The 220,314-nt window shown below is 43.8% G+C and overlaps 5 protein-coding genes and 1 long non-coding RNA gene across 10 annotated transcripts; 5 read left to right on the top strand and 1 right to left on the bottom strand.

Moving 5' to 3' along the window:
* The first annotated feature begins 54,483 nt into the window (after nt 1-54,483).
* On the top strand, nt 54,484-153,900 carry lrfn2b (leucine rich repeat and fibronectin type III domain containing 2b). 5 transcript variants are annotated; one of them, XM_068577236.1, is made up of 6 exons: nt 54,484-54,648; nt 83,427-83,481; nt 105,818-105,940; nt 111,694-111,759; nt 142,995-144,391; nt 152,417-153,900. In XM_068577236.1, the coding sequence occupies exons 5-6, from the start codon at nt 143,001-143,003 to the stop codon at nt 153,411-153,413; spliced, it is 2,388 nt and encodes a 795-aa protein (XP_068433337.1). In that variant the 5' UTR covers nt 54,484-54,648; nt 83,427-83,481; nt 105,818-105,940; nt 111,694-111,759; nt 142,995-143,000; the 3' UTR covers nt 153,414-153,900. The 5 variants fall into 5 exon arrangements, with proteins under 5 accessions (XP_068433337.1, XP_068433339.1, XP_068433340.1 ...); XM_068577238.1 differs by lacking the exons at nt 54,484-54,648; nt 83,427-83,481 and adding an exon at nt 93,334-93,388; XM_068577239.1 differs by lacking the exons at nt 54,484-54,648; nt 83,427-83,481 and adding an exon at nt 99,626-99,669.
* Nucleotides 153,901-168,958: 15,058 nt separating this feature from the next.
* On the top strand, nt 168,959-174,171 carry LOC137785927 (hydroperoxide isomerase ALOXE3-like). Its single transcript, XM_068577498.1, has 14 exons — nt 168,959-169,030; nt 169,342-169,543; nt 169,635-169,716; nt 169,817-169,939; nt 170,046-170,149; nt 170,562-170,734; nt 170,865-171,008; nt 171,120-171,323; nt 171,960-172,046; nt 172,144-172,310; nt 172,892-173,013; nt 173,097-173,197; nt 173,309-173,479; nt 173,569-174,171. The coding sequence occupies exons 1-14, from the start codon at nt 168,959-168,961 to the stop codon at nt 173,743-173,745; spliced, it is 1,929 nt and encodes a 642-aa protein (XP_068433599.1). The 3' UTR covers nt 173,746-174,171.
* Nucleotides 174,172-174,696: 525 nt separating this feature from the next.
* zgc:112001 (uncharacterized protein LOC550384 homolog) lies at nt 174,697-176,402 on the top strand. Its single transcript, XM_068577174.1, has one exon. The coding sequence runs from the start codon at nt 174,912-174,914 to the stop codon at nt 175,884-175,886; it is 975 nt and encodes a 324-aa protein (XP_068433275.1). The 5' UTR covers nt 174,697-174,911; the 3' UTR covers nt 175,887-176,402.
* Nucleotides 176,403-179,292: 2,890 nt separating this feature from the next.
* Nucleotides 179,293-184,233, top strand: olfcb1 (olfactory receptor C family, b1). The gene is made up of 6 exons (XM_068577483.1): nt 179,293-179,489; nt 180,417-180,708; nt 181,218-182,060; nt 182,219-182,434; nt 182,935-183,052; nt 183,125-184,233. The coding sequence occupies exons 1-6, from the start codon at nt 179,293-179,295 to the stop codon at nt 184,231-184,233; spliced, it is 2,775 nt and encodes a 924-aa protein (XP_068433584.1).
* Nucleotides 184,234-187,173: 2,940 nt separating this feature from the next.
* Nucleotides 187,174-189,572, top strand: LOC137785921 (uncharacterized). The gene is made up of 3 exons (XM_068577482.1): nt 187,174-188,543; nt 188,868-189,363; nt 189,498-189,572. The coding sequence occupies exons 1-3, from the start codon at nt 187,174-187,176 to the stop codon at nt 189,570-189,572; spliced, it is 1,941 nt and encodes a 646-aa protein (XP_068433583.1).
* A 16,742-nt stretch (nt 189,573-206,314) lies between these two features.
* Nucleotides 206,315-207,269, bottom strand: LOC137786062 (uncharacterized). Its single transcript, XR_011077547.1, has 3 exons — nt 207,176-207,269; nt 207,023-207,073; nt 206,315-206,849 (listed from the first exon to the last, which is right to left on the bottom strand). It is a non-coding gene; the product is annotated as an uncharacterized lncRNA (long non-coding RNA).
* Between the last annotated feature and the right edge of the window lie 13,045 nt (nt 207,270-220,314).

Raw genomic sequence — 220,314 nt, 5'->3', positions numbered from 1 at the left:
AGAAAGATGCTCCGATCTTTGTTAGACGGAGGGGTTTGGGATACCTCATCTCCTTCCGTACACATTTGTAATCCTTTGTGCTAAAACCCAAGTGAGCCTTCGCTAAATCCCGCCATAGCAAGGCGGCTTTTTCTTAAGAAATATTCATAATTTTGGAATAGGATGACTCAAAGTCAGTTTTAGTTTCAATTTTCCATTTGTGTAAAACATACAGAAGATTGAAAGTACGTTTCTGTTCTGTCCGACATAGAGTGAATAATAAAGTGCAAAACTGTTCAGAAGTTTCAAAAAGAAATTAGAAAACTATAAAAGACTAGAAGTCTGTATTGTGGCAGCAGTTAGACATGGACTTGGATAAACTCGTATGTAAAGACAATTTCTGCTTTTTCCCCAAATTTGGCTGCTTATTCTATGAAAACAACATAAATCGGGACCCCAACGGACCCCAACGAACCCCAAGGGACCCCAATGGACCTCAATGGACCCCAACGAATGCCAACGAACCCCAATGTACCCCAACGGACACCAACGGACACCAATGGACCCAAATGGACACCAATGGACCCCAATGGACCCCAACGAATGCCAACGAACCCCAATGGACCCCAACGGACACCAACGGACCCCAATGGACCCAAATGGACACCAATGGACCCCAATGGACCCCAATGGACCTCAATGGACCCCAACGAATGCCAACGAACCCCAAGGGACCCCAATGGACCTCAATGGACCCCAACGAATGCCAACGAACCCCAATGGACCCCAACGGACACCAACGGACCCCAATGGACCCAAATGGACACCAATGGACCCCAATGGACCCCAATGGACCCCGACGGACACCAACGGACCCCAATGGACCCCAACGGACCCCAACGGACCCCAATGGACCCCAATGGAACCAAACGGACACCAACAGACCCCAATGGAGCCCAACGAACGCCAACGGACCCTAACAGACCCCAACGAATGCCAACGGAGCCCAACGAACGCCAACGGACCCCAACGAACCCCTACGAACACCAACGAACGCCAACGAACGTGCTAAGCTGTGTTTATAGTTCTTAAAATGTGGCCTCAGGGGATGAGAGTATGTATTCTATTGTCCAAGAGAACGCAAAGCCACAGCGGACAATGTGTCAGCGCGCACAAAGCCAGCTCCGTGGGTTGTTCCCCTTTCTTTGTCGTGGAATAACTTCACCGGCCTTGACCCCCGCGACCCCGTCGGGTGGAGAGACTGAAGCCAGAAGCAGATTGAGGAGCGTATGGATGGAATGTGTCAGCGGCCATGAGCCTGAATTGCAGGCGTTCAGAAATGCGTCGTGACAATAAGACGAACATAAAGTGTGTTTCTCTTCTTAAAGACTCCGATCAGGTGGAATCCTTTCAGATCTGTATTTTAACCATTTAAACACTCGGATGAGGAACTATTTTGGGAAACAGATGTTGCATTGGAGAAGGTTTTTTTTCCCAGCTTTTCCTTACGGTGCAGCCTCGGCCTCACTACGCAGGCATGTGGAAACATGCAGTGTGGCTCTGCAGACACACACACACACACACACACACACACACACACATCCTTAAATGGCTGCAAGCGGATATAAATATCCTGTTCAAATATGCATGTGTTCATTCTGAATAACATCAGCCTAATGTATTGTTCATCCGTGTGTGCTGCTAAATGTTTTATAAGTAAAAAAAGAAAAAGAGAAGACGGATGAAGTGGCATCTGTCAAACCGGCTTTCATCATTCTGTTTGAATGATTGCGAACACGAACGCACAATCTGAGGACGCGGTTTGTGTCACTGCTTCTAAACATTCGGCGGTTTCTAAATGACCGAACGCCTCCAGCGCTCAGAATGACAAACAGCGAAGGCGTCGTACGTTCTATACGTCTCTCATTTGATTTCAAAAATAATAAAACCAGATACAGACACGAGGTGCACACAAAGCAATCTCACAAGTCACTTTTCTCTCTTATTCTGTTGCTTGTTTCCCGTGGGAGACAGATGTTGACGTCGCATCGCAGGCGAGGAGGAACATTTCATCTCTTCGGGGCCGAGGCCACTCGGCCTTTTGCTCCGATCAATTTCAAAAGGTGAAATGACGGCGAAGCACTCAAACAGACGGCGGAGAAAAACACGGAATTAATGGATTTGACTTCAGGGTTACAACTATGTGTGAAGTGAATAAAGTCCCTTTTCCCTCCATTGTGAAGTGAGCTTCACGCTTCAATGGTTTCTTCTTCTCTTTGTCCGTTTCCGTCCTCGTCTGCGTCACCGTTAACCTTCAGCTAAACTGAATATCGCTAAAAGTCCAGCTACGAAAACGTGCTTTAACGATTTGTGGCCGATGTTGTAGTTGCTAAAAAATACATTAATCCTCTAAATCCGCCCTCTTACCTCCCCAAAAAAAAATCATTTTTCTCCAAACGGTTTTTCAAAGCGCTCGTTTATTGCGTAGCTGTTTCTGCTCTCGTGAACGCTTCGTATTCTCTCAGGTCTCTCTTGGAGAAGAGATCTTAAATCTCAATGAAACAGCCTGATTAAGGAAAGATTAAATAATTGAGCGCTCCCTCGGAGAGCGGAGAGGCGTTTACTGCAAAATTTAACGCAGAACCATCTGCTGTGATTCCAGTTCCTTCGCTTAGGTTTTTAATGATCGAGCCGATGCGATACAGAACTGTTGTTTCACCACGTTGATGTTGTGGAGGATGGTTTGTTGCTCTATTAAACGCACATGTCATGCGTCACCACGGCGTGACCGCTGTGATCAGACGTGCAGGAGGATGGAGGCACGTTGCAGGAAGCAAGAGACAGGAAGTGCAGCTCGGGGGCGGAGCCTCCGCTGGCGTCTGAGCTGAAGGAGTTCCCGTCAAACAAAGCATGATTTGACCAAATTAAATGTCCAGAATCTGACCCGGCTCATGGGTTTTCTTGCCGAAAACTACTTTAAAGTAACTTTACGTTAAGTTTGAACACAGGATTTGTACTTGTAGTGGAGTATTAGTACTTTTAGTGCAGTAAAACGTCTGAATACTCGGCTACACGCTGTGATCTGGCATCCACATTTTCTAAAAGGTTTAATATTTAGTACTGTGGTTTAATTCTCTCTCTCTCTCTCTCTCTCTCTCTCTCTCTCTCTCATGTCCTTGGTCTCCTTCAACTTTCAAATTGTACTCAATGTGTTTCAGGGTTGTTGTGTATTTTCTTTGTGAAGGTAAAGTCGGTGCTCTTTTTTATAGCGGCAATTTCCTTCGCACATAATGAAAAAATCAAGGATGGAAAAAGTGTAAAAACATCGTTGGTGTGGATGTAAATTACTGCACGAATCTACTTAAATGCAGCGGCACTGTCCTTCTCTTGGTCTCTCTCTCTCTGCAGACGCATGCGGTGAAACCGCATCAGCATCTCGGCCTCATGCAAAAGATATCCATCACCTGTAGCGTGCAAAATATAAAATATACACGGCCGGCTCTGTTTCACCGAGAAAAACCAGCTCACCTCTCGTTGTTATTCTTCAGCGAGCTCGTGGAGCCGCACAAGGAAAATCTACTCGAGCGAATGCAGTCGCACTTGAAATACAAGCGTTCCTGGTGAGAAGCCCACGGACCCCCACGGAGAGAAGTGTCCGCTTAATAAAGAGAAGACGACTCAACGTGAGCGGCGGCGCGTGACGTGCTGAAGAGCAGCGACTAAAACTGTGTTTTCTATTCTGAATACGCTTCATACTGCACTTTAATTTAGAGTGTAAAGTAAGATAATCCTTTATTATTATTAATCAGACGCCTCCATCTGGACTATTTGCACTTTTTGCACTTCTGCTACGTGTAAACACACGTGGCCAGAAAAGCTGATTCTGATTCAGGTCTGCAGACTCTCAGCTCTTTTTAATCCAGATTAAAGACGTTTCGGTTTGTTGTCGCCTTTAATTCAAGGATATTAATCAACTTCTGCGTCTCACGGCTGCATTTTATTTCCTGAACTGCACTGCGACTTGTTTTCTATGTTTTGCTTCTCGGCTGTTTTTGAATGTCTTAATTGTTTTTTCAATCTTGTTTTCTTCCGCATCCTGTTCGGATGCTTTTAATGGTTTCATGTTTCATTTGAGATGAGCTCTACGAATAAACCCTCCTGGCCTCGAGGGCTCAGGGGTCTGTTTCTCCGTCTAGGACGCTGCCAAAAAGACTGTGTCCCAAAAGCATGTCAGGGATCCGGCGTTACCCAGAAGTCCTCGCTGTCCCTTCCAGCAGCTGTTCCTCCTCCGTCCATCGGGGGGCGGGGGGGGGGGGGGGGGGAGGCGTCGACCACGCGGCGCCGTGATGAACCCTGACAACTTGCTAAAGAGGATAAACGCTGGCCGCGCTCACCGCTGTCACCACGAGTCATGGCGTTGGTGGTGATGATGATGATGATGGTGCCGCATCCCTTTGCGGCCGCAGCGTCGGCGCTCTCATCGCTTTACTTTTTTAAAAAAAGAGTTTATTCAGGCGTCTTAATCACGCCGAGTCTCTTCAGTTTCCACAGAGCGATGATCAGAAAATGAAAAAGTCCTAAAAGCTGTCGAACTACTTGTTGATTGAATTCAGACATATATTAAACCTTCACGCAGCCTCTTCCCTGGCGTTGCACTTCCTCATCCGACCAGTAGGTGCATAAAGATTTAAATGATGCTACAACGCTGATAGCATGTTCCACCATCACAAAGACGGTTCCAGATGCCGTTACAGGACCTGACGAGCACTTTGTTTCCGGCCACAAGCTTCGCCCTACGAGGTGCAATATTCCACCAATAAAAATTCATACAGTCACACAAATCTTTTCCTCGCGAATGCTCATGAGGAGATTCAGACTTTCCCACCACGCTGCTGCCGTCCATCACCCTGCAGCCCACTCCTCCAGCGGGATGAGCGCAAGTAAATCATCCCCAATGCAGCACACGATGCGCCACCGAGCTCGTAACAAATTAGTTTTGCTCTGCCTCTCCAAGTTAACCGAGGTCTTAACAAACGGAGAAGCTTCCTCTTGCTATTATCGCACAACTCCAACCGGTATTTGATCCCCCACAACTGGGTCAGGGTGTTGGTGAAACCAAGCAGAAGTGAGACGTCTCCAGTCCAACGACACGTGCGATCAACGTTTTTGTGCTCAGATCTAAGACCAAACATATATATATTCTTACGGTTTTGCTTGCAGCTAATCACTGCAATCGTATAATGCGTTGAACACGGTTGTATGTCTGTTAGCAGCTAACATGCTAACAGTGCGAACGGAGTTGACAGAGCGTTGAGTTTTAACCTGGAGGAACCGGGCGGCATCGAATGAAGTACCTTTAGCATCGGTACCATTTGCATCGGTGTCACTTTCAGGGTATTTGCATCGGTACCTGGCACCTTAATAGTTCTTTAAACAATACGCAGCCCTACAGCAACGCCACGGGAGTGAAAAAATGACAACAAAACAGAGTCGATACAGGTTCCATGTGGCAGGCTGGAACGGCTCATTACGACCGCACCAATCACATCGCTTCGCTTCGCTGAGCCTTATCTCCCCAGATGGAGAGGAGGTGGACAGCAGTGCGCAGGTTTTTTACAAAGCTCTGACTTACTTACCGTCCTCTGTGGCCCTTATCTCTCCGCCCGATTGCAACCGCCGAGTAGTGTTTATGAGTCGGCCCGGGGTCTTATCAGCGCGCTCGCAGCATTGGCATACTAGATCTGAATCAATAAACGGAGACGGTGGGGAGGGGGAGGAGGAAGAGGAGGAGGAAGGGGGCCATTTGCGGTGGCAGTGAGCGGAGACAATTGACAGGAAAATCAGAAGCAACAATGGATCCCTTTCGGCTGGCGCGTGGGGTCAGAAGAGCATCCGGCCGAGAAGAGCATCCTTTGACCGAGTGCGATTGCAACGGTGGATTGCCTGCAGTCAAGCCGGGGAGCTTAAGATTGGAAACCTCGTGAGGATTTCACATGAATGAACTTAAACTGGCGGAGGGGCAACCTGTTAACACACCCGCCTGTGCAGCCACGCCGGAGACGACAAAGTTATCGTGGGAGTGGGAATGGAAATCGGCGGAAAATGAGGCGCGGCCGAGCAAAGCCGATCCTTTTGGAGGGAGAGCGGATGTTGGCTTTGTTTCTAATGCAGAACTCACATGCAGTGCAGTCAATCAAACGCAGCCGCGCGAGACGATGGACTGGAGGCAAACAGAAATGTCACGAATGGAGCGGCAGACCAACGTGGACCGCGTTGGCCTTCCCAGTGACCGATGCATGTGACAGAAACCGCGTCCGAGCGGTCAAACCAGTGGGCCGCGACATCCGTCAGCAGTGACGGAGAGGTCCACTTTCTTTACAATGAGATCATTTGAGTCTGCCTGTGTTGGTCTCTTTCGTCTCGAGGGGTTTTCCTGGACACCGTACGCTGCTTGCACTCTTGAGGGTAACCTCTTTATACCCATGAGAAAAGACGCAGACGTGCAAAGACAAACTGAAAGTCTCCTCAACGGAAAGATCACCTCCGTCCTTTTACTCGTAGACTCGTAGAAATCCTCTCCCTAATGTCCCATGATCCATAGATGTGATGGTTAAAAGGCACTGACGAAAGTCTCGGCCTGTCCGATAAGAAAACAGTGATTTAGGTTAAGGTGAGCATTGAATTGGGTCATTGTATGTGCATATCCTGGCCTCCATAGTGGATTTCTCTTCATTAAGCATGTTTGTGTTGTTTTCCTGACGGCAGCCATTTGCTCCTCTGTAGTTTTTATCCAGCAGCTGTGAAGGAAAGAAGAAAGAAATCAGAAAAGCAGCCCTCCCAGCGGGTGACAGGTTGATTTGCCGTGATTCAGCAGGAAATAAGAGATAACAACATTACTGTCGTTTGCGGTGTTGAAAAGTTTACGTTTGATCATCTTGGCATTTCTCGGGCTTTTGTGAAGCTTCCTCTTGTCAGCCGTGATTGCCTCTTAATCTTCCCAGCCGAGCGCGAGTTGGGGAGGATTCAGAAGGCTGTTATTAAAGACGCGTTCAATTGACAGTGAACCCAGATGAAACACGCCGACGGGGCTGCGGCGCTCTGATAGTGAAGGTAGCCGATTTCCAGAATAATAGGAGGAATTATATCGGCTCTCAAAGCCCAAACAAGCTCAAGGGTAGTTAGCGCCGTGGAGGTGTGAGCCGAAGCACCGGAGCGCATCACAGGAGGCCTTTTTAAGTTTGACGCGACGCCCGACTTCACCCAGTCCGCCCTGGAAGCAGCAGACACGTCTACACACATCTAATGTGCGCTGTCAGGACATCATTGACCTCCACGGCCATAAAGATATGGACGAGTTGCACGCAACTTTTCTCAAAAACAAACATATTTTTCAGGCCTCCGCTCGATGCTTGCGTACCCAAACTACGAAGAGTATATCTCAGCAACCACAGGGGCTATTTGAATAATTCTGGTGTTATAATAAAGGGAATACTTGTGAGATTTGTTCAGATGTATCCACATCAGCATATAAGTCACTGGTTGAACGAACCATGTGACTGCTGTCCAAAAGTGTAAATTGTGTTCAAATCAATTTCGACAAATATGTGTTCAAAATTACCTTTTTCTTGTAGAAGGAAATATTGCTTGGTAGTTATCTCCTCTAGCGTGATCTTCATAGCAATTGACACATTATGAGATAATATTCTCTTTGTAAACCTGTTTTTTAGGCCTCCGCTCGATGCTTGCATACCCAAACTACGAAGAGTATATCTCAGCAACCAAAAGGGCTATTTTAATAATTCTGGTGTTATAATAAAGGGAACACTTGTGAGATTTGTTCAGATATAAAAATATCAGTATATAAGTCACTTGTTAAATACATTTTCAGAGTGGAGCGAACCATGTGACAGCTGTCCAAAAGTGTAAATTGACATCCAATGAATTACTGTAGAAAGAAACAGGTACCTTTAAATTGTACTAATTATATTCAGTTACTTTCCACCATCACTCGTATTAATTAGCGTCTGTGTCTCGCATAATCTGCAGGAGAGTATCTGAGTTTCAAGCGTTTAGTTGAGATTCAACATGAAAAAAAAGGAAAATCCGAGACTTTTGTTTATGGTTAAACTTCCCAACCGATCACAGGCAACGCTGGATAATATTCCCGTGTGCTGACATCAGTCAAACAGATGAGAAACGATGGCTTATTGGCTTCTGCAGGTTGAGATACAGCCGGAGCCGAGAAAGCCGCTGACCAGCAGAGTTTCAGTAATTGAAAAGACTTTTTTTTTTATTATCCTGTAAAGTTTTGTAGAGTTGCTTTGTGAGACTCTCGCTCCCTGTGAGGCGGAGGAAGATGATGACGGAGAGATTACAAATATTTAAAAGGCTACCGCCAATAACCACGAGGATAAATCAGTTTTAACCTTCAAACTTTCAATAAAAAAACCTGGCAAATATTATCAAAATATGAAGAACCTATTCTGAACGTTTGAGCTGGTTTTATGAATGATTCCTCTTTGTCATGTTGGAACTCCAAGACATTAAGAAACCAATAAAAAGTGCTTTGATGTGTTCGTTTTAAAACTAGTTTTTTAGACATTTCAGGTACTTTTGTGGTCTCTCTTGTTTAGTGTTTTTGAAAAAATAAAAGCTGGACTTATCAGCAATTTCTTTAATACATAAATTGGAAAATAAAGAATGGAAAAAGTGTAAAATTCGTAGTGTGGATGTGAATTTTGTCACAAATGTGAACGCAACAACATTGTTTGCGTATTTCTTTTGATTTGTGTGTGAAGTTTCAACAGATGCGCAACGCACACGCTTTGAATCAAACCTTCAATGTGACGAAACCATCAAATGTGCATAAAATGTCACCTCGGAGCAGAAATAGTTCAGTGAGATTAAACACGGCCGCCTGGAACGCAGCGCGGCCTTTCTATTCTTCATCATTACTGCGAGTGTGAGGATGTTCTTGTTACCTTTCATTTCAGAAAAAAAAAGGACACGAGATTCCCGGCTTTCATGCAAGGACGCGGCAATGGAAAGCATAGGGTGCCGGTGCATGCGTCATTATAACACCTTCACAGTGTTGCATGAGGTGAGACTGCGGCAGATCTCATTGAACTGTCCTGGAGATGGAGAAGCAGCTTTAATGTGAGGTTGTTCAGTCGAGGAAAAGGTGTTCAAAGGTTTCATTAAGTAAAATAATTGGACGGCTAATGATTTCCCTCAAAGTACTGTGTGGAGAAAACGTATCCGGTGTTTGCTCAACCATGCTGGGAACAGATACAGTACAGACAAAACTGCCATTGGAAGCAAATGAACACGTATTGCTGCAGTGGAAACTTTTGTCTCCGTTGTCGAAGTTGCAACCAAAAGCTCCGTAAACGTCACATGATCGACGCCTCATGTTTGGTGTCCTGCGGATCGGTCCAATGAAATCGGGCTGGGACCAATGGCGTCTATAAGACATCGAAAAATGGTATGACGGTTGGACAACGTCATGAAACAGAAAACCCAATCATGGACTTGAGGCCAACACGCATCAGACAGAACATAAAGCGATGTAGACGCTTTCAGGAGTTGGAAGTTCTTGATTGGTCCAGATCCTCGAGTTCAAGGACCCCTTTTCTCCAGAAATGTAGAAGTATAGATATGCCAGCTTGGCTGCAACGCTTCCTCTCATTGTTTGAGGGCATCGTCCCACAATTACACAAGCATCAAACATCAACATGCAAAAGTATTGCATTTGTTCTGGCCAACTTTTGTTCCCAGCATAACTTTCAAAATGGACGCCATGTCTCTTCCCCCCCAGTGCATGAGTGTAGCATCAATAAACAACGAACATCTTTGTTTATTACACCATAAATGCCAATGGGGAAGTCTTTCTCGGTGCACATGAGCTTAATTACCCTGCAGGTGGGTCAACGCTCTGTTCTCGCCGACGTCACAATGAGTTCTTCTACAAAATCTGAATCTATAATCAGTGCAAATATTCGTTGAAGAACTCCGAATACAAAGGTATTGCAGTAGTTCTGGCCACTTTGTTCCCAGTATAACTTTCAAAAGGGACGCCATGTCTCTTCCCCCTCAGTGCATGTGTGTAGCATCAATAAACAATGAATGTCTGGGCCGTGCACTGGCGTCTACATCTTTGTTTATTACACCAGCGATGCCAGAGAGGAAGTCTCTCGGTGCTCATGAGCTTAATTACCCTCCAGATGGGTTAAAGTACACATGTCCGACCCTCAAAACACACATAACGCTCTATTCTCGCCAACGTCTCAATGAATACTTCTACCTCAGAATTTATAATCAGTGCAAATGTTCACAAGTGCAAATATTCAATGAAGAACTACAAATACAAAAAGGTATTGCAGTACTTCTCTGCACATTGAATCATCCTCCCCTCAGTTCACACCGAGGATCTTTTTTGTCCCCAGAGCCCGTTTGGTCCTCGTCGTAATAACCGTGAATACGGTTCTCTAAAGCTCCGCCACATCGCTCCACAACCGCCCTCATCCCTCCGGGCGTTTGCTGTAAATTAGACTGTGCTTCCAGACAGTTTGTCTAGTTAAACAAGAGCTTAAGTTTATTTCAACGCCGGCGCGACCACCGGCATCGCGAAGGAGCCGACGAGAGGCGAGGAGCCTCGTGGAATTCATTACTTCCTCGTACCTTTTGCATAAATGCATGAACGAGCATCATCTGTATTCATTACGTGAAGTTATGGTCGTTGGCCGGCTGACAGCATTGTGTTTGTATCTTTTCCCTGAAGTATTTCATCCCATGTTGCTCACCATGAATATGGATCGTTGTAATTAATTGCCTTCTCGCAGGAAAAGGGCCGAAACCGGCGGGATTACGGGCTGGCTTGCCAAATTTGGGTCGTCTCTGTTTCCAATGGGTGCACAGCTGACACCTGAAGGACTTTCACTGTGAAAGTATTGTACATGGACACATGAAATTGCTGCATTGTGACCCATTCGAAGGACTAGTAGCTTGACTTATGGTTAAAGGACGACCCGCTCTGACCCCTGAGCCAGATCTCTGCGAGGACGCTTCACTGTGGGTTTCTTTTCTTTCTATTTATTATCACAAAGTCCACAAAAACAGTGACAATGGATTCTGCTGAGCATAGTTTATTTGGCAGGTATTGCGTTACATTCACTTCAAGCACAATCACCCACGTTCATACCCTCTTTTTTAATCTCTGCTGGATAAAAAAGACCCCAAAAGTACAGAAAAAAGGCTCTGAAATCTCTCAAAGTGGGCCTCAGGGGTGGTCACATGTCCGATCATCCAACACCACCATTAGTTCAATGATGCTCTCACACCTTCGCTGTGGATTTAGTCGACAGTGGGTCTCAAACCAATCTTATTTGTTGTTGACATAAAAATCTGAACGCACACACAGATTAAGTAATTAGCGGCCCGGAGTCGCCGTCAGCCAGACAGACAGTACTTTACATAACAAGGACGCGCTCATCATTGCTGTCGGTCTGTTTGGATTTAGATGAAAACAAACAAAAAAGTGAAAGGTGTCATGGCGCCGGCGTTAACCCTCTCGTCGAGCTAAAGGAGGGATGCTTTCTGGCCGCGTTCCTGATCCGGAGAGGTCGACGCTCCGGATCAGGAACGTTTGTTACCGTGCCGTCGCTGTCGTAGTCCTTCTCTCAAAAGTCGGCGCCCGGCCTCTAACTCTCTCTTGAACGCTCCGCATGCCCTGAAACGTCTTCGTCTGGATACCAGACACTCAGGGATACGTTGCTCAAGGGCACCTCGGTAACTCTGAGGGGAAAAGAGTGCACAGCATAGACGTGTTAGCTTAACTCTTAATGCGCTATCTGTTAAATAACGGACACAAAATATATCAACGGGGGCACAACTGACCTGTTAAAAAACAAAAACAAAATTCAACTTCAAAATGTAAAACTTAAAATTTAAATTTTGTATTATTAACCAGCTATAAATTTGTGATTCTGAGCAAATATGAGTTTCTGTTTTCTCATCATGATTTCAGTGTCCTTGCAGCTTTACGCCTCAGGGAGCCGGAGGGCAAACTATCAAGACAGTAAAAGATAAACCAAAAATTGTAATTACCTTAACTTATCAGAATCAGAACCATTTATTGCCAAGTTTACACAAACAAGGGATTTGTCCTCGCTGAAGGTACACAACATTTAACATAAACATGAAACTGAGAGCAATAAAAAGTGAGCATGAATATTTACAAGTGTGTCTAGTGAATAAATAAAGTGATTATGTGAAAGTGACAAGTGTAAAGTCACGTTGACTTGAACAATAAGTATAATAAATACCTATTTTTCTAAGAATCAAAAGGCATGGAGATAAAAACAGGTGCTGCAGCAACATTGCAGAATCAGCGTTTCAATAATTAGGAATTCGAAGGGTTCCTAAACTTGAGTTTGTATAAAAAAAGCCTCAACATGGACACTGTCACGCAGACCTTTAACAGCATTTGATGCTTTTTCATCCACATCAGCGGTTGATCGCTGCAGGCGTGTCTACTAGACGTGCTTTACTTCAGGCAGCAATATCTCCTCTAACTCCTCTTTTCTTACGAGCCGGGCCATGCTAGGAGTGATTGCATGTCAGTGGCGTCCTCATGAGAATAATGCAGCTGCTCGTCTGCTCGCTATACCGACGCCGGCGCCTCCTGCTTTGCATTTGGGCGGAAGAGAAAGAAGCCGGTGTCGGGACTCCAGATGCGAAGCGACTATAAAAACACGTTCGCGGGGGATGAATCGCTCCGGCGTGACATCCTCCGTCTGCAGCGGCCCTCTGATGCGCGAGTTTGTGACTTGATAGCGTCTGCGCGTGAGGACCGACATCGTTCTCTGAGCCGAGACCTCGATTCGAGACATCAAGACGCTGCACGGGCGCCTCTCGATCCGGGGAAATTCACACACTTTGAGGAGCGGTCGGGTTTGGATTGACGTCGCTCACGAGCCGACACGAAACAGCTTATCAGGAGGCTCGAGTCGACTTCACCGCCTCTCTGTGACTTTAAAAAAATAAATAATAACAAATCAGTCAAAAGATCTGTTTGCAGACACGTCGGTTTGAAGTCATTTCAAATGCACAAGAAGAAAAAAAACATTTTCAAAATGATGTTCGCTTGAAAGCAGCGCGTCTGCAGCGTATCTCCTGCAACAGATGCAGCAAAAAAACTAACTCCTGGTCACCTTGAGACGAGAGCCGATACCCGAAGACGCATCTCGGCTCCTACGTTTTATTTGTGTAGCGCTTTAAAAATGTCCTCAAGGCACTTTAGGTGGAAGACAAACAATAGAAAGACGACAACAGTGAGAAACAGCATTCAAAGAACTAGCATCACAGGCTAAAAGCAGGTTTACGTGAATGCGTTTTTACATTATTTCATTTAGCTAACGCGTTTATCCGTTTTACATGAACCCGTCTCGCTTTTTCAATGTAGAATTTCTCTTTTTTTTTCTTTTTCTATGTGTATTTCTATGGAAGCCCATTCCCGCCACACACAAAAAAAAGAAAATTAGGACCAAAAAAAAAAAAAAAATTAGGACCAAAAAAGGGGTCAATAAAAAAAAAAAGGTGATTTTTTTTTTTTTTTTAGTCCTAATTTTTTTTTAAAAATTATTTCAAATACAATATAAGTTTACTTTCTGTAAATATATAAAAAGTTGACAAAAGTCACGCTTTCAACTGTTTTTTTAAATTACACTTTTAAGACACTGGAGTATACTTAATATATAAATAAATATATATATTTCCAAAAATATAACCTTTAAGTGAAAATTTGGTGCAATCTTTAAACTTTAATTTCAAACATATTTTTGGTATATTTCAAAATTAGCATTGAAAAAAAATATTTGAAGCACATTTGATAAATACAGATTTTATATATACCAAATGCTTGTATATTTTAAGTAATATTTGAGAAGTGTACTTTCTGAAAATATATAAAAAGTATACAAAACAAGCATACAAAATATGTTAAATATAATTTGCAAAAAATATATTTTAAGTAATATTTGAGTGCAATTAGTAAGTAAGCATATTTATGCTATTATTTCCATATATTAATTGTATTATTCTTTTGGAATGTGTTAAAATATCTGTGAAAAGCACATTTCTAACAGATATAATACATATTATAATACATATAATATATAGATAGAGAGATCCCAGAGTGACATGAAGCTATGGAGAATGATGCACGGTGACGACACGTTGCAGCGCATGAATTGTCGAGTTAATCTGCATTTTGTTGTGTGTGTGTGTGTGTCTTTTATCTGCTCTCTCCGCTGACGTGCATATAGAATAGAAACAAACATCTGTCGGCGTCGATCGCATCTGCGAGGCCTCAACGCGGACACGTTGGTAGATCAGCGTACAGTACGGCACAGCCGAGCCGGCACAGGTTGCCTCTGCAGCGACAGATGGCGTGGTGATTGTGTTACGTGCTCGACAACCTGGCCCCTTCCCCCAACCCACACACACACAAACACATATATACATACATACCCGCACGTTCTCATCCTCGGGGGTCGAGTGCACTGCTGGAGAGAACGCAGTAAACATCAGTATTTCGGCCATTTGCTGATTATTCCCACATTTTAGCTTGAGTGCTCTTGATAATCTCTGGGACTCGTGATGTGCATGAATGTGCGCAGCAGTTAATGATATGATTGCAATTGTGATGTTGCACCATTTGGCGAAAAAGGGTTTGATGGAGGGAAGCGGCAACTGGCTTCGTCCAGCAACCCACCGATCCCAGCAGCTCGGCGTCAGAACTCATCATGTCTGACCCAGCGGGCCCCTGGTGGCCCATAGGGGCCAAATAATGCAGTAGGCAGACGATGGGGGTCTGTACATCTTGTTCTCTGTGGTCAAGTGGTCGTATGACCCCCAAATGAGTTCTTATACTAGTGTTGTTTTATAAAAAATATATATTTAATTGTTTTTTATAACCTCCAGCGTGATTATGAGCCAGATTTGCCAAAACTTCTGTCCCTGAGTTTTTCCACCTCCATGTTTCAGAGCCTTAACAACATCCCACTTACTAATAACACACCTTTCTGGAAAGTTTAGGACCTGAGGAATCTAAATCTGCAACAAAAATCTCTGCAAAACAAAGTTTTGACATATTGAGATGGTGTTTTATTAAAACAAACGTGTTGTCCGGTTCAAAAATAGAAAGGTTACTTGTTCTATAGGAAAACATTGTTGGATTTTTTGCGCGCTACGGCTTTAAATCTTCACAGAGTTAGGTAAGTACTTACATTTAACAGTTACTTTCATTTTAACCATATGTATATTCTCACAAGGGTTACAGTATTGTAGCACTTTAAATGAAGCTAATAAACATTGTGGTTGCGGAGATAATTAAGTTCATGTTTAAGTTTTCTCTAAAATCAGGCACTGGGGGCTCTGGTGAGGATAATCTCAGCGGCTCGTTGCCGTTCAGCACATTTATGCTCCTCGATTGGACGAAGTAGAATAGAAATCATCCTCGTGTTGTTGTTTGGTTGGTTGCAGCCTCTTGGGGCCGCTGCTGGCTCTTCACACTTGATGTTTGTTTATTTGTATTAAACGCCTCGAGGCGCGACTGTTCAGTATTCTTCACCTCCGACGGGACCGTGCACGGCTCAAATCTATCCCATTGAAAACATCACAGATATAAAAAAAAAACACATTTCAGGTGTAAAGAGTAAACATTTGAATAAACACCGAGAGCCTCGTGGCTGGATAATGAATCGTTCCTCTCCAAAACAACTCGCTGCGGGTCAGCGCGTTGTTGTCTTCACTGAATGGAAACATCAATGTGAATCGGGTTTAATTAGCTGCAGAAAGTCACGCCATTGTAGCGCTAACTCATCGTATATTAGTCACAACGTGTAATCTATTGGTTTTGTGTACTGGGAGAACAATTTCAGTTTTTTCCACCATGTGAAAACACTTAAAAAAACTTAAACCACTTTGGTCACTTTAACTAGCCACACAAAATATCACGCAGTTGGCTGAAGGATGCGAGATTAACCCGCTGGACAGACACGGAGACGCACACTCGCGCACACACATAGGATGCATGCAACCAATCACTTGATCCTCACAGATTACAATCCAGAGAGTTGACAATTTGGAGCCGTCCCCAACGGAGAGGTCTTATTTAAAATCTATGCGTGATCTTATTTGAGTCCGTTTACAGGCTCAGTTTGCGGTCACAAACTCACCACTCAACCTTTTTATTGCATTTCAGACGTGAGATTAAGTGTTGAGTGCTGAGCTGCATGTCGCTAAAGACGACTGTGAGTGAGTAACTGTCAACAAACAAACAGTAAACCTACACGACAGTATGTCTCAACGACAGAAGACGTTTATTACACGTTGGAGAAGGAAGATGTATTTGAGGGATAGATTACGAGTCTGTGGGGGAGGGAGGGATGAAGGGGATGGGGGTCGAGAGGATGAAGGGCAAGGACGAAGGGATGAGAGTCGAGGGACGAAGGGATGAAGGGTTGAGGGATAAAAGGGATGAGGGGAGGAACACGGGTCGTAGAAATGTGAACAGAGGAGAGTGATGGTTAACCCTTTCCACGCCAACCCGACTCGGTGGTTGAGGGGCGAGAGGAGGTCAACGGCAAAATAAAAGGGTGATTGCATGCTTTATACCATCTGTTGCATGGCTTTGGTGCTTAATTTAATCATTGATGAGCAATGGAGGATTAATAAATGATTAGAAATCCCTCAAAAAATACCACATTCAGACACCAAAACCTTGTGCTGTGATTTGACGTTTGCAGATTTCTGCAAGAATTGCATTGCGTTTGGATGGAGATTACTTCCTTTTCTGTTTACCGCTTCAGGCATTCAAAGTTTCCAGAGGCTGCGCTCATCCTCGAGGTCACAACCGACCATTTTATACAGCGGGCATGAAGTATCAGATTAATATCTGCATCTGCTGCCGAGTGTGTCCACACATGTACTGCGTGGTTTCGGTCTGTGACAGAAAGTCCAGGGACACTTTTTGTGGACAATCCGGGACTCATTAAAGGCCTAGGTCTGAAACCCACCGCCCGCCACACTTTGAGAGTATCGTTTGTGTGTGTGTGAATACTCATTATCGGGAGATTCATATCAGAAGACATGTTCTCTTGATTAAAACAGTGTTTGTGACCTCCTTCATCCTTTCCCAAAGTAAACTTCCTCCCCCTGTAATGTATTTGGCATCACCTTGCACAGCGCATCTGAAAATAATTTGTCTGCTTTGAGCCTGCAGGCGGGGGAGTGAGCGAGAGAGAGAGAGAGAGAAAGAGAGAGAGAGAGAGGAGGGGGGGGGAATACATTCCCAGATCCACTTGAAGAGACAAGACCAATCACATTTGTATTCCAGCTGGCAGACGCGGCGACAAAAGAGAGGAACGGCGGCGGTGAATCTGAAGCGCTATAGGCGACCACACACGTGAAGAATCGCATTTTATACAGTATTACAAGATGTGATGGACTCTCACAAAAGGATTGACGGCAGAAAATGAAAAATGCTCTGCAGCCAACTTCATGGTTGGTAAAAAAAAACACCCCATATGAATAAAAAAGAGTGCTGATTTCAGATGGAGGAGAGGCAGTCATCTGACGGCTGATGGAGCTTCATGTGCGTCCTCTGAGGTTCAGTTGTGTGATTACAGTGTGAATGTTTGATTCGAGCGGCTATGGGAGGGAAGCAGTGTTTCACATGATGGACCGCTCTAAACGGAGCAGATGTCTTCTGTGTCTCTGCTACCTTTTTTTTTTTTTGGACACACTTGTCTGCACTGAAGTAATTGTTTGCCACAGTAAAAAAAAAAAGAAAAAAATCGAAAATTTGAGTGCAGTTTTACTGAATTCTGACAAAAAGCTCAAGGACACTGAAATACTTTAAATGCCTTTTCGGTTTACAAATATAAAAGAACAAAACTTAATTTTTGGGAGTAATAAATACGCAGTTTGAATTTGTCTGACATTAAACAAATTATCGGGTCGCCCCCTGGTGGTCAGGAGAGAGAATGCAGCTTTAACACATGAAGCATAGACTTCTATACAACCAGAGGAGTCTCCCCCTGGTGGTCAGGAGAGAGAATGCAGCTTCAACACATGAAGCATAGACTTCTATACAACCAGAGGAGTCGCCCCCTGGTGGTCAGGAGAGAGGATGCAGCTTTAACACATGAAGCATAGACTTCTATACAACCAGAGGAATCGTCCCCTGGTGGTCAGAAGAGAGAATGCAGCTTTAACACATAAGGCATTATCTTGTATACAACCAGAGGAGTCGCCCCCTGGTGGTCAGGAGAGAGAATGCAGCTTTTTTTCTTCTTTTTTCCATTAAAATTACTTGGAAAGAAGAAATATGATATGATATTGTGCTCTCAGAATCAAAACAGAAATATCACTGTTGTGTTTTTTAAATGTAATACTTTCAAGGCTGAAAAAAAGACACAAGGCTGAATAACCTCATCATGACCATGACATTGAAGGTCCCCTCGACTTTAACAACTTGCATTCGTGAATCACGATATCACAAATCACAAATTTGCCTCAGAGGGTCCTCGGAGCCGATGGAGAAAAACTCCCAGATGGTGTTTGAAAAAAAGAAGCAATCGCTGCTGTGAAGCACAGATATTGAGAAAAAAACAATAATAATAATAAAAGTATTCTTTTGCCGCCACATGATTGAAACAATTCCCAGTGAGGGATAAGACCCAGAGTTCACGCTCAGACATTTGCAGAAAGAAAGAGAGCGTGTCCTAAATAGCTTTTGATTATACGTGTGTCAGAGTGGAGACGCCGCTGATCCTCCCCTTTGTTTTCTCTCAGAAGATGTCCTTTGAATCCTGTGGGTGGGCGAATTGTTTCTTTAATGTCAAGACGGGATTTCACACAGGCAAAATAGTCGAGAGTGTAATCATAAAAGAAGACGAAAAAAATGTCTGCATCAACTGGTTTCACAAGATAATTGGTGTGAAGCATTGTACTAGGAAGCTGTCAGATGCAAGTGCAGTTTTAACACTTCAAGACAAGAGCAAAAATACTTTGAAAGAGACTCATGTTTACTATGTTTACTGAGGTAATACAACAGGAGAGAAGTAGAATCATTTTCTCAGAGACTTCTATACAACCAGAGGAGTCACCCCCTGGTGGTCAGGAGAGAATGCAGCTTTAACACATGAAGCATAGACTTCTATACAACCAGAGGCGTTGAGTCTTCCAACATCCCAGAATGGACAGGACCAATGCAGATGAGAAAACTTGTCTCTATTGTCATTAAACATCCATTGTTTGTAGTGTGGTTGTGTGTTGTTTGGAGGAAGTTACAGCAACACTTCCATAAACATGGGCGTAAACTGGCTGCTGAAAACAGTTCAACTAATGTTAACAATCAAATGAGCGTCGACCTTTTCGACGGCATCGACCAGAAGCATCTAATCCAGAGTATAATGCTCCTTCAGGCTGCTCAGAGGCCTTATAACCAAGGAGACGCTGCAGAGCTCCATATGCAGTGGCAGATGGTGGCGGTCTTTCAGCAGCAGACTCATGTTGGCGCCGAGGCTCTCTGCAGGTCCTGGGCCAGCGAGCTGCTGCTCGTGGGCGGGCGAGAGTCCATCGGCCAACCAATGACAGAGGGAATGGGTTCTGTCATCGCGGGATCAGAGCTCTGGGTTTGTTTCACAGGGCTGGACTGCAACTTGGATGAAATGAAACTTTGCCTACGACACTGGGACAGGATTGCACGGAGGACCCGGATATAAATGACAGCGGCAAAGCCAGTTGCAGGTTTTTAACAATATTGAATAAAAACAGAAAACCAAGCTCATGCCGAGAGCTCTTTTACTAAATGAAGCTTAAGCCTAAGTTCAGTCAGGAAGACATCCTTTACTCTCCGGTTTATCCATAAGCTCAGTCTCTAAGTCTCACAGAGATTACTCCATCAGCTGATTGGGGGCGTGTGTGTTGGAGTCTGTGCAGTTTCCGTAAGCCAATCACAGCGTTGTTGGCTAACGTTTAAATATCCTCTCTGCTGCTGTGAGTTTTTATTTCAGCTCAAACCCTCCTCCATTATTGTTAAACTCTGAAACAAGCCTGATTTAACTAACTTAAACTTTGGTGTCGCCGGGCTTAGTGGTACCATTATGGCAGGACCTCATTTATTAAAACATTAAAAACAGTACAAAGCTAATATATATATATATATATATATATATATATATATATATATATATATATATAATAAAAGTTGCAGTGCAGGTACAGTCTCTTTGAGCCCCTGGGAAATTTAACATAAAAATTACAAAAAGAATAAAAAAAGAAATCGGATTAGGCGTCTAATGCCGTGTTCACACAGAAAGAGTTGCGAAATAGTCCCGTGACCGGGTCACTTTACGTTAGCTAGTGAGGCTATGTGCTGCTAACTTGGGGTAACGTAGCCGCGCCTCCTTTCTGCCGCAAGACCGGGACACTTTACGTTAGCTAGTGAGTCTATGTGCTGGTAACCTGGGCTAACATAGCCGCGCCCCCTTTCTGCCGCGAGACAGGGTCAGTTGAGGTTAGCTCATAAGGCTTTGTGCTAGTAACTTGGGCTAACGTAGCCGTGACCCATTTCTGCTGCGAGACCGGGTCAGTTGACGTTAGCTAGTGAGGCTATGTGCTCGTAACTTGGGCTAACGTAGCCGCGAATAGTTGCGAAAAAGTGGATTAACCACATAAAGTTGAGCGAGTAAAATCAGGCGAAAAAGCGTTGCAAATATTCGCGAATGTTTTGGTGTGAACGCACCAGTAGGGTGAGGGTTTAAAGGGAAACAGGAACCCTTAATCTGGATTAAAAGGTGTTCAGGGTGCTCTGTGCAGCATTTGACGCTCTGGGAATGAGAACAGGCCGTTAAACCCTTTACTTAAACTTTTTCAGCTGTGAAATGAATTATTTCCAACTTGATTGTAGAGAGAAGACCGCCTGCGGTAACCCGCATTTTTTACTATTATTGGTATTTTATTGGTATTTTTTTTATATAACTTTCCCTTTTTTTTAAAAAGCTATTTGTACTAAAACTACAAGAGCGGGTGCACCGACAGCATTTTTTTTTTTCGGCAGGTAAAATCTTTTGAAGATCTTTATTAAAAAGGTACGGGATAAGTCGAAGCGCTTGATAGCGACACATTATCATTTATTGAAGAGCGAAAGAGGACTGATGCGCGTGATTCAGTGGAGCTGCTCGGCAGAGACAAGGAGCTGCCGGTAGAGATCCTGCCATTAACGCCGGCTTTTTATCAGCCGCTTCCTGCGGCGGAGGAGCCGTCAACAGATGAAAGAGGAGGAACAGAGCGCTCCAGCTGACAGCTCAGTTTGCCCATTATCCCCCGATGTGTTCAGGAGCACCAATGTGGAAATTGAAGGCAGTTAACTTGTCGATGATTTCCTGATTTATGGATCGAAAACGGCACGCGTGGAAGGAAAAAATCTTTCATGTGGATGTCACGGATGGTAAAATGTAGCCCGCTGAACATATATATACATATTCCCGTGTTGAATTCACAGAGAAAGTTGACTTATTCTGCTGGAATGAATACAATTAAGACATTGCAAGAAAAAAATGACAAAGGAAAAAATGTTTTTTTATTTTAAAGAGGCCACATTACAGCGGGGGATTTGTGGGATTTGAACAGCTGCCATGTGGAGATTTCCCTCCGCCTCGTGCACGAGAAGCGAACAAAACATCTATTAGAGTAATAAAACACTAGCTTCATGCCTTTACATCTGTCCATGTTATGTTTTTAATGATCCTATATGGGGATAAACCTCTTTTTTTCTAGCCAGCAGCTGCTGCTGAGCTCTGATGGGATCGCGCTGTCCTCGTTCTTAACGGGCACATTTCATCAATATGTAGCATTGCTAATCCTGAAGCTAATTAGCTGGAGTCGCGTTACCATACCGAGTCATTTACCGGTTTAACTCCATATCTATAAACTTGTAAAATGCAATAAAACAGTTCATAAATCCTCAGTTTGTGAAGTTTCAGGTGCATAAGCTCCCTTACTTTTGTTGTTCGGCGTAACAACCTCTCTTGTATTAGGCTAAGGCGTTATGATGTTGGTGTTTTATTTTGAAGGTCCTCGCCTCGTGTCCTCTGGTCCCCTAAACTTCCTGCCACTGTGATTGTCTGCTAATTGTTTCCAGCTGTGTCCAACCCAGTTTGTCTTGTGCTCCAGTGTGGGATTGTACTGAGTTTTTGACTGTGAGTAGACCGTGGTCGTCTTGTCGGAGTCCTGTTTTTTTTGTTAAATTCTTGTTGCTGCCCATTTTTTTTCATTTAAAGGAGCTGTTTCTGTGATTATTATGACTATTGATTATTATTTTACACCCATTTTGAGACTTAATGCATAGTTTGTAGGGGGGGAAATCACCAGAGGTCCCACGATACGATACTTCAGTCCCATTACGATATTATCGTGATACATTGAGTATAGTGCTATATTGAGATTTATTACCTTCAACCGCAAATTGTCCTCAAAGAAAAACTTTGTCAACAAAAAATACATTTTTTATCATTCTTGGACTAAAAAGTTTTTAATTGATTAAATAAAAGATTGATACTTGGCTTCGCTGTATCGATACAATATCCCCACACAAAATATCGCGATACTATGCCGCATTGATTTTTTTCCCCCACCTCTAATAGTTTGGCCCCCCATTAAAAAAAAAGTTAATAATCCTATCGATATTCATAATTTTAATATCAATAATTACATTTTCACACTAGCTAATAGCTTCATGCATCACACTAATAACGCTGGAGAAGTCAAAGCTCCTGACACCTCGGGGTGGGGGGGGGGTCTGACTGCACACAGGATGTCGATTAGACGTCGGACCGATGTGAAGTGCGGCTGCAGCGATGAACCCTGCGGCTCTCGGGGGGGAAAGAGGCAGAAATCATTTCACGGTGGCAGAAATTATTATCCGAGTTCATCCTCTGTGATGAAATCAGGAGCGGTGAGCGGGTCACCCTCCCGGTAGTGTTTGATGTCACACGCTGCTGGAGGGTGGGGGAGGAGGGGTGAAACCTGGACTAGAGAAGAGAGATTAGACACGGTGACGTAACCTTCCTTAACCCGAACCCATTGTGAGAGGAGCAAAAACACGACAGCTGAACTCGTAACAGTCATAAACCATCGTGACGCTAATATTTTATATTTCTCAGTGGATTTCACTTCACTAAAGCCTTCTTTTGTTTTTCAGAAAGGTATTATTTAATCAGCTGAACTATTAGCATATTTTATCATATCACAGCATATCATTTAACATAGCAATACTATTATCATATATTATCATATTTCTTGTGCAATACTGTTTGTTGTATCTTTTATATTTTGTGCCTCATTTTTATTTATTTTTTTACGGTAAGTTTATTGTATTTCTGTGTCAGGAGGACTGAGCAAAATAAGCTTTTCATTGTATATAATAACTGTTTGTTATCTGTGCTTGTGACAGTAAAAACATCTTGAATATTTCTTCAATCATTTACGATATACACATAACAGACAACACCTCCGACCACAAGAACATGCACAAGAAGTTATTTTTTGTGCAATTACCTCTTGGACTTGAATACCTCCTCATATGACTCATACAGGTAATACATTTAAAAAACAATTAAAGGCCTCAGGACATTAACCGCTTGATGTTGTTTCATTGCTTTTTGATTTTTCTTTGTATAAATTATGGATGCGCTGCACAATTTACATCCTCGTGCTCGACTGCACTGGGTATCGGATTATTTTAATTGTGTTACTCTGTTTGTACTTTGTTGGTTTTTGCATTCATTACATTTTGTCCTTTCTGTCGACCCCCAGGAAGATTAGTCAATATACTAAAAGTGAATAAACTAATAGAAAATAGAAAAACCGGCTTCTCTTTCACATTCGAAGATAAAACATTTATATCCATTTCAAAATAAAGCTTTTCTCACAGATAGTGTCTAGTTAAATAATAACACCGTTGCACTCGAGTCCTCATTAGTCACCAACCACAGCTGGAAAAAAAAGGACACACAAACATCAGCTGCAAATCATCCGGCTAATGAAAAATAAGCTTTTGAAAGCGGCGAGGAAAGAAGACCTTAAATCAATTAAGTAATTACATGTTTCTGCATTTCGTTCAAGGTCTCGGCGTCTCAACTGTAAACGGGCCTCGTTACGCTGAACTAAATGTGCGACCTCATTGTGTCTTCTCCTCCACCGCGGACACACAACTGGCGTGCGGCGCTGCTGTCGCGACCTCGGCGATGCGCGACATAAGTGTACGCACGCGTCGTTGCAGGCCTCCGCTTGGAATTGAGCTTATTTTGTGACTGCTGCAACCCATTATCCTCAGACAGGGCAGTTCATCATAGATCCAACAGCAATCAGCCTGAGTCACAGCAGGCTTACGCCGTAGTATATGCTAATGCATCATCGGTGGGGGATTAAAGGCTCGGCGTTATATAATCTATGAGCTGAGGCCACGACTGTGATGGTGGCCTGCCTCGCCCAGTTTACAGGAAACAATCAATCCCCTCCCCCGCCCCACAATACACACACTCGGGCTTTGTTTCAGGTGGAAACGCAGCAGCTAATTCTCGGGATTTATGAGTAGATGACCGTACAAAATACACGACGATGAGTCTGTGTTTCTTATCGAGGTGGATTAGTTTGAACTCACCCGCCTGAGGCAGACCTCGCACAGCTGATAGTCTGTGTCCTTCGATTGTGGTGAATCTGTCGTGAAATGAAAACACAACTTTAGCAGGGGATTTGATTTTGGGCCGAAAACAAAAAGAAAGAAAGACAGGAAACGCATGAGTTGACATTCCTAAGCAATTTTAAAGCAAAAGAGCTGTTTGTGAGCACGTTGAGCTGATTTGCATTCGAGAGGCAGTGAAAGGAAATGGCTGAAATGCCAGTGAGGATCGTCATTATGTGGATGAAGAGCGCCTGGGGAGGGACAGGTGGCATCTGGAGGACGTGAGTTCCTTCCCCCATTTTGTCTTGGGCGATCGGTTTAGAGCATGAGGCTCGGCCTCGGAGAGAACAGGTGTTCACATCCCTGTTTTTGACAATGAGGACTGATCACCAACAAATGGAGGAACACATTTGAATCAAGACGGTGCGTCTGTATTGCGTAAGAACATCGCCATCTGCAGTAGTTGTGTTGCCTGAACCTAAATAAGTAGATTTGTTGCCTGAATGTAAATAAGTAGTTTTAATCAGTGAGACATATTCTATTGAGCAATACATATTTCTGGAATAGTAGTTCTGAAATATCAGAAAGTAGAGTTTAAAATGTGCATCTGAGAGCTATATATTTACATAATCATTTGAGTGCAGAGTAATGAAAATGAAGCTAAAAGCTCACCAGTCCCAATTAATTTGTATTTAATTTATAGTTTATTTTGCACGGACAACGCACGCCAATCAACAGTAACACTGTCAGTGAACCAGATCCAGATTTTTGCAAGTAACAGACCCCCGACCTCATGAAGGACAAACAAATATAGCAACAAAATCAATACACACATTTTTAAGTTTCATTTTCTGACATTAAAACCAAAAATGATCCCAATTTTAAATTTTTTTTTACAGCTCATCGGCTAACGTGCTAAGCTAGCTCACGAGGCAAACGAAGGAGTCGTCATTGATCCTTGATGGAGTCAGCTGGGAGCGAGGTCTTCCACACTGTCCACTCCATATCTGTTGCGCTTTAGGCGTTTAAAAATGCAAAATAAAAATGGAAAAAAGGCTAATCCCACGCTAAGCTTTCAGTTTCTCTTACTGGTAACTGTTGGTTTTCTTCTATTCTCATTCAACTGTTGTTCAGAAGGATCTTTGTCTGGTTGAAGTAAACCCCTCCCACATAATGACTATTTGTAAAATAAAAATTAAAAAAAAGACAATAGACGTGGGCACAATCAAGCTTTGTGCAAACCCGTGTACATCCTGCATGTATATTTAGATGTAACATTGTTAGTTTAGTCTGACAATGGTGGTGAAGGAAATGTGACTCACCAAAATAAAATAAAAATAATGAGGCACCAGGAGACCGTGAGTATTCCTTCTGCATTTAAAAGCATCCTGGCAGGCTGGCGTTTTAGATTTCTCCCCTCAAAGCGCCGGAGAGACGAACACACCATTAGATCTCACTGCCAGCAGAGCAAACTGCCACTAAAAGGTCCTGCAGATTAGCGAGCGAAGCTCACCTTGAATGTGAATCAGCACCGATTAGATTTTTGGCACACCGTCCACCCAGAGCACACATATTATAATATATACATATAACTCCCCAATAATTATGGGTGCTTAAAAACAACATTTTTTCTTCCGCTGTGGGAGAAGCCGGTGAACTATGTCCATGACAAGCATCTGCAGAACACGCCCCATCGGTCTCCTCTGACAGGGAATCCAGCCCACTTACACAACATCGTTACTCAGTCTGCTGAACCCGCCTCCTCCATTTTCATTATCGGTCCTCCGATGACAAGTTCCCACACGGGGACCCTGCCAGCAGTCGCTGTCAGGAGCCACGAGTGCATCAGTCAGAGTATGATTTAGTTATTAGTGTGTTCCTCCGAACAACTCCGCATAAGCTGATGTGTAATTTTGCTTTCCGTGCAGTCTTATCTTTTTTTTTCCCACTTGGCAGCCAACCCTCTCGCGTCTGCTTTTTTGGCGGGTTGCCCGCCCGGGATATTGATGTTTTATGTGTATTAGTGTGACACTGGGACCAGACAGAGATGTATGGAGTGTTTAAGGCGACATTTTTTACTCTGAAATATCTTTTAGTGCATGTGAGCACGGCCGCTGCTCTGCACCGCGCTCCTTTGACGATAACGGCTCGCGGCGTTGTTGCTGCAGAAGTCACGCTGTTGGAGCCATATATTTTGTTTTGATTATAAATCATGCAACATAATTTATCTGTATCCTCTGAAGAGGTTCCTTTGTTATATGAATTGATATTATTTCTATATTTAAAATATCTTTTTGGGTGTGAATTACTTATGCTAATTTGACAAAGATCAGCTAGCATAAGAGGAAGGGGTGGGACTGAGTATCGGGTCAGAATTAAGTTGGAAACTCAAGTTAGACTCATGATTTTGTTTGTTTGATTAGAAAGAAATAAAACGACAATAATTGAATCGAAATCAACGTCTCAAGAGTTGTAATTTTGTTAAGTGTGAGTCAATCAACGGAGTCCCGCAATGTGGCACAGGATGTCGACAAGAAAACAGGAACTGGCCACCACACACGCCGTTAGCCCCGACAAACACGTTAGCCGTAGTTAGCGCTGTTAGCTCTGAGCCGTCGCCATGTTTAGAGAGGTTGAAAGGCAACCGTCATGCTACCAATCCCTTCTATTGCAGCTTTGGTGGTGAATGTGACGCATGTTTATGAACGTAAATGTTCAACACATTCTTAATAATGAACCTTTTCCACTTTCGACCCTCTGCATGGGTTGTTAGCTCACGCTAACCTCAGTCCAAACCCTTAACTTCATAACAAGATGTTTTATGGCCCTTTTATCTATTAATATAACTTGGTCCTTATCATAGTTTCCTTTATTGTGAGGAATGAAGTCAGTGCTGTCTATCAGCCAAAAAAAAGCGATTGCAATATGCCGGTGACGACGCCGCTGGATGAATTGCATTCTTCCAAAAGATATTCCTTCATTTGGTGTTTTGAGATGGAGAGCGTCGTCTAAAATGTGCGTTGAGAGATCGGCCACAACACCAATCATCGAGCCTTTTGTTCCCGACATGAAGAGGCTGACCCGAGCCACGCAGCCCCGTCATTCCTCCAAATAGAGCCGGTCGGCAGAGCGCTGCGGCATAACAAAGCAATGACCTCCGACTGTCAGTCAGGATAACTCACGGAAAGCTGAGTTAAAGCGAAGGTGCTGTATTTGCGAGTTTCATTTTCTGGAGTGTACATAATACCCGACAACTTGTTTTTTTAAAAAAGGCACTAAGACTGACAATATACATAATTAAAATATCAGTAATGAAGGACAAAGGCGTGATTTATATCACACGTCATAGATGAGAAGCAGCAGGATGATGCCAACAAACTCATGCAAGGCTTTCTGATGAGCATCAAGAGTGTAAATCCAGAACAATTCCTGTTGTACAGTTACCACAGGGGTAATTAATCCCTGCTCAGGGGTGCGGCAGTCCATCGAAAGCCGCAAGAGACGTTGCTTTATGCCAGCAGATTTCCGAGGAAGCAAACAAAAGAGGTTTGGTGCTTAACGCGGCTCGGGAGGAAACTCCCATCAGGCCTTTTTTTGATCAAACCTAGAGAACAGTGTGAACTGTGTTCGACTCAAAGGCATAGAATAAATGGGCACAACATTCTTAAGTTGCCAACGAGCACAATACTGACACACCATGAAAGAAATATGTTGTCGGCCATCTTTTCCTCAACTGGTGACGTGAGCGGCTTGTCCCGAAAGTGAGATGAAACCTTTGGCGCCAGCAGAGCTAAATGAAGTCGGCAAGACCACAAAAAAAGGTCACGTGTGCCAGAATAATATTACATGAAGTTTGCTAATTTTACAATGTATGCTCAATACTAGCAATCAGTGCCAATTCTGTAGCATTGGCACTGAAAGCTGGGTACATTGGAAGCTAGCGTTGACAGAAACAACATTGAAAGCTAGCTCCATTGCAAGTTAAGCTGTCCGGGTGGTGGGTTAGCATGTAGAGCATGTTTCTGTAGTTTAGCAGTTAAGTTTCACGGACTAAACTGGAGTCAAAGCAAAGATAAAAATGATTTTCAACACAGTGAATCCCTCGCAGAAGCTTTCCTCGCTGAATTTCTGCTCACCTTTCAGCTGGATGTTGTGACGGGTGAAGCAAGTTAAATATCCCGAGGGACAAAGCTCTGAATGGCTCTGCTCCACATGGATTTACTTCACCATAAACTTACCATCGGCTAATATTTTTTGAGCGCACTCTCTTCCCATCTACATAAACAACAATATCTTGACTCTCCGTCACTTTCTGACATACAGCTTATTGCATTTGACGTGCACGTTGGCACTGCATGTAATGGGGAGCAGCAGACTTGTCTTATATGTTTTCAATTATCAGGACAGTAGCTTTCAGTAATGCATTGTTGGCTTTAAGTTTATTTTTCCACAGTCGGCTGGTATATCAGCACGAACCCCCGAGTCTCACCACTTCGACTTGCCATATTCAGTTTTAATGTCTCATTTTCAAATTATGTCTTGTGCAAGTTGTTCATGAGGAAACTCCATTTTAAAAAGGCATAGTGGTCATTTTATGAAGAGCTGGGTTTATAAACACACACACACACAACACATCATATGGTTATTTCTTACTGGATATATAACTTTAAAGGTCGTGAGTAAAAAGCACTCGCGGGCAGCTGAGATGAAGCGCTGTCATGCTGTGAAAAGAGCGCTGCATGTGGGGTTTTATGTCCATGACGGCATCATCATCATAACTAGGAAAGTGCAGCATTTCCTGAAAAGTAAAAAATATTGTGAAGTGCCTGAAGTCGCTACATGAAAAAGCCGAAGCGGGCCAAAACAAAGATACGAGGTGCACACACTCGCACTTCCACTGCAGCTTATTTGCACTACAAAGAAAAAAAAAATACTGTGGTCCAAGAAAAAAAGGAAAATAGCTCATTGCTGGGAAAGAGTTGTTTACTGATAGCACGAACAGCTCTAAAATCAGTCAAAGTCGAGTCAGAGTCACACTTAGCGTGCACGGTCAGTAAGTAGGATGCTAGCTGTGCGCTAGCTAAATGTAATGCTAACTAACGGCATAGGAAGCTCACAATCAAAACGTTGAAATGAAAATCTTCACCCCCAAAATGGTCAAACAACAGAGCTATTTCCACCAACTGATCATCAACCAGTTTGTAGCATTAGCATGACGCAACTATTAGCCTCTGACCGTGCTATCGGTTTCTCATGCGACATCCAGATGTTCTGTAATGAAACAGTTCTCTGCGTTAACGTCGCAAATACGACAGGAGAACAATCATCAGCCCGTTAGCTCCTTTTAGCGCCCGTTAGCGCAACGTTGTTTTCTTTCACCGTGATTAGCTAACGGAGGACGTCGGCTTCGCGCGTCCTGCAGAGGAGCTCGTCACCAAGACAAGGCGGACAACGTTCAACGAGTTCACTTTAGCGGCGCTATTCTGGAAAGTTCAGAGATTTTCAGAATAAAAAGAAAGTGCCTTTATATCCGGGCGGCGATGTGGACACACAACCGGAGGATCACCTGAAGAAGGGTCCTCGGGTAACGATCGGTGCGGTAGCATTGCCATTTTATTGATTCCACTGCTGACCGTATGTGAGGCGATGAGCTCAAAAAGCTCTGCGGCTTATCCGTCTTTCCACAGGAAAATGGTTCTTCGGGGAGAAGGAACACACACTTGTCAATATAAAAGCAAAGCAAAGTCAGTTCTTCTGGATTCGCCTCCTTTCTGCCGGCGATGGAAACTGTGCCATTGCTCTGAAGAAACAAGCGTTTGTAAGTTTGACGCAGTATTGTTCAAGGATCATGTGCTTTTGTGTTATTGTTTGTTCAGTCTGAAAAAATACTGCGAGCTGACTGAGGTTGTTACTACGAGGTCGCTTCCTCAGGGGGGAAGGAAGAGGTATTATTGTCCTGGTTAATGGGCAACTCAATGTGTTCCCACATCTTTTATTTAACAGCTCCAGGAAAAGCTAGGTATCAGGGGACGGTATAAAATAAACCATACAAGCAGTGCAAACATGTGATTTGAACCAATTCTTTCTGGCTAATTAGAGCTCCTTCCTAGGACCTTGTGGACTTGTGGGTGATTGACATCGTCCTGACTCCGCTGGTGGCTTTGTCGCACTTGTTAGGGCAGGACCAATTACACCGTAATCATCCTAATTGGGACACGGAGTCCAGCGGCTTCAGGTAATTCCAGCACACTCAAGCCAAACTTCCACCTGGGCACAGGTCTAATTTGCCAGAATAAAAGGCCTTCACACACCGCAACGCCAAATACTCGCCTGCACCACTCTCAGGTAAATAGTTGTGTAGCCTAAAGCTACTGTAAGCTATTTTATTGAGTTTTATTTTCATGCAAAAGGAGTTAATTTGACTCCCATCTGGTTAACGTTTACACTAAGTATGTGTCTCAGGCTTTTATTGTGAAAGGTGAGAACAGAAGTATGTTTCCAGTATGTTTTTTTTTTATTGTTTGGCCTTGTAATATTCATGTTCTGTGTGAAAAATATTCCCAAAGATATGTTGATTTGCAATTTGATCACTTGGAACAAATGCCCCCCGGTGTGTGACGGCCTTGAGTGTGTAAAACATGTTGAAGCCGTGACGCTAACGGTCCAAAAGAAGAATCAGCAAATACATATATATATTTTTAAATGACCTTTTTCATGGGATTTAGTTGCTCGCTGCTCTAAACGTATATCACATACACGGTTCTGTACCTTTTCCTACGTCGTATTGAGTCGTCACGAGCTGCCTGCTTCAGTCCAAAAAGCCTAAAACAGTTTGCAAAAAGGGATGTTTCTGAAATATGCACATGGGAAATAATAAAAACGGGGACGCCGACTCCTGGAATCGGGGCCGGTCTCTCCTCGGCCCCGTTCCTGCAGAGAGACTCCAGAATAATTACTCACCTGCACCTGAAGGCTCCTCCGCGTTACGCATCAGCCGAGCGCTTCCTCCTCGGGGGATCGTTGCCACATGCAGCAGGAGCTCTGGGGCTCGGATAATAGCCCACTTCTGCCTGTACAGCTCAATGTAGCTCGCTCGCCGACTCCCCTGCCCTGAATCTGGTTAATAAAGCCGGGTCTGGACAGCTTCACACATGCCACTAACTCCCCCGATCTCTCTCTCTGGCCTCCTCTGCGTGAGACTGAAGTGCTGACAGCCTTTGCTCATTCCTGGGATGCTCTGGCCTGCTCATTAATGCCCACGGACCTTTAATCAGAGGGCTAATTGCTTTTTTCGACTCTCGCAGCGCCGGAGCCGCGCTGAACAACCGAAGTTGGTAAACACTTACCTCGGATATCCACCGGAGCGCACAACAGTTGTTCTTTATCAAACATAATTCATTAGGCCGAGAGCGGAGAGAGGGAACCTGGGAGCACACAATTAAAAAAAGAAAAGTGCCGGCGAGCAGCCGGATTGGTTGCTAACTCAATTCCCGGCCGGCGAGTTCCTCGGAGGAAGGAAGGAGTGTTATCAGTTTGTCAGCTCTGACTTTGTAAAGTGAATTAATGTGATCACTGTTTAGGAAGTCAGATTAAAGCTGTGGGGGTTTTATTCTGCGCCCACGTCTCTGAATGTTAAGGAAGCCCATTTCCACCACACAAAATAATAAGTCATAATTATGGGATAAAATGTTATGAGTTTCAACTTTATCATCTCATAATTATGACTTTTTTTTAATCTCATAATGATTTTTCATCTCATGACTTTTTATCTCATAATTATGACTTTATGATCTTATAATTATGACTTTATATCTCATAATTTTAACTTTTTATCTCATAATAATGACTTTTTTATCTCATAAAAATGATTTTTTATAATTATGACTTCATCTCATGACTTTATATCTCATAATTATGACTTTATATCTCATAATTTTAACTTTTTATCTCATGACTTTTTTATCTCATAAAAAATGATTTTTCATAAATATGACTTTATTATCTTATAATTATGACTTTCTCATGACTTTATATCTCATACTTATGACTTTATATCTCATAATTTTGACTTTGTATCTCATAATTAGAACTTTATTATCTCATAATTGTGACTTTGTTTTATAATTATTACTTTTTTGTGTGACGGAAATGTGCTCCCATAATGTTTGTTAAATCAACAGTAGGTGAAATATAATACACAAAAATGTCGGTAAATATTTCAACTTAAACCACTCAAAGTTCTCATTAAACACTAAATACTTTCCTCTTGTTCATACTTTAATATTTTTGCGGTTCATACTAATAATTTTCATTATTTCTAAGAGGTATTAATTTAACGTCTGTCTGCAAAGAGTACAGAGTTGAGTCAGGGCGTGCTTAGCCTAGCTTAGCATAAAGACTGGAAGCAAAGGGAAACAGCTAGCTTTGCTTAAACAAACTTGTACAGGATCAATTTATACATTTCAAATCTAAACCACGACTTTGCCTCTTCCTGTAAACACCTGAAGTCTGTTTACAGGGATTATATTTATTTGGTCGCGCTCTCCATTTCTGCCTGGTATGAAATGACGACGTGATTTTGTGTAAAGATTCATTTGTTTCAGGGGAAAACAAGCTGGATTTCCACCCGGTTGCATTGCTACCGCTGTCAAGGTCTAATGTATTTCCATGTTCGGCACATAATAAGTCTCCGAGCGAACGATGTGTGCGATGTCAGGAAGTGGATGCCTTGTTTTTTTCCTTTGTTCCATTATTTTCGCTCTCGTTTCCCGCCGCTCTCTGAAAGCGCTGCTTGTTTTTCGTCTCCTTCTCCTTAATTTGGCCCGAACGCTCTCATTTTAAATTCAAATGTTCTCTCACTTCCCCTTAATGTTCCCTCTCTTCTTTACCCGTCTGTCTGCCTGCCTGAATGCCTGTCTGTCTGCCTGCCGGGCCTCTTCAAAGCCCAGATGCAAGAAGCACTTAATCAGCCGGCGGTCGCTGCACAGTAATCTGAGACGCTGGCCTAGAAGAACAAGCTATACGGGTCTGCTATTTTTACCCCGCGCCTCTCTGCGCCTGGAAAATTGGGTGATGAAGAAGAAGAAGAAGAAGAAGAAGAAGAAGAAGAAGAAGAAGAGAAAAAAACAGGAGCTCCGTCTCCGTTTCTTAAAGCATGCTTTTTTATTTCGAAGACTCTCGCGGCGCCGGCCTCAACCTGTTTGAGTATTCACCGCGGCGGCCGATACCCTCCGCTCCCAATAAAATGCCAATTGTCTCGGCTCGTTTCCCCCCCTCGGCCCCCGGAGGCGTTTCGTGGAATCCATCACTCAAGAGAAGCGTCCGTGAATTCACCTCAACAGTTTTCTTCTGTTTTCTTAAAAATGTTTCGCCAGCTAGTCCGTACTTTTGGATCAGTCCCGTTCCCCCCGAATCCATTCTCCAAGAAGACCCGAACCCTCTTTTCTATCTCAACACAACTCCCCTGAGACCTTCGCAGCCTCGCGTCTCCTTCACTGCTTTATCTCTTCACAGAAAGAGACAGAGAGGGAAGACTTGAGTGCCATAAAAAACCAGCGAGTCCTTTTCCCTGCAAAGCCACTAACTGGATTCTCCGTGGGGACCAGCTTTTGTTTTTAGATCTTTTTAAAAATCAATAACCAGGAAACCGTAGGCGTGCTCCGCCGGGATATAAAAAGAAGAGCGAGTAGCTGAAGTCTGCCCCCTGCATGTATGCGGCTCCGGGGATGCGTTTAAGTGGGTTTTTATTGACTTATTACCCAGTAATTGGCCCATAATCTAGAATAATATTTAATAGAGGAAAGGAAGTCGCAAACATTTTGGCCTGAATAAATTATACTCTCAAGTTTTGGTCGGATCAAAAGAGTGAAAAGACGAACAATCTGCACTTTGTGATTCTTGTTGAGTGAAAACAAAGATACCTGTGGTGAGAACACTGCGTCCACGAGCCCAAAAAAAGAAGAGAAAATGACTAAATAAGTCGTTGTTTATGTGTTTGTACATGGCGGCCGGCTGTTCCATTATGTATATTGTGTTTCAAACACACTTGACCTTGTTTGTGATGCTGAAGGAGTCGTTGCAATCTACAAAACACTTTTTTTTGACCCAAAAGGAGCAACATCCATCACCACATAGTTCAAAATCATAATCTCTTTGATGTATTTTAGTGTATCGTACAGTGTCGCTGTACTGATAATATCAGGCCACTAAATTGTAATAACCTGCCCGGCAACAGACGGAAAATTAGCTCTCTGGCTAACTTTAACATTAAGGTGGAATGCACATTAATTAATGTGCATTGTCGCTGGTAAATACATAAATAAAGAGAACATTCATACATAAATCCCTCTGTGTGACCGGCAATAACATCACATTAATCATAACGTGAGCATTACATCAATAACTGTCTGTTTTAAAGGGCTCACATGCCCTTTATGCGTCCCATCTTTTTCCCATCGTATAGATGTGTCATATTTTTCTCGTGACAAAAGAAATATGTGGCCAGGTCGGGCGGCGTAATGAAGCCGTCGGCTCCATAAACTCTTGTTTACGAGCTCGGCGCGCCCGTGTACGGATGGCGGCGTTCAGCTCGCGTCCCTCCCGGTGCTCTTGACTCTCCGGCAAAAAAAAAAAAAAAAAAAAAAGGAGCTTCTCCGTCTCGTCTCCGTCAGCGAGACGACATCACTCCGTCTCCGTCAGCGTCGTCATCCGCCAGCAGCTCGACAGAATCAACTGGAGAGGAGGTGAAGAAACAACTGGATTTAGCTGTTTCTGCTTCTTGCTTTTCTTTTTTTCATCCTGCTCACGTCGTTCATTCTGGGTGCTGCTTATATAAAAAGATCAACGATACCACAGTGCCGGAGTTGCAAAGTACACTTATTTATTTTTATAATATCTCTGCTCCTCAAAAGGAGACACATGGGAGTGTGTGTATATATATATATATATATATATATATATATATATATATATATATATATATATATATATATATATTCTGTCAGATTGATGACTGATGGCTCTACATACAAAAATACCCAGAAGCCTCGATTGCCGTTTTCTAGGCGCCAGCCGAGGCGAGTGACCTTCAGTAACCTTGAGTTTTCTCCACGGCGTTAGAGGCAAAAGTCATCGCTTTAAGGTTTTGATTGGATATTTATACCAAAAGGTGCATCTTGGGAGTTGTGGGTTCACTTTGACAACAACAAACGGACATTTTTCAACCCAGTTGCTCTTTTTTTTTTCAATGATTCAACCAGGAGAGCTTCACTGGACCATAAGCTGCATTTTAATTGAATTAAATACTCAAAATGCCAAAAGGGATTCCTGACGGTTCACCGTCAGACCATTGGACGTCAGTAAAGACGTATCCAAAATGGCCGTGACGAAATCTAAACAGTTTAACGCTTCACGGTTAAAGGGACAGTACGTAGAATTCGGCAACACGGTGAAGCTCTTGATTGTGTCGGACTGAAACTTCCCTTCTTGTCGAGCATGGCGGGAAAACTACATAGTCCGACATGAGAACTATATTGTGAGGATGTGAAAAATGCAAATCTTTCACATTGTGTTTGGTTTGTCCCTTCTGGGCTTCTGTAGAAACACAACAGCCGGCTCAGTGAAGACGATCCAGCTTCTTCTGTAGCTAAAAACGACTCATAACGTAGCAGAAACACAAAGAAACGCTTAAGACGTCGTCATTATCAATAATATATTTCATTCTATTTTCCTTTAATGCTTCACATGGTACCTTTAATAAACAGCCAATCAGCCGCTGGCTCTGTACGGATTAGAAGTGCTGACTTTCAATGTAAAAAAGCCTTTTTTCAACTGAAGTGCTTTCCTCTTTAAAACATTCATATTCGCACATAAAAAAAAAAAAGTATGCACGCGTGAGGAAGTTTTAACAAAATTCCCAACTGTTGAGCGCCTCGGGGAGTGAAGTGAGTTAATCTGTGGATAATTCTGCTTTGAGCTCTGCGCTTATCTCCCTCAAGTCCTCCTGTATCTAATAAGGTTACACAGAACATCCTCTGTAGGCTTCGAGCGCCGCGCCGCCGCCGCCGAGCGGAGCCGTCATTAAACCACGGGGCTCTCAGACGCCGTTAAAACTCCAAAAAGCTTCTTCTTCGACTCCATAGCCCTCGTGTGATGGATACTCGCAAACCGCCTCAATTAAACTAAGCCCCCCGAATCACTGCCGCTCCAGTCCTCCCATTGTAAATCACCTGCCACGAAGAGGAGCGCAGAACAATGAAAGACACTTTATTTCCAGGTCGACCTCCACCTGAGCCGCTCCGGGTTCCCGCAGAGAGGCTTTTGGCGAGCGGAGGCGTCCGTTATCTTAAGTATTCTCTGCAGAGCCAAAAACAAACTATCAAAACTTTTCTTTTTACTGTAAGGATCAATATTGTCACACACACACAAAAACTTGAACCAAATGTAAGGAGAGTGCACGAGCGGCAGAGTTGAGCTGTGCATGTTCTACCTCGGCCTTCTGTCTGAAATCATATACGTGAATATGCAGATGATGGGATGCTGTCTGTACATTTTCTATTTTATTTTATTTGCACAATTCAAACAATAAAATAAAAATCACAACAGAAAAAAAGACAACTGGGCTTATTTGAAGCCAACTATGTAATATTTAAAATTTTACAAATTTACAAACGAATGAAAATTGCAAGAAAGGTCGACAAAAAAAAAACAAAAAAAAACCTAATTATATGGAGCAACCTTGTACATTAGCCTTGTTACATGTAGCTTTGTGAAAAAAATTACATTATACACAATATATAACTAAAAATATAAAATAATAATAATCATAAAATAGCTATGACTTTAATACCAGTCAAATTATGTTATGATCACTAATATTATGTTCAAGTGAGATTTTTGTCATTGACAAAAATGCTAACTAAATTGCTAGCTTAAATGCTATAGCTTCAAAACGCCGTCTTGAAAAGCTTGTAAAATCGCCTGAAGTCACATTATCTTGTGACTTAGGCAAAATAAAATGGCCTAAGTCAGACTCCTGACAGTTATTGTTCTGCTACAGGGGTAGAGTCACATGACCTGTTCAACTGAGGATGTTTTACCAGAAGGCCAGGGTCACGAGGAGATGATATCTGTAAAAAAAAAAAGACTTTGGCCATTATTTTATGAAGGTGACGATGTGTAAAGAGCCACTGAAGAAATACATTGTTTTTGGGGAAGTACAAAAAAGATAAATACATGCTGTTCATTGAAGGAGCGGTTAGTAATTCCAATTATTTATTAGCTCTTGTAGGAATATTTTCAGTTGAGTGTCCAGTCCTAGTTATATACTTTGCTATATTTGAACCTGGAAGCTGTTTTTCTATGTGATTTTTGTGTGTCTGAGTGACTAATGGGGGACAACATCTTTTCTGAAACTGGTCCAGTATTGACCGAGAACTCTGCAGACGCTTCAGGGGCTGCAATGTAATCGCTCGGAGCAATTCTGCAAATGTACGTCCACTATAAGTGTATTTTTTTGTTGAGACCGACGGGCTCAGACTGTTGTTATAAAAAGAAGTGTCTGGTAAACTTTATGAAAGGACTCTCTGGAGAAATAAAACACTTTTCTTACCTTCTTTCTTCTTCTTCCTGAACTCTGTTTGTTGGGTCAAAAATCATCTATACACTCCGGTACGACATTGTAAATGTTTTTGGATAAAAACGAGGCTACATGACACATCAGACCACATCCAGGCTTTTATTTTGACAAAAAAACATGAGTGTTAAAAGCAAGGAGAGTGCTAAGTGCAACGCTTAACACTCTTTTCTTTTAACGCTCGTTAGCAGCGAAGCGTAACCATTTAAACGCGAACCTTTCCTCTGTTTCTCTGCTCCAGCACCTGCAGCTTTTAGCAGACGAGAACCGACGTCACCTCGAGGCTCGTCTCTGTTCCTCAAACCTCCGAAAACTCAATGCAATCTGCAGCTGATGGTTTCTTTCATCCGTCTTCCTTCATCATCTTGCATATTCTATACAAAATATTGTAAAAGTCAAAGACGAACAGACGTATTCCTGAGCGTCCCATTGGTGAAAAAAATCTGCTTCTGTCGGCGACAATTAACTAAATTGCGCACATTACCAAAATAATGAATCTTTGGAAATTCATGTTTTCTGAGCACTTCAGACTGTTTGTGGAAGTCTACCTGCTCATCCACTCCCCTGCACCGGCGCCGGGCTTTGACAAGGAAGAAGAATGCATTGGAAACCAGAGACGATATCAATATGTCCAATCCTGAAGCCATGAAGAGCACTCTCTCAACCATCGCCATTAAAGTACGACCTTCTTTATCCTTCTTGGATCCAAATATACTGCGGATGATGTCAGGGTTTCAGAATTGTACTAATTTCGTTCTTCCCTCGCTGTAGCGAGTCTCTACGTGGGGATGTTGAGGTCGTAGGAGAAGTATACACGGCTATGAAACCTTCAAAAAGCGTGTCAAACACCAGACTGCAAGCAATAAGTTGCTTCCCCTGTAGAAGTCAACACCTTTATTGCCCTCGCGTCCCCATTGAATAAACGACAAAACATTTAACGAAGATTCCCGGCGGTGACGGATGACGAGCGCCGGAGAATACACGAGCCAGGTGAAAATTGCCAAAAATGACTCAGTTTCTGTCTTCACAAAATTGATATTCTCCTCGTTGCTGACCTTCGTCGGGCCGACAGGTTGAGCAACGCTTATGAACGCAACGCTCGGGACCGTCTGCGGGGACGTCGCCACGCTTTGGACACCAGGACGACCGCGGGATGCGGACGGCGGTCTGACGGGGGAAACCGTTCAGCGGCCGGGTGGAAAATATTTGTTTTCTGTGCCGTGACGGCGGCACGCCAAATCGATATCCTCAAAAAGACTCAGCGTATGAAATATTAATGGCGCTGGAGCTACACAGTTTATGACTCACAATGTTAAATTACAGTCTGCTGTTTGCAGACAGCGGCTGGACGTTGAGTCGTCTCCTAAAAAGTCTTTGTCAACAAGACGAGCGTTTGTCTGCGTTAACATTGTTATTGATGCCTCTTTTCTTTTTATCAGTTATCCTCATTTACCCTAAAACACTAACGTTAGGTATATTTTTCAACAATACAAGGCAAGTTGAAGTACTCTTCCTTCAATTTACCCTGTAAAACGTCTCATAAAACTAAAAACCAGGTATGAAAATCGGGTAAAAAATTAGGGAATCGTCAATAAAATATGATTAAAAATAAAAAATACTGGAGCTATGAGCTATGTTCTTTCGATAAGACACGCCTACCTTTAAGACACGCCCACCTTCGATAAGACACGCCCACCGTTGATAAGACACGCCCACCTTAAATAAGACACACCCACCTTAAATAAGACATGCCTGCCTTTGATAAGACACACCCACCTTAAATAAGACCCGCCCACCTTAAATAAGACCCGCCCACCTTCGATAACATCAGTGAGCAGCATGAAGCTACACAAAGACCCACACAACTCAGACAAAAGCAACACAATGGAAATAACGTGACCACAGGTTTTGGTTCCTGTTTTTAGCCGAGGGAACTTTGTAACTTTGTTTAAAGTATTACTTGAAAGTAAAATAGTCTTAAAAGTTCAGAAAGTAACATTTGTGTAGAGGACAAAGTGATTAATTACACTGAACGGGACTTGAAATAACTCAAAAGGTTGATTGATTGGTCTGATAATGGCAGAAATGATGTACCCGTGGAATAACCTTTACTCACAAATGATTCCTTTTTTTTCCTCTTTTTAAAGCGGCATTCAATTATATTTTTCATATAAAAGGCTCCCATTCATCAGTCAGTATCACAGTGTGTTCCTTCTTCAAAGCAGTGATCCCCATTTTCACTAATTAACTTCAGGTTCGCTCACAGAGGGGAGAGTTTTTTCTTTCTTTACGAGCACTCAGGAAAATGATGAATCAAAGCTTTTCTGTCCGAAGCGACGGCGCCATGAAGAGCGGCGAGGGAACGCTTTCTTTCAAAGAAGCTCGACTCGCAGGTGATGGATGAAACTCCTCAACCCATCTGAGCTCATTAGCTGCAGCAGGAAGACCCGAGGACACACGCGCTGTGTCTCCATCACACTGCTGCCGACGATGATGATGAGGATGATGATGATGATGATGCTGTGCGATTTCTATCGGAGGTGGTTCGGATTAAAAATATAAATAATAGGATATGAACTTGTTCATTAGTTTCTGGGAAAGTCTTAACCTGTGGAGGAAAGACACGCCTACCTTCAATAAGACACGCCTACCTTCAATAAGACACGCCTACTTTGATAAGACACGCCTACTTTGATAAGACACACCCACCTTCAATAAGACACACCTACCTTCAATAAAACTCACCTACCTTCTTCAATAAGACACACCCACCTTCAATAAGACACGCCCACCTTCAATAAGACACGCCTACCTTCTTCAATAAGACACACCCACCTTCAATAAGACACGCCCACCTTCAATAAGACACGCCCACCTTCAATAAGACACACCCACCTTCAATAAAACTCACCTACCTTCTTCAATAAGACACGCCCACCTTCAATAAGACACACCCACCTTCAATAAGACAGACCTACCTTCTTCAATAAGACACGCCCACCTTCAATAAGACACGCCCACCTTCAATAAGACACACCCACCTTCAATAAGACACACCCACCTTCAATAAGACACACCCACCTTCAATAAGACACGCCCACCTTCAATAAGACACGCCCACCTTCAATAAAACTCATCTATCTTCAATAAGACACACCCACCCTTGATAAGACACGCCCACCTTCAATAAGACTCGCCTACTTCAATAAGACACCTTGATTTCTCTTGGACGTGGATTGGAGGCGAGACGGATCCTCTTGAAGTCTAATCGGTGGTTTTCAGGCCGGACCGGCCGCCGGGCAGACCCACACTTCCCCAGAGGGCCGACACAACTTGTCACAGCGCCCGAGCGACGGTTTGTCTCCTTCTCCCTCGAGTCCCATTCTCTTGTCATCCGTGTCCCCAGTTTGTGTGTCTGTGTCTGTGTGTGTGTATATGTGTGTGATATATGTGTGTGTACCTGCTCCTGCCATCAATCAGCTCGTCACCTCTCCCGGCTGCCGGCTCAGCACACACACACCTGTCAGCGATCTACTCATCAGCTCTGCAGTATATTAACTCTGGCTCTCGGCCAGTCCTCTGCGATGCATTACCCTCTGCTGCAGGAACATGTTACAATGCCAGAAAACAAGATTTAGGACGTCTCAATGCATGAGCGTCAAAACGCGGTTTGCCCGAAAAATACTTGTTTTTTCCTGGACGTTGTGACTCAGAATCCTGTAAACAAACAGCAGATCTATAAACAAAGCTCAAGGTCCCACTTGTACGCGTGTTGCATGCAGTGCAGTGCCGACTGTGTGTGTGGGCGGCTGCGTTCTGCACAAACACAAATACTCAGCTCTGGATATGAAGGAGGCTGCAGCGCTCTGAGACGCTGCCCGTCCTTAATCGAGCATTAGCCGCTACCGCTAGCTGTTTGACCCACGCAGACCGGAGGCCCCTGCACGCCCACGAAGGACGCCGTCTGCACGACTCCACGTGGAACAGGACATGGACATACGTGAAGGAGGCTTTTTATAGACCTCCAGCGCCGGGGTTCCTCCTGCAGGCTGCCCTCCAAACGGCTTGACCCGGGTTCAACGGGTCTGTGTGCATCCAGATCAAGCACTTCCTGTCCCACCGGTCACAGAGAGGCGGACTTCAATGGTCCCTCACCTCTCTCTCTCTAGGCCTGACCCTGCACCACAAGGCTGAGTGCTGGGCCCCCTCATCTTTTGGCTTTACGGCTTCGCGGGGGTGGATGGGCGGGCACGTGGAGCTGTCAATCAAACACTGAGCTTTCAAACACGGTCCACTTAGACAAGGTATGATTTTTGACAGTTTGCCGCCGCCACTGGAGACGCACGCGGCGTCTAAATATATGATCATTCCTGGCGACAGCCGTCAAGAGATGAATGGATGGAGCGGAAGACAATCTAAAACTGAACATCAGAAAGAAATAATAATAACTCATAAAAGACTCCGAACATCACAGGAGCAGAAGAGGAGAGTTTCCCACTGCTCTGCACCTTTTTTTTAAAAAATATTTCTAGGAACACTTTGGATCGACTCCCCTGGAAGACGTCTTCACATCGCACATCCTCTGTCCGGCCTCCTGGAAGGCGCTGCGGGGCGTTTAAAGACCCCTCAAGACTTCCCAGGGTTTTAAAAAACAGCTCCTGACCTCCAGCGAGCTGAACTCCTCAACACAACTTCCTCAACATCAGCGCCTCACGGCACCAAAGCTGGAAAGCTTTAAATCAGCAGCTGCAGCTGGAGACCGTGCAATGGCAGCACGCACTAGTGTTTTCTAGCGAAGCTGCACAGCAGCGTTCCTCGTCCCCTTCATGAGACTCTTCTGGTCCTTTTTGCTTTGATATTAAACGCCCGCTAACATCTGGAGCCTAAAGAAAAAGCAGAGTTGTTGTATTAATCAAGAGATGAAGCGTGAAGGAGACTCAGGAGGACGTTCCATATGTGTGGATGATCTTCAGTCCATATCTATAATGAATTCAGCTTTGAATGCATATTTAGATGTAAACCAGGTGTAGGTCCATTAGATCATCAGTAGATCACATTAGAGTCTCTCAATAGAAGCGTCAGCCGCTCACAGCTGTTGCATGTCGACCGCGTGTCGGTCTGGAAACCGTTAGTAATCATTCCAGCTGCTGGTGGAAAAGATTGAAGCCAGACTTCCCTTTTTCAAAAGACTCAACGATGACTCGAGTGGACTGATTTTAGGGCTTTTTTTTAGGAAAGGAACAGTTGATTTGACTCCACTAGAGTCTCGACTCGAGATACTTTTAGGTGCTTCAGCCTGGAGTTCATCCCTCAGACGTCCTGCTTGTTGTTGTTGTGATCTTTTCGTGGTCATATTCAGTCTACTGAAGACGCCCCAAAGCGTTGACCTCTGACCCTCCGTCTCTCCGTCAGGGAGCCCTGATGACACGTCGTCAATACGAATGGATTTCATACGCACGGTTTACCTGCAGGTTTCTGCACGAGTCGGCTCTCAGCGAGGCCTGAAGAGGAAGAGGAGGTGAGCGGCCTGAAGAGGAGGTGAGCGGCCTGAAGAGGAAGAGGAGGTGAGCGGCCTGAAGAGGAAGAGGAGGTGAGCGGCCTGAAGAGGAAGAGGTGAGCGGCCTGAAGAGGAAGAGGAGCCCTGCTGACGGGCAGGTGAGCGGCCGGCCGGCGTTAACGCACATGGATATCTTTTTACCTGAGAGAAAAAATGAAAATGATGTGTGATGATGTTCCCTGCTGACTGTGAACTTTTTACCTGTGATGGTTTCCATGGTGGCAGGTAGAGTGAGGAGGAAGATGAGGAGGAAGAGGAGGATATGATGATGACGTTCATGCAAACAAACATACATTTATATATATTTTTTCTGATACCTGTATTTTATTGCATTTTATTTTGGATGCAGAGCCGACTGTTTTTTTAATGCAGACTTTTTATAAAATATCTAAAAAACTGGACAAGATCTTCTTCTGATGATGAAGATGATGATGATGATGGTCCAAAAGAAGGCTGGATTACACAAACTAGTCCTTCAGCGTTCAGCGACGTCGCCCATTGAGGTAAAGTCTACACACACACACACACACACACACACACACCCTCTCACTCCTTCCCTGCACCGTGAGCCCCCCCCCCTCCTCTCCTCCCTCCCTCCTCTTCCTCCAGCGATCCATCACGTCTCTGACAGCTGACGACGTCCGGCTCTTCGTGGCAGGATGAAGGACGAGGCGATAAAAAGCTCCGTCAGGAGAAGTGGGTCAACTTCTGGAGGCCGAGGTCCAGACGGAGAGCGACTCGCAGACTCACACCGATCCGTCTCCACGCGATGCAGCGCTTCACCTGAACCTCACACGTCACTGCTGAAGAAAAGCCGCAGAGCTTCTTCTCAGTCGCTCGTCTCAACCTGTAAAAGGATCTTTTTGATTCGTCCAGCAGGAGTTCGTTTCCTTTGATCCCCAGTTGAGTCTGAACCTCTTTTCCTCGCGTTCAAGTCCTCGTATGAACCCAAATGAGTTAAAATAGCTGTTATTTTATGTCATTTTTCCTCCATGGTTCACGGCCTTAACACCATCCCACATACTAATAACACACCTCTCTGGAGAGGTTATGACCTGAGGAATCTGAATCTGCAACAACAATCACTGCAAAACAAAAGCTTTGACATATTGAGAAGGTGTTTCAGTAAAACAAACGTGTTGTTCAGTTCAAAAATAGAGAAGTTTCTTGTTCTATAGGGAAACATTGTTGGATTTTTTTGCACGTTACGGCTTTAAATGTTCAGGAGCTTCTGCTGGTGCTCTACGACCTGGAAGCAGAAACATCCTTCAGGGAAGCCTCTGCCTTCAAAATATTCATACTGCGGCCGTTTTGTGACTTTACAGGTAGAGATAGAGGAACTTATCACAGGTTTAGTGTACTTACATTTAACAGTTACTTTATTGTTTTAACCATATGTGTATTCTCACAAGGGTTACAGTAGTGTAGCACTTTAAATGAAGTTAATAAACATTGTGGTTGTGGAGATAATTAAGTTTACGTTTAATAAAAAGAGACTTTGAAAATCCGGCTGTGTGACTCCCAAAAAAAATAAATCACCTTTCGGGCTGAAAGGAGTTGCTGCTAACGAGCTGATTTGGTTTGTAATCCCAGAGGAATCCTCACCGGCAGCAGCCGTGAGCGCGAACTCCTCCAGGAGTTCATCCGCCTCAAAGTCTGACGCGTCAGGTTCAGGATGTTCGTTCTTTTAATTCCCTGCCACCTCGTCCGAGCACAGAAAAGTCATTTAAACAAAGAGGAGGCAGGTGGAGCCTCTCCGTCGGCTCCGTTGGCTCCGTCGGCCCCGTTGGCTCCGGGCGGCCCGGTCGTGTTCCTTCGGGGCTCGTTCGGAGCCTCGCGTGTAAAATAACGCCGGCAGACAGAAATACAACTAATAAATCCCCCAAAGCCGCCGCCTCTGAGGGCCGGGCCCTCTCACCTCTGCTGTCACCGGACTTGTTTATTGTGCCGGCGTCTCCGGCTGTGAACCGCCAGGAGAGAGAGAGGGGGGAGGGGGGGGGGGGGGGGGGGGGGAGAGAAGGATGGAGGGAGGGAGGGAGAGGAGAGAGGGAGCGGAGAGAGAGGAGAGATGGAGCGAAGGCCGGCCGGGGGCCAAATTATCCAGGATGAAGCCCGATCCGGAGCGCTGCCGGCAGGGTGATCGGTGCGCTCTACACGGGTCAGCCAGAGTGTGTGTGTGTGTGTGTGTGTGTGTGTGTGTGTGTGTTTGTGCCGGAGCATAGGATGGATTTACTGTCGGATACACAAAGCTCAGGTAAGTAAGTGCTGACACACACACACACACACACACACACACACACACACACACACACACACACACACACACACACACAGCTCATTTCTTTGGTGTGAACACGCGGCTGCTTTGACTCTGGTTTATGTCGCGTTCTAGCGTTTCTTGTGATCTCCAGCGTGTCTCTGTCGTTCTGAACGGACCCGCTCGTGGAGGACAACGGTGATTTTTATTATTATTTCATAGCAATAACGCTGTAACGACGCTTCGGTTGGAATAAACCGACGAAGAACTCGGAAGACTGACGACAATGTAGAGAACTTTGAATTAAGAAAACCCTTTTTCATAAAGCTCTTTTTAAAACGTTTAAAAAATGAATAAATTATGTAAAAATGAATGAAATCGCTCCACTTAAAGCTCAGAGAATGACGGAATAAACAACTAAAAATGAAATAATATAAATAAAATAGGGGGAAATAAACAAATTCTGTTAAGTGAGTATTATTTTTAAATTTTTTTAAATATTTTTTTTCTCAAACTAGTCAAATGACCAAATTATTTAATGTCCGCTCTAGTGTCATTTTATTTTATTCTAATTTAAGTCCTCAGATTGGACGTTAACTCGCGAGAATTTTTGGGAAGCAACAATAAAAACATCCCATAGACACTTTCCTCTTTTGTGTTATCAAATTAAACTCATGCACCTACAATATTTAAATATTCTTCTTTTCTATTCGCCACCTGAATGAAAACCAGCAGGAAAAACTCTCAAATGAAACGTTAAAAGCAACGATCTGTGACTCTCAGGGAGCAGAACCGTCGTGGTCAACATGCATCACACACGTGAAGACAAAACGCCCCAAAACACACGTTCAGTATCGGCCTCCACGTCCTCGCCTGAGTGACACAACCGCCACATCTGTTGGCGCGCTCGTTAAAATCATCACTGCAAAACCGCCATCTGCTCCCAGAGACGAGGCGTTTCTGCCCTCCGTGGCCGGGAGTCGATCCCAGGTTTTAGTCGGTGACGTGAACAGAAAAAAAAAGGACGTGGAAGCTTTGATGATCCTCCCGCTCGGATGTGTGCCGGCGGTGTTTCAGTGACGTCCTCGTCGAGGCTTCATCGGCGTGTGCGGTGAAGCCGTCTCGCTGCAGAGTGACGTGTGCACAAAGTGCTCTTCAGGGTCCTGAAGTCCAGTGGACGGAAAGAGCTCGACGCCTTTTGATCTTCACGGGATGAAACCTTTTGAGTTTTAAATCTCCAAAAGTCCCCTGGGTTCTGCTGCTCCGTCAGGCCTCGGTGTATTTTAAATCACAGATAACGGATACGAGTAAAGTAAGGTTCTGCATAAGAGCATCTTTGAACCTTTTTATATCAGGTCACGAGGTACAAATCAAGAAAAAAACATGTTATAAATACAAAAAAAGGACAACAAATACATGTTAGGTAGCAAATTAAACATACAAATCCGAGCTGCAATAATGTATAATCCCAATGTACGGCCTCTAAACACAACTCAAACATTAAATAGGATTAGTGTTTACGGCTTAAAGAGCTGCGGGGAACTCCAAATGGTTTTAATGGTTTTCACTAAATCAAACTCTTCTTCAATAAAAATGGAGTTCCTCTCGTAACGGTGCGACGTAAAAAAGGTCACATTTAAAACCATTAACGGCGTGAAGTGTCTCTGAGGCCCGGCGGCGAGCTTCAGCACCACGGACAGCGGCACATCGGGACAAACACACACTTCCTCCATCGTGTGGAGCGCCCAGCATGCAGAATGTGGTCAGTGTTTTACGCCCCTCCTCCGTGGTTTGAAGACGCTCCGCCGGGCCTTTGAACTGCCAAACCTCCCTGCAGAGCTCTTTTTGGGACCCAGTGGGCGGGCTCCATCTCTCACGGTGCAGCTATTACTCGCCTAAAACGGCTTAGCGCCGCGCTCCCCTCCGGCCTCCCCGACATGTTAACTCCCCGTTGTCCGCCGCCGCCGGCGCTCGTGTCCTGTCACAGTTTAAAGCCGCTCGAGGGAGCGCCCGTCAGGCGGCGCCCGCCCGCGAGAAGGAGACGTAAAGCGGATTAATGTTTCCATTTAGCGCTTTCGGTCGGGCCGAGCTCGGCGGTCCAGACCGAACGCCGCGTCTTCTAATGAGGCCGAGTGCGAGGGAGCGCTCACCGCGACGCGGCGTTTAATTGCGTTTCGCTTCTGAAAGTAACTCTGAAGTAATGAACGGCGACGTCGACGTTCACGCTGGGTTCAGGCGTCACGGAGGATCACCTCTCACAGCAAGACCACACACTCCCACGTCAAAGACGGCCTCATCGGAGGCGCGGCGTCGCCAGTAGACGTCCCAATTTCATTTAAAAAAGTGTTTTCCATGACAGGTCTTTGCTCGAGAAGCCCCCAATGACGATGTCATTTGTGCCGCGCGTTACCGTCTCGGGGGAAAGTCGGCTCAGATTGCATTATCCTCCCACATTCATCACTTCCTGACATTTCAACCGGCATTAAAAACACTCGTCACGGTTTGTTTGAACTTCAAATTGAATCCTGTTAGGTTTATTTCAAAGTTAGGGAGCATGGAATTTATTTCTGAGGCTTCTTTTTGTTGTTATATTTGTTGAAATTCTCTCTACGTCTCAACTAATGATGAGTGAAAACAGGAAGTCTGGTATCTGGTCGCAATAAGCTCCAATATTGACATATTGCTAAAGCTAGCGAGCTAGTTCATCGTGCAAATGAGACACGAGGGAGTTTACATGCGCTCCAACGCGCTGCTATTAGGGAACAAGTGAGATTTTAGTGCGTCTGTTGTGATTTGTTGGCGTCATGCAACAAAACGACAACAGAGCTTTTTGCTAAAATCAAGAAGTTGTGACTTATTTTCATCATTCCTTTAAAGTCAATAAATGCATCAACGCAAAAAAAACCTGCAGTGCAAAAGTGTCTGATTCTTATAGATGCATCAATGGAGATTTACACACACACACAGACACACACACACACACACACCAGATGTTCACAGATGTTACAGTAGCAAGAAAAATAAGGAGAAACCACTTTGAAAGCGTAATTTATGCTGAAGCTTTTTGAGAAAAGACGAGTGGAAAAGGTCAAAGTACCATGTAGAATAAACTTGTTCTTTAACGTTAAACATGAACATTAGTAGACGGCATCACACACACACACACACACACACACAGACGCACACACACACACACACACACGTATGAACACAACGTAATAGTATCAAACTGATCTTCCTTCTGACGTGAAGTCACGGCGGCGTCCCGGAGACTGACTTTGCAACTGATGTTGCAACCGACGTTGCTGTCAACCGACGTTGCTATCAACCAAAGCCCAGGCTTCACTCGCTAAAGTAAACCCCCATGATGCATTGCTTCCTCCAACTGTAAATCCTTCCCTTTCTCTGGCTTCTGTCTCTGGCTCCATTAGGATTCTGGGAGAGTTTTTTGGGGGCTTCCATGTTCATGGAAATACGAGCAATCAGCCGTCTCTACCGGCATGACTTCTGATGGGGGGGCGGGGTCTGAACTCCTCTCTTTCTCTCAGCGTTGGCGCTTTCTTTCCCGCCATACGAGTCAGTGCGAGTTCACAGATGACGCGCTGAACCCTGGACTTCTAGCTCTTCTAACTCGTGACGAACCAACGGAGAGAAACCGCTCTGGCGAAGCCGCGAAGATCACAAGTCGTAGATATTGCCATTGACTTCCCTTCAAATCCTCCACGTCGAGGTTTTTCTTCCTGATAACTTCTGAAAGCAGCCGGCGGTGCGCTGTGAATCCTAACGAGCGGCGGTTTGAAGCTGGGAGATGTGGAGAGTCTTCTATGCGAGTGTCTGAATATCGGCTGTGAATAGTTGATGCTAACACAGTAGCGCACGCGGGAGAAAAAGTGCTGGAATTCAACATCAAACCCAGTAAAACTGTTTTCTGGCGCCCGCTTTACATAACGCCGCTCCCACTGCGTTCAGAGTTGAAGCAGCTGCCCCTGAGCCGACGCGGCGTACAGATTGGAGCTCGATGCTCTCCAGTCAAAGCATCTCAACTTTACAGCTAATGGAGAATTACAGCTCGTAATCCTCAAACCCCGCGTGTTTGATCCACTGGCTTTTTTCTCTCCTCAAATGTTCAAAGTTACTTTTTATCCACAGGGTGTTGGAGTTCATGCAGACGTTACGATAACTTCAGTGGAACTGTTTAAAAATGAAGTCCCACGTCTTCTGAAGCATTAACGTTACATCTCGAAACACCAAATACGTCAAATGTACAATATTAGCTCCCCGGCGTGGTAATCAAAGGAGTGACTCGGCACAATCTTACCGTCCCATAATGCAGCAGCAGCGCCTCCCGGATGGAGGTGCTGTGTCCGTTCGACCCGTCCTGCTCAGAGTCTGAGGATCTAAGCCCATTTCAAATTGACAAACGCGTCAATTTCTCTCCGTTTCAACCGTCCGGCCGGATTGAAACTTTAATGACGCTGGCTTTGGTGTTTTTTCTCTCTGTGTGTAAAAAGAAAGCGAAGCTTCTCTAAATCACTGTGGTCAGCCGGCCCAGTGGGGGTTGTTGGCTTCAAGAAGTCTCTAACTTTCTCTCCGATTGCTCACACCTACTTTTAACAACCATCAGATGGGTTGCTGTCAGACATTCACGTTTCCCTCTAGATGAAATGTTTACACCGAAATCTGCTTTTCATCCACAGACATCATGAGGTTTTATTTCAACCAGTACTTTAGTTTATGACAAAATACCTGCAATTTTATTGACGATCCCATCAGCCGTACTTTGGGTTTAGCGCTATTTTAGCAGATATTAGCATGCTAGCACGCCAAACTGAAGATGGTGAACATGATCAGCACTAGTGGCCATCAACTAACGTTGCCATCAACCGATGTTGCCATCAACCAACGTTGCTATCAACTGACATTTTCAACCGACGTCGCCATCAACCGACGTCGCCATCAACCGACGTCGCCATCAACCGACGTCGCTATCAACTGACATTGCCATCAACCGACATTGATATCAACTGACATTTGCAACCGACATTGCTATCAACCGACATTGCCATCAACTAACGTTGCTATCAACCGACGACCAATCACAGAGTCGCCTCGAGGAGCTTTCATGTGAACAGTGAATGACGTCCTCGTCAATAATCAGCTCGTCGTTGAGCTCGTGGAACAAAGTGATGAAGACGTTTTTAAGGATTTGTGGAATAATCCTCACATAAAGACGTATTTACTCCACTATGAAGTTATTCCAGAACTAATTCAGTGGCGTGTTTCTTCACTGATCTCATCCACACGATCCCTCCTGTAATGAGCACCCACTGCGTATTAATAACCTCAATCATAACTATCTCTAGATGTCTTTTCACTTGAATTGTTGCCCGTGAGAAACGACTCAAACAGATCAGACCTCGGCAACATTTTGCGGCCGAAGCCGCGGGTTTGCCGAGCGAAGAGACCGGAGGGGAAGGAAACCACTCGCCCGACCCTCCAGAGTTTAGAAACACACACCTACCGCGTCTAAAAATAGCTCCTGCAAATCATGAGCGCCGGAGTCTGGTTGAGATAATGAGGCTGTTATGTTTGGTGGCTGCACAGATGCACAAAAAAATAAAAAATGGAATCAAACAACCAGAGCAACTGGATGAATTCATTGCTCACGTGCGTTGCTTCACTGGAAGAAATTTAGCCGCATTCCCAGCCACAACGTGAAATATCCAAATACGCTCACTGTGATGCGTCCATGCCGTTGTGTCCTTGAGCAAGACACTTGACCCTGAGTTGCTCCCCGTTGCTCTGTCTACGCTGTATAGAGCAACAATGTGAGTTGCTTTGGATGAAAGCGTCAGTTAAATGAAATGTGAAGCACACAGAACAGGAACCGTCTGTAGACGACGTCTGTCTTCAGGTTTTAATACAGAGTCAGTTTGTATGGAAGACGATCACCGTGATGGAAATATTAGATCCTGTAAGTCATAATTATGAGAAGGTATCTCATATTTATGACTATCTAATAATTATGACTCACTATCTCATATTTATGACTTTCTATCTCATGATTATGACGTCCTATCTCATATTTATGACGTACTATCTCATAATTATGACTCACTATCTCATAATTATGACTCACTATCTCATATTTATGACTTTCTATCTCATAATTATGACTCACTATCTCATATTTATGACTTTCTATCTCATAATTATGACTCACTATCTCATATTTATGACGTACTATCTCATAATTATGACTCACTATCTCATATTTATGACATACTATCACATAATTATGAGATATTCAAATCACAATTTTAAGATAATAAGTCAAAATTATGAGATACTCTCCTATTTTTGACTTAACTCATAATGTTGACTCACTATCTCTTTAATTTCTTCATCACATTGGCGGTAATGGGCTTCCGTAGCTTTGAGCCTACAGTTTAATACATTGATGTACACTTTAATAAACTGCACCTCAATGCCTGTAGAGACACCAACGAGTTAGAGACGGCGATGGAGACGCGACCTCCTGTCTGCTGCTCACATCCTGCAGCGCCACGCCTTCACAATCCTCTCAGATACGTTTGGTTGTTTGATTTATTGACGTACAGCGAAGTCACACGTTTCTGTAATCTATGAGACGACGCTCACAGAGACGGAAACGTAGACACCCGGCTCTCCGGTCGAGTGTCTCCCATCACTGTGACCGGGGCTCGAGCAGCAGATGGAGGCTTGATGGTGCAGAGAGAGAGAGAGAGAGAGAGAGAGAGAGAGAGAGAGAGAGAGAGAGAGAGAGAGAGAGAGAGAGAGAGAGAGAGAGAGAGAGAGAGAGGGCTTATGTTCTAATGCACATGGAAAGTAAATTGAGACAAATACGCCTCTGTCTGGCGTCTCGACCTCTGACCTCTGAGTCGCATGCAGAACATGGAGAACATGGAGTCTCACGCTCGGGCGCGACCTCTGATTAATCCTGCGCTCTGAAAGGGGCTCGAACGTCTCTCTCGACGAGCGTCCGGTCTTCTGTCGTGGCTTCCGTCTGTGGCAGCTGCTGCGAAAAACAAACAAACAAACAAGCAAACAAGCAAACAATGCAAACAAGCGGCCTCCTGTGCACACTGCAGGTGACTTCATCCTCGACACTCGTGGAAAGCTCCGTGCACGTAATGTATATATATGTTTGTGTGTGTGTGTGTGTAGCACTTTACAATAAGTACACTAAGTACACACTAGTTATCATTAGTAAGTCCAGACTTTAAATGAGGTCACATAACCTGCTTAACTAATGCTTAACTAATGCTTAACTAACGGTTAGTAACTATAATTCATCATGAATTGCAGGATTGTTTTTTTTAATCATTAAACACTTTACAAATGATCTTATTAATCATCTATAATACTTACAAATGAATCCATGATTTATAAAGTATGAAAACTCAAAGCTTATTAATCAAAAATGAAACATTTATAACTGTGTTCATGAATGAGTTATTATGAATGAGTTATTAATGGGTATCCATGTTGGACTAATACTTTATAAATGATAAATTCAGGGATTATTCATGAAACATAGTGTGTATTATAACATGATATATATATATATATATATATATATATATATATATATATCATATATATATATATATATATATATATATATATATATATATATATATATATATATATATATACATATATACATGTGTGTGTGTGTGTGTTTGAGTCTGTTATGTGTCACATGGCCGCGGATCTCCAGTCCATCTGCCGTTTCTCTCTCTCTCTCTCTCTCTCTCTCTCTCTCTCTCTCTCGCTCTCTCTCTCTCTCTCTCTCTCGCTCTCTCTCTCTCTCTCTCACTCTCTCTCTCTCTCTCTCTCTCTCTCTCTCTCTCTCTCCTCGTCACAGGGTGCAGTCAGTCTGCTCTGGTGGATCTTCAGTGTCTCCGCAGCGCGAGGAGGAAACACAACAAACCTTTATTCCTGTTTCATTCCGCTCCACGAGGATTACACCTCTCTCTCTCTCTCTCTCTCTCTCTCTCTCTCTCTCTCTCTCTCTCTCTCTCTCTCTCTCTCTCTCTCTCTTTCTCTCCACTCTCGGGCTGACTCGCGGGGGGGAAAGTTCCTCGCGCTGCTGCTGCGTGGACCCAAAGTTGAGGAGAGAAAAACGCACATTTTGGCGCCGATGGACGCGCGCGCAGTGTGCGGGCGGTGAGCGGCAGCGCGGGGGCGCGCCTCGCTTTCGGCTCTTCTTTACGCGCAACGGGGGGTTGGGTTTCGAGGGTGGTGCCGGGTGGGGTGGAGGGAGGCTGGGGCCGTTGGAGGAGCAGCAGTGATCGGACAACACCGGAGGATCCGCGCGGTGACGCGCGAATAACGGAATAACGAGCCGCACTGGAATTAACGCGGACACGAAACTACAGTCGGCAGCAGCAGAAGAAGAAAACCCCAAAACAAATCGCAGCTCAGAGGTAAGAAGTCGCAGTGAGCCTCTCCTCCTCCTCCTCCTCTTCCTCCTCTTCCTCCTCCCGCTGCTGATCTGCGCTGTAACTTCTCTACACGGTGTGTTACCTGACTCACTGATGCCGGGGCGTCTGGAGGCAGCAGCGAGGGGGTTAACGGGACCGAACTGTGTGTGTGTGTGTGTGTGTGTGTGTGTGTGTGTGTGTGTGTGTGTGTGTGTGATCTGTCCTGCCTGTATCATCACTGGTGCCCTATTTAGCTGGTTCGGAGACCCGGCGATGTTGCACTCTCATCCAACCAGAGAGTGCAACATCACATCACACAATCACATATCACATATCACCTCCTCCTCCTCCTCTTGCTCCCTCTCCTCCTCTTCCTCCCCCCCCCCCCTCATCCCCTCAGTGTGCTGCTCTTACATCCTGTATGTCCAGGGTAACGTCCACGACGCCTCTCTTTGCTCTCACTGTTGCCAGCAGACAGCTGAGAGTCTTCATCAACATGTCAACACTCACGCAGCCTCTCAGAGCGCCTTCTCGTAGTTGCAGAAGCAGACGGCTGCAGAGGCACATCTACAGTCACTCATTGATTGGAGAGAGAGAGAGAGAGAGAGAGAGAGAGAGAGAGAGAGAGAGAGAGAGAGAGAGAGAGAGAGAGAGAACAACCAATAAAACATCCACATTGAACTTGTTCTGTATTTCCCTGCAACGAAGACGAGGCTGAACCCGATCGGCGTCGCATGTCTGCAGCTTGATTATTGAACCGCTGCACATTCTGGAAGCCGATGCTCCTTTTGATCCATGTGTTTGGTGTCAGGCCTTGAAGGAGGAGGAGGAGGAGGAGAAGGAGGAGGAGGGGGAAGAGGAGGAGGCGGAGGAGGAGGAGGAGGGGGAGGGGGCGTTAGATGTGCGTGGACTTTACTGAGGACGCTCCTCAGTCCACGACCTTGACTTTTTCCCATGCGTCTTGGTCAGGTGTGTGTGTGTGTGTGTGTGTGTGTGTGTGTGTGTGTGTGTGTGTGTGTGGTTAATCACGCACGGCCTCGTTTGCCGTCTTCGTGCTTGTTGACTGAGGCCTTGCAGCTATTTTTTTGCGAGGCGAAGCGTCGCTCCGGGCCGAGGGAACCTCCGACCCTAATCCCTCTGTCTGCTGAGCCATAACCTCACGCAGATTAGAGCCGCGCGCCCTAATTGACTTACCTGTGTTAACCCTTCCAAACACATATCAGAGGGGTGACGGCAGTGACTGACCCCCCGCAGGAGCCGGAGCGGCACCGAGCACCCTGGATGTGTGTGTCTGTGTGTGTGTGTGTGTGTGTGTGTGTGTGTTAATCCACCTCCCTCGTCCATCACAGGGTTCCCTGCAGGCCGGCCCGGGCGCCACAGTGAAACTGCTAATCCCTCAGTAAGCGCAGCTTAAATGTGTCAGAGCTATGACTTGCTCTACCTCACCGGTGCACAAAATGCAGTATGAGCCTCGGCGGCGAGACGCGGCGGAGCGAGGAGAGCGAGGAGAGCGAGGAGAGCGAGGAGATCGAGGAGAGCGAGGAGAGCGAGAAGAGCGAGGAGAGCAAGGAGAGCGAGGAGAGCGAGGAGAGTGAGGAGAGTGAGGAGAGCAAGGAGAGCGAGGAGAGTGAGGAGAGCGAGGAGCCCGGCTCGTTTCAGTTTCTTTAAAATAGACGGAAAACGTCCACGTCACAGATGAAGGGACTACGTGGCTTCCCACCTCCCCCCCTCCTCTCCCCCCCCACACACACACACACACGTCGGCGTTCCCGATGTCGGCGTTAACGCCTCTCCTGAGAAGAAAAAAAGGTCTTCGGGCGCTCAAATAATAGCTCCTCTAAGCAGCCGCTGGGCCTCTCAGAGGATCTGCCGGCTATAAATAATGTCACATATGTCCTGCGTGCTCTCGGCTGACGTGCACTAAGCTCCATCCTGAGCTCCATGGGGGTGGGAGGGGGGGGGGGGGGCAGGAGAGCCTCGTCTTGGGGCTTTTGACCGAGGCCCTGAGGACGAGGAGCTCCACCTGCATCCTCACGCATCCTCATCCTCCCTCTGAGTCAGCCTCCACCTCCTCCTCCTCTCTCAGGAGCAGCATCGGTAACAGCTCTGTTTGTTTAACAGTAGCGTGTGTGTGTGTGTGTGTGTGTGTGTGTGTGTGAGAGTGTGTGGGTGTGGGTGTGTGGGTGTGTGGGTGTCCAATCATTGAGAGCAGCAGGAGACGGGGAGCAGCGCTCTGGACCGGTCGTTGAGTCATCATCATCACACACACACACACACACACACACACACACTCACACACACACACGTGAATCACACTGACCCTCGTGTTCACATGGAGACGACCAGCAGCCGGCTCGTCCCCGCAGCAGGACAATAGAGTGTGTTTTCTATTGTCCCAGAAGTGATGATACGCTGTCGTTGTAGATCATTTGAAAGCACGGCGGCGTCGGCTTATGAATATGTAACGGCGTAATAATGCAAGGGCACCTTTTCAGAGAGCGATTCAACGCCATGATGAGCAGATATGTGACAAAACAAAGAGATGAAGATGTCATGAATACATGTCGCTGTGGCTCCAGCTGGTAAAACCATAACTTAAACAAGGAGCTTCTGTTTCAACCTCATGGAAACTGTCTTCCCGCTGCAATTTTAAGTCCCAGCATGCCCCGTTCAGACTGTCTGTCTGCTTAAAATACGTAATATTTTTCCATTTTTGAACCAAACGACACAGTTTTTTGACTGAAAATCCTTCCTAACAGGACAAGACTTTGTTTTATTGTGATGTTTGTTGCAGATTCTGATTCTTTAGGTCCTAATCTTTACAAAAAGGTGTCTTATTGACGCTCCAGGAGGCTTTTTTGGGGGAATCTGGCTCATATCATGCTGGATGTTCATAGTTATGATCAAAATATCTTTTAAAAGTGGTTTTTTTGCAGATATACATTTTTCCCAAGACTTTGCTGAACAAATACATACAATAAACACAAGTATTGGAATTAATTTGGGGTTCCTACTCAAACACAGGGAAAAGGATCTCTGTCAACATTGGTTCCACAGTTTTTAAAGAGTTAAAATATAATTGGAATAAATTCTTCATACTTGAGGCAACAGAGCAACTTTGTGTTTGTTTTGATCACACCGCTGCTTTTTCATCCCGGCGTCGTCCGAACTAAAAGGTCACTGCAGCGCTTCCACGCTTCGTTTGGAGAAATCAATGCTTGAAGACGTTCCTTTGTTTTGGTGAATTCTGCGTCGCCCCCTCAAATAAAATCCCCCAAAAGTCGCCCATGAACTGAAGAACAGTTTCATTTCTTTCATTCTGCAGCAGCTGTGATCGTGTCGTCGTCTCCTCTGGACGAGGTTGTGTTTGTTGTGCGTCGCTGTCCCAGGTGCTGAAGCGCAGAGCGGAGGAGATTGATGGACGCGCGGCGTCAACAGAGACGGCTCTTTCACGGCGTGCGTTCATCCATTCATTTGTTAACGAGCAAATTACATTTTTACGGGCTGTTGCTGTGATTTATTACTCGAGATTATTGAGCATTTTGTAGCCGTTTGTTCCAATAAAAAGGAACATTAGACGACGGCAGTAAAATATAAGCAAGTGATGAATATAATCCAGTTGGAGGAATGTGTGAGCGCTCGTGTTGTCGTGTTGTTGTGTTGTTGTGTTGTCGCCGCTTTTAAATGTGACGTAAAAAAAAGGCCCGAAGCGAAGCTTCAGGCAAAGAAATGCAACGAGTGTTTCGCTTCCCTGGAATGAGACGCTTCGTCTTTCACCAGCAGAGGAGACATGTGACAGGAAGTGAGAGCGACAACAAGAGTCAGCTGTTTGAACCGGAGCTCCAGAGCACCGTGTCCACTTTGAGCACTGGTCCTGTAGCATAGCATAGCATAGCATAGCATAGCATAGCATAGCATAGGACCAGTGCTACCGAGCTTCATGCTGCTCACGGACGCTATTAAAGGTAGGCGTGTTTTATTGAAGGTGGGTGTGTCTTATTGAAGGTGGGCGTGTCTTATTGAAGGTAGGCGTGTCTTATTGAAGCTAGGTGTCTCTTATTGAAGGTGGGCGTGTCTTATTGAAGGTAGGTGTGTCTTATTGTAGGTGGGCGTGTCTTATTGAAGCTAGGTGTGTCTTATTAAAAGTAGCCGTGTCTTATTGAAGGTGGGCGTGTCTTGGTGACGGCGGGCGTGTCTCTCAGCTTCAATCCCTCGTTTTTTCACCCGGCACGTGTTCGGGTGATTTTCAGGAGCTCGAGCCTCACCGGTCAGGATCGCTCAGTCTGCGGCTCAGGTGTGTGATGACTAATGAGCCGGAGATAACAGATATCACTCGGCGGCAAAATACTTGTAAAAATAACTCCAAAAAGCAACCAACCAACGAAAGAATGGCCCACAAACAAAGAGCCGAACCCGCTCCATAATCGACTGGAGAGTCTGCCCTCGCCGCGACGTTCCTGACGATTAGTAATCCGGAGACGAGCCTTCCTCCTCCGGCCAGACGCACTCCTGTCTGCTGGAGCTGAGCGGCGCTGCTCTGATGTCACGAGCAGCACGACCTCGCCGTCGTGACGGGCCGTCCGGCAGCGGCCGCCGAGTCAGTCACAGCAGGCCGAGCGCCGGAGGAAATAAAAAGGCTGGGAGGTAGAGAGGTCGATGCGCAGTCTGCTCAGTCTACTCCCTCCTCCTCTTCCTCCTCCTCTTCCTCCTCTTCCTCGTCCTCTTCCACCCCGGATGAGTCCTGATGTCAGACTCTCATCTGTTGCCATGCGCGGCTGCACCGTCTCTCTCCGTTTGCCATCGATTCTGCCTCCTCACTCCTCCCTAAAGCTGGGATTACGTAGTCCTGCTGCCAGTTTCTCTTCGGCCCCAATTTCCCCCCCAAAGAAAAGCTGCACGAGTGGAAACAGGAGTCCAGTGTTCTCTGGAGTGATCTGACTCGGACCGAGTGTGTGTGTGTTGGTGTGTGTGTGTGTGTGTGTGTCCTTGGCACGCTCAGAGGAAGTACCATGCAGCTTCTGAGCCTCCTCCTGGGTGGAGGAAGCAGCGCTGGGGGTCAGTGGTCCGTGGTCCATCTGCCCTCCACCTGTCTGAAGGAGCTCACCACCATCTGGGCGAGATTAGAGCGTTTGGTGCTGCAGTGTAAACCACGGATTACACGGTTCTCCTTCAAAAACAAGTGTGTGTTGGAGAAAAAAAAGATGGAGGGAAAACTCCCTAAAACGAGCAGTTTGAGCCTCTGGTGAGAGCAGCTCTGTGTTCACGCTGCCGAGGGCCGAGTCAGTCGATTAGTTTCAGTAACATCTGGTTTTAATGGGGAGCGATCGTCACTACGGTTCATCCAATCTTTAATCTGTCTTTTCATCCAGGTGGACTGTGTGTGTGTGTGTGTGTGTGTGTGCGCGGTAATCTCTGTCATCTTTTGTGGTCCCAAACACTTTTACTGTGATCCAGACTTCTGTGTTTTTATTAGAAATTAAATCCTCTGTGTTTTCAGCAGCTGCACTTTCAACCAAACTGAGAGTTTTAGACATTTATTTCCATGTATTTACCATTTTATTCATACATTTGACTGCTTTTGTGAACCTAAAACCTTTGGTAAACCAAACTCCATCACCGAAACCTTCATACCAAACTTATGTTTTCACTAGAGATGTGAAGAGCACACACATTTTTCAGTTTTAGATATTATTTTCTCTTTACACTTTTGCCTTAAGACAATGGCGCCTCATTATATAAAGAGCTGAGATTGTTCTGCAATGTATGATGTAAAACACACGGATATGTATCTCATATGCAAACGCCGTTAAAAGGCGAATTTAAGAAATTATGTAAAATCAAGAAAATGACCTCAGTGTTAAAAGAGTTGGAGAGAAAAACAACATTGTTCACACATTTAACACGTACATGTACTTTGTGTTTGCATCTGTGGATGTATTCTCTTTTTTATTCCATTTTATCACATTTTATTATATATATATATATATATATATATATATATATATATATATATATATATATATATATATATATTATAAAAGCCTCCTGTGTTGAACATTAGCAGTCAACACAGTGCATCTGATTCTTTCTGCATCGATGTGTGTTTTACATTTTAATGTCACTGTGACACATCAAATAAATGAAGTCAAGAGAGAACGAACAGCAAACTCACCCTTAGTATCTGTACCTCTGGTATTTATACATATATGAGTCATTTAGAATAAAACAAATAGAACATATGTATGTGTAAAACAGCGTTTTGTTCATGCAGTAAAATGTGCGTTAGATCTCTCGTCATGTTCAGTGGAATCTAATGTAAGTTTTGAATTGATTTACACTTACAACCGCGGGGTTTCTCTGTCAATACCGACAATAAAAGCTTCAATAAGAGAAGCCAATAAACCCCCTGAAGGAGCAGCTCAGCTCCTCCCAGCTGACCGGACTCAGCCGGTCTGTGTCAACACAACAAAAGCCGGGAAGCCGGCAGGAAGCGAAAGCTCCGGCCCTCCAGCTCCACCTCAAGGGCCGCTGTCTGTCTCTGAGAGCGCTGACCCGCGAGAGAGAGAGAGAGAGAGAGAGAGAGAGAGAGAGAGAGAGAGAGAGAGAGAGGGGATCAGAAACCATGAATAAATGAGTGGGGTTCTGGCGTTCGGCCCACAGACACTCTGTGTGTCTGGCTCCAGACCTCCTTTTCCCTGTGTTTGTGTCGTTGTAGGAACCCCACATCAATTCCAATACTTGTGTTTATTGTATGTATTTGTTCAGCAAAGTCTTGGAAAAAAATGTATATCTGCAAAAACATCACTTTAAAAAGATATTGTGATGGTAACTATGAACATCCAGCATGATATGAGCCAGATTCCCCAAAAAAGCCTCCTGGAGCGTCAATAAGACACCTTTTTGGAAAGATTAGGACCTAAAGAATCAGAATCCAGTCTTGGTCTGTTGGGAAGGAGTTTCGGTCAAAAAACTGTGTCATTCAGTTCAAAAATTGAAAAAAAAAAAGTATTTTATGCCAAAAGATTGTCTGAGTGGGGCATGCTGGGACTTAAAATTGGCACAGGAGGATTTTCGTGCACGGTTTCTATGAATAAAAAAAAAAACTCCACAAAAACATAGAAGTAATAACATGATTTGTGGGACCAATGCATTGTGGGAAAGGGACCAATGCATTGTGGGAAAGGGCCTCCTCTGTGCTTCCCCCTCTGCGCTCTTCAGCTCCTCGTCTTGTTATCTTTCCTTCGCCGCATCGTATCCGTAACATGAGCGTCCTCTCCCATCTGATTATCCGGGGCCGACATGAAGCCGTCTTTGTTTCCTGAAACGAGGTCGCAGTCGCACAACGGCGGCAGGAGAAGAAGAAGAAAAACTCTTTTGAGATGTCATCTTTAGAATCAGAATTCATTGTTTGTTTCTTCTTCTTCTTTCTCATGTGAAATGAGACGAGGAGGCTGCGCCCCGGCTGTAAATAGATGAGGAGGCTGCGCTTCGTGTGAACATTTCAATTTGTAAAAAACAATTTGTACATTAAGTGGGACGAGGTTTACATCTCTGGTGGACAAAACCTGTAAAAATGTCAACATTTACTTTTTGTTACGCACACACAAAAAAAGATTCAAAAGCTTAAAAAGCTGAAAAAAATTGAAAAAGTCAAAAAAGCTGAAAAAGTTAAAAAAAAAAAAAAAAGCCGGAAAAAAACAAAAAGCTGAAAAAGCCGAAAAAAATCGAAAAAGTCGAAAAAAAGCCGAAAAAGCTGAAAAAGCCAAAAAAGCTGGAAAAAACGAAAAAGTTGAAAAAGCCGGAAAAAAGCTGAAAAAGCTTTAAAAAAGCCGGAAAAAAACAAAAAGCTGAAAAAGCCGAAAAAAAATCGAAAAAGTCGAAAAAAAGCCGAAAAAGCTGAAAAAGCCAAAAAAGCTGGAAAAAACGAAAAAGTTGAAAAAGCCGGAAAAAAGATGAAAAAGCTTTAAAAGCTGAAAAAACCCCCTGAAAAAGCTGAAAAAGCCCAAAAGGTCTACGACGCGCCCCTGACCGGCGCTCTCTTTCATCTCCCGCCACAAACTGTGAACATCTCTGAAACGCTGAGAAGAAGGTGAGAGGGAATCTAACAAAACAACTAAATGAAACAAATGAAGCTCTGAGACGGAATCGCTTACGTTCCACTTGACTTGAATAGATTATGGTCTGGATTATCATCCCATTTAGAATGCTGTCAGCCTCGTGTCGCGAGAAGAAATACATCATGGCGAGACGTGAATGCATGATGCATGCAGAGAGCGGGAAGTGAGGAGGAAGAGGAGGAAGAGGAGGAAGAAGAAAGAGTGAAGTGTTTCCCCTCGCTGCCCTTCAGCCAATCAGGAGTCTCCACTCGGCCGGCCTCCCCTCCCTTCACCTCTCTCTTCCTCCCCCCGCACGCTGGAGATTGAAAAGACAGATGGATGCTTTGTTTGTTTGTTTGTTTATCTGTTTATCTGTTTATCTCTCCGCTTCCGCGTACCTTTAATTATCTTAATGGAAAACGGGTGGATCGGATAAAAAAAGCCGCCGATGCTCTTTGCCTTTGGCAGAGCGAGCTGCCGGAGCCCCGATGAATGGAGCTCTGTCCCACCGCTGCCCAGCCAGCCAGCTGATTCCCTCTCATTACACACACACACACACACACACACACACACACACACACACACACACACACACACACACACACACACCTGGCAATGTGGGTTCTCTGGTATTTTTAGCCACTATCTCCATAAACTGTCCTTTGTGGAATCAGGGCGTCCCGGGAGGATTAGCGAGTGGGATCTCCGCGTCCCTCAGGAGCCGGAGTGTCCCGCCCTGGAATAATAACCCACATCTCTCTCTCTCTCTCTCTCTCTCTCTCTCTCTCTCTCTCTCTCTCTCTCTCTCTCTCTCTCCTTCTTTCTGCTGAACATTTCAGTTTCCTCGGTGACAAACACTCGCTGTCGCGGCCCTCAAATGTGTCGCCTCCCGTCGTTGTCAGGCGTAATTAATGCCTCCCTCTCCAGAGACTTCATGCCACCCGACCAGAGGCACTCGAGGGGAACGGGTACCAGAGCCGGCACTTACTTAGCGCTCATTGTTTTTTGGGTGTTTGCGGAGATGATCACAGAGGAAAAGAGGGACGTTACGTTTAAAATATGTCATTCAACGTGAGTGTTTCACTCAGCCTTTATTCACTCTCGCTGCAGGCGGGAGCGGTGCCGTTATGCATAACTTCCCCCCGTTTTTTATCAATATTTCATCAAATTATCTAATGACGCCTCGCTGTTCCACGTCGTCTTGATTAATTCAGTACATTGTCCACTTCTGCTGCACTTATTCCATCAGCAAACAATCATTACAACCAAAACATGTCTTGTCAAAAGCCCTAATTATTGTCAGTCACTTTGTATTTTTTCTTTCTCTGATCAGCAAAACTCAGCCGGCAGACGTTAAACAAAAATAAACAAATGATCTGACTGAGGGAGTGCGATGAGGACGGAGATGCATGCAGGAAAGACATCGTCTGAGCTCAAGTCGAATGAAACAATGGCGCGTACATCAGCAGCGTCGGTAACGTCGCCTGGATGTCGGTGCTTTGTTGAGGAGCTGATGGAGAACGCGGTGCAGCTGCGGTGTGGATGATGCATTAAATATAACGGAAACGTAACCGATCCCCCCGACACGCCCGAGCGCCATCCTAAGAATGTTCTTGCACCAGCTCATGTGACTCCACCCTGTAGTTTAACGGCCGATGTCAAAGAGTGTGACTTCTTCGGCTATTTTAATTTGCCTAAGTCAAAAGATAATGTGGCTTAAGGCAAATATGCAGGCTTTTCAAGATGGCCTCTTGAAGCTAGCATTGAAGCTAGCAATTTAGTTAGCATTTATTTGTAATCAAGACATACTTTGACCGGTATTCCAGTGTGCCAGTACTGCTAAGCCTTCTCTGCTGGCCTCAACAGAATCACAAAGTCATAGCTATTTAATAAAAATACATATTTTTTTAAATAATTAAAAGTTTCATAATGTTATGGTTTATCACAAATACACGTATTACATGTTCTATAATGTACAGACGGCATCCCGCGGCCGGTTCAGGAAACTTGTAGCGTGAACATAATGCACAGAAATAGAAGTTCAAATAGTTTAAATATCTTTTTTTTAAAGGAGGAATGAACAAACATCTTGTTTGACCTGTTTGTGGTTCTTCCTCGCGTCCTTTTGTCAGACGCTGTTTGTCTCAAGTCGATGCTGTAGAAAAATAATTACCGTCACTTTTTCAGACATTCGGCATCAAAGCCTCGCTTCCTCGTGACCTTCCCTGCAAGTGAACGAGGAGTCTGTCTTTAAGTGGGGTGACGTCCTCTTTTCATGTTATTGACCTGCTTCCTCTGATCTATCTTCTTCTTCTTTTACAGTCGCTCATTACAAAAACCTCAGCCTCAGACGTGCGGGTCCAGTTTACAGGCTCATGAATTTTAAATTAAAAAAAAAAAGAATCCCAACTTTCCCTCTTCCTCTGAAGCGCGGCGTCGTACTTCACGTCGCTAACGGCGGCGTGCGGCCTGAACGTGAACGTGTGATGCGGGAGCTTGCTTATTGTAACGACGGCGCTCACGTTGATGCATCGTATAGATGATCAGCGGCGCTGTTGATGTGAGGAAAACCCTGAGAAGAGGACGAAGGGTCCCAGGGGTCTGGAGGAGGGAGGGGTTGCTTTGAAGTGAAGCTAATGGCGGAGGCAGAAATCAACCTACATACAGTACAGTAAAGTACAGCGCACAGTGCTATTCATGGCCTGCTGTGTGTGTGTGTGTGTGTGTGGGGGGGCTGGTGTTCTGCAGCTGGTATTCACAAAGCCACTCTTGTTTTGATCCACGACTTCTAAGTATAACTTTGAGTGCAAAATAGCAACAGTGGATTCATTTTTACTCAGTATTAATTACATGAATCCTCAGATGATAGTCGGGGTCTTAATTACCTCAACGGAGGGGAAACCGGGCTCGTGTTTAGACGCAGGATCGTTTGGCAACGGGATATGATTTCACCATTACGAGCGTTGCGGTTTGTGTGTGTGTGTCTGTAGTCCAAGTAGCCGTCGTCCCTGTGGAGGAGCTAATGAGGTGGAACACATGGGATTAGGAGATTAGCCGAAATGGCGTCTGGACATTAAACGACTGCTGTTTTTTCGCGTTGGGGAAAAGTTGCTAATCAGACGGTGAATAATGACACGGCAGAGCCTGGATGTGTGTTATCCACATGGAGGCTAAATCATTGTTGGCTTTACGGAGTGTAGAGTAATGCACAATCAAAAGACTTCCTCAAGGAAAACACTGGCCATCGGGAACGCCGGGGGGGAATTCCTGGAGGCCAGCTGATTGGACCAGAGGAAAAAATGTAATACGGGAATTAAAGCGCTCACACTGCGGCAAGAGTGCCGTAGAAGTCGAGTTACAAGCCGCTACTACCTTCGGTGGCTGTCCCCGCTAGCTAGCGCTGCTGCTAGCTCTCCACTAGCTCTCTGTTAGCGCTCCGCTAGTTCCCCAACAACCACCAAAGGTAGCGGGACCAGCCCCGGCTCCACGCCCGACGCGGCAGTAGCAGCAACAGCTAGCAGGGAGCTAGCAGCCGCGCTAGCTCGCTACGGCGGGAAACTAGCAGCAGCGCTAGCTTACTACAGCAGCGTTAGCTTGCTTTTGATCGATTTGTCGGTATAGAGTTGTCGTTCATCTACGTTGTCGTTATTGTCGAATTTGCACTCAGTTTGTTAGCTTTACGCACGTAAACAGAAAAACACTTAGTCCGGCTTTGAAAAAAAGACTTAAATCAGTAACGTTTATTCCGTAAAACTGGCGTGACGCGGGACACGAACAGCGGTCTCCTTGGTGAAAGTCCTGTTACATTGTTTGACTTTACATTCCAGTGTTTCTCTCCTGCGTCCGTCCTGCAGCTTGAGCCTCGTCGGCTGTCGTCTCGCGTCCAGCAGCGTCTCTGATACATCGTCATTTCAGCATTTCATCGACATTTCACTGAGAGCGGTCCAGCAAAGGATTAAGCCCCCCACCCCCTCCACCCTTCCTCCGCCTGCCAGAACCGGTTCTGGGCTGCCCGCCAGCCTGCCGGACTGACCCACATCCGCTCGGTGTCTTCCACACTGTTAACAACGGCTCGGAGGGGCAGAATTACCGTTCGGCAGGTTGATATCCGATATATAATTTCGGCTTCTCCCGCTCGGCTGCGTGTCTCTTGTTTTTTTTTTTGTGGAGTTGCGGCAATGCGTTGCTCGCGTCTGGTTTTTTTTAAGTGGCACACTTGGCAGCGGACTCGTGTCCCGCTCGGGGGGGTTTTGCCGAGGAGACATTTTTAAACATTGTCGTAAACCATGAATTTGAAAATGAATTGATGGAAGATGACTTCCAGCTTCTCGGCGGGCAACATCACCATGTCATTACCATGCAGGTGCATGTGGCTTGTGGGGCTTTTATTGTCACGACCAACAGTTACTAAACAACACCGTCACGTCTGCACTACCTTCACCAGCTGCGTGTCTCCAACCTCGCTTCCAGCGAACATCACAGACACTCTGGATGCATCCGTTCCAGCTTTTATATCTCAGCCCAAGACCACTTTCCTCTGCTTCAGTTTTCATGTGAAGTTGCATTTTCCCTTCTCCGGGTTATAAAAGAGGCTCACCGGGGGGTAAACCGATGTCAGGAGGACGCGGAGCAATAATGCAGCCTGATGCATTAAACATGGCCCGGCGGGCGTCCATTAGAGGCCGAGGATGAGGTCCGTCTCCTCCAACACTTCCTGTCGGGCGCGGCCTCCGTGCAGCTGGTGGCGGCGGGCGGCCGACCCGGTGACAGGAACACAGCAAGGTGACACTGTGGACTCTGACTGCAGCCGGAAAGAGGGAATGATGCAGCTTTGAAGATGAGATCGTTCTGCACGTGATGCACCATGTGTTCAGATATGCAAGAGTTGCAAGTCCTTCCTTCCTGCTGCTGTCAGGCTGCACAACAAACTGAAAACTCTTTAATCACTCTACTGGTGCAATAAAAATACATTTTTTAATACTATATATTCTGTCAGTACATATAATACTGCTTTTGTGGAGCCTTTACTGTTTTTATTACTGTTTATTTATATTGTTTTTATTGTATTTTACTGTGCGTCTCCTGTGTGCACTTTACCCTCTGCTGCTGAAATCCTGCAGTTTCCCCACTGAATAAACCAATAAAGGAACATCTTATTTTATCTTACCTTAAAAGGTGAATTTAAATGTAACCGCTTTATCTTCCTTGATGTTGTTTGTCTTCCATATTGTTCCGGTAAAAATCTCGTTTTTTAAATGTCTTGTTCTCCTGTTGTGTTCCATTATATTGTGTTAGCTTCAGTGTGTTAGCTCGCATCATGTTCATTTCTATTTCTTCTTCTTCTTCTTCTTCTTCTTCTTCTTCTTCTTCGATTGCCATGTTGCGTGTTATCAGCCTCGGCTCGCTCTTCGCGGATCAAAAGAGGGAGCGGAGACATCCCGCGTGATGTCGGCAGATTAACATATCAGATTGTGGTATTTTCCAACCGACTGCAATTAAATTAGCCCTCGCTGATTAAATCTGACTGCATTAAAGTCTTCCCAGTGAGGGGGAAAAAAAAGAAGCTTAGTTAATAATTGTGTCATGCATCCCGTGGCTATGTTGATTACGAATTACTTGAGTGCTCCTGAATACATGCGGCGTATTTTATTAATGACTCGGGGAGAAAAGGAATCGATCGTGAACCACAAAGAAATGTGACGACGTGCAGGAAAAATCCGCTCAGCGTTTCCGGGCCCTCCTTCCACCTAAAATATTTATACTTTTTATCCGCACCAATGAGCCATGTGAGCCGCTAAGCACCCTCATACAGTCCCACAGCATATTTATTACTAGTATTTGCTTGGTAATTAAGGATCCTGAATTGAACCCAAATTTTTAAAAAAACTGCCTGGGCTGGAGGGGAAACAGGAAGGGGGGGGGCAACATCGCTGCCGTGTTGCCGCCGGTGAAAGATTGCCAGTGTTTTTTCCTCCCGCTGTTCAGCTATTTTCGTCTTATGAACATTAACGGGCACTTGCCTCGGTGCTCGCTGGAGCGTCGGGTCGAACTGCTTTTCAGAAAACGGAGCTGTTGTCTTTTGAGCACGAGAGCTTGATTACAGGCTTTCTCGTGGAACAGCGTGTACTCTGTAACTGCGTAACCACTTGGATCCGCCTGCCGCATCATCGTGTCACACGAAAACACCTTTAAGAGACGCCGAAGTAGCTTAAAAACTGACTGTGTTTGTTCCTCACGACCAGAGAGGATGAAACTACATGGAAGCAGCTCTCGAATTGGTTTGAGGGGGTGTTTTTTTTTTACATCAAGAGAAAAGTCATTTATATAGACTTGTATACAACACATGAAGCATAGACTTCTATACAACCAGAGGAGTCGTCCGCCGGTGGTCAGGAGAGAGAATGCAGCTTCAACACATGAAGCATAGACTTCTATACAACCAGAGGAGTCACCCCCTGGTGGTCAGGAGAGAGATTGCAGCTTTAACACATGAAGTAAAGACTTCTATACAACCAGAGGAGTCGCCCCCTGGTGGTCAGGAGAGAGATTGCAGCTTTAACACATGAAGTAAAGACTTCTATACAACCAGTGGAGTCGCCCCCTGGTGGTCAGGAGAGAGAATGCAGCTTTAACACATGAAGCATAGACTTCTATACAACCAGAGGAGTCGCCCCCTGGTGGTCAGGAGAGAGAATGCAGCTTTAACACATGAAGCAAAGACTTCTATACAACCAGAGGAGTCGCCCCTGGTGGTCGGGAGAGAGAATGCAGCTTTAACACATGAAGCATTGACTTCTATACAACCAGAGGACATTGAAATATATTTCGTAGCGTTTTAAAGATTCCTTCCTTCTCTGCCGTTTGAAGCTTCTCTCCCAAGCTGTCTTTTAATTTCACTGCTTTCTGCGAACGAACGTCAACAACTTGACGAACGTCTCGGCACAGAGTTGTCGGAGTGCGATCGGGGAGGCGGTGTGCGGCGCAGCAGGAGGAGGACATGACGGACGGCTTTTCACTCCACTTTCAAGTGTCGCCGTTACACAAGAAATGGAAAACACTTCCGACGCGACCCGCTGACTAGTTTGCTTGAAGCGCACTTAAAAATCAAGGAATCTCAGCCTTTTGAGTTCCCCGAGTTGGATCAAATTGATTAGCATTTATTCAGAACATTTAGCTAAAAACATCCGGGAGAAAGAAACTTTGGAAGCAGCTTGACCCCAGCAGCAGGAAGTGGGATCGCTTTGGTCTTCAGATGATGACACTCACTTTCTCTCCCTCCAAAAAAAACATGGCCAACAAGTGTTTCCATGTAACTGCTGGGTCTCTTTCTCCCCTTCAAACCTGTTGAGACGCTTTGTGGAATCGCTACGATGTCTTTCGTCGCGGCGCCGGTGACAGCTCGCCGAGCGCTGCGTTTGCTCGTCCAGGTAAACGGCAGATGATTCATGTTGTGGCGGGAAAAAAAATGTGTCAGTCATGCACAGATATTCTACAGAGAGAGAAGAAGAAGAAAAAACTCCACTGAGTCGTAGCCAGTGGGAGGAAAGAACAGATAGAAATGTGAGCTGTCAATGCCAAGCTATGAACATGTCCATGTCCCTGGAAATCAATTTGTCTTTAATCCATATGATCACGAAGCAGGAAGTTATCAAACTATTGTGTCCGTGCACAGAGCTGACGAACACCAGGAGAGACAAAGCGGTTAAACAGATCAATGCACCTCCGTCCCCCCTGTTGTGAAGCCTGCAGAAAGCAGGTCAACTTATAAATAGCTTCTAATACCATCCTCTGTACTCTTATGCGCTTTAAATTAGCAGTGCGTGTTTGGTTGTGTGTGTGTTTACTGCGGCTCCAAGGTGGATCCATGTGTATTGAATTAGTGTATAAATAGGCCAGAAAGGGTACACACATTAGATCAAGACCTCACGCGGTGAATAAATATTGTTATAAGTATTATGCACAAACGTTAATTAAAGAAAAGCATACTTTTTTTCATGTTTACGTTTGTCGGGGAGGACTATTTTCAGCGGCGGAATAATCCGTGTTTGGTGCTCTGGTGAGTATTTGGGGCAGCAGGACTGTGTGTTGGAATAGACTGAAGTGTGTGTGTGTGTGTGTGTGTGTGTGTGTTCATGGTGATGAAGGGACATGTCACACAGGGCAACAGTGTATTTAATGCTTCCTGGAGAACAATGGAGCTACGAGGAAGAGGATGTCGCAACACTTTCATGTTGGATTGACTGCACATGGGATTGAAAAAAATAAAAATAAATAAATATACTATATATACATACTACTAATAATATATATTCCCAGATAAATCATTGAGCTTGGTACCAGAAAAATCAACCCGAGTGAAATTACCTTTAAAAAAAACTCCAAATAAAACTGTAATAAAACTATAATCCTCTAATCTTCAACATAATAGTAATGATTTTATCAATAATACTATTTTTATATTGACTTCAATCATGTAGCACCTTTTTAAAGAAGTCAAAATAACAACAGAAAGCCAAGCGGTGAGGAAAAACAAGAGCAAGAGAGCTGAAAACAGAACAATCGATCAAACTAGAAAACACCACAAAATTAATTAAAGCAAACAAAAGTGATACGAAATAATAATTTAAGAGATGGCTGATTCTCCTCGGGCCGGTCGATCCAAAAGCAGAGGTGCCGAGATTGGAAAAGTTTAAGAAAAATTGTTTTTTCCCACTTTGAAAAAAAGCCAGAAAGGATGAGGGGTCACGAGAGGTCACGAGAGGTCACGCGAGGTCACTCAAAGTCACGCGAGGTCAACAGTCCTGCCGCTCGGGGCCGTACAGTGAAGCCAATACAGGCCGAGTCTCACTAGCTGCTCGCTAACGTTAGCTTGAGGAAGCATCACGCTGAGTGTGATCAAAACGTATCACTAACCCACTAAAACCTCCAGAACTCACGACAGCAACAACCGCTGACTTACATGTTTTTTTGTGAGACGGACTGAAGAGATCAGACTTTATTGAGTTAATCAAGATTCTCTGCAGACGAAGAGACTTAATCGCAGCGTTAACGCTCTCATTTAAGCCCCTTTCCCGTCTAAAAGTAGACTCTTAAGTTGAGACCCTCTTCTGTTGCAGACCCCCGGCAGCAGGGGGGGATCTGATCCAACATCCTGTAGTTGTGGTTGCTCCTGCTGCATTTTACAGGAAATAAAATGAGCATCCTCACAGTCAAATTGAGGTTATCTAAAAGGAAAAAGGTGCGAAATTAAATGAGAAGAAAGCAAGAATATCAAGTATGTAAGCAACAGTGGCGGCTGTGGATTTGGTACCTTTGCAAGCTGTTTAGTTTAACACTGATATTCTATAACGTACATCTATACAAGAAGTAGTACATGACTTTGTGTCCATCATTATCCTCCACGTTAGCCTCGGTATAGTCATCTGTTGCATTGTGGGTGCACCAGCTGTCTCGTTGTGCTCCATTAAACTAACGTTGTCCCAACGTTACCCGGAAACTTTCCGGCGCAACAGGTGCCGTGTCACCGTGAGGAGAAGCCGCGATGCCGGTTATCAGTTCTAGTTACGGGATGAGCTGAAAGCACACACCTGCGTTGTGTATACCTGCTTTTTCTGTTCCCCTTTCCATCCACCGGTTCGGTTCTGAGGGACAAATTTAGCAATTTCTCTTCTTTCTTTTCCCTGGTTAAAAAATTTAAAACATGTGAAACACAACAAAGTGCAATGGAAACAGATTTAAGTGGATAAATAATGCATCACTCAAGCTCCCACTAAAGAGACAGCGAGGAGACCGGAAACATTCCCTAAAATAGATGACAAGGAACAAACAAAGACGCCGCGTTCCCTTCAGAGTTCACTTATTGTGTTTGTTCGTGTGAAAGGTTTGACTGAAAACTCGTTAAATAATCTAATTAATTGCACGTTCTTCTTCTTCTTCTCCTTCTTCTTGTGCGGTTTAATTAGTAGCCGAACCAGACGGCAACCTGCTTCATGTGTTAAAGCTGCATTCTCTCTCCTGACCTCCAGGGAGTGACTCCTCTGGTTGTATAGAAGTCTATGTTTCATGTGTTAAAGCTGCATTCTCTCTCCTGACCACCAGGGGGTGAATCCTGTCATAAAACTCAGCATTAGCCATACGTATGCAGAGGATATGAAACACAAATATTCAACATTTCTCATGGTTTACAGAGAGTCAACAGTTTTCTGGCGACAGTTTTTGAGTCGGTTTGATAGTTGGTCTGAACAACAACTGTGATTCATTGACATCATTGATGTTTGAAAAAAATCCAGAGCCGTATTTCTGCATCGTGAGCGTTGGACCGAGACCGCACGTTACCGCGTGTTTGATGTTCTGTTAACCTCGAACAGAACATCAAACGGGCCTCGGCTCTGAGCCGCGAGCCGCGTGCCGAGCGGCCGGATGAGGAGCTAACCCAATTTGGTGTGAAAGCACAGGCGTGCCATCTGATGACGAGCGCTTCTCCGGGTGGATTTAGGGAGAGGAGAGAGGATTCAGAACCTTGAGGCGGAACATAAAATCAGCAATTAGTAGTTTGCGAGTGGGATGCCGGAAACGTTTGCCTGTGTGTGTGTAGTAAGTGTACATGTGTGACCTCACCAACTATCAGCGGGTGTTCATGTTCCTCCACTAAATTCATTTCACTCCTCGCCATTCAGGTTTTCCGGCAGCAGAGAGAGGCACGCGATGACTCACTCTCACGGCTGGTGGAAACGATTAAAACATAAATGCACAGCTTGGGTGCTGTGTGTGTGTGTGTGACTCATGGGACGGAAAAACGCTTTAACTTATGAAAACCAAATAAATGGAGATGTAGGGTTCTGTACACCGGCTCCTGACATCTCACGGTGGGGGAAGTAAGAGGGCCGGATGAGCTGAAGAGGCCTTTGAACCTCAGCGCTACAGAGCAAATGAGGTCATTTAGTAGCTAAAAAGAAGTAACACAATACAGTCAGATGTACCAAAAGGTAATCATTTTACTCGTAGGAGATTAGAGGGTCAATGAAAGAATTTGCAGAATTTCTTTCATCGTGTTTCCTTCAACATTTCTGTCTTCGGTCCACCGTTGAGCGTTAATGTTTGTATTCTTCTCTGATTCCATTTAACATTGAATCAAAAACCAAAGGTTAACACACGTTTAGTTTATTTAACAGACGAGAAAGAAAAGAAAGGAACGACTATTAACTCTGCCTCGAGGCATTCATTTGGTTATGATTTATAAAATATTGAATGTGCGTATATGTTTTCATTAAGGCATGCATACGTGAAGGTCCCACTGGAGGAAATGTTTCATAAACACTGGTATGAGTCAGTGGCGGGCTGTGGATTTTCTACCTGTGCCTTCAGTGGGCGCACCAATTTGAAAATCAATAAAATTATAAAATAGCTAAAACGTTTAATTTAAAAAAAAAAGTTTTTTAAATAAAAAAAAACATTAAAATATATATATTTTTTGGAATACTAAATTTTTTTTTTACACTTTTAAATATGTTTTTTGTAAAAAAAAAAATTAAAATAAAAATTACATTTTAAATAAAAAAGTTTAAAAAATAATAATTAAAAAAAAGAATTTAATTTAAAAAAAATTACACATTTTAGATTAAAAATTTAAAAAAATTTAATATTGAAAAAATTAAATAATAAAATAAAAATACATTTGTGATTCTGTTTAGGCCAGCACTGAAGGCTTAGCAGGCCCTGACGGCCCGCCACTGTTATGCTAAATTATATTATTACTTATTCCCTATAGTTGTATCTTAACTAGTGAAATTATTGCTGAAGCTTCTAATTAAAATCCAATATGTATTTTAAAAAAGCCCCAGTTAAAAAATGTGTCTTTTAACACTATGGCCAAATCTTATCGTAATCAAGAACAAATGTCTTTGTCTCTTGGCAGTTTTATTATTAATAGCTATTTATTGGGTTTTGGCCATCGGGTCCCAGGTGGACTTTGTCCAGTAAACACGCTGCGGCGTTAACACCGAGGCCTCTTCCTGTACTTAGGGTCTTTCTTTCTCCTCCAGCGCCCACAAAAACGCCAGCGAGGCTGCGGTGCGTGAAACGCATGCAGCTGGATTCTCCCATGAGCCTCCTCGATAGTCTCCGCCAGAGGATTTGAACACGTGCAGGTCTTTTGTGTGTGTGTGTGTGAGTGAGTGTGTGTGAGAGTGTGTATAGAGGTCCCTGGATTTAGCTCCAGCTAATCAGATCAACTTGGCATGAAAGACAAATAGGCCTCGGGCATTAGTGTGCTCAACCTGTTTAACCGTGGCATTGTCACTCCAACAGGTCACCGCTTAGCGAGGAGCCGGCACACTCTCTTTGGTGCTTAACCGAGAGCGGCCGCATCCCTTTTCGCATTTCCAGCGGGCTTCGGGGCGTAGACGATGCGGCTCCGCGATGAGCCATAAAGCCCTCTGCGGGGTTGTTTTTTTCCCCCCGCACAGCGGCGCCGATAGCCGCTTCTTCCTCGCGTCGCCGCTACGTCGGCTGCCAAGTACGGCGGGAGTCACTGAAGTGTCGCTAATCAAACGCACTCAGCGGTGCGATGGCTTTGTTCGACAGGAGAGGGTCGAGAAAACAAAACACACACACACACACACACACATTTCCCCGCTTCCCTCGACATGCAGGGTTTTCGAGATGATGCGGATGTCGTTACAGCTCGCTGTCGCGCGTCCACCGGGGCTCAAAGATTCAGCGATTGGCGGGCGAAGGTCGCCGCGACCTTGTGTCCGTCTCGTTCTCACCGGAGCGATATCTCGGGGACGCCCGGGGGGGGGAATTGCATCGACATCATGCCAACATCTTGATCTGTAGCTCCACCCGGCTGACATCAGATCACAACCTAAAGCCCCTCCGCGATAACTATAGCGATAGCGATAGCGCTAGCGATCGGCCTTCACACACTTCTGTTGACCTTTTGAGCGTCTCAAGTCATCTTGCGACACCCTGCCGGCTGCGTGTTTGCCCTCTGCGGACCTGTGCATCAGAAGCTTGTGTGTTTGCATGTCTTGCTCAGTGTTGCGCGGATATATTCTCATTATTTCTGCCATGTAAATATTTCCGCATATGCTGCACGTCCACAGGAGATTTCATCTTTTTTGCATCACGGTGAAGTCGAGCGTGAAGACCCCCCCCTTTCCTTCCCCGATGGTTTCATGGCATCTGCCAGTGCCTATAAATCCTTCATCATCCTCCCAGCTCACTGGTTGGAGAGTCAACTCCGACATTATAATGATGATAAACAAGATGCAGATTGTGGTGGCAGTAACATTGTAAGCAACTCAGTTTGTGTTCTGCTTTTGAAACTGTTTGTCGATCAATTTTGTTGGTTTTGTTCCACGTTTTTTGCAGCATTAAGCAAAATTTCATTCATTGTTTTGAGATGAGGTGCTTTTATTTTGAAGGCGGAAAACAGAGTTGAAAAGGAAGTCGCATTGTGCGCAGTTTAATGTCTAAAGCGACTAATTTTTAATTCAAATTAGAGAAAAAAAACGGTATCAGCACTCCCCCGGAGAGGCTCAAGATTAGTTTGAGTTGGTATAAATGTAATTAACTGTTTATGTTTTGAGGTAGCTTAGCATAAATGTTGGCTATATATATGCTACTAATGCCAGAGGAGAAAGCTGACAGTTCTGTTTTTTGTGCCTTTTAAACACAGCTCTTACGTTGGCTTTGGAATAAATAAAACACATTTAAAATCAGTCAAAGTGCAGGTCCATCTGTATCCATGGGGTACGCCACAAAGATCCACGCTGACTTAATAAAAAGACTTCCAGAAACACAGCAGCGTCTCGTTCGCCTGGTCATTACACTGTACGTGTAGAAACTTCCCAAAATGAGACATTTACAGCAATCATTAGTTGTTATTGATTCGTTTCCGTGGCCTTGGGAAATGACTCTGCGCTCGCTTTCAACGCAGCGAGCTCCTCCTGAATGTGACCTGAACTACAATTTACTCACAAATCAGCCGACTCACAGCCCCGAGAGCACGAGGAGAGACAGTAAATTGTAAGTCTGGCTGCATTAAACCCCCGACAGGTGCTGCAGGAGAGGACAGAATATCCGATATATCCCTGATGTCTTCAGCAAGGCATGATCCGGGAACGTTGCACGACTGTAGTGACGAGTAATTTGACCTTTATGAGGAAAAAATCATCTCAGATTTATCTTGTGAAACTGGACCCGGAGGTCGGTAAACCACAAAGGATTGCAAGGATTACAAGGGGGGAGGGATTTACGTAAGACCTGTTTTGTTGCTTGGGGGTTATAATGTTATAATGTTTTATTGGAAGAGTCGGGCCAGCGTGGGAAGTGTCATCTGATGTTAACCCCGTAGGGAGCGCTGCTGTCTTCGAGTGGCCGCTCATGCGACGCGCCTCTGTGATTCGATTGATGCTCAGACATCTCGAGAAGCAATCAACGCCTTTTTGTCAGACCACCAACGAGCACAGAAACCATTAAAAAAAAAGCCCCCGAAGTCTCATTAGGAATCCACCGATTGATACCGCCTGACAATGGTCTTGTTGCATTGACGCTCCAATGCTATAACACATTATTATATCAATAAATACCCATGGACTGCTGTTGCTTTATTTCAAATTACCTGGTATATGTGCTTATCTGCCATGTATTATTCATTATAACTATGAGAACTAAGTAGTTGATTGACACCTCATTTGAGCCAATAGGTGCTTCCATGTCCTGTCCACAGCCGACAGTAGCCAATGAGAGTTCAGGTTGAAGGGTAGTGCCGGCCCCTTTTTTTTTGCTGCTTCAGGTGGAGCTTTTAAGTCGAAACTAGGACCATGGGTCATATTTCCCGCCGCCCTTTTGGTCCTTTTTCGCAACCATTCGTGGCAGAAAGAGGGCGCGGCTACGTTAGCTAGTGAACACGTAGCCTCACTAGCTAACGTAAACTGACCCGGTCACATTTCTGTAAAACAGTTTTCATTTCCGCTATCAACCATGGAAAATTAACCAATATTTCTGCTTTATACTTGTTGAGGAAGTCCTGCAAACTTGGGAAAACATCAAACGCCCCCGTGTCCGGGTTCATAATATTATCCATAGTCGCACATAGCTCCTCCAGGACGAGCTACTTCAGGCGTCATTCGCGGCGCCCGACAAAAAATTCACTTTTTCTCAACCGTTCCTATCTGTGCATTGACTTTATATGTTATCTACTTGCGCTAACATTTCGCAACTCCTTCGGTGTGAACACGGCATAAGACCCCTAGACATATCCTTAGAAAGTCATGTGGAAACAATGGCACGTATGTGGTATGGTTAGCAAATACATCTCCAGGGAATAAGTAGCCGTATGCATTTGATCACGTTCAAATGGAACTAATATCCCTCTACTTGCCTGCTCAAACGTCGATTACTCGATGCCAGGAGCACTTACCGTGATCCTGACGTTCTCAAACTCATGCATGTCTGAAAACAGCTGTCATTGTATATTTCGGTCATGCCTCGGTTGGGGTGTTTTAGGCTCATGTCAAAGGTTAAAAGCCATGAACTGGTTTACCAAAAGTCTTGCCACATCGCAATCGACTCAGCAATTCTCCCCTTCTGGTTCTGAGGCCCTCTGACCTTTGTCTCGAGACATAAAGACAATCAGGCGGTCCATTTATTCATGTAATCTGTTTCCTGTCTTATTTTTTAAGTCCCTGTCCTCGTGTGTCATGTTTAGTTTCACCCCCCCGGCTTCGTCACGCCACACCTGTGTGTCATTAGTTGATTCGTCTCATGTGTAATTAGCCTCGTGTGGTTCCCTGTTCCCCATCAGCTCGTCTGCTGGTAGTTACTGATTTCTACTTTGTGTTTTGCTTTCCTTCAGTGATTAGGATTAGGTTTTTCGGGTTGGGGATTGTCTCCTGGGGACGATCCATTTAGAGGTGATTGACAGGTCCCTGAAGGCATCGTTCGGTCTCAGAGCTTCATCCCACACAAGTAAAACTGCACTCCAGAGGGGTTTCCTCTGCTTTAGCTCCTCACTGTGACCTAATTATCCCGCAGCGACGACCAAACTATCCCCTCGTTTAATCTCTGAACTAAAGAGCCCCGAACGTCACACGCGAACGACAGCTGACGGCTTTGATGCCGCGGAGATCGTCAGAGTGTTTGCGTGCCGCCCCGCTCCCTCCTCTCCGATGTAATGGCAGCCATTAGGTGTCCGTCAGCGCGTCCCGTCGCCGATGGAAGTCGACAGCTCCTGCACGCTCGCGCGCGTCGTTAATCGCCTCCCGTTGTCTTCACGGTCGCATAGCGAGCGGCAGGATGACACGCTGCTCATCTGCTTCTGCCGAGGCCGATACCTTCTGATCACTGGCATCTGCTCACGTCACGTTTGAGGTCATGTGACGGCGTGACGTTGAGCTGGAGATATTGATCCTTTACATCGGCCACAGGGTTGGGAGATGTGGGCTCAAACCTTTGCAGCACGGTGAACATTTGATTTTCTTCTCTTTTTGTGTACTGATCTTTGTGTTCTGATCCGTTTTTAATTTATTTCCCTCCATAAAAGTTTTTGGAGATTTATAACATCATCGCTGTCACATTTCTATTGCCTTGAAACTATTATTATTATTACATCAGACGTCCTCTAGACGTCCCTCTCTCTCTCTCTAGTCTCTTTCTCTCTCTAGTCTCTCTAGTCTAGTCCCTCTTTAGTCTACCTCTCTCTCTCTCTCTCTCTCTCTCTCTAGTCTAGTCTCTCTCTCTAGTCTCTCTCTCTCTCTAGTCTCTCTTTCTCTCTAGTCTCTCTCTCTCTAGTCTAGTCCCTCTTTAGTCTATCTCTCTCTCTTGTCTTGTCTCTCTCTCTAGTCTAGTCTCTCTCTCGTCTCGCTTTCTCTAGTCTTTCTAGTCTAGTCCTTCTTTAGTCTATCTCTCTCTCTAGTCTAGTCTTTCTCTCTCTAGTCTAGTCCCTTTCTCAATAGTCTAGTCTCTCCCTGTCTCGTCTCACTCTCTCGTCTCTCTAGTCTCTTTCTCTAGTCTGGTCTCTCTCTCTATTCTCGTCTCACTCTCTCATCTCTAGTCTATCTCTCTCTAGTCTCTAGTCTCTGTCTACTTGTCTAGTCTCCCTCTCTCTCTCTCCACACACACACACACACACACACACTGACTGGAAGTCCACACAAAAGCAGCTGAATCGTCACATGAAGTCATTATTTGGAGCTCAGAGCGTTGACCTTTAACACACTCAGAGACACAAATGTCATTTCCATTCTTCATCTGTGCTGAAGGGCAAAAGAGAAGAGACAGTTTTGAGCAACAAGCTCCAAAAAAGTTACGATGTTAGCAAACAGTTGCCAGTTGCCGTGTTTACAACAGAGCAACACAAGTCGTATTAGCGGACAACAACAGGTGTGTGCATGTCATGCACGCACCTCCAGCCTCCTTGTCTCCTGGAATGTGAACACAACAGGAACTGCCCTTGCAAGCATCCTTGGGATGTTGCATATCAATATTTTGGATGATTTCTGTATTTTTTTGGTCCCAATGCATCTTTCCGAGGCGAGAGTCACAACATCCCCCCTCCTCCCCCTCCGACGCTGCGATCCCAGAATATAAATGAGAGCGTAGAGCGCCGTGCACACGGCCTGGAAAGCTGCACGGCGCCCCTCGCGTCTTCTTCGCCTCTTGTCCGCGGCCGACAGCGAGTAAAGTTCATCCGGGCCCGCCGGGGATGATGAGCATCGCGCGCAGATTAAACCTCGATGTGCTCTCGCCGGCTGGCTGCTCGTCAAGTGAACGGACCGGAGCGACGGGAGGAGGCGGAGAGCTGAGTGGATCCGCTGCCTCCAGTCGGAAGCCCAGGAAAGAGCTCGGACCCCCTCGAGTCGGCCGCCGGTACTCGGTTTGCCCCGCGGCCAGTGAATGCATCACGAGAGCAAAACAACCTCAGCCCCTCGCCGACGCTTCCCCCTCATGCAAGAGCAGCTCGTGAATGGATTCATTGATGACATGTCGGTCACTTTGAGAGGGAGAGAGAGAGAGAGAGAGACAGAGAGAGAGAGAGAGAGAGAGAGAGAGAGAGAGAGAGAGAGAGAAGTTGTTGCTTCATCATCAGCTTCAACCTCATGACATCAATCCGAATGATTAATAAACATGTAATATATTCAGATTATCTCCTCAACCACAAGGCCTATTTGAATAATTTAAAAAGGTTTAATATACAGAAAACCTTTGGGAACATAGATAATTAGTTCATATATGTGTTACTGGTATATTGGTTTATATATATATATATATATATATATATATATATATATATATATATATATATATATATATATATATATATATATATATATATTTGCACAGAAAAGGATTGGAAATATATATATTTTGCAAAAAAACTAATCATTACAAGTTGTATTTTCTTATCGTATAGTGTAATTGGCTGTATTTTAATTCCATGTATAACATAGCTCGATGTGTTGAGAGTATCTGTGCGAAGTTTGGCTTTGATTGAGTGAAGTTTCTAATAATTATTGGCGTGTGCTGCTCGTCGTGCAAATCCCGGGGATGACGTTTGTGTCGTCTGCTGGACCGAGCCACGCTCGTTCTTCACTTCCTCCACATGAGTGATCAGAGCATCGCGGTGCAGGTCGAGCATTAAAAATGATGCGAGTCAGTGATTCACCTCGTCGTCACGCAGGAGGAGAACATGTCGCCGCTGTTATTCTTTACGATCAGTTAATGAGAGCGTAGCGTTCATTACTGGGGCTGAGGGTCACGTGATGTTCCTGCTAAACATAGCTAATGAAGAACAGGCTGGACCATATATATATATATATATCTATATATAATATATATATATATATATATATATATATATATATATATATATATATATATATATATATATAAGATATTTATTTATTATAATATAAAAATATGAAATAAATAAATACAAAATTATAATGAAATTTTTATATATATATATATAAATGTGTGTGTATATATATATATATATTAAAAAATATATTACATATATATTTAAATATATATATATTTGTTTTAACATTATATTTATATATTGTATGTAATATAGCATTAAACAAAATATATAAATGTTTTGAATCTATATGTTTTAAATATCAGATCAATATAAAAATATATATACATATTTATATATACATATATAAATATTAAAAAAATTGTTGTAAATATTATATCTATATAATATATAAAAAATAATATATATATAGTTTTTTTATACATAGTTAATGATTAATAGGAGTTATTTAATAGTGTCCAAACTTGCATGATTATATATATATATATATATATGTATATATATATATATATATATATACATATATATATATATGTATATATATATATATATATATATATATATATACATATATATATATATATATATATATGTATATATATATACATATATATATATATATATATATATATATATATATATATATATATATGTATATATATCTTTTCTGCCCCTGCTGCGCGTCATGCAGGCTGCATGTTTCATTCCATTGTCTCCATCAAAGCCGGCTGCAGCCCTGCAGCTCGTGTGAACCCACCTGAGTGACTGAGGACGGCTCCGTCAGCAGCACATCACGCTGATGGCTCTTTTTCTTTTTTCATTTCCCCTGCTGAAGGCCTATATATAGGCCCGACAGGGAAGGAAAGATGCAACACTGGCACAATGGCATTTATAGGTGGGAGGGAAACCTTCTCCTGGATCAGCTGTCGCTTGTAAACCTTTATATTCCATTTCTTATTAGACGGCACTTCAACAGCACTTCTATGCTACGCGGGCTACCGGAGGTCTACGCTGGCTGCTTTTGCTTTTCAATAATTAGAACGGTGAAGAGAGACCTGCTCGACTTCACAGGATCAGCGTGATCGGCGTCTGTTTGGATCCGTGTGTAGCGTTAGCTTCTATCTTTAGCTTTATCACCGCTTTTTTAAAAACATATATTGTCGACCGGTTTGTCTGCTTGTCTCTGAAATCACTTTCACAATTTCCCAAAAAGATATTACATTTTTACAATATTTCTTCAGGAACTGCAGTTGGTGACAATGTGAGCTCTATGGAACAAAAGCCTGACACCTTTACACCCTGATACTTCGACAACCTGATACCTTGACACCTTTGCTGCTTGATACTTGACATCTTGACACCTTTTTATGAACCGAACGACACCTTTTTTTTGACTCAAACTCCTTCCTAACATGCCAAGTCTTTGTTTTATTGAGATTTCTGTTGCAGATTCTGATTCTTGAGGTCTTAATCTTTTCAAAAAGGTGTCATATTAGTACGTGAGCTGTTGTTAAGACCCTGAACCATACAGTTTGAAAGACTTGGGGACCGCTCGAGGAGGCATTTTTGGAGAATCTTGCTCATATCATGCTGGATGTTCATAGTTATGATCAAAATATGGTGTAAAATGGACTATTTGACTATTCCTATGTTGTAATGAAACTTTATTCATAGTTTGCTTTAACGATGAGATGATTAACTGATCAGTCGATGAGCACAAAATGAATTGTTGGTTTTGAAAATTGTTTAAAATAGCAAAATAAGTACATTTCGATCGAACAACGTTATGTAAAGTGGTGAAATAGCAACACAATCATAGCTTCCTTGTTTTAAAATGTGATCTTCATGTTTTTTTACAGAGATGGATTCTGTTGTACAGCTGAGTCCCGGCAACTCCATCTCCCCAAATATCAGGTGAGAAAAACTGACTTTTTAATGTGGCCAAACAAAAAAAACCTGCTGGATAACACCGACCAACTGTGCCTGAAGTTTGAACATCCTAAGTAGATCATCGCTACCCTGGATGAGATTGTGGTTTCCGTGTTGTATGAAGAACTTCAAAGCCGGAGACCTCGCTCCTAATTCTGTTAACGCTCCCAGACTTCCAAACGCTCGCTCATCCGGAAATTACGAGCTACACCGTGACGCGATAATTCTCCGCAGAGTGCTGGATTTGAGGGCTTATGTTTGATAAATTCTACAACTCTGGACTCAAAGGGGTTTCAGGTGATGTTCTAATCCGCGGCGGTGATGGGCAGTGTGTGTGTGAGTGTGTGTGTTTGTGTGCGAGGCTTTAGCCGGACCTGTTGGCGGAGCCGCGCTCAAAGGCCAGAAGACCGCAATCCGAGTCGGCAGCCGGCGGATTGAGGTCACGTCAGTCCAACGAAACTTATTTATATATAAATATATTTTAAGCTGCAAAAAACATCAGTAATTGACTCAGAGTTTGATTCCTCAAACAACTTTAGAGGTGTTTCAAGAATTTCTACAAACGCAGATTTCCGAGTGCATACTGTGTGTATTGTGAGGAAACTGTTGCAGATCAGAGGACATTTATCATTTGCGGCGCTGTTCTTAAAATCCAGCCCATCGGGACTAATTTGAGCTGCTTCGTGTTGTTGTTCGCTGTGCAGGCTTTCTGATCATCTGACGGCTCTCAACACACAAGTAAAGTTGAATCCGCTGAGATTACCGCTGGCCTTCAACCACTCAATGTTTCGTTTCAGGATTTGGTGAAGATGTTGCTCTGCTTTTTCCCAGTCCTTGAGATTCAGCTACCAATAGCTCTGGAGAGGTTTTTTCACGCTGGCGGCCACTTACAGATAAAAATCTCTTCTGTCAAGACCCTCTCCTCGAAATCTAAGCTACAAAATTGTATTTCTAATGCAGGAAGAGTTTCCAAAATAGCAGTGGTGGGCCCTCAGGGCCTCACAAAGTTATAGCTATTTTAATATAATTGTTTTTTTTTATAAATGCACCACATGTATGATGATTATTTTTCCCTATTAGCTTATTTTCTCAGTCTTGCACAGCTTTCTCTGTTGCTCCGCCCCTTCCAGCCTGCTGCGTGGCTGCTGGTTAAAACCGCTCATCCGATCACATTTCACCGTTTCTCTGGTAGATTAGCGGCTTAAACTACATGGAGAGGCCTTTTAGCGACAGCCGATCCACTTAGACTGAAGGCACAGGTAGAAAATCCACTGCAAAATAGTACTTTTGGTATTGGGCAGCCCTAAAGCAGTGTGCACTTTACTCTGTGCCTGTGCTCTTGAGCTGACTTCCTGTCATTGCCGCTGTTTTTCTTGGCTCTGTGGCGGCTCTGCTGAAGGTCGGTTAGACTCGCAGCGCAAGCTAGCAGCGAGTGGATGGTCTCTCTCTCTCTCTCTCTCTCTCTCTCTTTCTCTCTGACAGAGGGCCTCATTTGAAAGGCGTTCCCTGGAGAACCGCTTTCAGATCAGACACCTGGATACTGCGTCTTGGAGCCGAATCGATATCTGTCGCGGCCGAGCCCACGAGCCCTGCAGCGCAGCGTGCCGGCTGCTCGCTCCCAGTCAGGCTGCTGCACAGAGGCTAAACACTCCCCCAGTTACATTGTCCTCCTCGGTTGGTTTTTACTGCCTTTGTATCAGAAAATGGCCGTAATATATCACGGAGGAGGAGAGAGGGCGGTAATAGGATTATTGATCAATACTAATGATTCAATTACTTCTGCAGGTTCTTCATTTTCTGGCTTTCTAGTCCACTAACACGAGCAAAAGCACTCAAAACAGCGAGTGAAACAAATGATGGAATGAAACCAATTTTACAGTATATTTCATGGCGATTAAATGTTCCAGTTTCTGCTACTTGGCTCGCTTGTGAAACTGTGACATGCAGTTATTTATGTTAACTAGGTCGATGGGATACGAGGTGGTATGGGGGTGATCTGTAACACAAGATGGTCCTCAAGATGGTTGTTTGTTCGAGGTCAATATAGGTTGCCAATTCTGGTTTTTAGCAATAAGCCACAAAGGAACAACAGGATAAAAGCACTTTGAATGTGAGTGTTTGTGCAGTTTAACCACAAACTAACACACTCAAACCGTGTAAAAAGCCTAAAATAGTACTCTACATTTTGTAGCGGTTCATTGACGATACAACAGTCGATGAAAATATTCTCTCAAGCAGCTGTTAGTGGTGAAGTGGGAGATACCGTAGCTTTGGCGCTGAGTGGTGAGCCTGAGTAAACAGTAATCTAATGCCGCATACTTCTACAGTTCATGAATTACAGCACAACCAACGGTCTTCTGTCGGGTATTCGGCTCTAACCGACTTCGTTTTCAGTCAAAAGTTTATTTTCCAACAGTGACCAGACTTGTATACCATTCTTTGGTGCACCTTTTGTTTAGTTGCTATGTATGTTTCTACCTCTGGTCGAGGGGATTGATGTCAGAGTTCTTTAACCCAGCGGTCCCCAACCACCGGTGCAGTACCGGTCCGAAGGTCCCTTGGTAAGAGTGTCAAGAGGTTACGTATCACGTAATTTACGTACATTACGTATCACGTGAACTACGTGATACGTAGCTTACGTATCACGTAAGCTACGTATCACTTAAATTACGTGAGACGTAACCTACGTCTCACGTAATTTACATGATACGTAATGTACGTAAATTACGTGACACGTAACCTACGTGTCACGTAACCTACGTATCACATGAACTACGTGATATGTAGCTTACGTATCACGTAACCTACGTATCACTTAAATTACGTGATACGTAGGTTACGTTATACATAGGTTACGTATCACGTAATTTACGTACATTACGTATCATGTAAATTACGTGAGACGTAGGTTACGTGGTACGTAACCTCTTAACACATGTCAAGTAGTTACGTTGATACGTTACCCGAAAAATTAAACTCAAAAGTCTGGTTCAACTATGCCGGTGTTCTGGGTTTAATATCCATTTTCAAAATCCTGTCTTTGTTAAGTGGGTTTAAGTTATGGAGTCGACGGGTCGCTAGTCTCCCGTCCCCTCGAGATGGGACCAGTTCAGCGTAATAGTGAGTTGTATTTTTACACACTTTATAATTGTCTCTATTACATCGTATTTATCGCCGACACCGTGAATGCCGGTCTGTGAAAATATCGTCTTACACGAAACCGGTCCGTGGCGTTAAAAAGATTGGGGGCCGCTGCTTTAGCTCACCAACAGGCACCTGATTGGCTCAGTTGTTTTCCAACCGGAGAACAAAAATGGAACAAGGCTAATAAAAAAAAAAGAAGCTTTCTTGTGTGTTTTCGTGTTGCTGTGCAGATATCGTTCTCCCTTTCTGGCTCTCCCCCCCTCATTAGGTCTGGCATTACTACAGTGTTTACAGACTGTGCTAATGTGTTTGTTTTCCATACATATTCCCGAGAGACAGGAGGTAATGCGTTCAGCATAAGAACACAATGGGGAACGTAGATTCTCGTTACGGAGCGAGCGATGTGAAGATCTGCTTCTCCGGCGCTGCACGCTGCACCTGCTGGGCGCCGCCAGTCACAGCACTTGCATAAAAAAGGAAGTGGAAAGTATGAACAGTGAGCAGGTCAGCACCTTCAAGTTCATTCTTTGATCAAAAAGCACCGCTGTGGACTTTCAAAAAAACCCCAACTGCTATTCCCTTGATGTCCACAGAGGTTGTGATTACAAAGGCCCTCTTTTCCTCACAGGAACTCATTAATAATTTACAGGATATTTGCATGCACTCCACCGTGTGTTGCATTAGCGTGTAAAGGTCTGTCTCTGACAATGAGAGTTTCTCAAAGTCAAAGGCGGACCCTTCAACGGCTGATGCTACGTCGTCAAGGTCTGTTCCAATGTCAAGGATTTTATTGAGGGTTGTCAAGGACTCGTGTTTGTGTCCTCCAGGGTCCTAAAAACTCCAACGGTCCTGTGTGTGGGATGCATTAGGCAAGTGCATTTGTACACCACATTTCAACAACAATGTGATTCAAAGTGCTTCACATAAAACCATTAAAAGCATCAAACTTCATGCAGAAGAAAAGTTGCAGTGCAGTTTAAGAAGTAAAATGCAAAAATCCTTGAAATTGGTTCAATTTCAGGCGACAGCAAATAGAAAAGTCTTCATTTTTCGGCGTTACCCGTCCCTTGAGTTGGAAACGGAAACATGCTAAGCTATCATAATTATTATCTGTATTATTATTTCAATGCCGATTCAGTCTTCACTCATACGAGATCAGCGAGGCAGAGCAGAGCCGGCACGTGTTCACGTCCAACTCTGTGAAAACCAGAGTTGGTTTGGATTGTCGGAAGTTTGAAAAGACTGCAGGCGAGGCGATATTTATTTTATGGTTTTGTGTTGTTTCTGTCGGGACACGGTACAAGTCACTTCCCCTCCAGCCTTCTTAAAAAATGCAGCACAAGGGGAGAGGAGGGTTGTCTGAATAAAGAGTGGTGTTTTCACTACATATGTATGTTCTCTGTATCATCGCTCATGAGCCTGAAACCCCCAAAAATATTCTTCCAATGCGAAGCAACTTATTTTTAAGTTTTTTCTCAATTTTTTCCCCCAAAGCATATGTTTGCTTTTTTGCAGGATTATGTATGTTTTCATAGTAAAATGGTTGGTTTTCAAAGTTTTTTAAATGTGTTTATTATAGCGATGAATTATAGCGACTTATGGAAGGTATACCTTCTATAAGTATATACAGGTATACTACTATACATATATATATATATATATATATATATATATATATATATATATATATATATATATATATATATATATATAGTATACTGCTATATATAGCAGTCAAAGTTGAATTTCTGCCCCGATGTATCCCATAATGCATCAGCACATCCAAAATCATCGACAAATTTAAAAAGACTGTCGCGAGGGTAAAGACACAGAATATTAATCTAAACACAGATGCACAACACATTAACTATATATTTATATAAATATACATATATATACGCGTTATACGGTGTTTTACTGCTTGGCCTGCATGTCATCGGCGGTGATTAAGATTCAGCAGGAGACGGAGGAGAAGAAACAATCGGCCATGGCAGACTCATTGCTTAGACGAGCTCGTGCTGCCTGAGCAGGTGAATCCCAAGGGACGCTTACTCATACATCTTCATAAGCATCGCTGCGCCCCGATCTCTTCTGTGCTGCTGCGAATTTAACTGAATAAACAACGCTGTCCAAGTTATTCATTGCGGGCCAATAATGAATATATTTATTTTATTTCTATTGCAGCTGCGGATTTGACTCACAAATCTCCTTGCGTAATATTTTATTTTGTTTCGCTTGCAGTTGCTTGCAGCCGAGCAGCAATCACCAACAAAGGATTATTAAATCCCAATGTATTAACATCCAATGCAACATCATAACTTTATAAAAAAAAATAAAGTGTCAACGCACACAACCAATGCATGTGCAACGGTCATGTGCAAATGTAAAATATTTGCAGGTAAATTGATTATATTGTCAGGGCATTGACAAGCTGGACAAATTGGGTTCTGACATGTGATACACAAACATACAACAATTGTGTGGTTGCAGAGATTCACCCTTTTTACTTTAGGTATGACATTTCCAAGGAAAGCTCCTTCAAATAAATTGGTTTTCAATGACGATAAAACTCCTTGAAATCAGCCTTTCAGGGCTTTGTACGTGGACTCGCAGACACCGACATGCACGCGTGTTTGTCTGTGTGTGTCCGCATTGTGGTGAATTTTAATAAACGCCTTCGTTGGCGCTGTCGTCCGGTGACGGTGTCCTCCCACTCCATCGCCGGCTCGCTGACAATGTCACCAGACGAAGCACCTGCACATTAAACCAAAAGGATGAAATAAATTAACAACACCACATTGAGCAAAAGGCTCATCGTTCATCGCCCCTCGAAGTCTTGTGCCCGCATGGCAATTAAAAAAAAAAATTGGGATCATTTAGCCGCCATTTATGCACACAATGTGTAACCGTTATGATGCGTGTTCATGCAAACGGATGGATTGAATCGGAGAAAGCAAATGAGGCCGTTATGATGATGATGATGAGAGGGACGTGGCGGCGACGAGATTGTGTGTGCGTGGAGGGTTGTGTACTTCTCCACATGTAAGCGGTGTACGTGGGAAGGGGTTTCCGGATAAGAAGGGGCAAGTATGACATTGTCGTAACGGGAGCTTATCAGCGAAGGCGAGAAAGGCTCCGTGTGAAAGACCGCTAGCTCTCCTTGAGTTTCACAGATTGTGATATCAGCAGTGGGAGGCAGATACGGTGTGTGTCCAGGGTAATAGTGTTGGCTCTGCCCCAAAGGGGAAGGGGAAGGGAAGGGGAAGGGAAGGATCGCGTATCGGCGTAATGAATTGCAAAGGGAGACAACCCTGTGGGGCCCGCTGCCTCGCGCGAGCACGCATAATGGACATGTATTGTGTTTCCTTGAGGCCTGTGGGCAGGCTAATTGACAGGAAGCTAATTCTAGCTCTTCGCTGGAGACCGAGCAAAACAAAAGCGTCTCTCTCTCTCGCTGTTTCCCTGCGAGTCTGTCCCCCGTCTGGTTCCTCCTGGCCTCATTTTGTCTTTAACTGTTTTTTTCAGATGTCACATGAGTTTATGATATCTATTTGTTTTCCCTACTGGGGACAGCGTGACCCTAAAAAAAAACAACAAAAAAATACGATACCCTTACGTAAAAGACAGAAAAGTTGCAGAAGTTTTGGCCGAGCTGCACGGGGGGAAGATAACAAGGGATGGAGCTTGTGTGTCAGAAAGATGCAGTCGCGTCTCATGAGGCGTTTTCCCCTAAACTAAGTACGTTTCAGCAGTAGTTCACTCTAACAAGAGCAAACCGTCACAATGGGCTCCATGTTGGAACCTCTGATACATATATATATATATATATATATATATATATATATATATATATATATATATATATATATATATATATATATATATACACACACACATATATACGGCTTGTCTCTGGGGTAGAAAGACAGCGTGCAGTCCGTCCTCTTTGCAGGTGTCCGTGGTGGAAAGGTCATGTGGTTCAGGTTCTCTCTGTTCGGAGACGCCTGGAGGTGTCATCACCATCGCTGACATCCATCCCTCGGATACGTTTAAATTCTATCTTTATTGTTTACAGCCGAGAATACACACACACACACAACATCTATTGCTTCGCTGTCCATGCAGGGAGTTGATCTTCCCGAGGTCATTTTTTTCCTGTTTAACCCTCTGAACCACAAAACCCTTCTATAAATAATGGGCAAAAACTACACGGTGTATTCTTGCCAGAGGCTGTAACATTCGGCATTATCGTCCGATTTTCCTCTTCCCGGCGGTCCTTGAACACATCGTGTGCGGCCAACGCTTTTGCCACAAAAAAAGCCGACCATGTCCTTCTTGTGACAGTGTTCACGAAGGTAGTTTTCAACCCAATCCTTCCAAGTACTTTACCCCAAACTTAATTTCCCCATAGCCTAAAAAAAAAGTGCTTTCAGTGCCTAAAGCGACCCAAACCTGATAGATGTCAGAATATACTGGAGCCAAACTGTATATAAGAAGTCAAGGAGGGCTGCGCTGTGCAGTGACGGCTGTGAGTGATGGTAAGACTTGCTGCTTCGTCGTCCAAGACATTTTCTCCAGAAAGGTCCATACGTTTGGTGCGTGAGTGATTTATGAGGATTTTGGGCTCGTAGCCCAGAACGCTCGTCATGTGGAGGCGGCGTGAGCAACGAAGAGCTGAAAACCTATAGTGCACGGTAGAGACGTGTCACTCAGCTCTGACACGCCTGTGCATATACACACACACACACACACACACACACACACACACACACTCACATCAATATACAGCACACTCACAACACCCCCGGCAAAATGAAATGAAATGTGTGGAAATCCTCTGCGTTACATACTGAGGATTAGTGGCCATTTATAGGCAATACATTATGGATGTTTATATATATATATATATATATATATATATATACATATATATATATATATATATATATATATATATATATATATATATATATACACACATATATACACATATATACACATTTTTTGTCATAGTATATACATATATATGCATTTTCATGTTTATTTTTTATTTATTTATACATTTTTTATTTATATATTTACAAATATATATATGAATATAAATTTATATATATATTATTTATTTAGTACATAAAAATATATATGTAAATATATTATTTATATATATACACACACACACATATGTATTTATATAGTTAGTTAATTGGAAATGATTAAATGATTGGTTCATGTAATGTCTCATTCCAGGAGGTCTTTTGAAGGGATTCTTCTCTTTACTGGGAGGAGACTGGAGAGGCGTATAGAAACTGACACTGATTCATCGTTATAGATCGCCCTCCAGCAGCAGAAGTGTCTGTGGAGCAGCGCTCGGCCCTTCTTATCATCATCAACATCATCATCATCATCTCAGTCACAGCTAATATTTGCCAGTGATGGACTCCACTTGACACTCAGTAGCGTCCTTTCAGCATCGCAGAGCCAAGAGACGGTCATTTACATACAAGTGTGTTATTTTTAAATTTCTGAACCCCAAAAACACGTTTTTGGGACAGAATATGCTTCCCAACATGCCAACGCTTGGGTTTAATGTGACTATTTTTGTTTATTTAGATGCTTTAGGTCGTAATCTTTCTAAAGATGTGCAGTATTACTCTGTGGGTTGATGGGAAGGCACCAAACAATACAATAGAAATAAAAAATTGGGGCACAATCGAGTGACTCTTGATCATATTTATGCTGAAAATAACTTGTTTTTTAAAAGGCAAGGAGTTGCAGATTCATAAGACATCAAGGACAACAGGGTCTGGTATTCATATACGAGTTTTCTAAATCAAGAACATGAAAACAAATTGAGCAATGTGCACCAGGATGAGCACTGCTGTACTTCCGTTAGCTCAATGTTAGCTTAACTAGGACTTTTAACCCAATTTTCATGACTTTAAGCCAAATTTCCTTGACTTTTAAAATGTATTGAGCAATGTGCATCAGGATAAGCACTGCTGCACTTCCGTTAGCTTAACTAGCACTGGTTGAGCTAACGGAAGTGCAGCAGTGCTCACCGTGGAGCCCATTGCTCATTACATCTCTTTGTTCTCATGTTCTTGATATGGACACCAGGGAAGTTAAACTAACAGTGTACGTTTCTGCAAATCTGAGTCAGTTCCTCCTCCCTCGTTTGAACCGATGAATCCTAAAACACAAAAGGAGCTTCTGGGGTTTTGGTTTCCCCGAGTGTTCGGCATCACGGCGTTCAAACACTTTCAAGCCAATTACTGTAAAGCATTTCTGGAGGACGCACGCAGCGGTGAGTCAGCGTGGACCCTCGGATCAAATTTGGGAAAGTGCGTGTTATGAAGAAACGCCGCACTACACTTTATAGCTACAATGAGAACAATAAAGACGGCGCGCAGGCAGGTAACCGACGAGCTAACGATCACGCCCCACAGTGTGCCTCCCGTTCCCATCTCGCCAAAGCACCTCGCGGAGAGAGAGACGGTATTTTTAGCACATCAGTGGGAAAGTGTTGGAGGTTTAAGACTGTGGTCAAAACTTTTGGAAAGATCAAACACAAACACTTTAATGTTTCTACAAGTTGGGTCAGTACTGAAATTCATGTTTTTTCTTTTGCGGCTTATAGCAACACGAGTGCCTTCTAAGTGTCGGAGAAGGATAATCTCACCGACGGGGTTGACCCGTAACTGGCCGGGATGAACTGGGAATTAAGAAGTGGGGTTGTAGCCTCAGTACGGTCAGTGTAGCCCAGATGCATTGTGGGTATTTGCTGGCACATTTATATCAATAAGGTATTCATACTAAATATTACGATAACACAAAATTCAACAGTACCACAGATTACAAAAGGGAAGTGTTGTACTTCTTACTCTGATAAATTTATTATCTCTGAAAACGGCGTGAGTGTGTGTTTGGAGTGTGTGTGTGTGTGCGTGTGTGTGTGTGTGTCCAAAGCTAATCTCTCATGCTACCAGACCCATCAGCCTAATACACAACTGTAATACCTGCTTTCCTGACAAATAAAAGATTTTACACATTAAAAAATGGAACATCGTGTTATAGATTTAACTAACTGGCGTCATGTAAAGTGGGTTTAATTGTTGTCACCTCAACCAGCTGCAACATTAAAGTGCACTTAAACATTAATGCATGAATGCAAGAATATATAATATTACCCACAGGCTGTTCTTCTGCATATCCCTTAATGTTCACCGTTGATTTTATTGCTTTTTTATATTGTGTTGTATTATATTTCATGTCTTTTTGTATTGGCTGTGTCCTCTTTTTCTTTAATAGAGACTCCCAACAAAAGTATTTCACACGGCTGAGCTTGTACAACCGAATATAGAAATCTGGAATCAAATTATCTGGAAATTTGAAATGAAGTCCAAGCCCTCAATCTGTTGGGTGTTCATTTTCACCACCAGTTAATGTTGCGACTCGAGTCTTATTCTCATGTCCGTCGTTCCTCACATGTCTCGGAGGAGCCGGCGGCTCGGGATCAGGAGGCGGCGCGTGAGGATCAAGGTGAGCGGCGCCGGCCAAACGCTTCCCCCGGCAGCAGCGCCGCCGCCGCCGCTCATTACGGCTCCACACCCGTCCCGAGGCTCGCAGAATCCCATTAGCGGCACTCGAGAGGGACCGGGGGAGGTTGGAGGGGTGTGTGTTGCGTTTCTGGCTAAAGTCAAAGTCTCATCTTCGGTTTTAATCATCGTACGGCGGCTGCGATGCTCTCTCCGCCCGGATAGACGCGTCCTGCGGCCGCTCGCCAGCTTGTGTTGCCGCGAAGGCGGAAAACGAGGCTTTCACGTGTCCGCTTTTATTCCCGTTCCCAAGGTTGGCGAGTCCCCGCGGTTTGATCATCCGTCTCTCCGCAGACATGTAGATTTATCTAATGACGCCGCCAAGGCGTCGCCGTCGCCATCTGCAATGGATAACAACTGTCACCCATGTGATTTCGTGGCGGCGCTGTGTGTGTGTAGTGTGTGTGTCGTACATAGCTCGTGCCGCGGCTCGACATCCATCACCTCGAGATGGGTACGTGCTCCGACGACCCTTACCTCCATCTTCTCGTCCACCTTCGCTGTGGAAAATGAAAACTACAGATGTGGGTGTACTGTAGCCGGGACATCTGCGTCTGGGGAAATTAAGACCTGCTGATAGTTTGTGCAAAAGCCTTTTATCAAATGAGCTGTATCGCTCCTTAAATCATTACCTCTCCATTAGCTGCTGCTGGTGTTGCTGTTATCAATGCAAAGCACCTCGTGCAGCTCACTGGAGCTGCTGGAGCTGTGAGAGAACTTCAACTTCCCTTCAATCAGCAGGAGCCAAGCCAAGCCAGGGGGGGTCAGATGTATTTATTTACTGTACATACACATCGATGACTTCTTTATCACAGAGCGTGTGAAACGGAGACGGTTCAATAACTGCTTTTTTTGTTTGCTTGAACAATACGTTGTCGCCATCTTTCTGAGCTCGACTGCCTTTTTCATTCAAAGACGGCCTCAAAGAATGCAGAGCGTCTGTATTTATGTGTTTATACATACCTTGGTAAACTGTTTGACCAATGGATAATGTCCATGACTTCAAACCAAATTTCCATGACTTTAACCCCAATTTCCATGACTTTATACCCAATTTCCATGACTTTAACCCCAATTTCCATGGCTTTATACCCAATTTCCATGACTTTTAACCAAATTTCCATGGCTTTAAACCCAATTTCTATGACTTTAAACACAATTTCCAGATTTTCCATGACTTTAAACCCAATTTCCATGGCTTTAAACCCTATTGCCATTATTTCTAAGGACCAAATTCAAAATTCTTCTCCAGGTTTTCCATGACCGTGTGAACCCTGTGTTCACACGGTCAAAATGTAATTGATCGCTCAATCACATTCTGATCTACTTGCACTCACCAGAGAGTATTTAGTTTCTTTCGTAAATTGCATTAAATTGAGTTAATTGATTTAGTTTTCTCTCGCTGTGTACGCGTGACTCGCGGTCACATCTGAGCGGGAACAAAGAAAACTGCGCCATTTTGACACCGAATGGATCAGGAAAGACGTTACTGTCCATAATCAGTTGACCAGATTTATAAACGTCTAATGGTTCCCGAGACTATGAGCGCTGCGTCGTGACCGCGAGTGCGCCTCTTGCACTTCTTCCTCCCGGCTGATCGATGAGCTCTCGCATGGTTATATGGCTCAAGTATGCCAATCATAAGATCAGAGCCGAACTAATAAGACCTGGAAAATCAATGCTGTGGCTGGCTGGCTGACCAATGCAGAGATTTAAGAACTGAGCTTTTCATCATGATGTCCTGGACTTTAGCGACCGTCTGTTTTTAAAATCCATTAAAACACACACATCCGTTCATTGTGAGGAAGAAATTCTCTCTCTTTTACAAATTAAACATTCTCTCTACACTACGAGCAGATGTAAAACACTGCCAAGAAGGATAACACTACAGTTGAATAAACTTCAACAGAAGATACAATATTTTCTTACTAGGGGCGTCCAAGCAGTGTTGGGATAATCACAGTAACACACGTGTAATGTAGCTCATTACTACTAATGTTGTGAAGGGATTTGCCCAAAACTGGTCCTGAGCAAATCGAGATGATTAGGACCGGAGGGTCAATGGATCAAGGCTTCTGTCCATTGGAGTCTGATCTACTTCTCCTCCTTCGGTCATTGTTAAGTGTACATTAGATGTCAGATCCATTTTACTGGAACTGGTGTTGTCAGAGTGTCTACAATGCGTTTGGTTTCGTTATATTTGGCCCACATCTCCCGGGGGCTCCTGTTTGAGTGATTGTTTTGTGTTTTACTGGTAACGGAAACCTCTATTACGGCAACCAGATGTTCGTCTCTTTTGGATCATTAATTCGCTCGGTTAACAACCGCTATTCCTCCTATTATACTCAGTGCGCGTGTCCCTCAGTCTAATTACTTATCGTGTTGGATTCTCTCAGCTCTCCGGCGTGGCGGTATTATTTGCGTGTTGCTCAAATAACTTGTAGGCAAAGTTTCATTTCATCCAAGTTGCAGTCCAGCCCTGTGAAACAAACCCAGAGCTCTGATCCCGCGATGACAGAACCCATTCCCTCTGTCATTGGTTGGCCGATGGACTCTCGCCCGCCCACGAGCAGCAGCTCGCTGGCCCAGGACCTGCAGAGAGCCTCGGCGCCAACATGAGTCTGCTGCTGAAAGACCGCCACCATCTGCCACTGCATATGGAGCTCTGCAGCGTCTCCTTGGTTATAAGGCCTCTGAGCAGCCTGAAGGAGCATTATACTCTGGATTAGATGCTTCTGGTCGATGCCGTCGAAAAGGTCGACGCTCATTTGATTGTTAACATTAGTTGAACTGTTTTCAGCAGCCAGTTTACGCCCATGTTTATGGAAGTGTTGCTGTAACTTCCTCGGCCAGCACCACACTCCAAACAATGGATGTTTAATGACAATAGAGACGAGTTTCTCATCTGCATTGGTCCTGTCCATTCTGGGATGTTGGAAGACTCAACGCCTCTGGTTGTATAGAAGTCTATGCTTCATGTGTTAAAGCTGCATTCTCTCCTGACCACCAGGGGGCGACTCCTCTGGTTGTATAGAAGTCTATGCTTCATGTGTTAAAGCCGCATTCTCTCTCCTGACCACCAGGGGGCGACTCCTCTGGTTGTATAGAAGTCTATGCTTCATGTGTTAAAGCTGCATTCTCTCTCCTGACCACCAGGGGGCAACTCCTCTGGTTGTATAGAAGTCTATGCTTCATGTGTTAAAGGTGCATTCTCTCTCCTGACCACCAGGCAGCGACTCCTCTGGTTGTATAGAAGTCTATGCTTCATGTGTTAAAGGTGCATTCTCTCTCATGACCACCAGGGGGCGACTCCTCTGGTTGTATAGAAGTCTATGCTTCATGTGTTAAAGGTGCATTCTCTCTCCTGACCACCAGGGGGCGACTCCTCTGGTTGTATAGAAGCCTATGCTTCATGTGTTAAAGCTGCATTCTCTCTCCTGACCACCAGGGGGCGACTCCTCTGGTTGTATAGAAGTCTATATAAATGACTCTACTTCTCTTTTGATGATCATTTAGTAAATTATGATCATTTATAGTCAAGCTGACCATTAAGCAGGGGATTCTTTAAGGGCGGAGCTTCAAGGTGATTGACAGGTCTCTACCACAATGTTCAGTCTGGAAGTTTTCCTTGTTTTTTAGTTTTAGAAGTTTCACATATAATAAGAGAAAAAAACAAGATGTCTATGGCGAACGAGATGAACCATGAAGTGTTGTTTTATTGCTTTTAGTGTGATAGACAATATTTATTCCAGATAATAAAGCAGCATCTTTTTAATTATTCACCACACTGTAATTATTTGTGTTCGCTATTCACTTATAAAGTAGCACTGTGGCTGCGAGAGTCTCTTTACATCTTCGGGAGAGACACTCAGACGCAGAATAAGAATATACATGAATAAATTACTGCTTTATTTCAGGTCGGTGAATACTGGTAATGCACTGAGTGAAGAGCTGAAGTTTCCCACCTACTGTGACACATTTTTGCATCAGAGAAGTCTTAATTGCTCCTCGGGGGGGAAGTTGTCTCGGACGTGCACGCGCCCGGCCGTGCACGTCCCAATAACATGCACGAGCGTGAAAGTGAGTTTCAGCTTTGTTTTCTTGCGATTTGTTTGTTTGTTTGTCTCCTCGTGCCACTCGTTACTCGGTAAAGACCCCGATGACAGATTTGTTTTGTTGAAACTGCTTCATGAATAAATTTGACTCGACGTTGTTTTGTTCCAAGAGGATCGTCTCTGCCGCACTCGTCAAAGAAAATATTGGTGGTGTGCTGTTAATAGTTGTTTATTTTAAGACATAGTTGGCAATATGATGTTCCTGTTTGTGCCATGTTATGAAAGACTTCCGGTTTTGACACTTTGGGGGCGGGACTTCCGGTTTAGCCACTTCCTGTTAAATGGTGTCCGGTTTTAGTGCTTCTTGTTGAGTAAACATCTGGACCGGTGCTCCAGATTCTGCTTGCATCCATGAGGACGCATCGTAGAAGCAACGTGAGTGCTGATATATATATATATATATATATATATATATATATATATATATATATATATATATATATATATATATATATATATATTGATATGCAATGTATATTTTGCTAATGAATGTTTGTATTGTCTGTGTTTAGTTTTCACCAGCATGACTAAGGAAAGAGTAAAAGTAAATGGATAAAACTTACTACGATAACGATTAACTCGTCTTTATTCCAGAGCTTCAACAAACTGCACGAGAACACTGCAGCTGGAACATATTTAAACTTTATTTTCATTCATGAAATGTGAGTCAATCAAAAGCTTAAAGCTCTCACAGTTTTGCATTGAAAAATAATTATTTCAAATACTTCGTAGCTTATATATACTTTCAGTCAAAATGATACAAAATAAGATCCTGGCATATTTGAATGGGTTGGGCTTAAAATAAATACATTTCTGGTGTTTTTAAACTGATTTTGGGGCGTTAAAATAATTTTTCCAGGGTTGGTGGTTAAATAATAGTCTTGAGCCTCGTGTAGCGGACGCTATAACGAAACTAAAACTACAAGATCGATCTGTATCGGCCGGTATCGTCGACACACAGTCGGTGTTGGCGGCAAAAAAACAAGATGGATTCCGGCTGATCGGATCCGTGACTCCAAACGCTGAAACGCTCCCAACCCTGAGCCGAGTAGATCACAGGATCATAAACATGATGTTCATGAGGAAAACTTGTGATTAGCCACAAAGCTAATTATCTGCAATAATCTAAAATTGGGCTTTTTGTTGTTGTAGGAACCAGTCGGTCCAGAAATAAACGCCCTCCCCTGCAGCACTCGGAGCGGGAACAGAATATCAGAGATGTGGTGTCTAGCGAGTGCTATTATTACTCCGGGACCGCTCGGCTCATGGAACATGCAACGCTTCAGTCGCAATGCTGAGAGAGTCTTTCCACTCCGCCGGTATTTAGAGCAGTTCGGACTATTAATGTTCTCCTTTTTTTTGTTCGTATCTGGGGGAATGAGACCCATTCCAACAAACGGGCTTTGTTGCTCTACATCTGTGGATTGGAATGGAAACAAAAAGCCGCATGACGTCTCTAAAAATAACTTCTTCCGCGTCGTCGTGGGTCCCCCGGCCTCGTTACTAACTATCAGGTGTGAACTAGAGTTCACAGTCTGCTGGCACGCCGTTCCTTCCAGCGAAGGCCGACAGAGATCCACAGCTCAGCAAGTTAAACGCGGCGTCCGCCGCCGTGACGCTGTGCAACCGTGCGGGTTTTAGGACTTACCCTGTGTGTGCGATCGGAGGTTCTTGAGAAGATTTAAGCCCCCGGACTCAGGAGCCACACTCCCTCCTGCTGGTTGAGGGTTTAGGATTACGTCCCAGGTGCCGTGTCTTGTTGCTCTACCTTCAATATATATTAATATGCACATTGCTAACCAGGGACGGGAGCTAATCGGTGCAACCAGCTGCTTTCCTGACTGAGAACGTCTGCTTTCAGCTTGTCATCCTCCTGCTGCTACTCCTAAATACTAAGACTAGTAATACTACTGCTCATCCTACTACAAGGTCTATTCCTTTACTACTGTTCTAACAACATACTACCATTATTACTACTAGTAGTACTACACCTATGCTGCAATTCTTTCCACTAGTGCTTCTGCTACTACTCCCGTTACTATTTTAATACAAATATAACGACTATATAAATCATTCAAATGCTGTTAAACTTCTACTCTTTCTAGTTTTAATAGTACTTCTATAATAAATACATGTGCAGTACCATCACTATCAAAAGGGATTCTTTACTGTACATACCAAAGCTACTATTACTGATACTTATACTATTACAAATACTAGTTAGTACCACTACCTAAACCATCGTATCTGATACTACTACTTTTACTACGCAAATATAGCCACTGCAACTTTAATTATAGTTTCAGAAAGTCATGTTTCATGAATGAAAATAAAGATTACAGATATATACTATATAATGTAATTTAATAAGATGTAATATAATTTAATTTCCACCTGTTACTTTCACATTTAAAATTTGTATTTATCCGACACATCAACAAATTCTGACGGATATGTTCATACATCGTCTGCAAAGATGGACAAGAATTTTTTTCTTTTCTTTTTTACATCTAAAAATTAAATTCAGACTAAATATAAAAGGAATTGTAGACACCTCAAATATAATTTTTACTTGCATTAATTGATAATTACTTGGACATTGATAATTACTCTGGGTAATTGTATTGCCGAACTTATATACATGTACACATCCAAGCTCATCCAAGTACTAGTACTGCTAATAATAATAGTACTGCCACTACTACCACAGGTGTTTCTTTACTGCTACTTCTGCTCCTCCTAAATTCTCCTCCAGCACTCTTCTACTATTCCACAACGGTGGAGCTTTAACATGGAACAGCATTCAGCGGGATAATAGCTAATAAATTACCATAATAACCATTTTCCAGCTAAACTGTGAACAACTGTCGGGTGTTATGTACCTGCGTGCTCACGCGGCGATGACTTCCTGTGTGCGTGCCGGCTGTTCTGCCGGCGCTCGCTGCTTCAAACTGACACCGACAGTCGCGGTGACATCTGCCCGGTCCGACCAGCGCCTCCCCGGAGCAGCTGGAGGTTAAGTGCAGTGTTGGAGGTGTTGATGGTTGTTGGATAGGAAAGAGAGGTGAGGGGGAGGGGGAGGTTTGTCAGTCGCTCTCACTGTTCACACACACACACACACATGCAGCCAAGCTTCCAGTTATTAGCCCGGCGCTCTGCCCTATAGGCTGATGCCACAGCTTGTGTCTGTGCAGAGAGAAAAATACAGAATACAAAAAAAATCCCTTCAATGTCAAAGAGGTTTCTCCTCGACCGGCATGCACAGAGAGAGAGAGAGGGGTGAGGGGAGGGAGGTGAGGAAGTCATTTCCTGTTGTTGTTTTCACTTTGCATTTTCCCCGCCGAATGTTTTATTCATTTCCCGGCATGTTGATTAAGTTAATGAAAGGAGAGACAGGAGTTGAACTCATCATGTTTTATGGATCAAAGGCACAATGAGGTCTGCGCCTCTTTTTCTTCTTCTTCTTCTTCTTCTTCTTCTTTCTCCCCAATTAGCCGAGCGGCTGACACTAGCTCAGCCGGGGCGGCCGCGGATGATGGGAATCGATACGAGTCCTGAGAGGAGACGCCCGCGGGAGTTCAGTCGGAGGCGGCGCTCCGCGCGCGCGGCATCTCGCCGCCATCTTTTAATGTATTAATTATCTTTGTGTTACTCGTTGTTGTTTTTTGTTTTGCCGCGGCGGTTCCATCAAAAACATTCTCTCTCGCTCCTGCTCTTCCCCGCAGAGGCCCTTGGATTACATCAAAGTTGCTGTGTTGTTAGCGCGAGCTTCAAACAAACTAATGAGCGCGTCTTGTCGGCTAATTAACGTCAGCTGACGCTGGGGTTTATTTCTGGCGGGGGAGGAGGCGGGGCTGCGCGCTAAAAATAAAATTCGCCCCCCAATATCGAATTTTCTTGCAGTCTTAAAATAGCCAGGAGTTAATTAAGGGGAGGGCGGGAACCCAGACAGTGTTCTGCGAGTTGTAAAGGTTTTATTGCATTCGGCGCGGCCCTCGTGGAGAAGGTCACATCCTGATAGAGTCGCTGACCGAGTGCTGCAGGCCTCCTCCAGGAGCTCCTCTGGGCCTCCGACTGGGACGCACTGGGAAGCTGTTGCTGCTTCCGTCACGTAATTAAAGCTAGCTAACGAAATGTTTTGTTGTTGTGTGAGGTCACTGTGTCAGAACGTGAAATCACAAACTCGTAAAATCACCGATCACTCGGTCCAAAAGACCTTGCACAGCTGAAAAACCTCTATTCTAAATGATGCGAATGGGTAATATGTCTGACTTTCATGTAGGAGACCAGGGTTTGAGTCTCATCACAGACGATTAACTCCAAAAATACAACTTGTACAAACATGCTGTACTAATTTTCTCAGTTACGTTCATGTAGTCCTGCGTCAAATGTCCCAGTTTGGTTTTGTCGCATTTATTCAACCTCCTGTTTTCATCTTCGCCAGGAGAAACGCTCGTGAGTGATTGTGTGTGCACCTCTGTGTCTTTCCACGGCTAATCTTACATTCTGCCGCTGCAAACTGCATGATATCTTTGGGTGGCCAGTTATGGCTGCATGCTCAAAGACCTCTCAAGGTTTTGATGACTGACATTATCTCAAATACATCTTTAAAAAGTTTTATACTGCCACTGCCTGATGACGTCTCAGTCACTACTTACAATTGACCAGTAATGACACTGCTGAGTACTATCACTCAGACATTTTGGTAAGTTTCATTTAGTTTTTGGCAAGATTGGATTTGATGTCTTTAATGACGAGCAATATTGTGTTTCCTTGATTTTGACAGGTTTTAAAACACTCATTTTTACATCATATGGCAACCGCAGCAATTTAAAGGGAAGAGAAAGATTCATTTGTTGTATTGCGCAACACTTGAACCTCAAACTGAAGGCACAGGTAGAAAATCCACGGCCCGCCACTGGATTTGACACAAACCCAGCAGCATAACTTTGCACCTTGTGACTACCAATAGCTGCACTGAACTTTGGCAATTTTCAAAGTAAAATCAACAAATATTCCAAAAACATTAACTTGCTTGGTGTGAAGAAAAAGCTCAGACTCCCAGATCAGCTTTTTCTTCTTTTTTTTTAAAGGTGTTTTCAGTTTTCGCTTGCTCTGCACCTCACCGCAAAACAGATTTGAACTCGCACTATCATTCCGTCTCAGGGTTTATGTTTGCATGTAATTACAGAATGCATCACACCACACCGCCGGGTGCCTTGCTGTTTTTTTGAAGTGGTAAGCATTACCGATAGTTGAAGGGGTGCGAGTGCACCGTCAGCTGGAAGCAGCCGGCTGAGACTCACCGACTGCAGCTCTCAACTGGGTCACGGAGGGAAAAAGCTGGAGGTGAAATGCCATGTTTTTAATAAAGAAATAACGAGAAAAGGCAAAGCACGCAAGTTATTCATGGAAACGAGATATTTTTACTGCGCTGTACTTTGTTTGTACACAAGTGCCTGTGCCAGCAAGTTTTCCCCTGTTTCGACAAAGTGGAGTGTTGCGTAACATGACCCTCCTGAAACATTCGCTGTCACACGAGGTTCCAGAAGTACCACGTTGCAGGCGGACCGGTGTCACATTTTGAGGCAAAACAACAGAACTCCAGGTCGCCTGATGGAAGTTTGTAGCAGTTTTGTTTCTTCACAAGAAGTTTAGTTTTTGGCAACAACAGCAATGAATTAAATAAGAGGGAAAGATTTCTTGTCTTACTAACTTGTTATGACTTTAAAGTGAATGTATACATGTATATAATACATATTTGTATATAAGTATATAAGGAGTGGACATAATCATCAAGACGCTGCCCGTTTGAAGCCTCTAGTTCATCCAATTTTGCCATCTTGGATTGTGGCACATGAAGCATAGGCTTCTATACAACCAGAGGAGTCGCCATGTAGTGGTTAGTAGAGAGAATGCAGCTTTAACACATGAAGCATAGACTTCTTTACAACCAGAGGAGTCGCCCCCTAGTGGTCAGGAGAGAGAATGCAGCTTTAACACATGAAATATAGACTTCTATACAACCAGATTAGTCGCCCTGTGGTGGTTAGTAGAGAGAATGCAGCTTTAACACATGGAGCATAGGCTTCTATACAACCAGAGGTGTCACCCCCTGGTGGTCAGGAGAGAGAATGCAGCTTTACCACATGAAGCATAGACTTCTATACAACCAGAGGAGTCTCCCTTTGGTGGTTAGTAAAGAGAATGCAGCTCAAACATGAAGCATAGACTTCTATACAACCAGATTAGTCGCCCCCTGGTGGTCAGGAGAGAGAATGCAGCTTTAACACATGAAGCATAGACTTCTATACAACCAGAGGAGCCTCCTCTTGGTGGACAGTCGAGAGTATTAACATTTTAAGACACTTCATTGCCAACAACTGCTTCTCTGTAATTTGTGTGCACACGACAATACAGAAGTCGGTCGGGTGGGTGTGAGGGGAAAGAAGAAAACAAGATGAGAGGGAGGAATATACATAAAATGAATGAGGAGCGAGCGCATTGGGAGTGCATTATGACGAGAGACAAACAGAAAACTAGAGCAGAGAATCAGTGTTTGCAGTCCCACGACAGAGGCTGCCGCGGCTGCGGTCGGTTTAACAGCTCTGCATAATAATAATTCTGATCGTCAGCATTAAATAGGTTTGAAATGAAAGCTGCCTAAATGTCTCGGCGACAGGATTAATAGCATTGAGTCAGTTTGAATCTGCGGTGCGGATGATCGCGGGCCTCTGTGCTCAGAACAGTAATTAGAGAGTCGACTGCTCTCTGGAACTGAGAGAATAATGTGATCAGAAATCATAATCCATATTGAGCAACGGCTGCAGCAGGCATTAAACTAGTGGGAACTAAGCAGCTTGCAGGACCTAATGAGCGGGGCTCACTTCACTGTGACTGATAGCTTCCTGGCCGCTAATCTCTCGCTGCTGCTGCTGCTGAGAGTTTGGTTTGCTGGTGGAGGAAGTGGGCAGTTTGCATCCCCGGCTTATACGCAACCGTCCTCTGAGGGAATAGCCCCGCCTCCTGCGAAGGCCCTCCGTTAGCTAACATGACTGCAGCGGGAATCAACGATCTGCAAGCGTTGATCGATTCCCGCGGCAGTTAAGTTAGCTAACGGAGGGCCTTCGCAGGAGCAGTCTGACGGGTAGTAAGCAAAGCAATCCTATTCTGAAGAGGAAACATTACATTTTGACTTCATGGTGGTACAACTGTTTGTATGACTCGCTGCATTGAATCATTTTTTTTTTAGAAACGTCAAGTAGTCGTGACCGAGAAGACCACGTAAGTTGATGCCAAACGCAAAGCGATGGATGTACAGCGGGATCAGACGGACAGAAAGTGTGTGGATTGCTCTGGAAAAGCGACGCCACCGCGGCTTCTTCAATATATATTTCGGTGTCACCCGCACGAGCGCGTTGACGGTGATTGATCGCTCAAGTGTACTCTTGTCTGTCTTTCCTACAGGAGGCTGTGACCACGACGGCGGCGATGTGTTCGGAGCCCCGGGGCCTGCAGAGGTGTGAAGATGGAGTCCTGACCTCGGGTGGCTCTTCCGCCTCATAATCCCCCCTCCCTCCCCTGTTCACCGTGAGTATTTCATCCAGGTGCTTACGTGCCCATAAAGTCCATAAAGTCATAAAAGGTATTTAACAAAATGCCAGCGCTGAAGATGAAGAAAAGGGCAGGCCGTTTGGGCCTTCAAACAAGAGGGTGGAACATATGGATTACGCTCCTGGAACCAAAAGGTTGCATCAATAAAGTGTGCTTTTAAGAAGAGTCTTCAAGCAAAAGTACAAGTCTTTAATGGAGGGGACATTTCTCTGAAGGAAAACCCACATTATCTGCAAAAACCCTGGATTATGTTTTTTTTGTGCCAACATTATCGAACAGTTTACAGACGGTTGGATAGTTACAATATGATTTTAGGTTTTTACGGTTGAAGGAAAGTTCGGCTGTACCTTCAGACAGTGACGATGCAGTTGTTCGGAGAGCGGTTCGGATCGACTTTCACCCAGTAGACCTCTGTTTGTGTCCTTTTTCTAAGTGAAAGTAAACGTCGACTTGTTTTGTTAGTGTCAGCCAACGTCTATTTCTTCGTGGTTTTGTTGCCTGACCCTTAACTTCCTGTGAAGACAGAAGTTCCTCTTTCATAAAAGGCGCATGTAATGAACTCATATTGAACAACGCAGCGGCCTCTGTACTCGAGTGAGAACGTGTTTCTGCTTTTCACGCTGAAAGAGAGAGTGTGTGTGTGTGTGTGTGTGTGTGTGTGTGTGTAAATGCGGCTGCTTGGTAGCGAATCATCAGGGACGCGGCTTTTATTCGAGATTAATATTTTAACAGCGAGCACATTTTGTTCAGTGAAAAAAAAAGCGACTTTCCAGGGTTCCATTTTCTCGGGAGAAGTTTGCACGCTGACCCCAAAATGTCAGCTCTGAATTGTCTCCCCGGGCTGACATGTTGGGGACGAGCGGCACGAAAAAAAAGAAAGAAAAAACCCCAAACGGCAATGTCTCCATACAATGACAGCGTGTCGAGAAAAACACCCGACTTAAAAGTCATTGTTGGAAACGTCTGCATCGGAAAAAGCACCTCTCGTCTGTGTGAGTTTTTCTGGCTTTCGGATAGTTTTCATTGCGGTTGTTTCCATCCTAGAAAATGTGTTAATTTCAATTTGCTCGCCGCTCCGGAAATGGTGGTTCACTTTACTTGAGAAGCACGTTTATAACGTAATTCCTTCCAGCAGAGCGGCGCCTCCTTTAGATGATGAAGAGGACGGTGTTAACTGAAAAGTTACAGGGAGAAACTTTTCCTTTTGTGTCGTAGCGTCCTACTTAGCTCTATTTATGCCGGACCCTGCAGACAGACAGCCTTTTAATAGGAAGCATGTCTTGCTTTAAGAGGTGGCTTCAAGAAGAATGCTTCCATTAGTTTCCCATTAGTTGAGATATTATGCAAAAGGGAACGAGAGTAAATATCCAGACGGCGTATGAATGCGAGGCCTGAGTGTGTAGTGTGTATCGGAGCAGGCGGTAATTCAAGTGGGCGGGAAAACAAGAGCTTCTTACCTACTGCTGAATTTTTCATTGTTATGTGGTGCATTCAAGGACCAAATGTGGGGGGAGGAAAAATAAGATGAGAGGTTGTTTTTTTTCGAAATGAATTGATGTGTAGAACAAAATCAAACATTACAATCAAGACTGGATTTATTTTTCATCACAGATGAATCAATTAGATGAGCAGATTGTTTATCAAGATTATTCATAGATTTTTGTTGACAAAAAATTTATTAGTGAAATAAACAAAAAATTAGAGCTGCAAGACATCACACAAAAATGGCATTACAGTCTTTTTTGTGATATATATATATATATATATATATATATGTATATATATATATATATATATATGTATATATATATATATATATATATGTATATATATATATATATATATATATATATATATGTATATACGTATATATATATATATATATATATATATATATATATATATATGTAAATATATATATATATATATATTTAATATAGCAAAACAAAGGAATATTCACCCTCAATTTTGACGTTTCAAAAGTAAATGCATCAACCTGGCGCACGTCAAGAGAAAGATTCCAGTCGAGATACGACAATTTGATGATGAACGCATTAATTGCATGGATATGAATCAAGACGACGGAGCTAAAAGGTCTCAGCCGTACGTACGGGTCGCCGATATCGCTGCTTCGCGCTCGTTTTCTAGCATCAATATTGCAGTCGTTCATTTAAATTTAACGGAGATAATCGGGATCGGGATTAATATTTGATTTCCTGTGCAGCCCTACGGCCCCGATCCATTGCGTTGTGAGTCCTCGTTTCCCCCCGCATCTCCGTGCAACGTTAGCTAAGATCGTACGCTGCGTTCCCGCCGCTAGCCGCGCGGCAACACGCTACAGGTCACTTTTAAATGGAAGCCGGTGACCTGAAGCCACAAACTGCACCAAGTCAACCGATCGTATGTTTTTGTTCCACCTGTTCTGAGCCGCCTGAAGAAACAGGCGCTAAGAGCTATTTTGCAACACGCTTCATCAGCATTGTTCCGCTAAGAGTGTGAAGCTAGCTGATGTAGCGTCATACAATGGAGGTGCTCGTTAGTAAACTTACTTCCATTTATGTTGATTTCTTTTTGCCGGATGTGAAACTTGAGTTTTCCTTTTTTTGCAGCAGCAGCTGCAGGCAGATTATTATTAACCTGTAACTTTGTAATTGATCAAAACTTAATGTCCGCTGCAGCTATGTTTCACGTTGCCTTATAAACCATGAGAGTTGAACACGTTATGTGCATGAAACAAACAAAAGATATCAACCAATCACATAGGAAACACCGGGGAGAAATACTCCAATGATCACGACAGCTCTTTGTTGCCTGGGAATTTAAAAATCTGGGTGACATCCAGTAAAACCAAAACAAAATCTTTTAACAAAAAAAATTAAGAAAAACAATAACCCCTAATTGAAAAAAGAGAGAAAAAGATGCACCTTTATCTTGTATATTTGGAGCCGAGCCCTTTGAAAATATGTTCCCTGATTCAACAAGACGTATCACTGAAAAGCCTGTTAACGCTTTCCATCAAAACTCATTATCTTCCATCGCTTTTAATTGACTTATAAAAAGCCCGTGAATCTTTTGATCTCGATAACCTGGAGCTAATGAGCTTTGCAGGTGTACCGCCGTGTAATCACGGAAAGTAGGTTATTAAACATTTTGGTGCAGCCGCGATTTTGCTGTCGGGTCGGATTAGCTTCATTTTGTGTGTGTGTGTGTGTGTGTGTGTGTGTGTGTGTGTGTGTTGGGGGGGAGATCCCTCACACAAAGGCGTCCCGCGGCACAGAGTGTATTAACACGGTGCACGTGGAGCGTCGCCTGATCACACACTTCATTACTGCGAGGATGTGAGACTCCGTCCCTGCACTCTGACTCGTTGAGAGGATTACAGGCTCGCAGGTGACGGCTAAACGCCGGTGAAAAGCTGTTTGTGGAGCAAAAGCGAGGAAGTAAATATTGTACAATGGTAAGTAAGTATTTGTGGCATTCACCAATATCTACAAGAGACGGCTTTCTTGTTTTGCCACCTCTAAAGTACTTCACTCAAGTTCCCATTCAACATACATGTACTTACACTTGAGTATTTCTAATGTTGCGCTACTCCACCACACTTCAGAGGGACATATTGTCCTCCAAGTGACTCTTGTGTATTGTTTTTCTACCTTTCATTGAGGTTAAAGGTGTCTCTTTTCCAAAACTATTTCCCAAAAAATGACTCGTATTTTCCCCCCAACATTTGCATTTTAAGATCTTCTGCTGCCAACGTTAGAGGAGGGAAGTCGGCGATCGCTCAGCCGGGTGAATATGCAAGATGCATGTGCGGCGAGCCCGGATGATCGCATCCCTCTCCTCCACCCTCCTATTTGAATTCTGTAAAAAAAAACAAAACATTTGCGGGATCGAGGCCGGCCGTGTCACCGCATCTCATCGGCTTATTCTGCCAGACGGGCTTTGCGGATATTGATACGAGGTCTGTGGATTTAGCGAAGACACAAAAAAAAAAGAAAAGAAAACACACCAACAAAGGGGTCGCGTTGCAAAGCAGATCAGACATCCCGGTCGGACTCCGCCAGGAAAAAGCTAACGCACACCTCCGCGTTGGAGCCGGAGTTAAGCTAACGTTGTCGCTCACTCCGGATGGCGAACGCGAGCTAAACGGCTCAAATGTTCAAATGTGTGTAAATTAGCTGTAAATGTCAGAGCGGCGAGAAGCCAAAAAGGTCGTTACTATTCATCACCGTCCAGTGGGACGAGTTACAGTGACACTGGTGTTACTGATATCCGAGGTGTGGGGGAGGGAGGGGGGGGTGTTGCTCTATTAATCATCGCTGGACAGGAAGCTGTTCGAGCTCAACATCTAATTCAACTTTCAATTTATTTTCTCAAGTGTGTGGCGAGGCAGAGAGATGAATGTGTGTGTGTGTGTGTGTGTGTGTGTGTGTCTGAACTTCTCTCACTGTACAGCCGCCAAAAGTGCAGATAAGAGCGGAGAGGAGTTGCCAACAGTCGTCACCAGAGACTAAAAAGGAAGTGGGCGGAGTTATGAAGATGAGAGTTTTGGAATAAGGTAGCGGCAGCAACCTGTCAATCATCTTGTAGCCCCGCCCCTAAAGCGTCACCTGCTTTATGGTCTGTTTGACGGAGCATAATGTACTAAATAGACATCACGCTGTATAGAAGAAGACTTGAAACTAGAGATTGAGACATAAACTCATGTTTACAATGTTTACTGAGGGAATACATCAAGAGAGAAGTAGAGTCACTTATATAGACTTTTATACAACCAGAGGAGTCGCCCCCTGGTGGTGAGGAGAAAGAATGCAGCTTCAACACATGAAGCATAGACTTCTATACAACCAGAGGAGTCGCCGCCTGATGGTCAGGAGAGAGAATGCAGCTTTAACACATGAAGCATAGACTTCTATACAACCAGAGGGGTCGCCCCCTGGTGGTCAGGAGAGAAAATGTAGCTTTAACACATGAAGTATAGACTTCTATACAACCAGAGGAGTCGCCCCCTGGTGGTCAGGAGAGAATGCAGCTTTAACACATGAAGCATAGACTTCTATACAACCAGAGGAGTCGCCCCCTGGTGGTCAGGAGAGAGAATGCAGCTTTAACACATGAAGCATAGACTTCTATACAACCAGAGGAGTCTCCCCCTGGTGGTCAGAAGAGAGAATGCAGCTTTAACACATGAAGCATAGACTTCTATACAACCAGAGGAGTCGCCCCCTGGTGGTCAGGAGAGAGAATGCAGCTTTAACACATGAAGCATAGACTTCTATACAACCAGAGGAGTCGCCCCCTGGTGGTCAGGAGAGAGAATGCAGGTTTAACACATGAAGCATAGACTTCTATACAACCAGAGGAGTCGCCCCCTGGTGGTCAGGAGAGAGAATGCAGCTTTAACACATGAAGCATAGACTTCTATACAACCAGAGGAGTCGCCCCCTGGTGGTTAGGAGAGAGAATGCAGGTTTAACACATGGACTTCTATACTGTGTTTTTCTTATATTCAAAATAGAATATCTAAGTTGAGAAAACACATTAAGAGGAATAGATTTGGAAGACTTTGTCGGAAAAGATACGCAGCAGGAGTCAGATATTTTTACATTATGTGAAAACACTCGTGTGTGTGTGTGTGTGTGTGTGTTACTGCAGGGAGCTCGGCAGTGTGCGACTCAGTGCCTCTTGTTTGGCGTGACAGGTGTGCTGTCGTCTCCTGTGTCCTCCAGGTCGTCTGCTTCCGTCGGCGTGGAGGCTGTGAGGTGAACCTATGGCAGAGCGGCAGCACGGTGCAGGTAAGAACCGCCGCTCTTGGTGCACGACCGTAACACAACACGACAACACGAGCTACACAGGGCGACGCAAGAAGAGAGCCTGCTGTCGTAGATCATAGTCCAACATGACACCTCCTGTCTCTCCAGCACCAAACAATGTAGAGCCGGAGCGTTTTCTGTATTTGAGAGTTTGAATGAGGCGCCTGTTCAAAGAAACTCAGGTGCATGCTGCGTTTTAGAAATATCCAACTGGCGTGTGGTTTGTATTTAGTCTCTTAAGTAATCAGAGTTTTGTCGGGGACGGATTGAAAATGTTGCTTTTGAAAAAGACTTAATGGCAACCTTTAATGATTGAAGCAGAATGTTTCATTATGCAAAAAACACGTTGTTTGGGGGCATAAATTATGGCATCTTTCTAATTAGCTTCATCTAGTTTAAACATTTGGATTTGAAGGAAATGTTGGAACCACGCTAGTGGTTCTAATCCTTCAAATAGTGTAATAATAACAATAAATAGTGCAAATAACCCCATGGAAGGTCCTTCTATTTGCCTTATTAATGGTTCTTGACGTATGCCTATATGATACTGTATTCTTTGAAGAATGTATATTCTCTCTAATAGATGAATCAGACTTTTATTTTGAAAAGGGAAAAGGGATCTTGTTACTGTATTAGTGGGAACGATCGAGAACACGACGATCCAAATACAATGCCAGTAAAAGCGGAAATCAATGAGATGATTTCTTGAATTTGCCCGAACTTTTTTTTTTTTTTTTAAATCCTATTTAGGATTTCATGTTTTGTTTTCTGGTTTTGAATCAGACAGCTGCTGATCTGGGATTGACCCTCAGTGCACTCCTTTTGATTGGCAGAGTCTGAAGCACGGGACGGACGGTGGAAATACATTACCTCTGATTGCAGAGGCCAACTTCATGCTTTTGAGAGGGGGGGGAGTCCGGGGGGGATTTGCGTGTCCCAAAAAGCTGCAGTGAAAAAGACTGCGAGGGAAAAGAGAGGAAGCAGGAGCTGAAATGGTCAATCAATGATCTCAACAAGCCTCCTGCTCGCTGGAAAACTTCTCCATAGAGCTGCAGGGTTGAAATATTATTGAGTGTATTATTGGAGGCCGAGCCCGGAAGTTAGCGTTGCACCGGTTCCCTGGACAGAAAGGCCGATGGGATGTTTTCCACTGGAGTCCATGACACTTACACGGTATCTTAGGGAAGCCCATTGCCGCCACAACAAAAAAAGAGTCATAATTATGAGATAAAAAGTCATAATTATGAGACAGTAAAGTTCTTGATTAAAGGCTATGTGCAGTCTGTGGTACCGGTCGCCCGTCTTTGAGAAACACAGCAACAGCTACATTGATAGCAATGCTATTGTTTGTTGAGCTAAATCAGCAACAGTTAGCTTTCATAGTTAGCATGTTAGACCAGCGAGGGGATGAAGACACATGAAGATGACAGGAGGGATAAAAGACGGCATCACAAGCACTTACTGTCTCATAATTATGACTTTTTATCTCGTAATAATACATTTTTATCTTGTAATTTTTAGCGGAAATGGGCTTCCATATGATCTGTAGCGCAGAATGAACCATTAAAACCACTGAAGTTTGTTTTAACCACAGATTTTAGGCATTTAACCAAATTATGACTTTTTATCTCATAATTTTGACTTCATTATCTCATAATTATGACGTTTTATCTTATAACTTTAACTTTTTATCTCATAATTTTTGGCGGAGATGAACTTCCATAGGATCTATAGCGCAGAAGGAACCATTAAAACCACTGCAGCTCGTTTTAAACACAGATTTCAGGCATTTTAACCCAAACAAAATCGCTGACTCATTCCTCTTTGGGTTTAAGCTTCATTCTAGCAACACTCAGCTCTCATCGAGCAGATATTGAGCCACTTAATTTCTCAAAGAAGCTCATAGAAATGAAGACAAATCATAGACGGGGGGTGATATTTGAACCATGTGACTCTCGCGAGGGGCTCCATCGCTCTCTGGGCTCCGGCGCTCTCGGAGCTAATCCCGAGCTGAATGACAGATGCCGGACTGCAGAGGCTTTGACAGCCGAGGCCTCTTTCTTCCGCAGAGGCCGGCCGTGCATCACCTCGCAGCCCTCAAACAGCAAATCAATCTGCGGCAACCAGGTAGGACGGGAGGCCTCGCGGAGCGACACGGCGGGGTAGACGGAGCGCCGCTAAACGCACCGCGCGGTCACCAGAGGGCGAAAGCGAAAGCGACTCGCTCCGTCAACGCTTTTCTTTTTGGCGTCGCCGACATTGGAGACAGTGGGAACAATAGGTATTGTTCTCGGTGACAACAGACCAACGATATTCCAGCTTTAACTTGACCTAGAAGAGCACAATCTTCCTCCATATTACACTCTCATAGATCATTCCTGAGTCAGATGTTGCTCCTGAAATGTTCATGAAGATATATTTCATTATGGCTGGATTGCTGGGGCAGTTATAGTTCCACAAAAAGAGTCCAATATTTGTTGTTATATCTGCAAATAGGCACTCATTTTGAACACCGGTGATGTCGTGGTATGGAACAAATTAAGGGGAAATCACTTATTGGGATATTTCTCTGTCCAATATTTCAATTTACAATTTAAAAAGAGTTTTTTTTGCACACAACTCGACAAAGAAATGCACGCTTTATATTTGAATCATACGTTTTCCATTTAGTATACTGGCTACTCTGCATGTTTACAGGTTTATCTTTGTGGCCCTAAATTGTCATTTTCTACACCAACGTCACACTACTCCTCTGCCTTCAGTTCATATTTAAGCTTTTTTAAATACTCTGCATGTCGTCGTAACTCAACCTTAAGCCAGACAGGAGGCAACTTCCTGTATCTGCTTCAACAGGCTTGAAATGAGAAGCACTTAAAGTGTCTTTACAGGAACACTTTGCATTAGGATCATATCTTCGAGGTTTTAACCTCTTTTGTCTTCAACCTATAAAAGTGCTTTTCCTTTGAAGTTGTTAAAAAGCCACAGCGGGGCGGAGGCGAGGAGGTTTTTTCTTCTTCTTCTACCGACGGGATTTCGTGTCGTTCTTCAGCCGTATTCTTTCTGTCGAGTCCTCTTATCCCCGAAGAGCCGGAGCAGCAAATTGCAGCTGAAGTGGATCAATCTGAGAATTGCCCGTGAAAAATTCAGAGCGTTCCCGAAGGCTGAAATCCTTCTGATTACGTTTCACGGGTAATGTCAGGATTTTTTTAACGCACCGACGCCCGAGTTTACACAATCTGGAGCGCACCTTGCGAGCGTGGAGTCGGATCCTCTTACGGGCGAACTCCACCGGCTGCAGGCTTCAAGTTTCCGTCTTCAAATGACCTCATTGTTCATCTCACGACTGATGCAAATGAGAGGCCGAAAGCCAGGAATCAATAATCAAGGAGATTTCCCTTCACTCACAGTCTTTAAGTCACGTTTATCATTATGCCAATTGATTGGGGAAATATTAAAATGACTGAATATGATGCAGTGAACTGTATTCTGTCTGTATATATACTTTTCAGTTATTGTACATTATGTACTGTTTTTATTGGTTTATTCTGTTTATTATTTATATACATTTTTTGAATAAGTCTCATGCACTCTACCCTCTTTTCTGATGTACTACAGGACTAATAAATTCATATTGATCTTATCATATCTACTGATGCAACAATCAGGGTAACAAAAGTGTTTTTTAGAGATATCACCATGACATTTTCCTAGTATTATGATAACTTATATCATAATATGATAACTTAGAGGCTTTATTTTTACTATTACATGTTTTCTGACGTCCTGTTTGAATATGCAAATGAGGCGTTATGTCACGCTAACGTCTGGGGGAATTAAAGAGAGTTCCACAAACAGAAATACACAAAGTATTAAAATAAAACATCTAAAATGTGTATTTTGAATGTTTTCTTTCCACTCGTCTGACGGAAGAACATTATGAAAAGCAAAATAGTGCAAAATACCCACAAAACATGATCAGCGCATTTAAAAAAAATCGTGGTTGGCGTGTTTTCAGCGATCATATGTGGGATGAACTTTTTTTTTTATTCATGAATTTTCTCATTCAGGAGGAAATGTTGCGGATTTTGTGAAACGGCTCCTGCTTTACAAGCTCTTCTTCTGCTTTTTTCTTTAAAATCAAAGTATTTCATAGCAAATACCAGCAGTGTTTTTTTCATACAGATGTCAATAAACATCCAGTGGGCACGCTAAACACGCGACAGCTTCAATAGAACGATATCGACTTTGCTCTCCGCCTCCGAGGAGCCCGAGTTGCGCTGAACACTGTACGACCTGCTTTACATTAAACTGGCTTGTCACCCTTCATACCTGCTCAAGAGGAAGACGAGTGACAAGCGCATCTCGGCAACATGGAGTCCCGCCGCGCGGTCTGACGCGGCGGCGCTCGCTTCACCGATCGGCTGATTCAGTTTGTCAGCCGGTTGTCGCGGCTGTCGGCCGTCACGCTGCCGAGCGTCGGCCATCGGACTCGGAGAGAGAGAGAGAGAGAGAGAGAGAGAGAGAGAGAGAGAGAGGGAGAGGGAGGCCGATCAAAGTCTGACCCTCTCCCACCAGCGAGGACGGAGATGACCCTTCGCTCAGGGCCCTGGGGGAGGAAGAAAAAAAAAGGCGCCACATGGAACAGGTCACGGGGGTCAGAGGTCAGGGAGACGGCGTCTCGCTCAACAGTCCTCTGGACGAGTGATATTCAACCACTGTGCCGTGGGAAAAATATCCAATTTCACCTAATCGGTCCCAAAGAAATATTATTTACCATAAAAGTCGGCTTACGAGCTGCTACTACCATCGGTGGTGTCCCTGCTAGCTGCCCGCTGCAGCTAGCTGCCCGCTGCAGCTAGCTGCCCGCTGCAGCTAGCTGCCCGCTGCAGCTAGCTGCCCGCTGCAGCTAGCTGCCCGCTGCAGCTAGCTGCCCGCTGCAGCTAGCTGCCCGCTGCAGCTAGCTGCCCGCTGCAGCTAGCTGCCCGCTGCAGCTAGCTGCCCGCTGCAGCTAGCTGCCCGCTGCAGCTAGCTGCCCGCTGCAGCTAGCTGCCCGCTGCAGCTAGCCAGAGCTGCTGCTAGTTGCCCACTGGCTCCCCGCGAGGTCTCTGCTAGCTTCCCGACAATCACCTAAGGTAGCGGGACCAGCACCGGCTCGACGCCCGACTCGGGCAGCAGAGTCGCGGACAGTAGCAGCAGCAGCTAGCTTGCTACAGCGGGGACACCCATCGAAGGAAGGAGCGGCTTGTGACCCGAGTTTTACCTGATGACATTTACACTCGCAGAACTGACACAAAACATCAAAGTCTCACTGCAATTAAATACATTTTTTATGTTTTGCTTGAGTCTTTACGGCCCGGTTGTCCAACCCCGCTGTGTACTGGAGGAAAGATAAGACATCTAATCTCATAATCAATAAACGTGTCATAGATGTGATCTTTCCAGACCTTTAATGCACTGAAATACAATACAATCTTTATTTAGTGCCGTTGTAATATGTCAACATCCTTTACATTGAAGAGAGAAGATAGTGAATGTATGCAGACCACCCGGAGGAGAAATACAATTTTAGAGCCAAGAAACATTACAGCAATTAAATACAAATGTACGTTTCTTTTTAACCGCCCATGTGTGCTACGTAGGAAAGATTAATGTGAGCTGAAGATGGTCTCTGTTGCCAGATGAGAAATAACATTTTTCAATTATTTTATAAATGTTTAATATTCGGGAGCTCCTCGCCATCAGACGCCCTCCAATGGTTCACTTTTGTTCCGTTCATTGAGGTTAATTTCCTCGAGACCTGTATAATATAAGAGAGTCCACGGTGAGAACTACCCATGAATGGAGAAAGAAAAAAATCAATAATGCATTAATTTGATTAATGGACTGAAAGACCTTCCTGAAAACCCTTTACTGAAATCCAATACAGTACAATGTTTTGCTCCTTTACTGTCAGACGTTCCTGCTAACCCCCCCCCCCCCCCCCCCCCTCTCTGTATGGGTAAGTGTGTGAAGACTATCTCTGTTGCCAGATGATAAAACTCATGTTTTAACCCTTCAGACCCTGAGGACATTTTCTCCATTTTACATTTTAAATTCACCTTTTAAAGGCACTTTTATACATTCCCATGTCTTACATCAAAAATTGCAGAATAATCTCAGCGCTCTATATAATGAGGCGCCATTGTTGTAAGGCAAAAAATGTGAAGAGAAAATATGACACTTATCATACTTGTCTTTTTGTCATATTTTTTTGTTATACTTTTTTTTGGGTGACTTTTTTTGTCATTACTTTTTTTTGTCATATTTTTTTGTCAGTTTTTTTATCATACTTTTTTTTGGTCACTTTTTTGTCATTACTTTTTTTTCATGCTTTTTTTTGTCAAACTTTTTTTGTCAAACTTTTTTTATCGTACTTTTTTTGGGTCTCTTTTTTTGTGAAACTTTTTTTTGGTCTTTTTTTTATCCAACTTTTTTTTGGTCACTTTTTTGTCATTCTTTTTTTTGTCATATTTTTTTGTCACTTTTTTGTCATTACTTTTTTTTGTCATTTTTTTCCATCCTTTTTTTTTTGTCAAAATCATGATTTATTTTATTTTTTTCTCATACTTTTATTTTTTACAAGACACAGCTCCACAAACAAACAAAAGGTTGAAGAATCTTACGCACAGAGGAACAAGGAGGGCCCAAACATCCAAAAACACAGTACAATCCGACCGGGGGACCCGCAGACAAACAGGGATGAGTATTTTAAAAGGAAGGGTTAACCAATAAATTAATCAAACTGCCATCAAATGTGATATTTTGGTGTTCATCTTAATTTGTCCACCCCTCTAGATCACACAAAGACAAAGTGTGAAGACTTTTTCTGTTCCAAGAAAAGGAAATCTAAGTTTTTCTTGGTTTCATTTTGTAAATTCATTGAGTGGAATAGACGCCTGACTGTAACATAACTGTCTGTGTTTTGTTTAGCTCCGCCCCTCTCTGCTCCTGATAATTAGCGCGGCCCCTTGCATCCTAAATATCCTCACACCAGACATTTAGTCCAACTCTCAACAGATATCACATGTTAGAACTCTAATTAAATCCAATAAATCTGGTCAAAATAGCACAGTATGAGGTAATTAAAAGCCCTTAATGTCTCTCTAATGGGCTGACGGGGGGCTCGCCTCCCCTCAGCATCCCGCGATAAGACTGCCAGCGACGGCTAACCGCCTCGGCTCCCTCGTCCTCCTCCACATGCTCCAATTTGCTCTTCTCGGAAAGAAAAACTCCTGTTAGGTTGAATAATTTCTCAGGCTTGTACTCGGATGAACTTCCTTACATTGAGTTTAACGTTCCAGATGAAACTCGTCTAAATGATTGCCAGGATTTGCAAAGAGAAGATAATTTCCCTTTGGCTTTTTTTTTCTGTAATGATTTTTTTGGGGTTCTTCTCGCTCTTAACAACCGCTTACTTTCAGGTATAAGTGCTGTGAATAATTAAGGCCTTTTTGTAGCGACCGTTTATTACAACAAAGGGAGCGTGAAAACGATTGGGCTATGGAGGAGGGCTGAATCTGGTGTTTCATTTCATAAGAAAGGGGATTTATTGAATTTGACATAAAAAGGAAATCTCATACTTGTGTTGAACCTTCCTTTAAAAAAAATAAAAGCAAAACCCTCCTACAAGATCTGAAAAACACAAACACAGCAAAGAGGCACGTTATGCCATTTTAAATAAAGAGCTGCTGAATTAATTCATTAATTTGCAAAACCTCTTTACGTCATGAACCAATCACAGGATGCATGAATCCATATCAAGGATCGTTGGAGGCAATTAAATACTTTCTTACTGACCTGATTCAGATTTAAACACATTTTAATAACGCACACATTGACATCCATCCATCCATCCGGATGAAAATGACCATATTTGCGAGGACATAGCTCTGGTAGCGGCAGAAACCTGTCGCTCACTGTAATGCTGCGTTCACACCAAAAGCGTTGCAAATTTGAGTTGCGACTAGATTACGTGCAAAGACGCGATAGGTTGCAAAAAAGCGAATTTTTCCCCCAGCACAATTTCTTTTTTTTTGACGCAGCGCAAATTTGCACGAGCGGAAACAGCAACCGCTTTTACGGAGATGAGCTACGGAGATATCAGCCACGCCCCCTTTCAGGCGCGAGTAACATTTGCAACGCGTTTGTTGTGAACGCAGCATTAATGTCCAGCAAGTGAACTGACACTGCCACAAATAAATGTTATATCTAGTGCTTATATATAGGGAGCTAAGCCCTAAAAATAGCCAAATGTTCTCCTCTAGGGCGCCACTGGTGGCGATCGCGTTACAGACACTACTTTTAAATGATTGAGTCCAGTCTTCAGGGATAAAAGCTTCACTCTCCTTCAGTTTAATGTCAGCCGTGTTTTGGTTTCCTCCTGTGCCGGCGCTAATCACATCACAAATCATTCGTGTTTTTTATTTTTTTTAAAATGTTTTACACTGTGCAATGTCTTTACTAAATCACCCATCTTTATGATGCATTTAAAAGGCGTGATTTCCCAGAGTCTTGGATCAAAACTACCCACACTAACATTATGTTAAGTGGCTTTCCCAAACACTTTAATCTCATTCTGTAAACTCTCAAATTAAAGCTTGTGTTTTTGGACAATAACTGGGCTCCAGCATGTAGTGAGGAAACGCTGGTTGATGAGAGATGAGATGAAACTGCATCCACTGTGAGGACATTACTCATCACTCTGTCACACGTCTGCTCTGATTTCTCTAGTTCACTCAAACACTATTTCATTCATTTCATTCATGTCAACTTTGCTGTTTTGTTTCATTGTTAGCTGTTGAGCTGCTGTCAATGATCCCTCCTTTTTCTGAGAGGCTTTTATTGTGAAACATCTTTTTTTTCCACTCAGTGGTCACAGTTCTTTAATGTTTGTTCCTGTTGTGTGTTTTTATATAAAAATTGCCTTCCATATATATCACTGTAACATGTTCATGCTTCCGTGTCGGTGACAGACGTGTTCCAGATTGATCCAGATGGCTTTTCATCTGTGTGATAGTGTTGAAATGTTTAGTGTTCCTGCTGAGCAGGTGGCACAAAGCAGACAAATCAGTATCTTACAACCTGCATTCTCTCTCCTGACCACCAGGGGGCGACTCCTCTGGTTGTATAGAAGTCTAGGCTTAATGTGCTGAACCTGGATTTTCTCTCGACCACCAGGGGGCGACTCCTCTGGTTGTATAGAAGTCTACACTTCCTGTGTTAAAGCTGCATTCTCTCTTCTGACCACCAGGCGGCGACTCCTCTGGTTGTATAGAAGCCTTTGCTTCATGTGTTGAAGCTGCATTCTCTCTCCTGACCACCATGGGGCGACTCCTCTGGTTGTATAGAAGCCTTTGCTTCATGTGTTAAAGCTGCATTCTCTCTCCTGACCACCAGGGGGCGACTCCTCCAGCTTGCTGTTTTCAAACACGCACAAAACAGCTGAGTTGAATGCGGATGCACAACACATGGTGTAATGTGCTGGGTGTGCAGAGCGGCTCAGGACCCGGCGGACCAGATCACAGAGGCCGTCTGGCATGGCGGCAGACATGCGCTCCTCTTCGGGGACCGCCATATGGAAACACGGCGCGTGTCGGCCTGGCGCGGCACCAGCTTCCGTCTGCACGCCGGCACGAGTGCACACGGGCCGTGTGGGGTCGCCGCGGCGTGGCTGAATCGCTAACGCTGTACACTCTTCATGCCTGTTAGCTTTGAAAAGTTAATCAGTCGGGGGCCCGTTTCACAGTCTGCTGCCGACGGAGGCAGTGAGATGTGAAATGCATCGCCGCACAATGGCCTTGAACAATGTTTCACAATCTGCATGCGAGTCCGTGGGATGAGAGTGTTAACATGAAAGTTTACACGTGTAAAATGGGAAAGTGGCATTCCAAGACACAACAGGAATGTTCCTTGGCTCTCCAAGCCTTTGTGTGTGTGTGTGTGTGTGTGTGTGTGTGTGTGTGTGTGTGTGTGTGTGTGTGTGTGTGTGTAGGGGGTAGTAGAGTGTAACAATACATAAAGCCATGGCTCAATTTATTTTGATTTTTTGGAGTAAAATGTTTTTACAGTGGGGAATTTTGGAAATCTCTTTGTATCACTGTTTAAATCAGAAGATACTGCCATAAAAGAAATACATTTTCTCCATGTTTTTTTGGAGTAAAATGTTGTGTAAATCAATGATTCGTGAGCAAACCTTCTGAATATGAGTAAGAATGAAACTGGACATTTTTATGGAAGCCCATTTCTTCAACAAAAAATGTCATGATTATGACAACAAAAAATCTGACAAACAAAAAAAAGTATGAAAAAAGTGACCAAAAAAAGTAATGGCAAAAAAAATCTGACAAAAAAATATATGACCAAAAAAAAAGCATGCAAAAAAAGGACCAAAAAAAGTATGACAAAAAAAAAACATAACAAAAAAAAACATGACAAAAAAAACATGACAAAAAAAAATCTGACAAAAAAAAAACATGACAAAAAAAAACATGACAAAAAATCTGACAAACAAAAAACATGACAAAAAAAAACATGACAAAAAAAATCTGACAAAAAAAAAATCTGACAAAAAAATCTGACAAAAAAAATCTGACAAAAAAAAACATGACAAAAAAAATCTGACAAACAAAAAAGATGACAAAAAAAACATGACAAAAAAAATCTGACAAAAAAAAAATTGGACAAAAAAATCTGACAAAAAAAACTGACCAAAAAAAACATGACAAAAAAAATCGGACAAACAAAAAACATGACAAAAAAAAAACATGACAAAAAAAATCTGACAAAAAAAACTGACCAAAAAAATCTGACAAAAAAAAAATCTGACAAAAAAAAATCTGACAAAAAAAAACATGACAAAAAAAATCTGACAAAAAAAAATCTGACAAAAAAATCTGACAAAAAAAACTGACCAAAAAAATCTGACAAAAAAAAAATCTGACAAAAAAATCTGACAAAAAAAATCTGACAAAAAAAAATCTGACAAAAAAAAAACATGACAAAAAAAAACTGACAAAAAAAAATTGGACAAAAAAATCGGACAAAAAAAACTGACCAAAAAAAGGAACGGCAAAAAAAAATATGACAAAAAAAAAAGGTCACGAACCTGCAGAAGGGCGATACATTTAAAAACACTTTCACAGAAGAAGGAACCTGTCAAAAGTTTTGAAGGAGCAGAAAAACTACTTCAATCCCGGCTGCCCTTCAGGCTCCTCGTGCGCCCGAGCAGACGAGAGTTTTTATTTTGGGAATCGGCATGTTTCATGTTCCTGTCAGATGAAAAGCTTTCCGCATTTCAGAAAAGCCAAATGGCGGCTCGTCCACCATATATATCTTCAGGTGTATCTGTTATCACACACACTCACACACACACACACACACACACTCTCCCCTCCTCTAATCATCCACGTGGATCGGTTGTGGTGGTTTTCACCCGGGGCGACGCTCCCGTATCGCATTTCGTTCCCATTTTCCGATGGTGGGCGATACATAAATCAGAGACGCTTTAATCAGCTTTATCATTAGCGTCCAGAGCAGACATCATTACTGCAGGTGTCCCTGCTAAACTACAACAACAACAGGGAGCCTTATCAGGATGAACAAACGTGCAGTCTCACTCCTCTAAGTCCTCTGAGTCTCTGGGGCCGGACCCAACTTTTACTTTCACATGTTTGAACACTTGGCCGGGATTAAAATTTGGCATTCGCGACTTAATTAATTTTAAAACCAACCTATTTTTAGGCCTCTGCTGGAAAATGTCATCCCCAAACTAAAAAGTGTGTATCTCTGCAACCACTGGGGCTGTTTGGATAATGTTGGTGTTATAATAGAAAGTACACATGTGAGATGCTGTTCAGATGTGTAAATATCAGTCTGCATGTTGCTGCTTAAGAGGAAATGAAGATGACACACAGGAAGACATGAAAGGATGATTATTTCTTTGAAATGATGCAGCTGTAAAGTCCAACTCTAACAAACCAGAACACAACACGTGAACATTCAACATGTGAACATTCAACATGTGAACATTCTCTCTGCAAAGGTTGACTTTGATGAAGTGAAGCAGAACAAAGTTACAGAGGGTTTAGTGCAGACAACATTCATGCGAGGACTCCAAAATTTGGCACATTTGTGACATTTAAATGTCTCGTGTAACATAAATATATTACCTATAGTGTTCAATACATCCCAATCCAGCAGTTTGGGGCCTTTCTTTCTTAAAACAAGCTGTGATTCACAATTTTATCTAACAATCACTGAGTCTGGGTTGGTTTTGACTACAAACCCTTGAGTGGAAATTCAATTTCATTGAATGAATATGAAAATGTGCAGCTCCCACCGTCTTTATCGACCTAATCAATAACACAGAACGCGGCGGTGGAAGCGCTGCGTCTCCCCGTGTGAACGTGTGAGTAGTTCACTCGCAGCGTGACACTGGGCCTTTCATCCGGCAGCCGCTGTGTAAGCAGCCGTTGTTCCTCTGTGAGCCGTCACTCGGCTTTTGATGCCGGCGGTCGGCGCCGCGGAGCTGCAAAAAAACAAGAAACATCTCTCACTTGATCGCGCTGTCGGAGCCGCGAGGTTGAAGGTAACGGCTTCGACGTCGCCTGCGTCTTTAAAGCCTCGTTGTCGAAACGAGAATAGGGGCGGCGAGTGAGGCAATTATGAAACGTCTCCCACATTTAAATGGAAACGCTTCCCTTTCACCTGCAGACAAAGCAATGCAGCTGAAAGCTCCAGGTGAGTGCATCACACCTGACGGATTGTTTTAAATATCAAACCAGAGCTGAAGCTGCTCGCACAGAAATGCACGACTTGAGGAGGTTTTTGGTCTGTCCTGTGAGTGAGTGAGTGAGTGAGTGAGTGAGTGAGTGAGGGTGGATGAGGAGGGGGGGGGTTTAATCCCTCCATCGAGATGCAGGCGGCGTGTCCAAGCGGAGACAGAGGACGAGTGGGAGGGCAGCAGGATAAACGCTCGCTGCGCTGGAGGAGCGTTCAGGCAGAACAAAGCACGGACCCACCCGCCTCCCACGCCGTCTTCATCGCCGTCTCTCTCTCTCTCTCTCTCTCTCTCTCTCTCTCTCTCTCTCTCTCTCTCTCTCTCTCTCTCTCTCTCTCTCTCTCTCGCTCAGACGCATGTATGTTTCATACAGGCTGCCGCTCATATGCTGGCTTCTGTGGGCAGGGGAGGAAGAACATGTTGCTTTAATGGTGGAGAAAAGGACATTCCCACTGGAAATGTCTGACTGGATGACTGAGGAGGAGGAAGAGGAGGAGGAAGAGGTGATAGGAACATACTTCCTGTCGGCACTGTCTCAAGTTCCTCTTCAGAAGTTGTGCACTGGTTCCTGTTGTGCTGACGGCCAATCTACTGGTTCCTGTGGTGCTGGAGGCCACTGTACTGGTCTATTTTGTGTTGGAGGCCTCTGTACTGGTTCCTGTGGTGCTGGATGCCTCTGTACTGGTTCCTGTGGTGCTGGATGCCTCTGTACTGGTTCCTGTGGTGCTGGATGCCTGTGTACTGGTTCCTGTGGTGCTGGAGTCCAATGTACTGGTTCCTGTGGTGCTGGAGGCCACTGTACTGGTTTATTTTGTGTTGGAGGCCTCTCTACTGGTTCCTGTGGTGCTGGAGGCCTCTTAAACTGGTGCCTCCTGTCCTGAGGGCCACCGTACTGGTGCGGTGTACTGGTGCGGTGTACTGGTGCGGTCGTGCCCGTGGCTCTGGATGTCCTGCTGAGATTCCTCAATGCTTTTTCAGATATTTCAAAGAGGGACTCGTTCGCAGGCGGTGACGGTGACTTGTTTGTGTCGAGGTCACAGACGACATGAAGCATTTAAAGAGTCTCATCTGTCGACACGGTGTCCGTCCCGAAGGGGCAAACGGGGTCTTTGATCTTGTTCCGGCAGGTTTTTCACACATTATCCTTTAAAGCTAAAGGATTTGAGGGAAGTTATAAATCATTAGGAAGTTGCGGTAAACCAAAATAAAATAAAAAATCCCATCAAAGTCGACCATGCAAAACTCAACTCGTCTGCAGACGATAAACACGACGGTGGAACGTAAACACAATCAGGAGCTCTTTCATTTTTGTTTTGCAGCTTCTCAGGTCACGTCTGTCATTTCATCACACGAAATAATTCCAAAGGGGGCTCGACGGCGCCGCCGCCGCCGCCGCCGAGCCCCACTGCCGGCCGTCTGTAATGCGGTAGAACTAAGAGCTTAAGCTTCTTTCTCTCCGTGATTGCGAGACAGAGAGAGAGAGACAGAGAGAGAGAGAGAGAGAGAGAGAGAGAGAGAGGGAGAGAGAGAGAGAGAGAGAGAGAGAGAGTCGCGCCAGATAAAGACGTCAGCGAAATGTCCCGCGATGAGACTGAAAAGTGTGACCGACGAACAGGAATTTGTCTTCGCAATCGCGACGGCGCCGGAGACGTTGATGCCGGCTGCAGTCTGTGTGGCGATGACGCCGGCTGCGTCCGAGGAGCTGATGCTGGGAGGACTGGGAGAGGGGGGGGGTGGAAAGGGAGGAAGGCGTCTGGTTGGCGGTAACGTGGTATTACACACAAATACATAACCATTTTTGAACTGAATGACACCGTTTGACTGACTGAAACTCCTTCATAACACGCCGATGCTTTGATGGATTGTGATTTGTGTTGCAGATTGCAATTATTTAGGTCCTAATCTTTCCAAAAAGGTGTCTTATCAGTATGTGGGATGTTGTTAAGGCCCTGAACCATGCAGTTTAAAAAACTGGGAGACCGCTCCAGGAGGCATTTTTGGGGGGAATCTGGCTCACATCATGCTGGATGTTCATAGTTATAATCAAAAGATCTTTTCAAAGTGTTTTTTTTGCAGATATACATTTTGTTCCCAAGACTTTGCTGAACAAATACATACAATAAACACAAGTATTGGAATTAATTTGGGGTTCCTACGACGACTCAAACACAGTTTTCAAGGGGTTAAAGAACACAGCGTTGAACTGTGAGTCAGAGACTTCCGCTTTATTAATATTAAACCCTTTTTTTGGGGACGGGTGAAAACTAGGTAACTGACACTTCCTGAAGCGGTTTTCAGATTACAAGCCTCCCGGGAACATGTAGGATTATGCTCCTGCAATTTCATAAAGGCCTTTAATTTTCTCGATTTTACATAATTTCTTAAATTCACCCTTTTAAAGGAGCTCGCGTATGAGCAACATACCCGTGTTTTACATCTAAAATTGCTGAACAACCTCAGCTCTCTATATAATAACGTCCATAATGATATCAGTCTTCATATCTCGTGTGGAAACATGCCTTTACTCATGTGGACAAACTGTTTTAGTTGCTTGACGGTCTTAGGTTCACAGAAGCGGAGGAACATATGAATACACCGGTAGATACATGTGGACGAAAACCCCAAACATCTGGACTTGTTCGCAAATGGCTGCTTTGAACACGAATACATGGACACATCTTCACAGAAGACGTTCATGTTGGATTGATCCTCCATCGTCTCCAATATAAAATACTCCCTGCACATCCAGGCTGGATTACAAAGCTCAGAGATGATGTGTGTCATGTACGCCAAACCTGGCCTGTGTTTCATCAGTGGAAAGCTGATTGGTTGGTTTGGACAGGAGACATGCAGCAGCAGCAGCAACCACCGTGAGTCAACGGCAACCTTTCAAACAGGCAACGGGACGTCCAGAGTGTTGCTGTGTGATCCGCTTCCTCAAATTGTGTGCGTCCCCGTTGTGTTTTCGTCCTGCGGCCTGCGTGTTGACTGTGTTGGGTCACACTGTCCCGCAGTCCTCCCGCTGAACTAAACCCTCCCGATTTTGACTTTTTTCCGATCCATCTTCCAAACCAGCCGGAGACCCGGCGCATCCCAGCGGCAGCTGTCTCCACCGGCACGCTCACCAGCTGAAGATAATTGTTGATAATTGCAAAGGGAGACGGTGTTTTTTCCAGCATTTGGCCCTCCGGCGTCGCACTATGAGTCACCGGTGTGCCAGGGAGAGGAAGGGGAAGTGGGAGGAAGAGGAGGAGGAGGAGGAGGAGGGTGTCGGTGTCACGGAGACACCTGCAGAAAACAAACAGGGATCTGGGGGTTCGCATGCAGGCTGTCGCAGCTTGACGGCGTCAGAAATCTGTCGCCCGCGGAACAAATGGATGGATCTGCACAGCCGGGACGCAGTGAAGCCTCCGGCAGCCGCCGCCGCCGCCGCAGCAGAGAGCGCTCGTTTTCGCCGCCGTCTTCTTCCTCCCGCCACGTCTGTGCTGCACTGAAAGCAGCATTTTGTGGCGGCTAAGTCTTGCGTTAGCCCTCAGATGCGTCCTTTCATGTTTAACGCGGGTGGAGAGGATGTTCGGAGAGGTCAAAGGTGATAAACTCAGCAGCGCTTAACCCCCGGAGGCACCTGGGTGCGTGATCGACGTTCCCCTTAAGAAGGTTGGGAGGGATTAGCGGTTTCACGCGAGTTGAGTCATTCAAAAGGTCATTTCAAACCTCCATCGGACTGCGGTTCTTTCGCATCGCTGTGCTTCATCATAAAAACATTTAAAAAAGGGTCAAAAGGTCGAGCTCGGACGGGGGGAGTCGGTCTCAGTGTGTTTGAGACGGGCCGCTTAATAAAAACTCACCGATAATAACCTCGTCCCCCAGTTGTCTACACATCACTGCGTCTTTGTGTGTGTGTGTGTGTGTGTGTGTGTGTCATGTTTTCATGATTCAACAAACGCCGAAATGGCTTCATTTAATGTTCTGCAGGCCGGGATCGCAATTTATAGACGGAGCGGCTCCGACTCCGTGATGTTGCTGCACAGATGGGCCTCAATGCACATTTTTCTGGTTGTATAGAAGTCTCTGCTTCATGTGTTAAAGCTGCATTCTCTCTCCTGACCACTAGGGGGCGACTCCTCTGGTTGTATAGAAGTCTCTGCTTCATGTGTTAAAGCTGCATTCTCTCTCCTGACCACCAGGGGGCGACTCCTCTGGTTGTATAGAAGTCTTACTTCATGTGTAAAAGCTGCATTCTCTCTCCTTCACGATCTTCTGGAGAGATTGTTGTGTGTTTTTTTAGAAAAACCAGCTGACACAACGTGTTCTCAGCTGTCGAGCGAGACTTCTTTTGAACTCCTGCAGTCTGTAAATGTTGAGTGTCGTCTTCTGGCGGGGGGCCAACAAAAGTTCAGCCGAAGTCTGGCTTTTCAATGCCGATTTAAAATGAGGACTTTGGAGGATCGGAGGCGGTCAACACCGTCGTTGTGTGTTGGTTTTTTTCCCGCATCTTCAGCGCTTCACTTGGCCCTGAACACGTCTTCATCGCTACGCGTGGAGGTTTTTGAAATGAAGAACACAATGGCATTTCATCCTCACGCGGTCGACGCTTCCATAGATAACTACACCCACCGGTCACACACACACACACGCACACACACACACACACACACACACACACGCACACACACAGCTTTTCATTACACCAATGACTTATGTGACAGTGGAGAGTGTTTACGAGGGAACAAGACAATTTATGCCTCTTTGAATTTTCCTCTTCCTGCCGGGGATGCAAACTGCATTCAGAGAGGCCATCGCTCCCCTCGGGAGGAAGAGCAATTTGTGGGACTTTGCCCCCCCTCCTCCCCCCTCTTCCCCCAACCGCCTTATTAATATTTCATTGTGCTTTAATTGCTCTCATTACTTCCAGATCACCTCTGCGCTCCGTCGATACATCCCTATAAGGGAATGAAATCCTTTTCTTTTACAGTAAGCAGCCGTGAGTAAACTCTTCCTCCTCTCCCTCCTCCTCCTCCCTCCTCCCCTCCCTCCTCGGAGCATCTTAACAAAAGCAAAGTCAACAAACGGTTGAACGCCGGAAAGTGGGTCAGCTCGCGCTCTCGCACGGTTCACGGTCCACAAAAGGCAGGATCCCCGTGGAGGATCGCATTCATCTTGGAATCATCCCGACGAGAGGAAAAAATAAAAAAAACCTCCCCGTCGGTTCCCTGACGGCGCCCAGAGAGCTGCAGGAAACCAGTTAACAACACTTCCTGTCATGTCTCGTTTTAGTTCAGCGCTGCAGTCTGCGGGGTTGCGTGGAGAGCTTGTAATATATATATATATATATTTATATATGAAGTTATATAAGCCTTAAATTGGAACGCTGGAAATAACAACGTTCTGGTGTTTTTTTGGAAGAGGCTCGTGCTCATCCGGCTTTTTATTTACTTGCTCAACTGTTGAGTTTTGTCATTTCTGAGCTAATGAGGTTCAGCCTTAATGTTGCTAAAAGCCCCGCGTCGGCGCTTTGATCAAAACCTTGTTTCCTGAGCGGAGATTGCAGTGTTTTTCCACATTTCGGGGGGTTCTCGTGAGGGTGAATGGATTTCTTTGCGGCGGGTGAGACTGCAATCATCATCAGCATCGTCCTCATCTTCCATACCCAATCTGCCCCACCGGGCTGTGATTACTTCTTTTTTTTTCCTGCTTTAAAAAAAGGCGATAAATCGTCTGTTTGGTTTGCTGCGGGGTTTTTTCCGTAAAGAGGAACAGACGAGGGAGGAAGGGAGAGTTGCTGGTTCACATCCCACCATGGGTAAAACTGTACGGAGGGAGCGAACCCGTTAATTCCCTCATTAATTACCTCCGCGTGAAAGGAGCAGTGTGCAACGTTTACGGGGATTAATTGGCAGCAATAGAACGTATTGTTTGTGTTTTAATCAGTGCACAAATCCCCCCCGAGACAAAGAACCTCGGAGAAAGCCTTTCAACATGGCGGACTTTCACGGAGTCCGCCATCTTGCACGGTCGTGTTTCCGCAGCACGATTACCGCTTTAAAAAAAAAAAACGACGTGTTTTTTCTTCTCTCAATCTCCCGCCTCGGCGCTGCACGTGCAAAGCTGATGAAGACTACAGTCCCGTCTTCAACGCCGGGTCGCTCGCCAACCAGTGTCTTCCATATGGGCCGTCCTCGTCATCGGGCCGGCGTGCGCCCTCAGCATTCTGCTTCCTGGCTCGAATGTCTGCAGTCGAAACGCTCGCGTGTGAGAAAAAAAACAAAAAAAAACACCCCAACGGGGCGTCGTCATTCGCACTCGGCGAAATCCACCCCGCGTTGAAAATAGGAACGCGATCCTCTCCGACTGAGCTGGAGTGTAAGTGAGAACACTCCACGCGCGATCAACTGCCAGGGTTTTTTTTCTTCTTTTTTTGGTGTGGGAGTACGTGGGACGTGTCTGACACGAAGAGATAAGAGGGAAGTTGGAGAACCAGAAAGGCTCTCTTGAGATGGAGAGAACCGGACCGGCTATGTGAAGGCACGAGCAGCTCCTTGAGCGAAGGGGGAACAATGGCGCCGACCTGTAACGCTGTAATGGAGTCTGTGTTTCCTGCATTGGCAGCGTGGGAGCGGCGGTGGAGTGGTAATAGTAGTAGTGATGTTGAAGTGAGGCGAACAGCAGCGTGAAGGGGATTTGCGGATCCTCCTGTGATTACATCACAGCTGCTTACAGGAAGTAGTCCGGTCCAATAGAGGGTTTAATCTGCTAAATCTCTCCTGAACAAAAGAGGTTGTGCAGTTCACAATGAAGCAACATTGATTGTGTGTAAGCCGCGGCCGTGCCCTTTGAAAATGTGTACTACAAATGTGTTTCACAAAGAACATCGAGACCTTTAGCACAATCATTTACTGGCACAGTACCGCCATGCTACTGCCAGTACCAGTACCCTTCAGGTCACACCGATAGAGTACTTCATTAAATACAACTTCTTCTACTTCATTTGGGTTAGCTAAGATACCTGCAGTCCAGCCTTTTGTACCCAGATCGAGAAAAAAGTGAATATTTGTATGACGTGTGATAGTTTACAACCGATACGGACGGCTGAGAACACGGAGATGGCTTAGCCGGTGGCTAGTAGCTAACGGTGGCTCAAAGTGAACAGTGAATAATAGCTAACGGTCGCTAGGAGCTAACGGTGGCTAGAAGCAAACAGTGGCCAGAAGGGAACGGTGGCTAGGAGCTAACGGTGGCTAGACGCAAACAGTGGCCAGAAGCTAGTGGTGGCTGTGAGCTAATGGTGGCTGGAAGCTAATGGTGGCTAGCTATCGGTGCTAACAGCGCAAACGGCACCAGCCAGGATAACGGAGCTGACGCAGCAAACAGCTTTAACCTGTAACTCAACGAAAAATTAGCCCCTCGTTTGTGGTATCGACGTGGTTGTGTGTTTAGTCGACATGTGCAACATGTGGAGAAGCACAAAGACAGAAACAAACAAACAGGAAGTCAGCCATTTTTGCGTTTCAGGCCATTTGTTTTAGCTTTTTAAAGCCACAACTCATCAGATTGACCTTTTTTGGATGAAAAGTTCTCAAACGTTTGGGTGCTCGTGCAGCGTTGGCTAAGCTGCCCCCCTACACTTAAGCCCCGCCCATTTATCACACACCACCGTTGAAGTCAATGAATAAGCCACTGACAGAGCATCGTGGGAAAACCTCTTTCTGCAGAAACTAACACATCGAGGGCTTTTTCTCCCTCAGATCTATTTTAATACGGTGAACTTTAGTTAAACTGTGACGATGTCTGACGATGTTGTTGCCTCTTTTTCTTTTCATCCCTTTTGATTAAAAGCAGGTTCTTGTGCGACTGTGTGTCCACAGAAAGCTCAGCTCAGAGTGACGCTGGCGGGCGAGCCGGTTAACTACAGCCCGCCGCTTCTCGCTCTGCGAGATAATTTCGCGGCGCCTCGCGATTGGACCGTCGGCGCCCGGGCGCCTGATGCATAATGCACGCGTGTTATGACTTCGCTTAGAGCTGGAGATGCAAGCGAGTCCCTTTTTCTTGGCTGCCGAGCAATGCAGAGAGGACATCATAAATAATCAGGCGCAGGTGAGAGTAAAGAATATGAAGAGATGACGTGCGGCGTGGAGATAAAGTTTAGGTTGTGTGTGTGTGTACTTCAGTGTGTGTGAGCTTCAACGCTGCACAAACTCAGGGACCTCGGCGTGTACAGTAATGCGTATTCGGGCCGTGTCCTTGAACGTCCTTGAGCCTCGTTGAAGTTGTAATTTACATTTTACAGTTTTGACATGGAGCTGATGTTCGGATGCGGAGTCGCACGCGTTGAATGAGCAATAGAAAGTCTAGTGCTTTGCTCAAGGACGGCGTTCAAAGGAACTACAGACTCTGACTGCATCCCATGAGATGTAACTTCATTCATCCCAAAGTGAATTCTTGGGTCAAAGATTACAAAAAAATAATCACATGAGAAAAATATGATCATATATGAAGAGAAGTAATAGTTAAGCAAAATATATAAGGAACATAAGTATAATAAAGAACAGTAAAAGAAATTCAACAAAGTAGAAAAACTTGCACAATGACTGTATGAAGTGATACCGACACAGACGCTGAATTATAAATGTGGCATCGGGATATTGTCAATAGTTGTAGTGCAACTTTTGCAGAATTTACGGCAACAGACGAAGAAGGAAAAGAATAAAAAGGCGTTCTGCGACCGGTAGAACCCGACGGATCTGCTTCTCGGTGAGCAATTGATTTTCCTCCATCCCTCACCGAGACGCCCGCCCATAAAATGAGCCGTTAAGCGAGAGAGCGAACCCGCGAACTCGACTCTGAGGCGGTCCCTCAGCGGAAAGGGGGAACGAGCCCTGAATGAGCTCTTCAATGCCGAAAAAGGTGCACACAGGAGAAGAAGAAGAAGAAGAAGAAGAAGAAGAAGAAGAAGAAGAAGAAGAAGAAAAAGAAGAAGAAGAAGAAGAAGAAGAAGAAGAAGAAGAAGAAGAAGAAGAAGAAGAAGGGGTTTCATTTCAACCCAACTCGTGATCTTTTCCTTCAAAGAAGGAAACTTTTGCAGTGCTGCCCAGCTGATGTTTTTCTCTTGAAGTCAGACGTCTCACTCGTCGCCATCTTACTTCGCGCCGCCATCGGCTGACCTTCGGCTCACATGCGACGCAATCTGCTGCAGGAAGCCTTCACTCGGCCGCCCTGGCATTTGAGGAGGCCGGTCTCGCTGGAGCGTGGTATCTCTCGGCGGCGTCCCCGGTGAGGCTCGACCATGAGAGGCGCTGATCTGTGGCGGCGAGGGAGGTTAACAGGCTCGCCGCCGCCGCCGCGTCACAGGAGCAGGACGAGTACCTTTCATATCTTCAGATATGAGCAACAGCGCTGCTTTTGTCCTGTTGTATCAGTATTTGAGACCACATTTGCACATTTATTAATATTATATGATTGTGTTTGAGAATGCTGTGAAAAAAAATACTTTTGTGTGTGTTCGTTTTGTCTTTACGGACACACACAACCTCAGCGTTTCCACATTCACGGCTCCGGCCCGACTCAGGCTAAAGGGTATTGCGGTATTTAGAGCTACACACCGTTACAAAATGGTGCAGGAACCCAAAATTGGGTGGAAAATCAATGGCCAAAATGTAAACTTATAGTATATTTATTATGTCATAATAAATGTGAATGTCTTCAACAGACAGCGTGAGGTCGACGGTTCACTGCTCACGCTTTGTTTTTCACTATAAATAAGTTTAAATAAGCGGGAAGTTCGTTTACAACCGGAGTGACGTCTGTTTCTGTGTCCACCAGGAGATGATGTGTCCTGTCTTGTGCGTGCGTGATTGTGTGCATCACCGTGTCTGTCCAATGGCTACTGTTGCTACCTGGCCACACTTTTTGAAAACATTATTAACATTTCTGTACGTGCGTAAGTCGTCATGTATGTATGTGAGTATTACAACGCTTTGTGAGAGTCATAGTTTCGGGTCCTGACCAAGAAACACCTGCAGCCTCGACGTCGAGCCTTTGTAGTTCAATTCCTTCAATCAAACATCACAGCAGCGGAGATTTAAACTCTCCAGAGAGATCGACGTGAGCTCACCGTGTCCTTAAATTGCAGCAATTTACGTCGGTGACGCACAAACTGACGTGCACAGCGACAACAATGAAAACCAAAGCGTTAGTTACACTCAAACCTGAATGCAGGCTCGTCAACGCTTCTCTCCAGTCCCTTTGAGCGTGAAGCTGTTCTCCAGTGACGCTAACGAGTGAACGCGCTTCAAAGTTTTCCCTCCTTAAAAAGTGTCAAGTCCCGCCGCGAAAGTCCTCGCTCCCCCGCTTTGTATCCGGCAGCGTCCGGGCTCTGCTCCCTGACACTCGGGTCTTTGTTCAGACGCTGGTGTCTGTTCTCAGGAAGCGATCCCGCGGCGCCGGCGCCGTCACGCCGCCGTCACGCCGCCGGAGGAATCTGAGAGGCAAGAAGGTTAATTAGCCAGACAATAGAAAAAGCAATTTTGGGATGTCACTTCGGCTTCCAGCTGAAATTATTAATGTTTGAAAGAGAGAGAGAGAGAGAGAGAGAGAGAGAGAGAGAGAGAGAGAGAGAGAGAGAGAGAGAGAGGAAGCAGAGCGGCTTCAGACGTTTGGGCGTCCCGGGTGTTTTTCTTTCCGTTCGTTAGCTGAACTTCACCCCCGAGTGGCTCCTGAGAAAACGCCTCCTTGTCACTTTGGATGAACGCGACCGGAGCGACGACACAAAAAAAAACACTCGCAGACGTTCGGAAGGAGAAGTGAAACTGACAGACACACATTCCAGAGGTGCTCGTGGAAAACAGCGCATGTGTGTGTGTGTCTGTGTGTGTGTGTGTGTGTCAACACGTCAGCATCCATACATGATGTGTGCGAACAAAGAAAAGCTTTTCTAAAATCCAATTATTTTGTCTCATTAATCATCTCAGTGCAGGCTCACGCGCTGGGGATGCTTTGTGTGTCACTTTGTGATATTTTAAGAAGTAGATTCACCACAACGTGGACACACAAAGTGTTCCTGAGGTGTGTTACTTCTCTTGTGAGGTTGTGCGGATCCTCAACGTTCCTCACAACACGTAGAGACTCTCAACTCATGTGGCTCTCAGAGTAAATTATTATTCTTCATAGTTGAAGGAACCAAAATCTGAATGTGCACAATTCATAAAAAACAGCTTGTCTCTTAAAATAATATTGTGTTTTAAATACTTCCATATTTCTTGTTCTGAAAATAATCACTACGTTGTTATTGTATTGTAGTAGTAGAAGTAGTAGTAGTAGTAGTAGTAGTAGTAGTGGTGGGAGTAGTGGTAGTAGTTCTAGAAGTAGTAGTGGTACTAGTAGTAGTTGTAGTAGTAGTGGTAGTAATAGTAGTAATAGTGGAGGTAGTAGTACTAGTAGCAGTGGTGGTGGTGGTAGTAGTAGTTGTAGTAGTAGTGGTAGTAGTACTGGTAGTAGTGGTAATAGTAGTGGTAGTAGTAGTAGTAATAGTGGTAGTAGTAGTAATAGTAGTAATAGTTGAGGTAGTAGTACTAGTAGTAGTAGTGGTGGTGGTGGTGGTTGTAGTAGTAATAGTAGTAGTTTTGTTATAATTATACAACATATAAAATACACACCAGTGCATAATCATGTTTTCAGCTCTGATACCAATAACAGTTGGGTGTGCGTGTGTGTGTGTGTGTGTGTGTGTGTGTGTGTGTGTGTGTCTTTGTGCGTGCGTGCCTGCGTGCGTGTTTGTGTGTGTGTGTGTGTGTGTGTGTGTGTGTGTGTGTGTGTGTGTGTGTGTGTGTGTGTGTGTCTCATACTTCTGCACCAAACAGTTTCACATCCTGTGTGGTCATTTGCGGCCTCTTGCTCAAGGGCCTCGCGGTTGCAGTGACTTGCCCTTTTTTTAGCCGAATACCCCGCTGATGGTCTGCAGGCTGCCGACGGCTCATTCACGGCCCTCAAACGGTCCCCACACACACACACACACACACACACACACACACAGACACACACAGACACACACACAGTTGTTGTGAGCAGTAAGTCTGTGGATTATCTTGAGTGACCGTGTCAGGATTTATAGAAAGAGACATTTCTGTTGATGCATTCTTCTTTACCAAATACGCACACCAAAACAATATGAATGGATAAATATGGCGTTTACATTTCGGGGTGAACGGTCCCTTCAGAGCATATTTCACCCTCTTAGCACAGACGGGTTCAGCAAACCCATCAGACCCGTCACTCTTCCCACATCCTCTCTAAACCCGGCCTGCAGCCTCCTGAACTGCAGCTCGTCTCCATTAAGCTGCGACGCGCTGCGTTCATCCGCTAAAGTGCAAACTCATTGTAACATCTTGCAGACGCGGCAGCCCTCTGAAGGCGATACAGGCAGATTTGCTACTTAGAGCTGTTCACAAAAAAAAAAAAACCCAACAGTGGCAGAATGCTAATAGCGGCTAGTCCGCCGTGTCTCCTCAGATTAGATTAAATATCGGCGGCCCTGATCCCGATGCTGCTCCTCCAGCTGCAGACAAACGTTTCAGAAACACGCAGATTTACACCCAAATCCCACCAACGCCGTAAGTCTGATTGTCACATGGGAGCTGAACCCTTCCCCCTCGGGGGGGAAAATCCTCGCGGTTAGCAGAGTACCACGACAACGTGTGAAAGTAAAGTCAATGAAAGTGTTTCGCAAACCTCTTTGAAAAGTCTTGAACTTCGACAGGTTCGTACAGAACAACTCGTCGGTCTCCGGCTCTAAAACCAACCGTCACTCGATCTCACTTTGGCCGTGCAGGATCGAGTCACATCCACGCGCTACATGTAGCAACAAGCTGTACATTCCCGTAAAGGGAGGGCGGATGCTAACTGACTTGCTAAAGATGCTAAAAGAGAAAACACATGTCATCTGGAAGGTTCATTGTTCCAATGTGTTATTTTTAAAAGCACCCAACAGCTTTATGAAATGTACTACAGGTTTACTTTGAATGTTTGTGACGCACGCGGCAGAATTAGCGAACATTTGGCTAACGCTATCATTAGCTTAGCGGATGATTCACATCTTTCCTTCAACTCAGTGGACGGGGGGTTTCAATCCAGGCGCCGTGCGTCTTTTCCGTGGATTCTTTGGGGATCTTTACAGTCGCGTCGGCCCGCGTTTGATCTCGTCAGCGAGTCAAAAGCGTTCGGGAACACTTCGTCAAAGCTAGCTGACCTCGTTCCTCGGTTCCCAGTTCCCACCCTGTGCATAATCTTTATTCTCATCGGGAATGCTCTCATATATATATACATACATATATATTATGAATGTTGTTAATTCTGTAGACGTGACATCTATTATTTCTGTTCATCCGGGGAGAGGGAACCTCCTCCGTTGCTCTCGCGAACGTTTCCTCCCTTCTTCTTCATGTGAAAGGCGAGTGCATCCTGATCCGATGCGAGGTCCAGGTACCAAAGGATGTGTATCGATTGCAAAGAGGCAAATTTGGGGATGTTTGGCTTTAGAAAATCGATTGAATTGAAATTGAATAGATAGGCTACTCGTAACTCCTGGTGAAAACACAATGCACTTTGAGAATTAAGCGAAAAATTCACACACAAATGCAGGAAAGTTCACACATGACGAGCAATACATATCTTTATCTATCTCCTGCTGCTGTCATCCTGCAATGTCCCCATTGCGGGTCTAATAAAGGATGCTCTTATCTTAATGATGTAAAATGGACTTAACTTATTTCATCCAAGGAGTTAATTCAAGTCATGCTCCGACAAGGAAACGTACAACGAGCAACCTGAGAGCGAGTCGGAGTGAAGGCGGCTAGCAGGGAAGCCTCCCACCTCCAGCTGTGTGCTAATGAGCAGCGCTGTCGTTCTCGCAATGTAAGGACACAGAGGCTCATTTTCAAACACTGTCTGAATCATCGCTTCTCATTAGCGGGTTGAATGTGATGTAGAGGAACAGCAACACGTAAACCACCTGAGCGCACGGCGGCGGCGGCGGCGGCAGCCTGCAGGGACGACGTCTCCGTCGGGGTTTTCAGGATGAACGTTTTGCTGTAAATAAACAAAACAAGTCCGCGGTGCTTTTTTCGATGCCGGAGCTCGATGCTCTTCGGGTTTATGGAGGTTGCATAAACACATCCCCCCCCCCCCCCCCGCCCCCCCCGCCGCCTACTCACGGCCGCTGTGTGCGAGCCGACTGCAGCAGCGAAACAAACGTGGACGTGAACGAGGCCGGGTTTATAAAATGTTGGGGGTGAAAAAAAGAAACATACGTTTGCTTGGTGGCGATGCGCTCGGCCTCGAGGGCGCTCTGGTGAAAAGAGGCTTAACGTTGAAGACGTGCGATTTACTTGTTTGCGAGAAAACTCAATAGGACGCTTTTGAGAGTAACTGAAAATCTATTCTTCGCTGACTTCCTGTGGTTTATAGCTTCTCACCTGAAAGCCCGGGCCCTCGCAGCAGAGCTTCTCAGAGGTGAAATGAGAAAGTGAAAGCTCGCTGTTGAACAATGTGAAACACATGTGAATAGTCTAACTCAAACTTTTTTGAGGAGCAAAGATGACGTAGATAAATATTTCTGACATCCTCCAACTTTGAATGGGATTCTTCACTTCTGTTAGCGCTATCCGTGCAGACTTTGATGCCAATACAAAGTTTACTATGTAAAAAATGCTCCTCTGTTCTGATGCTACAGCAGGAGAGACAGAAACTGCTCTTTTGCAACTCCCCTCTCACAGGGTTTTGATATGTTTGACTGCCCATTAATACATAAATATATATATATTGATGTGCTGGTAACGGTTCAACCAGCCGGCGTAGGTGCGCTGGGATCCAGTGCTGCGAAGTTTGCGTTTGACTTTTGTTCTTTTTTTTTGTTTTTGGGCTATGAATATTGCATTTTCTGCTGCAGTGCGCTGTCAGGAGACACACTGCGGTTTCTGTATATTTCTCTTGCGCCGTTCAAACTCAGCCGCCGCCGCCGCCGCCTCGCGCAGACTCCACAAACCCTCCGGAGTTTTGTGCTGAGTCGAAGTTTCGGCTCGCGCAAAGCAGCCGGCGAAAAAGCTTTCGCATGTTGTTGAACTCCAACACGCGGCTTAAATCTCTCACAGCGGCGTTGGAAGTCGTCCAAGACTCATATTTCCGAGTGTGCGTGACCTGTGTGGCGAGATAAGCGTTTCCCGTCCACCTCCGAGGGGGGAGGGGCCGGACCGGAGCGTTGAAAAAGGCCGCAGCCTCCCTGAGCTCCGGCCGGCGTCTGTCAGGAGCTTTGATGAGTGTTCACATGGAGGCCCTCGCTGATCGCCCGGCCGTCCTCGTAGGAGGGAGGCGACCTGCTGCCCGGGCGGCTCGGCCTCGCCGCGCTCGGCTTGTCAGGAGAGATCTGACTCCCTTGACCCTCTCGGCGCGCCGATCCATCCTCCGGCACGGCGCCCTTGACTTTGACCGGATGATTTACTAAACGCTCCTCCTCAGCTCCTCCGTGATGGAGCGCTTCTATTTGCGCTCCGCGGGGCCCCCGGGAGCCTTCTGAAGGACTTCTGCAGGTCGTTTGCAATGTGTCGTATTCTAGGCGTTGAGGTTTTGGGGCAAAATAAGCAATCGATAGCGCATGAAGTATGGGAACCGTTTCAGGCGCTTTGGGGTTCTGTACGGCAGCGATCTGCACCGGCTTTCTTTTTATTTTGTTATGCTACATTTCACTCTGTTCATCTAATATTGATTCAAAGAAATAGCACTCTGGTGAAGAAAAGTTTTGCATTTCTCATTGCATACGAAGAGTTTGGTCGATTGTGCTATATCTATATATATATATACATATATCTATATGTATATATAGATATATGTATATATATGTAGATATAAATATATTTATTTAGTTTTTAGTTTTTTACTTTAATTTAGCCATTTAAAAAATAATAATATTAATTCAAAAAATATATATATTTTCTAAAAAATAAATAATTATTATAAATTACTTTTTTTAATGAAAAAAGGACTTCTTTTTTTTTTTTTAATTTAAAAAAAAATATGTGCTGTTGGTGGACGGCCCTGCTGCCTCTCGGCCAGGTCACCATTGCAAATGAGAATTGGTTCTCAACTGATTTCACCTGGTTAAAAAAAGGTCTAATAATAATAAATAGGATAATTCATCGCGTCCTCATGCGATGCTTTTGTTTGATATCCTCAAAGTCCAGCAACACGTTTGGTTTTCCGCTTGTTGCATGCGTGCACTCTCTTCAAAATAAATTCTCAACATAAAGACAAATTATTTAGGTTCAGGCAACAAAAGCACTTAGTTAGGTTATTAAAGAGATTCAGCCAAAGATCACGTGATCATGCATATGGGCGTGATATTAAACTGGGATGTTTTTCTGGAGCTCTTAGCAGCCTCTCTTGGTTTCCCACAGCTGCAGTTTGCTCAGTTGATAACATGGTAAACAAGATGTTTACTCAGTTAACAGGATTTATTTTGCATCAGTGTGTTGGCACTGTGCTTTTCTTTTTTTTTCTTTTTCCAACACTGTCGATTCGTGTCTCTAAAGACACACAGAATTCAAATGGCCATTATTTTTTTTGGGTGTGAATCAGCCGTCGACTGGAACTTTTCTCCATTGCGTCCCATCTCCAGCTGTCACACTGAACTTTTTTTATCTGCAGCATCAGGACCATTAGCTCCTCTCATCACACCGAGCAGGGGATGCTGTTCAGAGAACCTGGTGTTGCGTTAAGGTTGATCGCATTGAGATAGTTCATGTTGGCGTGTACTTGGGTCTTTGGACATTTGAGTGTGGGTGTGTGCAGCCATCTGAGAGAGAGAGTGTGTGTGCATTCATGTGTGGGTGTGAGCCAGCAAGGAAAAAAGGGATAATCTCAGTTGGAAAGCATGCTGTTTTTTTTTCCTTCTTGCTCATGCTCTATATCTGCATCTTTGTCCTGCATAATAATATTGAATAACGGCCCCTGCATGAAATGATGTGTAAATCTGAGTTATTACACTGTGTGTCAGAGAGATTATGTGAGAGAGAAAAAATGCATCAATAAAACTGCAGGTGTTGTTGTCACTGCAGTAAAAGAGGGATAACGAGGGAGGATGCTGCATCAAGTCTATTAGGCTGGAATGGTCCTAATTCATCTGACTACTGAGATATGTTAATTTATGACTGTCCCATAAAAATACCGCTTATCTCCACGGTCCCTCCATCCCTCCCCTCCCTCGCTCTTCCTCCTCCGGCATCCCGCTGTTACAGCTCACGTCTCAGAGCGCCTGCACTCTAATGCGCCACACTTGAGTTGTTGCACAGTGTTCCCCGATCGCACATCACACACACTGCATTGTGATTGCAGAATCATCAACACCTGATTGATCTATCCACCCAGGGACGAGGATCTGGGTCGCATGACGCCCCAGATAGATAGAGGCTGTTTCAGGCTCCCCGGGTGGGCGATAACTGAAGGGCGACGTTCTGCCACAAACTGTACAAGACAAACAAGAAATGTCAGCCATTGACGGTAGAATAAATATCGTTTTGAATTAAATATCCCCATCGAGAGGCTTAATACATCCTGTGGTAACGCGTGTGGTTATTGTCGCTTTATTGCTGCCCATGAATATGTGATTTCTTCAAGGGAAATGGCTATTTCTAGCGCATTAGCGAGATTGTTCTCAATAGGGAGTTCATTCAGGCGTGCAACCTTCCAAGTCGCTGCATCTCTGCACTGTTCACGCGACACGACTCGCTGTTGTTCGCTCATATGTTAACCAAATTGTTTGCTTATGTCTTAACTGCATCACTGTATTTCTTGGCGAGACCTTGGTTGAGGCGATTGGTTCATGTTAGGCAGGGTAAGGATAGCTCGTTGGTCATGTAGGGCTTAGGGCTTAAATGGGCTACCTTAACACCGGCGGACATGGACACATGGGATAATCTTAGCGCTTCAATGCTACGCAGTCTGGGTCTGGCCAAGAAATGCAGTGAGGCTTTATAAGCAATTTCCATCCAGGTGCAAAAACAACTCAAAGCAATAGACATACAGTAAAGTTACAAGTCAGGCCCTCCGTCTGGATTCCTCAGGTTTTAGCTCCTGAGTTCTACTCCACTGAACTTGTAAGATAATATCAACGTTTAATGATTCCCGTTGGCATCAGATAACAATTTCTAACGAGCCCCTCAGCCATTTGAAGTGATCCCGTTTTAACACATAAGATAGTACAATATTTAAATATTTCCGGTCCATCTCAGATCTCTTAACCCTTTTTTGTCTCCATGGTCTTTCAGAGGGGCCTTGTTGAAATGATAATGCAGACGAAAGTTGACGATATTGTCCTCCTCTGAACTCATCCGTCTACATCTTTCTGTTTCTCACGCAGGTTCCCATGCATGACTCTACCATGGACCACATCATCTACTGCCTGCTGGTCCTGGGAACCACAGTGATGACCACCTATGCATGTCCCAAGTACTGTGTCTGCCAGAATCTGTCGGAATCCCTCGGGACGCTGTGTCCCGCCAAAGGCCTTCTCTTTGTGCCTCTGGACATCGACCGCAGCACGGTGGAGCTCCGACTGGGAGGCAACTACATCCTCCGCATTACGCAGCAGGACTTTGCCAATATGACCGACCTGGTGGACCTGACCCTCTCCAGGAACACCATCAGCTACATTCAGCCCTTCTCTTTCGCCGACTTGGAGACCCTGCGCTCGCTTCACCTGGACAACAACCGCCTGATGGAGCTCGGCCCCGACGACCTGCGAGGCATGGTCAACCTGCAGCACCTCATCGTCAACAACAACCAACTCGGACGCATCCACGACAAGGCCTTCGAGGACTTGGCGCCTGCCCTGGAGGACGTGGATCTCTCCTACAACAACCTGATATCTCTGCCTTGGCACTCCGTCCGCCAGATGGTTAATCTGCACCAGCTCAGTTTGGACCACAACCTGTTGGACTTCATTCCAGAGGGCACCTTCGTTGACCTGGACAGGCTGGCGAGACTGGACCTGACCTCGAATCGCTTGCAGAAGCTACCTCCGGACCCTATCTTTGCACGCGCCCAGGACTCGATGATGCTGACCACGCCCTATGCACCCCAGCTGTCCCTGAGTCTCGGCGGGAACCCGCTGCACTGCAATTGCGAGATGCTGTGGCTGAGGAGGCTGGAGAGGGACGACGACCTGGAAACGTGCGCCTCCCCGCCGGCCCTGAAGGGGCGTTACTTTTGGAACGTGAAGGACGAGGAGTTTCTGTGTCAGCCACCGCTCATCACTCAGCACACCCACCGGATGCTGGTCTTGGAGGGCCAGACGGCGGGCCTCAGGTGCGAAGCCACCGGAGACCCTTCCCCCACCATCCACTGGATCTCCCCCGAGGACCGGCTGCTCGGCAACTCCTCCCGGACCACCGTGTACAAAAACGGGACGCTGAGCATCACCATCACCACCTCCAAGGACTACGGCACCTTCACCTGCATCGCCGCCAACGTGGCCGGGGAGTCCACCGCCTCCGTGGAGGTGTCCATCGTTCAGCTCCCCCACCTCAGCAACGGCACCGGGCAGCCGGCGGCGCCCAAGTCGCGCCTCTCCGACATCACCGGGACCACCAGGATCAGCAAAGGCGCTCCCAAGGGCCAAGCGGACAGGATCGTGACCGCCTCCGAGGTGACGGCGGTCTCGGCGCTGGTCAAGTGGTCGGTGAGCAAATCGTCCCCCAAGGTGAAGATGTACCAGCTCCAGTACAACTGCTCCGACGATGAGGTTCTAATTTACAGGTAAACGCTTCAATATTCTTTGAATAAAAGTCTTGAAGAGCAGCACAGCTTTTTGCCAAAGTCAAGGAGTTGGTGTGTAGAACAAACGATTATCGGACGATAATGTGGCCAGAAACCCAGCTTCTAGTGAGAGATCGTTGCGTGTCTGCTGGATGTATGAATAAGTAATAGTTTGCAAAAGCATTTGTCTAACTTAAAATGAGAATATATCAGATACTGTGTTTACTGCTTGGTCAGCTGCCTTCCAAGTGGCCAATACGATCAGTTTATGATAGTAATAATGTACAAATGTTCATCTAAATTAAAAGTCATTGACATCATTTGTTCTGAAAACTGACTGAAACTGTTTTGAAATCACAATTTTTTAACTTAACAGTTATATTTATCTTTAACGCTTAGGCTGAGTTTCAGACAAAGAACAATGGAAATGCACATTGGGAACTAAAAGGCAATGCTGGATTTAATTAAAGTGATTCATAGCATCATAAAGTAGGTAGCTGCCTACAGTAAACGGTCTCTAAAAGTTATCTCCTTTGAACCAAAGTTACTTGCTTGAAAAATGCACGGCTGAAAGGTAAATTGCCAGAGAAAGTTTCTCGTGGTCAGCCATGTTTTTTTTTAGTTGTTTATGTTCAACATTGTGCACCTGGAAAAGCTCGGAGGTCAGAAGTTGGACATTTCAACTAAAACGCTGACGTACAAGTTCTCTCTGGAACGCAGCGTCAGTACGTCATCATCCCTGGGAAATGAGAACAAGCACAAAACTAAATATACACATCCTGCAAAATGTAGTGTTTTTGGAGAAGCAACTGCTCTTCAACAAAGATGGATGCATTTTGCTTAAACATTGAACGATGCACATATAGATGCTGCAGTCACACGGCCAGACTTTCAAGGGGAATCGCTGTGTGCGTGTGTGTATATATTTGATATTTATATGTATATACATATGGATGTATTGTCCGTTGTCCATAGAATTGTCTCTCTCCCCTTCCCCCTCACCTTTTCATCATGTGATGTCTCTTTACTGGGCTGTACTGGGCCTATACTGGGCTCGGTTATGCTCAGCGGTCCAGAACCAGAAGGAGCTATTTCTGCGCTCGGGAGGCTTCATGAGGGTCTCTGTCAATCCGGCGGCGGCTGATGGGGATGAAGCCGCATGAGATGAGGCTCGTATTCCTCTAAAACGAATGTGAAACCAGCCAGAAAAAAATCCAATTACTTAATGCCATATAAATCTCTCCTCAAAACTGTGGAAAGCAAGATATTTAGAGCTGTAGCCTCGGGGTTGTGCCCCCCTCCTCCTCTTCCTCTTCCTCCTCTCCCTCCTCCTCGCTGCAATATTCTCCTTAATTATGAAGCATATTTTCTTTCTTGTTTTATTCAGAGAAAAATGCAGGAGGAGTGTTTTTTTTTTTCCGCCCCTTATGTAATCATGTAGTACAACTCTGGCAAACAGTCACGTAATTCATTATATTCAGTCTACGGATTGTTAACTATTGCGTAAAACATTTTAATCTGGACAACAACAAAAAAAAAACATTTTGAATATAAATATGTAATAATTTAGAGACATTAGATTATTTATCACATACATCATTCATGTCACACACACACACACACACACACACACACACACACACATATATATATATATATATATATATATATATATATATATAGTAGTGACATTTAAACAGTCAGACACAGTGCAAAGGGTGCTAGAATAAATATTGAATGATAAATGTTGCTTAATACGTATATATGCATGTACATGTTCAGTGGATATCGTGTAGGCAGTACATATTTCATACAGTTGTGTGCATATTTCATATGTTTTTATTCATAAAATATGCAGCGGCTCTGCGGCGGTTTGTGTTCTAAGTTTAGATTTTTGATCGGTAGCAAAGTGAAATATCAAGTTTCGAGTGCGAGGAGGATGATGTCATCGGGCGCCTCGACTGACGGAGTGTTGAACATGAATATGAGACAAACAGGAGCTGCGACAACGAGTCCTTAATGCCAACCCAGACTGATCAATTAAGATGTGAGCGAAAGCTAAATCTGGAGGGATCAGAGCTTCCACCGTCATAAAGTCTCACGGATTGATTCACAGGAGTCAACTCTCAGAAGAAGTTGAAATAAGAATGGAAGTTTTGCAGTTTTGCAAGAGGCGCGCGTTGTTTCCTCTTCAAACGCCGGAGCCGAGGGACGACGTTATCGCTGCTCCACTTCCCGTGATTGGCACATTGTTACCTGAGCTAAAGGTTTCCTCCCCGGTCCTTCATGCAGGGCGGTGGATGTGAAGGCCTGAGGGCTCAGACGCTGCACATGGAAAATGTGCAATTGCAAAGCTTAATAAAAGGTGTTTTTCTTTGGGTTGTAGTTCCTGAAAAGTGTACTATTCTGAGATACTTCCAAAGTTTTTGACTGTGGCGTAATCAGAGGGGAGTAGAAGTGTCAAAAGATGTACAGTAAACGTACATTTATATTGACAAGTAATCATAATAATAACTTTATTTACATATAGCACCTTTACAAATAGAGTTTGCAAAGCGCTCTACATGCAACAAAACGCCAATACAGATCAATATTTAAGCTATCAGGAGGCAAAAAAGACCAAAACCATGAAGGCAATGAATGCAACAAAACCAAACAAATAACCAAATAAAACAAACAAACAAAAGAACTGCATAAAAAGGACGACATCATCATCTAAAAATGGGTTTTAAGAAGGGATTTAAAAAAAGTTACTGAACCTGGAGGCTGAGTACGAGCTGCAGTATTACCATCGCTATTTATACTTAGACGATACGATTTTAATTCTTTCAACCGTTTCAAGGTCGGACCACAGCAGCTGAAGGTCACGTTAATGTCAGACAACAAACAAACAAACAAACTGTGTAAAAAATCTCGACAACTCACCGATGACGCCTCATGTCGATCCATACGTCCATCGATAACATTCCAACAACAACCGTCTTGTTTCGTCATAAAAAAGTCCAAAGATTTACTCCAAAACACGCGACTACGTCCATAAACATCCACAAACTGGTTGTTGTTGCATCGTGTCACATCACCTGGAAGATACAACTCAATATTTTCTGTGTTTCCACGTGAGTTCAGCCATCTGTTTGTCCTTTAAATATGTATAACGGTGTAAATGTTTCTCCCAAAACGTAGACAAAGAAGAGTGCGTTGAATTCAAACTGCAGTTAACTGAAAAACATATCTTAATTACATCCAAAGTGTCCCGCTGCCATCCACATGATTGAAGCCCATGAAGAGACGGATCCCTTCACGTCTTCACGTGGCGCCTTTTGACCTTTCCGATGAAATTGGCAACGCGCTGGACAATCCTTAACCGCGTAACGGCCCAGAGTGTCACATGTTGTGGGGATTTAGTGTTAGTGTGTTGCAGAGACGTACGTCAGGGCCGACATTACCGGCTATTAGACGAGCCGAGGAGCCGGTTGGATTCATGGCCTCTCTTTCTGCGGGGTATTGATCACAGCCCCGACAACGACGGGACCAAAACCAGCTTCTTTTGGGAAATGTCAAGCTTCCTGCGGGGGAGCCGTTCAGGAGAAAGATCCGGCTGCATGTGTGTTCTTCAGCAAGCAGCAACAAATGCAAAGGAATGTGTTTTAAGCATTTCTGTTTCTTTTTTTATGTGAGAGAGAAAAGATTGAACCCTTTATCGTTCAAGTGACCATATGTGGTCACTTCCGCAGCCTGTACATAGGACGTCAGTAAATCCAAGAAACACATGGTCTTCACCCAGCCAATCAGCAGAGACCACTCCACGTCACAACACCCGTCCTTTGGTGGAATTCGACCAATGAGAAGAGAGCTTGAGCGCAGTAAACTTTCTCTTTTTTTTTGGACTCCGGACATTTTGAATTTCAAAGTATCTCAATGAGTGACCTATAAAACTAGCAGCGTTTTGACTGGATGGATACAAGAACATCGCTAAGATCACTGAAAAGAAAACCACAGGGGTTGAATCTGGGAAAAAATCTGGCAAAAATACAAACATGTTAACAATAAAAACATGATAATACACAGCGAGCAATATGTATAGCGTGATTATAAAGTGTGCCGTTTCGTATTTGCATATAAAGTGAGTGTGTTACTTTACTGTGTAATTATATATGAAACTGTGCAAAGAAGATTAAGAGCGCAGTCAAGCGGAGGAGAACGTGCATGATCGCTTCTCTAAAGCCCCTTTTAGACACGCACCTCAGCGCAATAATCTGATGGCAATTAATTAATTTTTGTCACTTTTGTAAAAGTCGCGATAGCGGTCTCCGCTCTGTCTTTTTGAATGTCGTCGGGTTGAACTGCACAAGGTGAAACAGAACAAAGAAGTGACAGAGACACCACTTCAACAGATAGATGAACTACTATAATTTTAATGTCTGAAGAGGCCGACGCTGCAGCGTCTTTAAAGATGAAGAAATTCTAAATTCTAAAAGAGAAAGTTTGAGATGGATTGAATGCGGATGGATTTCAAAGGAAACGCATTTTTGTTTTACAAAGAAGAAGAAGAAGAAGAAAAAAGGGCCATGACTTCACTTTTGGCAGCAAATGAGATTTCTTTTTCGTGTCATTTTTTGAGTTTGTGAGCGTCGGGTCAGAGAAGCGTAAGAGGATCAAGAATAAACTCTTTCGACGTAAACAAATCACAACATTGTCAGGCGGCGTCTTAGCATAATTTGCTGCACAGTAAAAGAAAAAGGGAGTTCTTGGTGCAGTAAAAACTAACCATCTGGGATTCCTGTGAGCCCAGAGGTGGGAAGTAACCAAGTATACATTGTGCTTTGAGGTACTTATACATCACTTGGACATGTCCATGCTACTTCGGAGTGAGATGTAAAATATTTGAATACTTCTTATACGTTAAAGGGACAGTGTTTAGCAGTTGATAGTACCGTAAAAGTCGGGTTACAAGGTACTTCTACCTTCAGTGGGTGGCCCTGCGAGCTGCCTGCTGTAGCCAGCTAGCGCTGCTTCTAGTTTTCCGCTAGCTCCCTGCTGTAGCTAGCTAGCGCTGCTTCTAGTTCTTCGCTAGCTCCCTGCAGTAGCTAGCTAGCGCTGCTTCTAGTTCTCTGCTAGCTCCCTGCTAGCTTCCGCTAGTTCCCTGACAGCCACGGCTCGACGCCCGACTCGGGCAGTGGGGAGGCGGGCGGTAGCAGTAGCAGCTAGCGGGGAGCTAGCAGCAGCGCTAGCTTGCTTCAGCGGGGGACACCCACAGAAGGTAGTAGCGGCTTGTAACCCGACTGTTACGGTATCTATCTCTTCCAACAGGTAACAGCTGACGTGAGCAGTTGAATCTCAACCCCATCGCCTTGCTCAAAGGCAATCCAGCCCATAATATCTCTACTTTAGGAGCTACGAAGCGTCTCGCTTGAGTTGAAAAAATGGTAACTCGTGCAAAACAAAATATGCAAATGGCGCAAGTTCCACGTATTCACGCCATCCTCTTCCCAGTTTGTAAATGCAACTTTTCGCTAAGTTTACAATTTAAAGCCACTTAAATACATTTCAAGTTGCGCTAAGGCAGCGATTGTTGGCGGTTGTGTGTGTCTGTGGTTGTGTTTATTGCCAGACACACACAAAGACCCACTGGAGTGTTTACATGAGCGCTGCTGTGTCGTCTGAGTTATCGCAAGCGGAGCCTTTAACGCAAACCGCCGGCCTGAGGTGACGGCGTTTTTATTTTATTTTTTTCCAGCACCAACTTCCTCTCCCCTAATGCGTTCATCCATTACAGTTAGACGGAGGGGATGTTTTATTGCAACCAGGAGAGATTCAAGGGTATAGACACAGACGCAGAGCGATGCCACGGCCCATTTAATGCTCCGCGATGCCGGCTGCAGAGGCTTTAAGAGAGAGAGGAGCAGCCAGTGAGAAGCCATTAAGGGATTTTTGCTTATACAAGCATACTCAAAAGTTCCCAGCAGCACCGTGGATGTTTAGGCTGAATCAATGGGGCAGGAGAGCGTCTTGGCTTTGACCTTGTGTGTGTTTGTCCAGAGGAAAGAAGACAAAAAAAGAAGTCAGAAATCATTCAGCCGTTCTTTGCAGCTGTAAAAAACTAATAATAATAATCATGAATTAGCGGTCGGGGGGACAGGAGAGAGTAACAGCCCGGAGTCTCGGTTTATTTGTTTTGTCAGCTCTTTTTTCTTCTTCTCTCAGCCGAGGAAATATATGTAGAATATTAAAAGTGTAACTGACAAATCTCTAAGAAGCGCATAAGCCTCGTCTCCTCCTGCCTCGGCTTTCGCTCTGAATAACGCGCCGGCCTCCCGCCATCATCGCACCACTCCACAAATTGTCTTTTGCAGCCCGAAGGGGCAAAAACTTATTTTTTTAAAGTTTTTTTTTTATTATCTCACTCCCCCTCCCCCGCCCTCCTCCACCATGATAAGCGTTGGCATAGGTTTCTGAGGACTCCGGCTGTATTCATCATGAGTTAAAATGAATAAAACCAGACAACCTGGAGCCCATTAGACCCAGACGCAGGAGCGGATCACCGGGCGGAAGAATTTCGCCACCCAAAAACAAAAAAAAACCCGGTGCAGCCAATTATAGTAGTGTAATGAACTGAAGCGCGCGAGTTGGACAAGTGGAACTTTCTTTTTTTTTTATTGGAAAGCAGCTTCTTCTTCTTTTTTCCGTCGGAGCCGTGGTGACTAATTGGGACGAGGCTAAACGCTGAGGTTGAACTCATCTGTGATCTTTGTCGCATGTCAGATAAAAAACGTCCTTTTGGGGAAGACTGTGGGATGAATTGCAATCCAGTCACGATGAGTAAAAAAACGGATGTAGAATATGAGATGGCTTTTTATGCTATTATGAGGCAGAGATAGATAGATAGATAGATAGATAGATAGATGGATAGATGGATAGATGGATGGATGGATGGATGGATGGATGGATAGATAGATAGATAGATAGATAGATAGATAGATAGATAGATAGATAGATAGATAGATAGATAGATAGATAGATAGGCAGATAGGCAGATAGATAGATACAAATATCAACAAAACAGCACTTTTTGTTGTTTCAGTGTGTTTCACACATAATATTTCAGTATGAAATATTATGTGTTTTTTTAACATTGCAGCAGATAAATATGTTTAACTAGAGACACAAAAGAACAAGTATGAATTGTAAAAAATGTCTCCTTTAAAATGACCTGTATCAGTGTTTTTCTGGCCTGATCATTGGAGTCTAAAGCTTTTTTTTCTGAAAAAGTGGTCCTGCCTCGTTGTAAGAAACCGACAGAAACTAACACAGAAACCTCGCCGGTCCTCTCAGAAGCCGAAATGAAACAGACATCATTTAACAATTCATAACGGGAGGTAGATTTCTGGGCGGGCGGCGCTGGCTGGAGTTGTGACGGTTGATTCGTCCAAAAGGTGAGGCGGGCAGCTTCATCCTGACTGATGTGCTCGTGGATCCCTGCAGGGGGGGGGAGCTGAGTCCGGGCCGAGTGATATCATTTAAACAGCAGGCGCGAGGTGTAACTGCAGCGGTACAACCTCCGGTCATCTGGCCCTCCGAGCAGTTTCGCCTCGGGCAGTTTTAAGCTCCGGCTGGATTCAAACACACACACAGACACACACAGACACACAAAATGTGCTTCACTCTCCTCTGTCTGCTTATTTATTCATCGCCGCCCCAAAGCTCCCATATCAAATGGACCCTCTGTTCGCGGCCGCAAGACAGATGGCTGCGAGAGATAAAGCCAATTACTGTTGGCTGTCCGTTAAAGCAGCGACCGCAGAGACTATAAGCAGCGGAGAGAAACTCCAGGGAAGGCACACAGGAATCCTGACGCTCCCTTTTTAATGAAAGATTGTACCCGTGGATAGAGCGAGCGTTACCTCCCGCGGCAGTTAGCCGAGTTAGCTCCACGCGTGTGAAATAACACGTCGATCGCATGTGCCGATTCTGTGTCTTGGACGAGAGTGATTAACCTGCAGGTCTTGTGTTTTTTTTGCGCTCCAGGATGATCCCGGCCTCCAGCATCGCCTTCCTGGTGACCAATCTGGTGTCGGGGATGCGCTACGATCTGTGCGTGCTGGCCGCCTGGGACGACAGCGCCACCACGCTGACGGCCACCAACGTGGTGGGCTGCACCCACTTCTTCACCCAGGACGACTACACCCAGTGCCAGTCCCTGCCCAGCCAGCTGCTCGGCGGCACCATGATCCTGGTGGTGGGCGGCATCATCGTCGCCACGCTGCTGGTGTTCATCGTCATCCTCATGCTGCGCTACAAGGCCGCCGACGCCGAGCCGACGCCGCCGGCGGGCAAGCTGACCAGCGTCAGCGACACCCACTCGCAGACCAACGGGGGCCGCGTCGGGCAGAACGGCGTCCTCCTGCCGGCGTCTCGGCCCGAGCCCAAGGTCATCAAGGTGGCCCCGAAGGACGAGGTGGTGGAGTTCAAGTGCGGCTCGCTCCAGAGCAGCCTCACCTCCTCGTCGTCGTCGTCGGGCTCCACGGCGGGCGGGGGCCCCTACAGCCCCAACAGCACGCTCGCCAGCATCTGGAGGTCGGCCCCCTCCAAGCCTCGGTCCAACCTGGACCACCTGCTCGGGGCCTTCACCGCGCTGGAGCTGCGGGGCGGGGTGCAGGGCCGCGACGCCGGGGCCGGCGGTAGCGGCGCTCTAGCGGCGGCGGCGGGGAGGAAGCCGCGCACGGACAGGGAGCCGCTGCTGGGCCGGACGCTGGACTCCAGCCTCAGCCGGCTCCTCATGCTGCCGCTGGACTCCAAGCCAAAGAGGAGCCAGTCCTTCGACATGGGGGACGCGACGGGCGCCGGCAGTGCCGCCGCTCAGCTGTGCGGCAGGTCGCGCAGGCTCAGCAGCATCTGGACTAGGCGGAGCCTGTCCGTGAACGGCATGCTGCTGCAGTGCGAGGAGGAGGAGGCGGCGGCGGACACGGGGGGGAGCAAGGCCACGATAGACAGCGCCGACTGGGTGATGGAGAGTACTGTCTAGGGGAGGCGGAGGACCGTCGCCCCCCAACGGACCGCCGAGGACCACGCCAACGCCGGTCTACAGAGCCTTTAGTCCTTGCATGAAGCACACTCGTCCTCCCGGCCCCTCCACGCCGCCGCCGCCGCTCAGACTCGATTGGGACGGGCCGGGGGGTCTTTCACCGTCACGGCCAAAAAAGAAACGTTTTGGAGTAGTAAGACCTTTTGGATTGTTTCTTTTCTGGCACACACTTTGTACAGAGACGGACTTCAATGAGCCGAAGGGGAACGGCAGAGATGTGCTGCCCACGGACCGCTATTACACTGTACACAATGTTTAAAGTATGTCATGGAATTAAAGTTTTATATTTTTTATTTCGCTGGTCAAAATGATCCCTCGCTGGTCTCGGCCTCGACACACGAGCAAGGCGTGACCAGTGGTCCCATTATACAACCTGTAAATTCATCATTCATGTCAGTAATCTACCGGTTCAACCTCCTCTGATGGAATGGACATATATATATATATATATATATATATATATATATATATATATATATATATATATATATATATATATATATATATATATATATATATAGATGTGATGCTTTGATTCATGAAGATTTAAGAAAAAAGATTTATTGACAAAGCTGTATGTGAATATATTTACTTTCTATACAGAGTATATATTTGAGGAGGTCGCTCAATAATGCTAACCATATCAAATTTTATGTGACTGCATAGATTTTAAAAAACCCATTATCTCCTAAACTATGGCTGTACTGTATGTAAAGACTCAGTTAATTGTTTAAAAAAAAAAAGCCAAAATGTTGAAGCGTAAAGTGTCGCAATGGGCCGAGACTGTTTAGTTTGTGTATATTCGTTAGAGAAGTGAATGTGTTTCTTATGGGTTTTTCTTGTGATGCACTCACTGTTTCGTCACCAAATACCACGAAAATAAACAAAAATCAGGATGTGTATTTTTGGAGAATGATTCTGGTTCATTACAACTCGATTGTAGTGTTGAACATCAATTAAATCAGTGATAATGACGTCATTGTTGAGATCTGCAAAACACAAAACACATAAATACAACAAAGCCCAGCAAATAAGACCATCAAAACCACTAGGTAAAAAAGCTGAGTAAAAATCCTATAATTGTTCAGCCTATCATGGGCTATTTTAATTACCTTGACCTTGGGTCAGTTGTCACTGCGGTTTTCCTTTGTCACTTCCTGCCACACCCCCCACAACAATACACTATTCCAAAATAAATCACCTGTATGTGAGGTAACGGTCTAAAGCAGGGCGTCCTCATGGAATACAGTAAAGAAGCAAACCATAGACTGTAGATGAAGATGAACGACACATCAGCTGTCCATAAGTGCAGCCGAACGAACCGTCATAACCCCGCCCCCATGGTGGCCGGCTGCGGTATTGCTCATAAGCCCCGCCCCCTCCATGTTAGTGGATGGGAGATGGGCTGACCTAATTATTTAATCGCACGTTAAAAAAATTAATTCCAATGATGGTTTCTTTCATTTTACGTAGTTCTTATCACGCTGATTAATGTTCACGTCATTTCTGATGCATTAGTTTGAATCACTTATACAGGAAGAGGGGGTGGGACATTATGATTGACAGCTGCTGAGTGCGGAGCCCAGAATGGGAAAGCGAGAGAGCAGATGTAACTTCAACTGTGTCTGTTTCAAATACGCATATCTGTATCGACAGACTAACTGTATATATCGTTAAATGCAATCTGCAGTCACTGGCCGTGTCGCTAGCTAGCTTAGCAGCAGCTTCACAGGTTAGCTGTCCGTGTCCTGGATCTGCGGCAGACACTCAGATGACGTTTTACGGGCCGTGTCCTTCTAACCTGCGTCCATTTGATCACACCTGCATTTACGGAGATATTACGGTTCGTTGTTAGCCAAACAACCACTCCGGTGCTAACGTAGCGGCTAGCTGGCTCAGGCTAACGAGCGCGGGCCAGAGCTGGGTTTTCTAGTCGGCATGGCATTGGATACCGCGGCTCCGGTCCGCCGGTCACCTCCAAAAGCACAAGACGGGCAGCTTCTGTACACATCCAGGATACTTTGGCTTCAAGCGGAGACGCGTCGTCCATCTTTATCCACAGTCCACGGCGCAAACCCTACAACCACCGCGCCAACAAGCACAGCCCGCCCCTTCCTACCGCCATGTTTCCCAAGTTGTATAAAACCAGAATTTCCATTTACACACCTGTACTCATGTGGGCGCAGTAGCTAGAGGTCATTGTTCAGTATCTCTACAATATACAGGTCCAGTCACAAAGTCTCTCATTGTGTCTACTACGGTTGTGAGTTACAGGCATACAGAATACAAAAAAAAAGTGTGGATTAAAATGTTTGACATCTCTTCAACGCACTGGTCCAGAGTTCATGTTTCATCTGGAGGAGATATGGGTTTTTATAATGGTTTAAATATGTATTAATGAACCTATTTAATGAAAGTTCATTGTCCTGAAAGTTTCTATTAAACAACTTGACGTTGTTTTGCTTTATTTGTCTGGTGTTGCATGTTTCTGCCGAACTGACCCAAGAGACAGTAAAGTCCAGTGTGAACATCCATATTGTCATTTCTCGCGTGTTTTTTGTGATATTTCCGATATGACTGCGTGTGTACAGTGTCTCTATAAATTGGATTTCTTTTGTTTTTGTTTGTTTGTTTTGTACCATACTTTAATTGGAAGAGGGGAGCAGCAGCAGCTCCACTGTGTTGTTGCAGTGTTGTTGCACATGTCTTACCTGGAGCTGTTAAAAGATGTTTGTGTGGTCAAATTTGATGTGTTTTTTTTTGCTACTAAGATAAAAAAAAAACTAAAAAAGATTTACTGAGACTGCTGCAGTTGGGTTGTGTGGGGAGAAACTACAACAAGAAAACTACAAAATAAAGGTTATAAATCAAAACAGAAAGTCGTCATCAACGTGAGACCCACAGGGAGGAAGTGCACATTTTAAAAAAAGGTGGAAAAAGTTGATTAGAATTGCAAATTGAATGAATAACCGTTTTACATTGTATCCACTCGTTTGGTGATTGGATAGAATGATGCTCTTTCTCCTACAGACATGAGCTCAGATCAGCGTCAAGGTTTGCTTTTTACTAAACTTAAGAGACACATGGGCATTAAATCTCTACGAGACCAACAAAAAAGACGTGTTTAAATTAATTTTAACTTTACTTAAAGCACCCATTTGCCACTTAATGACATTTATATGCATTATACCAGCAATAACTATGCATTGCAAAAAGAAAATTGTGACTAATAACTCGGGAGTATAATGATACTTCCTAGTTGCCGTTATAAAATGCTTGATAATGTGTTGTGATTGTTATAAATCATATATAACTATAGTATACGTGCTTATATTATAATTATAATTATAAAGCGCTGTGCAAACGCTGGATCACCCACTCGGTGTTAAGAGTGAGTCATTCCCCCGAGGAGGGAGTTCAAGTATCTGGAGGTCTTGTTCACGGGTGAGAACGAAATGGTAAAAAAAAAGGCACACACACACACACACACACACACACACACACACACACACACACACACACACAGTAAAGATAGAGCTGAGCCGGAAGGCAAAGCTCTCTATTTCCCACTCCATTTACCTCTTCCGACTGGTACGAGGACCCCGAACACGCTGAAGAGATTACACATCTCGGCTGGAGCGCCTCGGGGTTCCCCAGAAAGAGCTGGAGAGCAAAGCTGGGGATCGACGTCCTAAACCTGCCGCCTCCTACCCCACCCCCCCCCGGTCCCCAACTGGATATGCAGAGCCGTCAGCTGTTTTTTTAAATGCATTATAACTGTGTTAACAATGCAATTATAAAAGCGCTTTTACGCGACATGTCGTTCACCCCTTCACGCCGATGACACCGCCTACGGGAGCAATACGGGGTTAAGCGCTTGATCCAAGAAAAACACCGACGCGTACCGGTGGAGCCGAGGGATTAAACCGCCGATCGACTGATTGAGGAACGACCCGCTCGACCCACTCTGAGCCGCCCCGAGGGGCGCGCACACACACACACACACATACACACAAACACACACACACACACATACACAACCACACACACACATCAAAATGCATAATCTCCTGGGGGAGATCATAACAAACAACGGAAATGTCTTTGAAATGTATCGGCTTTTATCCCGAGCGATGGCCTCCGTTACCCAGCATGCATCGGTGTTGTCACGCACGTCTAGCAGATCCATCAATCAATCAATCAATCAATCAGGTAGCCAATGTTGCCCACACTGACCAGGGAACGGGACGCGGATCATCATTAGGAGGCAAACTTTCTTGTTTTTGTCATGCTTTTCTCGTCACCAATTTTTTAAACCGCACTGAAGGCACAGGTAGAAAATCCACGGCCCGCCAGTGTCGTGGTTGAATTGCCTCGAGTGACACTAACATCACCTTTTAATACCACATTTCTTTTAAACCGATTTGTGATACAACATATATTTTGATGCGACAATCCCTGAATTGATAAATAGGATTTGACGGTCGTATTTCAGGGTTTTATTTTCGTCAAATCACAACGTGTGTTAATGAAATCTTCCCATTTAAATTCCTCTTCCACCTCAGAGCTGCTCAGCACAACCAGCGCTGTGTTACAGAGCCCCCCCCCCCTCCCTTTACTCCCCTTTCTCCCCTACCTCCCCACCTCCCCGGGCTTTTAATGTATTTTCATCCCGCTATTCCTTCCACTCCGATGGTCAAGTTTCTGGCCCGGCACCTGTCAGTCATCTGGATGAGCCGTCGCCTGAGCGAGCGGCTGAAGGCACTCAGCATTAGTGAAGCCACCAGTGGCGCCCGACAGAAGAAAAAAAAACACACTATCTGCAATTTAAATTTGATTGTGAATCTCTTGTTGGTTCCCAGCAGCGTTGAAAAAGCCGGAGGATTCAGACAAAAGTTCCTGTGACTCGCTGTTTTAGTCTTTTTTAGGATTGCAGCTACAGGTCGCTGAACGAAACAGAAGATAACCGACAGATGAGGCAAGGAAGACGCACTAAAGAGGCTCGATTTCTTGGGTGAGAAGTCTCAACATCACGAGTGTGAAGGAAGTCTTGAAAGGTGATGGGAGGAGCCGTTGATTGAAGCTCGATTGAGGAGACTAGGGATGTATTTAACCTTTCCCCAGCCTCAGGAGGCTCACCGCGGGGTCCAGACCAGGGCATTATTCACATGAATATACACTGTAAAAAATGGCTGTGAAATCTACAGGTAATTACTGTGATTTAGCTCCTAATTGTTTGCGGTGTTTTTGCTTCATAGTAAGTTACTTGTCAATGGCTGCCAGTTATTTACTGTGATTTAGCTCCTAGTTGTTTACTGTGTTTTTGCTTCATAGTAAGTTACTTGTCAATGGCTGCCAGTTATTTACTGTGATTTAGCGCCTAGTTTTTTACTGTGATTTTTCTTCATAGTGAGTTACTTGTCAATGGTGGCCAGTTATTTACTGTGATTTAGCACCTAGTTATTTACTGTGATTTAGCGCCTAGTTATTTACTGTGATTTAGCTCCTAGTTGTTTACTGTGTTTTTGCTTCATAGTAAGGTACTTGTCAATGGCTGCCAGTTATTTACTGTGATTTAGCTCCTAGTTGTTTACTGTGTTTTTTACAGTAAGTTACTTGTCAATGGCTGCCAGTTAATAACTGTCAATTTCACAGTGTGTTTCTTCCTGTGTACAGTATATATATTCATACAAGACTCTATTGGACCTGGAACAAGGAACTATGCTCTTTCCTATAAGTTAACCAGACTGCCGCGTGTCCCTCAGGGTCACATGCAGTTCTTCTAAGTGGAGGTCTGAGATAAAGTACAGCCTGTCAACGCGACCTCGGCCTCCTGAGAGACGCAGACAGCCTCGGACCCTTATCGTCATCCCAGCGCCTGGAGCTCTGAGTTACAGCTCCGGAGGAGACGGGCCGTGGCTCCTATAGGCTCCTTGATGTGTAAATGGTCTGAATGGGAGCCAGAGGAATACTGCGTCACACTATCTGGACACTGAACTGCCGCTGTCTTCCTCCTCGCTGACTTTGAAGCGACATTTGGGAACACGAGAGTGTCCTCATATAACAGTTAGTGTGATATATTCCAAAAAGTTCAACTCCTCAACGCGCGTCGAGTCTTTTCAAAATAAAAGTCTGTATTTACAGGACACTCGGTCAGTCTGAGGCAACATAACTACTTCGTTCAGTGTTTTAGGTTGAAATTATCAAGCTGCGTGACAAATATATAAAAAATGACTACAGTTTTTACATTTCTCTGTTTTTGTGTGAATTAAACGCGATACAGACGCAATAGTGTGTGCGCTACAAAGAGGCAAGCTAGCTGTGTCCCAGTCGTTATGCTAAGCTAGGCTAACCAGGCAACGGCTGCAGCAGGACATTAAAGTGGCAGCCATGTTTATTTATTGATTGATTGATTGATTTATTGATTATTTATTGAACACCAAGAGGACGACAAAACAGTGTGGACAACCCAGCAACACATGGTATCGTCAGCGTATGGGAGAACAGTGTGTGAGGACAGATTTATATGTATGTGTGTGTGCACGTACGTGGGTTTTTCTGATGGTTTTCAGGCCAAAAAAAAACAGTGAACGATGACCAGAGGGAGCGGTTTCCTGTTGTAAATGACGGAGCCATGTTCTTCTCCCATCCCAACTGTCCATTTGACACGTTGAGTTTGTATTACTGCATGAACCAAAACTTTGAATATAAAAAGAACAGTTGAAAAAAAAAGTGTGGAAAATCTATCCAAACTTTTTTGTTTTTAAAGTAGAAATCAAAGCCAACGTGCTCATCTGAAGCATGTGCAACAGAAAATCTGCGTCACAGGTCATCAAAAGGTCTCGACCGGGTCGCCCCGACTTAATCCGGAGTGCGATACGGGGCTGAGAGGGGTCATGGCGGGCCGACGCAGGATTTAGCTTCAGGGGAACTTCACCCGATCGTGGGAGCGCGTCTGTGAAATGATGTCACGCGCGGAGCAGCCGAGCCGGCGACCTCGGAGGAACCCGAAAGCTGCTTCTCACGGCTTCTTCGGGGTCAAAAGAGACCGACCGCGTGATCCGGCTTTTAAGCGAAGGATATAAGTGATGCGCGGTGCATCAAAGCCGGAGAGATCTTTCTTCCTCTTCGTCCACAGAGCTCCATTGTTGTCCCCAAAAAATGCTATTAAAACACATCAGCGTTGCACTGGGTGACATGCTGCTTCATCACCCGGAGCGCACACACACACACACACACACACACACACACACACACACACACACACACACACTGTGGTTCAGGGTGACTCACCGTTCTGCTGCCACAAGTACTTACTGGAGCGCCGCATGGGTTAATGCGGCGCTCCCAAAAAATACCATTTGAATAAAACTGTGTCCAGCTGAGTATGAAACATACTGAGTATTATCTTCATCATCTTCACCAAACCACAAGGTAAGCGCTCCATTCCCTGATGAAGACCACGACATGCATCACTTTAGCCCGTTTACTTTAAATTATTTACATTGTTTCTATCACTAAAGGTTTTTTAAAGCATGCCCCAGGGTTTTACATGGATTGTGTTTTTCCAACAGTTCAGTCAGCTATTTCTAACCCGTCATCCAGGCCAGTGCTTCAAAAATACTTTAAAATATGTGTTTTACTATTTTGTGAGCATGTGTTTATTTTTTCCTATGTGTCAAAATGTGTATTGCAAAGACATCTTGGTTCATACAAGTCTGCTCTTCTTTTTTTTACCTCTTCACTCTCCCAGCCTTTTCCTGCCAATCTGTTAAACGCCATGTTTACCAGATACCTGGTGGCAGGAGATCGTTAGAGCCAACTGGGCCCAGTGTTCCCAGTCTATAAAGCGCTGATGCTGCTAATGCTAATGCAGCTGCTGCTAATGCTAATGCTGCTGCTGCTGCTTCTATTGCCAATGCTGCTGCTGCTCATGCTCCTGCTCCTGTTAACGCTGATGCAGCTGCTGCTGCTGACTTTTTTTGTTCTGTTTTGTTATTGTGAATTAGTCTAACTTTATGTTTTGCACACGTATATTTTGCATTTGGGTAAATATATTAAAGCAAAGCTACCCCCCACTCCCTTCTCCTCCATCCCTCGCATCCCTCCTCAATCACCCGTTTATGCGGTGCGCTGTGTCAGTCTTGTTGTTTGGTGTCATTTTCCTCTAAATCAATGGCCGAGTGATGTGACGGCGTGCCAAGATAATTTGTTTCCAGCAGCTTGAGCCGAGTTTTTCTTTTACCCTTGAAGAAAAAAAGCAGGAAAAGAAAGCGCTCCCTGCTGACTTTTCTTTAACTGGAAACCCCTTCAAACTAAGTAAATGTAGACTTTTGGGGGCAGTAAATATCCCCCAGTACTTTCTCCTTGTGTGAAGACCCGGAACAGTTTGCTTTGTTTATTCTAAAACATTAGAGGGGGAGCTGGAGGCAGCGCTCACTGATGATGAGCGAGCATTTTCTTTTTAAGCCTTCAAACCATTCTAGTCATAAAACCAGTTGATTCTGCTGCTACAGCAAAATGTAAAGGGGTAGAAATCCTCTCTCTCTCTCTCTCTCTCTCTCTCTCTCTCTCTCTCTCTCTCTCTCTCTCTCTCTCTATCTCTCTCTCTCTCTCTTGCTCGCTACTGTTTCCGATCCGCTGATTAAAGGCGAACCTGCCTTCAATATTTAATAAGGGACGCTGGAGGAGATGGAGCTCTCTATTGAATGGAGGTTTTTTTGTTAATTCGATAACTTTTTTTTTGTCTTTTAAAAACTATAACTCTCAGGTGTCGGCATCCTTTTTACATTTTACTGATCACAAGGTTGAGTCGAACCGCCAGAATTTGTGGATTCGCTTTTAGAAGAATTTAGTTCTTGACTATAGTCACAAAGCGTTTCTTATACTGTGCATATTGAGACTATATAAAGAAAGTTGTCTCGACTTAGCTTAACAATAAGTGAACATAGGCATAAATCATATTTGCTGCCTTGCAAATAGGACTAACTAGCTAGCGAGGATGCTACAGGCCGACTAGCATCACATGTCGTCGCTATGTTGGCAGACTTCCAGCAACCGCAGGAATTTTTATTTTGCTAGGATGAAAATCTTTACTTCACCAAAATGTTTAGAAACCAAAATGAAAGGAAAGTTTCGAGAAAATAAATGCTGTTAGCCTAATATAGCACAATATAGCTAGCTTGCACATGGCCTGCTAGCTAGCTAGCTAGCAGGCCATGTGCAAGCTAGCTAACAGTGCCAGCTAGCTAGCTACACCTGTCATCTGTATATGGTTCACAAGTTTTATTTTGCTCTGAATAAACTCAGGACTTCAGAAATAGAAGATTCTGCAGTATGTGTTAAATACATAAATATGTGTGGATGAGCGTCTGCTAAAATGATATATATATATATATATATATATATATATATATATATATATATATATATATATATATATATATATACATATATGTTTTTTTTTTCTAAATCTGCCACTTCTGTGGTTCAGTTTAGTCACACAAGAGAAAAGATGAGGGTGGTGGTTAGAATAAAAGACAGCAGACATGACATCGACCAGATGTGATTCTTATGCACAACAGTCGTGAGACACAAAGACCTCAGAGGATCAAAAGAAATCCTTATTTCCTTCTGTTGACACATTCGAGTCAAAGGTTTTTACAGAGCGAATATTGGATCTCTCCTTTTATCATTCCATAAACTGCCATAGAAAAAAAAAACAATTTCCACCATGGTTTTAAGAATAAAACGTTGTATGAATGATATATGAACCAACCCACTATAAAAACCTTCAGAATATAGATTGGAATCAAACTGGAAAGTTTAGATGTTAGAGCTGCTGAAGTGGAGATTTCGGGCTCAGTCTGAGAATTATTTTCTTAAGGGGAAAACAACCCTTTCGAGATATGTATTGTCCAATGCCGTACGTTTAGATTATAGATTATAGATAGATGTCACCATGAAACCACAGCTGATCACTTACATGAGGACATTATTGTTTGATTTTCACCCATCTGATTATGGTTTAGTTGATTTCATTGTGTTGCTTTTGTCTGAGTGGTGTGGGTCCTTGTGTAGCTTCATGCTGCTCACAGATGTTATTGAAGGTGGGCGTGACTTATTGAAGGTGGGCGTGTCTTATTGAACATGGGCGTGTCTTATTGAAGGTGGGCGTGTCTTATTGAAGGTAGGTGTCTCTTATTGAAGGTGGGCATGTTTTATTGAAGGTGGGCGTGTCTTATTGAAGGTAGGCGTGTCTTATTGAAGGTAGGCGTGTCTTATTGAAGGTCGGTGTCTCTTACTGAAGGTGGGTGTGTCTTAATTAAAGTGGGCGTGTCTTATTTAAGGTAGGCGTGTCTCTCTGCTCCAATCCCTGGTTCTCAACGTGTTCAAGGTGATTTTCTCCCGGCGTTAGTGATAGAGGGTGAAACATTTTAACATTGAAGTGAGAATGTTTTTTCACCGGACAAGACTCCATCAAGCTCATCGCTCCATTATTCATATTTTAAATCATTTTTTGTTGACGATTCCCTAATTTTTCAGCCGATTTTGAGTCTTTTTTCAAGGTTGAGAAGTTCTAAAATGTAAAATAAAAGAAGAGTACTTCAACTTGCTTTGTATTGTTGTATTTTAATATATTTTACAGGTACATTATAGCATTACATTTTAGTTTTTTACCATTAGTGTTCTGTGGTTAAAGACAAAGACCAGCATCCTCGAACAGATGCTTCCCACACAGATGATCTGTGAGGTCGTCGGACACCAATGCTTTTAATTAGCGGGAGAATTAAAACGAACGCCATTGCGAAGGGAGTCGGGTACCACCGGACAGATGCGCGGCGCTCGCATTACGTTTCAAAGCGGGGCGCCGAGTGCTTGTTGAGCCAGCTCCACTGCGGACGTCTAATTCAATTGGATGGAAGGGTGTAATTACTGAGGATGAAAAAGCCCGTCACTGACCGCCCTGCAAATGCAAATTCAATCAAAGGCCCATCCGGAGGCCGACGAGAGCCCGCGGCTCTAATCACAGGGATCTTTTGATTAGAGGAGACCATTAGCGGTGGCAATGTGATCAGTCACGCGGAGAAATTTCGCAGCTACACGCTCTGATGTCCGTGTGAGATACTCGTTTGAAATTGCATTGAAAAGATGTGGAAGTTATCGAAAAAGCGAGTAAGTGGACCTTGATTGACAGTGGTTCTTGCCAAGATTATCCACCACATCGATTTCTGAGCTTTCCACCAGATCTCGTGGCCTTCCTCGCCCAGTAAGTGGACCTTGAGTAAAATGTGTGTTGTCAAGATAAAAGCCTTTTGGAAGTTGTGTCGTTTCCTGAGCTTTCCACCACATCTCTTGACCTTCGTTGGCCAGTAAGTGGACCTTGAATAAAATGTTTTCCTCAAGATAGATGTTTTTTGTAAGGCTTTTTATTTCCCGAGCTTTCCAACACATCTCCTTCCGATGCTAGTAAGTGGACCTTGAGTAAAATGTGTATTGTCAAGATAAAAGTCTTTTGTAAGTTGTGTCGTTTCCTGACCTTTCCACCACATCTCTTGGCCTTCCTTAGCTAGTAAGAGGACCTTGAATTACAATGTTTCTTGACAAGATAAATGTCTACTGAAAGTATTGTCGTTTCCTGAGCTTTCCACAACATCTCTTGGCCTTTTTTGGCTAGTAAGTGGACCATAAGTGACAATGTTTCCCTCAAGATAAATGTCTTTTGGAAGTCTTGTCGTTTCCCGAGCTTTCCACCACATCTCGTGGATCTCAAGATGGCAGATTTTTCTGGAGTTGTCTGTTTTCCTTGTCTGTCCTCAACTGAATTGTTTTGCCCGTTGTCTATAATTCATGTTGAGAGTGGTGCGGACGCTTTACCGCCCATACCATGAAGAACCGATGAGGACAGTAACTACAAGCTAATAGAAAGAGAGTTTTTCTCCCACATTGTCCATATTTTCCAAGTCTGAGATTTAAATCAATCTCTTGTATCTGGTTTGTTTGATCGGTACACAAACGACTTCCTCAGTAAACCAACATCCTGACTTTGTGCTCTGCACTAAACACACACACACACACACACACACACACACATTGGGAAAGCAAACAGATGAGTGTGTTTCGCAGAATGTAAATGAACTAATTCATGAGAATGTGTTCAAACAGATGTCACCGGAGCACAAATATAACCGCACAATAACGTGTTTCTCTCTCCTTATTTTAGACAAGATATCCAGATGGTAATGGGGTCATTCTGTCAGCATTTGACTCATAAGCTTATTTTCTTACATTTTGGGTTTTATCTCCCCTGTTGTATTTCCCTGCAACCGATCGCTTGCATTATTCATACCATGACCATCCCGTGTCAGACCAGACGAGTCGTGATGCGCGTTGTTAGAATCTGTTCCAACCCCGCACATCCGTCCCTGCGTCCACATTCAGTAAGTCACCACCGCCACAGTGTGATCAAAGACCATTACTGCAGCTCTCCGGCTGCGTACAGACATGATCAAGACAGATACCGGCCTCAGAGGACTTGGCTCTTAAAGTAAAAGGGGCGAATCCCATCTGTAATGGATAGAAATGTGTTCCGATGTGCAGCTTGTGGATTTGTGACTTCCTCACCAGTAAGTTTGAGCGTTTCCATACGATCATTGCAAAGATGGATACAGTATACACAGCAAAATCAGTAGTGTTACTTAGTGTTAATTTTACAGTGTGAAATATTTTGAGTTGATCAGTGTTGTTTTGGGTGTTAAAAAAGCACTGGCAGTGCTGAAAAAGCTCTGGGGGCGGGGTTGTTTCGGTAAGTTAACGCAATGCACTCCTGACGGAGTTATCTACACATCCCTTTTTTTTCGCGGTCTTTCTTTTTCAACTGACGGTGATGGTGGAGAAAGTGTCTGGAGTGTTCTTTCATTTGAGGAGGTAAGAACAAAATATGTTCTTACCTGTTTATCTTTACATAAAATTATGTGTTGTTATGCATAAAATTACGTGTTGACGTCAAGTGTGGTGTTAGACTTCAAGTTAAATCAGGTGGTGTTAGCCCCTCCCCCTTTGTCACCTGATTTCTGGGTGCTGAAAAAGCTCTGGGGGCGGAGTTGTTTCGGTAAGTTAACGCAATGCACTCCTGACTAAGTTATCTACACCCACGGTTATTTCGCAATCTTTCTTTTTTTACTGACATCTTGTGAGATTCTGTCCGATGGAGTTTGACAGGATGACCCAGCATGCAGTTCAGCGGTGTAACTTTATAAATGTGAAACCCTGAACTAAGTTCTTATCCCTGTTGTGTATTCAGACTTTCATGCGTCATAAAACAACACTGTGAGCGTTGGATATTAACACAATTCAGTGTAAAAAATACACTTTCATGTGTCATAAGACAACACTGCGTATTAGATTTTAACGCTATGAAACAGTTAAAATATTAACACAATCCAAAGTGTAAATTTAACTCTGAACCCGAGTGGATTATATAAACACTGGCATAGTGTTGATTTTAACCCTTCTTCTTCGAGCCGAGCAAACTGTTGGTTTGGATATGACGACGTTCCAACATGTTATATCAGGAGTCGGCTGTGACTCCAGTCCTTCTCTGTGCCTTTTGTGTCCCCTATGTGTGTGTGTGTGTGTGCCGTGGGCGTGGCTTCCAGCACCTGTGGCTCATCTCCGCACCTGCACATCCTCTCCACAACCTGTCCACAATCATCCCATCAAACCCTTCCTGTTAAAACCCCCCCAGGTTTCCCTCCCTCTCTCTCTACTGGCCAGATTATTCAGCTATTTCAAGTGGTGTTGTGACTCTCGGCCTCTCTAAACCCTCTCACTGATTTAGAGGACTCTTGTGATTTATATTGTATTGACTTTTATCTAACCTCGTTCCCTGTGCCGGCCTCCGCCGCTCACGTCACTTCAACCTGCATTCACCTCCTGCCCTACCAATTATTCTATTAAAAAAAAATCCATTTCTTCACCCTACCGTGTCGTCACTTGGGTTTGACCTAAACCGAACTATAACAAAAGGACTCTAATCTAACTGTGCATCAGTCAGTGTGGTACTAGCTGGTATCAAATCTAAATGTGCCTTTCATCGTGTTGAGTGACTTATTAACTGGGTGAACGTCCATTGAATACCATGGAAATGATATGATTCACATCATCAGCTCAAAGGATACCAAGGTAAAACATTTACACCCAATGTTCTAATGCCTACTTGCAAATACTTATCTTCATGGTCTGATCACCTTTCCTTAAATCTTTGTGTTGGACTTTGTGGATGTTTCCCTGCTCTGTAATAAATGTTATCTGTTTTGGTAAGGGATCTGTCAAATTGTGCAACAGAGTGGGTTACTCATTATGTTCAGTTCTCCCCCCTTTGTCCAGTGACCTTGCTGGGTCTCTGTGATCATGCACAACTCAGCCATACCATTAATAACTTTGTATTAAACAACTCAATAAACACTGACAGACTTAGTGTTGAGTCCACTGTTGATAAAGGGGTGCAGGCCTTTGACGATAAACTGGGTAAACCGCCCTAAACACTCGTTCAGCCTCTCGTGTCTCATCTTTCCTGTAGTCGCTCGCATGAAGGGTCTCGAGCTGAAACGTTTGTAATTTGTCATTTTTCATTTGCATGCACTCCGTGAAGCTTGATCTGCAGGATGAAGTCATTTCTCAGTCCCATTTTTATCATTTTGGTGAAAGGCATGACAGACCACATTTTTTTTTACTAAAACAAAATTTGGTTTCAGACATGTATTTACATGTATCTATTATTTTATTCATGCACTTTATTACTTAACAGCAGGTGAGTTATTAACACTTAAGAGGAAAGGCTTTATTATTTAACCATCTGCTGGCTCACCCACTGCAGACACTGATAGTATACACAAGAAAAGCCTGTATTCCACCTCACTTAGATAATAAAGTACTTCTTCAGAAAGTAATCAGGGCGGCACTACCAAGTCTCGAACACTAGATAAGCAAACACACAGTCGCACTATAAATAAGAGTGAGAATCGGACGAGCGCCACACTGACAGAGATCGCATTGAGAGACTGTGCAGGACTGACGAGTCAGCGAGTCCAGAGAGGCAACCTGAACAGACCAAGAGCTTCATCGTGAGGTGTAAGTAGGAACTTCTCTTTCTTCTTGGACAGTTGATCCGAATACTACACGTGTAGTCGTGTAAACCGGATAATCTTGGACAAAGAAGGACGAAGAACATTTTTGGAAAACTGTCAAAAGCGTTTGTAAATTCATGATTTGCACATTTCAATTTTTTGGTGAAAAATACATAAACAGCATTAATTTATGTCTTTTTTTCGCAGAGAATTTGAGCGCTCACTCCTTCATTTAGAGATCTGAATGTGTTTCTTTTTCTGGACAGTTTCCACAGACTGACCATGGCTAAGTACCAGCTGCAGGTCACAACGGGTGACATGACCAACGCAGGAACATGGGACCACATATACGTCACCATGTTTGGAACTGAAGGGCAGAGTGAGAGAACCGAGTTGGACAACTATGGCATTGACTTTGTAGCTGGAAAAGTAAGTTGAATACTGTTAAACATCCTTACGCTTCCTCTTGCGTTAGCTTTCTGTTAGCACCTCTTGTGTTAGCTTTTTGTGTTAGTTTTCTGGGCCGCCGTGTTAGTTTTCTGAGCCGACCCTTATGTGTTTTAATATTAAAATAACTATTTAAGAAGACTGTCCGGTCTGTGCGGACATTTGCACTCCTTAGATCACGGGATAGTCAGAATAATTAGTGTAAATGTGTATTTCCAACACGATAACATTCATGTTGAACTGTATTATATTTTTAATTGTTTGTTTGAATTGACATTAACCTTTGTTTTAAGACAGGAACTTACACCGTGAGCACCAATCGGTCTCTGGGGAAACTTCTGCTGGTCAAAGTGGAGAAAGATCCATATTCCTATTTACCAGAAAATGAGTGGTACCTCTCCAAAATAGTGGTGACGACGCCTGAAGGAGAAGACATGTTTTTCCCCTGTTACAGATGGATCTCCAGAGGAGAGGTGGAGCTCAGAGGAGGGAGAGGTCAGCGTCAAGTTCCCCAAATAGTTCATGGAAGATCATACATTTTGTCTTTTTAAAATTGTATTAATGCTAAGTTCCCGTCATGCCTCAGCGTTGAAGGGCTTTGAGGAGGACCATCATCTGTTGATTGAACACCGCAAAGAAGAGCTGAAAGTTAAAAAGAGCTTGTACCGGTCAGTTTGTATCTGTGCAGTATGGACCAGAAGCTGCTGCTGATACGGTCTCAGAAATCACCTGAAGAGCCTTTTGGTAACTTTTAAATGTGTTTTTCAGATGGGAGGTTCTGGCTGAAGGGCTCTCCGACATCAACCATTTCCATAATGTGTTTCAGCTCCCGGCTGAGATCCGCATACCTCTGTCCAAAGCATCCGAAATAGATTTTGTGAAATTGCAAAGGTGTGTCTACATAGATAATGTTTCCACAACCGGTTATATTTTCTATGTCTGGAGGTAAAACTCAGCTGTTTAATCATGTATTGTGTATACCTTTGTCTTACTTCAGTGGTATTGAACTCAAACTCAAGGGGATGCTTGAATCTACTCAAAAATGGGAGAGCATTGAAGAAATGAAAAACATCTTCTGGTGGAAAAAGACACCAATGTCAGGTACATTGTTATCCTCAGCACCACCCACAACAATAATGCCAGTGACCTCATTTCATATCGAGTTAATGAATACGAGCATTTGGCAGATTCTGTCATCAGGTCAACACAACAACAGTTATTTCTGCAATGATATTAATGCAATAAGTATGAAAAGCACTTTATTTTAATAGTTTATGTATTGCATCTTAAATGAATGCAGTGGACTAATATTGCTATAATTTAAAATGATCCCAAAATGAAAACCCAAGGAACACTTTTAACTACAAAGGTGCATTCAGCTGAATACTGAATACAAAGTAAACATCTCTCAGGACAGAGCAATGACTATCAACATGTTGTACTTTAAAAAAAAGTTAGACATTAAATCTATACATAGGTATTGTATCACATATCGAATCTGCAATTCTTCCAGACTATGTCGCAGAGCACTGGCAGGACGATGACTTTTTTGGATACCAGTTTCTGAACGGACTCAATCCCAATGGGATCAAGCGCTGCTCAGAGCTTCCCCCGAACTTCCCCGTCACAGAGGAGATGGTGAAGCCGTTCCTGAAGAAGGGAAGCTCCCTGCAGGAGGAAATGAAGGTATGAAAGAAGAAGAGTGGGGCTTTAGTTTGGAGGTAACCTCTGCTTTGAGGGACAATGTTCTGTGTTCATCATCCCCATTGATTTACCGCGTTTGAAACACTTTCCTCCGTTTCCTTCCCATGCACAGAAAGGCAATATATTCCTCTCCGACCAGAAGAAGATGGATGGAATAACCCCGAGAGCCTATGATGGAGAACCTCTGCACGTGACTGCTGGTCTCTGTTTGTTCTACATGAACCCGGAGAACAAACTGATGCCCATCGCGATACAGGTCTAGTCACGTGATCATTGACACAGTTAACACGGTGCATCGCGAGGTTTTCAAAAAGTCCACCTGAACTTATTTGACCCTCCAAAAAACGAAATGTGTTTCAAATTCCAGTTGCACCAACAACCCTCCGAGCGGAACCCCATCTTTCTGCCCAGCGACTCGAAGACCGACTGGCTGCTCGCCAAGATGTTCATTAAAAATGCTGATACCATGGACCACGAAGCAGTCCAACACCTCATGAAAACTCACTTTCTGGCAGAGGTCTTTGCTGTTGCTGCTCTCCGCAGCTTCTCCGTGATTCATCCTTTCTACAAGGTTTGATTGCTGGTGCACGTTTACATTTTTTTTTTTTTTTAAATCTGCCTTTTTTGGGGTTTTGTATGTTAATAGAGCAGAGACAGGAAATGACAGAAAAGGCGTTTCAATAAAAGACACGAGACAAGAGTTTGTTATGAAGTACGATAGATCCTTATGGGTTGTATATTAGTAGAAATATATGTAAATTGTAATACCCAGCATGCCCCAATCCGAGCATATTTAGGTATAAAGGTTATAACTTTTCCATTTTTCAACCGAACGACACAGTTTTTTTTTTACTAAAATCCTTGGTGACAGGTCAAGGTATTGTTTTATTATTGATTGTTTAGGTTTACTCTGGAGGTTGTTGTTAAGGGAAGTTGGAAAAACTCGGGGGGGGGGGGGGCTCGAAAAGTCATTTTTGGGAAATCTTGCTCATATCATGCTAGATGTTAATAGTTATGATCAAAATACGTTATACAAGTTGGTTTAAAAAGTATTAGAACTCATTTGGGGTTCATAAGACTACTTAAACAGACCTCACTAAGGACTTGAAGAAAGCCAGTTTTCAGTTTTGATTACATCTGGATTCCTTTGGAGATCAACACAAACAGGATGTGCTGCCTGATGAAAGTCTTCTGTTTCTCTGCACAGCTGCTGATTCCACACTTCTACACCACTCTGTACATCAACACTGCAGGCCGCAAAGATCTTTTTGGACCAGAAGGGGCTTTGAGCATAGTATGGATCTATAAAATACATATTTCTGAATACAATGCATTCTTTTCTTACTTAAAAGTGTTTGATTTTAAATGTGTGTCCATTTATGATTTATTAGAGTTCACTTGGATACAACGGACTGACGGAGCTCATGAGAAGGAATCTTTCTGAAACGACCTACAGCTCCCTCTGCCTGCCAGAGAACATCACTGCACGAGGGCTTGACTCCATCCCCAACTTCTACTACAGAGACGATGGCCTGAAGCTGTGGAACATCATCAACAGGTTATCTTTCAACAACTAGTTCACTTGTCCAAAGTGACTCATTCTACAAGCAACCGATTACCGTGAAAGTCGGGTTACACGCTGTTCAGTTTACTGTGTAATTACCGTCACTACCTTCGGTGGGTGTCCCCGCTGTAGCCAGCTAGTGCTGCTGCTCGCTGCCCGTCAGCTCCCCGCTAGCTCCCCGCTAGCTCCCTGGTACCTCTTGCTAGTTCCCCGACAACTACCAAAGGTAGCGGGACCAGCCCTGACTCGACGCCCCACTCAGGCGGCGGTGTCACGGGCAGCAGCAGCTAGTGGGGAGCTAGCAGCAGCGCTAGCTTGTTACAGTGGGGAGCTACTAGCAGCAACTGGGAGCTAGCAGCAGCACAAGCTTGCTACAGTGGGGAGCTAGCAGCAGCACAAGCTTGCTACAGTGGGGAGCTAGCAGCTGCAGCAGCGGGGAGCTAGCAGCTGCGCTAGCTGGCTACAGCGGGGACACCCACCAAAGACAGTAGCGGCTCATAATCTGACTTAAACGGTAAACTTTCTGTCTTATTCACGTACACAGAATGTACATCTAATTATTTTGTGTTCACTAGATTCGTGAAGGCGGTAGTGGAGTACTACTATCCCTCCGACGGTGAAGTGCGTAAAGACACCGAGCTGCAGGACTGGATGAAGGAAATATTCACACATGGCTTCCTGGAAAACAAAGCCTCAGGTGTTTAACAATAAGCATGTGTATATTTGCAATGAAAATAGCGATTGCCGATAATTATCTGACAGTAATTGTGCTGCCAACAGGAATTCCAGCCGGCTTTCAGACTGTCAAGGAGGTGATCAAATTCATCACGATGGTGATCTTCACAGTGACGGTTCAACATGCTGCAGTAAACAATGGGCAGGTAATAAGTTGGGACATTGGAATATGTATTTATTTCTGATCATTTAGCTGAGCACATTTAAATTGTTTCTATCAAAGTTGTTACATCTTGAAATGTATTTCTTTAATTTAGTTTGACTACTTCTCCTGGGTGCCGAATGGTCCAATACTGCTGCGCAGACCTCCTCCGTCCACTAAGGGGCAGTCAAGCATGGAGACCATTTTGGAAACCCTCCCAAATGTTGGTGAAACAGTCAAGTTCGCAGTGCTGGTTTGCGTACTTTCAACAACGTACTCCGACAGGGTAAGTTTGGCGATGACGAACGCGTCCACATTTTGAAAGTGCTTTTAAAAAAAATCTGATTTCACCGTTTCCTTTTGTTCTTCTGCCAGGTTCCCATGGGCTACCCTGAGGAACGATTCCAGGAGGCAGCTCCAAAGAAGATGATTAAGGAATTTCAAGCAGAATTGTCCGACCTCAGCAAGGCAATTTCAACCAGAAACTTGCCGCTTGAAATACCCTACAGCTACCTGGACCCCCCTCTCATCGAGAACAGTATTGGTATTTAACCCTTTTAACACCTGTGTTGCACGCTGGGTTGTGGGTTAAACTCTGGAAGACTATATACTCTGCTGTTGTCAAGTCAAGCCTATAATGGGGTACGTGTATCTTTATGTGAATTATTAAATGAGCAGTTTAGGAAGCAAATGTTTATGTTCACGCAGCAAATTGAAAGTGCTATTCGGATAAATTACCACATGGTGGCAAGATAATGGGTCACCTTCAGCATGAGAACATTGAATTGAATATTTTCATCCTGTATTGCATACTATAAAACATGTAATTACCGAGCTGTAACGTATACATGTTTAATTTTTAGTTTTGACTGCTCTTTTTTTTTACCTTTTACACATTAACTGTCTTGTCTTGGCCGTTACTTCTAAACAATATATTACAGGTGGATGAGGGTTAATAAGAAGGGAGGGATGCATAGTGCATTTGTGATTTGTATTCATTATACTTATATTGATAAGCTATAACACTGCCCTGTGTGATTAATGTCATTAAGTCTAAGCTTGAGCTAGATGAAAAATGTATGTAACTCGAAAAGTGAAATTATGTTTTCCTGAATAAATACAAACCAATAAAAATGTGTCTTTTTCATTTATTTTGTCTAGCCCAGAATATAAAAATCTATATAACTAGTGTGAGTTTGTTCAAAACTAATGAAGCAACTGTATCTTTATACATTGATACATTGTAGCAACACAACACAACCATCGAATGTATCAACTTTATCTCCAAATGATTCTAAAAAACAATGTAACGTTCTCGTTATCACTTCCGGTTCCCGCTGTGACGGCGTTATAAACCCCTCTGAAGTATACTATGGACACATTTGTCAATAAAGTTTCCGAAGACTCCTTTTGACGTGACTGTGTTATGCGCATGCGCATTAGCTCAACGCTGCAGAGAGAGAGAGAGAGAGAGAGAGAGAGAGAGAGAGAGAGAGAGAGAGATTGAATTCCGCAGCTGTCAAGCAGCGCGCAGGAATGTGAGTCTCTCTCCCCGCGACACTGACACTGTGGAGCCCGGGACCGGGGAGGGCAGCCTCGTTGTTTCTGGAGGAAACTTCCCGGCTCTTGAAGCAATGGCTCCGGGAGCAGTGAAGGGTCGCGGCGTCGCCCACCGCAAGTTGTAAACTCAGGGGTCACACACGCCTTTTGTCGTCGACATGGCGTCCTCTCTCGCCGTCGGTGTTGCGGCGTCGTCGTCGTCGGCTCCGGCTCCGAGCTTCGAGGATCACTGCGAGTCCTTCCCGCTGCTCTTCTACCGGGCCGTGCGGGACCTGAAGCCGGTCTGGATGCTGGAGGACATGCGCACCATGGAGACGTTTTACCGGGAGGAGGACGCCAGCCACCGGACGTACGCCCCGTCGGAGGCGCTGCTCTACGCGATAGTCCACGACCACCAGGCGTACGCGCGCTACCTGCTCACCCGGTACGCCGACGAGGCGCTGGCGAGGCCCGGGGAGCGCTTCTGCCGCTGCCCGTCCCCCGCCGCCCCGCACCTGGCCATGGCCGTCCGCTACGACCGGCGCTGCATTCTCGGCCTCATCTTGCAGGAGACACACCGGGTAGCCGGCGCTCCTTCCTCCTCCTCCTCCTCCCCTTCCTCCTACTCCACTTCCTCCTCCTGCTCCCGCGCCGACCGAGCCGGCTGCTTCCACATGGAGGACGGCCGGACCCCTCTGCATCTGGCCTGCGAGCTGCTGCGACCCGAGGCGGTGGTCATGCTGCTGGGGAGCGGCGCGTCCCCGCACGCCCAGGACCGCGACGGCCTGACGCCGCTGGACGTGCTCCTGGAGAAGCTCGGGGTCCGCGGCAAAGGGGAGGGGGCGCGCGGCCGCAGGCAGTGTCTGGACAACCTGCTCATGTTCATGCCCGTGAAGGCGCACTTCAAGATGAAGGCGGCCCTGAGCGGGGAGCCCGGCCGCTGGAGCGAGCTGCTGGGCGAGGAGACCTACGCGTACCTGGCGCAGAGGAGGCCGGCCCCGCTGGCCCTCGCCGCCATGCAGACGGTCCTGCGGCAGCTGAGCCCCGCGACCTTCCCGGACAGCGTGCACGAGCTGCCCATCCCGTCCGCCCTCAAACCCGCGGGCCTGCTGCCCGTGAGCCAGCAGCGGGACGGACAGATGGTGGCGCTGTAGCCCTCAGCCGGACTTTGATGCACGCTCCACTATTTATGCATGATGTGGTGTGTGCGTGCGTGCGTGCGTGCGTGTGTGTGTGTGTGTGTTTGAAGAGCCTGTCCGGCTGCAAAGAGGTAACACTTCATTATAGGGCTGCACAAATACACACCAACGGTCAGGGAACACGTGACTCTCCAGATCACTGGATTCACTGCAGGCTGATTTTAGCCGGGAAAAGAACCAGGGAATAAACAGCCATATTATTTTATTTATTATTTATTTTGTACTAATCCAGACATGCAGAAGCAGTTTATTTGTCTAAACCTCATGCTAAAGTGTTACCTTCTAATACCACTGCTTTGTGTCAGAGGCATGACACGTCTGCTGTGTCTTGATTTGGGTTTTATTTGAATGTAATGTTGAAAAAGTGATCTGAAAGATCATTTGAGAAACAGTCAGATGACTTTAAAGAAGAAAAAAAACATCTTTGGATGACTGGTTCTTTTTTTAAATAAATAGGAATCCAAGTGTTGATCTAATGTTGTCTTTCTTGACTCCTTGAACACCATTGTTGACACAAACAAAGAAAACAAACCTTTCTACCACTTATAACCCCTAATGCATTACACACATTATAATGCTGTATTCACAATACTCCATAACACTTTATACAACATTTCATATTGACTTATGAGGTCAAGCATCATCATAATTGCATAATGTACAACTCCTATGTTGTAATATTTGCATTATAATCACAGTCAAGTAAACACAAAACATTGTCATACTTTCACTTATTCTCAGTCTATTGACACTTTGAAATGTGTCTTTGCAAATCATTATAAATATGTCTGAGTGCTTAAAAATATAATGAAGAAGTGCTATAAGCAGATTATGACGCTAAGACACCATGTGACCTCCCAATGACCTTTTGCTGTCTTTTAGTTTAGAACCAACATAAACATCACATTTCCTGTGGAATAATGGGCCTTTTTCCTCCTTTGCTTTGCGGTTGTTTCCCTCGAGTCTGTACTTATTGTGACATTTAAAATGTGGAGAAACCACAAGGAACCCTTTAAACCGTTCATATGAATATTCTTGGTTCAATACGGACGCCTCCACGCGCCCCTCACCAAGCAAACGAGACCTTCAGGCAGAACCGGGACGGTCTGCCCATCTGCACACAGATCTCCAGCACATCACTGGAGCTGTGGAGCACCCGGCATGCGCAGCATGTGTGGCTGCACTTGGCCAGCAGAGGGCAGCACCGTCCAGGTTTTCTTCTTCACAAAGATCCCTCGTGCTCATGTCAGGACCCTGCAGGAATATAAAGCTGTGTATTGAGTTTCAGAACAACACATGAAGCCACCCACTGCCTCTTTAGATAGATTTTTACTCCTTAATACATTTAGATTTGAGCAATTATTATGTGTGATCTGATGAATGAAGTTAAATATGCAACCTGAAGTTGAACTTCAACACATTTTGCTTTAATTTAGACTCAACCCTGGTCCCGCCCACTTCAATCGAAGAGAGACAGACGACCAATAATCACACACACACACACACACACACACACACACACACACACACACACACACACACACACACACACACACACACACACACACACACACACACACACACGGCCCCTGAGTACTGCAGGTGTGCAGTGGTTGCACAGCACTGGCAGTTGGGCGTGGCGCAGGTTTGGGGGAAGGGAGGCCGGTGGTTTCTCTCTTACTTTGGTTTCAGGTTTGGTTTGGTTTTCCTTCGTTTGCACCGACAACACTTGCACCCCACATCACACACATGCACATTGACACCACTGACTGCCACGTCGTCTGTGCCAAAATTTGTCACAACCTGGCTCGTTGGCGATGACAAAATTTGGCACAGATGACGTTTGGGGAAATAAAATAAAGTTTATTTAGCTTAACAAAAGAAAACAGGTAACAGTATGGAATGTGGCAGTCAGTAGCATCAGTGATGTGCATGTGTGTGATGTGGGGTGCAAGTGTTGTCGGTGCAAACGAAGGAAAACCAAACCAAACCTGAAACCAAAGTAAGAGAGCAACCACCGGCCTCCCTTCCCCCAAACCTGCGCCACGCCCAACTGCCAGTGCTGGCCTCTTATTCTACTCGCCGGCCCAGGTGCTGTGCAATCACTACACACCTGTAGTACTCACGGGCCGTCACACACACACACGCACACGCACGGGGAAAACCAGTCATGTCCGGGGTATCGAATCTGAAACAGAAGGAAAACAAGTAATTCCAGGAATGCAATAAACAGAGATAGAAACACAACAGCGCTGATGAACCTGTGATCTCTGCATTTGGCCGCAGTGTGAAGAGAATGATATGTAAGCAGCTGTCAAACTCAAAAGTGTGTGAATCATAAATGTGTACGTAAGTCAGACAAATAAAGACTCTTTGACATCTCTCCTGGCTGATTGTAGGCGTCACTCAGGTCGGGTTCATCACTTCTGTTTAGCTAAATCGCTCCTGCGAGTTGGGCCTAATGTTTTGGTGGCGACATCAAGGAGACACACTCTCTCTATCTGGGTATGTGTGTGTGTGTTGTAATCAGAGCTTCTCGGGCAGCTCAGGTGAACCGGGTGAACCGGCCCCCGATGGCCGCGGTCAGGACTGACAGATACGGAGTCATCCTGCAACAAAGCGCCAATAAAACCTGTTTTTTTTTTCTATTTTCAAACGGTGGCCAAAATGTGTTTGGAAGGAACAGACGGATATAAATAGAGATCAATCACATTTTATAAAATGTACGTCGTTGCACAGCAGTGTTGCGTGAGCACTGAGCTAAAGAAGCATCTGAACATGAGTTTTCATGAGAGCAAGAGGCAAATAAATAACCACCATTTTTATTTTGTTTTAAAGTAAATCAGAATCAGAAGCCGTTTTATTGCCACAAATGTTTTCGCAAACGAGGAACGCAACATTAGACATGAGACGTTAAGATGAGACAAACAACAAACAACAGTCAACAACACAGTGCAATGTGTATTAAATGAAGTTCAATTCAATTATCGGTTGACTAAACCGCTCATGTGTTGTGTCGCCCGCCAGCGAGGGCCTTTACAGGAACCCTGCACCTCCCAGAAAACCCTCTTCCTCGTTTCTCTCTGCATCGCTTGAGTCATTGACACATCCTCTTCGGTACTTTACTTTCTTGCGTCAAAGAAAGGAGGATGACACTTCATGCATGAGACATTCTTTCCAGCGGCGCTTAAAAACAGGTTTTGTTTGCACGTCACCGAGTCATCGCGCACCCAAAGTCCACACGAGAGAACAGACTTCATCAACAGAAGAAGAAGCAGAAGGAGAAGAAGAAGAAGAAAAAGAAGAAGAAGAAGCAGCAGCAGGAGGTTGTTTTTTTATTCCCAACCTCGGGCCTTGCAGGATGCCGCCGCGCAGCTTCTTCTGGGCTCTGCTCATGCTGAGCGGCGTCCCGGCCCGCGTGCAGGGGTGTGACTTCGACCGGGCGACGTGCGGCGCTCGGGCCCCCGGGGACGTCGTGATTGGCATCATGCTGCCGTGTCATCGCAAAGTGAAGGCCCTGCAGGAGCGGATCAGACCCGAAAACTTCGACTGCTCTGAGTGAGTGCAAGGAAACATGAGATGGTCTTAGCTTGCGTATCAGGAAGCATATCTTTCATTTTAAGATGAGTGTTTTCAAAAAGATGAGATGAGATAATCCTTTGTGGTGGAAATTGCAGGATTACAGCAGCAGGAGACACATAGCAAAATAAAAATACTTATGAAAAAGTAATATGAATAAACAGTAAAACAGTAAATGATCTACAATAGCAGTATTTTATCTGCAGACAGAATAAAAATGCATTTAAAAAATACATTTTTATTGCACCATTGACCAAAATGATTGTGTTGAAAGTATTTTTTTTTACAAAAATACAAAAAAAATGCACTAATGTGATTCATGTAATTTAAGGAATAATAATAATAGCAAAAAAAAGAGAAATATATGTGTGGGCATAACCTTAATCATTTTGTGAGAGGTGTAGTGAATTAAACAGTGTCATAAAAATCATATTTTCCCTTATTTCCATCTTTCTAATAATTTAATTTGATTGTAAAGACTTGAAGCGTTCTGCAGTATGCTTTTAAAGCATATATATAAAGGAAGTTAAACTGATTCAGCTGTGAAAATGGTTTGAAAATAAAATGCATATCCACTTCCAACCTCTCGAGTATCACTATTACACAATGTTTTACCTCGACATGACTCTACAGCCCCAAAACCAGCCTGAAAATCAAGAAAAATGGAACATTGTCACCCTGATCGGAGCTGTCTGATGCTACGCTGTGATTGGCCGGTCTGCATTTAAGGGGCGGGACTTAGGTCCGGGGAGTGGGGTGGGGGGTGTTCTGCGATCCTGAAGCTTTTTCAATAAATATTTCTCATCTTCAGCGTGTCTTCTGAAGACTTCCTCTTGGAACTCAAACACCTCGAACCAGAAAAAATGTCTCCCAGATAATTTAACGTCTTTTCCTTCTTCTTTCCAGTTTTGATTTTGAGTCCTTTCTGAAAACCTTGGCTGTCATCCATGAAATCGAGGCGATAAATGCCGCCGGCTTCCTCCCGGGGGTGCGTCTCGGTTACTTGATGTGCGACACGTGCTCCACGGCGAGCAAGGCGCTGCAGAACGTGGGCCACATGCTGCAAGTCAACGGCTCGCTCAACGTGATGTGCGACTACACCGAGCACAGGCCTCGGGTCAAGATTGTCCTGGGGGCCCTCTACTCCGAGGTGTCCATAGCCGTGGCCAAGCTGCTCAACGTGTACATGGTCCCTCTGGTAAGCCACAAACACCGCCTGATCAGCAAATACGTTTACCTGCCAAGTGTTCAGTGCATTTATAACACATTGGTGTTAGCTAGCCTCGCTGCAATGACACAAACTGTGACGTCTGTTTTGTTTTTTCAGCGCACAGTGTTGGTTAATATGAATTTTGACACCTTTCTACTCGGTCTTTGTAGTGAGGTTAATCACATGTTAGTACAATGTTAAATGCTGAGTTGTCATTTTTTTGGTAAGACCTCAAACAAGCATATCTGAGAATATGATTATAAGTCATATGCAATATGTAATTGCTCAAAAAATAAGAGCCTATTTATAAAAAACATCACGCTAGAATAAACCGGCTTAATTGGATCTGGACCGTGGTCCAAAAGTCCAAACAAAACAATGTAAAAAGGCCCCTAAAAATACATCGTTTCTGTTGTCAGTGACATTATTTGCTAGGTGGACATTTAGGGATTGAGGGGTGCAAAATAAATGTCTTTTTTTTATAATCTTTCCCTCAGCTGAGCAGCACATCGTCGGCAGAAGACCTGAGCAATAAGCTGCGCTACCCAGTTTTCATGCGCACCATTCCCAGCGATAAGCACCAGACCAAAGCGGTGGCGGAAATCCTTCATCACTTCGACTGGAACTGGGTCGGGGTCGTGTACGGGGACGACAGGTACGGCAGTGCGGCGTACCAGAGCTTCCTCGAGGACGCCGAGGAGAAACACGTGTGCTTGGACTTCCAGGAGGTGGTGTCCCATTACCTCGATAACGGGCTCAGCAGGCAACGTATCAAGGAGGTCGCCGAGAAGATCCGCTCCTCCAGCGCCCAGGTGGTGCTGCTGATCCTCAAGGCCGAACTGGTGGAGGTCCTCTTTCAGGAGATGATCAGGAGCAACACAAGACGGATCTGGATCGCCAGCGACGTCTGGTCCAAGAGCAAGACCCTCGCCCAAATGGAAGGCATCAATCAGGTCGGGGACATCTTGGGCTTTACGTTTTTTACAAAAAAGAGTGAATCGTTCGACGGCTATCTCCAGAATCTGACGGCAACCCCGGGAGGGTACAACCGCTTCATCGAAGAATACAAGAACCTCCGATTCAACTGCAGCGCCGAATGTTTCTCAAGCAACCCTCCGTCGTATTGTCCTTCGCCGAAACACCTGACGATGAAATCGGCCAATGCGTGCAACATCCTGAATCCCCAAGAGCAAAACGATGACTATCTCGTCAAGGCGCTGGATACAAGTAAGGTCTTCCTGACCAAAGTGGCAGTGTGGGCCACGGCGAACGCCCTCAAAAAGCTACTAAAGTGCGACAATTCCTCGTGCTCGGGAGAAATTAATTTCCCCCCGTGGAAGGTGAGAATGGATATCAACATCAGATGAGATGTTTAAATTGTGTAGCTAACGGCGTAATGTTCATTTCCATTCCCGTAAAAAAAGGAAATTGGATGCAAAAGTTTAATTAATGCAAAAGGACCCATTTTAAATTGACGCTCTACCCTTTTGCTTTGCAGCTTCTTCAGGAACTGAAGAAAGTGAGGTTTGAGTTGGACAACCACAATTTCAGCTTCGACAGTAACGGTGATTTCGAAGGTTTTTATGATCTTGTCATGTGGAAACCGGATGGACGACACAGGAGATTTAAAACCATCGGGAAATACCATGTCGTCGAAAAACAAATAGAGGTCGATGTGGAAAATGTCATGTGGAATTCAACGGGCAATACCACGGTAAGACGACAACGTATTCTCACAACAGTTACTCACAGATTTGATTGCCCTAAAATCAGCCAGCACCTGCTTTTCAGACCATAAAAGACTCTGAAAGCCACCTAATCCAAGGATTAGGATGTTTTTAAGAGCTACATTGCACTTTGAGAAACTACAACAGGCCAATTGAAACCCCGCTCTCAAGCTGATCAACCTCTTCTTAATTCCTTGGTCAGTGATCCTCGGGGTGACACCTATGCACTTTGGGGTATTCCCACTAATTACAATGTAAACACACCTGTGTTTTTATTAGAAGTAGTATAGGAAGCAAGGTAAAACACACAAGACGGTTGGGGAAAATGGATGAGTCATGCAAACACAGGATTAATACCATAAACCTCAGTAGGCTGCAGATGTTTATAACCAAGACCGAGTTCAGTGGACCAAAGGCCACGGACAGACTATCTCCCTCCAGACTCCTCAGGTCCAGTTACTCCGGTTGTCTCGCTTTGCTCCCTCAGACCCCTCAGTCCATATGCTCCAAGCCCTGCGCGCCCGGCTCAGTGAAGAAGATCCTGAACGTCTACTGCTGTTACAACTGCACGCTTTGTGAGGCGGGGACCTTTTCGGACGGCTGGGGTAAGACTCATGGACATGAGTAATGCTGTCCATGGAACCCTAATTCCGCCTAACCGCCATCTTCTCTTACAGATCAACATACATGCAAAGCGTGTCCCAATGGATCTTGGTCTCTCAAGGGCTGGGCTCAGTGCATGCCGAGATCCGAGACCTTCCTGCGATGGAGGGGCACTCATCCCATCATCATGATGGCCGCCGCAGTCTTCGGCATCTTGCTGTTGTTCGTTATCTTGATCATCTTTTTGGTGTATAGAGATTCCCTGCCGATGAAAAGGGCCGAGGTGAGGTTGTCTTGCGTTATGATGGCCGGTCTGTCAGTGAGCTTCGCAAGCGTCATATGCTTCATGGGCAAGCCCAGTGTGCACCTGTGCCGGGCCCGCCAGATGATGTACGCCATGGGCTTCACCCTCTGCGTGTCCTGCATCCTCGTCAAGGCCTACCGCATCTTCCTGGCGTTCCTTCCCTTCGGTCAGATGACAAGCCGGCGACTAAACAAACTCTACAAGCCGACCGTAATCGTCGTCGTCATAACCGCCATCCAGGGGATCATCTGTATTCTCTGGCTCATCTTAGATTCCCCTGATATCGATCCCACGCCCCCGTCCCCTCAAAGCATGGTCAGACTAATCCAGTGCAACGAAGGTCCCAAGTACATAGGCTTTGGCGCCATGTTGGTCTACATAGCTCTGCTGGCTTTTGTCGGCTTCCTCTTGGCCATCAAAGGCAGGAAGGTTCCGCAGGAGTTCAGTGAAACGGGCTACATCATCTTCAGCATGCTGATGTACTTGTTCATATGGGTGTGTTTCATCCCCATCTACATCAACAACAATGAACACGCCTCTCCCGTGCAGGCTTCAGCCATCCTGGTGTCCACTTACGGCATCATCTTCTGCCATTTCTTACCCAAGTGCTACGAAGCACTCAGGGGGCCAAAGACGGAAACGCTGGAGAGGATTCTGAGGAGGTGGGACGTCATGCCCGCTCAGAAACCTGATGCGGTGGTGCACGTAGAGACGATCACACCCTCAGTGAAGACTAACAGGTTTTCTGTATCTAGTACAACAAGCATAATAACAAATGAGGACACCCCTGTAGGTTCAGATGAGGTCATAATTGAAAAGATGCATGTCTATCGGAAGCTGGGAACAAAAATGAGGAGGCGTAGAAGTATATCCATCTAAAAGGTTCCAAGGAAATTTGATTTGTACTGTAGAGATATTTTACAATCCAATTTCCCCTTTTAAAGTCATTTTTTTGCCAATATTTCGTCTAATCTTTGTGCTGTAAATCCAAATTGAAATATGTGTTTTTGCTCTAAGATGTTGTATTCTTCGATGTACAGACAACCAAAGAGGACTCTTGTGTATTGTAAACAATAAAAGTAATATTAAAGTAAAAATGCTTTTTAAACTGCGTACCTTTTGTGGTAAATCACTGTTCCAGGTATTGATAAAACATTGAAATACAGTGCAGGAAGTTCCATATGTAAGTATTAGTACACATGTACATGTAAAACGGCTATCCAGTGTACTGTACATCACATTTTTTCAGCTGTTAAATACCTTTCAACAGCCGAGGAGGCCCGACTTGCAAACATGAGGGATTTATACAAGTGAAGCAAACAATATTAATTCTGTAAGTGTAATTAAGTGAAGAATTCAGCAACTGGATCGACAAACTCGCGTCAAATTAGTTCAGAAAAACAGATTTCGACGCACTGCCGAGGTGATGTTAGTGAAAACACATAAACCATTGTGTTGTGGAAGTAATGACACAGGCAACAAAATGTGGAATTTAACCCAAAAGAAATCATACAACTCAAGTTCTACGAGTATTATAAACCATATTAGAAAAATCAATTCCCTGCAAACCGCGACATTGAGGCCTCCAGGCCTCGACACGACAATAAGTAGCTCCTCATAATCCTGACATGATCTCTGTCCTCGGGTCGGGGACGGAGGGGAAGAAACAGCTGAGAATAACAGGTAACAAGGTATTTAAGCCGCACTTCCTGCAAAACCACAGACACGCTGGCCACGCTCACCTGCCACTGATCTCTAATCTGTTGTGGGTGAGCCAGAACACATCATTGTCTCCCTGATTACATCACTCATCTGATTTTAGAACATATTTCCCATCATCCTAGTATATAAAAAAACACGCGCAAAAAAAACAGTGAGACATAATTGTCTGTCAGAGAAATGGTTAATTCACTTCCTCATGAATGCAATGTTTTGGATGCCACCACCTCTCTGTGATAATGCAGCTATTGTTGCGGGGTCATTCTGTTTGTTTTGGCAGACGCGTTAACCATTTCAGGACAGAGATGTTATCGAGAATTGCAAGAAACGTGGGCAGTTTCGCAAATTTGTCACGTATTTATCGAAGTGTACGGTATACCAGTGGCAATGCCCGGACTAAGTGGTTGTTTGTATCGAAATAGATAAACTACCCGTCCATCGTCCACCTGATGGGTGCACAGCTGAGCTGTACACACTTCCAATCAGGTCGAAGATAGTGCATTGCCTTTGAGGTTTTTAAGCACTTTTTGGATTCATAATGATTACACACAAAAAAACAATATTCCGTGAACAAGAATTACACCAAATGTACTTCAAACATGAGTTGCTAAAGTAGCGAGGAAACTGTGCCAAATGAGTTACATTGTTTCATGACGGGAAGGAAGTAAATCTCACCAGTGAAAAAGCAACAATAATTTCTGAAGGGGAGTATAATTAGGATAGTAAGGATAACATATAAAAGAGTACAAGTAAAGTGTAAAAAAAAAAACAGTATCCCAACAGTAGCATTCAACAATAGCAGCAAAACTTTAGCAGACAGCTTGTGAAGTGGCTAACTAACAGTTAACCTTGTGGCCACACCAGATAATACGCTGCTAACTAAATGTAGTGGATTTAGTCAAGCCAATTTTCATCATGAATCTGTCCCAAGGGGGGGCTTAACAAACTGTAAAGGACCCTTGAGCAATTAACAAATGGAAGAAACCTCTGGAGGAGCAACTGACTAAGCAACTGACTAAAATTACGCTGTTCAAAGTCTGAATTTTACCATTTCAGATGGATTGAAAACACGTGAAAAATTGATCCGGGAGGATGCCTGAAAACAGATAGAACCTCTATGCCAATAGACAAAAATCAAGCTTTTGTGGTTTGAGATGACCCCTTTTTACATGGCACTGTATTGTTATTCAGCCTATTGTGTATGTTATTTATCATTTAAGCAATGAACCAAGCAAGATTTCATCTTACAAACCAATATGCAGACAGTTAATTTTACATGCTGGATAAATGCCAGGTGAGGAATAAAACAAACACTTTTCTGATGCTCCAGTTCAGGTTTGTCCACCTTTTGGATGGGCGTTTCAAGAGATTATGTCAAGAGTGAACAACAAGGCGTGACAGAAAAAAACCTGAGAAATTCATCGCGTGACATAACGTTCTTACTGTGGGTCAAATTTTTTCATTTTACTTTATGTCTAGGTAAAATATGAAAGACCAGAGTCTATCATCATCAGTTGATCGGAGTGAAATGGACGTTCCAATAAATCAGTCTCCAGAAAAACAGCGTTGGTTATCTCTCAAGTGAACTCAACAGTCGCATGTAAACTACCAACAGCAGTGGATGAGGCCGAAAACACCACCTGACAAACCTGTCTCTGATTAGCCTGATGAGCTTAAAGTCTTACGTGTGTCTGTGTGTGTGTGTGTGTGTGTCTGTGTCTGTGTGTGTGTATGTGTGCGTCTTGATGCACTTAACGTGACCATCTGTGCATGCTGTAGGAGAGAGGGTGAAGAAACCCCCGATCCATCTTATCCTCTCAGCTGCTCATGATCGCTTGGTAGAAAGTCAGTTTGTTCAACAGGTTGCAGCTGGCTCCTGCACTTGTTGACCGATCAATCGTCAGGCTAGAACATAGAATAACGGAAGAAGAATATATTCAACCTTGCATGTGGAGGCTGTCAGCAAAAGGACCTTGTTGGAGGATTCCAGAAGACCTTTGTCTGACCAACTACACACATCCTTACCTATGGATTTACACTTTGGCTTTCACTTTTGCTCCTGAGTGATTTTTTTAAAAGGTTTTCTTGATAAGAGAAAAAATGGGCTGCTCTCCATCCAAAGGGAAGTTATTTTCAAAGCCAGGAGTCCTTGGACCTCAACAGCCTCTGCTGACTGAAGCGCCGCAAGACGGACCTGAAAAGGCTCTTCTGGCTGAAGTACCCGAAGATATTGTTGATTCTAGACCTAAAGAGGAGGAGGATGAATGTTTTGAGACGGATGAGAAAGAAAATGAACTACCCTTACTCACTGAAGAACATTCGACAAAAGAGGCCGCCTCGTCTCAGTTGGTCTCCGACTCAACGGGAGGCCCAAACGCTGAGGACATTAAAGAAGCAGAGGTCAATGTGATGCCCCAAAAAACAATCAGTGAGGTTCTGAAAACAGATGCGATTAAAAAGCTTGAGAAAAGAAAGAGAAATAAAGCCAAGAGAAAGCAGAGAATGTCTTCAATTGTTCAGACAAAGGTGGACTTCCCGCCGCACATGGTGAGGGCTCACGAGGCAGCCTACGCCTTTATGAACCCGAACATTTCAAAATACGAAGCTCTGTTGGACCTGCTGGACCAGGCCGCGCAGACGCAGCTGTCCCTCCAGCCCACAATGTCTGCTTTTGTGTTGCGCTTCGAGGAGATCAACCAGGCTCTCGAGGAGATGGCCGAGGAGGGGGAGTTCATGATGAAGGAGCACGGGGACTACATGGCCTTGCCTTCTGGGATGATGGGCCCGGCCGTTATACCAGCGAAACCTCAGACTGACTCAGCCAACGCCCCTCATCCGCCCCCTGATCTGATCCAGCAACTGCTCCAGCATTCGACGGAGAAAATGAGGCTCGTGGCGGGCTCCGTACGGGCGCTGGGCGACACCACGATTGAGGAGGCGGCGGAGTATTTTTCTTCTCTTTCAAAATTGATGGTTGAGAAGCTGCGGGCCAAGCAGGCTGCAGAGCGGAGGCTGACTCTGGTGCTGGCGCGGGTGGAGAAGGCCGCCACGAGAAAGTTTCACCCGGAGGATTCGTCACTGCACAGCGAGGACAGCGGTATCGGCGGAGAAAATGAGAGTCTCGCGGGGTCAGAAAGGCACCGCCGCCACCGCGGGAGCGCTGGATCGCAAAGTTGTGGATCCGGAAGCAACATTCGTTGCGCAGTTGATCCGCTGCCGGGTAATTTACTTAGCCTGGTAGGCTACAATGAATTTGATGAAGAGGACTGGGAGGACGACGATGATGATGATGACGAAGAGTATGAGGATGATGACGGTGACAGGCCTGAAAGGAAGAGGTCGAACTCTTCCCCACCGGACCTCCGTCAGCCTTTTATTTTCATGTGTACGAATTACATGCAGGATCAGAAGTCTGCGTTCAAACGACCCCTGAGCGCCGTCACCGCAACCAAACACACTTCATCCACCAGGTGCGTGAACATTTTGATGGAGCTGCAAAAGAGCCAGAGGAACTTGGATCAACGTATGAAAAAGATGGCTGAAATGCGAGGAAAGAAAGAGCTAGCGGGGCCTCATTATAACCTGTATAGGGCTGGTCTACGACGGCATTCAGTAAGTGGATCATCAGGTGCACAAAAAGGCCCCTTCAGAACAAATCAATCACCTGGTACCTTACCAGTGTTGGCACCCCATCCACCCACGCACCAGTCTGTCAGAGGGCTGATTAATACCTTTAGCCAAGGGGTTGATGGTAGACCAGGGCAGAGCCTTGCTAATATTCCACCTCATATCAGGAGGCCCAGAAAAAGTCGGATCATTCAGTCATCCGACACAGTAAATGACAATGAAGGGGTGTTGGTCATCAATGGCAATAACAACAACAACGGCTGGCCTGAAAGCAGGGACGACCTCGATGTGGACAGCCTCCCACCTCCGCCGCCAGAGGTTCTGATGGACAACTCCTTCCAGAGAACCGAGGTCATACCAGGAAGCAAGGAAAGGTCACAGGAAGAATCGGTTCTGACTCTCCCACGAATAAACCAAAAGGCCAGAGTCTCCCAGCGTCTCAAAGCCTCCGTGCAGAATGTAGATGTGCTGCCAAACAGAGGCAGCGTCAAGCCAAGATCTGAGCAGGAAAGAGAAACTGATCTGGATCCAGATATAGAGAAGGCCGACTGTCTCTACCAGCGGGCACGTAAGATGATCCAGCTGCGCAAGGCAGGAGAATGTCTTGACAAGAGGGACCTTTCAGAGTTCAGAGGCAGAGGACCATCACCGGTTCAAGCCAGAGTGGGTCAGAGATGTGGAAGCAATGAATTCTACGACGGTGAGATGTCCTCTTACAGCCTGCCCGTCACAGCACCGCCTGTCTCTAGAGTCCGCCTACCACCATCTTGTCCTTCCGTGTGTCACAGATTTCCTAGCCCACCAGCGTTCAGACCTCAAACCGGCTCCAGGCCCTCGTCTCGCCCGAGTTCTCCAAGGACGGTGACCCGTGAAACGGATAACAACACCGAAGAGATCATCCCGTCCGTGTCCTTTCGTGACGCCCGCTCAGTTTTCTGTCGAAGGGACTCGCAAAACTCGCAAGCCACTGCCCCTGGAAGTGCTGTGCCTCCCAAACCATGGGGCGAAGCCTACCGAGGCAGGCTCCTCACAAAAGGGATGGACAACTCTACCCGGCGGACCCAATCAGAACAGAGGCCGAGTTCTTCCCATTCCGAGTTTTCCAAAGAGGGCTGTTCGGCCACTACCCATGTCAAGGGCAGTGAGGCTTTTACCACAAAATGAAGGTAAATAATACAACAAAAGTTGTGGGCCGAGGGAAACCTTAGCAATCTTTGTAACGGCGTAATTGCTATTAAAGAAAAAACTTGACTGGGTACTTCCCAAAACAAGTCTTACTTGGCCAAAGGGTGTGAAAAGATGACTATTCCACTATTAACAGGCATTTATGTAGTTTAAGGTCTATTACTTTATGAAACGTGGACAGAGTAAAGGTTAAACCCTTGTAATTATGCATCCAATAAGGCTGGGGTTTGAACTTTGGCGTTTGAACTTTGGTGGTTGTTTACTTGAGTCAGGGGCCATCTGTCTGGTACATCCAATAAGCTGCCTTTCTTACTGTTTAAGATAATGACATCATCATGTCTGACCATCTGCAGACACAAAACAGATATGTACCACACACATGGTATTTCTACTTGTACCTGCTACCCCAGATTACCTTCTTAAATTGCGTTTTTCAATAACCTTCATTGTAATTATTAAATCTTCCTTATCAAATTTTATGGGCGTTGTGAAACAAGTCTTTTTTTCATAGAAATTGAATCCCAAATAATTTAATATTTTGAAATATCATTGGCTCAATGTAGTGAACAAAATCTAATTATATTATTTACCAAGAGGCATAGCTGGATTACCCACTGATCAGAACCCCACGACTCCAAGTCCCTTATGTATTACATGTCAATTAGTTGCATTCAAAGTTATTTATTTCAATTGTTAAAACAAAAAGGTACAATATCAACAAATCAATCAAATCTTTAACTGGCGCTACAGCTATGTACTGTGTGTGCATGGCATTGCACACTAATTTTAAAAGAGTTTTGTCAAAATATCCTGACTTTTAATCTCTAGTACGGGTAAAGCTCCAAAAACAATGGATCCCACACTTTATTATATTGGCCCGGCCCTTGTAGCTGAGATAGATCAGGAGTATATACTTTACTTTAGTCTTTTATTGTTATAACCATTTAAAAATATCTGTTTTTCTATAAAGAGTGATAGTTGAGATTATTTATGATTAGCGTTTTGGAGACTTTTTCAGACAGTTTACCTCTTTAATTCTCACCCCTGGTAACAGCGGCCAGTTGTACGTTATACTCACCTCCTCCCTCCAAAGAAACCACCTGGCCTAATCCAGATTGGATTAGCCCTCCTTCCCTATTCTCTACCCATGCGGTCAACTGAGCTCCTCGGCCCGCTATCCCCCATAATCCACTAAAACCTCTTGACCCTCCTTTGTTGCTCCTCCCATAGGCCGGACAGCCCCTCGATGACGGGAGGAAACCGCCAGTTGGATCAAAGTGCCACTGTGACAACAGTCTGGAGCCCAGCTGTGATTGGCCGGGGGTTGCTTAAGTGAAATAGATGGAGAGGGATTTGAAGAAGGGGATTATGGATTAGCGGGATTCTGAGGTTTAGACCCTCTTTCTCTTTGCTTTCCCCACGACAGGTTTGTACTGAGAGTGGGTGTTAGATGTGTATAATACGAATTCAAGCGAGTGTGAAGGTCTTGAACATTTCTTTCTGACTGACTTGTGAACAAGGTGTCTGTTTCTAAAAAGACGTTCGTAATCGTAATCTATATGTTAAATCAAAAAACTACCTGGAATTTGTTTGAAATTAAGAGATTTAAGTGTGTTATACTACAGCTATTGACACTCCAGTTGTCCTCTCATCTCTCTGTTCAACCCCAAAGCCGAAAGAAGATTTTTTTGGGGGTTGTTTTTAGCTGCTGTATCAAAATCTGAGTATGCCATTAATTTACGTTTAACAATCAAATGTACTTAAGTGTTTTTGTATGTATTTTATTTTGTGTTTGGACGGTTTGTACTAGCTTCCTCTTTGTGGTAATGATGTTTTCTACCTCGTGTCCCAATAAAAGATAAAAATCTGCCGAGTCTTTTTCAGAAAATGCTACAGAATATTCGATCGTAATTAAATTGGGGAATAATTAATTGAATTACTTACTTACTAACTTAATGAAATTATATTAAGTGGAGATTTCTGGCTTTAAGTCTGAGAAAAAAATTTTGTTGAAAAAACTGATTTTAGAGATGCATCTTTAAATACATACATTTTGCAGACAATATATATATATATATATATATATGTATATGTATATATATATATATATATATATATATATATGTATATATATATATATATATATATATGTATATATATATATATATATATATATGTATATATATATATATATATATATATATATATATATATATATATGTGTGTGTGTGTGTGTGTGTGTGTTATATATGCATGTTTCATGATACTTACATAGTTGATAACTTACATTAAGACTTATTTGTGTGTATTATAAGTTTCCTGCATCACATCCAGGTCATGGCCCCGTTCTTGAAACTGCGTTGACTCAAATCCCTTTTCAACAGCCTCCAGCTATCATGTTTCACGAAGATGGTCAAATTAATGACAAACACCCCGACAGCGTATTTAAACGTCCATACACAAGAGCTAGGATTCACCAGCTAGAATTGAGTTGAACCTTCAGCACCAACATAGATTTCGGTGGAGAAATGCTGCCATCTATTGTTTTGCATTTCAAGTTGCATCCATTTAAATTCCCCTCGCTTCCCTCCAAGCTTTCAGTCAATTTGACTAACTCTTCTTTTTCCCTTTTTGTTGGCCTTTATACATGATTCACTTCCAATTTAATAAGGATTTGAGCTACACACAACTTGTCTTTTTTGGATACCGATGTTAAATAAGAGCATTTTGTCAACATGAGCACGAAAGACTGCCCGTTTTTACAGTGCTGTTCAACTTCACACCTGCTCATATCGGCCATACGAGCATAAAAAAGCAACAAGAAGGGGGAAGTGTCACTTTACTAATTAGAGGAAGTAAATTCAACGTTTGTCTTGAAGACGGAAATAAGTTCAGAGACCAGTAGAAGAATCAGAGAGTTGAGAAACAGCAATAAATTAAAAGAATACTCTCCGATTGCACCTTTTAAACATGAGACTAAGTGTGTTGTCAAAGCTAAGAACCAATAAGCTCTCTGATCTGCGTTTACCCATCATGCATTGGTCAGGCAGTGCGTGGAGAGCTACTGCGGCCGCCTCGTTCTCGAGAGGCCATTATTGACGTCAGAGCAACTTGGACACAAATCTACCCAGCATGCATTGCATGCCGATCACCGGTAATCGATTGTGTGCAGGACTGGCTCATCTCAACGAGCCTAAAGACACGTGTTGCTGGACCTTTGTAGGAAAACGCTGGACTCACATGAGGAGTAACTGTCCTCATGCGCTCATGGTGGTTATGTGCTTCTCATCAGAGGGTCAAACCTCCAGAGATCTGTTGCTGCTGTTGTTGCCCACATTCCCACCAACACACTTCTCGTCAAGGCCACACGAGCATCAAAAAAGCAACAAGAGGGAGGGGAAAGTGTCCCTTAACTAATTAGAGGAAGTAGATTCAATATTCGCGTTGAAGACGGAAACAAGTTCAGAGATAAGAAGAAGCAGAGAGAGGAGAGACGGAGAGGAACGATGGCTGAATCAAGATTCAAAACCTCTTTGTTTGTGATTCTGGTGCTTCAGTTTACAGGTAAGGAGACATCTAATGTGTTTATGACGACAGAGACATTAACCAATTCAGCCCCAACCCTCTTTTTAGGCTTCTGCTTGAAAATGACATACAAACTAAAATGGCTGTGTCTCTGCAACCACGAGAGCTATTTGAATAATCTTGGAGTTAATGAACAAGTATAAAGTTAAATTTTGCTCAGATGTGTAAATATCAGTCTATGTGTTCCTGGTTAAGAGGAAATGAAGATGGAACACAGTGTGCAATGGAAAGTTTTCAGGTCCGCCTAGAAAAAAAACACTTTTAGCATGATTTTCACCTTGAAATGATGCGTTCGTGAGTTTTAAACTTCTCTTAAATCCTACCTCAACGTTTTAACATATTTTTTGTGTTGTTTTACTTTGATAAAGTGAAGCAGAACAAAGTTAGAGAGGATTTAGTAGAAAAAAGTCAGGCGAGGACTCACATTTGGGCCATTTGAATTGTAACATGTACCAAACTATATATTTCACTTTTATATTACTTATGGTAATCAATACATCCATATACATCTTTTTTTAATGACTTATGATTTTTTTTAATGAATTATGAAGATTTATTTATTTTTTAATCAAAAAACAACCTATTTTTTCCCTTTAAAATAAAACAAGCACACAAATTAACTGGATGCACAGATTTTTTTTTTATCAAACTGTAAAAACAAACAAAAGTAAGCAGTATTTGTTCATTGTAAAGCAATAAAGCGATTCATGTTTCGGTGCTCTTTGGCTCATATCTCGCTGGTTCTTTGGTGTCGAAGGATTTGGAAGGCATGTGTGGAATCTGTTTTTAATACTTTCATGATTATCTTTCTGTTTGATTTTTTTTTTAATGGCTTACTGATTCTTATAGCAAAGGCTTTGGTGTTTAATTTGATGTACAACATCAATATATTATCTTGTGACCGCAATATGTTGTATTTGCAAAAAATACAAAAGTACCCATATATGGCTGCCATGGTTTTTATTAAAGAAGCTAATGTATTATTATTAATATTGTCACTTTATGACCTAACCCAAATTGTTTTTATTTCTCTTCACTCTTCTTCTTTCTCTACCTTCTGCAGCAGCAACAGGACAAGATAACCCCTCCTTCACTGTCAGAGATGGAGATGAAGTCACTTTGCCTTGTGACACTGAGAGTTATATTCGAAACTGTGACTCTATTTGGTGGAACTTCAGTGATTTAAGAGGCACGGGAGTACCACTTTTTATGGCTGGGCAGATTGATGATGGAGCCAAAGATAAATCAGACAGACTGAGTCTTTCAGAGGCATGTTCTCTGGTTGTAAAGAATGTCACAGATGAAGATGCTGGTCGTTATGACTGCAGCCAGATTATATCAGATTACGTATTATCTGCTCAGGTTGATCTGTCTGTTGTCACCAGTGAGTATTCACATCATCATGTTCTCAAACTGTCTGGTCAGAACAATATACTGAAACATTATAATGATGATGATGATGATGAAGTTCCTCTTCTTCCTCTCTCAATGTCTCCATCTTCACCAGTGACTGAACACGAGGACGCTGGTGAGGTGACGGTGAACTGCTCTGTGTCGACATATGAAGGATGTAAACACAGAGTGAAGTGGCTGCTTGAGGGTCAAGAAGTGGACAAAGACAACAAAGACTTAATGACATCACCGTCTTACTGCTCCGCCTCTCTGAAGTTTCACACATTGAGGTTTAATTCATTGATGTGTGAAGTGACTCCACTGGACAAAGTGCAGAAGTTTCCTTTCACAATTTCTGCCTCAGTTGATAAAACAGGTGAGAAGATTTTAAAGTTATTCACTTTTTTTCATCTATTGGAATTTTTTTAGTTTGTTGAGTTGTGTTCATCTGTTCAGGTGAAGACACAACAACAACACCACGACTAACAACAACACCAACAACAACAACACCCCGACCAACACATAAAACAGCTGAAGAAGACACAAAAGCAGGTGAAGCTGCGACGACCTCAGTGAAGATTCACCAGAACTACAATGTAGTGACTCATCCTTTAGTTTGTCTTTATCTAAAATCTTTTATCTCTTCAAATTTAACACATTTAAATGACATGTATTTCAGGGAAAAAAAATAAAACTTTAAATGTTCATGCTGATGTAAAGGAACATATCACAATTAATATGTAATTAAATACTAATAAAGTTTGTTTTAAGTCTAAAAGCTGTAATGAAATACTTCTTAATGTTTCCTCCTCGTTGCAGGCTGGTGGTTCATCTTTGTGTCTGTTGGATTAGCAGCACTCATCATAATCCTTGTGGCCGTCAACATGTGGGCAAGAATTAAAGGTGAAGAACATCCACATGTTGAAGCTCATGAAAGAGGATTTTTACTGAAACTAAAGTCCACTCTTTCTTTTGTCTCTTCAGAGAAGAAAACTCAGACGGATGAAATGGCTGTGAGTTTTGAACAAGCTAATAATGAAATGTTTATTCCTGCAGCTGCTTCTTGCTCTTCATCACATCCTCATCTTCAGGAAGCGATGCTCTGATTGTGTTGTTCCTCACAGGTGCGTTACGATGCAGGAGATGAAACAGTGGACTATGACAACATCGGAGCTCCTGATGGAGTTTGACCAGCTCGTCTGCCTCCGTCAGACTCACCGATCTGCTCGTCACGTCTCACATGAGCGCTGACGGATTGGAAACCAGCAAAATATAATCAGCTTTTATACATTTCTGTGAATATTTTTCACATAAATCTGTGCTTGTTGTGAAGAGTTTCATTATTCTGAACATTTAACTCTTGTGAACTTCCTTCATTTGTCTTCCAGCTGATCTTAACATTTACTGTTTTATTTCTTAAAGCTACAGCAGCTTGAGCTCAGCTTCACGTCTCTGTGAGCAGAAGAACTCATTTCAATCCTCTTTCATTCAGCATTCTCATATTAGTGAGGATGTGTGTGTGTTTCTATGTGTTTTCAGCCTCATTGGAGTCAGTAACTGTCTTCTCTTCATAACATCTGATCACTATATAATCTGCAAATAAAGACAGTTGTATTCTACACTGTGTTTTGTGATTGCTCATGTAGCAGCAGTGTCTTCATGCTAGTTTAATGTCCTGCCTCTACAGAACTATATAATATCAACACCCTTTAAAAAATGCCACCGACACCTAAATATAAAAATACTCTGTAAAAAGTTTGTGTTACTTCCTTAGTTTACCTCCCAGCACCAATGACACGAGCACACTCGCAGTGTCGTTCTGCAAATACCGTTTACTGTGACCTGCACTGTTAGACGTTGGCTGCAGTCGAATTGTCCTTTTTGGTGCCATCTATTGTTTTGCATTTCAAGTTGCATCTATTTAAATTCCCCTTGCTTCCCTCCAAGCTGTCAGTCAATTTATCTGAATACCTCCTCTTCTTTTTCAATAAGTGCTGTTACTTATTGTTTTGTTGGTCTTTATACATGATTCATTTCCAATTTCATAAGGATTTGAGATACTTTCACTTCTTTACAAAACGTGTCTATTTTGGATACCGATGTTAAATTAAAGCTGTACGCTGCCGCCCCCCTCGCGGGTAGGGGAGGGGGAGCTGCACTCATGTGATTGGTTGAAAATGAGGGCGACATCTGATTGGCTACGGGTATATCCAGTTTGAAAAAAGACATTTGTGAATCTTTGTGTGTGCATTTGTGAATCTTTCTACATACACATTTGTGAATCTTTGTGTGCATTTGTAAATATATTGAGACTGTTCTAAACCCATAAAGATCAGCTGTGAAAAGTTCAGCTGAAAGACAAATGAAGGAAGTTTACGAGAGTTAAATGTTCAGAATAATGAAACTCTTTTCACAACAAGCACAGATTTATGTGAAAAATAGGCACAGAAATGTATAAAAGGTTTTTTTTTGCGGCTTGTTTAAAATTAAATCCAACTGCAGATGTAAAAAAAAATAACACAACCAGCATTTCACTCACGAGATGGCCATAACCCTCTGTGTGAAAGGTGTCATCAGTAAATCTACCAGCAAGTCCGTTTCTTAGGCTGCAGCCTGAGATTCTAGCTTCTAGCTTCTTCTTCTCCTTTTTTTGTTGAGAGGAACGATGGCTGAATCCAGATGAATTAAAAACTCTTTGTTTCTGATTCTGGTGCTTCAGTTTACAGGTAAGGAGACATATAATGTGTTTATGACTACAGAGACATTAAAGAAGCTTCTTTATTCATATCAACAATGTTACTTTATGACATAACCTTCATTTAAAGGAGACAGACAAGTAGTCTGTTTGTTTCCCATTGAGGTGAATCGTGAGTTTAGTGAACTCTTAGAAACCAACAATGAGGAACATTCGCACACTGTTGTTGTGTCTAATAAAGAGGTATTGATCCATCTGAATTCAGACATTGTTCCTCTCTGTCTCTCATCTCTCTGCTTCTTCTACTGGTCTCTGAAGTATCTGGAATCAACACCAGAGACAGTTTAACACTTTTGGGGTTCAAACTGTCAGTGCGGTTACATGGATTCGAATTACTGTGTCTCTGCTAGCTCCCTGATGTCGCCAGCTAGCGCTGCTGCTAGTTCCCCGTTTGCTCTCCGCTAGGTCCCCGCAACCACCGAAGCCAGCGGGGTTCTCTCCATTATGAAGAGTGAAGAGGTCAAGCGGAGATGGCTGTATCACCACTACATGTAATGAAAACAGCGCCACCTATCGTATGGGATATGACATGCATTCAGCCAATGATTCGATTTATTCACTGCCATGTATATTCGGATAACAGCAGTTGCCCCGAAAGAGAGCATAGTCCGACTAAAGCAAGATTCGAATTAATACCATCATGTAAACGCACTGAGTGATAACTCAAAGTCACACGTTTCTGCCTTCAATGATCCAATCTGATGTAGCAACACACAAACTGTGTTAAGACTCACGTTGACCTACAAGCAAACCAACGAGGACATCATGTTCAGTCCTACGGTCGGAAAGAAGAGGACGCTCCCACGCATTCAAAATATTTCTTTTTTCAAACTGCATGATTGAAACAATAGAAACTTTTCTCCAACTGTAGAAAAAAAGATGATGTCCTCATTGTGTCTTTATTGGTGTAACAGTTTGCATGTTGCAAGAATTCATTGAAACAAAGCTTCAGTGAGGATAGCAGGTTGATTCAAGGTGACAGCAAGACACTAACCCCTGGACTTTGAGATTGTTACAGTCTGGCTTGCTATATAAGCTGCAGACAAATCAGGGCAAAGTATTTCGCTGTCTAAGTTGAAATGTTTGAGGAATTGTGAATTGCATTTTTATTCTATTTACCTGTGAACAATAATAACGTATGAAGAGACAAAATACAAAAATTAAAGATTTTCTGGATGATAATAAAGTGGCGGATTTCAAATTATCCTGAAAATATTATGGCAGTTTTTATCATGGTGAAACTTTATTGATAACAATGAAGTGATAGCTTCTACAATATGAAAGTGATAGCTACTACAATATAAAAGCGATAGCTCCTACAATATGAAGGTGATAGCTTCTACAATATGAAAGTGATAGCTACTACAATATGGAAGTGATCTATTCTATAATATGAAATTGATAGCTTCTACAATATGAAAGTGGTAGCTACTACAATATGAAAGTGATAGCTTCTACAATATGAAAGTGATAGCTACTACAATATTAAAGTGATAGCTTCTACATTATGAAAGTCATAGTTACTACAATATTAAAGTGATAGCTTCTACAATATGAACGTGATAGTTACTACTATATAAAAGTGATAGCTACTACAATATGAAAGTGATAGCTTCAACAATATGAAAGTGATAGCTTCTACAATTATCGAGTCATTACTCAAATCATACCTTTTGTGTTGGAGCAGGTGTGTTATTAAATCTCTCGTAGATTGTTGCATCATTTGGAAGCTATATAAGCTGCAGACCCTCACCAGCTGAGCACAAGTGCAAGTGGACTCACAGATACACTCGCAGATCTACTCGCAAATTCAGGTAAGATGATGAAGAGTTGCATTGAAGGAGCAGTTGAGCTTTTTATTAGAAGTACTTTTTGACGACACTGCTTTGCTAACCATATAATCTTGTTGTTATCAGAGCTGAGAGCCATGACGGTCCTTGCTGTGCTCGTCCTTGTTGTTTTCAGTAGTGAGTATATGATAACAAATTACCATTATTCATTTTTGGAGCATGAAAAAGTATTTATTTTAAAGAACTGCATGCCTTGCTCCAACTATGTAATAGTATAATGACCTACCATTTCAAATCAGGCTGAAATATGTTGAGCTGTTCTTCAAACTGAGACAGAGACTCTCGATATAGTCATAAAAGTTGTTTATGGAGCTCCAGGCTGTTTGTCTTGACCGCATGTACATGAACTGTTAGGCTTTAAAACTGATAGCTGATAGCTTAAAATAGTGTTAGCTTAAAATAGTGTTAGCTTAACGCAGCAAATCCCAGCACGCAACATATTTTTCGCTGCTCTCTCTCTCTGTCCACTGTGTGCACGCCTGTGTGTGTGTGTGTGTGTGTGTGTGTGTGTGTGTGTGTGTGTGTGTGTGTGCGTGTGCTCACCTGTGTGCGCGCCGTGTCCGTGTGTGTGCTCTGTGCGCGCTCGTGTTGGGGGCTGAACTCTGCTGCTTGCGATACAGAGCAGAGTTTTAACGCGACCATTGTGGTTGATAACATTTTTATTTATTTATTTATTTATTATGACTAATTTTCTTTTTTTTTTTAAACACGTCTTGCGGGCGACTTAGGTGGTACCTGATGCAGGAGGAGCTCATAGCCAACTTGGAGCAGTATATGGACGATCTGGAGTTGTAAACAGGAAAAAACTGAATCCAATGAACACAATCTTAAGATCCACAAAAAGTGCTTCATGTTTTAATAATGTGAAAACAAAAAATCATTAGTATTTTGAGTTGAAATTGTCTTAAACTATGTATATTCAAATGATTAAAAGAAAAGATGAATTGGAGTGTTGGTCTGCGAACAGACACTGTGTTCTCTTTCTATACTATGAAAATAAATGCACAACATAAACTTGTGAGTCTGTTGTTTTTTTAAAAAGTCCTGGGGAAGTTTTAAAGAGTGTTGGTGAGGTCTGATGATGCCAAATGTTTCATGAAATGAACAAAAACGTGAAAAACAGCAAATACATTGTGGTTAAATGGGTAACAAACACTAGAAAACTTGGTTACTCGTGGACATGAATAAATGGTTCAAACCTTTTAAATCTGCTTTAAAAGAAGTATATTTTCTTCATCGTTTCATACATAAAGATGAAAACTAACATTTTTTTCAATTTGATAAGAATTTGATAGTGCCACCTGGTGTACACATAGAGCCCCTACATCAAATATATCTTAAGTATTCATGACAGAAAAAAGAAGTGGCTGGCTGTCTGGGAGTGATATGCTGGTTGTGTTACTTTTTTACATCTGCAGTCTGCGTGTTGAGTGGGTCGGTCTTACAGTAACTCCTGGGACACTTTTTCCCCCAGTCCATCCATGATGTGGACTAAACAACACTGAAGGCCTCGTTTGAAAACAGCTTATTAAAGAAGGAGACATATAATGTGTTTATGACTACGGAGACATTAAAGAAGCTTATTTATTAATATCAACAATGTTACTTTATGACCGAACCTTCATTTAAAGGAGACAGACAAGAAGTCTGTTTGTTTCCCATTCAGGTGAATAGTGAGCTTAGTGAACTCTTAGAAACCAACAATGAGGAACATTTGCACACTGTTGTTGTGTCTAATAAAGAGGTATTGATCCATCTGAATTCAGACATTGTTCCTCTCTGTCTCTCATCTCTCTGCTTCTTCTACTGGTCTCTGAAGTATCTGGAATCAACACCAGAGACAATTTAACACTTTTGGGGTTCAAACTGTGAAAACTCAAAGTCACACGTTTCTGCCTTCAATGATCCAATCTGATGTAGCAACACACAAACTGTGTTGAGACTCATGTTGACCTACAAGCAAACCAACGAGGACATCATGTTCAGTCCTACGGTCGGAAAGAAGAGGACGCTCCCACGCATTCAAAATATTTCTTTTTTCAAACTGCATGATTGAAACAACGGAAACTTTTCTACAACTGTAGAAAAAAAGATGATGTCCTCATTGTGTCTTTATTGGTGTAACAGTTTGCATGTTGCAAGAATTTATTGAAACAAAGCTTCAGTGAGGATAGCAGGTTGATTCAAGGTGACAGCAAGACACTAACCCCTGGACTTTGAGATTGTTACAGTCAGGCTTGCTATATAAGCTGCAGACCCTCACCAGCTGAGCACAAGTGCAAGTGGACTCACAGATACACTCGCAGATCTACTCGCAAACTCAGGTAAGATGATGAAGAGTTGCATTGAAGGAGCAGCTGAGCTTTTTATTAGAAGTACTTTTTGACGACACTGCTTTGCTAACCATATAATCTTGTTGTTATCAGAGCTGAGAGCCATGACGGTCCTTGCTGTGCTCGTCCTTGTTGTTTTCAGTAGTGAGTATATGATAACAAATTACCATTATTCATTTTTGGAGCATGAAAAAGTATTTATTTTAAAGAACTGCATGCCTTGCTCCAACTATGTAATAGTATAATGACCTACCATTTCAAATCAGGCTGAAATATGTTGAGGTCTTCTTCAAACTGTTTGTGTGTCTATTCAACAGGCTGGCAAGCCAATGTTTTGGATGCTAAGCTCAATGCCGACTTGGAGGAGCATATGGATGCATGGCCCAACTACAAAGAAATGTATACCGAGATCCAAAAGGAATTGAAGCTGCTTGAACAGGAGTTGGGCACCGACCTAAAGTCCGGAGACCATGATGCCCTCAAAGCCACCTTGATGCAGGAAGGTGAGGAGCTCATAACCGTCATGGACCAGTATACGGATGCATGGCCCGACTACGATGACCTGAAGGCCAAGATCCAAGAGGGAGTGGAGCTGGGCACCGACCCAAAGTCCGTAGACCAGGGGTCTATTTTGAGGTACAAAAAAATCCGAAGGGCTACTTGTTTGACACAAACTTCCTGAACAACAAAGTTGCGCAGATCCCCTTTTTATTATACTATATGTGAACTGTCTGATCACATATCAATGTTAAATATTCCTCACAATAATTATGAACAATTTACACAACAATGATGGTTGGAAAAAAAAAGGTTTATCACAAAAATTTAAATAAAGTTATATCTGTGCAAAAAAATTACTGATATTTAGTTACTACTAAATAGCTCATTGTGGAAAACAATAAGCTATTTTTTTTTGCAAAACAGAATAAGTGCAGATGTGTGAGCATCAGGTTGCATCAGTGGCTTACTGAGCTGCTTTCCTCTACACATCTTTTATAAACGGGGTTGTAGATTTGATACCTACTCTCAATTCATGCTTAATGAGCTGAGCTCTGTTTTCTGATGAGAGACGCAACAGCAGAAAGACCTCACAGAGATCTCATAAAGATCGGCTTTTGGCAAAATGCCATGAATCGGCGAGTCTTGGCTGTTATCCAGACAAACTTGTGAACATCGATAGTTTTATAGTTTTGGCGCTGACTTGGATGTGTGATGTTTTGATGAGTGATGTTGATGCTTCATGAGAGAGTGAGACCATGAATGTGCAAACTGATTGATGCCCTTGTGTAAAATGTATGTGTGTGCAGTGTGAGGTGTCTTCCCTACACTGTGATTATTGTCTCCTGTTTCTTTTATATGTATGTGTGGTGTATGTATGTATGTATGTATGTATGTATGTATGTATGTATGTATGTATGTATGTATGTATGTATGTATGTATGTATGTATGTATGTATGTATGTATGTATGTGTATGTATATATGTATGAATATGTATATGTATATATATATATATATATATATATGTGTGTGTGTGTATATATATGCATATATGTGTGTGTATACATGCGTATGTGTCTGTATATATATATATATATATATATATATATATATATATATATATATATATATATATATATATATATACATGCAACTCTTTATTTATCCATTGTTGATGTGTTGGCGAACTGTTATGTATTGTCAGCTATGGACTGTAGTTTATTGCCTGACCTTTTCCTTTAGGACACTCAGCCTGTACATTCTGGCAGGGGGACGGGCGATGGAAATCAGCCTTGCGGCTGGAATTGGGTGCATTTACATTTTAATTTGAAGTGTTCATTAATGTACATTGTCCCTCTTGAGCAAATAAACTTGAACTGAATTGAGTCGCGCATGCGCAGCAGCCTGTTAACGACGTACGGTAAACTTTTAAAATCAGCATTTCCTCTCGCGCCCAGAGACTCTCGATATAGTCATAAAAGTTGTTTATGGAGATCCAGGCTGTTTGTCTTGACCGCATGTACATAAACTGTTAGGCTTTAAAACTGATAGCTGTTAGCTTAAAATAATGTTAGCTTAAAATAGTGTTAGCTTAAAATAGTGTTAGCTTAAAATAGTGTTAGCTTAACGCAGCAAATCCCAGCACGCAACATATTTTTCGCTGCTCTCTCTCTCTGTCCACTGTGTGCGCGCCTGTGTGTGTGTGTGTGTGTGTGTGTGTGTGTGTGTGTGTGTGTGCGTGTGCTCACCTGTGTGCGCGCCGTGTCCGTGTGTGTGCTCTGTGCGCGCTCGTGTTGGGGGCTGAACTCTGCTGCTTGCGATACAGAGCAGAGTTTTAACGCGACCATGGTGGTTGATAACATTTTTATTTATTTATTTATTATTATTATTATTATTTATTATCTTCTAATTTTCTTCTTTTTTTTTAAACACGTCTTGCGGGCGACTTAGGTGGTACCTGATGCAGGAGGAGCTCATGGCCAACTTGGAGCAGTATATGGACGATCTGGAGTTGTAAACAGGAAAAAACTGAATCCAATGAACACAATCTTAAGATCCACAAAAAGTACTTCATGTTTTAATAATGTGAAAACAAAAAATCATTAGTATTTTGAGTTGAAATTGTCTTAAACTATGTATATTCAAATGATTAAAAGAAAAGATGAATTGGAGTGTTGGTCTGCGAGCAGACACTGTGTTCTCTTTCTATACTATGAAAATAAATGCACAACATAAACTTCTGAGTCTGTTGTTTTTTTAAAAAGTCCTGGGGAAGTTTTAAAGAGTGTTGGTGAGGTCTGATGATGCCAAATGTTTCATGAAATGAACAAAAACATGTGAAAAACAGCAAATACATTGTGGTTAAATGGGTAACAAACACTAGAAAACTTGGTTACTCGTGGACATGAATAAATGGTTCAAACCTTTTAAATCAGCTTCAAAAGAAGTATATTTTCTTCATCGTTTCATACATAAACATGAAAACTAACATTTTTTTCAATTTGATAAGAATTAGTGCCACCTGGTGTACACATAGAGCCCCTACATCAAATATATCTTAAGTATTCATGACAGAAAAAAGAAGTGGCTGGCTGTCTGGGAGTGATATGCTGGTTGTGTTACTTTTTTACATCTGCAGTCTGCGTGTTGAGTGGGTCGGTCTTACAGTAACTCCTGGGACACTTTTCCCCCCCAGTCCATCCCTGATGTGGACTAAACAACACTGAAGGCCTCGTTTGAAAACACTTAAAATATTGAAATAACATTTTTTTTCATTTTTTTCAATCAACACTTGAAATGATGCAGACACTTGCAAATGACACAGTAGAACAAAATGTAAACGAAACTTTCAAAATATTGAAATGTTTAAAAAATATTGAAATATTTCAACATATTGAATTATTTCAAAAATAATAAACTTTTTCAAAATATTAAAATATTTTTGAAATATTTAATTATTTTATGTATTGAAATATTTTAAACTATAAAAATATTTTTTTGAATATTAAAATAATATTAAAATATTGAAATATTTTGAAATATTGAAATATTTTAAAATATTTTTGAAATATTCCAATATTTCAACTCAGGCGAAAAAGCAAATATTCGCAATGCTTTGTCGCTGCCGCCCCCCTCACGGGTAGGACAGAGGGGGGGGGCTGCACTCATGTGATTGGTTGAAAATGAGGGCGACATCTGATTGGCTACGGGTATATCCAGTTTGAAAAAAGACATTTGCTACTCGAGCCACGGCAGGGGAGTCTCTAAAGTCTCAAAAAAGCAACTTGTAAATGTGGAGCCACAAATGCAGTGCGATCCACAAATAAAAACATACAAATTTAGAAATATATTTGTGATTTTTTTTTCATATATAAAATCATTTGAATGTATATGTCAATCAAATATATTTGTGAATTGTTCTGTGTGCATCTGTAAATCTTTATGCGCATTTGTAATTCTTTGTGCGCATTTGTGAATCTGTGTGCGCATTTGTCCCAGGAGTTACTGTCAGACCGGCCTTCAGTGTTGTTTAGTCCACATCATGGATGGACTGGGGGAAAAAGTGTCCCAAGAGTTACTGTAAGACCGACCCACTCAACACGCAGACTGCAGATGTAAAAAAGTAACACAACCAGCATATCACTCCCAGACAGCCAGCCACTGCTTTTTTCTGTCATGAATATTTTAGATATATTTGATGTAGGGGCTCTATGTGTACACCAGGTAGCACTAATTCTTATCAAAGATATCAAAAATTTAGTTTTCGTCTTTATGTATGAAACATTGAAGAAAATATACTTCTTTTAAGGCTGATTTAAAAGGTTTGAACCATTTATTCATGTCCACGAGTAACCAAGTTTTCTAGTGTTTGTTACCCATTTAACCACAATGTATTTGCTGTTTTTCACATGTTTTTGTTCATTTCATGAAACATTTGGCATCATCAGACCTCACCAACACTCTTTAAAACTTCCCCAGGACTTTTTAAAAAAAAAAAAAAAACAGACTCAGAAGTTTATGTTGTGCATTTATTTTCATAGTATAGAAAGAGAACACAGTGTCTGTTCGCAGACCAACACTCCAATTCATCTTTTCTTTTAATCATTTGAATATATATATAGTTAAAGACAATTTCAACTCAAAATACTAATGATTTTTTGTTTTCACATTATTAAAACATGAAGCAGTTTTTGTGGATCTTAACATTGTATTTATTGGGTACCCTGTCGCTCGCGGGCACCCTGTGGCTCCCGGGCACCCTGTCGCTCTCGTAAACTCTGTAGCTCCCGGGCCTCTTAGCGCTCAATGGCACGCTGTCAGGCACGCTGTCGCTCGCGGGCACTCTTGGTGCCCAGCCTCTGTTTAAGCAGCGCCACTTTCTTTTTGAACCTGCTAAACATGTCCACGTAGTCGGACCATGAATACAAAGGCGGCCCCATCTCGGCGTTGAGCTCCTCATCCACCTTCTTCAATTCGGCTTTGAGGGCCTCATGGTCTATGGCCTTTGGATTGTTGGGCGGCTTAGCATCCAAAACGTTGGCTTGCCAGCCTGTTGAATAGACACACAAACAGTTTGAAGAACAGCTCAACATATTTCAGCCTGATTTGAAATGGTAGGTCATTATACTATTACATAGTTGGAGCAAGGCATGCAGTTCTTTAAAATAAATACTTTTTCATGCTCCAAAAATGAATAATGGTAATTTGTTATCATATACTCACTACTGAAAACAACAAGGACAAGCACAGCAAGGACCGTCATGGCTCTCAGCTCTGCTAACAACAAGATTATATGGTTAGCAAAGCAGTGTCGTCAAAAAGTACTTCTAATAAAAAGCTCAGCTGCTCCTTCAATGCAACTCTTCATCATCTTACCTGAGTTTGCGAGTAGATCTGCGAGTGTATCTGTGAGTCCACTTGCACTTGTGCTCAGCTGGTGAGGGTCTGCAGCTTATATAGCAAGCCTGACTGTAACAATCTCAAAGTCCAGGGGTTAGTGTCTTGCTGTCACCTTGAATCAACCTGCTATCCTCACTGAAGCTTTGTTTCAATAAATTCTTGCAACATGCAAACTGTTACACCAATAAAGACACAATGAGGACATCATCTTTTTTTCTACAGTTGTAGAAAAGTTTCCATTGTTTCAATCATGCAGTTTGAAAAAAGAAACATTTTGAATGCGTGGGAGCGTCCTCTTCTTTCCGACCGTAAGACTGAACATGATGTCCTCGTTGGTTTGCTTGTAGGTCAACGTGAGTCTCAACACAGTTTGTATGTTGCTACATCAGATTGGATCATTGAAGGCAGAAACGTGTGACTTTGAGTTTTCACAGTTTGAACCCCAAAAGTATTAAACTGTCTCTGGTGTTGATTCCAGATACTTCAGAGACCAGTAGAAGAAGCAGAGAGATGAGAGACAGAGAGGAACAATGTCTGAATTCAGATGGATCAATACCTCTTTATTAGACACAACAACAGTGTGCGAATGTTCCTCATTGTTGGTTTCTAAGAGTTCACTAAGCTCACGATTCACCTGAATGGGAAACAAACAGACTACTTGTCTGTCTCCTTTAAATGAAGGTTAGGTCATAAAGTAACATTGTTGATATGAATAAAGAAGCTTCTTTAATGTTTCTGTAGTCATAAACACATTATATGTCTCCTTACCTGTAAACTGAAGCACCAGAATCAGAAACAAAGAGGTTTTAATTCATCTGGATTCAGCCATCATTCCTGTCAACAAAAAAAAAGGAGAAGAAGAAGCTAGAAGCTAGAATCTCAGGCTGTAGCCTAAGAAATTGACTTGCTGGTAGATTTACTGATGACACCTTTCACACAGAGGGTTATGGCCATCTCGTGAGTGAAATTCTGGTTGTGTTAATTTTTTTACATCTGCAGTTGGATTTAATCATAAACAAGCCGCAGCACTGTCGTTGGGGTTCAAAATTCTCTCATTCAGTTCTGTTGAAATTGACTCTTATAACTCAAAGTCACACGTTTCTGCCTTCCATTATCCAATCTGATGCAGCAACAAACAAACTGTATCGAGACTCATGTTGACAAACAAGCAAATCAACAAGGACATCATGTTCAGTCCTCCGGTCGGAAAGAAGAGGACGCTCTCACGCATCCAAAATGTTTCTTTTTTCAAACTGCATGGTTGAAACAACAAACACATTTCTACAACTGTAGAAAAAAAGATGATGTCTTCATTGTGTCTTTATTGGTGTAACAGTTTGCATGTTGCAAGAATTTATTGAAACAAAGCTTCAGTGAGGATACAGGTTGATTCAAGGTGACAGCAAGACACTAACCCGTGGACTTTGAGATTGTTACAGTCTGGCTTGCTATATAAGCTGCAGACAAATCAGGGCAAAGTATTTCGCTGTCTAAGTTGAAATGTTTGAGGAATTGTGAATTGCATTTTTATTCTATTTACCTGTGAACAATAATAACGTATGAAGAGACCAAATACAAAAATTAAAGATTTTCTGGATGATAATAAAGTGGCGGATTTCAAATTATCCTGAAAATATTATGGCAGTTTTTATCATGGTGAAACATTATTGATAACAATGAAGTGATAGCTTCTACAATATGAAAGTGATAGCTACTACAATATAAAAGCGATAGCTCCTACAATATGAAGGTGATAGCTTCTACAATATGAAAGTGATAGCTACTACAATATGGAAGTCATATATTCTATAATATGAAATTGATAGCTTCTACAATATGAAAGTGGTAGCTACTACAATATGAAAGTGATAGCTTCTACAATATGAAAGTGATAGCTACTACAATATTAAAGTGATAGCTTCTACAATATGAACGTGATAGTTACTACTATATAAAAGTGATAGCTACTACAATATGAAAGTGATAGCTTCAACAATATGAAAGTGATAGCTTCTACAATATGAAAGTGATAGCTTCTACAATTATCGAGTCATTACTCAAATCATACCTTTTGTGTTGGAGCAGGTGTATTATTAAATCTCTCGTAGATTGTTGCATCATTTGGAAGCGATGACCTTAGCACAACCCCGCAGTCTTGTTTGTGACTCAATACTTAATATTTACTTTGTTTTGACTTAATCATCGTAATCATTCGTCAATACTCCCCATGTACAACAAAAACATGTTCTCATACAGCAAAGTATCGTGTTGAAGGAAAATGTTTTAGAGAATCATGTTGTCACGGCCATATACATCCATATAAGTGAATGTTTTATCCACATGAGTTAATATCAAATCCAATGAGTAGTCCCAGCAACAGCTACAACAACACAGAAGCATACACACAGTTTCCTAAAGTTCCTCTGTGCACAGTACATATTTTTGGCAGAAGCCAGGCCTTTCTAAGAGTTTGTGAAGCCCACGACCCTTTGGAACGTTCCATAAGGAAGAACACGTTGTTGTCAAGTCCAGTCAGAATAACAGAATGGAGCCATATCACAAGCTGCGCACTTCCTCTGGTGAAGAGTTCAGGTGTTTCGAAGCAGTCACTGTGACCTGGGGCGCGTCCCAGTTCTGGCCCAAAGGGAGGTTTTGAGCGGGAAACCGGAGTATGGGCCACAGGCCAGTATAACATCGCACGTAGACACTATTGTCTAAGAACTGATTGGGGGACTTGGTCAATAACAAATGACGAGAACTATGTAATATGAGAAGAAAGGTGGGACCTTTGCTTGCTCATGAAATCATGTATATTACCAAATGGTTTGGGGTTTACAAGTTAGTTGGTTCTGATGGTTGGAGTGGTCTCGCTTGCCGTCAGGGGAATCCGGAGCCAACCCAGTTTTATTTGTAAACCTGTTGGTGTTATAAATAAAGTTGACGTGGAGTAAAGAAAACCTTCATCCAGTCTCTGGCCTCGGTCTGTGCGTTGTGGAATCACTAAGTGCCATCTGATCGAGTATTTTGTGGGATCTCAAGTCAGATTCAAACCACAGGACTTGTAGCAGTAAAAGCGGTTGGGACACTTTAGCCTGCAAGCAACTATCTTTTTAACCACAACAATCGTCATACAACAATTTGTATGATAACCTTCAAATAGTTACACATTTTCATACATTTTCCTATGAAGGCCACATCTGTCCATTTACGCTTACAATATTTTCAAAATAAACTCCTTCAAGTTAGTTAGGTTCAGGAAACTAAACTAGTTTGTTAGGTTCAGCAAACTTGACTACTTATTTAGCTTTCGGAAACTAAACGACTTAGTTCAGTTCAGAAAATTAAACTACTTTGTTAGGTTCAGAAAACTAAACTACTTAGTTAGGTTCAGTAAACTGAACTGCTTACTTAGGTTCAGGAAACTAAACTACTTATTTAAGTTCAGGAAACTAAACTACTTTATTAGGTTCAGGAAACTAAACTACTTAGTCAGTTTTAGAATAAGATAATAATAATAATATAATACTTTAATTTTGTATAGGGCTTTTTTATTCACTCAAAGACTCGATGTGCTGTTACTAAAGTATGCAAGAAGCATGACAAATAAATATCCATTGACTTCTTGTTTCACACGGGACCGAACGATGACCTCCTGGGTCTCCTTGAAAATATCAATGTTGGTTTAACCCAGGCACGCCCTGCAGTCTTAGCCCTTTCATCGCTCATGATTACGTGGATAACATGCTAAATTAATTCGGTATATCAGAAGAATTAGTGAGCATTTTTTTTGCATTCATTGTATTGCTCACGAAGTCAGAAACTGGAAATTACAATATTGTATAATATTACTGGAATACACATTAACATTTAATTAACTGTTGATAGAATGCTATATATCAGTGTGTGTGTGTGTGTGTGTGTGTGTGTGTGTGTGTGTGTGTGTGTGTGTGTGGGTGTATAAACGTGGAGAGCCTATCCACATGTAGTATCATCCCTGTGATGTTTCTATGCTCTGTTTAGTGAGCCTGTGGTTAATATCGCTGAATAAAAGATAACGGCAGCATGAAAGTGTTGTGTTGCTACTTGGCTCCGCACTCGACATCTGCCACTTAAATAGACTCCCGTTCCTCCGACTCGCCCCGTCCTCCTTCTACATGATGGATGAGCTCCTTTGTTGTTGGTAGCGCCGTCGGCCGCACAACCTGATGAGGTTGCGAGATGAAAAGGGGCCGGGGGGGTGCAGCTGTAATCCTAATCAAAGCTGCAAAGCCTCGAACTGAGACGCTAAAGGCAGATCCAGAGGACGGCGTGTGGCCAACAGCGGCGCCACGGACAGTTTTAGAATGTAGAATGCAAAACACCTGTCTCAGCGTGATTCATTGTACAGAGGGGAGGCGCGATGGGAAAGGTTGCTGGTGTAAACTCAGCAGATAACGATGTAATAAGTATTCAGGGTTTAACTGCAATGTGGAATAACAATCTACTGTCAGAAAACAACCATCAAAGCGACCTATTTTTTCTCAAAACGTTGTCAGTTCTACAAATGATGTCACCTGTAAAGATGACCATGATACCAGAACATTTATTTTAGGAAAAGTACAGTTAATGGGTCCATTAAACTGCTCCCTCTTTGTCTGGTTTGTTGTTTTGAAGCCTTGCGTTTGACATCCAGACCATCGCCATCTTGACCTTTTTGCAACGAGAAGTGACACGAGAGGCTGGAGATAAGAACAATTAATTCTGAATCGGACATAGTTTGGCGACCAAAATGTCACAATTAACTTTAATGAGCTGAAAACACGCTGTGCAAGAGTAAAAGTTGGAAGACAAAATTGTGACTCCAAATGACCATAATGTACTAAATGAACATCCTGCTGTATTTAAGAAGACTTGAAACTAGAGATTGAGACATAAGTTCATGTTTACAATGTTTACTGAGGGAATACATCAAGAGAGAAGTAGAGTCACTTATATAGACTTCTATACAACCAGAGGAGTCGCCCCCTGCTGGTCGGTAGAGAAAATGCAGCTTTAACACATGAAGAATAGACTTCTATACAACTAGACGAGTCTCCCCCTGGTGGTCAGGAGAGAGAATGCAGCTTTAACACATGAAGCATAGACTTCTATACAACCAGAGGAGTCGCCCTCTGGTGGTCGGTAGAGAGAATGCAGGTTTAACACATAAAGCATAGACCTCTATACAACCAGATGGGTCGCTCCTTCGTGGTCGGTGGAGAGAATGCTGCTTTGACACATGAAGCCCCCTTGTGGTCAGTACAGAGAATGAAGGTTTAATGCACTTCAAATTACTTCCACATTGGCTTCCCTTTTGATCAAAAACGCAAAAGTTAACATTATTTCTGGTGCACGTTCAAGTTCTCTGTATTTCGTTTCCGCACACAACAGGAGAAAGAGCTGTAGCTGCTTTACTTGGTGCTTTATATCCGTCAGCGGAGGGGCAGAAGGGCAGTTGCGATTTATTCGGTTCGACAAGAAGGTATATCCGCTCAGGGACAGGCGCCCAATAGATCACTTGGAAAGCATGAAAAAAAAATTAAAAATGTAGGAAGGACAGTTAATCACCGCAGCCAGCACCGCCGCTGACAAGCTGTAATGAGAAAAGTCCGACGGATAAACAAATGCCGAGCATCATAATCTCAACGGTGACTTTAGTTCACTGCGGGCCGAGTGACAACAGCCTCCTAACTGCAGTTTGGTGAGTGTTGGCATGACCTTTGAAAACTGGGTTTGTTCGTAGAGATATAAGGATTATCCCCCCCGCACCCCTCCACCACCACCACCCTCCTCAGACAGTGCAAAGTGGGTTCTCAGTCTGTAGGATATTCATGTGAACAGACAGTTCCTGGTTGTTCTGAGAATGCAATGCACGGTGTGTCCGTCTGCAACAGGATGTGTTCATTATCCCAACAGCGAGACAGACGGTGACATTCATATCAATCGGGTCAACTGTGTTATCGGTCGGATCTCAGCATCCTATGTAATATTCATACTTCTTGTCTGCCCCGTTGGTCCGGGGGCAGAAAGAGTAAAACTGGAATAATATCAAGCGCATTGATGGAGCTGAGCACACAAAACATATTCAAACATATTCAAACAGCTAAAAAACTTTCACTTGGGTTGGGGTCATTGTTATCGTGCATTTGTAACAAGATGGCCTCTTCATGCTAATTACAGTTTGAATAGGATTATGCTGATTATGATCCTCTCTCTCTGACCCTCCATTGGCAGTGATTCAACTGAAAGACTGTGAATGCAGCCTGACTTTCACCCCTCAGTGATCCAGTCGAGACATATGACAAATCGTGGGCCTTTTATATGCAAATTGCTGCAAAACGTTGAACATATATATCTCGTGATTTGGATGAACAAACCCTTTAATGAGAATTCAAAAACTTAACTTGAAGATTCAAGTTCCACTCGTGCCTTTTAAAGTTCACCTTGATATGAAAATCCACAAATATCTTTCATGAATATGAGAAAAAGAAGAAGAACTTCCTTGTGTGTACTCAGCTCTTTGTGAATAAAGATGTCAGACATCATCTGGGAAAGGAAAGAAGAGAAGAAGAAAGAAATAAGCAAGGTTTTTGAGCTAGAAGGTTGGAGGTATAAAAGCAACAAAAAAAGGGCCAAACACTGAAGACAAGTTACTTTAATACTTCTTGAAATGTCAAAGCCTTGGGCATGCGGTGCTAAATGTGCAGTTTAAATGTTGTAATTGTGCTGCTGCGGCACGCTGCCTCACGCCGACGTTGTGAGGTGTAAAAATAAAATGTGAAGGAAATTCAGAAATGTGCCGTGCCAAATAAAACGCCATGCGGCGAAGCGGCACAGCGAGTGTTGCAAGATATGACAGCTGATCTGTATTTATTATTAACCTCGCACATTGATTCTCTAAGACATTTCCTCTAATTAGCACAGGTGCAGAGGAGGATTGTGGATGACTTCAACCTCGTCATACTTCATTGAGAAGGTTACACGTGTTCCTGTGGAGTAGATTGTTTGTGGTTGTGGTGTATTGGAAATATGTTACTAATGCTGTGTGCTTTTATTTTGAAAATGCAAAGCCAAACAACGTAGCTGGCATGGCATGAGCAAGAGGTGATGATGTTTAAAAGTGTCATGACTGGATTTATTCCACATTCTGCTTAAAACACATTTGAAATGCAAGTTTTTATGATTCAATAGAAATGAAAAGCAACATGTTTGCTGCAAAGAAACACTGTCGCTGAGCCATGCTAGCTGTTTCCCCCTGCTTCCAGTCGTTATGCTAAGCTAGGCTAACCACGTCTTTTGTGTCAGTATGTGTGTGTGTGTGTGTGTGTGTGTGTGTGTGTGTGTGTGTGTGTGTGTGTGTGTGCTGAAAGCAAGTTTTGTGTGAGTGATGGAATTCCTGCTTCCAACTTTGTTTCAGTTAATCTTTTAGAGTGTAATATATATTTTTCCATTTGAACAGTAGTGGTGTGGAAAAAAAAGTCCTAAATGCCATAATCCTATGATTAAAAAACAGCAGCGGTTTGCTCAGTTGTGATTTTAAATGACTTTATTTCCCAGAGCTCAACATGCAGGCGTCTTGGAGTCGAGCTCATTTAAAAAAAAATGACGTTTCCACCTGTTTCATGAGCCGGAGGAGCTCATTAGCCTCGGACAACGTGAGAAGCAGCAGGCGGCTCAGCTCATGCGGTGAGGAAAAGCAAATTGTGTAATATATATATATATATACAGTATATACACACACACACACACACACACACACACACACACACACACACACACACACACACAGCAGGTCGATAGGTGCCTTTTCATCTGATGAGCTTATAATGATGAGGAGCTTCACGATGTCTTCCTCCTGAAGCTGTGAGCTGCTCTTACAGCAGCTTTAAGTTTACACAACACAACCTGCAATGTCGTCAGATCTATACTTCTATACAACCAGAGGAGTCGCCCCCTGGTGGTCAGGAGAGAATGCAGCTTTAACACATGAAGCATAGACTTCTATACAACCAGAGGAGTCCCCTACGAAAATAAATCGTTTCATTTAAGCCCCACATTAGGCGGCATTACAAAGGTTCAGGTCTGGAAAAGAACCCATCTTCAGTTGCTGGAGATGATGTAATTACAAGTGCTGGAAGATTGTCTTTTGGGTGATTGCTTCATCTAACGACCGAGCTGTTCACCCACACAGTGAGGCTCAGCCAGCGCTCTGGACTGAATAAATCATGCGAGCAAGCTTTGACAATGCACACACGATTGTCACGAGCACGATTAAAAAGTGACTATAAATATGCATATTAATTAGTTCATGCTTAATTACAGTTAACACATGATTAATGAAAGGGGTTCCCTGCTTATGCAGTGTGTCTCTACATGTGACGCAGAGATGACTAAATTATACGCTTTGTTCTAACTCACACAAGCTGCTCCCTCTACTGGACTCTGTTGGTGGACTGGGTTGAGTTGGCAATCTGTCAATCACAGTAGCCCCGCCCTTAAGTAGAGTTATTTATATTGACTTCTATGCAAACAGAGGCGTCGCCCCCTGGTGGTCAGGCGAGAGAATGCAGCTGTAACACATGAAGCATAGACTTCTATACAACCAGAGGAGTCGCCCCCTGGTGGTCAGGCGAGAGAATGCAGCTGTAACACATGAAGCATAGACTTCTATACAACCAGAGGAGTCCCCGCGAAAAGGCCACAGCAAACAGAAAAGTCTTCAATCTGCATTTGAAGGAGCTGGAGGGCCTCAGCTGACCTTCAGCGCTTCAGGGACCTTGTTCCCCGATAAGATAAACGCTACACAGACATGTTCGATATACTCAGTCGTCATGCAGGTGGAACAAAAAGAGCTAGCAAGGGGAGGACGCGCAGCGGTGCTGTGTAACGGAAACCAACAGCCGCCTCCCAGTGCCTCCGTCACCTTGACCCTGAAATCCCTTCCAACCCCCCCAGAAGCCAATTTGACCACCTGTCTGCATCCACCGCGGCGCAATCAATACAGAGCATCACGGACAAGAGGACGGCGAGGGGGTGGCGCTCGCGGTAATGACGCGACGTCCTTCACGCTGAGGGGTTTCCAGCGAGAAGAACCTCATCCATTTCACAACCGACTTCAGTTTCGGCGTTTCACTTCAACTGCAAGCGCTGCACATGCAGTCGGTTATTGGCTGGGAAACTATACGAGCGTGTGTGCATAACGACCGACAACACACACACACACACATATATATATATATATATGACCCAGAAGACGGATGACGCGAAATGATGATTAAAAAGAATTCGTAGACCTTTCGGGAGTTTAATCCGACCGCTCGGATGTTGTTTGTCGACGGCGGCGCCGTCCTTTGGGGCGCGGGGACAGACGGGTAGACGGCGGGGCGGCCGACGCGTCTTTATTTCTCCAATTACCTCGCTCGCTCTCCTCTCCCCGTGCAGTCGACGGGTTTCACACTCCAGCAGCGGTCCGGATCGCTTCATCAGCGCGGAGGCCTCGAATGACTCCACAGAGGCCGGAGGTGGAGCCTTTTCTGGCTGGTTTCGTACTCGCGGTGTTTTGTGGACCCGCGTACCTGAACAAGACAGCTGAAAGTCGTTATATATATATACACACACACACACACGGCTGGCCCCAGGGTTTGTGGATCAATAGTGATTGCTTGGCCAGAAGAATCTCATGAACCCACATTTGTTGACTTAACTTTTTTTGCCATTTCTCTTTCTCTACAGTGGCTCACTTTCATGCAGTTACATCACCATGGTAACTCAAGCTGCACCACTGAGCCCCTCGGGGAAAAATGATTGCAGCGAGTTCGGCTAAAGGAACATTACATATATATATATATATATATATATATATATATATATATATATATATATATATATATATATATATATATATATACAAGTGCAATACGAGCAACCCTCTGACCTGTCGGTTCAGAAGCGACATCATCTCCCCGGGGGAGCGGGGGGGGGGGGGATTCTGGGTACAGAGAGTGAGAAGAAACAGCTCCAATGGGAGGTTTTATAAGATTATATATGTCTTTATATTAGTCCTTTGCGGTGGGGAGAACCTGGTGCTTCACAGCAAGATCCTTCTGTATTTTTAAAGCGGTCCTCAAACATGCAGGAATCGGTTCCAATTGGTGCCTCAATTGGGGTCTGTACCTCTGTTCCTCGTGTTCAAGTGGCCCCATGAACCCCAAATGAGTTCTAATACTTGTGTTATTTTATATGATTTTTCTGATTTTTCTTTCTGTAACATATTTTATGACATCCAGCATGGTTATCTGCAAAAAGCCGTCCTCCAGTGGTCCCCTGGTTTTTCCACCTCCATGATTCACGGCCTTAACAACATCCCACATACTAATAACACACCTTCCTGGAGAGGTTATGACCTGAGGAATCAGAATCTGCAACAACAATCACTGCAAAACAAAAGCTTTGACATATTGAGAAGGTGTTTCAGTTAAACAAGCGTGTTGTTCGGTTCAAAAATAGAGAAGTTTCTTGTTCTATGGGGAAACATTGTTGGATTTTTTTTGCACGTTACGGCTTTAAATGTTCTGGAGCTTCTGCTGGTGCTCTACGACCTGGAAGCAGAAACATCCTTCAGGGAAGCCTCTGCCTTCAAAATAGTCATACTGCAGCCGTTTTGTGACTTTACAGGTACTAATAGAGGATTTATGAGGACATAAGGACATTTTTGACTGAAACTCTTTCCTAACAGGCCAATGTGTTGTTTTATTGTGATTTTCGTTGCCGATTTTGATGCTTTCCAGAAAAAAAAGGCCCTGAATCAAACAGGAATCTGGTTCATATCATAGTGGATGCTCGTAGTTGTGATCAGAATATGATATAAAAGTGATTTTCTTTTTGGAAAATATACATTTTTTCACAAAAAGATTCTGAAAAAAATCATAAAGTAACACAAGTATTAGAACTCATTTGGGGTTCATACGACTTCCTGAACACGGGGAACAAAGAGCTACAGGAACCCCAGAGCCCACATTTTTAGTTTACTCTGTGACTAACCCCCCTGGAGATGAATAAATTATTTATCCATCGATGTATCCAAGAAGCCTAAAGCGTCAGAGTCTGTCCCCTCGGTGTCGCCTTCATATCCTCAGCAACCGTCCCGTCGGTCTGTCCAGCAGCCTCAGAGCTGCAGTGGAGCCTGTAATGAAAACGGCGCTCTCCGTTTTATTGTCGCCTTTGTCACCGCACGAGACTTCAGTGTGTGACATTTGCTAAACGCTTGGAAAGAGATGAAGTCGTCTCGGTGCCGCGCAGCGTCCTGCTGGGCCTCCGACACCGAGGGTGTTGATGAGTTTCTTCGGCCTCCGACTGAACATGATCTTCAAGCTCATCAAAGCTCTTCAGGCTCGTTACAATAACTACAGGACTTAACTTGACGGCGTGCAGATCACAGAGCTGCTGGAAGTGGTTGTGAGAGAATATTTATCTGAACGTGACGAGGCCTTCAGGGGAATGAGAGGGAGCCAACGCGTGAAGAAATGTCACTTTAACGAGCTTTAGGATTGTTAACACACAGATTATTAATAAAATATTACTTGAAAGATCTTTAGTGATGCAGGAAGTGAAGTACACACTCAGGACTGCTGCTGGTATTGTGATGCTATGAAATACACACACGTACACACTGCATTACACACACTGCATTACACACATACACACTGCATTTTACACCCATACACACTGCATTACACACGTGCACATTGTACTACACACACACACACACATATATATATATATATATATATATGTATATATATATATATATATATATGTATATATACATGATTATATATATATATATATATATATATGTATATATATATACAGACACATACGCATGTATACACACACATATATACATATATATACACACACACACACATATATATATATATATATATATATATATACATATACATATTCATACATATATACATACACATACATACATACATACATACATACATACATACATACATACACCACACATACATATAAAAGAAACAGGAGACAATAATGTATATATATATATATATATATATATATATATATATATATATATATATATATATATATATATATATATATATATATATATATATATATATATAATCATGTTAAAGCTTAACGACCACCCTGCAGATCCTCCTGAGAGGTGACTATACAAGTTGCAGTTAATTGGTTTTGCTCCAGTAAACCCTGAAGGTTCACCTGGACGCACAACTCCACACCTGAGAGCAAGTGACAGACGGGCGGCCGGAAGGGTGTGTGTGTGTGTGTGTGTGTGTGTGTGTGTGTGTGTGTGTGTGTGTGTGTCGGGCATGATGTCCCAGTAGCTGCAGCAGTGTGAGAGGTGCTTTTTTTTAAAGCACACGTTCCTTTCGCTGCAAACTCTATTTGTGTGGCCACAATAACCCCAATAACACATTTGCCGGTGAATCGAATAAGGAAAACTTTTAACACGGAAGAAATCTTAGCATGTGTGTGTGTGTGTGTGTGTGTGTGTGTGTGTGTGTGTGTCCACCCTTCCCCAGGAAATTACAGTCAAGGTGACCAATTTATAAATGTAGGAAGAACAGAATGAACGCACGGGGAGGACGAGAGCCACGAGAGGCAGAATCATGAGGCTGTCGGAGTAAATCAAGACTTTTACTGCCGTAGTTTTTTATTGCTTATTAAGAAAATCATATTTTTTGGTCTTGTACTGTAGTATGTTACATTTCAAGTCACATCATATAGAAGTCAGGAGAAAAAAGTCGCCGTGAAATATGTGAGAAGGGAACAAAAGAGTCAAATCAGCAGCAAGAATGGAAAGTGAAAATATTTGCCTCAACTGTTGAGAAAGTTTTTTTGTTGTAAAATGCTGAAATTTTCTGTAGAATAAATAATGTAACATCAGTCAATGTCTATTCTTTAAAGCCTGAAACTGCATTGCAGCACAAATTCAAAACATATAAAGCAGATTATTCCCACCCAGCTTCTCACATCTACACGTCATCACTGCTGTCTGTGGACGAGCGGCGAGTCAGACGTCCACGTGAGCGACGGCCGCC

Source organism: Clinocottus analis, unplaced genomic scaffold, assembly GCF_023055335.1.
Source record: "Clinocottus analis isolate CAN_PGR_092001 unplaced genomic scaffold, fCliAna1.0.p SCAF_15, whole genome shotgun sequence".
NCBI lineage: Eukaryota > Metazoa > Chordata > Actinopteri > Perciformes > Cottidae > Clinocottus > Clinocottus analis.
This window is presented reverse-complemented; position numbering and strand designations above follow the sequence as displayed.

Coding starts and splice junctions, on each gene's coding strand:
- lrfn2b (XM_068577236.1), top strand. CDS start 143,001: ATGCATGACTCTACCATGGACCACATCATCTACTGCCTGCTGGTCCTG. Junction 144,392..152,416: donor GATGAGGTTCTAATTTACAG/GTAAACGCTTCA, acceptor TTTGCGCTCCAG/GATGATCCCGGCCTCCAGCA.
- LOC137785927 (XM_068577498.1), top strand. CDS start 168,959: ATGTTTGGAACTGAAGGGCAGAGTGAGAGAACCGAGTTGGACAACTAT. Junction 170,150..170,561: donor GAAAAAGACACCAATGTCAG/GTACATTGTTAT, acceptor CAATTCTTCCAG/ACTATGTCGCAGAGCACTGG. Junction 173,014..173,096: donor CCTGGAAAACAAAGCCTCAG/GTGTTTAACAAT, acceptor TGCTGCCAACAG/GAATTCCAGCCGGCTTTCAG.
- zgc:112001 (XM_068577174.1), top strand. CDS start 174,912: ATGGCGTCCTCTCTCGCCGTCGGTGTTGCGGCGTCGTCGTCGTCGGCT.
- olfcb1 (XM_068577483.1), top strand. CDS start 179,293: ATGCCGCCGCGCAGCTTCTTCTGGGCTCTGCTCATGCTGAGCGGCGTC. Junction 182,061..182,218: donor TTAATTTCCCCCCGTGGAAG/GTGAGAATGGAT, acceptor TTTGCTTTGCAG/CTTCTTCAGGAACTGAAGAA. Junction 183,053..183,124: donor GACCTTTTCGGACGGCTGGG/GTAAGACTCATG, acceptor CTTCTCTTACAG/ATCAACATACATGCAAAGCG.
- LOC137785921 (XM_068577482.1), top strand. CDS start 187,174: ATGGGCTGCTCTCCATCCAAAGGGAAGTTATTTTCAAAGCCAGGAGTC. Junction 188,544..188,867: donor AAACACACTTCATCCACCAG/GTGCGTGAACAT, acceptor ACCTCATATCAG/GAGGCCCAGAAAAAGTCGGA. Junction 189,364..189,497: donor CATCACCGGTTCAAGCCAGA/GTGGGTCAGAGA, acceptor CAGATTTCCTAG/CCCACCAGCGTTCAGACCTC.